This window comes from Tenrec ecaudatus, chromosome 7, assembly GCF_050624435.1.
Source record: "Tenrec ecaudatus isolate mTenEca1 chromosome 7, mTenEca1.hap1, whole genome shotgun sequence".
Taxonomy (NCBI): Eukaryota; Metazoa; Chordata; class Mammalia; order Afrosoricida; family Tenrecidae; genus Tenrec; species Tenrec ecaudatus.
In genome coordinates, this window is record NC_134536.1 from 117,931,616 (window position 1) to 118,175,408 (window position 243,793).

At 45.8% G+C, this 243,793-nt stretch overlaps 1 protein-coding gene and 1 pseudogene across 1 annotated transcript; one reads left to right on the top strand and one right to left on the bottom strand.

The window, feature by feature from the left end:
• Window positions 1-103,240: 103,240 nt before the first annotated feature.
• LOC142452472 (CDK-activating kinase assembly factor MAT1-like) lies at window positions 103,241-149,079 on the bottom strand (annotated as a pseudogene).
• A 10-nt stretch (window positions 149,080-149,089) lies between these two features.
• Window positions 149,090-226,995, top strand: ELOVL5 (ELOVL fatty acid elongase 5). The gene is made up of 8 exons (XM_075554969.1): window positions 149,090-149,260; window positions 196,684-196,748; window positions 199,777-199,964; window positions 218,719-218,796; window positions 219,627-219,798; window positions 221,437-221,561; window positions 223,423-223,557; window positions 225,049-226,995. Exons 2-8 carry the CDS (start codon window positions 196,691-196,693, stop codon window positions 225,193-225,195), a joined length of 903 nt encoding a protein of 300 aa, XP_075411084.1. The 5' UTR covers window positions 149,090-149,260; window positions 196,684-196,690; the 3' UTR covers window positions 225,196-226,995.
• Window positions 226,996-243,793: the final 16,798 nt, after the last annotated feature.

Here is a 243,793-nt window from a genome sequence, read left to right on the forward strand (position 1 = left end):
TCAGATATTCTCCAGAGGACCTTTCCTGTCTGGAAGTGACACAAACAAGAAATGTTAGATAGCCGTTGTCCCCCAGCTCTCTCTCCAAACACTCTCCATCTTAAAGTGTGATAAGGCGTAAAACGAATCTCAACATAGAATTTTATTTCACAGGTTTGCAACTACAGAACAGTCCATGAGAGGGCACCATCGCCAGAGGAAACCCTGGGGGAAATGGGCAGAACGTTAACTCTGGAACAAACCTGAGACACCACTGAGATTCGAAAAATAATGAAGAAATAACTTTCCAGCATCACAGAAGCACCAGCAACTGAATCAGAACTAGAACCTCATCGCTGAACTCATCATGAGACTGCATGAAATCAGAGAGACTCAGACTTTCATATGGACTTTGGCTCCTCCCCACGGCTACTGTGGTGAAGGCCAAGAGCTCTGGTGGCATAGTGGTTATGCGGTGGGCTTGTCCACAAGGCCCACAGTTAGAAATCACCAACTGCTCCTCCAGAGAAAGACCAATTGTGTTAGGCAGGGTTCTCCAGAGAAATAAAACCAGGACGCTTATGAATATATATATTTTTATCAGCAAAAAGGAATACAATAGCTAATTAGTCCACACAGCATTACAGAGGGCAGATTCTGTACTTTTTTTGTGGAACAGTATTTATACTGAAATTTTTTTCAACTCACTTTTGTGGAACAGTTAATATACTGAAATTGCTTCAACTCACATGGGCTCCTGGGTCCAAGGTCAAGGAAGCAGACAGTAGAATCCTCCCTTGGGCAAAGCAGGCAGAGTCTGTCCACAGGAAGCAAACAGCAGGGTGGGTAAGCAACAGTCAGTAGCTCAGGAGCTTAGCAAAGCAGGCCCCACTGGGATATTGAACTCAAGCAAAGCAAGGTGACAGGATCCACCAGCCTCAAGGTCAAGTGATGTATGCACCAGCAGTGTGGCAAAGCAGGTCTCGTTCAAAGGACCCTCCAGCTCTAGCCACACGATCCACAGGTTGGCTTGGCCCACAGGTAGTGTAGCACACAGGTTAAGGCAGAGAACTAGCTAAAGCAGCAGCACGCTGGTCTGATCACCAGAGTGCAAGAACTTTCTACTACCATTAACAGTTACAACAACAACAACAAAATCAACTCACTGACATCCAGTTGATGCTGACCCATAGCAACCCTATAAGACCCGGGAGAGACTGCCCTATTGAGCTCCTGAGAGTAACTCTTTAGGAGAGTAGAAGGCCCTATCTTTCTCCCAAAGATCGACTGGTGGTTTTGAATTGTGCATCACAGTTCAATGCGTATCCACCAGGGCTCCTGGTAATACAGTCTTGGAAACAAACAGGGCCGATTCTACTCAGCCCTACTGTGCATCAGTATTAGCTCCATGGCTGTGGGTTTGGTGTGGCTTGGGTGGCCAGTGCCTGGGTGAGAAGGGGCAAAGGGAGGGAGGAAATGTGCTCCGGGAGAAAGCTGGCCTGAGACAAGGACTCAAGGACCTCATTTGAGCTGCCACAATAAACAGCGCTCGACCCTGGGGCCACTGCTTGGACCTTTCAGTTTTGCAAGCCAGGATTTGTCCAATTTGTGGAAAGCCAGTTTCTGTTGGCTTTTCCGTGACTTGCAACCACACATCCAGAACATGGCAAGCTTTCTCCTTCTGCAAGATCAGTGGTATTCAAAGCACATGGCTTTATTTGTGGGGTGGTGAGGTAGTTAAGGTTTATTGTGCCAACCTGGCCAATAAACACATGTGAGATTAATTGAAGGGCAGAGAGATAAATGATTCCATGAACCTCCTCTTTCTAATTCTCGGGTCTCTTGCTTTCGGATGGTCAGACGAGGGTGCGGCTGCCTAGCCAGTTCCCTGCTTCAGCTGGCAAGCCCCACTTTCTGCAAGACATCCCCAAGGAGAAACTGCATGGACCTACCCCAATGCAGCCCTGGGTGCTGGAGAAGCTGTGTGGAGACCCCTGCCAGCACTGAGATGCTTACGCTCACACTGATTCGACTTTCCTCCTACAGTCGGTGTAAAATCAATGTGGGTTTTTAACCTCTAATACAAGCGTGCCCTCTGATTCTTTACGGATACCAAACCGACCAGTCACTGCTACCCAGTCTATGTTGACTCAAGGTGACCTGATAGGGCAGGCCAGACCTTTCCCTATGGATTCTGGAGGCTTCAATCTCTACCGGAGTAGGAAGCCTCATCTTTATCCCATAAATGTGCTGGCGGCTTCAAACTGCTGTCCTTTGGGTTAACAGCACAACCCATAACCTAGTATGCTACCAGGTTCCTGGTTTTGTTTTGTTTTTTAACCTCTCTAGGAAAACTTTATTTTTAATTCTCTAGAGGCACAATGGGGAGTAAAAAGCAGTTAACCTACATTACACACAGTTTAAACACTGTGTTAATCTGGGTTGACTAGAGAAACAAATTCATAGATATTCCTATATGGATAAGAAAGTTTTATAAGGAAAATGAGCTGATTCCAGGAACCCAAGTGGGAGGCGAATTTTGGGAATGATGAGAGCAACGAATATAAAGGTGCTTTTACTCGATGTATGTATGGATTGTGATAAGAGTTGTATGAGCTGCAATAAAATGATTTATTAAAAATGAGTTTTATATAAAAGAGCAATTATATTTTGAGAAACATCCTAGCTCCATCCAGATCAAGTCCATAAGTCCAATATCAATCCATTTGTCCATAAATTCCTCTTTAGACTCACACAGCCATGCAATGAAGCTGAATGCAGTAAGAGCACAGGCCAGTGGGTGGGAAGTCTTGTGGATCCAGTGGTGGTGGAAGCATCTCAGCGCTGGCAGGGGTCTCCACGAGACTCTTCCATCTCCAGGGCTCATAGCTCCGTGTGGCTTGTCAGCAGGAAACTGAAACGGAGAGCCTGTGCGTATCTAGCCTCCAGTGAGTTATTTATCTTGGCTGCGCCTCCAAATGAGGTCATCAAGCTGCGACCTGATTGACAGGCTAGGCTCCACCCCTTCGTAAGTTGACGAGATGATATAACTACCACAAGCACTTGGCCTTTTTGTGCCTCATCTCATTTCCAATGCACAGCAACTCTGTGAAGCATTCTCCGATCTATAAAACAGATGACCCAGCCATGCGGCGGCTCTTCCATTTGTCCGTCCGTGTTCTTGCTTTTCTGCTGCAAGTATCTGCCTCCCCTCAGAACTCGGGCCAGATGCACTTCCGAGCACCTCTGGATCTCTCTGCTGTCCTTTGGACGGCAACGCTTGTTTTATTCTCCTTCCTTGAGATGTGGGCTGAACAACACGAGCAGAATGAATGTCACTAAGCCGTGCAAGTGCTTTATTATATACGTATCTATAATACATTCATAACACATTTATAATAAAATTGGGTTTTTTAATATCATGGTGAATGCACCATGTATTGAAGAGGTATGTCAAAAATTCAGTTGTCCAACACAGACACCACAGAGAGTTAGTGTTGGCTCAGAAAAGTTCCTTTCTCCCCTCTTCCTTTCCAAACATATTCTTGACCCATTTTCTTCCTTGTTTGAGGTAACATATCAAAATGTGTAAAGGGCAGTGAGGCGAAACATGAAGTAGACAGTAATATAGGGAGAGTGCCCAGACCACACGGGAGCAGACTAAGGGAAAGAGAGAGAGTGGACCACAACCTGGCCCACCAAGCCCAAGGACGACACTCCTGCTCAGAGCAGCCAAAGCACAGAGAGGACTGTAGAGCCGGGCCCACCACAAGACACATCGTCCCCTCACTGATCCACAGCACTGCAGGGGGCAGCTCTGGAGACAGTGTGGGAAGTGTGTCTGGTCTGACTCTCCTGCACTGGGGTGGAACAAGAAGGGGTGCAACAGAGCAGCAAGGGGAGCAAAGCAATGAAGTCCCAGAGGAATCCTGAAAATAGACATCAGACTCAGAGGGCAGGGTTTGGCACCTCATCAGACCCGATCAGAAAATGTTCATAAGGGTCAACAGACAGACCTAGAACTATTTATAGGCTTTTTTTTTTCATGTCCATCTATATAAGATAGGCAGGATTGTTTACAATCATGAGGAGAAAACAACAGACAAATGGTTTGGGGGATCATGGGAAGGGAGGAGGTGGAGGAGAGGGAGCAGGAAGTAAACCCATGGACAAGGGAACAAGAGATGAAAAATCACTGGCAAGGAGGGCATAGAATTCCTGGTGGGGTTTGATCAAGTGCAATGTGGCTGAAAGGAATTACTGGCAGTCGAATGAAGGTTGAACATGATAGTGGGACAGGAGGAAATTAACAGGAAATAGAGCAGCGTTTCTCAACCTATGGGTCACAACCCCTTTGGGGGTCAAATGACGCTTTCTTTCACAGGGGTTGCCTAAGACCACCGGAAAACATATTTCCGATGGTCTTGGGAACCGAAACACCGCTACTGTATCCGTCTCCAGTCAGGTCCGCCCACACACAGAGACGCCCACATAGGAGTGCCTGGCGTGAAGACTTACCCATGCTACCCCATGCTTCAAGACAAACTTTCATTTATTTGTAATTAGAAATAAATATTTCACAATATATGATGACATATTTTTCTGATGGATCACTATGCCTTAATTATGGTCAATTTGTAACAATGAAGATACATTTTATGGTTGGGGGGGGGGTGTCACCACAACATGAGGAACTGTATGAAGGGTCGCAGCATTAGGAAGGTTGAGAACCACTCCCTTAAGGTATCATTTCTGCACCCATTTTGACTTCAGCAATCATATTCGGAAGATGAGTGTCACAGAATGCCAGGTTATTAGGACAAAGTGTTCTTGCATTGAGGGGGACCTTGAGCAGAGGCCCAATGTCTGTCTGCTACCTTAATAAATATCATATAAATATATGTACATAGATGTAGATCCCTATCATTATGCATTAATATATGTACATGTCTGTATTTATACCTCTATTGTTGTCTTTTGCTTCCTGGTTCTTCCCTCTATTTCAGTGATTCTGAACCTTCCTAATGCCGCGACCCTTTAATACAGTTCCTCATGTTGAGGTGACCTCCCCAACCAGAAAATTATTTTCATAGCTGTATTTGCTACTGTTATGAATCATCATGTAAATATCTGATATACAGGATGTATTTTCTTTGTTACAAATTAAACATCCTTAAAGCATAGTGATTAAGCAGAAGAACAATATGTAATTATATATTGTGAAGTATTTATCTCTAATGCCATTTTGTCTTGAAGCATGGTATACCATGGGTAAAGGTCTTCACCCTGGGTACTTGTACATGGGCATCGCTGCATGTGGGCGGACCCGCCTGGATAGAGAAGCGGTGTCTCGGTTCCTCAGACCATCGGAAATATGTTTTCTGATGGTCTTAGGCGACCCCTGTGAAAGGGTTGTTGACTCCCAAAGGGGTTGCGACCCACAGGTTGAGAACCACTGCCTTAAGGGGAGCATAACAAACATTACCAGGAGTGGGACGGGCAATGTGCCATTGTACAGTAACTCCTGAAACCTATAGCAACAATATCTCCATTGTCTTTCTGCTCCCTGCCTCAGCAAGAACATTTGTGACTGCTAGGTGACCTAAATCGGTGGTTCCAGCCTTCACCCGGGATTCGAACCAAGACTAAAGCAGCTCAACAAGTTAGGCTGAGGATGCCTGATGCCCTTGCTGCAGGTTCCAGCTTGAATTCCCATACTCCGACTTGGCCCAGTGATGTACACATTTGCACCCACTGAAAAAGAGACTGAGGGATGAGCTCGTAAAAAACACAACTACCCATGACTGCCCAAAACAGAAACCTCGCCCAAGAAACACACGATGACTCTTGACTAAGGTTGACAGCCCTACAAAATCTGTCTCTGTAAGCTTGAAGGCGACCTGCTGCCTGTGGAGTAAGTCTCTCCCGGACCCGGAGGCTTCTCCTACTGGTCTCCATCGTTAATAAATGCCTGGGTACAGAGTTGACTTTTGGGCCACACCCATCTCCAAGGACATGTTCTCGTAGAACCGCCACAGAGGCTGTAAATCTTTATGGACACTGACCCCAAGGTTTTTCTTCCCAAGGCCCCCAGGCTGGTTTGAACCACCAACCTTTGGGTCAGTAGTCAAGTTCAAACTATTTCCACCACTGAGGAACCAATGGAATTGGACAATGAGTGGTTTGTATCTGGCTTCCTTCAGTCAACACATTTTTGAGATTGGGTCGGTGTTTAGATATTTTTTCCATTGCAGTGTTGTAGTCCATTGCTTTTACTTAATCCATTGTAATATTTCATTTTATAGACAGTGTGGAAAGAGGCCTTAGAAACTAACCAGCCTCCTACTTTACCAAGAATATACAATGCCCAAGGAGGAATATACAATGCCCTCCAAGGTCTCCTTACTGCCAGTCTGGACCTCACCAATTTCCTTCTGACTCAAACTCTTCTAAATATGGAGTGGCTCATGTTTTCAGAAATGTTTATAGGGTCTGCTGTTTACACAGAAGCATACTGAAGAGCAGCGGGAAGAACCCAATAGCTTATCTAGCTAGTGGGACATGGGGAAGCTTAGTGAATTAGGCTGCTAACTACAAGGTCAGCAGTTCTAAACGACTAGCTGCTCCTCAGGAGAAAGATGAGGCTTTCTACTCCCGTAAAGATTTACAGTCTTGGGAAACCCATAGGAGCAGTTCAACTCTGCCCTACAGGGTCACTAAGAGTTCGAACTAACTCAAGGGGGTTGAGTAACCTAGCTTTAGGCCAACAATTTCTAGCAGTAAACAGCCTCTGCAAATCTTGCATGTAGATTTGAAAGGGGGCCTTTAGGTTCCCAAGTACTCTGAAGGACCCAGGCCCGCAGGCCCCCAGCAGAAGTTACTTGAAAGATACTTTCACTTTTTCTGCTTTGCAACGTTTCATGTCTTAGCCAGCCGCATCCTGGGTTTCCACGGGGCTATGGGCTAATTTCACAGCAGGTGGAGGCTTTGAAGGGAGAGGCCAAGGCAAGCTCCCTCTATTCCGCAGAGAGAGCCTCTCTGCCCACTAAGGTGAACCCAGCTCACAGAATGAAGGGGCAGGAAACTAGCCTTCTGGGATCGCGTGGGTTACCGACCAGCTAGTGATGTCCTCGGGGAGTCGGAGGGGCTGGGCTTGCCCACAACGCCTCCAAGGAGAATGACCTTTCTGCTTCTCTCCCCATTTACCCTTGTGATCGGAAAATGCTGGCGTCCTCAGCTGTGTTTAGATAGTGACGCTCAAGGAAATTGTGCTCATTTTTCTGCCGTGGGAGAAGAGTCCCCCTTAACCTGGTTTTCAGTAAGAGACTAATCCAGACACAGTATATTAAGCTTAAAAAGAAAGCTCAGCTTAAGCCTTGTCTTAGAGCAGTGGTTCTCAACCTTCCTCATGCCTTGACCCTGTAATACAGGTCCTCATGTTGAGGTGACCCCCCCAACCATAAAATTTTTTTTGTTGCTACTTCATCACTGTCATTTTGTTACTGTTATGAATTGGGCGACCCCTGTGAAATGGTTGTTTGACAAAGGGGTCACAACCCACAGTTTGAAAGCCGCTGTCTGGGTCTTCCATCCTGAGCACCTTGGTTGGCAGAAGGCTGTGGATGGCAATATCACCATTGCTCTGACGTGTCCTGGTCTCTGACCAAGAAGGACTCACAGACCACCAAACGGCCAGCAGAGCCGAGTTCATTTAGAAAGGAATGCACCTGGCACAGCAGGCTGGGGTTGGGGTGAGGCGGACTCCATTGAGTTGTTGCTGAATGAACTGTCTGGGGGACTCTGTTTTAGCAGATGTGGGTCACTTGGCATGTTCGGTCTTCTTTCTCAGGTCCAGTCCTGCCCTTGGTCAAGCTCTCCCCATGGCTGGTCGTGCTGCGACATGGACAGGGCAGTTGGTAGGCAATGGGACAGCAAAAACAGAGGGTTGGACTTGCTGGCGTTGGAGAGGAGGCGCAGCCTCGGGATCTGATGTCCACAGGCTTAAGGTTTTAATTGTCCTAGGGCCTAGGCCAGGGGTCCTCAAACTACGGCCCGTGGGCCACATGCGGCCCACCGAGGACATTTATCCGACCCGCCGGGTGTTTTTGCTGCTGCTGCCTGTCCCGGGCCAGAGTGCGCATGTGTGGAATGTGTACTGCTCTCTCCCACTCCCCTCCTTCTGTCTCCTCTTGACTCCTCTCAGTCTTGGGTGGGGTCAGATGAGTCATGAGTTTGCCTGTTCAGAACCTGCTGCTGCCTGAGGACCGAGGTAAGAACAAGTTAGGATTTCTTTTTTGAAGCTAGGAGGTCTGTTTTTGTTTTGTTTTTACAGTTAGTAGGGCCTTTTTTTCTGAAGTTAGGAGGTCTTTTTTTTTAAGTTGGCAAGTTGGTTGGTGGTGGTTTCTAGGGGGGTTGCATCACAGTGATAAAGCACATAGTCAGCGCTCAGTGCTAATGCACATAGTCAGCGCTCAGAGGTAATGCACATAGTCAGCGCTCAGAGGTAATGCACATTGTCAGCGCTCAGAGGTAATGCACATTGTCAGTGCTCAGAGGTAATGCACATGGTCAGCGCTCAGAGCTAATGCACATAGTCAGTGCTCAGAGGTAATGCAAATGGTCAGTGCTCAGGGGTCATGATAATTGTAAGTGCTCAGTGTGAATGCAAATGGTCAGCACTCAGTATTAACGCAAATTGTCAGCGGTCAGTGTTAATGCAAACGGTCAGTGCTCAGTGCTATTGCATGGGGGCCACCAAACTGGTTATCTGCCTAGGGCCCCATGGGAACTTAATCTGGCTCTGCAGACAGCCGATGAGTAGGAAACCCAATTTAATGGACAGTAAGTGCATTTATATTGATTGCTATTTAGTTGTATATGATGTTGTGTGCTGTGTAAGCCCCGGTTCACACTGTTGTGATCTCTGAGCAGGGTGAGTTCACCATGTGCTTGTCTGGCTGAACTCGCATTAGAATCGGAAGAAAAAAGGCATACATGCCTTCTTTTTTGCTGCAGTGGAATCTGATCGCATGGGTCTTCTCACCCCTGAGATCAGATTCCTGTGTGAGTTCACAGATCGCAGTGCAGTTCACACAGGTTAGTGTGAACTGGGAAGGTGGTGGAGGAACTGGCTCTGTAATCAAGCCGGTTCCTGCAACCGCACCAGTGTGAGCCTGAGGTAAAAGCAGAGTTCCACCACTATGGGCACTGGTGAAGCTGAAATGATGTGGACTGGCAAGGCTGCATTGATGGACACTGATCAGACTGCATTGATGGACAGTGATCAGACTTCATTGATGGGCAGTGCAGTCTATATGGCTCTGTGTGGGAAAAGTTACTGCTAGTATATTGTTTTTGTAGCGATATATATGTATACATATTACTAATAGCAATTTGGAACCCCTAGGAAACAATGATATCAAGAAAGAAAAAAATTGACTTGAAGTGTTGGATATTCAAAGAACAGTGGACTTATTACTTTTTCATGCAGTACAAGGAAAGACCTGTGTGTTTGATGTGCCAGAATATAGTGTCTCTATTCAAAGAATACAATTTGCGTCGACACTGTCAAACTCAACATAAAGATAAATGTGATTGTTTGGTCAGAGAAGTGAGAAAAGATAAAATATTAAAACTGAAAAATACATCAACAACTCAGCAAAATAGTTTTGTGAAGCAGGAACAGCTAAATATTTCATCACTGCAAGCAAGTTTTCAAGTTGCCAAGCTAATACCGTGCACTGGCAGACCATTCGTGGAGGGAGAATTTGTTAAAGAATGCCTTCTTTGTGTTACCAAAGAGATGTGTCCAGAGAAAGCCGGTTTATTTAGTACAGTGAGTCTTTCAGGACCTACAATTACACGAAGGATTGAAGAAATGGGAGACAATTTGCATCAGCATTTGCAAAACTCCACAAAAAAACTTTCCTAATTTTCCTTGGCACTCAACGAAAGTAATGATGTTCATGATTTTGCACAACTTCTAATTTTTATTCATGGGACGAATGACTATTTAGAAGTCACAGAAGAGCTTGCTGCACTGCAAAGCATCAGAGGAACAGCTACAGGAGAGGAGATCTTTGAAAAGGTTTGCCAAACTGTGAATGGTTTGGAGCAGGACTGGGCTGAACTAGCCAGTGTGACAATTGATGGTGCTCCTAGCATGGTGGGGTCTAAGAAAGGAGTAATTTCTCGCATTAACCAAGAGATGGGCAAACATAATCATTTCATCCAATACCCATACACTGCCTCATGCACCAACACGCGCTGTGTAGTAAATCACTGAAGCAGGACTCTGTTATGAAATTGTGGGATCTCGTGTTAACTTCATTAGAGCTAATGCACTAAACCTCAGACAATTTCAGGACTTTCCATCTGAGCTAAATGTTGCCTATGGAGATGTTCTTAGTCCACAGAGGTCCACTGGCTGAGGCCGGGGAGAGTTTTGAAACATTTCTATGACTTACTTCCACAGATTACAGCTTTTCTGCTTTCAAAAAACAAAGAAGTAGCAGAGCTCAATGATGCAGAATGGAAATGGCACCTTGCCTTTCTGATGATGTAACAGAGCTTCTCAACAGGTTCAATGTGCAGCTTCCAGGAGAGGGGGAGCTCGTCTGTGATGTGCAATCACCTGTGAAAGCATTTGAAGTCAAATTAGGCTCCTCATCAAACAAGTGAAGGAGGGAAATTTCTGCCATCTCCCCACAACTCAAAAACCATTGGTTGCCTTCCAAAAAAAAACATGTGTGGATTCACTGGAAAACTTGCAAAAGGCATTCCAATTTAGATTTAAAGAGCTTCATCTCCATGAACAGGACATACAGCTGTTCCGTAACCCATTTTCTATGGACATTAAAAATGTGGATACAATTTACCAAATGGAACTGGCTGCACTGCAGAATTGACTCTCTGAAAGAGGCATTCAAGTCAAGCAGCCTTCCTAATTTCTATGCATCTCTCCCCTCTGAGACATGTCCTATTCTCAGGAACCACGCATTCAAAATGGCAACCAGCTTTGGCAGCACTGATGTCTGTCAACGGACTTTTCCCAGAAGGAAACATCTGGAATCTCCAACCGGATGTAGACTAACTGATGCACACTTGCATCGCTTGTTAGGACTAGCAGTGACAAATATGGAACCAACATTGACCGTCTCATTAGCAAAAAGTAGGCCCATAGTTCTTGTTGAAATACTGGTAAGTCTGTAGATTTAACTTTACTTGATCTTCATTTTAAATATTGTGTTTGTTCCCATTTTGATTTTTTACTTCAAAATAAGATATGTGCAGTGTGCATAGGAATTTGTTAATAGTTTTTTAGCAATTATTAATATATTTTATTAATTTTTGGTACATTTTATTAGGGGCTCATACAACTCTTATCACAATTCATACATATACATACATCAATTGTATAAAGCACATCCGTATATTCTTTGCCCTAATCATTTTCAAAGCATTTGCTCTCCACTTGAGCCCTTTGCATCAGGTCCTCTTTTTTTTTTCCCTCCCTCCCCGTTCCACCCTCCCTCACGATCCCTTGATAATTTATAGATTGTTATTTTGTCATATCTTGCCCTATCCGGAGTCTCCCTTCCCCCCCTTCTCTGCCGTCCATCTCCCAGGCATAGTTTTTTTTTTTTTTTAAACTATAGTCTGGTCCTCCAATGGTCTGAGGGACATTGAACCGGCCCCGTTTGAGAACCCCTGGACTAGGCTGTTGAGATCACCCCTCCCGACATCCTGCCTCTCCCCTTGCTCCTGCCACCAGGCCTCTTTCGCCCACTCTGCCTGTGGGCTCTCCACCTCCCAACACTCAGCAGACCAGCGTTCATTTGCTGGGTCCCAAATAGATTAAGTCTCCACGCAATGTTTTATGATCACTAACAAGGATGTAGATAATCTCACCCTTAGGCAGCGTGCTTGGAAAGTGGATTGCCTCTACCCATCTCTGGCCAGCCCCGGCAGGGGCAATCTCTTAGGTGCTCCTGTGTGCCCTTGATGGAGGTCACAGTACTTCGGACAGTACAAGGGGCCATATAGTCAAGAGTCATGCCCTATGAGTCTCACTGGTTGCCTTTGTTAAAAGGCCCTGGACCAATCATCTAAGTCCTTGTATCTTACAATGTACGGGTCCCAGTCATGGTCCCATTCCTGCTTCTGTGGTCCTACCTGCTGATCTAGCTTCCCAACTGACTCCTCAAATACCATTCTCACCTCCCTCATGCAAATGGTGCGTCTTTGTGTTCTTCTGTTGTTAGGTGCCATCGAGTCGCGTCTAACCCATGGGGCCCCTCTACACAACAGATCCGAACAGTGCACGGTCCTGTGCCATCCTCAACATCAAAGCCCTGTGAAATGGGATTCATTTCGTAATATTTGCAGCTGAGAAAATTGGGTATCTGAGAAAAGGACAGATTGATCACAGCAGGTAGAGAGAGGCAGGCTTTCAAACACACATCTACCTAAGTGAGGTGGTTAGTTTATTCGGTCAACCTGGCCAATGAACACACGTGGAGTTAATTGAAGGGCGGAGGGATAAATGGCTCAATGAGCCTCGCCTTTCTAGTTCTCAGGTCTCTTGCTTTCTGATGGTCGGACCAGGGTGCAGCTGCCTTAGCAGTTCCCTGCTTCAGCTGGCAAGGCTCACTTCCTGCAAGACATCCCTGAGGAGAAGCCACATGGACCTACCTTGATGCAACCCTGGGTGCTGAAGCAGCCATGTAGAGACTCCTGCCAGCACTGAGATGCTTACACATTCACTGATTCAGCTTTCCTCCTGCAGTTGGCGTCATTGCGTCTGTTTTGTGAGTTGGAGGAGGACTTTGTGGATTGGTGTTGGACATATGGGTTAATGGGCTAATGTTGAACTTGTGGGCTTGGGCAGCACGGGGTTGGGATGTTTTCTTGATGCACACTTAATCTTTATATGAAACTCTTTTACATGAGTTTCTGTGGATTTGTTTCTCTAAAGTGCCCAGACTAATACATTAAGTCTGATGGACAAAGTGATGTGGTCTCTCCGTTTAGGCCTCCTTCCCCAGGAGCCTTTTAAAACGAAAGATAACATAACACATGCCAGTCCAACATGTTGCTCGTGTGCCATTCAGTGACACAAAAGCCATCGATCATGTCGTGCCACCAATGCCCTTTTCTGCAGCCAACCTTCCACTGCCAGACAGACTCAAAGCTCCCTGGAAAAGTCAGTCTCTTTCTCCCATCCCTTTAACCCATGATTGCTCTAATATATATATATTTTCTTCTTAATTTGCTTGTTGTTCTGAAACTCAGCACATTTGATGAGCCACTTTAACCAAAAGCACCATGGCATTCCAGCAGCCCCCTTTCGGTGGCAGTATAAGATCAACTCATCTACCTGTATGTAGCCTTTTCGCGTGATTGAGAGCTCTTCTCAACAAATGCGTTGGCTTGACCTCTAGAGTTATGTAAAATGCAAAATTAGAACACTGGGGGGCGGGGCAGGGAGGGTGGAGTCTCCGGCATTGATGAGATTGCTCCTAGAGACAAAAGAAATTCAACAAACCAGCAGAACCAAGAAAAGCTCTTCCTATGAGGGGAAAAAACAAGGCCCCTCCTTGCCGCCCACCCATTCAACAATCGCCTTAGGGAGTCTTCCAACAACAAACACAATGGCTCTATCCACACGTGTTGGAGGTTTTGTTTCTGTTTCCTCGTTCCCTTGAACCCAGCAGCTGTGATTCACTAGCCCCTTTCTCCTTTCCTGATTGGCTCCAGTTGTTTTAAAGCAAGGAACAGACAGGCATCCAGAAATGTCACATCTCTTTCTTGACCACCTGAGGTCTCATGAACCCCTGCCTAAACACAAGGATGAAGGGGGCCAAGTCCTCAATGAATGAATGAATAAATACATAAAATCACCAGGCAAGAAGCATTTATGGAGTTGTGTTCAAGTATTATAGACCACTTTGGGACGTCTGCCCAGCATAGGATTTTTTTCTTCACAGAATTGCCCTAACCACAGAGTTCAGTACCAGGAACTAGGTTTTAACTTCATGACTCTTGGACAAGAGGTTAATCCTTAACTCTGAAGGGAGAAATTCAATGACTGGCTAATGGACACCGAGGTTAGCATTCTGGAGAACTCCAGGGGAACAAGGTCCAAGTTGCTGGGCCTGTCACTGCTGAGACAGAGAGAAAGTGAAGGCAGAAGGCAGAAGCCCTAGTGGTTCCACTTGTGTGAGATTGTGTGTGGTGCTGCTATCATCTTCCTTGAAGAAATGTGGATTCTTGTTTCAGCTTATTTTGCCCAGTCTCTGTTACATGCCCCCTAGCCTTCCCTTCCCCTCCAACATGGACCAAGCTCTGTGACCATGAAGTGGCATCATTCGATTGGTGTCACCCAATAGCGTGACTCGTGATGACACATCCACCTTCCACCTTTCCCACAGACCTCCTCCTAAACCAGGCCACACAGCATCCTTGGGAACAGTTCTTATCAATTTTAATACAGAATGACAGGTGATAATGACAGGGGTGCCCAGTGACTGTTTAAATGTAACACTTCTTAGATTATTTGACTTCTCTAGTAGTTACATAATCTGGTGTCCATTTAGACTGGGCTGGATGTTTTCTCAATGTTCAACTGCTTTTGTATATGAAACTTTTTTTTAAAATTTTAACAATTTATTAGGGGCTCATACAATTCTTATCACAGTTCATACATATACATACATCAATTGTATAAAGCACATCTGTACAGTCCCTGCCCTAATCATTTTTTTCTCCTCTTTTCTTTTTTTACATTTTATTAGGGACCCATACAACTCTTATCACCATCCATACACATACATACATCAATTGTATAAAGCACATCCTTACATTTTTTGCCCTAATCATTTTCAAAGCATTTGCTCTCCACTTAAGCCCTTGGTATCAGGTCCTCTTTTTTCCCCCCTCCCTCCCCGCTCCCCCCTCCCTCATGAGCCCTTGATAATTTATAGATTATTATTTTGTCATATCTTGCCCTATCCGGGGTCTCCCTTCACCCCCTTCTCTGCCGTCCGTCTCCCAGGGAGGAGGTCACATGTGGATCCTTGTAATCAGTTCCCCCTTTCCAACCCACTCACCCTCTACTTTCCCAGCACCCCCCCTCACACCCCTGGTCCTGAAGCTATCATCACCCTGGATTCCCTGTGCCTCCAGCTCCCATATGCACCAGTGTACAACCTCTGCCCTATCCAGTCCTGCAAGGTAGAATTCGGATCCTGGTAGTTGGGGGGAGGAAGCATCCAGGATCTGGGGGAAAGCTGTGTTCTTCATCAGTACTACATTGCATCCTGATTGATCCATCTCCTAAACCCTTCTGTGAGGGGATCTCCAGTGGCCAACAAATGGGCTTTGGGTCTCCACTCTGCACTTCCCCCTTCATTCACTATGGTATATATATATATATTTTGGGGGGGGGAGGGGGATGATGCCTTATACCTGGTCCCTTTGGCACCTTGTGATCGCACAAGCTGGTGTGCTTCTTCCATGTGGGCTTTGTTGCTTCTGAGCTAGATGGCCGCTTGTTCACCTTCAAGCTTTTAAGACCCCAGACACTATCTCTTTTGATAGCCGGGCACCATCAGCTTTCTTCACCATATTTTCTTATGCACCCGTTTGTCTTCGGCGATCGTATCATGGAGGTGTGCAGCCAATGTATGATTTTTTGTTCTTTGATGCCTGAAAGCTGATCTCTTTGGGACCATGTGATCACACAGGCTGGTGTGTTCTTCCATGGGGGCTTTGTTGCTTCTGAGCTAGATGGCCGCTTGTTTATCTTCAAGCCTTTACGACCCCAGACACTATCTCTTATACGCATTTGTGTTTCTATAGATTTGTTTCTCTAGTCTACCTGGACTAACACAAATACTAACAGCAAAACTGTTTCATGACATCTTTCTACATTGCATTATAACATTATGAGTCATAGCATTATTCATAACTTAGCAGAAGTCTTGGAAAATATTTTCTCCTTTTATTACTACTTCATTTTATTAAAAAAATAAAGCTATCAATGCACACAGGAGCTTTAAAAAATGCAAAATTCCATGATCTTTTCATGCCACTTTGCCATGAGCGATCTAAGCCCCTTCATAGGCTCACACACTCTGGGGACTGAAATGTGGCGGCTAAAACGTTGGGAAAGTCGACAAAGTCAGTGACTATACAAACACCAGCAGCCACAAGCACAGTGCGTGCAGATGAGACCGCGTGGCTCCAGGCGACCATGACAGCTCCAACCAGCCGGCACACATTGGAAAGTTCAGAAAGGACATGAACGTATCGTCCTGACCTATGGCTACATGTCAACTGGGCTGAAGGAAAATGCTATGTTGTAATAACTAACCTCAAGGGTGCTTCTACTGTAAAAACTATAAATGTCAACTGAAGCCTACATAAAACTTCACACATAGGTATGTGGTGTTACCACCACTGACATGTCCCCTGGAACGGTCTGTACACTGTGCCCCTGGCCTAGTGACACCCTGACTAAAGAAGAGAGTCCAGCTGTGACCCAGCCCCAGGTCTGTTCTTCGCCAAGAGCCTCGGCTTTGTTCTCAATACGCATGGAAACGATCGCGTGTCCTAACAGAGTCCCAGTGAGGAGGACATCTCCAGTTGGCTGGGCCCCTGGCACACGTCCCGGGCTCTGTAACAGCCTCTGCTCAGCCTCGCCAACCAGGGGAGGGTGATCCAATAGGAGAAGCAGCATGGTCGGGGGGGGGGGGGGGTGGAGGAGGGAAGAAAACAAAGTAGGTGGAGGGGATGGGTTGGTAGAGTGAGGACCCTGGGTGGCTCTAGCAAGGGAGCTCAAGTAAGCCCATGCTTACCAGGCCTCCTGGTCATGCCATCCCTTCAGGGACTAGAGATTTGAAGATGCTTTGAGAGACAGGTGCCAGCCATACTTAGCGGCAGAATCTTAGATTTGGTGGGGGTGGGGGGGGATATGAGATTACCTTGATTATCTCATAATCCAACATGGTGGCTGTGGTCTTTGATTGCTCTCAAATGCAAGTCACATAAAGATGGGTGGTTGTTTTTTTATTCACTGTCTATTCAAGTTCATTGTTTTTATAAAGGGAAAAATAGACACAGCAATAGCTCTTTCGCTAGCAAGAGGCACTCTCCATTTGGTCGTGTGGAGCTGGTGGGGTGGGTGGTCACTGAGTGTAAGAAACAGGCTTGTGAACCGAAAGGCTAGAAGGCCTGTCTTCTGGCAGGAGAGTGGTTAGTGACTCCTCTGTTGTAGCTCCATGTTGCAGGTTGCATAGGAAAGTCTGCAGGAGACCTTGAGTTGACATGTTGGCTGTGTTGGAGCAGGGTGAAGCAAACCCTCCTAGCTGTGCCGCTCTCTTCGCCTGTTCGAGGTACTTTTTCTGGAGATGTGATAGGGAACAAAAGACCCCCTAGGGGTATCTCTCCCTGGATGGTACAAACTGCTAAGATCCTGACGACTAGCTTCAAGGTTGGCAGTTCCAACCCACCTGAGGGGCCTTGGGAGATAGTCCTGAGGACCTGCTTCCAAAAGCACTTCTCCTTTGCACCAGGGTTCCGGGACTGAGCCACGGCACCTAACAACAGCAAGGTATCTACAGAGACACGAAGGAAGAGAGCAAAAATACATGGGCGATGCTGGCTTTAGAGTGGTTCTTCGAGTATCTTTAAACCATCCCACTACAGATAAAGCAACAACCAAACTCATTGCCCTCTTTCCTGGAGATAGAAGGGTTTTTGCTCCTGCGGGAAAAGGGCCCAGTAGTTGAGTTCCAAAGGAGAAGAGTGGGGCTAGATTATTTCTCTGGCAAGGAGGTAATATCTGACTGCCACTCGTTGAGAGTCTTCAGCATGATAATAATAAAAGGTAGGCTAACTTCTAGTCCATTTTATGGTTATGATTCTTCTCTACAGACAGTGCACACTGTGCTGTCTGTACCTGGGCCGGGTCGTGAACTCTAGAGTCCCTCTGTAAGTCAAGTCACTGAGGCAAAGCGGGAAGAGCTGGCACTGTGGCCAACTGGCTCACCCATTTTCTCCCTCCTTCATGCTTATCCACTTTTCAAATTAACACCAGATTATGTAACTACCCCAGACATCATACTTGGTAAAGTAGAGGTCCAGTGAAAAAGAGAAAGACCCTCCCGGAGACTTTGACCCGGTGGCTGCAATAATGGGCTAAAACGTAGCAACAAAGGTGAGGATGGCCAGAGGCAGGCAGTGTCTTGTTCTGTTTTACGTGGGACCGCTATACATTGAAATCAACTTGATGGCACCTAACGACACCGCCAGTAGAAGAACCCTGTAGCACAGAAGTTAAGTGCTAACCAAATTTGGGTGGTTTAAACCCACCAACCATTCTGCAGGGGAAAAGCATGAACCTTCTCTTAGGTAAAGATTTGCAGCCTGGAAAATTCCAACCTCCACTGTCCTGTAGGGTCACTATGAGTCAGAATTGACTCCATGGCAATGGATGAGTAGGTTAGGATCCTGTAGACTTGTCTCCAATAACGTGTGTGTGGGAAAGCATATGGATGTGTGTGTACCCATGTATATGGGTGCATTAAATTTCCCAATTTTTCTTTGAAGATACATGATATGACTGAGAAACATGAGGTGATTGAAGAACATCATCTTAAAAACACGTAATGAGACTGAAATAATATTTTCTTCACTGTTCTACTTTGGGCACCTACTTTACTCTGGAGTTTAAAAAAAAGCAACAAAAAACCCAACTCACTGCCATAGAGTCATTCCAACTTTACAGTGTCCCTATCCTCTAAAAGTCGACTTCACTTCTTCATTCTATGGAAGCGGGAGAGCCGGTGGGGCTGTCCGTCCACCCAAACTACATTTGGAGTCACAGAAGGCTGCAGGGAGTCACACAGGGCCCCCCTTACCAGGAAGGACCAAGGTATCATGCTCTGCCGTTTTTGTCTCGAAATTCTTCATTTTTTCAAAAGGTATGCTCTTATTCATGTACTGGCTGCCAAAAATTACACAGTCTTTCTTAAAACATAACTTTGTTCCAAAAGTTATCGCCTCCTTTCTTTTTCTTCTTAGTTCTACAGTTGCTAGTCATCTGTGTTACACAGCTCATAAACCACTTCCACATCATCAGACTCTATGAACTAAATGTAACTTCCATAGACATTTCATAGTGAGGGAAAGTAATCACAAAGTTTGTGATTAGACAACAAAGATTGCCCAACATAATTTTTTAAAAATTCATTACAATTGTCGATCAGTCTCCTTTTTTATGCTCTTTAACTCTTTATTTTGAATTTAATGAAGGGGTGGCTGGCTTGTGGGACTGATTGCTATCTCTTGTTGGGAGGATCGAGCAAAAAATAAGCCAAAGTAAAAAAGATAGAGGAAATGAAAGTGGGGGTTGGGGTGGGGGGTGGGAAAACAAGCAAACTACAGCAATAATTCTGATAATAAATTAATAACTAAAAAGGAAAATAAAATAAGGGAAGAGGGGAAAACAAGAAGAAAATTTAATAAGCAAAACTAGAGAGGGGGAGATGGAAGCAAGAGAATAATGAAGATAAAACTAAGAAAAAAGGAAAAAACGAGAAAGAAGAAAGCAGGGGAAGGGAAGTAGAAGAAAGGACTAAAAAGGAGGGAAGGGAAAGAAGGAGAGAGAAAAGAAAGGAGAAAACGGAGCCATAGTCAGGAAGAGAAAACTGCAAATGGGGTAGGGCACCCGATGTGGCGGGCACTTCTGCCAGCGAAGGAGCCCACGGAGTCAGGGACGGGTTAGGGAAGTGGAATGTCTGTACCTAGATGGAATTCCTTCTGGCTTAAGTGTTGGCCAGGGCCGGGGCATCTGTGTTAGGCCAGGTTGACTATAAAAACATTCATATATATCAGGAAAACATCCCAGCCATTCCAACTCAAGCCCATAGTCCAATACTAGCCCACAAGTCCCTCTCCAGACTCACGTCGTCACAAGCAATGATGCAGAATGCAGGAAGATCACAGGCTGGGGTGTGTGTGTGTGTGTGTGTGTGCAAAATCTTGTGGCTCCAGTGGTGATGGATGCATCTTCAGAGCTCTGGCCACCATCAGGGTCAGCCAGGATGAAGGTGAAGGCAGAGAGAAAGAAAGAGAGGAGGTTCCCAGGACCCTCCTTAGGAGAAGGCTACACCCACAAGGAGTCACCATCAAGCCATGACCTGACACAGATTGAATACCACCCCTACACCTTTATATATCTTCAAGTTGACATGAAATTATGTAACTACGATTGCATCTAATCCTGAAGGACATCCTCTTGAGGCATTGTCAATCAAAGAGTATTTATTGCCCATCCCCCAGGCTCTGTGACTGGCAAGAAAGATAGAATTCGTTCCACCCCCTCTGCTCTCACCCTCTTGCTTTGCTGCGTGCTTACCACGCCCAGGTTCAAGCTCACTGCTGGTGCCTCGTCCTGCGTGTCTCTATCCTCAGGGCTGTGGAGTCAGGTCAGGGAGCCACCCTGAAGAGTTCGTTCTGATTATGCCCGTATGTGGACTTGGAAGTTCCCTAAGTGCTTACCACTCAATTGTAGCAGAAGCCCCAGCTTTGCTGAGGCGACAGAGAACACTTCTCTTCTGTCTGGACAGCTCGCCATTCTAAATAGCAGCACGGCTGGAGCCAGGAAGCCCTTTCTTGATTGGAGACCCATAGCCAAAGTACCTGCAATGATATCCTGAACGTTCACAAGCGGACTCTCTCCTTTTAGCTATCTTCCAAATGATCGCTCTCCTGAAAGATATACAACAATGCCCGGTACGGCACTGCTGTTGTTGAGGGCCAACACGTTGATTCTGGCATGTAGTGACCCCATGCGACAGGGTAGAACTGACTTATGTGGCGTACGGTGCCTTCAAGTTGATTCTGACTCATAGTGACCCCTACATACAACCGAGCAAAACCCCGCCGGGTCTTGTGTCATCCTCATGTTTGCGCTTATGCTTGAGCCCATGGCTGCAGCCACTGTGAATCCATCTTGTCGAGAATCTTCCTCTTTACCTCTGCCTTTCCACTGTACCAAGCAAGCCTGATGCCTTTCTCCAGGGACTAGTCTCTCCTGATTGTATATCCAAAGTGCATGAGACAAAGTCTCGCCATCTTTGCTTCTAAGGAGCATTCTGGCTGGACTTCTTCCAAGACCATGGTGTTGGAAGATATTCTTTGCTAGCACCATTATCGAAATACATCCTGAAGGTCCAGCTTTCACAAGCATTGAAAGTACCATGGCTTGGGTCAGGGGCACCTTAGTCCTCAAAGTAACATGCTTGCTTTTACCCAGTGGAATGCCTTGTGTGATCTCTTTGTCTGCTGCTTCCATGAGCATGGGTTGTGGATCTGAGCAAGACGGAGCCTTGAGAACTTCAATCTTTTCTCCCTTTAGCATGATGTCACCTATTGGTCCAGTTGTGAGGATTTTGGTCTCTACATTGAGTTGTAATCCATACGGAAGGCGCCCATCCTTGATCTTCATCAGCAAGTGTTTCACGTCCTCCTCACTTTCAGCAAGCAAGGCCTGTGCCATCTGCACACCACAGGTTGTCGCGTGTGTATCGAAGCCTTCCTCCAATCTTGATGCCACATGCTTCTTTGTGTCATCCAACTTCTGAGATGACTTGCTCCTCACACAAATTGCGTACGTCTAGTAAAAATATACAACCCTGATACAACACACCTTGCTTGATGGTGAACCCGGAAGTGGTTCCTTGTTCTATTTGCACAACCACCTCTTAATCCAGAACTACCCCCGAGGGTTTTCCAAACTACTCTCCATGGGAGCACATTGCTAGGGGTTTCTCCCCAGAGTCACTGGGCAGGGTCAAACCAGGTAGCCGCCGAGCACTCACCTGCCATGCCATCAACCTTGGGATTTCTCGGAAAAGAGAATGAGGCAGTCCACGAAGCAATTTTTCTTGTTATGGCTCTATGGGGCTGTTTATTCTCTTTTGTGTTTTCCATCTGTCTTGGCCAACTTTCCCGTGTTTCTCTAGAGAATACATCTCCAGGAAGTTTAGTTTAGCAAAGAGAAGTTCCTAAGTCACTTCTAACCCTCTGCCATCTCCTATAGCTATACTGACAGGCGCTGATGGAATGAGTCACTAGTTCGATAGATTCTGATCAATAACCAGTAATACACCCTTCATGGAGAAAGAGGCAGAGCAGCAGTTTCTTGGCTCTAAATTACTTCTGCTCATTCCGCCTAATAGCCTTGAGGTGCTCATGCGACTTAGACACGTCACTGCACACGTGCGTGCCCTCTGCTCCCCGGCGTGGGCAAAGAGGAGCGTTCATTTCTGACGTCAGAGGCTCCTGAGATCTGTGCTCCTGCTGCTGGCCCATCTAGCTTCTCTAAGAACCTTCTCTAAGCCCAGAAAGCACCCTCACTTCGCCCCGTTTCTCTGTCTCATGCTCGTTTTCGCTCACTTGCTCGCCGTTTCCCCCTTGCCTTTCATGATGGCTGGGAGAAAGAATGATATCAGCCACTTGGTCATTGAACAACAGGGGAGGTGGCCAGAGCTCCGAAGACAAGGAGCGCCGAAGAGTCCCGTGCTTGAGGTTTAATAGGTCACAGCTCAGACTTGAAATTCGGAATAACTTAATCTTGGAACTCGTTTGCTGGGACGATGGGGTACGCACTAAGTCCAGGCTCTCAGTCACCCGCTCTTTTTCATGGTGAGCTGAGCTCTGCCTGGCTTGCTCCTCCCTGCCCCACCTCACCAACAGCCGCCGCCGCTCCCCATTGGAAACCTAGCTCAGGGCACAGGGATAGGGACATACATGCCGGTTGCCAAGTGTCAGGAAAAATCCTTGGGAACTGCACTGTCTTCCGATAACAGCTCAAGAAGAGAGGCTGCTGTATGTAGGCTGTGGGAGCAGGCCTTCGGAACGGAGCTGAGCTTTGCAGCAAAGATGCTAACAGCATAGCCCAAGAGTGAACAGGAGTCTAAGAAGTTCTAGCCTTGAGGCCCTGAGATTGCCCAGGCCGTGGGACACACCTTTAGCACTTACCTGGCTCCTGGTGCGACACATACTTGATGATTGAACCCTCGGGGCCAAGCTCATTGGCCCTTCCAATCCTCACCCTTCTCTCATAAACTAGGGACCATAAACTAGGGACCTCACCCTTCTCTCATAAAGGGACCATTCACAACCCTCACTATTTCATCTCGAACTTTACATGGTGATGGGGTAAGTAGGAATCGGGGCTGGGGGCGGTGGGGCGGGATGGATGAAAAGTTAATGGGAATTTTCCATGCTCTTTAACCCTCCTATACTTGCAAGTTACGGCAGGAGATATGTAATTGGCCACTGAAGTCATGGAGATGAAGGAGGTGCTGGACAGAGAAGACAGACAAGGGGCAGGGAGCTGGAGCTCAAGGAGTCAGACTGGGAAGTGTTTCGTGCCTGGAGAAAATGGGAACGGCAAAGATCCATGTTAGCCTCTGAACAGAGAACGATAGTGTCAAGGAGTGCGGCAGAGGCAACCCTTGCAAAGAGACGCGTCGTGGTCTCTCAAGTGTGGTCAAGAAAGATGCTGGGGAGAGGGGACCAGATTTTTCAGATCAAAAGAAACTTCTCTATGGAAGGAGAAAGCCCTGTCTTTCTCTCCCTCAGAGTGGCTAGTGGGGTCGAACTGCTAGCATTGTGGATCAGAGCCCCGCACATATCCAGTACACCACCAGGGCTCCTTTGATTCATCAGATAGGTGCTTCATAATAGGATGGTCTACCTTTATGCCTGTTGTCTTTGTGTAATTATTAGTAGCATCTCCTTCCACTTGAAAAATATATCCTTGTTTGGTCTGGTGGAGAAGGAAGAATGGGGCGTTTCTGGTCCTGGAGTTCCTGCCTGGGATGATCACAAAGCTTTGGAAAGAGGGGTTGGGCAGGGTCGCTGGTCATGGTGAATGTAATGAATGCCTCCCTCTGAATTGTCCCCTGAACAACGGATAACATGGCAAAGTTGATAGAATTTTAGCACATATAAGTGTCCCTGTCCATATGAGAAAGTATACAAACGATCCTAGTTTCCAGCAGCCTGTGAAAGAACAGCTGCAGTGGGATGGTTAATTGCAGAATCCAGAGTCTCCTGGGCCAAGGACACAGAGGAGGAAGTCGAGGCAGAGCCCCCACTGGAAAGATGAAAGAAGAGAGGATAGAGGCGAAGTGCCCACAGAAGCGTCTAATCCGTAGTTTACTTGTTTGTTTCCATAAAGGTAAAGATGCAGCCTGGCCTCATACAAGTGTGGTGTGTTCCCCCGCTACACACTGGGCGCTTTGTTTGAGTGCATGTGTTGACCTGCCCACATCCACTCTGTGGGAAGTTCCTTGACTGGAAGATTGCTTTCCGGGAAACAGGAAGCAGTCCCCTCCTCAGCGAGGCCTGCAAACACTCACCATGTGTATTGTTTGACTCCCAGGCAGGAAGAAGGGATCACAATGGCTGTTCATTCAGTTTTGTGTGTCTGTTTCTCACCTTCCTGGGAAACAGTGAGAGCATTTCTTTTTTTTAGAACAGCTGATTTAGTGAGATAAACCTTTCTTGCTCTTTCTCTGGGGTGCATGAAGGTGTGAAGCAGCAGAGAACATATCCTGGGAAGGTGAGAGGTTTAAGGTTGAGGAAACTAAAAGGGGTATCATCTTAAAGAAAAAGATGGAACTTTAATGAGAGGAAGTGGCTTTGTTTGTCTAAAGTATACGCCCAAATGAGAAGGTTATATAAAATATGCAAATGGTTATTCAAAATAAGAGGGGTTGGAGGGGAGGGGGGGCATTAGTGGCTTGATCCATCCCTGTGTTAGTCTAGTGTTATTTTCTAGAAAATCTGACCACCCTGGGCCTTTTCTCCCATGTGGTTCCGTGGCCTGGCTCGGAGAAGGTGTGACCAAGGAGCAAGTGGGAGACAGACACACAGGGGCTTCTCTAGGGCAGCGCGGTGCCTTCCAGACGTGTGAGGAACCCACTCCCGAAGAGCTGCGTGCTGGTCGTGAGCTAGGGAAGCCAGGGACATCCTCACAGTGTGGAAAACACTGGAATGACTTTTAGAGAGGTGTCCCTCTCGCATCCCTCCAGTGAAGGTGGTTGATTCCCCACGCCCTGCCTTTTGCAAACTGTTTCCCAGTTAGGAATACCAGGTAAGAAATACAGACTGCCCATTAAAATGCTTTCCATTTTAGTGACGTCAGTTCACAGATCATACCACTCAGTCCTCGAGTCGCATGAAGAGGGGTTGTACAATCACCACCACCGTCGATTTTAGAATATTTTCTTCTCTCCTGACCTCATTGTTACGAGCTTCCCATTTCCTCTCCCCCTCCCCACCTGCCATAACCCCTAGACACCATTAATACAGTTGCTGTCTCTATACCTACTGGCTTTTGTAGGTATACAAAAAAACATAACCCCAAACCCTCCCAACAATAACAAAGTAAAACCAAGAAAAACCTCAATTGAAAAGACAGTTGAAAACATTAGAAGTAGAACAAATGTAAAATGAATCAAGAGAGAGATCAAATGAAAGGTATTACATTTTAACCTAATTACGTCTGCCCTAATCCATTTTACAATGCTCTCTGTCTGACAGCAAGGCAATTCACATCTCTTAACTATGGTTGAAAGGGATTCGAAGTTTAATCCATGTGGACCCTGGAAATGGATTCTGGGATTCCACTGTCATCTATAGCCTTCTGCAGACCAAGTGTTCACAATTTAAGCTCTGATATCAGTCCCTCTTTGGATTTTATTACTTACAATCCTTGAATCATACAGGCTGGTGTGCTTCCATGTGGACCTAGGAGATGCCTCACTTAGATGGCTGCTTGTTTTAACACAAGCCTTTAAGACCCCAGATGCTATAGTTTTCTGCTAGCCGGGCACCATGTAGTTTCTTCACCCCATATTCTCAGTGATCTACAGCACCCATATTCTCAGTGATCTTTTTCATGAGCCATCCAATTAAATTTGAGTTTCAAGTAAAGAACAAGCTTTAGTACAAGTAAAACCCAAGCAATGTTTGGTAAATACCAAAAAGGACTCTATTGTTTATCTTAAAGTCATATTTAATGGAGTGGGCTATATTTTATATGGCAGCCCCATGAAATTTATTTCTTCAAATGACTTCTGACATAAGGTAAAATAAATGCAATTCAGATCAATAGATATTTTAGCACCTACTGGGACAGGACAGTGGTAGGACGGGTGGGGAGTGTGTTCAAAGATGAGAAACAGATCACCTCAGACCTCTAGAAATTAGAAAACTAGAGTCTAAACCCCAAATCCAAACCCAATGCCACAGAATCAATTCCAACTCTTGGACATCCTTTATAGACTGTCTGAGGCGTTGTAAACCTTTACGGAAGCAGACAACCTCATTTATCTTCTGCACAGTGGCTGGTGGGTTTGAACCACTGACCTTGTGATTAACAGTCTAATGCTAATGCCACCAACTCTCCTTGAAGCTAGAGTCTAGAGGTAGAAAAATAACTTTACCACACAATACTGTCTTTGACCTGGGAGATGATAAGATGTAAATGCCAAATACACAGACACATAAGGTCCAAAAGAAAGAACATCATCCCAGGTGTGTTTGGTGTATCACGGGAGAGAGTTGAAGCTTAAGGAGAGGTGATAAGAAGACTTGGAAAGGGGTAGGGAGGTTTCTTGGGAAAGATTTTTTCCCCCGATTATATATTTATTTTAAATCATTTTACTGGGGGCTCATACAATTTTTATCACAATCCATACATACATTCATTGTGTCAAGCACGTTTGTAGCCATCATCATTCTCAAAACATTTGCTTTCTACTTGAGCCCTTAATATCAGCTCCTCATTCCTCCCCTCCACTCCCCCCTCCCTCATGAACCCTTCATAATTCATAAGAATTGTAACCTTCCTGGAATGGCAACCCGAAATATAAAATCTAGTCTCTGTTCACTTATAACAGCAGAGGAGGAAAGAAACTACTATCGTCATTACCATGAAGCCCTCTGAAATGAATGGGGTGGGCTATTATTACAGTAAGCCCTCCACATTATAAGCATCTGACTTATGGACAGCCCTTACTTACCCTGTAATGTTACATGAGTTTACCTCATTTTGAAGCAATTGAATCAACTCTGACTAGCAACAAATTCTTTGTTCCACAGGTAGCTTTTGAGTTATGGAAAAACTGTCAAGCCTCTTCCTGCACTATCCATTGCTATCAAATCTATTCTGGTTCATAGAGACCAGATATAGAGTTTCTAAGACTGTAAGACAAGTCTGTATGGAAGCAGACAGTCTCACTTTCCCCCCTAGTAGTGGTTGGTGGGTTTGAACAGCCAGTTAGCAGCCCGATGTGTGAGGCGCAGCACCAGCATGGCTCTTGTCTTGCACTGAAGGCAGGCTATGCAAGAGCCATTCTGGCTTACCTACAAATTTGAATTTAAAGCACACTTAGGAACAGATGTTGATTTTAACCCAGGAGCTACAAATATTGAAAGTTTTTATCAAGGGCATAATAGGTAGACTTTGATCAAAGAGAGGAAAAACATGGTACAGAACTTCAATCTCAAATGGAATCTAGATAGACTCTCCCTAAAAACTGGGGAACCCTGAGTTGAATGCCTAGAAATCACATCTAGAGTTTGAGCTCCAACTACCCCAGGAAGTCATTGTTAAAGTAAAACAACATCAGTCCAAGTAATAAGGAAGGTTTGCTTTGAGCACAGCACTCTGTACAGGACTGTGAACTCGCAGCAGTGAACATAAGGTACAGATGAGAACGTTAAGGGGCAGGGAGCCTAAATTAATGGGGATGGAACATGAGTAGAGACCAAATGAAGACACGTGTGACATATGTAATGATGCCTCCAAACTGTGCATGTAGAAATGGTGACTGGGTATATGTTTGGTGATGCTTTTTCCACCCAAAGTAAGTAAGTGTCAACGGAGAGACTGTAAGCGCATCTTTGGGTAAAGAAAATTGCAAGAGCACAGGCCCAGCATGGGTTAGAGAAGAAACATGTCTATCTGTTCCTGGGCCCAAACACTGTCAGGTATGTTCAAAGCACATGGTGGAATGGTAGATAGTAAAGTGATGAACTAAGGTTGCAGCCCTGTTGAGGTTGGTCTTAAATAAGATACAGACACTTCTTTCTTCTCCATGAGAACAGTTTCAATTGCTGGGTCAATGGATTGCCTTAGGGTGTCTGCTCAGATAACATCTTTCAAACAAACACGGAAAGAAGTTCAGTAGAAGGGTGGGAGGAGAGGCAGCACCCAGTTCCACTAAAGCAGCACAGCATGGTTTGTTCCCGGTAGACTCAGTGTGGTGTGAAGCAATGTATGGGGCCAATTAGGTGATACAAAAGACTGACCTGGTGGAATAGGATGCAAGATGGAGCTCAAAAAGTGTCCACAAATGAAGGCCAGAAATGTAAACAAGATTTTCCTCTCTCCCCACAGGTCCTACTGTATAGCTATCTCCAACACATCAACAGTGACGCAGTAGTAATAACTTTAGATCCCAACAGGTATATTTCCTATAAAGAGTCATTCTTTGCTGAGTTTATGCTCACTTCTCTCTCTATAGTCCTCTCTCTCTCAAGTTTCATAATTGTGGTGAAGAATATTGAAAGTCCTATGGACTGCCAGAGAACAAACCGATCTGTCTTGTTGGAAGATGTACAGCCAGGTTGGCAGGACATTGTGTCATGTACTCTGGGGGAAAGCAGTCCTTGCAAAAGGCCCCCTGGGAAAGGCCGTCAGACTCCACATGGTACTTACATAATTTCATGTTAACTTGTTAAATAGGTTATAAGGGTGTGTGGGATTAAAAAGAGACCTTTCCCCAGCTTTGTCTCCCCCAAAGACATGCCAAACATTAGAGGCTTCTTGTCAGCATATGGCAGGAGGTCAGATGCTTGAAGACATCCTGAAGGCAGTCAGTGGCCAGACTACTGTCTGGGCCCACCACAAGAGGGGCCCCACTCTCTGCTGTTAAGGACAATGGGCTACTTCTCCCTCATGGTTGTCTACCATTAGTCTGGTCCCTGTAGGTGGGGTTTACACCCTACTGATAATGGTTTCTATGGAGATCCAGAAAAGAGGTCAAACCTGCTCAGTGACATCCAAAGTTAGGCTGCCATCCTGAATTTAGGATCTGCCCTTCTTGTCCCATGTGTGCCCCCTATCCCTCCTCTTCCTATTGCTTGTCTGTCCCTAGATTGTCCCCCTGTCATTGCTGTATAACCTATAGTGCAACCCCTTCTTGTGATGTATGCCTTTACCTGTAATTAGTGGGCTTGCACGGCCCCCCAAAATATATATAAGCCTGGGTTAGCAATAAAGAGCTCTCTCAGGCCTCTCGTCGGCTCCCTCTCTCCGCCAGTCCTCGCCCCCTGTTCCCTGTCCCCTTGTCCTCCTTCCCTTTCTGCTCTCTCCACGTGGACCACCAAGCGGGGCTGAGGTGAGCATGCTACCATGAAATGTGTCTGACTCCATTATTTTGATCTCTTTTATTTCTCATGCTCTCTAGGACTTTATTATAATCTTTATATATATTAACTGTACAATTGTGCCTATTGAATCCGCGATTAGTTGTAGGGGAGCTGGCATTTCCCCCCATAAATGGCACCCATAGCGTGGCAGTATGTAAAGAATTCTTTTGAGTTATACCCCGTGTAACAATTATACGGCCCCACCAGAATGTAGAGTGAATCGGAAAATCGTGTGAAGTGAGGATGCGGTGATTGGCAGATAAGTAGTGGAAATAGTGAATGGGTATTTTAAAGAGGACAGTGGGGCAAGGTGAAAGTAAACCTGAAACTTAGGGTACTATGCTCATCCACTTACTGAAAAGAGGGTGTAAAATTAAGGAAGAAAAAAATGCAATGTTTTCTAAAAGTAGTAAAAAGGTATAATCCATGGTTCCCAGAGGAAGGAACTTTTGATCTAGAGACCTTGGAGGAAGTCATTGTGAACTTATAGAAAGCTCACAGAAATGGGGAGAATGTCCCTATGAAAACATGGTCTCTGTAGAGTCAATTTACATGGTTTTAAAACCTTGGCAGGAGGAAGAGAAAGAGGATTATCAGTCTAGTAAGAAGTCGTGTGTCTATCCAAATCTAGAAAAGCAAGCTAAAGTCTCTGTGAATGTGTGTGAATTAGGAGATGAAACTTTAGGAAAAAACCGAAGAAGCAGGGATTGATGTGTTATCAAAGGCCTCTGATTCTACAAGAAACCTCACCGCCAAAGCCTCTATGCCGTCGGGGGACTGCAGACTCTGAAGGTCTAAGGGTGATAAAGCACTAGAATTCCAAAATCCAAAGTGAAGCTATTAAACAATCCCAGGAAGCTCCCTTGCTTTCAAAGGTAGGCGAAGCAAAGGATCAAGACCAGTAGAGAAGTGAGAAGCATGTGAGCATCTGAGTAGGGAGAAGCAAACTCAAATCTGGAGAGAGGCAGACCGAATGGCTATGAGGCAGATGAGAAGATTTTAGACAAAGCTGAGAAAACTAAGCCTGAGCCAGGAGGAAACATCACAATAAAAGCACCTGCTGCCCTGCTGGAATTGTGTGTAAGATTGTAAAACAAGTAATCAAGCCAGCGCTGGAGGTAGAGAGATTAGCTCCGAAGAAATGCAAACTAAGAGAGCTAACCCAGAAAATGAAGTTCGGAAAGTGGAGCTTCAAGATCTACCCATTAAAAAGACCAGCACAGAAAATTAGAGCAAAGAGGTAGGGAGTAGGAAGGCACCTTTGCTATCACAGGGAGAGAAGAGCATAGCTCAGGAAGGAGATTTAGAATTCAGAATGTCTTATCCTGTTAGAGTTGTTAGCAGACAGCCTTGCGGGGAAACACCAACAAGGAATTCACAGTGCCTTTCCGTTTAAGTTGCTAAAAGATCTCAAGCAGGCAGTCAATGATTTTGGCCCAAACTCACATTATGTAATTAGCATGATAAGGGTTTTAGCAAAGTCTGAGAGCTGGACCCCTACTAGACCCCTTCAGAATTTTTAGAATATCATATGTGTTGGGATTTTACAGCCCATTCTCAAGCTCTGAAGAATGCTGAGGATGGGATAAATATAGGAATTCATCAATTGCTAGGGGATGAGAATTATATCGCAGTTGAGTCTCAACTACAGTTTGCTAAACAGAAAATAGGACAGATAGTGTAAGTTTTGCCTAAGGGCCTGGGAAAAGATAATTCCATCAGCAGAGAGAAGGCTGAGTTACACGGCTATTGGACAGCAGAAGGATGAATCCTATGCTGACTTTGTGTCCCGACTGGAAGACTTTATTTCTGAATGTGTAAAAACTGTCCAGACAGTAAGAGACCTACTACATAAGTTATCTTATGATTTCTTTAATAAACACTGTAAAAATGCCTTGCGTTCTTACCGGGAACAGAGCACACTGTTAGATTACCTCATGATACGCAGGAATGTAGAGACAGATGAATACAAGGCCAACCTTGTGGCAGCTACCTTGGTAAATTACACCAGACCTAGCAAAAAATGCTTTCGTTGCAGAAAGACAGGTCATATGCAAAGAGTGTAGGCAGCGCAGGCCAATCAGCCTGGCCACAGAGCATGGACCAGGGTCATCCAGATCAGGTTTTAAAGAACCCCAACTTTGCCCCCACTGTAGGAAAGGAACTCGTTGGTCGAGTCAATGTCGCTCAAAGATCAACAGGGAAGGGTTGCCGTTAGCAAAGGTTTCCTGGCAGGAAAATAGAGGAAGGAGCTGGATCCAAGTCCGGCCCAACAGAGCTCAGAAGGCAAAGCCTCTGCCTAACCCAGCAAAAGGATCTTTGAATGGCAAAAAACTGCAGGTATCACCCACCCTCACAGCAGAAAACCACACGAAGCCAAAGTTGCAAAAGCCCAGCCTCTGTCCTTGCGGCAGTTAAGTTTGACGAACCAAGTAAAGGCTCAGAAGCCCTCACAGCACTTGGATTCTAAAAAGCAGGAGCCTTTCATTGAAAAATAATACAGTTTTTATCAGGAAGATTTAACCTAAGTACTCAAAAAATTCAAATTAATACTGGAGTTAGTCAGAGTTGTGAGGAAAAGCCAAAAGCTGTAGTTCAATAAAAAATTAAAAGTGGTAATTGGGGTTTGCTACCTAAAATAACTATGGGATGTTTATTAGGAAAGTCTAATCTAAATTCTCAAAGTGTTCAGATTGTTGCTGGAATTGTTAATCAGGATTTTGAAGGAAAAATCAAGGTAGTAAGAGGACCTGATGCAGAGGGCTTAAGTGGAGAGCAAATGCTTTGAAAGTGATTGGGGCAAAGAATGTACGGATGTGCTTTATACAATTGATGTACGTATATGTGTGGATTGTGATAAGAGTTGTATGAGCCCCTAATAAAATGTTTTTTTTAAAAATCAAGGCAGTGATAAAATCTGATACACCATGATTTATAAAGAAAGATCACTTAAGCCAATTTTTGCCTCCTTGCCTTTCTAGATCTAAAAGTTATACCTATCAGAAAAGGCTACTTGAGAAGTCTGACCACCCTTTAAATCAAAGGGTCTTTTAAAATGCTGTTGTGAGGAAACAACAGTGTCCCACATGGAATTAGAAATTAGAGAGAAAAGGCTTTTAAACTCTAAATTTGGAGTCATTTTCTTAGGGCCTAAGACCCACCCATTAAGTTCCCCTAAATCCAGCTTGGAAGGAATGAGAAAAGTTAACCAAGACATAATACTGCAAGATTGTAAAATCATACAGTGTAAAGAGCCTGTAACCTTATTGATAAACTTAGAGAAGAAAAATGTCTGTTTGGAAAGTTACTTCAAGAACAGCTGAACAAATTTGTTAAGAATTTTTTCAGTATTTCAAATCATCCTGAGTGTGGTAAGAAGTTCTCACAATTAATTAGCTCTCTAAATTCTCTGAGAGCCCAGAGCCAATATTTGCATAACAATAAACTTTATCTAAGTAGTTATACTGGTTTAAAACCTAACATGTTAACTGAGATTTCCAGCAGTGATTTAACATTTGCATTATTAAAACAGAGGGGGGAGAAGAGGAATCTTATGTGTGATAAATTTCATTTGGTCATTTTAACCAAAAAGATTTTCTCCTTACTAAAAGCTTGTAACAAAATGAGGGCAGATAAACACATTTTCACTTCTACAGAAAAAGCTGATCCTAAGGAGTCCCAGGACGATGGAAATCGCTTTTGGGATCCAGGTCCACTTACACATTTATGTTTTTTGTTTTTGTTTTTCAGAATAAAGCTAATGGACTCCCCTTAGAAGGAGGCAATCACATTTAAAGAAAAATGAAGAACACAAAATCTTAATCATAATTCTTTTTCCAGATTGCTGACACCCCGAAGGGAGGGGCTGTTTGTTTATATTTTCACAGGCAAAGGAGATAGGTGAATTCCTCTTCAGGCAGCAAGGCCCAAAGAAAGAAGGGAAACTGATGCGTGACCTGACCCTGTCCTGCTATTATAGTTACCCAAAACATCAAGAAGACCTCGCAGATTCCTGAGAATGGTGACCGATGACTGCTCACATATTTCTTCCATCGCTGATGCTGTCTAAGGAACACTCAGGGACTCTATCAAAACTGAACATTTTATACAATAATGACTGGACTATTACTACAAATGGTTGTTTTGCTGAAAGATCAAGATTTCGGACGTCTCAATTAATTCTATAAGGTGATTGAAATGTAACTCATTTTTTTATAACCCCTTACCCTTATAACAAGACATTGCATGGTTGGGATTGGATTGGGAAACATTTGCAGAAGTTGAAAGGAAACATTTCATTAGATGTTAATCAGCTTAAGGATCTTTTCTATGCATTCAAAGACAAGCTTGAGGCGTCTCCTAGCTCTGATATGATTAATCAATTGGTGAATGGCATGGAAGGGTTGGATCCTCAAGCTTGGGCTCAAAGTATTTCACGTAGCTTAAGTTCCAGTCTGACTGTGTTGCTTATCATCACAATGTTGATGCTCACAGTCACGTGTTGCTTCTGTAGAAAGCTGAGGTGTGTGAAGGAAAATCATAGAGCCACTACCAGCACTTTTAAAGCTCGTGCAAAAAGCCAACACTGTGGGAAACAAAAAATGAAAAAAACGAGTGTTTAAGGACAAATCCTTTATTCTATCACATAAAAGCCTGGCAGGCTAGGTTTCTAGAGGTGGAGGGGGACCTCCACCCTTGTGAGTTACAGGTAAGTCCTAATCACATTCTCATGACATTGTTCCCCACTTTACCCTCCTACATGGTGCTGATTTGAGGTGGTCTCTTACAAGCACATAGCTAATTGCTATGTGGCCGGCAGCTTTAACTATAGAAGCAAACATTCCTATTAACTCTATTTCTTCCCGCTGTGACATCCAATTCCTCTCATACCTTCCTCCAATAACTGTTGGACATAGGGGGACTTTCTCCCTCATGCCTGGATTCTAAATGTTTGCTATACGCCCCAATTTGGGGCTATATTAATTTGGTCACTAAATTTGCCTTGACAACTTTCTATGTATAAAAAATAGCCGTTTAGCCACTGGAGCTCTTTTAAATTTTATATATAAAACAAAAGGGGGAATTGAGGGATTATAATGAGACTTTCCCCCAGTTTTGTCTCCCCCAAAGACATGCCAAACATTAGAGCCTTTTTGCCAGCATATGATGGGAGGTCAGATGCTTGAAGACATTCTCCCTGAAGGCAGTCAGTTGCCAGACCACTGTCTGGGCCCACCATAGGTAGGGCCCGCTCCCTGCTATTAAGGACAATGGGCTACTTCTCCCTCAAGGTTTGTGACTATTAGTTTGGTCTGTTCAGGGCCCAGATGTCCCGCTTTGGGCTGGACAGTCCCAATTTTTAACAATTTTTCCCGTGTTCCGTGGCGTTTTTAAAAAGTCCCAAATTTTGGAAAGAATGCACAACAAGCTAGGGTATAGGGCTTTCGGCTGCCAAGTGGCTATTTTGCCAGGATATGCGTTTTATCAATGGTGTCCCACGGGTGTCCCGCTTTACCAATGTTAAAATCTGGTCACCTTACACCCTACTGATAATGGTTTCTATGGAGATCCAGAAAAGAGGTCAAATCTGCTCAGTGACATCCAAAGTTAGGCTGCCATCCTGAATCTAGGATCTGCCCATCTTGTCACATGTGTGCACCCAATCCCTCCTCTTCCTATTGCGTGTCTGTCCCTAGATTGTCCCCCTGTCGTTGCTGTATAACATATAGTGCAACCCCTTCTTGTGATGTATGTCTTTACCTGTAATTAGTGGGCTTGCACTCCCCCCAAAGACATATATATAAGCCTAGGTTAGCAATAAATGATATTATAAAAATAAATAAATAAAATCATATCACAATAATATGATTTTTTTGTTCTTTGATGCCTGATACCTGATCCCTTCGACACCTCGTGATCTCACAGGGTGGTGTGCTTCTTCCATGTGCACTTTGTTGTTTCTCAGCTAGATGGCCACTTGTTTATCTTCAAGTCTTTAAGATCCTAGATACTATATCTTTTGATATATGGGCACCATCAGCTTTCTTAACCACATTACTTATGCACCCACTTTGTCTTCAGTGATTGAGACAACCTAACTTTACAAAGATTTGGGATCATATGCAAACTATTGTGAAGGTGTAAACCTTTTCCAGTCCCATGACAAAAAGTCCATTAATTGAATTAAATAAATAATTCTCAATTTTAGCTTGCATCAGAATTGCCTGTGGGGCTGATTATAATGAAGATTGCCAAATCCCAGTTCTAGAGATCCTGATTCAATAGATCTAAGGTGGATCCAGGGATTTTTGCCTCAGGAAATAAACCCTCAGGCGATGCTGGTGTTGTTGGCTGGAACCATATTTGAAAACCAGAGCAATAGATTCTCCAAGAGGCCTGTGATCCAGGACTCAGGCACTGACGTGGTGGTCCGGTCTGAAGGGTGGGGCTTCCTCCGACCTTCCAGCTTGCACTTCATTTATGCACTAGGATTTAAGCCATATCTTCAATCACAGCACATTCAGAATCTGCCTAGCCCTTGATAGTTCCCTTGTCTTTAAAAAATTAGTATTATTTTATATTAAACATAAAACATTTGCACAAACTCAAAACTATTACGGAAAATCTTGAACCAAGTTGGTCTCTTCCAGCCAGTAGCTTAGAGCACTACTGCAACACAGAAGCATCTCCTTATAAGTAGATACTGGGAGCCAGCCAATTACGTGTACTACAACTAGAAGGGACTAAGTGGCATTTGCCTTAGGTCCGCAGACTGAGAAATTGTGGCTGTAGCCAGTCTTCTGACCATCCCTTCTTCCAAGTCAGTGTCTTCATTCCCAACTCCATCAATGGAGTGCTAGATGGTGCACATCGCTAACACCTTCGCCTGCTAGCTGAAAGACCAGAGGTTAGTGTATACCCAGAGGCATCTCAGAAAAGGCCTGACACCTATTTTCAAGACACTCAACACTGAGAAGGGAATGCCAGTATCCTACTGGTTATGCATTAGATTGCTAATGACAAGGTCAGCATTTTGAAACCACCAGCTACTCCCCGGGGGAAAGACTAGGCTTTCTACTCCCATGAAGACTTACAGTCTCAGCAACCCAGAGAAGTAGTTCAACTCCGACCTACGGGATGGCTATGAGTCGCTATGGACTCAGTGCCAGTGAGTTGACTCGGAGCTTGAGCCCTTGAGAACTTGTGAAGTGGAGTTGTCCTCTGACCCACTTGGGCTCACCATGGATCAAGGCTGACTCCGTGGCAATTCTTTTCCCTGATACTAGATTCCAAATCGCATATCAGGATCCATGCAAAAATCAATCAGTGGATTACAACCAGTTTTTATTTTTAATGAAATACAGCAAAGGAGAAGAAAAAATGTCCCAGTGCATTATTCCTAAAGAGTATTGCTTTCAAAACTTTCCATTCTCTTTGTGCATGTTGTGTGTGTGTGTGTGTGTGTGTGTGTGTGTGTGTGTTGTTTGGGTACATATATGCTGGTCAGTTTAAAATCTTTGCTCTGTGCATCACGGTCAGACACATTGGAAAGCCCCTGCTCTATTTCCTAGCTTACCTGGAAGCAACAGGTGTCAATGTCTTTTTTCATCAGATAAAATTATTTCCCCGAAGAACCCAGATTGTTTAACTGGAGTTTAAGGAACAACATTGTTCCACTCCTTCCATCCATTAACCCACAGATTGAGGTACTTGCCAGCCCATCCATGCCTCGTCGATAAAAGCTAACGTGGCTTCTCATTCCAAATGACCACCAACCATGAGCTCACTTGCTTTACCTCACTCCCCTGGAGGCTCCGGGGTTCCTGCGGACTCCTGGTGATGCGTGCACATAGCTAGAGCATGAAACATTCTAATCCTTAAGTGACCTAAGAATGTCCATTCAGGTGAGTTTCTACATTCTTCTAACGATACTGAGGGTGGACCGAGTGTTCAGAGTCTTTGTCCTTATCGTTTCCTTTTATGCCACCCACTCTCCTTTACGGGGATCCCATCCTGGGAGAGCAGAGCAGATGGCGCTTACCCATTCCGATCTATGAAATACCAAAGCCAATCAATGGTGATGCTGCGTCTATGCATTCTATCTCACCTCAGACTCCACGCCTCCTGCAATAAGTCTTCAAATCCAGTTTTCACCCCAAAGCATTCCGGTTTGCAGCGTTGTTCTGGGGAGGGTAGTAACCCGATAATGTGCACGTTTAGCTACTGGCTATGTAATATAATGCATATTGACCTGAACTCTAGGGCTAAGTTTTAGAGAGATCTCATGACTTTTAGGGAAATCTCAGGAGCCAAATTAAGACATATCCCAATGCCAGTAAACACTAATTCGTCAGGACATAGGTGGATATCTAATCAAGGTTCCCAAACACATGCAAGTCCTTGAAGATTAAAAGTTCATGGGGACATCCTGCCCATGTCATCTCAGAATTTTAAAGCGCTGCCTGCTTTTAGCCAGGACTGGACTCTTTAAATGAACTGTAAACTATTTCCAGAAAGACATGTGTATATGCCTGTGTGTGTGTGGAGGGGGTGGGGGTGGGTTATGAATTAGCTCCAAGCTTCAGAATTTTTAAAAAAACATGAAAATGAGAATTCTATGCCTGCTGGCGTTTTGTCCGATGTTGTTCTCCCTGAGCTCTTCCACTGATCGAGATATTTATATTTTGTATGTAGCTCATAAGAGATGACTAAAGTATTTTAAAACTGCTCACCTTCTTAAATTTTAAGACTCTGAATATATGTGGGCCTCTATGTTCCAAACTCTGCTTCTTCCGATATCTGAAGAGTAATTAGATCGCATCCTATAGCAAGCTGTTTGAAGTGGTAAAAAGGCGTGCATTGAGAATCCCTCCTAAAAGTCTGCGTGTGTAAATCTAAGGGATTGCGTAGTCCAAGAGCAAATGGGTGCAGCTTCTGGCTTACCTAGAGAGCTGTGTTGACCATTTCTTTTCACCATAAAGGCTTATTAGGAGTTAGGGGGAAGTATTCAATACCTCAATATTTTTTGCTTTCCTTCCTGATAGCTTGCAAAAGAGATGGGGGAAGCCAATAGACCAGGGGGTTCAAACCCACCAGAGGTTCAAACTCATCAGCTGATCTGGAGAAGAAAGATGTGGCAGTCTGCTTCCATAAAGATTATGCTGAGTGAAGTTAATCAATCACAAAAGAACAAAGATTGTTTGAGTCCACACCTCTAAGGATAAACACCAAGATACGAGAGCAGGCTTTTGTCTTCTGGTCATGAAATCTTCTAATCTGGTCCCCCAGGCACCAAGAGCCACCTCCCATGCATGACCCATATATCACCCCCTTAATATATACATTTTAAACACCACTTTGACAGAGCAGACCTCACCTTAGCTGGGGTCTGTTTTCAAGATGGGGGATAGGGGAAGACCATTCCCTTGCAGCCATACAACATGTGGCAAGGTCACCCCAAATCAAGAGACAGTTGATACCTGATCCCTTCAGCACCTCATGGTCACACAGGCTGGTGTGCTTCTTCCATGTGGACTTTGTTGCTTCTCAACTAGATGACCACTTGTTTACCTTCAAGCATTTAAGATCCCAGATGCTATAGCTTTTGATAGCTGGGCACCATCAGCTTCCTTCATCACATTTGCTTATGCACCCATTTGTCTTCAGCGATCATATTGGGAAGGTGTGCATCAAGGAATGCCAGGTTAATAGAACAAAGTGTTCTTGCCTTGAGGGAGTACTTGAGTGGAGACCCAATGTCCATCTGCTACCTTAATACTAAACCTATAAATATGTGCACATAAATCTATTTCCCCATCCTCATATATAAATATGTTTACATATGCACATGCCTGTATTTAGACCTCTATAAATGCCCTTTGCCTCCTAGCTCTTTCCCTGTCCTTTATTTCCTTTGACTTTCCTCTTGTTCCACTATCATGCTCAGTCTTCATTTGGGTTTCAGTAATTCCTCTTGGTTACATTACCCTTGATCATACCCTACCAGGCCTCATACAACTTCCTCACCACCTATTTGGATCACTTGTTGTTCCCTTGTCCCTGGGTTTGTTCACACCACTTCCTTTCCCCCCACCTCCTCGCTCTGCCATGTCCCCCTGAAACCATTGATCTCATTGTTTTCTCCTCGAGATTGTTCATCCAGCCTATCTTATTTAGACATACTTGCAGAGATAATCACACGCACAAAAACAAGACAGAGCAAACCAAAGCAACAAAAGAAAACAAAACAAAAAGCCAATGAATGACAAAAAAACAAACAAACAACCCAACAACCAAAAAGAAAAGCCTGTAGTTATTTCAAGGACTGGTTGTTGGCCTTTAGGAGTGTTTTCCATTTGAGTCTGATGGGGTGCCAAGCTCTGGCCCGAAAGTCTATTTTTGGTATTCCCTGGGGACTTCGTTGCTCGGTTCCTCTTGCTGCTCTGTTGCACGCCCTTAGTCTTTTGCCTCGGTGTGGTGAGATCAGATTGGGTGCAATTCCCACACTGTGTCTCCAGTGTTGTCCCCTGTAGGGCTTTGAGGATGTCATGTCTCATAATGGGGCTGGCCATATGGTCCTCTGTGCATTGGCTTCTCTGAGCATTGGCTGCTCTGAGCAGGGATATCGTCCTCAAGGCTTGGTGGGCCAGGATGTGCTCCACTCTCTCTTCCTCCTCGTTCATTTTCTCCCCTGTGCTCTCATCAGACTTGTCCCTCTCCCTGAGCTGCTGCTTCAGTGCTGCCCTCTGAAATAAATTCTTCTGGGGGCAGGGACAGCCGCTCACGTAGCTGGGATTGGGACCAGCCTCTCAGATTCAGCCAGTCTTACAGGAGTGATAATTGAGCCTTTCTGGAAATTCATGTCAGGATGGGGGGAATGACTGTCTCTGAGAAATCAATTAGCCTTATATTGGGGAAATAAGGAGGCGCAACATCCCATTGGGGAAAACAAAACCAAACAAAATGGTTAACAGTACTTATATGGAACCCAAGGGGAGAATATATCCGATACTATGTTCCTAACTGGACACTTTCTACATCTTTTCTCTCCGGCCCTTGGTGACCCAGGCTGTGTGCTATAGACTGCTGGGGCATTAGACCCTGGCCTTTCAAGGAGCACAACCTCCTTCATAGGCCACGCCAGAAGTATTCGACAGGGAAACCTCACTCGGGGACCTAGGCTTGCCTCTGACACACTTGTAGGTGATTTATGCAACAGGAGTGTGAGAATCAGCAGGAATCAGCAGATGACGCCTATCCTGAATTGGTGGGTTTGGGACTTTGGTTTGCATGGCTTGTTTTGAGGGAGCCCAGTGAATGGTGACCCAGACTACCATATATTTCCTTTTGGGATGCCCTCCTTGCTTTCTTATGACATGGATTAACCTGGTAGGCATGATCCTGCCTATGGGAATGAGTGGTGTTGAAAGTTTTGCCCTGTCTCCAATCCCTATTATTTGTGTGAATATGTCCAGTCCCTTAAGAGTGTCATCTGTTTAAGTCAACCTTTCATGTATTGCAGTCTGACCTTAAAAAAAAATTACAGTCTTGCAAATCTTGTGGGGCAACTGTACTGTCCTACAGGCAGGTGATTACCCAACAACCAGGACTGTCATAGGCTGAGTAAACATGTGTTGAAACCCTTGTGAAACTGTGCACCACGGGTTAGAAAGCAAGAATAAATAGATCCATATGATTCTTGCTTAATGGGTTCTCTGTCCTTGATTAGAAAGCTGAAAATTGGCTTTGGCTCTTTGAGATGGTGCTCTGGGATTGGGAAAGAGACAAATGCCAGCCAGACTCAAAAGCAGCAGTTCTGAGGTGGCAGGAAAATTGGGAAAATGTTTAAGACAAATTCATAAATCAGGGACAGTAAACGTGTACTACTCTTGCTTGTTTGGTAACGTGACACTCCCTACAGAGTGGTGGTGAGTTGGACTGAAAGCCCGATGGAGGTCAGGGCTGATCTGACACACAGACCTGGCCGCTGTGGGCTTGCTGGTGTTTACTCTGATTAGGTGGTTAAAGGTAACACAATATCCCAATTCTTTAAAACGAGATACTCATATGCCTAAAGAAAAGCCACATGCTGCCATGACTAATACCATATTTGTACGAAACAAAAACTGCTGGCTATATTCCAGGAAGGTTACAGTGGCCAACCTAAATTCATGGTCAAGACTTGACACTGAGGAAAGAAATCTGTGGTCAAGGTGGTATTCGCTTTGCTGGGTTTCAGCTGTCTAGGGAGACTGTTCCAGGGAGGCCTTCCAAGATAACACAACAAAGGATTTCCCCGATTTGGCAATTCATTTATATATCTGCCCACTCCACTCAGAATATATGTAGAATCAACTTTAAAACTGAGTTTGTTGTGGACAATTATGTTGTTTGATCACTGTACCAACAAATTCACAACATGGTGTGGGTGTGCATGGGTGTGTGTGTCTCCATGGAAAAGAAAGTTGGGGTTAAAATAGGCCTTTCTCTGCTTTAGAAACAGAAGGGGGATGAGGTATTATGTAGTCTTAAGAATATAGAATAGGGAGAAAGGGGGAAATCTATCACAAGGTAGGATAGTTAGGCCACCCCTGGGAGGACAAATAACAGAAATCTGGGTGAAGACAAAAGACAGTATAAGACATGAAATAGTAACCATAATATATAATTGATCAAGGATTCACGAGGGTGAGAGGTTGTGGGGAGGAGTAAAAAGAGGCGCTGATACCAAGGGCTCAAATAGAAAGAGAATGTTTCGGAAATGTTGATGGCAACATACGTACAAGTGTGCTTAATGCAATTGAACGATGGTTTGTCATAAGATTTGTAAGAGCCCCCAAATTAAGTGATTAGTAATTAAAAAAAAGATCAATCTCAAAAAAGAATATAGAATAGAAGAATTTAGAACATAGAATAAATAATGTAAGAATGTAGAAATTTAGAATAAAGAAGATAAGAATTTAGAAATAAAAGCAAGTCCTAATTAAGAAGCTTGCTTTTATATCTAAAATCATAGACATGTAAGTAGCAAAAATGATATCTAACCCAGAAAAGGGGCCCACGTTGAACTGATGGGAGAATGGCCACATAACCTACAACTAGTGACCCTCCGTCCCCACCTTAACCCTTTAACACAGGGCATTCTTTGGTAGGATGCCAGGGAGTCAATACAATTCCAAGGAAAAGAAAAGCCTTGTGTATTCTTCGCCTTTGGCTGGATCAGCATTACTTGCACATAGAGGCTCTCAAGAGCCCTGGTAAGTGCTCAGTGGCCTGTGCACCCAACTGGTCCATACCTAGGAGAGCATGGAGCAGAGGCTCAAGCCAGAAAGGAATGTAGCTTTTCTCCGGGGAGTAAACGCCCAACCGCCAGGATGCTCTTATGAGCTGAGGGGGATAAAGGTTGCTTACTTAACCTTAAAAAAAAGATACAACAACTTTTGGAGGCCCTCTTAGGGTGGCTGATGGCAATATCAGGAAAGTGTGGGACTATTAACTGCAAGGTCAGTACTTCAAACCTACCAACCATGTCTGTCTGCTCAGAAGAAGTTTCTGTCTGCTGCAGAAACTCTGCACAGGGTCGCTGTGACTTGGAATGGACTTGATGGCAGTGAACTGGGTTTCAGTTTTGGTTTGTACTAAGAAGGAGTCTTGGGCTTGAAGATAAACAAGCAACCATCTAGCTGAGAAGCAACAAAGCCCACATGGAAGAAGCACACCAGCCTGTGTGATCACAAGGTGTCGATGGGATCAGGTATCAGGCATCAAAGAACAAAAAATCATAACAGTGTGATGAGGGGGAGTGCAGAGTGGGGACCCAAAGCCCATCTGTAGGCACCTGGACATCCCTTTACGGAAGGGTCATGGGGGAAAGAGCCAGTCAGGGTGCAGTACATCCCGATGAAACAACTTTCCCCTAGTTCCTTAATGCTTCCTCCCCCCTCCTCCTATCATGATCCCAATTCTAGCTTACAAATCTGGCTAGACCAGAGGATGTACACTGGTACAGATAGGAACAGGAAACACAGGGAACCCAGGACAGATGACACCCTCAGGACCAATAATAAGTAGCGATACCAGGAGGGGAAGGGGAAGGTGGGGAAGAAAGGGGACCTGTCACAATGATCTACATATAACCCCTTCCCTGGGGAAAGGACAACAGAAAAGTGGGTGAAGGGAAACATCAGACAATGTAAGACATGAAAAAATAATAATAACTTATAAATTATCAAGGACTCATGAGGGAGGGAGGTTGGGGCAGAAGGGGAAAAATGAGGAACTGATACCAAGGGCTCAAGTAGAAAGAAAATGTTTTGAGAATGATGATGACAACAAATATACAAATGTGCTTGACACAATGGATGTATGTGTAGATTGTGATAAGAGTTGTATGAGCCCCCAATAAAATGATTTTTTTAAAAAAAGGAGTCTTCGTGCTGTTAAGCATCAGGCTGCTGACCAGAAAGGTGGGTACTTTAAATAATCCAGGGCCTCTGTTTCCATTAGGATTTACAGCTTTGAGAACCCTATGGAGCAGTCCTTACTACTCTGTCCTGTATGGTCACTAGAAGTCGGAAGTGACTTACCCAACAGCAGTGAGTCTGGATTATGGGTTTGTATGGAGAATATCAGAACAGCTATACAGTCTCAAGGAAAACTCACAGGCAAGTGCCATGGAGCATGAGATAGAAACAATATAAAATAGTGACAGAGGTAAGTACCGCACATTATGAGGACACCAGCTGAAATGAATCTTGCCAGTGGAAGTCATAGAAGGCTTCCTGGAGGAGGCAAGCCCTGAATTTAGTCTCCAGCAGAAGGAAGAAACTGGGAGGGGAAAGGGTACTATACACAGGCAGGATAGCATGAGTGTATAGGCTGAAAAAATGGCCAGAAATATCAGGTCCTCATTCAGAGAAGCTGGAAAGGATACCTTGTAAGGAAGAGGAGTCTTTTCAGATGGGATTAAAGTCAAGATCTCTGGGGGATTACCCAGGATCAGCTGAACAGGCTTTGAATCAATGGCAAGTGGCACTGAGAGGGAGGTTCCATTCACACAGAAGCTAAGGCGATGGGAAGCCTACCACGGAGATTGGGGTGATGTGGCTACAAGCAACAGAAGGCTGACAGCTACTAGACATTGTCAGGGATTCTCCTGGCAGTTTGGGAGTGGTAATGTGACCTTGCCAACTGAATCCAAATCTGACCTCTGGTCTTTAGAACCATCAGAAAAAAAGTATCTGTTGTTTAAAGCCACCCCAAAAAAAAGTGTGGTAATCTGTCACAGAAAACAAACCCTATAGTACAGGATAGAACTGACCCCTGTGTGTTTCAGAGACTATAACAACTCTTTATGGAAGCAGAAAGCCTACTCTTTCTCCCACTGAGTGGCTGGTGGTTTTCAACTGCTGGCCTTGCATGTAACAACCCAACATATAACCACTATACCACCAACACTCCTATTTGTTATAGCAGCCTGTTATAGCCGGAAGCTAATACAACCAGAAAAGATAATAACCTATTCCAACAATACCTGCAATATTAAAGATTCCATGGGCAAACTACTGAATGATGCAGGAAATATCAAAAGAAGAGGGAAAGACTATAGAATCACTGTATCAAAAAGAACTAGTCAGTATTCAACCATTTCAAGAAGTCCATATGAACCAGAACCAATGGGACTGAAAGAAGAAGTTAAATCTGCATTGAGAGCATTAGCTAAAAACAAAACAAAAAAACCAAGACTCTAAGAATTTATAGACTATCAAGTGAAATGTTTCAACAAGTTGATGAAACACTGAAAGCACTCACTCATCTATACCAGAGAAATTTTGGAAGACAGGTACTTGGTCAACTGACATTCTAAAGAAAGACTTCCCAACAGAATGCTCACATGCAAGTAAAATTTTGCTGAAGATTACCCAACACAGTTGCAGCAGTACATTAGCTGCCAGATGTTCAAGCCAAACTCAGAAGAGGTTGTGGAATAAGAGATATCATCGCTGACATTAGATGTATCTTGGCTGACAGCAGAGAATACCAGAAAAAATGTTTACTTGGTGTTTTATTGACTATGTCAAGGTATTCGACTGTGTGGACCATAACAAACTATGGATAGTCTTGGGAAGAATGAGAATTCTCATTGTACTCATGTGGAACTAGTACATGGATCAAGAGGCAGTTGTGTGAACAGAACAAGGGAATAATACTGCATGGTTGAAAAGTAAGAAAGGTATCCATAGGGTTGTTCCCTCTCGCCGTACTTAATCGGTATGCTGAGAAAATCATCAGAGAAGCTGGATTATTTGAAGGAAAATATGGCATCAGGATTGGAGGAAGTCTTATTAACAAGCTGTGATATGCAGATGACACAACCTTGCTTGCTGAAAGTGAGGAAGGCTTGGAGCACTTGCTGATTAAGATCAAGCATTTCAACCTTCAGTGTGGATTACAACTCAGTACAAAGAAGACCCAAATCCTCTCAATTAGACAAAGAAGTAACATGATAAATGGAGAAGATTCAGCTTGTCAAGATCTTACTTGGATCTACAATCAATGCTCGTAGAAGCAGCAGACAAGAGATCAAATGATGTGTTACTTTGGGTAAATCTGCTGGACAAGACCTCTTGAAAGTGTTGAAAAACAAGGTTGTTACTTTGAGGACTAAGGTGCGCCTGACTCACGCCATGATCTTTTCAATTGCCTCATATGCATGTAAAAATTGGACACTGAATAAGGAAGGCCAAAGAAGAACTGATGTACTTGAATTATGGTGCATTTGAATATTGAAAGGCCCATGGACTGCTGAAAGGACAAACCAATCTGTCTTGGAAGAAGTACAGCCAGAATGCTCCTTAGAAGCAAGGATAGCAGGATGCATTCTCACGTGCTTTGGACATGCTGACAGGAGAGACTACTAGTCCTTGGAGAAGGATCTCTTGCTTTGTAAAACAGAGGGGCAGCAAAAACGAGGAAGGCCCTTGACAAGATGGATTGGCACGGTGGCAGCAAAATGGGTTCAAACATAAGAACAATGCTGAGGATGGCACAAGACCAAGCAGTGGTTTTTTTGTCTTGTACACAGGGCTGCTGTGAGTTGGGACATCCTCAAAGGCACCTAACAACGACAAAACAGAATGCTTGCCATGTGCCACACACTGCTCTGAGTGTCCTGTGTATATGAATTAATTCATTCAATCCTCGTGACAACAAATAAATTAGCAATTACCATGTAGTGTCATCCCTATTTTACAAATGGCATGGAGTCTGGGAATGTGTGTTCTAACACCTTACTAGCATCCCTGGTGGGTGGGACAGTTAATGTAGTAGACAGCTAAGTAAAAGATTGGAGGTTTGAGTCCATCCAAAACTGACTAAGAAGAAAGGCCTGACAACCATCTTCTGAAAAAACAGCGATTGAAACCCCTGTGGGGTACAGTTCTACTCGAATTCACTTAGGGACACTGCAAGTGGAATTAGACTCAATAACAACTGGTTAGGGAAGTAGTGTTTCTTGATTGAATTCTCCTCTTCCATGCTGGAGAGTAGGCTTCGATTTCTGGGCAATGTGCCTCAAACTGTCACCTCTTCTCTGTTAGTGGAGGTTTGCATTGGCTGCTGACCACAAGGTCAGTGGTCCCAACTACTCCTGGGAAGAAAAATGAGGCTTTCCTTTCTTGTAAAAATTTAGTCTCAGAAATCCCAATGAGCAATTTCACTCTGTCCTACATGGTCACTATGAGTTGGAATTGACTCCATGATCGTGAGCTTGGTTTTGCCTTGGTGATGTTGAACAGGCTTGGGCAGTTTCTAGACTGAGGCTAGGAAGAAAGACCTGGCAATCTACTTCCCCCAAAAAATGAATTTGTGAAACCCCTATGGATCACAATGATCAGATCCCATTGTGCATGGGGTTACCATGAGTGGCGCACGACTCAGTGTCAGCGGACAACGACTGCAAGTTCCTGGGTGATGCTGATGCCAAGGGTCTGGGACTCATCTCTCGAGCGAGAACCACTCTTCTAGAAGTAAGACTCTCAGGCAGGGTGGTGGCATAGTCAGAATTGCACTTTAATAAGCTACTTACAGGCGATGTGAAAGACATTCAACCACATCTGAAGCGAAAGAAGGAAGGGCCAGCAGTCTGGATGCCTATTCAATTCAGACTGAGACGTCTTCAAGGCCTTGTATAAGTTACTGCACTCCCCAAGTCTCAGTTTTCTTATCTATAAATGGAGAAAGACCTGTGAGGGTGAAATCAGCTAAATAAATAAACTATAACACTTGCCATATAGCATTATTATCATGGTGGCTTTTAAATAAAATTTATTTAAACAAAACTTTGGGCATAAGGATACAGGGTGGTTGGTTAAATATGGTGTGATCTAGTTGCATTTACTAACAAAATTTGGATCAAAAACTTGTACATGGTTTAAGTTGAAATAAACAAAGAAAAACAACAGGCTCTGTAACCTTGATGATTTTCCATCTAGGACAAATGCGCTAAAAATCTTTCCCCGATGCTGCAAAACCCCAGAAAAGTTCACATTATTTTAGAATAAAAACACAGGTTGCACTGACAGAGCACAAAACGTGGGGCAACAAAGCCATTTTTTAAACGTTTCCGTGCTTCTTACGCCAACCCAATAACTGTTGTGTAACCTTGAGGATGCATGCAGGGGAGCTTGAGCAACATCAGATGGAGTAGTTAATATTGTATACAACTTCTCAGTCCACACAACACAAGATGCAATTAATTCTTGGAGTCTGAGTTAACAGACTCTGTCTTAAGGGCGTTTTAGAAAACATTGTATGGGGTCATTTTTAAACACTCAGCAAGTTGTGTGGTTTTACATGAACCCTTTCCCCCAAAGAAAGGGAATTAGACTGATTTCTACCAGCTGTATAGATTCAGGCATTGACTAACGAGCCTGGTCTTTCAAGCAGCTGGACACAGTTTCTGTGTGAGGCCATTAATCTTGATCACATTTCTGTGACACCTGAGAAAAAGTAGGTCTTGTCGTCCTTGCTGTTCTAAAAGGCAAATAAGGCACGGAAAGTCTATACCCAAGGTCACTGAAGAAATCTGTTTTGGAGCTGCCACAAGGGGCTAGGTCTGCAGAGATCCCTTCTGAAGAGCTCAGATGCCACTGATGCCCTTTCGCTGGAGCCCTCGCAGGCCTGCAACCAGGAGGCATCGGTTCACGCAGGGCTCTCTCAAAGGGCTCCACACACATCCCTGTCAGAACACATACTGAGAGATTATGGCTTCCTTTTTAAACCAGCATAGTACGATGAAAGCAAAAGCAAAAAAAAAAAAAGCCTCATTATGGTTTACTTTTGAGCTTCTTCAGAGACATGGAATGTCTTTTCATGCTTGTAGAGATGGGCCATGCTATTATCTAATGTGAACTGCCTCTTCGGAACTTTACCCTGTTTATTCCCGGCCCCCTACGGTTATGTCTTTTACTTACTAAGGAGAATGATTTGGGGAGAGCTCTTCCTAGTCCTTAATATGAAACGAATCTTGCGTATTAATAAGAAAACATTTAACTAGAAAATTACCAAAGGAGTAGTGGAGACCCAAAACCCACCTGTAAGATAACTGAGCATTCCCTCTCAGAAGGGCCCGGTAAATCCTGAGTGTGGAACGGCACTGAGGAACCACATAACTATCCTCTAGTTATTTAACACTTCCTCCCCTTACGCTTATGGTTTCAATTTTTTATACCTCATTAAGTATATGTGTATGTTCATGTGTATATGTAAGATCATTTGGTACATGAAAGTCAAGATAGATAACCCTTCAGAAATAGTAACAGGAGTAATGGTTCCCTGAGGGCACAGGAAGCAGGGGGTGGGGGCGGGGGTAGCTCATATCATTGATGATTGTATAATTCCACTTGATGGTATTGAAAAATAAAATTGTATGTGAATGAATATATCGGACTGTGTAAGATATGGGGGAAAACTATTATAGAAAACAAAGAAGGAGCAGGACGGCGGCCACGGAAGTCGGAATCCGCTAAGGAGTGTGTAACAACTCACCTGCCGAAAGAAAAAAAAAGCAAACAAAGAAGGATCAGGGTTCCTAGGTGGTATGGTGGGGGAGGGAGGGGACAAAGAAGAGCTGATATCAGGGAGTTCAAGAAAAAAGAAAGTATTTTTAAACTGATTGTGGCTGCAATTTTACAATACTACTTAATGTGATTGAACCATGGAATGTTATATGTAAGAGCTCCCAATACAAGGATTTAAAGAAAAAGGGCAACGGATAAGAATGGTTGGTTTTTTATAGAACAGTTTGAAAAAAAGTAAGTGGCCAACAAATACACAGAAAGAAATGTTTTACCCTCGTTAGTAAGCGAAGAAATATTATCTCCCTGATTCTCATATTGGCAAAAACAATGAGGTAGATTACATTATTCTTCCAAAGTATTCACTGCTCCTTACTTCTTGAGGCCAATCTCAGCCAAAATAACTTGTTTTTACTCCTGGGATGTGAGCAAGTGTGGCATGTGCCACGTCTGACCCAAACTTTCAGAGGTTGTCATCCTGTGACTCTACTCTCTCTGTGTTCCTTCTGATATCAGACTGAGATGGGGCTGCTCCTTCAGTTCATGTCCTGGAATAAAAGCAATGCTTAAGTCAAACCACAGCCAAAAGACACGTGAGGGAGAAAGAAATATTTTGGGGTAAGCCACTGAGGTTATCGGAAGGTGCAGTGTAGTGAATTATTTAATATGGCTCTCTAGCCATAGTCTTTATGCTCCACCGATCAATGTTTTTCCTCATGGATATGGGTAAGCGAAGATGATATAGGTAGGATTATATGACTCAGTTGTGACTTAATACTAACAGAATTCATTGTCATGCACATCCTGCTGGGAATACAATGAGCCATTTAAGTAGGAAGTGGGGATTTCACCACCAGCAAGTGAGAAGTGCCAGAATGGACCATGTCATTTGGGCCCTGAGATCCCCTCACACGGAACCTTTTTAATCCAAGAGGCAGCTGGAACACCAGAGAGCAACAGAAAAGTGGCAAAGGGGTGGTAGAAGTAGAATCAGGAATGAGAGCATGAGATAGAGCAGTGGACTTCCCAGCCCAAGCAGAAAGGAAAACTGAGTGCCTGCAGGAGAGGAGGCTGCCTTATGGTGTGGGAGACCCTCCAGGCACTTAGAGAGTTCGGTTTGCCAACCCACAGAGCCAGAGCTGAGTGCCTTTGGTCTGACACTATGGCAGAGTGTCACCCTCTTTGGGCACTTATCCTCAGCCTTAAAAGAGTTTTGTAATATTACATGAGCAGGGCAGAGGCTAATGGGCCATGTGGCTGAAAGGCTAAAGACCAGAGTCTTGTCCAGAGCATGACTGACACGAGGCTGCCCAGTTGAAATAACTGTGCCATGAGTATTTGCAACCTGCTGACTTCTGTACTCAACTGAGAATGATGAGCACTGTCTGTGAGTTCTGTGTGGCCATTGCAATTACTAATCAAACCCAGCTGAGAACCAGAGCTTGCTGCAGGACGGATGGCAGGAGTATTTCCATGCAGGAGAATTGGTAGGCTGGCTGGAGGGTGGGGTATGTTTGACCCCAGTCTCATAGAATCCGTGCTTGGGTGCAGGGGAAGATAGTATGCCACAAGGGAAGTCAATGGGGCATGTAGGGCAAGCTATTGAGGGGGTTGACCAGTAGCTCAAGGTCTCGATACAAAACTGATGATCTGAAATGTAAACCCCCAGCTAATTCACAATTAAAAAGTTAGTAAAAAACAAATGGGCCTTGGACAGCTGATGACAATGGTGGTGATTCTTCTCCTTCCCAGGTGCGTAGCCAGAGGAGGTCGCATGCCATCCTCCTGTCTTTCTGTTTTATAGGGGCTCATTTGTTACTGCAGCCTACCCTAGCACATACTGATTGATACAAATGACAGGGCTGGCAAATGTATGAAGAAAATAAGCATTCCTCTATCTCTGAGATGAAAAAAAAAAGCAAATTACTCAACTCTTCTGTGGTGAGCAGCCCAACACATCGGTGCCCTGCTGGCAGAATGGTTGTGCATTGTACTGAGATCTGCAAGGTCAGCAGTTTGAAACCACCGCCACCACCTCTCCATGGGAGAGATGGGGCTTTCTATTCCTGCGACGAGTTACAGTTTGGAAACTCACATGGGCAATTCTACCTTGTCATATAGGGTCACTATGAGCAGGCACCAACTTGATGGCAGCGAGTGCAAGCCCAAGGCTAAGCCTACTCTGCCACCAGGGCTCCTCTTAGTAGACCCTTTAAGGGAGGCAAATTTTCAACTCACATCACAATTTACAGTGAAACTCATGAAGTCGGAACTTAAAAGTGTTCCACCTTGGACAGAACACAATCTTACCACTTGTTTGTTTGGTCTCTTTCAGACTTTCTCGGGTACTTGTAAAATAATTGTAGCCTTTGAGTCAGTAATACCTCTCCTGGGAATTCAGTGCATGAGAACATACAGAGACATGCACATGATGTATGTAAAAAGCTCTTCACGGCAGCCTTCCTTGTTATACCAAGAACTGGAAAACAACCGAAATAATTTCTGCAACGCCCACCTGGTTTGCCTCCACAGGGACTCCAGCCTCACCCCTCTCCTGGACCCTGTTCACTTTGCTTTCCCTCAGTGAGTGCAGAGACGGATCCACGGGGTGTAGACACCTAAGTTTCCACCTGCTGAGGTTAAGGAGTTTGAAGTGTCTGTCACTTCTGAAATTCTAATGGAAAGCCTGTTGGAAGTGTATTATTCCACTTGAGAGACAGATGCCAAAGTGAGCTAGAAGTCTGAAAGAGCAAACTGAGGCAACTTTTCAAAAATTAAGAGAGGAAAGGAAAGCGTCAGCAGATAATTCCCTCTTCCCCACCTCTCTTCAAAAGACCAGTCAGTCGTGCTTTCTCTGCATTGCCTCTCTGAAGATATACCGCACGACCAAACAAGTGTGCCTTCTGACAACACCAGGCTTTGTCGTTTAGGTAGCGTCTCTTCTCGAAGCAAAACACCTCGCTTTATATTGCTGCGCATCTTCACTGTTTATGAATCTTTTCCTTCACTCTTGTTGCCCTGGGATTGCGGTTCCCAAATAAAACATAAGCGCTTATTTTCCGACCTGGATTCTATCTTAATAAGCAACCTGGACTGGGATAGGGTGGTTTCAGCATTAATTTTTAAAATTAGTTTTAAAAGTTGATGATGTAAAAGTCTACATTCATTGGGAGGCAAGTTAACCAGGATGGTGTCCAGATGATAAAATTTTTGAAATTTGGGGTGTTTTTTTTTGGTCAACCATTGTGAATTAGTACACTTTCTACACTGAATATGTACTTGCATCACAGTTATGAGCTTTTAAGAGCACACATTTTTAGTCAGATAAGCTTTTAAGAGGACAATTTTTCTTATACTGAATTTTTGCCCTTTTGTCAACATCAGTAATTTATTCTAACAAATCTTATAAATATAAATATTTCGTTGATGCTATATCTGCATGGAAATGATGTTTACATGTACAAATAGACACACATAGTATACAAGTACACTAAACCATTTTTGAATGAAACTTTTATCAAATTAATTTCTTTTTATTGGACTTTCTATCTAGTGACAAACTTCTTTCTTCAGCTTCCAGGTCCAGAACTGTCATTTCATAATTGCCCCTTCACAAGGAACAAGAGTCTCTCTATGATCCACAAAGATTCTGGCTATCAGTCTTGGAAGCACAGTTCACTGCACTATTTATAAGCGTCCACATAAATTGGCCACAAAAGAACGGTATTTGGGGTTAGTTCAATCAGTCTCCTGCAAAATTCAATTATAAACCTGCAGCTAAACTTAGCAGGGCTATTTTATTACTTCCCATGGGGAGTGAATTTTTTTTCCACTTAAAGTATATCAACTGATTTAAATAAAGACCATATTTGTAGACTTGAAAGCTATACTCAATGCAAGTGGGATAATGCAGTGCCAAGTAAAAATATGCACTAAAAAATGTTGCCAAATTCTAGTTCCAAATTAAATTGAAAATTGATCTGTCACTACCTAATGTTACTAAATTCATAGTTGGTACCCAAGCATAGAAACAGTTTTAAAAAAAATCAATTCTAGGATAAGTCACAATCAACCCTGGGTAGGAAACAGAGCAATAAGAGTTAAAATAGGTTCTCTCTTATTAATGATGGCAAATATATATAACACAACATTTGTCATTTTACCAATTTTTAAGAGTATAATTTCACCAGACACACAGTGTGGGAATTGCATCCGATCTGATCCCACCTCACCAAGGCAAAACATTAAGGGTGTGCAACAGAACAGCAAGGGAATAGAGCGGCGAAGTCCCCAGGGAATGCTGAAGGTGGACTTTGGGGCCAGGGCATGGTACCCCAACAGACTGGGCTGGAAAACACTCCTAAAGGCCAACAAACAATCCTTGAACTAACTACAAGATTTTCTTTCTTGTTGTGTTTTTTTTTTTGGTCATTGTTTTGTTGTATATTGTTGCTTGGGTTTTCTCTGTCTCGTTTTTGTGCATGTTATTATCTCTGCAGGTCTGTCTAAATAAGATAGGCTGGATGAACAATCTGGAGGAGAAAACAACGGGACCGACAGTTCTGGGGGACATGGGAGAGGGGAAAGTTGGGGGAAAGGTAGTGGTGTTAACAAACCCAGAGACAAGGGAACAAGTGATCCAAATCGGTGGTGGAGGGTGTGGGAGGCCTGGTAGGGCATGAGCAAGGGTAATGTAACCAAGAGGAATTGCTGAAACCCTGGGAGGGACTGCGCATGATAGTGGGACAAGAGGAAAGTCAAAGGAAATAGAGGAAAGAGCTGGGAGGCAAAGGGTATTTATAGAGGTCTAGATAAAGGCATGTATATATGCAAATATATTTATATATGAGGATGGGTAAATAGATCTATGTGCATATATTTATAGGTTTAGTATTAAGGTATCAGAAGGACATTGAGCCTCCACTCAAGTACTCCCTCAATTCAAGAATAATTTCTTCTATTAAATTGGCATTCTATGATGCTCACCTTCCCGACACAACTGCTGAAGACAAAGCGGATGAATAAGCAAATGTGGTGAAGAAAGCTGATGGTGCCTGGCTATCAAAAGAGATAGCATCTGGGGTCTTAAAGGCTTGAAGGTAAACAAGTGGTCATCTAGTTGAGAAGCAACAAAGCCCACATGGGAGAAGCACACCAGCCTGTGTGATCATGATGTGCCAAAGGGATGTTATCAGGCATCAAAGAACAAAAAATCATATCATTGTGTGCTCACCTCCATCACACGATTGCTGAAGACAAATGAGTGCATAAGCAAATGTGGCGAAGAAAGATGATGGTGCCTGGCTATCAAAAGATATAGCGTCTGGGGTCTTAAAGGCTTGAAGGTAAGCAAGTGACTATCTAGCTTAGAAGCAACAAAGCCCATATGGAAGAAGCACACCAGCCTGTGCAAGCATGAGGTGTCAAAGGGATCAGGTATCAGGCATCATCAGAACAAAAAAATCTTACCATAGTGAATGAGGGTGGGGAGTACAGAGTGGAGACCCAAAGTCCATTTGTAGGCCTCTGGACATCCCCTTAAAGAAGGGTCTGGGGGAGGAGACGAGCCAGTCAGAGTGCGATGTAGCAATGATGAAAAATACAACTTTCCTCTAGTTCTAAATGCTTCCTCCCCGCCCATTATTATGATCCCAATTCTACCTTGCAAGTCTGGCTAGACCAGAAGATGTACACTGGTACAGATAGGAACTAGAAACACCGGGAATCAGATGATCCCTTCAGGACCAGTGGTGTGAGTCGCAATACTGGGAGGGTAGAGGGAGGATGGGTTCGAAAGGGGGAATTGATTACAAGGATCTCCATGTGATCTCCTCCCTGGGGGACAGACAACAGAAAAGTGGGTGAAGGGAGACGTCAGACAGGACGATATGACAAAATAATAATTTATAAATTATCAAGGGTTCATGAGGAAGGGGTAGCAGGGAAGGAGGGGGGAAATGAGGACCTGATGCCAGGGGCTTAAGTGGAGAGGAAATGTTTTGAGAATGATGAGGGAAATGAATGTAAAAATGTGCTTTATACAATTGATGTATGTATGGATTGTGACAAGAGTTGTATGGGCCTCTAATAAAACAATAAAAAAAGAGTGCAATTCAGTGGTATTAATTATATTAACAAGGTTGTACAATTACTGTTTCCATAACTTCTCCTCAAAGAGATGGTCTATACCCATTAAGCATTCCCTCCCCACTTCTAGGATCTGCAACCCACGGTGACCACTCAGCTTTCGTTCTCTACGCATTGATCCATTCTGGATAACTCATAGACATGGGCTTATATTTACCCGCTTGTTTCTGGTTTATGTCTTTTTAAAAAAATCATTTTATTGGGAGCTCATACAATTCTCATCACAATCCATGCATCCATCCATTGTGTCAAACATGTTTGTACATTGTTATGATCCACACAGTTGAATGCCTTTGTATAGTTAACAAAACACAAGCAAACAGCTTCCTGGTATTCTCTGCTGTCAGCCAAGGTCCATTTGATGCCAGCAAGGATAGCCCTTATTCCACATCCTCCTCTGAATCTGGCCTGCACACATTGTTAAATGATCTTAAACAACGTTTCACTCGCATATGATATTGTTTCTACATTGTTTGGGTTTCCTATTGTAATAATACGTATTTTGATGTGTCTTTGTCCCCAGTTCCTGAAAGAGAAATCACTGGAATTTCCTGAGTGATTGTAATGTCTATTTTTATTCATGGTAGGAATAAAACCATACCTGAAGGCTTATGTAAGTGAGGTGACTCAGGATGGAGGCTGGCAGTGTCCCAAAGACTAATTATATGATCAAGGGTTGGAGTTTTGAACCACACGGAATCAGCCCACCTACGAAGGGAGGGAAGCTAAAAACTGAATACAATCATAGAGCTAATGGCTCGATTAATCATACCTATAAAGTATCAGCCAAAAGGTCTTTGAAATGAAGCACGGGTCGCCTTCTCTGGTTGGAATATGCTGCATACTGTCACACACAGATGGACTAGGACAGCCGAAGCTTCCCATTTGTGACTCTTTTCAGACCTCACCCTATTCCTGGTGGTTGGTTGTGATTTGGATGTTGCTGCTGTACTGAGTGTGATCCAATAAGCGCTTTCCTGAGGGCTGTGAGTCATTGCAGTGACGTTGGAAGAATGGAACCCTGAATTTGTAGCCAGATGGACCAAAGGGAAGGTGACCTGACGACTCTTGAGATGGGCCTGGTGTTTGAAGTGAAGGGAGTTCTTTCAAGGACTGCTTCCTTCACCTTTAAAGGACTGCCTCCTTCCTAACGGAGTGGCTGGTATGAGATGTCACTGTCCTTCCACATTCTTCTTACAGTACCTAAAGAGCTCTGGAGTCCAGGGCACCCAGGAGCCGCTCTGGATGGCCTTTGGTCTCCTGCTCTGCTTTCCAAGCTCAGCCCATTCTCCAGCTGTGAAAACACTAAAGATACTTCCTTTGTCCCTTCATGGCCCTTCCTCCTCTTCACTCCCCAGGGTGGAAGCTGAGCTCCCTGCTCACTTTGTGATAGTCTTCCTCTTGCCTTCATAGATATCAGTCTAGTCCCCTTAAGACTATCCTATTTTTGTCCACAAGGGGAGTAGGAATGTTTCCCAGAAGCATTTCAATGTTGTTATCAGGCCTCGGGAATTTTATTATTTTACTTGCATGCTCTCAGTCACCAGAGAGAGAGAGCTCTCCCAAACCAAACTCACCACCATCAAGTTGATTCCAATTCATAGCAACCCTATAGGACAGGAGAGAACTGCCCCCAAGGGTTTCTGAGACTGTAACTCTTTACCGGAGTAGAAAGCCTCATTTTTCTCCTGCAGAGTAGCTGGTGGTTTTAAACTGCTGACCTTGTGGTTATCAGCCCAATTCTCAATCACTGTACAACTAGGCCTCCCAAAAGGATGCTCTCCTAACTATTTTTTGTCCCAGTCTATCAGCTTCAACATAGAATTTAATGCTCAAGATCTTGTCAACTCAGGATGTATATTTCCATTTAGCCAACAAGCATTTTCACGTGCCCAATGGAGTCAATTACTATGCTCAGTTCTGGAAATGTAATGGTGAGCCAAGCCAGAAACAGCACCAGTCCTCCAGGGCTTTCCTTTCTAAGAACAGAAAGACATAGACAAAAGACATAGACCAACTGCATAATTACAGTGAAAGGCGTTGTAACAGAAGAGTCTACAAACTAATCCAAACCGGTGGAAGAGGACCACATTCCATGGATAGTTTCCCTGAGAACAACACTCACAGGTAACGCCAAAGGAGTTTTCCAGGCAAAACCAAGAAGCAGGAATGTGATAGGCAGACAGAAGAATGTATCAGTTCCATGGCACGATCGTATTTGGTGAGTAAAAGGTTGATGGAGTAGAGCTAAATGGGGTTGGAAAGGTTGGAAGAGGCCAAACCTCTACAGGAGTTTACAGGACAGTGCTGGCTTTCACCCTTCTCATTTTCTCATGTGTCTCAGTCTTCTGTCGGCCGTAACAAAGTCCAATTCTCAACTCCAAGAAGCCTAACTATGGGCCTTGACACATGCAGAACCCTGAGTCCTCCAGCCAAAGCCTTTCCAGCAAAATGAACCTCCTGCTGGTATGATATATTGATGTGAAGGTTAGGTTTGTGTGTCAGCTTCTCTGGGCCACGATTCTCTGGTTTCGTAGCTATGCAGTGATGTCATCGGATAGTTAGATGATGATAAATCCATTCCAAAGATGCGGTTTGATGTAATCGTCCCTGATCTAATGTAAAAGGATTAGGATGAGATGGAACACCTTTCATCCAGTCACAGCCCTGATCCAATATAAAGCAACTCCTCGGAAGCAGAACTGGTATTAAAGAAATAAGGGCATCCTGGTAAAGCTCTGTAGCTTTTTGCTCACCCTTGATACCAACTCGAGCTCTCACAATCTGACTTCTGGTTCTTGTGACTTTGGACAGTAGCCTGCCTCATTTCCTGCCATGGTTTGGATCCGGTTCATCTTATTCCTCAAGGTGCTGTCCTTGATTTTTAATATTTTAAAGAGATCTTTTGCAGGTTTGCCTAATGCAATACAAACCCAAACCAAACTCACTGCCATCTAGTTGATGCCAACTCTTAGTGATCGTATAGGACAGGGCAGAACTGCCCCCTTTGAGTTTCTGAGACGGTTACTGTTTCTAGGAGCAGACAGCCAATCTTTCTGCTGCCCAGCTGGCGAATCACAGCCCCAAAGCTTAACCACTCTGCCATCAGGGCCCCAGACCCAACAGAGCCTTTAATTTCTTGACTGATACTTCAATGGGCAAGTTCCATTGGTTGGGGATCCAAAGAAAATGAAATCCTTGGCAATAGCATATGTTTCTAAATGTATCATGATGTGTTCTTTATGTTGAAGTGTAATATGTACTGGTGGTTATAGTCCTTCACATTCATCAATAAGTGCTTCAAGACCTCTTCCCTTTCAGCAAGCAAGGTTGTGTCATCTGCATGTCCCAGGTGGTGATTAAGTCTTCCTCTAATCCTGATGCTGTGATCTTCTTTCTATATTCCACCTTCTAAGATTATTTGCTCAGCAAACAGATGGAATAAGTATGATGAAAGGATACAACCTTGAAACACATACCGCATATACTCGTGTATAAGCCGAGTTTTCAGCACGTTTTTAATGCTGAAAAAGCCCCCCTTGGCTTATACTCCAGTGAGGGTCCCACTTACCTGTTCTCCGGTGCAGTGGGGGTGTTCTCCAGTCTCTCCCACTCATCTGCGGGCACCTTCAGCCTCTGTGGGTGGTCTGATGACTGCTGATATCACCGCTCGTCTTTTCCTGCACGCCGCAGCCTCTGTGTTGTCCATGCCGTACTGGGAAAGAACCTGCCCGCTTCTGTGTGCTGGTCCCTGGGGCGCACCTCATCCTTGTCAGATGACTGTCAGATGCTGCCACTCTTCTCCAGGGCTGTGACCAATGACGTAGCCATTACAGGTTTACCTGTGCTTGGTCACGCTCCCTTGCTCTGCACAAGCATTGCTGAATACAAGTACCGGTATAGCTCTGGTCTTGGATATACAGTACGTCTATTTACAGTAGCCTGCTATATTTTATTTTTATTTTATTATTAACCCCTATCTGGACCCCATGTTGACTATGCTTGCATACAGCAGCCTATGTTAGGGCTCAGTAACACCGTGCGTACACGACACAGTGTGTGTATTCTGAGCCCTAACACAGGCTGCTCTTTGCAAACAGTCATGTCATCACATTCTAGTCATGTCATTACATTCTATGCAAGCACTCATGTCCTCACATTCAGCCTGCATTAGGCCTCAAGCTATACAGGCTGCGTTGTGTACATGCGGTGAGGCAGCGTATGCAGTAATGCAGCACATGCAGTACACAGTGTGTGTAGTTATTGCTGACACCATATTGCTTTTGTTGCCCTTCTTTTCCAGTTACAGGGCTAGTTTACTGTTTTTCTTTGAAATAAATATTCAAAAAAATTTAACCTGCTGATGCCTCAATTAATGTAATTTTATTTGTATTTTGAAAATTTACCAGTAGCTGCTGCATATCCCACCCTAAGCTTATACTCCAGTCAATAAGTGTTCCAAGTTTTTTGTGTGTGGTAAAATTAGGTGCCTTAGCTTATATTCGGGTTGGCTGATACTCAAGTATATACAGTATTTATCTCTCTCTTTTAAACGAAGCAGTATATCTTTGTTCAGTTCAACCTACTGCCCATTGATCTATGTACAGATTTCCCATGAGCACTATGGAGTGCCCTGGAATTCCCATTCTCTACATCATCTGTAGTGTGTGTTTTTTGTTGTTTTCTTTTTATGATCTACACAGTCAAATACCTTTCTATAATCAATAAAATATCAGTATGCATCTTCCTTGTATTCTCTGCTTTCGGTCACGATCCATCTGATGTCGGCGTTAGCTTCCTAATGCCAAGCACTCTTCTAGATACAGCTTGACCTTCTGGCAATTCACGGTCAATGGACCACTGCAGTCGTTTTGGGTTTGTTGTTTGTTTGTTTGTTTAGTTAGCTCCAGCAACATGCTACTTGCATGTGATAGTAATGATACCATTTGGTAATTTCCTCATTCTGCTGAATCACCTTTCTTTTGAACGGACACAAAGATTAAACTCTTTCAATCAGTTGTTCAGGTAGCTGTCTTCAGAATTTCTTGATAAACGAGGAAAGATTCAAGTTCTCAAGGATTTCATCTTGTTTGGATCCACAATCAATGCTCATGGAAGCAGCAGTCAAGAGATGAAAGAACTGATTGTTTGGGGTAATTCTGCTGGACGAGAACTCTTTATAGTGTTGAAAAGCAAGGCTGCTGCTTGGAGGGCTGAGGCGCACCTGACTCAAGCCATGGTGCTTCTAGGTCTTTCCCCATGGAGTAGTTGTGTGGGTCCCAATTGCAAACTTTCCAGCACATGAATGTGTCACCATGGTACCACCAACACTCCTTTCAACACAAACTCAAAAAACGTACTGACATCGAGTGGATTCTGATCCATAGCAACCCACAGGACCGAGTGGAACTGCCGCTATGGGTTTCTGAGACTGTAATTCTTTACGGGAGTAAGAGAGCCTCATTTTTCTTCAGGGGAGCATCTGGTGCTGTTGAACTGCTGGCCTTGCAGTTGGCAGCCCAACTCATAATCCATTAAGCAACCAGGACTACTTCCCTTCAACTAGTGACTGTCCATTGGATGTCTGTGTTCCACAGGCTTAATTTTCTTTCATGTCCTTCATTTCCTTGGTCATTTTAATCCACAAATTCTCTCTGTAGCTGTTTTTTTACCTGCTACTTCATCCATCCATTGATCTTTTATTTAAATAATTAGATTTTTCTAATTGGTTCTTTCTAGTTGGTTCCTTTGTCAATTCGGCAATCTTTTATATATCTTGCTATGGTCTCATTTTCTTTATGGAATCTTTTAATTTTTGAAAACTTTTAGACAGACTAAATTCGTCCTGATTATAATTCCAGTATCTGATGTCCTTTGAGTTTCCCTCTTCACTCATAAAGTTGTGCTTGTCAAGAAGCCATGTGCACTTGCTTCTGCCAGTAATCGATAGATGTGTTTACCTGGGACCAATTTGGTTCCCTTCCAGAATCCCCAGCTGAATCCTGGAGTTCCCATCTTCTCTATGAGTCTTCCATTACTCACCCACATAATTGTCTGCCTCATCTATTCATTTTCCCATGTGCTACCTCTTCCTTGAATGATGAAGTAAATAGGTGACTAAGTAAGTATCTTGAACATGAATTAGCCCTGATGTGCACAAGCCTACAAGGAACATTTATAAAGTGTTTTTCAAGGCACCCTCATTTCTTCTGTGTATAAAAATGACTGAGTCACTCTCCTTGCTTTTAAAAGGTTTTTAGTTAATTGAGAAAGATGCACAGACACCTATAACTAAAAAACAACAACAACAACAACAACAAAAACCCAGGAAGAAAACGCTATGGATTTCTCTGTTTTGTTAGGTGTACATTACTATTTTAAACAAGAAAGCCAGGCAGCAAATGTTATGTTCTGTAAAATGGTTACAAATGACATTCTATGGACAGTTTAAAGCTTAAAAGTGTGGAGAAATCATAGAAGAGGTCATTCTTGAGTGGAGCACAGCTTGAAGGAATGAAAATGATCAGGAAAGACATTCAGGCCTGTGAAAATAAATGGATGCAGAATCTTAGAGCTGTAAAAGATATTAAAGGTTCTTTTGTCCAAAATGGAATTTCTGTGGATGGATCAAATTATTTTATGGTTGAACAAGAGCTCTTTCAAAGTCCCTACAGTGCTCTATTACCTTTATTCCACCCCCCCCATTAAATCATAAATACAGTGTTTGATAATGAGACTGCAATCTTGAATGGTCACCAGACTTTGGCTTTGGTAATAATAAAATTACAAAATAATAGTTGTTTGGAAGAGCTCTGGTGGTGAAGTGGTTATGAGTTGGGCTGCTACCCATAAGGTCAGCAGTTCGAAATCACCAGCCACTCCTTAGGGTAAGGACGAAGTTTTCTTTCTACCTTGTCCTATAGGATTGCTCAGAGTCAGAATCGACTCGATGGCAGTGAGAGTTGGTGTTGGCAGAACTGGCATTTGGACAGTCTGTCAAAGCCTCACCTGTGATTCAGCCCATAAAGCCTCCAGCACTCGTCAATCTCTCTCAACATTAAGACCGGCATCTATTTCTTCTAATGTAAATGTGAGTTAAGTGAGTCGCAGCGAAGGTCTGAAAAGCTGCTGAGTCATGATGCCAGGTGTAATTATTGGTCGCTTGCCACCTGGAGCAAAGATGAGTGAAGAAAATCAAAGACTCTTGGAAACATCTAAAGGACTGAGGAGCCAAATGTGACCCAGCCACATGACCCTGAGACCAGAAGAACCAGAACGGTGCCTCTAGCACGTCTGGCCACTCTGCAAAGGCTCACAATACAAAGTCCTGAAGAGAGTGCGAGGGAAATGTGGACTAAAACTCCTACGTGTATGTGTGCACCAGGCATATACATCTAGGGTTGAAGGCTCAGGGCCGTAGGGGACCATTTGGTCAGTTGGCATAATGTGGTTCATAAAGTTATGTTGTCCATCCTCATTTGGGATCCTCAAAGTGGTCATTTAAAATACAAATCCCAGTCTCTGCTCCTCGGGAGTAATAAAAGAAAGACGAAAATAAGACTGAGAAGAAACTGATCTGTAGGACCTGCAGTCTACAGGCAGCACAGCCTCATTTCCCCTGAAATCAGAAGAACTAGGTGATGGCCAGTTAGCTCTACTGACCATTCTGACTGGGACCACAACAGATGGATCCTAATATAATATAAGAAAGGGTGGAGCAGAATTCACATTTTTAAAAGTCCCCACTTACTGGAGCAGTTGAGGTTAGAAAATTCTCTGAGACTATTGCGCTGAAATGATTTTATTCCGTGAAGCAAAACTACCCTCTGAGGTCACCTCTTAGCTAAGTGACAGATTGACTCATAAAACAAACAAAAAATCACCCTTGAGTTCTATGCACCATTGAAAAATCATCTCCACGAGGCCAACAGGTTAACAATAACTTTAAAGCAAAGAGGGAACAGTAAAGGGACAGGGAAATGTTGTCACTGATAACAGAGCATCCACCACCTTCCCCACACAACTGCTGAAGACAAAGCGGGTGAATAAGCAAATGTGGTGAAGAAAGTTGATGGTGCCTGGCTATCAAAAGAGATAGCGTCTGGGGTCTTAAAGGCTTGAAGGTAAACAAGCAGCCATGTGGCTGAGAAGTAACAAAGTCCACATGGAAGAACACACCAGCCTATGTGATCACGAGGTGCTGAAGGGATCAGGTATCAACTGTTTGTTAGTTTGGGGCCTCATGTGGCCTGCAGGCTGTAGTTTGAGGACGCCTGGTCTAGGTGGTTCCTAGGTACACTTTTTGTTTTTTTTTTTAAATCATTTTATTAGGGGCTCATAAAACTCTTTTTACAATCCATACATACATCATTTGTGATCAACACATTTGTACATATGTTGCCATCATCATTCTCAAAACACCCACTCTCCACCTGAGCCCCTGGCATCAGCTCCTCATTTTCTCCTCCCTTCCCGCTCCCCCTTTCCCCCGAACCCTTGATAATTTATAAATAATTATTATTTTATCATATCTTACACCATCCAATGTCTTCTTCACCCAGTTCTCTGCTGTCCGTCCTCCATGGAGAAGGTTACATGTAGACCTTGTCATCTGTTTCCCGTTCCTCCCTCACCCTCCCTCGACCTTCCCAATATCACCACTCTCACCACTGTTCCTGAGGGGCTGATCTGTCCTGGATTCCCCATATTTCCAGTTCCTATCCATGCCAGTGTACGTCTTCCGGTCCAGCCAGTTATGTAAGGTAGAATTGGGATCATGATAGTGGCAGGGGACGGGGGCGGGGAGGAAGCATTCAAGAACTAGAGGAAAATTGTCTGCTTCATCGTGTCTACACTACACTCTGACTGGTTCGTCACCTCCTCACAGCCCTTCTGCAAAGGGATGTCCAATTTCCCCCAGATGGGCCCTGGGTCCCCACACTGCACTCCCCATCATTCACAATGCTATGATTTTTTAATTTTTTTTTTTTTGGTCTTTGATGCCTGATACCTGATCCCTTCGACACCTTGTCATCTCACAGGCTGGTGTGCATTTTCCATATGGACTTTGTTGTTCTTCAGTTAGATGACCCCTTGTTTATCTTCCAGCCTATGGGACCCCAGATTCTATATACTTTGACAACTGGGCACCATCAGCTTTCTTCACCACATTTGCCTATTCACCGCTTTGTCTTTAGGGTTCGAGTTGGGGTAGGCTGGTGTGCTTCTTCCTTATGGACTTTGTTGTTTCTTAGTTAGATGGCCGCCTGATTTTCTTCAAGCCTTTAATACCCCCGGTGCTATATCATTTGATAGCCGGGTACCATCAGCTTTGTTCGCAACGTTTGCTTTTGCACCTACTTTGTCCTCAGTGATCTAGTCGGGACAGGCCGGTGTGCTTCTTCCATGTGGGTTTTGTTGTCTCTCAGCTAGATGGCTGCTTGTTTATCTTCAGGTCGTTAAGACTTCAGGTGCTATATCTTTTGGTAGCTGGGCACTATCATATTTCTTCACCACATTTGCTTGTGCACCCATTGTCATCAGCGATCGTGCCAGGCAGGTGAGCATCTCGGACTGCCGAATTGTTAGAACAAAGTGTTCTTGTGTTGAGGGAGTACTTGAGCAGGGGCCCACTGTCCATCTGTTTCCTTAATACTAATCCTATAAATATATCTACATAGATCTATTCCCCCCATCATATATAAATATATTTACATCTTTATATGTCTGTATTTAAATCTCTATGACTACTCTGTGCCTCCTAGTTCTTTCCTCTGTTTCTTTGTACTTTCCTCTTGTCCTACTATCATGTTCTGCCTTCATTTGGGTTTTAGGAATTCCTCTCGGTTACATTGCCCTTGATCCAGCCCTGCCAGACCTCCCACACCCTCTTTGACACTGATTTTGGATCCCTTGCTATTCCCTTGTCCCTGGGCTTGTTAACACCCTCTTCCTTTCCCCTGCCTCCCCTACCCCCATGTCCCCCTGGAACTGTCATCCCATTGTTCTCTATTCTGGCTTGTTTATTCTGCCTATCCCTTCCAGGTAGACATGCTATGTACTATCACAAGACTGAGTACCACAAAGCAACAACAGAAAGTAAAACAATAGCTACAACAACAACACATGCACATACACACACATAAATGTATGAATAGTTCAGGGTCTGTTTGTTTTCCTTCACAGGTGCTTTCCAGTCAAATCTGATGGGATGCCATGCCCTGGCACCGCCTCTATCCCTGGGGACTTCATTGCTCTGCTTCCCCCGTTGCTCTGCTGTATGCCCCCAGAGGCTGGCTTCGGCGTGGTGAACTCATGCTGGGTACAGTTCCCACTGTGTGTCTCTAGTGTTGTCCCCAATGGTGCTATGGGTCAATGAGGAATGCTGTGTCCCATGGTGGGGCTGGTCCTGTGGTCATCTCTGGGCATTGCTGCTCTGAGCAGGATCCTTGTCCTCGGGGCTTGGTGAGCCAGGATGTGCTTCACTCTTTTCTTTTTTCCCCTATACCCCTCTTGTTGGCTCCTGTGTGCTCTGACCAGACCAGTCCCTCTTCCCCTCTTTTTCAGCTGTACGTCAATGTTGTCCTCTGAAGTGAATTCTTGGGGCGAGGGTGGTGCTATACATGTAGTTGGTAATTGGGCTGGCCCCTCAGGCCTATTAGTTCCCTGCTTCATGTCAGTGTGTTGCGTTCTTTTCTTGGAGCTCCGGGTTGAAGTCTGGTCTCTCTTTCCCTGTGAAAACACAATCAACACCCTCCCCCTGTGTGGGTTAGTGCCTGTTCCCCCGGATACCCATACCTTTTTCCTTCCTCCTTTTAATGGGCTACCATATGTATCTCTGGGTTTAGTCTGGCCCCTGCCATATTACCAGGGCCTCAGCCCCAGGGACATATGTATACAGCATCTTCTTCCCTATGCCCCTTTTGATTTTTTTTTTTTTTTTTAGCTTACCTCAGCAGACTCATGTAGTACTTGTCCTTTTGTGCTTGGCTTACTTCACTGACGTAATTTCCTCCAGTTCTTCCCATGCAGTGATGTGCTTCATGCGTTCATCATTGCTTTTTAGGGATGCATAGTACTCCATTGTAAGTATGTACCAGAGATTTTTAATCCATTTGTCTGTTGATGGGAATTTGGCCTATTTCCAACTCCTTGCAATTGTGAACTGTGCCGCGATGAACATTGGGGCACAGATGTCTGGCCGTGTTTTGTTTTTTGTCTCTTCTGGGTCTATGCCCAGTAGGGGGATTGCTGGAACATAAGGTAGCTCAATTTCCAACTGTTTTAGATATCGCCAAATCGATTTCCATAATGGTTGTGCATACTTACAGGTCCACCAGCAGTGGACAAGAGTTCCTATCTCTCCGCATCCCCTCCAACACTTGTTATTTTCTAATTTCTTGAATTGGGCTGTCTTTGAGGGTGTTAGGTGGTATCTCATAGTTATTTTACATGCATTTCTCTTATGGCTAGATATCTGGAACATTTTCTCATGCATTTATTGGCAATTTGGATTTCTACTCTTGAGAAACTCCTGCTCAGGTCCTTTGCCTACCTCCTGAGTGGGCAATTGGCTTTTTTCTTGTAGTTTAGCAGTGTATTGTAGATTTTAGTACTAAGGCCTTTGTCTGATGTGTCATTGCTAAAGATGTTTTCCCATTCTGTAGTCTCTCTTATTACTCTCTTCGTGAATTCTTTCAATGTACATAAGTGTTTTATTTTTCGTATGTCCCATTGGTCAATTAGTGCCTCCTGCGTGTTGGTTGGTGTTCATCCTGATTACTGATATCCTATGTAATCCCTGTGCCAAGGTTCTCAGGTTTGTCCCAATTCCCTCATTGATGGCCCTAATAGTTTGGGGTTTTACCTCAAGGTCTGTGATCCACCTTGAGTTTATTCTTGTGCATGGAGTGAGGTAAAGGTCTTGTTTCATTTTTTCCAGCACCATGGATTGAAGAGGGCATCCGCTTCCCATTTGATACTTTTGGGCCCCTTACCAAAGATCAGTTGTCTGTATGCTGATGATTTTATTTCTGGGTTTTCAATCCTTTTCCATTGGTCTGAATATCTATCGTTATACCAGTACCACACTGCTTTGACCACTGTGGCTGTGTAGTAGGTGCTAAAGTCGGGTAAAGCAAGCCCCCCAACTTGGTCCTTCTACTTGAGGAGTTCTCAGCTAATTCGGTTTCTTCTCTCTCCATATGAAGTTGGTAATCTGTGTTTCCAACTCTTTGAAAAAAGTTGCTGGAATTTGGATCTGGATAGCATTGAACTTATATAGTGCCTTGGGCAGAATTGCCATCTTTACAATATTGAGTCTGCCGATCCATGAGCATGGAATCTCCTTCCATTGTTGAGGTAATCCTTGGTTTCTTTTAATAGTGTTTTGTAGTTTGCCTCATACAGATCTTTTGTTTTTGAGTCAGGTATATCCCTAGATATTTCCATTTCTGTTTGGCTATTGTGAAGGGTACCCCCTTTTTGATCCCCACGTCTGTGTCCTTGACCGATGTATACAGTAGTGTGACAGATTTCTGTTAGTTGATCTTGTAACCTGCTACTCTGCCATATTCCTCTATTGCTTCCAGTGCTCCTCTTGTGGAACTTTTAGGATTTTCCACATATAAAATCATATCATCTGCGAATAACGATAATTTCACTTCTTCCTTCCCCAGACAAATACCTTTGATGTCCTTTCTTTGCCTTGTATTGTGAGCTAGGACCTCCAGCACGATGTTAAATAGGAGTGGGGACAGAGGACATCCTTGTCTAGTCCCCTTTTCCAGAAGAATTGATCTCATCTTTTCTCCATTGACTACCACATTGGCGGTTGTTTTTTTCGTATATAGCTTGTATTATATTGAGGAATTTTCCTTCCATTCCTATCTTCTTAAGTGTCTTAAACATGAATTGGTGTTGGATGTTGTCAAATGCTTTTTCTGCATCTATTGATATTATCATCTGGTTCTTATATTTCTTCGTTTCAATGTGACAAATAATACTAATGGTCTTTCGCATGTTGAAACATCCCTGCATCCCTGGTATGAATCCCACTTGGTCATGGTGAATTATTTGTTTTATAGATTTTTATATTCTCTTGGCTAGTATTTTGTTAAGGATTTTTGCATCGATATTCATCAGGGAAAGTGGTCTGTAGTTCTCAATTCTTGTGGGATCCTTGCCCGGTTTAGGTATCAGAGTTATACTAGCTTCATAGAAGGAATTTGGAAGTTTGCCATCTTTTTCTATGGTCTGGAAGAGTTTGTGTAGGATTGGTGTCAGTTCTTCCCTGAATGCTTGATAGAATTCACCAGTGAATCCGTCTGGTCCTGGTATCTTCTTGGTGGGTAATTCTTTGATAGCTTTGTCTATTTCTTCTATTGAAATGGGTCTGTTGACGTTCTTGATGGCCATTGGGGACAATCTAGGGAGGGTTTCTTTTTCCAAGAATTCATCCATGTCTTCCAAGTTTTTTAATTCATTGGAGTACAGTCCTTCATACTACTGTGTAATTATCCTTTTGATTTCACTATGGTCCATTGTAATATTCCTTCTTTCATCCCTCATCCTTGCTATTGAGATGTGTTCCTTCCTTTCTTTGGTTAAATCATGAGAGGTTTGTCTATTCGGTTTATCCGTTCAAAGAACCAACTTTTAGCAGTATTGATTTTTTCCCCATAGTTTTCTTATTTTCTCTTTCCTGGATCTTAGATCTAATTCTTATTATTGTTTTTCTTAGTTGGATTTTCTTGCTGACTCCCTCTAGTTGCTGTAAATTTTGTGCCAGTGTATCAGTCATAAGTCTCTCCTCCTTCTTTATGTGTGCATGTAATGCTATGAAACGTCCTCTCATGACTGCCTTTGCTGTGTCCCATAAGTTTTGGTATGTCGTGTTTTCATTCTCATTGGTTTCTAGAAATTTCCTAATTTCATCTCTGATCTGAGCCAGTACGCTCTCCTTTTGCAATAGAGAGTTATTCATTCTCCAATGGTTTGCCCTTGATTTCTTTATCTTCCTTTTGTTTATTTCCAATCTTATGGCACAGTGGTCAGAGAGAGAGGTCAGTATGATATCAATGTGATTGAATTTATGTAGATTCGGCTTATGCCCCAGCATGTGGTCTATTTTCGTAAATGTACCATGTGGACTTGAATAGAATGTGAATTCTATTTTGTTTGGGTGGAGAGCTCTGTAGATATCTATCAGGTCAAGTTGTCTAATTGTAGTGTTTAGATCTTTAGTCTCCTTGTTGAGTTTCTTTCCGCGTGATTTATCTTTCCCAGAGAGCGGTGTATTGAAGTCACCTACTATAATTGTTGAGGCTGTGATTTCTTTCTTCATCCTTTGCAGTGTTTGGTACATATTCTGGTGGATGCTTGTTTGGCGAGTAAATGTTTAGAATGCTTATTGGTTCTTTATGCCATTCTCCCTTGAGCATTACATAGTGTCCATCCTTATCTCTTTTTATGTTTTGCACTTTCAGGTCAATTTTATCTGAGATTAGGATTGCAACCCCTGCTTTTTTTTAATTAGAGTTTGCCTGATATTATCTCCATCCCTTGATTCTCAGTCTGTTTTTATCTGTAATGTTGAGATGTGTCTCCTGTAGGGAACAGATCGAGGGTTTGTTTTCCAAGCCTGTCTATGACACTTTTCTTTCTTTGTGGTAGTAGGTTTCTCCTTCTCAGCTGGATTCTCTCTTCTTTTATCTCTTGTAAGTTAAAAGGTGTTGTAGCTCACACTTAATCCTTTTACAACAGATTGGGCTTATCACATTAGGCCACAGTGGGAGATCATTCAGTACTGCCATATGACATTATTATGTAACAGCCAAACCACTGAAAATCTTGGCCACGTCGTGTTGACACAGAGTTCTAGGAAACACAATTCACTCCAAGGCAACCTTATTCTAAACAAGAAAAAAGTCACTTCCTCCTTGGTTCCACGTCAGCTCCTCCTGCTCCACAGTCTTCTTCATTTCTGGAGGAGCCCTTCTTGCTCTGAACTCCTCAATTGTTACTTCCATCCTACAAGCCACTTGTGTTCATCTGGGTACCTTAGAGAAACAGATCCACAGAAACTTATATGCATGAGAGAGTTTTATATAAAGTGTAAGTGCACATCAAGAAAACATCCCAACCCAGTGCTGCCCAAGCCCACAAGACCAACATTAACCCATATGTCTGACACCAATCCCCAATGTCCTCCTCCATCTCACAAAACACATGCAATGATGCCGACTGCAGGAGGAAAGCCGAGTCAGTGAATGTGTAAGCATCTCAGTGCTGGCAGGGGTCTCCATATGGGTGCTCCAGTACCCAGGACTGCATCGGGGTAGGTCAATGTGGCTTCTCCTCAGTGATGTCTTATAGGAAGTGAGTTTTGCAAACTGAAGCAGGGAACTGGCTAAGGCAGCTGCACCCTGGTCTGACCATCAGAAAGCAAGAGACCCGAGAACTAGAAAGGCGAGGCTCACCGAGCCATTTATATCTCTTCCCTTCAATTAACCCCACATGTGTTTATTGGTTGCGTTGGCACAATAAACTTTAACTATCTCACCACTCAATGGATTTCACAACACCATCACATATGCTTGATCAGACTCACCAAATAGTGTATAAGTGTCTATAAGAGTTCTTTTATCGATTAAATTTTCTAAGGTCTTTCCATCAAAGCACAGCTTGACCAATAGAAGAGATGCAATAAATCCATTGAGCCCACCAATGATAGAGATCAAAGTGGAATTGTAGATCACTATCACAGAGATCCATGTTTCTCAAGCCAAAGTCTAGAACAGGGGTCTTCAAACTTTTTAAACAGGGGGCCAGTTCACTGTCCCTCAGACCCATTGGAGGGCCAGACTATAGTTAAAAAAAAACTATGAACAAATTCCTATGCACACTGCACATATCTTATTTGAAGTAAAAATACAAATGCGGCAAAAACACCTGGCGGGCCAGATAAATGTCCTCGGAGGGTGGCTTGTGGCCCGAGGACCATTGTTTGAGGATGCCTGGTCTAGAACATGTGGCCCAGCAAGTTCAGGTACACTCAGGGTAAGTAGAGCCAGGATTCAAGCCTAGGTCTGCTTGGCTACAAAACCCACATCAGTGACCCCAGAAAATACTCAACTTTGATGTGCCCTCATGGTGACCAAACCAGTGGTAATGGTGCAGGCTCTCTACATTCTTTACACTCAGGTGCTGTTATTCCCCTGAGCCCTTAACCTCTTGGTTACACCAGGTGCATTTAATGTAGCCATACAATATAGTATAGGACACACACACTCCTCCAGGCTTGATCTTGCTACAAATCAGCTATGGGGCTCTTGCAAAGTCATTACCAGGCTAGATCCTCCAAGTGATCCTAAAGGTCATTCTTGTCTCTAAAATCTACATGCAATATTTGTTTTGGAGGCACACGGCTTAGTTCTGGGGATCACACCAAATATTATAACACAATAGTTGGCTGTATTGACAGAAAACATCCTTTGTTGCAGCTTTAAATTAATGATTGTACCACCTGTTGACTAAGCCTTTGCTCTCCTTGTATGCAGCAACAACTGCCACTATTACCGTATATACTTAAGTAGAAGCAGACCTGAATATCAGCTGAGGCACTTAATTTTACCACAAAAACTGCATTTAAAATATGATGAAAGTGAACAAGCAAATGTGGTGAAGAAAGCTGATGGTGCCCGGCTATCAAAAGAGATAGCATCTGGGGTCTTAAAGGCTTGAAGATAAACAAGCGGCCATCTAGCTCAGAAGCAACAAAGCCCACATGGAAGAACACACCAGCCTGTGTAATCACGTGGTCCCAAAGGGATCAGTTATCAGGCATCAAAGAACAAAAAATCATATCATTGGCTGCACACCTCCATGATACAATCGCCGAGGACAAACGGGTGTATAAGCAAATGTGGCAAAGAAAGCTGATGGTGCCCAGCTATCAAAAGAAATAGTGTCTGGGGTCTTAAAGGCTTGAAGGTGAACAAGCGGCCATCTAGCTCAGAAGCAACAAAGTCCACATGGAAGAAGCACACCAGCCTGTGCGATCACGAGGTGTCGAAGGGATCAGGTATAAGGCATCATCAGAAAAAAATAAAAATCTTACCATAGTGAATGAAGGGAGAAGTGTAGAGTGGAGACTCAAAGCCCATTTGTCGGCCACTGGAGATCCCCTTGCAGAGAGGCCTAGGGGAAAAGATGAGTCAGTCAGGGTGTGATGTACTACCGAGGAAGAATACAGCTTTCCTCCATTTCCTAAATGCTTCCTCCCCTCCCACTACCATGATCCAAATTCTACCTTGCAAGTCTGGATAGAGCAGAGGATGTACACTGGTGCAGATAGGAGCTGGAGGCACAGGGAATCCAGGGTGGATGATAGCTTCAGGACCAGGGGTGTGAGGGGCGATACTGGTAGAGTAGAGGGTGAGTGGGTTGGAAAGAAGGAACCGATTACAAGGATCTACATGTGACCTCCTCCCTGGGGGATGGACAACAGAAAAGGGGGTGACGGGAGATGCCGTACAGGGCAAGATATGACAAAATAATAATTTATAAATTATCAAGGGCTCACGAGGGAGTGGGGAGCAGGGAGGGAGGGAAAAAAAGAGGACCTGATGCAAAGGGCTTAAATGGAGAGCAAATGCTTTTAAAATGATGAGGGCAAAGAATATACAGATGTGCTTTATACAATTGATGTATGTATTGTGATAAGAGTTGTATGAGTCCCTAATAAAATGTTTTTTTAAAAAAAGTTGTAAGAGCCCCAAATAAAATGATTTTTTTAAAAAGAAAAAAATGTGATGAAAAAATCGGCTTATACACAAGTATATAGTACTTAACAAGTATGTGCGAGGCTGGCAGGAATACAAGAGCTAAAGGCAACAGGCACAAAATCCATTATATACCCAATTCTGCAATAACAAGAAGCTCAGAGTAGATGCATGAGGTGGAGTGGGCAGAAGGGGACTACATCCATGAATTAAATAAAGGTGTGACAGGATATTTCTATATACGTCTTTATTCTTGAGTATAGCAGAGCAGACAGTAGGTAAACTTATAAAGACATCTTAACTACCTGTGTGAGAAGAGTAGCATCCAGGTGGGCCCAAGAACACATGAGGAGTGCCTGTGTTGTTGTCGTGCCATTACCTGAAGGGCTGGTCCCCTACACTCTACCCCCATGTCCCAGAAATGGCCCTTACAGTCTTACCACCTGGCTTCAGCATCATCCTTATACTTGGGCATTGGAGATTTGTAGCCAGTGACCACAATCAATCCCATGACAAAAGAGCACCCAAAGCAAAGACTTCCCAAGATGGACAAGAACTCAGGATGCCATGTAAGAAAACAGGTCAATGGCTAGAACAATTCCTTTGAAAGGAGGCAAAGGGGCCACCCTCAGTCCAGACTGGTTCTACCAGTCTGGTAGACATGCCTAGGTGCTGGTACTGGTTGGGGCAACTTTGCACCACAGGCAGACAGCATTTCGCAAGTCTGGTAGATTTTTCCCATCAGCAAGCATTGGAGTCCAGCTGGCAAGGAAAAAAAGTATTTCTGGAAAACACAGAGGGAGAACGAAAGAGAAGCACAGATTTAGGCTAAATCGTGGCTGTCGGACAAATGCAGGCAGTGGTGGGAGTCGTGCTGAATGTAGCCCCGGGCTGGGGCTGGCCCCAGGCGGGCAGTGTCAGATGGATTATCGGAAAGCGTAGACCAGTGTAGTGTAATTCTGGGACTATAAGACCCCACGAGCTTGAATGCAGGGTCATGATAAGGATCGCTTCACCACTGAACTTAGTCATCTGCAAGTTTGAAGGAGTTGGTGTAACCTTGGTGACACCTGCAAGGAACTCTAGACCTCGCACTTTCCCCCGGAAGGTCAAAATACGGAGCCACCGTGCACTGGTTTGCTGTGGCCATGACCTATAGAGAAAGGTCCTCGTAGGGGCTCGGTCCTGCAGTCATGGTAACAGGAGAGTGTTGGGGTTTCCAGGTTGAGGCTGGGGCATTCCTCATCTTCTGTCTGTGCCAGATTCTTGGCATTCACATGATCTTCTGCAGATTCATTGATAGGGATGGAGTCGTGTTTGGCCTTGGTCCTCATTGCTACCTCGAAGGGTCTCTAGCAGAGCTGGGACAGGCCACCTCAGATAGGCCACTGATGGTGGAGCTTGGGTTGCCTGCTTGCATGGATACGTCTGCTGCAGTCCAGTGTCAAATGTCTGCACACATCACGACATAATGGTACTTGTTCAACACAGAAGAGGGCCTCATGTAACCCACTTGCCATTCTTTTGAGGGGGTGTCTGCATGGGGTATTTTGCTCAGCTGCTGGAAGGACAAGCTTACACCTTTCTAGCAAGCATCTGGAAAATCTCTGGAGGCTTCTATGATTTGCTTCATAGAGACACACAGCACCATCTCTTTGGTAATAGCTCACAATATCTGCTGCCCTGTATGCTCTGGTTTCCAATGGACCCACTGTATCACATTTGGCATGGCCCTGCTGTGTAGTATGGAGACAGGCTAGGTCATCTGCCCGGGCATTTGTCACGGCAACATGACAATCTTCATGCCTGGTCCGTAGACCCAGATGTCTTCCCATAAATCCACTCCCCATAGGGTCTGAGGGCCCACAAAAACAATTCTGGTTTTTGCTGTTGTTGTTTTCTCTCCATTGTGTTAACCACAATGTGAGTTCTTTGTGCATAGGGCTGTTCATGTCTCAGGATCATCAGTCCTTAGTTCTGCTCATTGGCTTCTCTGCCTCTCCCATCAGACAATCCACCTACAATCGGTAGCTGACTGGATAACCATTGCCCTCCAACAGGGAAGGGAGCTTCAGGCTGAGCCATTTGTGGACTGGGCCTCTTCGGGCCAAGCCTTGTGCTGTCAAATGTGGGGCTTTCTTGGGAAGGCGGCTCTGGGCTTCGTTAATTGTCTGCTTCCTCAGTGTCGTACATTATTGGTCCAAGGATCTGGTATTGTTTAAGTACTGAGGGACTAGCCAACAAGGTGGTGCTTTTCAATGTCACCAGCACAGAGTTGTTTTCCACAGAGCTGTACCTGGCCTCTGCACCCTTCCCCAGTGGGAACAGGGTCCGGGGAAAGATGCCATCCTCGTCGCCTTAGCCAGGATGCTCAGGCAGACCCCTCAGGGGAGCTGGCTCCATTCGGTTCACATTCTTGGCCTGTGGCTATCATCCCTAAGGCCTGTATTGGTTCACACTGTCACTTTAGGGCCATTAGGTGAACGGTAACTCCGTGGAAGTGTGCACTCCTTGGAATAATCAACCATTTGAGATCAAAAGGCAGAATTTGCCCAAAGATAAAATCCAGAAGGCAAGAAAGGGTAGGAAAGAAAAATGGAAACAGGAAACAGAGGGAGAAAGTAGGATAAGTGAAACTATAGTGTGGGGATTGCAGCCAATAACATGAAAGAAAATGTTGAATGGAAACCTTCACCTAAATAATAGAAACTCCAGATGCATGCCGGGTATAACTATAGCATAAGATAATTGTTGTTGTTGTTGTTGTGTATCACTGACTCAGATCCATCTCATGTGCCGCAGAACAAAACATGGACTGTCTTGTATCTTCCTCGCAATTGCTAGATTTCAGCCATTGACGGTTATTTCTGAGAATCATCAGAAACCAGGAACTGGTTTCTTCTGATAACAAGGTCAAAGTATGTGGGACAAAGTCTCACCATCCTTGTGTCTATGGAGCATTCAGGCTGTACTTCTTCCAAGACAGATTCGTGGGTGCTTTTAGTAGTCCAGGGGACATTCAATAGCCTTCACCAATGCCAGCCTTCAAATGCATCGATTCTCCTTCTGTCGTCCTTGCTGAATGTCCACTTTCTCATGCACATGAGGGGGCGGAAAGCACCACGGTTGGGTCAGGCACACCTTAGTCCTCAAGTGACACCCTTTTGCTCTTTGACACTTTAATGTGTGTGTGTGTGTAAACCTGTCTATATGTATAGTGTTTTTTTAAGTAAAAAAAACACTAATACACACACAGTGGCTTCAAAAAGATCGTGTGTGTGTGTGTGTGTTTTCTTATAAAGCTAAACACAATTTTACCATTCAATCTAGCTACCACATTCCTAGGTATATACCCAAATGACATAAAAACATGCCCTCATAAAAGTCCTGCACATGCATGTTTATAATAGCTTAATTCATAATTGCCCCATAGTCGAAGCAACTAAAAGAGCCTTCAAAAGGGGGAATGGATAAACAAACATTCATCCATACAATGGAGTCTTACTCAATGACAAACGAATGAAAAATCAAGCATCAAAAGGGAGACAACTTAAATGTGTATTATAAGGGGAAGACACCAGTCTGAAAATCTCCTTGCTGCATGACTCTGCCTGTCTGACCTCCCGGGGACACGCCGCACTAGGGAGGTGGTGCAGAGAGCAGTGGTTGCCAAGGGGGGGAATGAATAGGTGAAATAGAAGGCATTTTGAGGGCAGTGAAACTGTACTGTATGATATTGTAAACATGGGCACCCAACGTTGTATCAGAGGTAGCAAACACATTAAGAATGCCGGGTACCCCTCCCCACAACAATGCGCTACAGAGGACAGCACTGAAGATACAGCCCGGGGTGAGTGGTGGGTCTGCCCAGACCACACGGGAGCAAACTGAGAGAAAGAGAGAGAGAGAGGACTGCATCCTGGCCCGCCAAGCCTCAAGGATGACATTCCTGCTTGAAGCAGCCAATGAACAGAAAGGACGGTGAGGCTGGCCCCACAACGAGACACGACACCCCTCACTGACCCACAATGCTAAGGAGACAGCACTGGAGACACAGTGTGAATATTGTGCCCGGTCTGAACTGCCCACACAGGAGCAAAACATAAAGGGAGCACAACAGAGCAGCAAGGGGGAGCAAAGCAATGAAGTCCCCGAGGAATCCTGAAAATTGACCAGATCTGATGGGAAGACAGCCAGAAGGGTCAGCAGACAGACCTGGAATGATTTATAGGCTTTTTATTTCTTTTTCTTCTTTTTCTCATGTCTATCCATATAGGATAGGCAGGATAACTAATCCCTAGGAGAAAATAACAGAGCCACCGGCTCCGAGGGGAAGTGGAAGAGGAGGAGGTGGGAGAAAGGGAGGAAGGAGCCAACAGACCCAGGGACAAGGGAACAATAAGAGATCCAAAATGGATGGCATGGAGGACAGGATGTAGAATGCCTGGTGGGGTGTGATCAAGTGCAACATAGCCAAGAGAAAGTACTGAGAGTCGAATGAAGGTCGAACATAATAGTGGACCAATCGTAGACCTTAATACTTTGGTTCTCTACTCCAGTACCCCCTCAACACAACAACACTTTGTTCAAATAACTTGACATTCTGTGATAATCACCTACCCAACATGATCGCTAAAGAAAAAATGGGTGCATAAGCAAAAGTGGTGAAGAAAGCTGCTGGTGCCTGGCTATTAAAAAGTATAGCATCTGGTCTTAAAGGCTTGAAGGGAAATAAACGGCCATCTAGCTGGGAAACAACAAAGCCCACATGGAAAAAGCACATCAGCCTGTGTGATCATGAGGTGTTGATGAGATCAGGTATCAGGCATAAGACGCAGAAAAAACAAACATATTGATGCAAATGATGGGGATTGGGGAGGAGACCCCAAAACCATCTGTAGACAATTGAATATTCCTCTCACAGAAGGGTCACAAGGAAGGAATGCGTCAGCCAGCATGCAGCATAGCACCAACAGAACACACAACATTCCTCTAGTTCTTTAATACTTCCTCCTCCCCACTCTCATGACTCCAGTTCTACCTTGCAAATCTGGCTAGACCAGAGCATATCTACTGGTACAGGTAAGAGCTCTCAACACACGGAATTCAAACAGGTAAACCCCTAATGGGAGTAGCGATGCCATGAAGGTAGGGAGAAGGGGGTGGGGGTGGGGGTGGGGGTGGGGGTGGGAAGGGACAAATGGGGAACTGACTACAATGATTTACATATAGCCCCTCCTCCTAGGGGGATGAACGACAGAAACATGGGCAAAGGGAGACAGTGGACTGTGTAAGATATTAAAATATTAATAACTTATCATTCCTCAGGGGCCGATGAGGGTGGGAGGGCTGGGGAGGGAGGGAAAAAAGAGGAGCTGATACACCAAGGGCTCAAGCAGAAAGAAAATGTTTTGAAAATGGTGATGGCAACATATGTACAAATGTGTTTGATACAATTGATGTATGGATTATTAAAAGAGCCCCCAATTAAATGATTTATTAATTTTTAAAAAAGAATTCAGCGTGGCAATAGAAGAACCAATGTAGAGACGGAGGAGATGGAGGGAACGCTGCACTTTCTGCATCACTTTTCTATAAAGTTAAAACTTCTCCAAAAAAATTAAAGTTTCATTATTTTTAAGTGCAAGTGGTCAATTCTTACTGAATACCATGATGCTCAAGTTCTGCTCAAGAAAGAGGGTTCAAGGAAAAGTAGAAGCTGTACGTTATTTTGCAAAGAAGCTAAGCTACAAAAGATGTGAATATTTGAGAAACTGAGGGAAGACTCTCCCCTGCCCCTAACTGAACTCCCCCATCTTACTGGGTGGTGTTCAAGACATTTCTGGGAGGAGAGGGATCTCGCTCACTTTCTTCAGACATGTCAGTATTCATTCAGTGCATAGAAAACAAAACATTTCCAGAGTGTTTGTGCTGTCTCTCCATGGATTCGGCATGTTTTCACAGTAGGGTATTGCTCTGTTTGATTGTTTTGTTTTTCTCTAACTGACTCATGGAAGTTCCCTTCTTGAGGGTGCAGGTCAGGTTGAACCTCTTTCTGTAACAAAATACACTGGTTTCCTAGGGCTTCAGATGTTAAGGTTTAAGTGATTCCTTCGTCCATTAGTCTCGTCCATCATATTTATTTCTGCAATTCCATTCCTTACACCCACTGTTTGTTGTTATAGAAAAGAAACCACACGAACAGCATGGGACTTGTAGTGTGGTGGTGGCAAGAATGGTCAAGGGTGAGGCTGAATTGCAGCCCAGTCTTCATGCTCACAAGACATCAAATCCAGGGGTGGGGGTGGGGCTACATTCCAGGGGATGGGGCTACATTCCATTCTCTTCCGTATCTCGGGATCTCATTGGCATAGTGACTCAGAGTGATAAATTACAACGTGTGCCTGGTTGGAGATTTCCCTTTCTTTGTGAGCTAATCCGTTAGCCTGCTACATACATACACTGGCAGAACATAAGCCCTTGGGAGCAGAACAAAGACTGTTTATGAATAACAGTAAAAGCAGCAGTGAGAGCGATATCATGTGTTGCTTCCTCAAGGTCCAACTCCCACACAGAGGCCTGATGATTCCCGGGTGTGCAGTGGAATGCCTCACAGGAGAGGAGTCTCCAGATTTGGAAAGGCCAAGAATATACAGATTGAGGTCTACACCAAAACAGGTTGAGTGTGAAGAATGCGCTTGGTCTGCTGCATGCATCTTATCATTATAACGGTATTCCATCATTTCATGGTCACGAGGAAGCCTAAAGGAGCCCGAGTCATATATTGAGTTATGCTTTCAGCTGCTAAGGGAAAGGTCAGCAGTTCAAAGCCACCAGGCACTCTGTGGGAGAAAGTTGTGGCTATCTGTTCCCATAAAGAATTCCAGTCTCAGAAACTCTAAGAAGCAGTTCTACTTTAACCTATGGAGGGTTATGAATTGGATTGACTCGGTGGCAGTGGGCTTTTAGGAAATCCAATGAGGGCAGTTCTACGTCGTCCAATCATCTTAGGACAGTTTTCACTTTGAGTCAGGATTGGCTCAACAGAAAGCAACATCTGTAAAGCCCTGTCCTGCGTGCTTTGCATGCATTATCTCATTTACGTTTCATGAATAGGTGTTTATTTACACTTACAAAAAAATCCGATATTGCATTAAGTTAGCTGGTGTCATGTCCATCCTGCCTGCCTCCCCCCCCCCACACCGTGTCCCCCATTTCAGAAAGAGGGAGAACTTATCTTTTCTCTGGAAGTTGACAAATCTCTTTGAAGAAAGGAGGAGGATTTTCTGGCCCTGGAATGTCTCCTGAAAGGGAGAGCTCTCTGAGCTTTATTTTCTCTGGCTTCCTCCTTTTGAATAGACCATTCCAGTTATAGGGGCGTTAGCCCACTGGATGTCAAGGCGTATGTTCTACATATGTCTCTCTGGCCCAACATGGCGAGAAGACCCCCTTTGGATATTCCAAAAGTTAAGATTGGTTGGCACATTTCTTTCCTTCTTCTTCTACTGACTTCTCTTTCACTCACTCACTCACTCACTTGGTGGCCTACTGGTAGGGAGGGAGTGTGGCAGCTCACCCTTCTTCTCTTTCGCCATCTTGCTGCCTGGAAAACAGATACTACCTTCAGCCAGGGCACAGGGCCGTGCCCAAGACAGTGAGCTGGTGAGCTCCCTGAGTGTATCACGGAGCAGAGCCCAGACCTCAGTCCTGGTTAGCCTGCCCCCAGGCATTTAAAGAGAGAAATCAACACCGATTTTATTTTAAAGCTATGTTCTTTCAAGATGTTCTGTTTCTTGAGACCAGACCTAATTGCTAACAAATACAATCTTTAAGGAAATAAGAATGCTGGGGTAAGTTTTAAAAAGTGCTATAAGATTATGAAAACCTTTATTAACCAAAAATATCAAAATAGAAAACTGTTGCTATTGACACATCCTCCATCAAGGAGTGTGCACTTTTAAAAGCGCTATTTGCTCGCTCTAGCCTTTTCTCTGAAGAATTGTGTGCTCTTCCATTCCTACCATATCAAAACGGCAGCCAGGGTATCCTTCAGGGATTCAAGTCATGTTCCTTTGCAAGGGCTGGTTTAGGGGCAAAATAAAGTCTGAAGGCCAAGAGCAGGGCTGTCGGGTAGATAGGCTAAACAGTTCCCAATAAAATTCTCCTAAGACGGCCTTCGTTACCCTGAAGAGTGAGCAGGTATATTGTCACGATGGGACAAACTTCCTCGGCGGTGTAACTTTCTTGGCCTTTTTCTCGCCAAAGCAGTTTCCAATTTTCTTAGAAGTCTTCATAATACACCCACATGATTTCCCTTTGTCCTTTGAGAAATTGATCGGGACATCCCTTGGGGGTCCCTAAACATACTGTCACCTTCTGAGCTGACCTCTCTGCCTTACATTGAACTGGCCCAGCAGATACACTTGGAGCCGCTGTCTTCCTTGAAGCTTCTTGTGAAGGCTTCTTTTGTGAGACCTGGCTGCAGCCATGCAGAGACCTGTTCTGTTTGCGGTAAACCTGTGCAGATGTAAATTGGAACCATCGTAGCCATATTTTTTGACTTACCCTCATGTGTATTCTCATTAATATTTCCTTTACACAGATGACAGAAGATTGACTACTTTCATATGAACGTTCCTGTACTTTTCTTGTTGCTACAACAATGTATTTTGTAGAGATTTTTATTTTGTACTGTGAGAGAGCTAGGAAGCAGATGGTACACTGCCAGCAGATGCCTGAGGGGAGTTGAACACAGAGACTATGCTATAGATTAGGGCAACTTTAGGGGGAACCAGGAATGGATGGGAATGTGCCTAGGGATAGCGACAGGAGGTAGTCTCGAACACCCTGAGACCTGTAAAGGTTAGTACAGAGACGATCAGATCAGAGGGCAAGTCTGCACAACAAAAACGTGTTAGTTAGTTAGTTAGTTAGTTAGGTCAATGCCATTAGCAGGAAGACAGCCAAAGAAATCCCTTTGTCTTTCTTCCCAACCACAGAGCTAGTTGCCTAGTGCTGTCTGAATATAACCAACAGCTACCAGTTATTGGAAACTGGTTGGTGATGCTCACAAGGGTCAGACTCCTGGGGACAGAGCATGTAGAATGGTGACGAATACATCTGATGGACACACAGAGAATAGCCCACACTGCCACGCCAAATGATCAAGAGTCCTGGTGGCATCATAGGTTAAGCACTGAGCTGCTAACCAAAGGTGGGTGGCTCGAACCCACCGGCCACTGCTTGGGAGAAAGACAAGGCCGTCCGCTACCATAAAGACCACAGCCTCTGAACCCTATAGGTCAGCTCTGCTCTACCCTACAGTGCTCTACCCTATAGGGTCGCTATGAGTCAGCATCAACTTCATGCCAGTGGATTTGGGGTTTAATACTTTGTCAGCATTGACATTTTGTGGTCCTTTGTGTGAATGAGAGCTTGTATCCTCCGATACAAGCACGTACCAGTTATCGTATCAACATGAGTTAATGTCATTCCATCGTACTCCGTGAAACTTTCACTGTCATCACTATATTGCAACCTCACGCCTTAGTCACGACACTGCTTTGTACTCAAGAGAGCAGGGGAATCTACAGATGCAACACGGTGCCTGTCAGAATTCCAACTTGGGGAGGGGAGAATTGGGGTGCAATCAATGAATGCGGGAGGGGAAAGGGAGCTTTAGAACTGATTGTGATGATGTATAAAGACTATTTTAAAAGCTATTTTACTATGGAAGTGTATGATGTGTGACTATTATATCAAGAAATCTACTGAGAGAAAGAGAGAGAGAGAACCCTAGCTTGACCTATGGTGACCATGGGTGAAGGAGGAAGAGTTTTTCACTTAGGGGGGACTGAGTTTAGCTTAATGGTGGTGGAACAAATTGGAAAAGGTTGTCAATCATGGTTGTTTACAATCAATGACACTGAATTATACATATAGAAGTTGAATTGGAGAATGTTTGTTGTGCATATTTTTGCCAAAATTGAAAAAAAATAGTACAGGAATATCAATGAGTACAAGAAAAAGGAAGTGTTCTAAAATTGATTGTGGTAAAGATTATGCAACCCATCTTGATAGGATCGAACTTTTTTTTTTTTAGGATCGAACTTTTGAACTGTGTGATATGTGGAAAAAGTACCAATAAAACTGTTCTTGAAAATTCCAACCGCATTTCTTTTGCTCATTATCTCTTGAATGAATTTGCAATAATCTACAGAAGTCATTCTATAGGCTATCTGGCTTTTGCACTGACTCAACAGGTGAGGTAAATGGAAATAAGGGAGTAATTATCCATGTTGTGCTTTTAAGACAATGGTTTATTCACTGTCCTCTGTAATTCCACAGGGATGTTGTGTTACTTTGGGTTGACTAGAGAAACAAATTCATAGACAATCATATGTGCATATGAAAGAGCTTTATATAAAAGAGCAATTGTATGTTGAGGAAATACCCCAGCCCAGTCCAGATGAAGTCCTTAAGTCGGATATTACTAACCCATGTGCCTGATACCAGTCCATAAATTCCTTTTCGGACTCATGCAGCACATGCAATGATGCCACATACAGGAAGATCACAGGCCAGTGGGTAGAAGGTCTTGTGGATCCAGTGGCAGTGGAAGCATCTCAATGCCAGCAAGTCTCCATGTGTCTTTTCCAGCTCTCTGAATGTCTCAATGGCAGGAAAGGGAAGGCAAAGAGAGAATGGGTCTGGCTTCCAGTGAGATATTTATCTCCATTATGCCTCAAAATGAGGTCATCAAGCTGCAACCTGATTGACAAGCTAGATTCCACCCCTTTGCTCAAGTTGACAGGAGATTATGTAACTGCCACAGATGTTATACTGATTTTAGTTTGTTAGTTGGCCCTAGAAATTGGGTGCTTTGATTTCACCCTTGCTACCTGGTACCCTTCAATCCTTCAGACAGGGACGCAATATTGAGATTCATTTGTTATAGATAACATCTACTTCTGCGATGGATCGAGAGAGCTACTGGATCGACTTTGTGATACGCTTAGAATAAGACTTTATCACTTTATCCCCACATGTCCTCTTTCTTAGGAGGTCCAATGACAATCTGGAGCTTCAGAATTTGCATCAGTTCAGAACCAATATATAATAACCCAGGAGGGCCTGAGCATTTCACTTTTTCCATTGTGTAGTCATTCTGAGACCCCTGGGGATGACTGCGACCACTCTGCAGTCCTTTCTTAAGAGGATCCTCACCCCTTTAACCATGGAACTCCATGTCTGTACACTAAGGAGCCCATGATCCATTACCCCAATTACTGGCCATCACAGATGCCTATACATGTCAACCTCTGGTTTCCACTCCAGCTATTCAGAGATGTTGGCGTTCCTCTCACTAATGTCTTAGGAAACGAGGCTCCTCTGAACCACTTGGGCATATGGCTTGGGGATGGTCCAGTGTCATGCACACAAACAATCCATTGCAACTTGCTCTCTTTTGGCTTTCCATTGTTACGTGCCGTCTAGTCAACTCTGACTCATGGTGAGCTTCGCCGTGGGAAGTTCAAGGAAGGGACGTTTCAGAAGTAGCTTGCCAGGCTTGTCCTCAAAGACATCATTGAGTGGGTTCCAGCAGAAGCGTTGGGCTAGGAATTCAGTGCTTTACCATTTATGCCACCCAAGAATTTACACTTGAGCAGACAGCATGTCATACTAGCTCCAATCTATCAACCTCAGTGATGACATGTCATCATCAAGTCCAGAATTCAGTAAAAATCACAGTAGGCCAACAAGGGATGTTGAAGTAACCCAGAGCTATTGTTATAGGGAAGCCCCTAGGCCTGAAGGTACAGGGTGCAGAGGATGTCAGAACACTCAATAAGACAGAAACACAGTCACTGCTAACCTGAGGCCCCGGAGAGAGAAACTCAGAAATTAAATTCCCTTGCCCACCAAATCCTTGCTGTGCTTCCCACCAGTCTTACTAACAGGATGCCTGAAGGCAACAGAGCCCAGGTGATTCAGCCCACCAGTGGCAGCCTTCCAGGGAAGAACACAAGACAGAGGAAAACAACAGCTTTCAAGCAAAAAAGGAACCATATCCAGCATACATGTCAATCTATAAATGACCAGTTCTCTGTTAATGGGAATTTAGCTTGTATGTTGGCATATTATGTGATGAAGTCCTAGAAATGGATCCAAAGATATATACATTTGTGATTGTCTTGTGCCTGCTGCCCAAGAGCACCCAGCCCAGCCCATAAAAGTGTATCGATTTGTACTCCTATCAGCAATGTATGTTGTGGCTGGAGTTATTGGTTACTGCCATGGAATCGATTAGAACTTCTTGTAACCCCATTAGCACAGAATAGAACTGCCCGAGGATTATCAAGCCATAACTTTTTGAAAGCATATTGTCAGGCCTGTCCCTTGAGGCATCTCTGGGTGAATTTGAGCCGCCAATCTTTCCGTCAGTAGTTGAGCATTTAACTGTACGTAACACCCAGGGATCACAGCAGCACATATTGTTGCTATTGTAATGTACCATCCAGTCGTTCCTGACACAGGACACCTATAGGACAGAACAGACCAGTCTCATGGAGTGTTTGAGGCTAACGTCTTTCTCAATAGCAAACCACTGGTCTTTTCTCCCACACAGCTGCCCCTTGCATCTCTCCGTTAACAGCCGACCGCTAGTCGTGGTGGTACCATGGCCCCTTTTCAGTCACGTATAACTCCACCGCTGTCATCCAGTAGATTCCAGCTCATAGAGACCCTACGGGACAAAGTAGAACTGCTCTGGGGGTTTGTAAGGTTTTAAATCCTAACAGGAGCAATGTAGCCTCATCTTTCTTCCCTGGAGTGAGCTCGAGGGTTCCAACCGCTCACCTTTCGGTTAGCTACTTGATGGTGGCACCAGGGCCCCAAACCTCCTTCAGCCACGTGTCACAAACCAAACTCATTGTCTCCAATCAATTCTACATCGTGAGAGTGCCTAACTTCTACACCCTTGCTAATCCAGTATGTTGGCTTTGGGATAGTGGCTAACTTAATACGGGTAAGTGGAATGGCTGATTTTGTGTTGTTTTGAAGACTGATTTCTGCACCTAAAATACACGTCACCTTCTCAGTATTATGTAATGGTCCTCCATTTTGTAATCTGATGTGATTATCTTACGTGTTACGTGTTATGATGCTGGATCGTGACTGAAAGTGTGCAATGCAAAAAGACGTTTATTTGGGCCACGTATTGCAGTTGTTCCTCGGTACCTTTGAGTCCTCTCTGACTCATAATTACCCTGTGCACAACAGAAGGAAAGCGGTCCTCTCCTCTACCATCCGCACAATTGTGACGTTTGCGTCCATTGTTGCAGCCACTGTGCCAATCTTCCACTCCCAATGCCCCACTCTTCCTTGTGTAGTCCAGTTTCTCGAGCATATGTGCTCAAATATTGCTCAGTAATCTGAGCCAGTATGGATCCTATCACGCTATGGATAACACTGAGAAGAATCGGAATTCTGGAACATTTCGTTGTGATCATGTGGGCACCTGTACGTACACAGAGCGGCAGTCATTCAAACACTGCAAGGGAACACTTGTGGTCAGGTGCTACCGAGTCATTTCCAATTAACACCGACCCTGTTAGGAAGGAATGAAACACTGCCCCGTCTTGAGCCATCTTCCCCGTTGTTATGTTCAAAGCCATCATTGAGGTCACTGTGCTAGTCCGTCTTGGTTAAGGTCTTCTCTTTTTCCTGGCCCTCTACTTTACCAAGCATGATGTCCTTTTCTAGGGACCAGTCTCTCCTGATAACATGTTCAAAGCACATGAGATGAGGCCTCACCATTCTTGCTTCTAGGAGCAGTCTGGCAGTATTTCTTCCAAGACAGACCTGTTTGTTCTCTTGGCAGTCAGTGGTATTTTCAATAGTCTTCGCCAGCACCTTCATTCAAATGCACAGATTCTTCTTCAGCCTTCCTTAGTCCTTGTCCAACTTTCACCTGCATATGAGGCCATTGAAAATACCAGAACTTGGGTCAAGCGCACCTTAGTTCTCAAATAACAACCTTGCTTCTCAATACTTCAAAGAGGTCTTGGGCTGCAAGTGTACCCAATGCAAGACATCATTTGACTTCTTAACTGCTGCTTCCATGAACATTGATTGTGGATCCAAGCATGACAAAACCCTTAACAACTTGAACTTTTCACCACTTGTTATGATGTTACCTACTGGTCCAGTTGTAGGTATTTTTGTTTTCTTTACATGAAGGTGCAATTCACATTGAGGGCTGTAGTCCTTGATCTTGAAGGTGCAATTCACATTGAGGGCTGTAGTCCTTGATCTTGAAGGTGCAATTCACATTGAGGGCTGTAGTCCTTGATCTTGAAGGTGCAATTCACATTGAGGGCTGTAGTCCTTGATCTTGATCAGCAATTGCTTCAAGTCCTCCTCACTTTCAGCCAACTATCATCTGCATAGTGTATATTGTTTATAAGCCTTTCTCCAAACCTGATCATTCTTCTTCCTATAATCCAGTTTCTCTGAAGAATAGCTCAGCATCCATATTGAATAAGTAGAGTGAGAGAACGCAACCCTGACACACACATTTCCTCATTTCAAACCAGGCAATATCCCCTGGTTCTGTTCCACAATTACTTCTTGATCCATGTACAGGTTCTGCATGAGCACAACGAGTTTTCTGAAATCCCTGTTCTTCTCAAGGCCATCTATGGTTTGTGATGATCCTTACAGTCAAAAACAAAACAGAAAACAAAAGGTGGCAGTCACTCAAACAGAACAAGGGAACACCGCATGGTTTAAACTCAGGAAATGTATACCTCAGAGTTGTATCTTTTCACTTATACTTACTCAGTCTGTATCTTCGGTCAATCATCTGAAAAACGATACTATAGGGAAAATGCAGTATCAGGTTTGGAGGAAGACTTATTAACCAGGTGTAATATACAAATGACACAACCTTGTTGACAACATCAACGAAGACTTGGAGTACTTGCTGATCAAAATCAAAGACAGCAACCTTCCATCTGGATGGCAACTCAATATAAAGGGGAAAACGTCCTCACAACTGAATCATAACAACAATCGTGAGAATGGATTTATGTATGGATTGTGATAAGAGTTGTACAAGCCCCCAACAAAATGAATTAAAAAATAAAAAGAAAAAATGTTTGTGGAAAAAATAGAAAAAATTGTGAGGATGGTGCACAAGCAGTCAGTGGTTTAGTCTATTGTACATGGAGTTGCTGTGAGTCCGAGCCGACTGCACAGCAGCTAACAACAACAATAACAACCTATGAAGATCGAAGCGTTCGGGGTGTATTACACCCAACTGTGAGGAGAGATTCAAATCTTCACAACCAGAGCAACAGATAACATCATGACGAACAGAAAAGACTGAAGTTGTCGAGAACTTCATTTCACTTGGATTCACTACCAACACGCATGGAAACGGAGGTCAAGAAAGCAAAGGGAATAGCCCATTGGGCAAATCTACTGCACAAGACTTCTTAAAGGGGTTCCAGAGCACAGATGTCACTTTCAGGATTAAGGTGCTCCTGATCCAACAAGCCATGATAGTTGGAGTATTCTTAGGCTTTCAGCCAACATGGAATTTATTATTGGGTGTGTGAGGAGTGAGCATGCTCCCAAATAAATTAGCGCACAATTAAATGGCACTAGTACAAATATTACAAATTGCTGAAGGTAGGGAGAGAAAAAATGAACATGGTTAATAGGATAAAATAATGTATATAGGATGACCATGACAGGATTCTTTCTTTAGATGGAAACCATTTGAGTTTAAGACTATGACACATTATATTGAAGCTTCATGCAGATCTAGCTACAACATTGCCTTTGATCACCTATTTTGGTAAAGTAAACGAATGGACATGCCTGTCTGTTTTCCCCACCCTTCCACTTCCCCTAAAGAAAAATACAAAGCAATTCCAGGTCAAAGTAGCTATTTATATGAATGAAGAAGTCCACCTTAATTAAAATGTCCACAGACAGTTCACAGTTTAGTTAATGGAGGCATAAAACTCAGACATCTATAGTCAAATGATTTTTGCCCCATCCCCCTTCATCTTTTTTTAATTAAGAAATCATTTTATTGGGGACTCTTACATGTAATTTAGCAATACATAAGTCAACTATATCAAGCAAACTTGTACAGATGTTGCCATCATCAATTTCAAAACTTGTACAGATGTTGCCATCATCAATTTCCTTGAGCCCTTTAATATCAGCTCCTCTTTATTCCCTTCCTCCCTGACCCTACGGCCCTCATAAACCCTTAATACATTATATATATAGAGAGAGATTTTTTTGGTAACATATCTTACACTGTCTGATATAGCTCTCATCTACAATGCTGATACCCGTCCCCCTCCAGGGGGTTATACCATCATAAATCGTGATCTTCTCCATGGTCTCATACGCAGATAATCAGTTTCATACTCATCAATTTGTAAACGTTTCCTTCCAACTCATCCATTTCAATCTCCTAAGTGTACCCCACTCCCTCCTTGCTTCCTGTTTCCAATAATCCTCTTTCTTTCCAGACTCTGTCCTTGGGTAGATGCCGCCCTTTCGACGTTAAATGGCTGATTATGTTAACCCAAGCGTGAGTTGAACTCCAGATCTGAGAGGGACTAGGGGTTCCCACCAGTTTCTATCCAACAAGTAAATCCGGTCTCCTTCATGATTTAGAATTTTGTTACATATTTTCTCCACTCTGCCCGGGACCTTCTCGTGCGATCCCTTTCCCAGCAGTTGGCAGTGGTGGCTGGGTACCATCTAGTTCAGGGTTGTGGAGACTTGTTTGCATGTTCCATTTACCTACTGGATTAACTGTTTCCATGCATCTTTCTATGTTCATCTCTCTTCTTTCCTCTGGATGGGGAGAGACCAATAGTGGTGCCTTAGATGGCTGCTTGTGATCTTTTAATACTCCACGCACATTCTGCCGATTGTTAATAACATTTCTACACCTTACCTGAACAGGACTGGTACTACTCCTGAGGCCCCCCTGAGAGTTCTTGATTTCATATTTGAACACTTGTCTCTAGACAGCCAGCACCTTCTGGATAATGACCCCCAGGGATCCATCTTTCAAACACTGGGCCCAATAAGAGAGAGTTTGCTTCTCCTTACGCACTGGGCTGCTAACCACCAGCTGCTCCATGGGAGAAAGAGGAGGCTTTCTACTCCCGTGAAGAGTTAAAATCTTGGAAACCCACAGGGGCAGTTCTACTCTGTCCTACGAGGTTACCATGGCTTGGAATCGGCTTCATGACTGTGAGTTTGGTTTTGGCATTGTAAGGCTCTCTGTGTTGATTTCCCGTTTGGGTCTGAAAAATGCACCAAGATCTAGGTAATTGATGCCAGCGCTAACATCAGTCTTCAGATGAGAGAAAATCAATATTGAGTTGGCAGTAGCATCTGTCAGTCTATTTATTTCCAAGGTTGATACTGGCGATCTGGCTAATGAGATGTTATAATCTGTCTCTTTGCTGCTCGCTCATCTTTTCAAAGCTGTGCATTCAAACAGAGAAGATATTAACTTAAATTCAAGATCTTAACAAGGTAATCATGGCTTGACAGCAATCACAGAAGCCTTGGTAAAGCGTTAATCTCCTCTCCAATGCTTCCCAAACTTACTTCATTATAAGAATTACTTGAGGCACTTGTTAAAAATCCAGCTCCAAAAAGAAAATTGCCTTATAAAACCAGCAACCCCACTTCTAATAGAGACCTAATTATAAAGATACAAACAGATAGACTCGCCTATATACCTATATTCATTGCAGCACTATGCACACTGTGCAAAAGGATGGAAACAACCAATGTGCCCTTCCCTACAAAACAATGCACCTCCTTCTGTATTTCTACCTTTTAGTCACCACTGAGTCGACCTTGATTTCCAATTCTACTCCACTCCTAAATGTCTACAGAGTTGATTTCTTAAATCTCTCAGTTCTGTCTCTTTGTCTCCTTTCCTTTTCCTCCTGCCTTAAATTCAGGATTTCACCATCAAATTAAATCTTATCCTCTCTGGCATGCCTGCTTTGCCCTAAGGCATTCCACCTTTATTCATTCTTTCAACAGAAAAAATATCTATATGTATATCTATCTATATAGATATAGATGTCTGCTCTTTTCTGGGTAACAAGAAGTAGGCCAGTTCCAGAGTTTCTAAGAGTACTGTGGTACAGCTCTGGTCCTCAAGGGGCTCACTGGCTAAGGGACATATGTACAGGCAAGACATATGTACAAATGATTGTAGAACCATTTGACAAGTACAGAGATAGAAACACACTCACTGTACTATGGAAGCACCATATGGTACACCCAACCCGGCTAATATGTGTGTGGGTGTTCAGATCAGGGTGGTCAGTCCTGTAAGATTGATCAGAAGATGGGTGGTTGAAGGGAAAGGTCGTACCAGGCTGTGGAATAAGCCTAGCAAAAAAGCAAAGGAGCAAGACACAACCTGAGGTATGTAAGGGCCCACAAGTATTTTCATATCGCTGCTACCTAAGACAGGAGAGGAGCTTATATAAGAAGGCAAGGACCAGATCATAGGAGATTCTTTAGTAGATTAATACCTCATCGAGGGCAGGCTCATTTGCTGATCGACCATCTAGTACCCCTTGCTTATGTTATAGAAAGAAGAGGGTTCTATTCAGAGGTACCTCCTTTTCCCTTCTCTCAGGTGGTTTGTGCCCCTTCCTGGTTTCCCCTCTCTGTGTGTTTCGGGTTAGACTGATGGTGGACATTCTTCACAGACATGGGGAGGCTGGAGTGCTGGTTAAGCCTTCTCTTCAATAGAGCTGTCCTTTCTGGAGAGACTCTCTTTCCAGATTAATAACCACCCAGAAATTATATTCTAGGACGTTTTTGCCCCATGGCTCTCTTGTTGCTGCAGATTTGATGGCATTCCCATGAGCAATTAGTGATTAACAGTTCTAATGACTAGCCATGCTGCCCCAAGAGGATTTGTTCTGTCCCCACGTGGGGCTTTGATCTGTTGGTTATCTTCAAATCACTGTAGGTGCCTGGTCACATGCCCAAGTCGCTGTGTCAATCGAATGCAAATAAGGGCATGTGGCCAAGTCATGTGTATATCAGACCTGTCAGCACATTATTCCTGGGGAAAACGCAGGGGACATGGAACTGGTTGCAGATCCATCATGTGATTACGATTGGACACAATAGCAATGTGATGTGCTAGCTTAGAATCTCTGATCCAGGCCAGTTTGGGAACTAGAAGGATCACCAGTCCGCCTCATAACAAGGGCAGGATGGGGATGCAAACCCTGCAGTTACAGGTATATGGCATGTGTTCTGGTGGAAGGATTTCCCATATGAGTGGTTTTGGTTGTAGAAAAAAATAGATAATAAAATAGTATAGATGAGAACTGGCAAAATCTACAACATTTGTATTGGCTTTTGACCTAACACTCTTACTCCAGAACTTAATCTGGAAATTGTGAATGGGGTTCAGAAAAGGCTATTCATTGCTAGGAACCCAAAGGTTAGTGGTTTAACCCCCTCAGCTGCTCCATGGAAAAAAGATGAGGTCGTTTGTTTCCATAAAGATTGAATAGCCTCGTTGACCCCAGGACACAGTTCTACTCTGTCCAATAATGCCACAATGATTTAGCATCAACTTGATGGCAACGTGAAGGCTGCTCATTGCCGTACCATTTCTAAAGCAAACACCCAAAGACAATACCAATGTCAAGAGATAAAAGGATTAATTTATGCAATTGTTCTGTATCACAAAAGCTAGAACTGACAGGGGAAAACTGTTGTCAGTTTTAGAACCAGCAGTTCAAATATACTCAAAAGCATGTCCAACATTTGAAGAACCAAAATGTGTGTTTGGCAGGATAATTATTGTCATGTGACAATTGAGGAACCAAATTATTGTGCTGCAGAGCTTCTTAACCTGGAGTCCTGGGGGTATATTATATTATATTATTATATTATATTATCTATAATATGCACAAAAAGCATATTGTGGTGGGGGTGCTGGCGGGAGACTAGGATATCTTCCATCGTGTTTTTAATGGAGTCTATTGTAGGGAGCCTTGATGGCACAGTGGGTTACAAGTTGGGCTGTTAACCACACGGTCCACAGTTCAAAACCACTAGCTGCTCCACAGGAGAGAGATGAGGCTTTCTGCTCCCATAAAGAGTTACAGCCTGAGAAACCCACAAGGGTCAGCTCACTCTGTTTTACAGGGTCACAGTGAGTCAGAATCAACTCAAGGACTGTGAGTTTAGGGAAACTGGAGGATTTCTGAATCAGAATAGGCTCCAAGACAGTGGATTTGGATTTTTTTCCCCTTCTTAAAAAGGAGCCGTGGTGGCCCTGTGGGTAGGGCACTGGACTGCTAATCACAAGGTCAGTGGTTCAAACCCACCAGCTGCTCTACAAGCAAAAGATGAGGCTGCCTGTTACTAAAAAGATTTGCAGTCTCAGACCTCCTGTACAGGAATCAACTCAGGATCAGTGGCTTTCCTTGCTTATTGCTTAAGAAAAGGTTAAATGGACAGACTATGGGACTTGATATCAGAGGAGCAATTATCCCAGCATCTGGCAGCTGTGTGAAATGGTGTAAAGGAGATTTGAGAGCCGGGTGTCACATTTGGATCAGCAGCGCCAAGTGGGCTGACCTGCCATTCCCAGTTCCAGACCCTGCACTCATTGTAATGGTGGGGAGCAGTCGGATTAACAAGCTGCCGCCCTAGCATCATAGCCTATTCTGACACCCACAGTCAGTGTCGCAGCATGACCCCTTTGAATGCTTTCAGTGGGACATGCTCTCATTCTCTACAAGTCCCTCTGATCCCTATTGAGTGACGAGCCCAAGATGCCAAACTTGTGGTACACCGATGTCACTGGAGACCCCCATCTTCTGGGAAAGTTTTCTCTCAGATCTTCTCCTGGCTAACTTCTTATTCAGGTCTCAGCTCAAATGTCTCTTCTTCTGATCAGCTATCTGCTAGATTAGCACCATCCAAAAGATATAGAATGTGAGCCATATGTATAGTATTAATTTTTTAGGGCCACATAGGGAAAAGTTAAAAAACTAGGTGGAGTTTAGCAGAGGTTGTACACTGGTGCATAGAGGAGCTGGAGGCACAGGGAATCCAGGGTGGATGATACCTTCAGGACCAGGGGTGTGAGGGGAGATACTGGGAGAGTAGAGGGTGAGTGGGTTTGAAAGGGGGAACCAATTACAAGGATCTACATGTGACCTCCTCCCTGGGGGACGGACAACAGAGAAGGGGGTGAAGGGAGACACTGGATAGGGCAAGATATGAAAAAATAATAATCTATAAATTACCAAGGGCTCATGAGGGAGGGGGGAGCAGGGAGGGAGGGGGAAAAAAAGAGGACCTGATGCCAAGGGCTTAAGTGGAGAGCAAATGCTTTGAAAATGATTAGGGCAAAGAATGTACAGATGTGCTTTATACAATTGAAGCATGTATATGTATGGATTGTGATGAGTTGTATGAGCCCCTAATAAAAATTAAAATATATATATTCCATTGAATACAATATATCTAAAATATAATTTTAATATAGAACAACAATAAAACCATTCCTGGGATACTTTATATACTTTTCCTTTGTGTTACACCCTGTATTTTATATCAAAGTGGACATTTTCAATTCTCAATGGAAATGTGTATGTAAACATGTATATTAAAAAACATAAAAAGACTCACTGCTATGGAGTCATAGTGACCCTATAGGACAGGGAAGAACTGCCCCTGTAGGTAACTGCGACTGCAACTCTTCATTGGACTACATAGTCTCATCTTTCTCCCATGGAGCCCCTGGCGGTTTCGAACTGCTGACCTAGTGATTAGCAGCCCAATGCATAGCCAATATGCCATCAGGGCTCCTGTATATTGAATAGTCCAACACAACGTGGCCCCATTCTTTCTACTCTATAGATCTGATTATTGCCTGAGTAGCAATTAAGATGATATACAATTATCTCATGTGTTTGTTCTTTATGTGTTTACTATTTGTCTTCCCCACTAAAGAGTAAACTCCATGAAAGCAGGAATTTGCTAGACAGTGTTACTGATATAATTCCACATGCCATACAGTTTTATCCATTTAAACAGATAGGTCATATTTGTATGGTTTCATAAGGCTATGGATTGTAGTGCATTCATAAATACGTGTGACCATCTGAGATGTGTTCACTCACATAGTCTTTCTAACCACAATCCCCGACGTGATGCAGTCTCAGTTCTGGTCTCTATGTCGCTGGCTACAGTCCCATTTTGGAGTGAGTTCTCTGCTGATACTAGTGGACAGGGTTCAGGAGGGATCAAATCCCAGCTTTAGTAGAAGGCGTGAACCAAGTCGCCGACCACCCTTGACTCCCCCACGACACTGAAAGACAAAAACCACACCTCCATTACAGCCATTCCTCCGTGGGTAATCATCATCGAACAGAGAGAACTCCCAGGACCTTGGAAGTTCCAAAAGGCCACTAGTGGATTTCATTCAAGATCGCTGTCTGGAGCGGCAGAGGCACCTGTCTGTGGCTGGGAACTCATGGGACAAGGCCAAGAAGCCACACCCAAATCAGAGGCCAAGACAGAGCAGAGAAGCAGTTCAGAGACTATGAAAGTGTGAGGCAGAGCAGCAGGCAGGCTTCTTGGTCCACAGAGGCAGAAGCCTGGAGACCACGGGGCTGCAGGCTGTGGACGAGAGACACTAGGATGCTGGCTGAGGAGAGGCACTGCTATGGACAATGACTGCATCCTCACTGTTTACTGATGCTGACTGGTGGGGCCTGTTAACTTCCCTAATAAACCCCCATCACTGTGAGTTTTGGATGGCCATTGCCATAAATTCTGGAGCCCAGCTGAGAAGTAGAGTGCCAGGGGCGAAACAGTTGGTGGCAGAAGGCCCTCTGAACATTGGCCAGGGTTGTGTATAGCCTTCCCCTGTATAGTCAGGGTTGTGTATAGCCTTTCCCTGTATAGCCAGGGTTGTGTATAGCCTTGCCCTATATAGCCAGGGTTGTGTATAGCCTTTCCCTGTATAGTCAGGGTGGTGTATAGCCTTGCCCTGTATAGCCAGGGTAGTGTATAGCCCTGCCCTGTATAGCCAGGGTTGTGTATAGCCTTGCCCTGTATAGCCAGGGTTGTGGATAGCCTTGCCCTGTATAGCCAGGGTTGTGGATAGCCTTGCCCTGTATAGCCAGGGTAGTGTATAGCCCTGCCCTGTATAGCCAGGGTTGTGTATAGCCCTGCCCTCCGACTGAGTGCATTGGAAAGGGCATTAACTCCACCCACTCAACCAGCTCAACCTTGGGGAGTTGCCTGGCTGGATCCTTGATGGAGATCACCTGATGGGGGTTTACTAGACCTGGGCCCTTCCCTGGCTGCCTTAGTGAGGCCACTAGACCAACTTTGTAAGCTCCTCTGTCTACCACAATAAATATAACCCAATTGGGATCTCCTTGTTCTCACTCTGATAATCCCACCTGGAACTATGATGCATTGGTCCACCACCAGCTATGCATTTGTGACTGTTTTCCTTGACATCCCATGTCCTTTTGTAAGTTCTGGAGGTGAGCAAACCCTCGGACACCATTATGACCTCATGCTGACGGTCTCCCTCATCTGGATAACATGTCTTTGTCTTGCTTTGTCCTGTTTAAGACTTGAACGTACATTCTCTTAAAGAAAAAAGGAAAGAAAAATGGAGGATGGGGGCATGTCTAGTCTCTGTTTCATGACAATAGGGAAGTCAGATATGGGCCTCCATGACTTTTTCTGCACCATCACAGAATCAATTTTAGAAAATCTCACCAACTCAAAAAGAAACACTGTACCTTTTAGCTACCAGCCCTAACCCCTTCATTTCCTACCTGCAGCCCCAACCAAAGACTAATCTAGTCTCTATCTCAGTAGATTTTCCTCCTCTAGACATATCATAGGAATGGAATACAATTAGGTCTTTTGTGATTGCTTTCTTTCAATTAGCAGAATGTTTTCGAAGTCCGTCCATGATACAGCATACATCAATACTTATTTTGATGTCCAAATGATATTGCATTGAACAGATAGACCACATTTTATTATCCATTCATCTGTTGTTCTTAGTTCTTGAAGCATTCCGTTTGCACCTCCCTTTTGGCTACTAGAAGGAGCTCTGGTGGTGCTGTGGTTTCAAGACGGTCTGCTAACTGCAAGGTCTACTGTTTGAAACCACCAGCTGGTTCTTGGAAGAAAGATGGTGCTTTCTCCTCCCATAAAGAGTTTCAATCTCAGAAACTCACAGGGGAAGTTCTTCCTTGTCCTATAGGGTCACTGTGAGTCAGCATTGACTCGATGGCAGTGAGTTTTGGGCTATTATGAATAATGCTGCTATAAACATTTGTGTATAAATGTTTACACAAATGTAAACACTTTCATTTATCTTGGAGAAACATACCTGGGAGTAGAGTTGCTGGGTCTTATGGTAACTCTACATATAATTGTTTGAAGAACGCTATTTCCCAGAGTGGCTACGCCATCTTACATTCCTACCAATCTCCACATCCTCCACATCTGCCTGTTACTGCCAGAGTTCTCATGAACCATCTCAGTGGGTAAAGATTGGTAACTCACTGAGGCTTGGGTTTCATTTCTCTGAGAACTAGTGATTCTGAGTATCTTTTCACCTATTTATCTTCCACTTGCATATCTTCTTTAGAGAAATGACTATTCAGATCCTTCTAAAATTGTTACTTGTATGTTTAATTATTAAGTTGTAGGATCTAGACCTTTAACAGTCATATGATTTGCAAATAATTTTTCCCATTCGGTGGGTTGTCTTTTCACTTTATTTGTGGTGGCCTTTTTGTTTTTTAAAATCCTTTTATTGGGGCTCATACAACTCTCATCACAATCCACACATACATCCACTGTGTCAAGCACTTTTATGCATTTGTTGCCATCATCATTCTCCAAACATTTGCTTTCTACTTGAGCCCCTGGTATCAGCTCCTCATTTTTCCCCTCCTTCCCCGCTCCCCACTCCCTCATGAACCCTTGATATTTATAAATTATCATTATTTTGTCATTTCTTACCCCTTCCAATGTCTCCCTTCACCCACTTCTCTGCTGTCCGTCCCCCAGGGAGGAGGGTATATGTAGATCCTTGTAATCTGTTCCCCCTTTCTCCCTCACCTTCCCTCTACCCTCCTGGTATTGCCACTTTCACCACTGGTCCTGAGGGGATCATCTGTCCTGGATTTCCTGTGTTTCCAGTTCCTATCTGTACCAGTGTACATCCTCTGGTCCAGCCAGATTTATAAGGTAGAATTGGGATCATGATAGTGGGGGGAAGCATTCAATAACTAGAGGAAAATTGTATGTTTCTTCGTTGCTGCACTGCACCCTGACTGGCTTGTCTCCTCCGCACGACCTTTCTGCAAGGGGATGTCCAATAGCCCACAGATGGGCCCTTGGTCCCCACTACGCACTCCCCCCATTTATAATGCTATGGGTTTTTTTGTCTTTGATGCCTGATACCTGATCCTTTCAATGCCTCGTGATCTCACAGGCTGGTGTGCTTCTCCCATGTGGGCTTTGTTGTTTCTCAGGTAGATGGCCGCTTGTTTATCTTGAAGCCTGTAGGACCCCAGGCTCTATATCTTTTGATAGCTGGGTACCATGAGCTTTCTTTTATGTACTAAAGTCTATAATTAACTGATGTCCAATTGATTTATGTTTCCTTCTCTGTGTCATATGTAAGATTCTTCAGAAAATTCCAAGGTCAAGATGACTTATTCCTATGTTTTCTCTTAAGACTTTTATAGCTTTAGTCCTTACATTTAGGCCTTTGGTCCATTTAGATGTAGATTTATAAATTGTATGAGGCCAAGGTTCAACTGAATTCTCTGTATGGACTACTTAGTTGTCCTAGCATTCTTTGTTTAAAAGACTTTCCCCCTCATAAATGGTCTTGGAATCTTTGTCAAAATCATCTGACCATCGATTCTTGGGTTTATTTTTGGACTATTCTATTGATCCCTTTGTCAGATCCCTATGTCTATTGGTCTATTCTGTTGATCCCTATGTCAGTATTCACTCTTGATTTCCCCTGCTTTCCAGTGAGTTTAGAAATGGGAACTGTGAGTCATCTCCTGCTTTGCCATTCCTTTTCAAGACTGTTTGGACTCTTCTGGGTCTCATAATTCTATGTACATTTTAGAATCAACTTATCCATTTGTTCAAAAACCTCAGCTGGGACTCTGAGAGGAATTGTACTGAATCCACAGATCACAGTTGAGTATTGCCAAACTATATTGTCTTGTAATCCATGATCATTAAATATTTTCCAATTCCCTCAATGCAAGAAGACTTTTTTCTATTAAACTGGCATTCCATGATGCTCACCTTCCCAACGGGATTGCTGAAGACAAAATGTGTGCATAAGCAAATGTGGTAATGAAAGCTGATAGTGCCTCACTATCAAGAGATATAGCATCCTGGGTCTTAAAGACTTGAAGATAAACAAGCAGCCATCTAGCTGAGAAACAACAAACCCCACATGGAAGAAGCACACCAGCCTGTGTGATCATGAGGTATCAAAGCGATCAAGTATTAGGGATCAAAGGAAAAAAATCATATCATTGTGAATGAGAGGGAGTGCAGAATGGGAACCCAAAGTCCATCTGTAGACAACTGGGCACCCCCTTATGGAAGGGTCTCAGGGAGGAGACAAGCCAGTCAGGGTGCAGTATAGCAACAATGAAGCATACAACTTTCCTCTCATTCTTTAATGCCCCCCCCAATATAATGCTCCCAATTCTACCTTACAAATCTGGCTAGACCAGAGGATGTACACTGGTATAGATAGGAACTGGAAACACAGGGAATCCAGGACAGATGACCCCCTCAGGACCAGTGGTGAGAGTGGCGGTACTGGGAGGGTGGAAGAAAAGTGGCATAGAAAGCGGGAACCGATCACAAGGATCTACATATAACCCCCTCCCTGGGGAATGGACAACAGAAAAGTGGATGAAGGGAGATGTTGGACAGTGTAAGACATGACAAAATAATAATAATTTATAAATTATCAAGGGTTTGTGAGGGAGGGGTGGCAAGGAGGGAAGGGGGAAAAATGAAGAGCTGATACCAAGGGCTCAAGTAGAAAGCAAATGTTTTGAGAATGGTGATGGCAACAAATGTACAAATGTGCTTGACACAATGGATGTGTGTATGGATTGTGATAAGTTGTATGAGCGCCCAATAAAATGATTTAAAAAATAAATGAATAAGTGTTACTGGATAAGAAAAATTATAGTCATTTAGATAGTCTTTTATTTCTTTCAATAATATCTTGTAAGTTTAAAGGCATAAATTTTGCACTTATTATTTTAATTTATTCACATTGTACTGTTTGATGCTGTTTTCATAATATTGTGTTCAAATTGGTTATTTTTCTGATTGGTTATTGAAAGAAAGTATGTAGAAATATTAGAGGGTTTCAAAAAGTTCATGTGAAATTGGAATTAAAATATAAAGGTTTTCTATGAACTTTAAAAGTCCCCTCATGCAACTGATTTTTGTCAATTAATCTTGAGTCAGCAACTTTGATGAGCTACATTATCACTTTTAACTTGTCAAAAATTGCTCCAGATTTTCTATGTGCAATCCATGTCGCCAATGGATTCAAGTAGTTTTACTTCTCCCTTTCAAGACAGATATTTACCAACACCCCCTTTTTTTTACCTGATTGACTGGACTATCCAATAAATGTTAAATAGAAATGATGGTAGAAGAGATTTTGACTTGTTTCTGATCTTTTGGAAAAAATAAACATTAAGTATAACATTAGTTTTGATTTTGCCTCGATAAATTTTAAAACATTGAAATACTACAAAGCGTCTTCTCAGATCACAGCATTATTAAATTAGAAATCAACAATAGGAAGCTCAAGGGGAAAATCAAATATATGGTGTGTTAGACAGGTTCTCTAGAAAAACAAAACCAGAACACTTACGATTATGTATATGTATAAGAGGATAGGTTTATACAGCGAGAAGGAATATGACAGCTAATTAGGCTACACAGCAGTACCGAGGGCTCCGTTTCACTCACTTCCATGGAGCAGGTGATATACTGGAAGTCCTTCAGCGACTGTGGGCTGACAGGCACAAGGTCAAGGAAGCAGACAGCAGAAACCTCCCTGGAGCAAGGCAAGCAGAGTCTGCCCACAGGCAGCAGCAGCAGAGTGGGTCACTAACAGTCAGTAGCCTGGGAGCTTAGTGAAACAGGCCCAGATGGGATATCGAATGCAAGCAAGGCAAGGCAACAGGATTCACCAGTCTCAAGCTCAAGTGATGTATGCACCAGCCATGTGGCAAAGCAGGTCTCGAAGGATCCTTAAGCTCTAGTGACACGATCCACAGTGTGGCTTGGCCCACAGGACGTGTCGCTCACAGGTTGCATCAGAGAACTAGCTGAAGCAGCAGCATGCTCCCGTACATTCCGAGCACCAGAGAGCAAGAGTGAGGGGGGTGGACCTTGAAGAGCCATTTATCTCTTTGTCCTCCAATCAAATTGTGACCTGATTAATCCCACATGTTCTTATTGGCAGGTTAGCACAATAAACCTAACTATCATATATGGACTTTGAATTATACCCTGCTTTAAAATTATTGGGTAATAAAAGAAAAAAATGTTAAGTCCTTCAATCAACTGAGAATAAAAACACAGCCTACTAAAACCTTTTGGAGATAGCCAAAGCAGTGCCCAAAGGACAATTTGTAGCAATAAAGGGACATACAAAAAGAAGAAGAAGAAGAAGAAGAAACCAAAAATCAACATTTTAATCCAATATTTCCAACATAGAAACAAAGCAACAAAATAAGCCTGCAGTCCTCAGAAGAAAATAAATATTAGAGATTAGAGTAGAAATAAATGAAACTGAAAAAGAAAAACAATAGAAAGGCTTAACAAGACAAGATTCTTTGAAGAGATTAGTAAAATTAATAAATGACTGGTAAATGTAACAAAGGAAAGAAGTGCAAATAACTCAAATAAGAAATTAAATGGGCAGAATGATATAACAAATAGTGTGAAGAACTATAGTCCAGCAAATATGAAAAACCTAATGGATACATGTCTAGAAACTCACCATCTATGCAAACTAGCATGCGCTGAAGTAGAAAATCTGCACAGACCCAGGTCATTAAAAGGAAAACTCCCTGAAACAGCAGCACAAGCCCTCTACCCTAAAGGCTTCACAGATGAATTCTACCAAACATTCAGAGCAGACCTGATACGAATTCTATTCAAACTGTTCCAGAGTATAGAAAAGAGTGGAAAACTCCAGAATTCATTCTATTTATTTATTTATTATAATATAAAATCTACCTTTTTTTTAAAAGTGATTTTACAAATCTGTCCATTAATCTCCAACTTATATAAGTGAATTAGACATATCTTCCTTCGGATGAATAAGTGCCTTAATCTCTCTGAAGAATGTAAGTAAACATATCACCCCCCCTCGGCCCCCCCACGAATACACAGCCCCTCTAACACCCAGCGTAATTCTGAAGTTTTCTCTCCATAAATACTTTCATGGAGTTGCAAGCCGCAGATCGGATTGTGGGGCTGTCATTTTACAAGCTTACATTACTGTTGCTAACTGCTGGTTCTGCTCCAAGGTCCAACTCTCAGAAGGAAAGGTTAACTGAGCCCTCAGGAAAAGCCCACTGAACTCATCCAGTGGCGCCGTGCGATAGGCAAGGATGAAGTGTCACCTCTAGCGAGAGCCTGTGAAGCAACGGCTTTGGCAGGGTTTAAAGAGCCACGTTCTCCTAACATCGTAAGCTCAGGAACTTGTGGTCCACATGACTCTATTTGCAGTGGCTGGTATTCATATAACACTTCTTCAAGTTTTTGAATAGGTGCAAATGAAATCTATTGGGCCGTTTCTGAAGCCCATGGAAATGTCACTGGGGGTTCAGATTTGGGTTTCTCCAGTGGCCTTGCTGGTTGGGTTGATCTTTATATGCGGAGCCCAAAGCCGAGCAACGGGGAGATTGGAACTCTCAGTGCATCTAAGAATGCCTGCTTAGTCCTCTCTGTTAGAATCTGCTGCAAACGCTCTTCTTTGTTGTATAAATAGTCTTCTTTGTTCATTTTCCTGGCAGTCCACTTCTAAAACCAAAACCAAAGTTATTGCCATTCAGTCGATGCTGACTCATTGTGACCCTATAGGACAGGGTAGAACTGCCCTTGTGGGTTTCTGGAACTGTAACCCTTTAGGGGAGTAGAAAGCCCTAGCTTTCTTCTGTGGAGTGGCTAGTGGTTTTGAACTGCTGACCTTGAGGTTCTTATCCCAACATACAGCCACCACTCCAGCGGACTCCTCCACATCCAAAGCTTCTTCCAATTCTTCCTGTTCCCAATTCAGCTTTAGCTTATTTTTCTGGATAACATCCTGGTTGTCCTTTTGGCTCCCCATTTTCCTTTTGGTGTTGTCTAAATCTGCATTGTTGGTTCAGTTGAAAACCATTTCTTCTACTTCTCCCAGCAAGTCACTATCTTCTTGTAGACTAGGAAAGTCTTCTCTTTTATTGTATAGCTTTAGCACTGCCGACCCCCGGCACCCCCATCTCAAGGTCGTTGTCCACAGGAGGATGTTCAAAGTCTTGTACCCTGAAGTTGCTCTACATCAGTTGTCACTGACTTGTCACTGATTTGTTACTCAGGACAATTTCCAGCTCCTCTCAAACTGTCAAAGCCACACAACATTCACATTTCCCCGCCAGCCTGGTGAGCTGCCCACCTCCTCCAGAATTCATTCTATGAAGCAAACATGTTCCTGCTATCAAAACCAAGCAAAGATATCACTAAAAAAAGAAAATTATAGACTAATATTCCTCATGAATATAGATGTAAAAATTCTCAAAAAAAAAAAACAAAACCCCTAAGCAATAGACTCAAATAACATATCAAATGTGTTGAGCTGCTGACTACACAGCCAGCAGCAATTCAAAGCTCCGGCTCAGTGCAAGAAGATGAGGTCTGGGAAATCCACAGCCATTCTGCTCCATCCTATGGAGTTGCCATGAGTTGCAATCAATTTGATGTCAGTGGGGTTTTTCTGGTCTATGAATTATATGTATGCATAAATTCTGTTTTTATAAATTAAAAATATAAGACGGAAATAAGACATGATAAATGGTTGCCGCTGCTGCTGTTAGTTGCTATTAAATCAGCTTCAACTCATAGGCCCCCATAGAACACTGGTTCTCAACCTGTAGGTTGCAACCTCTTTGGGGGTTGAATGACCCTTCCACAAGGGTCGCTTGATTCATAACATGATCAAAATGACAGTGATGAAGTAGCAATGGAAAAAAATTTATGGTAGGGGGTCACGACCACATGAGGAAGTGTATTAAGGGGCGCAGCATGAGGGAGGTTGAGAACCACTGCTCTAGAATAAAGTCGTTCTGTCCCAAAGGGTCGTTCTGCATCTAATTCTCACAGCATGGCTGATGGGTTCAAATGGCCAACCTTTCAGTTAACAGCCTAGCATGTAACCACTATACCACCAGGCCCCTTCAGGTGATGGGTAGTTTGGATAATGGTCTCCAAATTGTAGTACTTTGAAATGTGCTTGCCACAATGGATGGATGTATGGATTGTGATAAGAGTTGTAGGAGCCCCTAATATGTGATTTTTTTTAATGTAGTACTTTTGTGTTTCATACAATGAATTGATATTACTTTTATAAACACACATGTATTATTTTTAATTGGAGGTTCAAACAACTCTTATCACAATCCATACCTATAGCAATTGTATAAAGCACTTTTGTACATTTGTTACTCTCATCATTCTCAAAACATTTGCTTTCCATGTAAGCCCCTGTCATCAGCTCCTCATTTTCCCCACTCCCTCCCCACACCCCCTCTCTCATTAATGCTGGATAATTTATAAATTATTATTTTGTCATATCTTACACTGTCTGACGTCTCCCTTCACCCACTTTTTTGTTGTCCATCCCCAGGGAGACAGTTATATGTAGATCCTTATAATCGGTTCCCCCTATCTATCCCACCTCCCCTCCACTTTCTCAGTATCACCATTCTCGTCACTGGTCTCAAAGGAATCATCCATCCTGAATTCCCTGTGTTTCCAGGTCTTATCTGTACCAATGTACATCCTCTGGTCTACCCAGATTTGTAAGGTAGAATTGGTATCATGATAGTGGGGGGTGGGGGAAGGAAGCATTTAGGAACTAGAGGAAAGTTGTATGTTTCATTGTTGTTACACTGCACCCTGACTGGCTCATCTCCTCCCCACGACCTTTCTGTTAGGAGATGTCAAGTTGCCTACAGATGGGCTTTGGGTCCCCACTCCACACTCCCTCTCATTCACAATGATATGATTTTTTGTTCTTTGATGCCTGATAACTTATCCCTTCGGTACCTTGTGATCACACAGGCTGTTGTCCTTCTTCCAGTGTGGGCTTTGTTGCTTCTGAGTTAGATTGTTGCTTGTTTACCTTCAAGACCCTATAGAAGAGTCTAGACACTATATCTTTTGATAGCGAGGCACCATCAACTTTCTTCACCACATTTGCTTATGCACCCGCTTTGTATTCAGCGATCGTGTCGGGAAGGTGAGCATCATGGAATGTCAGTTTAATAGAAGAAAGTATTCTTGCATTGAGGGAGGACTTGACTGGAGGCCCAATGTCCATCTGCTACCTTAATACTAAACCTATATGGTTTGTTTTAACGAAATAGATTCTCCATAGCAACAGCTGCAACCAGAGAATATTTAAAGACCTATTTAAAATCAACGCCCCACGCCATGGGAACAGCTGCACGTAATTCTTCGTCAAGGCTGCCTCAAGCATTTTATCAGCACTAGGGCCAAGGCTTTGGCTGAGGAGTAAAGGGAAATCAACTGTGGCTGACTGTTCTCTGCGGACCTGAAGGCAAAGGCACGCGCAGTCCAGGTGTTCCTGTTTGGTGATCCTCAGACACCACTCAGCCTGACCACGCTGATTCATTCGCTCTCTGATGAGAACAAAACCTCTCCCACCTGATGTGCTGCATTCTCTAAGTCATGGTCCGGTGCTGGTTAGTGGCTGAGCAGCCTTGACGCCACAGCAAGGAGTTTGGTTGGTTGTTTTGTGTGCTAATGGGAACCGATCCCACACCTGTGAGATAAAGCAAAGAGGCTAACAATAAGACAAAGTTCTTTGACTTTACATTTCAACAACCAAGAAAGAGAGCCAAAGAACCAGCCCCTCCCCCAAATACTCCTAAGTCTTCTGAGAGTAGAGATAGTTGAGCCGTCCGATACCCCACCCAAGAAAGAGTAGACATTGATACGTGACACTTGGCTCTCAGGCTGAAGTGTTGGCCTCCCTTCTGGCTGTGGCTGAACATTTTAAACACAGAAAGTGGGACAATATTTGCCGCTGCACCGGACGACTGCACGTGGCCTGCCAGAGACACCTAAGTTTATAGAAGAGAAACACCAACCATTTCGCATCATGGCGTCGCCATCACGTATCACTTACTGGGAGAGTTTGACATTTGGGGAGAAAAGGCTCAGTTGTTTCAGGAAGTCACACACAAAAAATCTCCATGAGTGACAGTTCATCTTATGTGTCCAAGGACTCCGCGATGACGGCCAGTTGTCTGCTTCTCTCCTGTGCTGCCCACGAGGTTACTAGCTTCATAACTCAATGTTGCTACGAAACAGCTGACAGCAACAACAACGAAAAGGCCAACCCGCTACCATCGAGTGGATTCTAGATCACAGTGATCCTGAGTGATAACCAGGAGAATTGTTCCACGGGCTTTCTTAGCTGGCATCTTCAAGGACGAAATCACCAGGTCTCTTTCTATGGTTCGGGGCAAGTTCAGAACTCCAACCTTTAGCTTAGTAGGCAAGCACAAACTGTTCCATCATGCAGAAGTAGTTGCATATGACTCAATCAATACAGCTGCTCACCTTCCGAAATGCGAATGGGTCTTAATCAGTCAGTTGAATGCCTTAAGAGCAAAGAAGAAAGAAAGAAGCAAAAAACGAGGATATTTTCCTTTGGGTGCAATTTGCCCCTAAACTGTGAATAGACACAGTTTCAGAATCCGTTCACTCTTTTTATGCCCTAGCCTCTAGATTTTGGAGCTGTCAGCCCCCAAAACCACATGAGATAATTCCCAATAGTAACTATCTCCCTATTTACTGAGGGAGACTTCTAACTGGGTCTATTTCTCAAGAGCAGCAGTTCTCAACCTGGGGTCGACACCCCTTTGGGGGGCGAACGACCCTTTCACTGGGGTCTCCCAAGTCATAACAGTAGCAAAATTACAGTTATGAAGTAGCAATGAAAATATTTTATGGTTGTGGGTCACCACACATGAGGAACTGTATTAAAGGGTCACGGCATTAGGAAGGTTGAGCACCCTGAAACCAGGCTTACAACACCTCCGTAGGAAAGTTGTTGGGAACTGGCTAGCCCAAAGGAAAACTCGTACTTTGGTTCAAGCGTCCAGGTGTAGGATCAAAAGAATGCCAAATGAACAGGCATGGAGTCTAAATTATAATCCACAGTAAATGGAAATATCTCAAATCACTTTGGTAAATGTCTGCTTCTTATCTGTTTATAGGCATGCATTCTTTTTTAAAAATGTTTTTATCAACTTTTTAATAAAACTGCTTTATTTTCAATTTGGTGAAGTTCCATAGGCAAATCCGTTTTCTTTCTTTTAAAAAAAATCATTTTATTAGGGGCTCATAAAATTCTTTTTACAATCCGTACATACATCATTTGTGTCCAGCACATTCGTACATACGCTGCCATCATCATTCTCAAAAACACCTGCTGTCTACTTGAGCCCTTGGTATCAGCTCCTCATTTACCCCTCCCTCCATGCTCCCCCCTGAACCCTTGATAATTAATAAATAATTATTTTATCATATCGTACACCATCCTACGTCTTCCTCACCCAGTTCTCCGCTGCCCGTCCTCCAGGAGGGAGGTTACATGTAGACCTTGCCATCTGTTTCCTGTTTCTCCCTCACCCTCCCTCCACCTGCCCAATATCGCCACTCTCACTACTATTCCTGAGGGGCTCATCTGTACTGGATTCCCGTATTTCTAGTTCCTATCCACGCTAGTGTATATCTTCCGGTCCAGCCGGTTATGTAAGGTAAAATTGGGATCATGATAGTGGGGGGGTAGGAAGCATTCAAGTACTAGAGGAAAATTGTATGTTTCATCGTTGCTACACTGAACTCTGACTGGTTAGTCACCTCCCCACAGCCCTTCTGCAAGGGGATGTCCCATTTCCCCCAAATGGGCCTGGGTCCCCACTCTGCACTCCCCTTCATTCACAATGCTATGATTTTTTTTTTTTTGTCTTTGATGCCTGATACCTGATCCCTTCGATGCTTTGTCATCTCACAGGCTGGTGTGCATTTTCCATGTGGGCTTTGTTGTTTTTCAGCTAGATGGCCCCTTGTTTATCTTCCAGCCTATGGGACCCCAGATTCTATATATTTTGACAACTGGGCACCATCAGCTTTCTTCACTGCACTTGCCCATGTACCCACTTTGTCTTCAGTGTTCCCGTCGGGGTAGGCTGGTGTGCTTCTTCCTTGTGGGCTTTGTTGTTTCTTAGCTAGATAGCTACCTCGTTGTCTTCAAGTCTTTAAGACCCCTGATGCTATATCATTTGATAGCCAGGTACCATCAGCTTTGTTTGCAACTTCTGCTTATGCACCCACGTTGTCCTCAGAGATCTAGTCGGTACAGGCCAGTGTGCTTCTTCCATGTGGGTTTTGTTGTCTCTCAGCTAGATGGCTGCTTGTTTATCTTCAGGTCTTTAAGACTTCAGGTGCTATATCTTTTGGTAGCTTGGCACTATCAGCTTTCTTCACCACATTTGCTTGTGCACCCATTGCCTTAAGTGACTTTGTTAGATCTCTCTGGAACTAGTTATACCTCAGTCCTTGGTCCCATGTGAGAAAGAATTCATGGCGAAGCCTGGTTCATGATCCAAGTGAATTTTATGAGAGTTAGAAGAAGTTTCAGGTTTACATGCACCCAAAGGACTCCTCCCGACCATGCAGCCTGGTGGAAGCTGCTCAGCGTCACGCAGACAAAGTCTCTCTCAACTCTAGGCTCCTGCCTTTTCAAGGATTCCACAGGGAGGCGTGGTGGATGATCCCTGATCGACCCCATTGGCTGAATTGAATTCACCTGGCCTATCCAGGTTTATCGCCCATATATTTATAAGGTTAGTATTAAGGTAGCAGAAGGACATTGGACCTCCACTCAAGTACTCCCACAATGTAAGATCACTTTCTTCTATTAAATTGGCATTCTATGATGCTCACCTTCCCAACACAACCACTGAAGACAAAGTGGTTGAACAACTAAAGGTGGTGAAGAAAGCTGATGGTGCCCGACTGTCAAAAGATATAGCGGCTGGGGTCTTAAAGACTTGAAACAAGCGGTAAACAAGCGGCCATCTGGCTCAGAAGCAATAAAGCCCACATGGAAGAAGCACACCAGCTTGTGTGACCATGAGGTGCTGAAGGGATCAGTTATCAGGCATCAAAGAACAACAACAAAAAAACACATATAATTTTGTTCTCACCTCCCTGATACGACCGCTGAAGACTAATGGGTGCATTAGCAAATGTGGCGAAGAAAGATGACGATGCCTGACTATCAAAAGAGATAGTGTCTGGGGTCTTAAAGACTTGAAGGTAAACAAGCGGCCATCTAACTCAGAAGCAACAAAGCCCACATGGAAGAAGCACACCAGTCTGTGCAGTCACAAGGTGTCAAGGGATCAGGTATCAGGCATCATCAGAGCAAAAAATCTTACTATAGTGAATGAGCGCGGGAGTGCGCAATGGAGACCCTAAGCCCATTTCTAGGCCACTGGAGATCCCTTAAAGAAGGGTCTTGGGGAGGAGATGAGACAGTCAGGGTGTGATGTAACATGATGAAAAATACAACTTTCCTCTAGTTCCTAAATCCTTCCCCGCCCCCCTCGCCACCCCACTGTCATGATCCGAATCCTACCTTGCAAGTCTGACTAGACCAGAGGATGTACACTGGTACAGATAGGAACTGGAAACACAGGGAAACCAGGGTGGATGATCCCCTCAGGACCAGTGGAGTGAGTGGAGATACTGGGAGGGCAGAGGAGGGTGAGTTTGAAAGGGGGAACCTATTTCAAGAATCTACATGTGACTGCCTCCCTGGGGGACATACAACAGAAAAGTGGGTGAAGGGAGATGTGGGACAGAGCAAGATATGACAAAATAATGATATATAAATTATTCAGGGTTCATGAGGGAGGGGGTGTCAGGGGAAACCAGCCCCTAAGACATCATTACGGGTCTGGTAGGTGCAATTGTACAGCGATAAGTAAAGATCATAGTAAAGTTATAGAGAGCATGAGAGATAGAAGAGAAGTATTGAAATAAATGGAGTCAGACGCAATTCATGGTAGCATGCTCACCCCAGCCCCACTTGGTGGTCCACGTGGAGGGAGAGAGCTAGTTTAATGCTAGGGAGAGAGCTAGTGGAGGGAGAGAGCTAGTTTAATGCTAGCCCAGGCTTTTATCTTCTCTGGGGACACGCAAGTCCCCTAATTACAGGTGAGGACATACGTCACAGGAAGGGGTTGTGCTTTAGGTAATACAGCAATGAGAGGGGATGGTCTAGGGACGTACACGCAATAGGAAGAGGAGGGATATACATGTGACAAGATGGGCGGATCCTAGATTTAGGATGGCAGCCTAACCTTGGTCATCCTTGGGCAGGTTTTACCTCTCTGGGGTCTCCTACAAGGAAACAGACAACTGCTATCCTTATCAGAAGGGAGTGGGCCCTATTTATTGTGGGATAAGCAGGGGTGACTGCTTGCTCTAGATAGCTGATAACCCTTAGGGAGCATGACCCCTGATCTATTCCTGATGACCTCCAAGTGTAGTCATTCGCAAGCAGCTAAGTTTGGCATATATTTGGGGGAGACAGCTTGGGAGAAATCCTTCTGTTTTGCACAAGGGGAGAGTGGGGAGGGAGGGGGAAAAATGAGGACCTGATGCCAGGGGCTTGGGTGGAGAGCAAAAGTTTGGAGAATGATGAGGGCAACGAATGTACAAATGTGCTTTACACAATTGATGTATGTATGGATTTTGATAGGAGTTGTAAGAGCCCCTAAAATGATTTTTTAAAAAATGAGGAACTGATAGGAAGGACTCAAGTAGAAAGCAAATGTTTTGAGCATGATGATGGCAACAAATGTACAAATGTGCTTGACACATGGATGTAGTATATATAGATTGTGGTAAGAGTTGTACGAGCTCCCAATTAAATGATTGAAAAAAATGCTAAACCTATAAATATATGTGCATAGCTCTTTTCCCCCCTCGTTGTATATAAATATATTTACATCTTTATATGTCTGTATTTAAATCTCTATGACTACCCTTTGCTTCCTAGTTCTTTCCTCTGTTTCTTTGTACTTTCCTCTTGTCCCACTATCATATACTGCCTTCATCTGGGTTTTAGGAATTCCTCTTGGTTACATTGCCCTTGATCCAGCCCTGCCAGACTTCCCACACCCTCCTTGACACTGATTTTGGATCCCTTCTTATTCCCTTGTCCCTGGGCTTGTTAACACCCTCTTCCTTTCCCCTGTCTCCCCTTCAGCCATGTCCCCCCGGAACTGTCATCCCGTAGTTCTCTCTTCTGGCTTGTTTGTTCTGTCTATCCCTCCCAGGTAGACATACTATGTACCATCACAAGACTGAGTACCATGAAGCACCAACAGAAAGTAAAACAATAGCTACAACATCAACAACACACACACACATAAACGTATGAATAGTTCAGGGTCTGTTTGTTTTCCTTCACAGGTGCTTTCTAGTCAAGTCTGATGGGGTGCCATGCGCTGGCAGCGCCTCTATCCCTGGGAACTTCATTGCTCTGCTCCCCCGGCTGCTCTGCTGCACGCCCCCAATGGCTGGCTTCAGTGCAGTGGGCTCAGGGCAGGCACAAAACCCACCGCGTGTCTCTAGTGTTGTCCCCCATGGTGCTATGGATCAGTGAGGAATGCTGTGTCCCGTGGTGAGGTTGGCCCTGTAGTTGTCTCTGTGCATTACTGCTCTGAGCAGGAACATTGTCCTCAGGGCTTGGTGAACCAGGATGTGCGTCACTCTTTTCTTTTTTTTCTCCTATGCCCCCTCGTTGGCTCCTGGGTGCTCTGACCAGACCAGTCCCTCTTCCCCTCTTCTTGAGCTGTAGCGGCAGTGCTGTCCTCTGAAGTGAATTCTTCTTGGGGGGGTTCTGCTGTACACTTAGTTGGTAATGTGGCCGCCCCCTCAGGCCTCGCTATCCATTCCCTGCTTCATGTCAGTGTGTTGTGTTCTTGTCTTGGAGAGATACATATAGGATGTATATGGTAGGTAGCCCATTAAAAGGGAGGATGGAAAAAGGTATGGGTAACTGGGGGAACAGAGCACTAACCCACACAGGGGGAGGGTGTTGATTGTGTTTCCACAGCGAAAGAGAGGCAAGTTTCAATTGGACAATGCGCTCATTTGTTTCACATTGACTGCAATCCCCACAGCATGCTATCGCTTATCCCACTTCCTTCTTTTACTCTGGCTTCCATTCCTCCTTCTTTCAGGAGCATTCTGAATTTTGTCCTTAATGTTGCCCTTTTGATCTCAAATAGTTGATTATTCTAAGTTAAGAGTATTACACTAGTTTCATTGTTCTAATAGATCTGTCTATAGATAATGGGGGAGAGGGAGCATTAAAGGATTAGAAGAAAGTTGTAGGTTTCATGGGTGCTATATTGCACCCTGACTGGCTAATCTCATCCTTGTGACCTCTCTGTAAGGGGATGTCCAATTTTTTCAGATGGGCTTTGAGTCTCCACTCTACCCTCCCTCTCATTCACATTGATACGAGTTTTTGTTCTGTCTTTGATGCCTAATACTTGATCCCATCAACACCTCATGAGCACATAGACTGGTCTGCTTCTTTTATGTGGCTTTGTTGCTTCTCAGCTAGATGGCCGATTGTTTATCTTTAAGCCTTTAAGACCCCAGATACTATGTCTTTTGATAGTCAGGCACCATCAGCTTTCTTCACCACATTTGCTTATGCATCTGCTTTGTCTTCAGTAATGGTGTATGGAAGGTGAGCTTCACAGAATGCTGGATTATTAGAACAAAATGTTCTTGCATTGAGGGAGTACTAGTAGAGGCCCAATGTCTGTTTGCTACCTTAATATCTAATATATGTACATAGATCTATTTCCCTATCATTATTTATAAATATATGTACATGCCTGCATTTAGACCTCTGTAAATGTCCTTTGTTTCTTAGTTCTTAGTTCTTTCATTGATTTCCTTTTAATTTCCTCTTGTCCCTCTGTCATGTTCAGTAATTCCTCTTGGCTACATTGCCCTACAAGCTCCATCGGGCATCCTATACCCTCCTCACCATCAATTTTAGATCACTTGTTGTTCCCTTGTCCCTGGATTTGTTGACACCCCTCTTCCTTTCCCCCACCTCCCCTTCTCCCATATCACACCCCCTACTCCCAACTATTGGTCCTGTTGTTTTCTCCTCTGCATAGACATGTAGAGACAATAATAAGCACAAAAACAAGACAGAAAAAACAACAAACAAAACCATCAACAAAAAAAGAAAAACCTAAATATAGTTCCAGGTCTGTTTGTCGACCTTTAGGAGTATTTTCTTGTCGAGTCTGATGGGGTGCCATGCCCTGGCCTCAAAGTCTATTTTTGGTATTCCCCAAGGACTTCATTGCTTTGCTCCCCTTGCTGCTCTGTTGTACACCCTTAGTGTTTCGCCCCGGTGTGGTGCGGTCAGATCAAGCACAATTTCTGCACTGTGCCTCCAGTGTTGTCCCCTCTAGGGCTATGGGTCAGTGAGGGATGTCCTGTCTCATGGTGGGGCCAGCCCCATGGTCCTCTCTGTGCATTGGCTGCTCTGAGCAGAATATTGCCCTTGGAGCTTGGTGGGCCAGGGTGTGTTTCACTCTTTCTTCTTCCCTCTTTGTTTGCTCCTGTGCGCTCTGATCAGATGCTCCCCTCTCCCTGAGTTGTAGCTTCAGTGCTGTCCTCTGAAGAGCCTTTTTGAGGAGGGGGCATCTGATCGGAGGGGGACACTATCTGGTTCCTTTACCATACTTAGCTATAGCACCCATATCTTCAATGATCTCTTTATGAGGGCAAGCACCAAGTGTTCTGAAATTGGAGCTTGAATTAAGTGCAAGCCCTACATCCATTAATCTATCTGTGGGATGTGTGTGTCTCTGGTTCACTATAGAGACGTCATTATCATTTTATGCCTTGGGGCATAAGGTAATTCTATTAATAGTGTCATTAATTTGGCCAATGGTATAGAAATGAAAACATTGTTGAGGAAAGGAAATCATACAAATATAGGCCGGCTTCAGAATGCTATACATGAACCGTTGATTTGTACAGATTAAACTCTTAAGGACTGGCCATTATTGACACGAACAATGGTGATTAGTGATAGGAGAAAACTTTCACATATGCTGAGGTTTTTGAGGAAGAAAGCAAATGAGATCTTACCTGTGTTTAAGATGGTTACCCTGACAGGTGTGTGAAGGATGCATCAAATGGAGGATTTTACACAGAGCTCATAATGAAATAATGGACCATAGCAAAGCAATGGAAAGGAAAGGGGGAAAGTGATACTGCAGAAGCAGCAGTGGCGGAACTTGGTGCCTGATGGGAGAATTTCTGCGGGTTATTGAGAAGTGTCTGGAAGGCTGGTGGTGACATTAAATAATAAAAATCCAAGGCAGTGAGCAGGCTTTTAATTGATGGGGATGAGTGATATCACGCAGTTTGATTAAAAAAAACACCATTTTGGAAATTTTCTACTAATTATCTAGGTCAGCATAACTCATATAACTTATATCAAGTAATTATGCTCAAGTCAACTCAACACAGATCATTTGCAAAGTGTTAAAGATCTTTCTAAGATGAATACGACAGATCTGGCCTTAAACAGCTTTCAGTATGCTGAGGGAAATATATTTAATAAAGACAAATCAAAGAAGATGCTTGGAAAAGGGGGTTCAGAAATCATGAAGACCTGAAGAAATATACAATTATAGTAATTTAAGGTCGAGCAGTAAAAGTGAGCCCTGGTGTTGTTGTCAGGTGACTTCTCACCACAAGTTTGATGGTTCAAATCCATCTACCCCTACTGTGGAAACTTACAGCTTCTACATAGAGTTGTTTTAAGTCAGTGGTTTGGGATTTAGTAAAAGTTAAGACCTTTTTGCTGGTGTAGTTGCTATTTGGTGCTCTCTAGTTGCTTCTGGCTCACAGTGATGTGACTCATTTAAACGAACAATATGTGCCCCGTCTTGGGTTGGCCTCTCAATAGTATATTTCAACCCACTGTTGTATCCCCTACATGAATCTGTCCCATCAAGCTGGTTCTTCTTTTTGCTGATTCTCTACTTTTACAAAGTTCGGCTAGTAAACCTAAGTTTTATAAATTGGAAGACATTTCCTAAAATTAAAAAATATTTATCCATTGAGTTGTAGTCCATACCGAAAGCTATAATCCTTTATCTTCATTGGCAAGTGCTTCAAGTTCTCCTAGCTTTCAGCCAGCAAGATTGTATCTTCTGCATATCAGAAATTGTAAATAAGCCTCCCTCAATCCTAATGCCACATTCTTCTTCATAGGATCCAACTTCTCTGATGACTTGCTCAGCGTACAGACTGAATAAGTCTGGTGGGAACATACAACCCTGCTGCACACCTTTCCTGATTTAACCTATGCAGCACGCCCTTCTCCTGCTCCCCAACTGCCTCTTGATCCCCGGAGACGTTGTGCGCAAACACAATGACCCATTCTGGAATTCCCATTATTTTAAAGATTCACCACAGTTTGTTATGATCCACACAATGGCATTCCTTGACACAGTCAATAAAACACAAGTAAACATCTTTTTGATATTCTCTGCTTCAAGCACGTCAAGATCCATCTGACATCAGCAATGATATCCCTTGTTCCACATCCTCTTCTGAATCTAACCAGAGTTTCTAACATCTCCCTGTCAATGTGCTACTGTAATCTTTTTTAGATGATCTTCAACAAAATTTTACTTGCATGTGATATTAATTCTATTTGTCTCTAATTGGAACATTCTGTTGGATCCCTCTTCTTTCTTCTCATCCAGTCAGTTAGCCAAGTAGCTAACTTCCAATTTTCTTGGCATAAACAAGTAACTGATTCCACTGGCTTATTGGCCATATATATATATGTGTATATATATATATATATAATTTTATTGGGGACTCTTACAGCTCTTATAAAAATCCATCCATCCATCCATTGTGTCAAGCACATTTGTACATATGTTGCCATCATCATTTTCAAAACATTTTCTTTCTACTTGAGCCCTTGATATCAGCTCCTCATTTCTCCCCGACCCTCCCTCTGTCATGAATCCTTGATAATTTATTTTAAAATTTTCCATGTCTTACACCGACCACATTTTATCAGCTTATTGAACATTTCAGTGGGTAGTCCATTTATTCCGGAAGACTTGTTTTTGGCTAATGCTTTCAGTGCAGCTTGAACTTCTGCCTTCCAGGACCACTGGTTTTTGTTCCTATGCTGCCTCCTGAAGTGGTGGAATGTCAACTAGTTCTTTTTTTTTTTTTTTTTAACCAAAAGAATGAGTTTATTGAAGGGAAGTCTACAGGTCCCTTAGCTAGTCTACAAGGCCTCAACTACTGGTTTTATGCTTCCTACATTGTTCAATACTTTCCCCACAGAATCTCTCAATATTGCAACTCAAGGCTTTAATTTCTTCAGTTTAATAAACATCGAGTGTGTTCTTCCTCTTTGGTTCTCTAACTCTAGGTCTTTGCACATTTCATTATAGTATCTACTTGTCTTCTCAAGCTGCCCTTGAAATGTTTCTATTCAACTCTTTGACTTCATCATCTCTTCCATTCGCTTTAACTACTCTGCAGTTCATAGCAAGTTTCAGAGTCTCCTCTAACATCTACTCTGATTTCTTATTTTATTTTCATCTTTCCATGATCTTTAACTTGCTTCATACATGACGTGCTCACACGGCCCATCAGGTCTCTGTCATTAGTATGGAAATCTGTTCTGGAGATGTTCTCAAAATTCAGGTAGGATGGACGCAAAGGTTGTCTTTTGACTCTCTGGGACTTGTTTTAATAGTCTTCACCTTTAACCTGAACTTACTTAGATGCTGATATTGAGTGTCTCCATTGCCTCTTTCCACAGATATAGGCCATTTGGGTTCTGTGTATTCCATCTGGAGTTCATGTGTGTTGTTTTGCTGAAAAAAGCTATTTGCTACGAACAAGTCTTTTCTTGAAAAATTCTATCATGTGAAGTTCAGCTCATTTCTATCACCATGTTCATATTTTCCAACTACTGTTCCTTCCTCTTTGCTTCCCATTTTTGCATTCCAATCACCAATAAATATCAAGGTATCTTGATTGTACATTTGATCGATTTCAGACTGAAGGTGTTGGTAGAATTCTTCAATTTCTCCATCACTAGCTTTTGTGATTGGTGCAGACATTTGAATGATGGTGTATTGATTGGCTTTTGCTGCCTGCAGACAGATCTCTGGTATCCTGTTTCCGAGTGCATTCTCGATCACATGAGCGTTTGAAATATCCCTTCTGACAATGAATGCAGCCGCTTTTCTCTTCATTGTGTCATTCCCGGGATAATAAACCATACGATTTTCTGATTCAAAATAGTCAACCACGGTTCATGTCAGCTCACTAATTCTAGAATATTAATCGTTGTGGGTTCCATTCATTTTCGAGAACTTTCAGTTTTCCTAGATTCAAATTTGGCACATTCCAAGATCCAGTCAATAGCAGATGGTTGCGGCTGTTTCCCCTGGAGTCACGTCCTTCAGCACAAGAAGATCCTGAAGACTCCCCTCCTACAGTCCTTACCAGACTCCCTCACATTTCCACGGCCAGCTCCACTCTGAGAAAGCCGCTCCTGCTCCCCCTCAGTCACGGAGTGCCCTCAGACTCAAAGGACCCGTCCTCTGGCACTGTCTCTGACAACGTTCTGCTTTCACTCAGTAGGCCTTCACGATCTAGCATGTTTCGAAGCCGTGTAGAAGGTTTTTAGAGGCTACTTCCTCTTTTTGTTGTTGTGTGTTCTTAGTCTGGAAGCTCGGCTGAAACCTGTTCCCTTTGGTGACCCTGCTGGCATTTGAAATAGCAGCAACACGTCTTCCAGCATCTCAGCAACGCACAAGCCGCCACAGTAAGACAAGCCGACAGAGAAATGGGGGAGGGAGATGCAGTTAGTTAAAATGTCATACCTTAAAAAAATTCAATATTAAAAAATAAAATAAATAAAATGTAATACCTTATCATGTCAACTCCCTTTTCATCCACTTTAAGCTTTTATTATTTTCTGCTTTCTTTTCTATTGAGGTTTTTCTCTGTTTTAGCTAGTTGTGTTTGTTGGGCATTTTTCTCTTTCCTGCTTGCTTATCGATGATTTTCTGTATGAAATCTAGGATAAGTAAATCGACAGAGACAGGAGCTCGATCAATCACTACCTAGAGACCTGGCAGGGACGGTTTGTGGGGGGATGGGGAGCTAACAACAATGTGTCTGAGAAGGAAATGTTCTGAACTTGATTGTGGAACCCTGTGACGATCCTCTGAGCCAAGAGTTAAATTCTATGTGTGAAGTCTACGCCAGTAAAACTCTTTAAGAAACACACAAGCAGAAACCTGAGCACACACTCGGTTACTCAATCTCTAATACGTGTCTTGCAAGGCCCTCTACTCTGAGCCCAAGGCAACCCCTGACCACATCTCCAAGTCATCAGCTCCATAAGTCCTGGAGTCTGCCAACAGTTCCCAACCGACCGTTTCCCCACTTTCATCACTCTTTCTCCAGCTAGGCAGTTTCCCTCCAATCCCAAAAGTTCCTGATGAAGCTCTGATCTACACAGTCGAGTTTAACATAAGGAAGTAAATAGAGGTACCTAATTAAATGATTCCTAGATAAAATGTTTTCTAAAATGGTATGGCAGCTTTGACAAATGTATTAAGTAGAATGGAGAGCACTTTGAAGGTGATAAGGTTGTTTTGTAAAAAAAAAAAATTAAATACATAGCTTTGGAAAAAAATCTTCACCTATGGAAACTTATCAATTTCTTTAAGCAGTAAGATTTTAATAGAACTCAAGCTGGAAGCAGGGATCATCTTAACGCTATCTGTAAGCCAGATGCCCCATCAATGTCACAGGGACCCTATAGGTAGGAGGGTAGAACTGCCCTGTGAGGTTCTGAGACTGTAACTCTTTACAGGAGTAAAAAGCCCTGTCGTTCTCCCACAGTGCCCCCAGTGCTTTCAAACTGCTCACCCGCCCGTCAGCAGTGCAATGCATCACCTCTACCCCACGATGGCTCCTTTCTATCAGTGTCAGACACCTGGAGAGTGAAGACGTGATTCTGTATTTTGACTTTTACAGGGCAGAAGCCTTACACTGTTTTGCACTCTAATATCTCCAGTATCTAGAACAGTGCCTGCCCCATAGTAGAAACTCAATAAATACTCACTGAATGAGGGACAGGTTCTACACAGAAGAAATTCAAGCCAAGACACATTTCATAAGTGCCCCTTCTGTACCTGGCAGCGTGTAAACCCTGGGGAAAGCCAGGCCTGTCAAAATTGTGTGTGGAATTTTTCACGTTTATATCTGTGTGTGATCCTGTTTCAAAATAGGGTTTTTCTATTGTTCTATCAATGTGACCACATCCGTGCAGGGTGCGTCCTACACCTAATAACTTCTGGGTTATAAGAAGACCTGAATAGACAGAGATACGCCAGTGGAGAGACAGATGCCAGGTGAGGATTTACAAAAGCTCAGGACTTCCACAGAACCAAGAAACACCAGGAATAACAACAAGGAAGGAATTCACACTAAGGAGACCCTGGTATACTGTCAGCATCCAGATCTCTGAGAAAATCCAGCTCCGTTCATTAAAAATACACAGCTGGTGGTATTTGGGTAATAGCAGCACTAGGAAACCACGCGAAAGAGCCCACAGCCCAGTCAGAGATGGGGATGGAAGGACTGATTGGAACCTCGCAGAATTTGCCGCAGTAGGGGGCCCTGATGCTACTAGAGCTCTGTCCTCAGGAGCACAGGGAGAAGTCAGAGCCAAACCAATGGTCCTTCTGGCCTAAAACATTCTGTGATAATGATATTAGCAGATGACATCTTCCAGATGACGGTTCCTAGAGGCCCCGGGCTGCGGGCTCTCAACTTCATATTCCTGAGTGTATCTGACCGGATGGTCATTTATGGCCTGTTTGTTTGCTTTTTAATTGAACCAATCAGAATCCAATTGTGTCACTTTTAATACTGAAAATAAAGAAGAAACATTTTCTAGGCTTTAAGAAAAGATCCCGAATAAATAGATCTCAATGTGACGCGAGGCAGCACAGAACAGAAGGGGCAGGAAAGTTTGACACTCAGAAGAGCTGCTTGAAGCAAGTTGCTTAGCAACCTGGAGCCTTGCTTTCCTCATAAATGCAATGGGGACAATTAGACCGACAGCACAGGGTTGAGCCACACCAATGGAGATAAGGAAATTTCTCAGTAAAAAGGGCATTCACTAACCAATATTCACTAGTCTTGGCTAATACTGTTTTTTTAAATAATTTTATTGGGGCTCATACAATTCTTATCACAATTCATCCATCCATCTATTGTGTCGAGAACATATGTACATTTGTTGCCATCATCATTCTCAAAACATTTGCCTCTACTTGAACCCTTAATATCTGCTGCTCATTTTCCCCCTCCCTCCCCAGTCCTGGGCTTCATGACTTACTATAGACTTAGCACACACCTCCATCTTCTTCTCCAACCTAGTCAAACAAGTAGCGCATGCAAGAATGTTCCTTTCTGTTCACTACCTCTACATTCCGACAGCTTCTGGCTGTCCCACACAGAGAATTCAAAATGGAGCTAAAATTGAGTTTACTATCATTGGAAATATTTGCTAATAAGGGCAGAGGAGCCCTGGTGGCATAGTGGCTACATATTGGGCTGCTAACTGCAAGGTCAGCAGTTCGAAACTGCCAGCTACTTCTCAGGAGAAAAATATGTTCTTTCTTTTTTAAAGATCATTTTATTGGCGGCTCTTATGGTTCTTATAAAAATCCATACATCAGTTGTATCAAGCATATTTGTACATATGTTGCCATCATCGTTTTCTAAACATTGCCTTTCTATTTGAGCCTTTAATATCAACTCCTCTTTTTTCTGTCCCTCCTCTCCCTCCCACCCTCATGACCCCTTGATAAATTATTATTTTCATATCTTATACCAACGACTGTCTTCCTTCACTCAGGTTTCTGTTGTTCATCCTCCTGGGGTGGGAGAGCTGTACATCAATCATTGTGATAGGTTTCATCTTCCCCGCCTCTTTCCCCCATCTTTCCCCCTACCCTCCTAGTATTGCTACTTTCATTTCTGTTCAGGGGTGGGGGTGGGGAGTTCTGACCTGGATTCTGTGTGTCCTGAGCTCTTATCTGGACCAGTATACATGCTCCGGTCTAGTCTGAAGTGAAAGGCAGGACTGGGGTCATGATGGGTGGGGAGGGTGGTGAGGAAGCCTCAAGAAATATACAGGAATATTGTGTGTTCACCGGTGCTATACTGCACCCTGGTTCACTCATCCCTTCCTTGTGACCCTTCTGGGAGTGGATATCCCATTGTCTACAGATTGGTTTGGGTCTCTGCTTCGATCCCCCTCTTTCTCAACCATGTTTTCTTGTTGTTTTGGGTCTTCTGATGCCTGTTACCTGATCCCATCGACACCTCATGATCACACAGGCTGGTGTGCTTCTTCCATGTGGGCTTGTTGCTTCTCTGCTAGATGGTTGCTTATTTATCTTCAAGCCTTTAAGACCCCAGATGCTACATCTTTTGATAGCCAGGCATCATCAGCTTTTTTCACCACATATCTTTATGCACCCATTTTGTCTACAGTGATCATGTCGGGAGGGTGAGCATCACAGAATGCCAGGTTGATAGAACAAAGTATGCTTGTGTTGAGGGAGGGCTTGAGCAGAGGCCCAAAGTCTGTCTACTTCCTCAATGCATTGCCATATAAATATATGTATATAGGTCAATACCTCTATTTTTATGCATTAATATATTGACATAAGTGCACACCTACATTTAAACCTGTATCCATAGCTTTGCTTCCTAGATCTTTCCTGTGTTTCCTTTTACCTTCCTCTGCCCCATCATCATGCTCACCCTTCTTCTGTCTTCCTCTCAATTAGATTGCTGATCCTCCAACACCACCGGGAATCTCTATGTCCTCTTGTTGTTGCTTCTAATTCCCTAGTTGTTCCCCTGTCTATGGCATTTTTTGCTCACTGCTCCCTTCCCCTGCCTATTTCTCCCCCAAACCCTCTGGGACTATTGGTTCCATTGCTTTCTCCTCGAGCTTGCATGCCTATCTGATATAGGTGGGCAAAACAACAATAACAGAGACAAAACAATGAGCACAAAAGATTAAATAAAAAGAGGGAAAAAACAAACAATGGAAAAGCATACATTATTTCAGATTAGTCAGCTGACCCTTATGACTATCTTGATCTGTTATGGTCCCTTCTTGGTTCGCCCCAGTGTGTGTGTGTGTGTGTGTGTGTGTGTGTGTGTGTGTGTGTGTGTGTGTGTGTGTCGGGGTGGGTTAGACCAGACTCACTCTCCGCTGTGTGCCCTCAGTATTGTCCTTTGCCACAGTATGCTCCAGTGAGGGGACAGCATGTCTCGGGCTGTGGTTGGCCCTACAGTCCTCTCTTTAGCAGCTCCATGCAGGGACGTCATCCTCAGGGCTTGGTGTGTCTGTCCCATACAGAGTTACTCTCAGAAAGTCACAGGGACGGCTCGACCCTGTCCTAGAAGGTCCCCATGAGCTGGCATCGACTTGATGGCAGTGAATAAAAAGGAGAAAGAAGGGTTAAAAAAGGAAATTCAATAAATATTCTGCACACTTTAGGTTCCTTTCATTTATAAAGAAATATGACATAGCAAAATAAGTCATTAAGAAAACTATACAAGGGAGGGTGGGGGAAGTAGGGGGTAAAATGAGGATCTGATGTCAGTGGAAAGAAAATGTTGTGAAAAAGATGATGACAACATATGTAAAGATGTGTTTGAGAAAATGCATATATGTATGGATTGGGATGAGAGCTGTAAGAGCCCCCAATAAAATAAAATTTAAATTTAAAAAGAAAACTATCCAAAGGACAAAATATGTTCACAAAGATGGCCACTGAAGTATTGTCTACCAGAGTGGAATACGATGACAGCTCTGTTCTGCAGCAGCAGAGCCCAGAGTTAACTCTTTGGAGGTGCGACTGGAACTTACTGGTATTGAAAGGCAGTCTTTTAGCAGGATTCTAACTATTTTGATTCAGTAGGTTTGGGCCAAGTTTAGAAATTTGCAACAAATTCTAAAGGCTTAAGTACCGATTGTGGACTAGTCATTTCATGGATATTTAAAAAAATGTGGCAACTTGGGAAATATTTAATTGACTAAAACTTAAAAAGCAAACACCAAATGCATAGCTGTATAGAAGCTAGATCCTTGAACAGACAAGGAAAAAGGACTTTGTTGATCTCACCTAACCTACTCACCACCATGTAGGGACTAAATACTGTCTCCCATTTATTTTTGCAGGATATCTATTGTAATGGCATTTCTCTCCATTCTCCGTTGAAGTAGCTCCTGGATTGGATATTTTGTAGAGACTTGAGATCACACGAACACACAGTGGCATCATTAGAGTTGTGATCGCCTTGCGCTGGAGCTCACGGTGTCTCCTCCCCCACAGACGTCCTCTCAAGTGGACCACACCACAGAGAAGCTCCAGTAATGCTTTTGCACTGTTAGGCATAAATAATAAGTCCTTTCTGTCACTGGTTATAATGGCAATAGTACGGATATAGACATGAATGAAAATCCCACTTTTGAATGGTGGTATCATACATACACAGTCTAAATGCATTCACATAGTTGCATGTGGGTGGGGTGAAAATTCGATGAGGGAAAAATAGAATGGGAGGTAAAAATGTTTAAGAGCTACATCAAAATTATATTCATTTTCACATTCAACTTTATCAATTACAGGAACTACATTAATATATAGGAACTGCATAATCAAGGATGACCCAGGTAAAGCATAAGTTTTAGACAGGTGAATATAGAAATATGTTCATAAGTGAAATAATACCACAAAAGCTAAACAAATCTACCAACGTATTGGGCCTTAGTGAACATCTCAACTCATTCAAAACTTTCCTTTTGGGCCGTGAATCACTTCAAGGAAAGCGATGACTTTTGACCCCTTGCTTTCCACTGATAGCATTGCCAGATCTGAGAACTTTAATGGTTCCATCCACTCAAACCACTGCCACCACCCAGCTCCAACCCATACGACGCTGGGAGGCTTTAAGAGAGTAGAGAGCCTCGTCTTTCTCCCACAGAGCAGGTGGTGGTTTTGAACCGCTGTCATTGAGGTTAGCGGTTCAATACAAACCCAACCACACCACCACGGCTTCTTCTGGCCCTGTGGTAGATCACAAATAGTTCTTTATACATTTCGGCTTTGAAAAGCTGGTTTTGCATTTTGCCTGAATGGAACACTGAAAAACCCACCTTTGTTCTCAACAGAAACACTTTCCCTTCAGGTGATTTCAGCCTGGAAATGCTCTGGAACTGGTAACCCCAGAAGGGCAGGTAACAGCAAAACCGTGACTCACGAATGACCAGGTAGCCCTCTTGGAGAACTTAAAAGAGGGTAAGTGTATTAGCCGGTGACCCAGAGGGAGTAGCTTTCTGGAAGATGTGGGAACCAAATGGCCGATGCGAGCAGGGTTACAGAAGTGGGTTACAGAATAGGTGGGGATTTTGAGTGTAGTCCCAGAGACACACCCAGGCAGTTCTACTCTATCCTGTAGACTACTACAAGTCAGAATTGACTCGATGGCAGTGATTGGGAGCTCTGTTGAGTTTCCTAGATGGGAACAGATTAGTTCTTTCCTTCTGGGTGGAGTTGAATAGCCAACCATCTGATTTAACAAGTTCAGATCCATTTTGTCATTAGGGCTCCTTAAACCTACACGGAAACATTTAAATTAATTAAAATTAAATGGAATTTTAAATTCAGGTCCCCAATCACATTAGCCACATTGAGTCAAGACCTCAGTAGCCACAAATGGTAAGTGGCTTCCATATTCAACAGCATGGTGTTACAGATAGGGTAGAAGTGCCTCTTTGGCCCCATGATTTGCCTCCATCCCACCTCACTCGGCCCATTTCCCATTCCTCCCCAGTAAGCATGTGTTCTAGACTTAGTGGGTCCCGTTTCTGATCTGGAACATTAATTCAACAATATCAGAGCTTACTGAGCTCTGATCATGTGCTTGCTAAGCATTGTTATTATGTGCCATTGACCCAGTTCCCACCCATAGCAGCCCTATGCACAACTGAAGGAAACACTGCATGGCCCTGTGCCATCCTCACAATTATTCCTCTGCCTGAGCCCATTCACGCAGTTGCTGCGTCAATCCATCTCATCGAGGGCTTTCTTCTTGTCACCAGCTTCCATCTTAATGTACACATCATGTCTTCTCCAGAGACCAGTCTCTCCTGACAACAGGCCCAAAGTGTGTAATACGAAGTCTTGTCAGCCTTGCCTCCGAGGAGCACTCTAGTCTTACTTCTTCCAATACAGAACAGTTTGTCCTTCCAGCAGTCCATGATACTTTCCATATTCTTCTCCAGCACCACACTTCAAATGCATCGATTCTTCTCCAGTCTTCTTCATTCGTGGAGAACACCATGGCTTGGGTCAGGCACACCTTAATCTTCAAAGTGACATCCTTGTTGTTCAATAAGCTAAAGAGGCCTCGTGCAGCAGATTTACCCAAAGCAATGGATCAATTGATCTCTTGACTGCTGCTTCCATGAGAATTGATTGTGGATCCAAGTAAGACAAAATCCTTGACAACTTCGACCTTTTCTCCATTTATCATGAGGCTACCTATTGGTCCAGCTGTGAGGATTATCATCTTCCTTGCACTGGGTTGAAATCCATACAGAAGGCTATGATCCCGACCTTCACTGGCAAGTGCTTCAAGTCCTCCTCACTTTCAACAAACAAGGTTGTGTCATCTACATTTCCCAGGTTGTTAATAAGCCTTCCCCCAATCCTGATGTCACAATCTTCTTCATATAATCCAACTTCTCGGTTGATTTGCTCGCTGCACATTGATGGAACAAATATGGAGAGAGGACACAACCTTATCACTAGGCATTAGATATCATATAAAGCAAAGCTATGCCCATGTGGAACTTGAAAACAGATAAGATCAGCAGCCATTGATACAGATCATTGTGCACATAAATGTACAAATTGTTCTAAGCTTTAGCTGGCAGGGAAGGAAGGAACAATAGAAAATCACACAAACAGGTCTGTCTGAATAGGACAGGCTGGATGAACTATCTGGAGGAAAAACAACGGGACCGACAGTTCCGGGGGGACTTGGGGTGGGGGAGATAGGGGGGTAAGGAAGTGGTGTTAACAAACACAGGGACAAGGGAACAACATGGGACCCAAAATGGTAGAGAGGGGGGAGTGACAGGCCTGGTGGGGAATGATCAAGGGTAAGGTTGCATAGAGAAGAGGTATAGCTGTAGCCCAGGTGGTGACGAAGCATGGTAGTAGGGCAGGAGGAAAGTCAAGGGAGATGGAGGAAAGAGCTAGGAGTCAAAGGGCATTTATGGAGGTCTAGACAAAGACATGTACATGCAAATATATATAGGAGGATGGGGAAAATAGATCTATGTGTCTATATTTATAGATTAAGTATTAAGGTGGCAGAAGGACCTTGGGCCTCTACTCAAACACTCCCTCAATGCATGAATACAGTCTTTTATTAAATTGGAACTCTATGATGCTCACTCTCCCGACACAACTGCTGAAGTCAAAGTGGGTGAACAAGTAAATGTGGTGAAGAAAGCTGGTGGTGCCCGGCTATCAAAAGAGATAGTGACTGGGGTCTTAAAGGTTTGAAGATAAACAAGTGGCCACCTAGCTCAGAAGCAACAAAATCCACATGGAAGAACACACCAGCCTGTGTGATCAAGTGGTCCCAAAGGGATCAGTTATCAGGCATCAAAGAACAAAAAATCATATCATGGGCTGCACACCTCCATGATAGGATCGCTGAAGACAAATGGGTGCATAAGCAAATGCGGTGAAGAAAGCTGATGGTGCCCGGCTATCAAAAGATATAGTGTCTGGGGTCTTAAAGGCTTGAAGGTGAATAAGCGGCCATCTAGCTCAGAAGCAAAAAAGCTCACATGGAAGAAGCACACCAGCTAGTGCGATCACGAGGTGCCAAAGGGACCAGGTATAAGGCATCATGCAAAATAAAACAAATAGATATATATGTGTGTGTGTATGTATATATATATATACCATATTGAATGAAGGGGGAAGTGCAGAGTGGAGACCCAAGGCCCAAGTGTCGGCCACTGGAGATCCCCTCATAGAGGGGTTTAGGAGAGGAGATGGGTTAATTAGGGTGCGAGGTAGTACCCATGAAGAACACAGCTTTCCCCCACATCCTGGATACTTCCTCCCCCCAACTACCATGATCCGAATTTTACCTTGCAGGGCTGGATAGGGCAGAGGTTGTACACTGGTACATATGGGGGCTGGAGGCACAGGAAATTCAGGGTGGATTATACCTTCAGGACCAAGGGTGTGAGGGGCGATGCTGGGAGAGTGGAGGAAGAGTGGGTTGGAAAGGGGGAACTGATTACAAGGATCCACATGTGACCTCCTCCCTGGGAGAGGGACAGCAGAAAAGGGGGTGAAGAGAGACTCCGGATAGGGCAAGATATGACAAAATAACGATGTATAAATTACCAAGGGCACATGAGGGAGGGGGGAGCGGGGAGGGAGGGGAAAAAAAGAGGACTTGATACAAAGGGCTTAAGTGGAGAGCAAATGCTTTGAGAATGATTGGGGCAGGGAATGTGCAGATGTGCTTTATACAATTGATGTATGTATATGTATGGATTGTGATGAGTTGTATGAGCCCCTAATAAAATGTAAAAAAAAAAAGAAAGAAAATCACACAAATAATGATATATTACAAGTTTGGGTAAGTGGTGGGGGAAGAAAGTAAAGCATTGCATGGCATGGTATTATTTAGGAGGGAAGTTTCTCGGATGAGCCAACTTTCAGCAGAGTTCTAAACAGGTGAGCTGGGGGAAGATAGGGACAAAGCAGTGATGTGACCAGGCAGAGGGTCAGCATATGCACAAGACATGGGGTGAGGAGTTTAGTCTCTGGGAAACAATGCGGTAAGCAGTGTTGTTGCAGTGTTGAGAGCCAGTCTCGACAGTGGTGAATCATGAACACAGCAGGTCAAGTCAAACCCAGCTCATACAGCTTGTTATGCCATGGTAAAGATTTGAGACTTTATACCAAAGCCCAAGTTCACTGCCATCAACTTGATTCTAACTCAGAGCCACTCATCTTGGCAGGAGTATGAAGCCTCATCTTTCTTCCTCGAAGTGACTGGTGGGTTTGAACCACTGACCTTGCAATTTGCAGTCTAATGCTTCCATGACACCAGAGCTCCCTTTTATACTAAGTCAAATGGGAACAACTATTAAAGGATGTTGGAAAGATCCCTGGTGCTGTGATGGAAAGGAGTTCATCATGAAGGTTTGTCGGTTTGCACCTATTTCACTGCTCATAAGCCCTCAAGTAGATCACAACTCCTTGTGACCCAAGAGGACAGGTAGAACTGCCCCTGTGAGTTTCCAAGATTGTAACTATTTATGGGAATAGAGAGCCTCATCTTCTTCCAGTGGAGTGGCTGGTGATTTCAAACCACTGACCACGTGGCTAATAGCCTAATGCATAACCACTATGCCAACAGGGCTCCTACCTGGTGACTATTAGAGGGTGAGGCCTGGCAATTTGCTTCAGTAAAAATCCTAGCCAGGGGAAGACACACAGAAACAATGGGTCCAAAGGACTATTGAACCACACAAACATCAGTCTCCACCACCCTGAGACCAGAACTAGATAGTGCCCGGCTACCACCACCAACTGCTCTGAAGAGAATCTCAACCTTCCTAATGCTGCGACCTTTTAATACAGTTCCTCATGTGGTGGTGACCCTCTACCATAAGTTTTCATTGCTACTTCATAACTGTAATTTTGCTCCTGTTATGAATCATAATATAAACATCTGATATGAGGATATATTTTCTTTTTATTTTAAATCATTTTATTTGGGACTCGAACAACTCTTATCACAATCCATACATCCATCCATTGTCTCAAGGACATTTGTACATTTGTTGCCATCATTGTTTTCAAAGCATTTTCTCTCTACTTGAGCCCTTGGTATCAGCTCATTTATTTTCCTCCCGCCCCCTCCTTCCCTCCCTCCCTCATGAACCTTTGAAAATTTACAAATTATTTTTTCATGTCTTGCACTGTCTGATGTCTCCCCCCACCCCCTTGTCTGTTGTCCATCCCTCTGGGAGAGGGTTATAGGTAGATCATTGTGATCAGTTTCCCCTTTCTCCCCCCACCTTCCCCTTACCCTCCTAGTATGGCCACTCTCAATATTGGTCCGGAGGAGTGTATCTGTCCTATATTCCCTATGTTTCCAGCTCTTATCTGTACCCATGAAAATGCTCTGGCCTAGCCAGATTTGTAAGGTAGAATTGGGGTCATGATAGTGGGGGGTGGCATTAAAGAACCAGATGAAAGCTGTATGTTTCATCAGTGCTACACTGCACCCTGACTGGCTCGTCTTCTCCCCACAACCCTTCTGTAAGGGGGATGTCCAATTGCTTGCATATTGGTTTGGGGCTTCCACTCCACACTTCCCCCCTCATTCACATTATGATTTTTTGCTCTGGGCCTTTGATGCTTGATACCTGATCCCTTCGACACCTCATGATCACACAGGCTGGTGTGCTTCTTCCATGTGGGCTTTGTTGTTTCCCAGCTAGATGGCTGCTTGTTTTTTCTTCTTCAAGCCTTTAAGACCCCAGAGGATACATCATTTAATAGGCAGGCACCAGCAGCTTTCTTCACATTTGCTTATGCATCTGCTTTGTCTTCAGCGATTGTGTTGGGAAGGTGAGCATCTCAGAGTGCCGGAGTATTAGAACAAAGTGTTCTTGGGTTGAGGGAGTACGTGAATAGAGGCCCAATGACAGGATGTATTTTCTTTTAAAATCATTTTATTGGAGGCTCATACAACTCATCACAATCCATATATCCATCCATCGTGTCAAGCACATTTGTACATTTGTTGCTACCATCATTCTCCAAATATTTTCTTTCTACTTGAGCCCTTGGTAGCAGTCTATATCTTTTTGTTTTGTTTTTATTATTTTTTAGAATCATTTTATTAGGAGCTCATACAACTCATTGCAATCCATATATACATCAATTGTGTAAAGCACATTTGTACATTCATTGCCCTCATCATTCTCAACACATTTTCTCTCCAGGTAAGCCCCTGGCAACAGTTCCTAATTTTTTCCCCTCCCTCCCTGCTCCCTTCTCTCTCATGAATCCATGATAATTTATTATTTTGTCATATCTTACAGCGTCCAACGTCTCCCTTCACCCACTTTTTTGTTTTCCATCCCCCAGGGAGGGGGTTATATGTAGACCCTTGTAATCAGTTTCTCTTTCCACCCCACCCTCTCTGTACCCGCCCAGTATAGACATGACGGGATGTATTTTCATTGTTACAAATTGAACATAATTTTTAAAAAAGCATAGTGATTCATCACAAATATAATATACAATTATATATTGTGAATATTTATTTTTAATTACAAATAAATGAATATTTTGTCATGAAGCATGGTGTAGCATGGGTAACAGTCTTCACACTGGGTACTAGTATGTGGGCGTATCTGCATGTGTGTGAACGGTGTCTCAGTTCCTAAGACCATTGGAAATATGTCTTCCGATGGTCTTAGAGGGCCCCTGTGAAAGGGTCGTTGGATCCCCAAAGGTGTCATGACCCATGGGTTGAGAACCTATGCATAAGAAGGTCTTAGATTGAGTGGGAGAAAACTGAAGCAAAACTCAAAATCATAAAAGAGATCAGGTTTAGAGCCTGGTAGGAACCCAAGCTGATGGCCCTTACCTTTTAGGCCTGGAACTGAACTCAGGTCCACAACAGAATAAACAGCCATTAAATAGGATGCGGGCAGCATTTACCCAAGGACAAAGGTCAGAAGGTAGGAAAGAAGCAGTATGGAAACAGGAAACAAACGCAGGATAAGGAATGTACATGGGAGAGATTGCCATGGAAAGCTCAATCAGAATGTGTACGGATTGTTGAGTATCAAACTATGATCTGCTCAGTAACCCTTCATCTAATTTAATTTTTTAAAGTTATAGCCAATAAGAAGGCCCCGTGGAGCAAAACTGTCAGGTGGGATTGCTAGCAGTAGAAAACAAGGGTGCTGGGTGACTGTGGTAGCTTAGCGAAGAAAACCCCTTAAAGGGCTTCCTGACCTTCAGCTCCATTTGACCTCCACGACCCCGTGAAATTCCCCCACTCAGCCCTAATCCCAGTCTAACATTCAACATCACTCTGGTGTTGGGAGCCGATAGCCATTAAGACCCTGGCCTCATCATGCAAAAAACAAACAAACAACGATATAAGTGTGTGTATGTATGTGTATATGTATATGTATATATATACCATATTAAATGAAGTGGGGAGTGCAGAGTGGAGACCCAAGGCCCAAGTGTCGGCCAATGGAGATCCCCTCATAGAGGCGTTCAGGAGAGGAAATGGGTTAATTAGGGTGTGAGGTAGTACCGATGAAGAACACAGCTTTCCCCCAGATCCTGGATGCTTCCTCCCCCTAACTACCATGATCCTAATTCTACCTTGCAGGGCTGGATAGGGCAGAGGCTGTACACTGGTACATATGAGGGCTGGAGGTACAGGGAATCCAGGGTGGATGATACCTTCAGGACCAAGGGTGTGAGGGACGATGCTGGGAGAGTGGAGGGTGAGTGGGTTGGAAAGGGGGAACTGATTACAAGGATCCACATGTGACCTCTTCCCTGGGAGAGGGACAGCAGAGAAGGGGGGAAGGGAGACTCCGGATAGGGCAAGATATGACAAAATAACGAGGTATAAATTACCAAGGGCACATGAGGGAGGGGGAAAGGGGAGGGAGGGGAAAAAAATAGAGAACCTGATGCAAGGGGCTTAAGTGGAGAGCAAATGCCTTGAGAATGATTGGGGCAGGGAATGAATGGATGTGCTTTATACAATTGATGTATGTATATGTATGAACTGTGATAAGAATTGTATGAGCCCCTAATAAATTGTTAAAATTAAAAAAAAAAAAGACCCTGGCCTCAGACACGTAGCAGAAACTTGGCCACTTTCTGACAGCAAGGCTTTGTTTCCTGCCCAACTTTGCCCCCACATTCCAAGCTACTGTAGCATGAGCAGTTCCGATAACTGACCTTGTTGCCATTAGTCAAAGTACTGAGCACCCCTTGAACTGCAGATATACCATATTAGGAACATAGTGATCAAGTTCACCCGTACGTCACCACGACGTCTTTCAGTACTGTTGCGCACCCTTTGTACCTTATTGGGAACATGTAGCTCATTGGTTGTTGTACAGTGTGTGGTTGTTACACAGTGTGCTTCATAGGAATATGTGCCTCCCACTTCCTTCTCTGTTGTGAATATATACCCAGAGTTTTGGCAAAATAAACGGGCTTCAGCAGCACTTGTCTTGCCCCATGTCTCTCTTTCTTTTTCCCATCCAGGTTCGTTGCCCCTCCGGTCACTGTGTGAGGGTCTCGCTGGACGAGACCCTAACACTCTGGCCTGCAGCGGAGACTCATAAACCATGGACAGTCTTTGCTAGCAGGCAGGAAAAAGTTCCCAATGATTATTTGTATGTGGCTTGGTAACATGCTCAGAAAATCTGGTACATCCAATCATGTTGATCTAAATTAGATGATACCTTCTTAATTTCCCTCCTCAGACAAGCATTCTGTGACCTAATTAATTCTGTCTGTCATCCCTCTTCCTCTCTACTCAGATTGCCACCGAGAAACTTAAAATCCCTGAACACGTCCTGGGCGGCCGTCCAACAGCTGGGCAGGCAAACGGGGTTTTGTTCTACACCAGGCTAGGCATCACCCCACCTATGACCTGCCACTTCTGGACCTCAGGTACTCCTTCAGAGTTCTGGCAGTGGAAACTATGTACTTACCTTTTCTCAGGAAAGGCAAACCAGTCTCCGAGAGGTATAAGCATTTAACTAGAGGTGTTTTCGTTAACTAAAACTGCCCAAGGCACCGGCTTCCTTTTCTCCTTCCATTCACTGAGATTTCATCCTCTGCGAGAAATCTGGAAGACTCAGACTTGATTCCTGACAAGCTGTGACTCTGACCAGGTTATTTAATCCGAGCCACCTTCTATATCTAAAACCGGGGATGACATCTATTCTGGCAGATTGGAGGGGATTAAATGGGAATGGAAAATATTTAGCAGCAGTTTGTGATAAAAATTCTGATCTTTGCTCACGTAGAAAGAAAATGTTTTGAGAATGATGATGGCAACAAATGTACAAATGTGCTTGACACAATGGATGGATAGATGGATGGATGGATGGATGGATGGATGGATGGATGGATGGATGGATGGATGGATGGATGGTGATGAGTTGTACGAGCCCCAATGAAATTTTTAAAAAAAACTTCTGGTGTTTTAGGTTTGGGAAGTTCCTTTGGGGGTGGTGGTGCAGGTGAAGTGACCTTTGGAACCCAAAGAGAAGCCATTAGGTTTCATTTACTTCCCTGGTGCATGAGTTTCTGGAAGTGCTGGCGGCGGGGGTGGAGAGGCAGTTAGGAGTATACCTGGAGAAACAGTTTCAGTATCACACAAAACGCAGACATCCCTTCCACCTCAACAGCAGCAACCTTTGAGCCTCAGTCCCAGCAGCCTGGACAAGTGTTAGCAAAGTCTAATGCAGGGCAGAGCCAATTCACGGATTCTAGCAGAGACCGAAAGATTAGTCATTTTACGGCTTTCCGCCAGAGGCCCATCCCCAGCACTGGGTGGGGCTCAGCTGCCCAGAGGGATACATTTCTCCGCCACTTTTCCACTCCACGCATTTTCGCCCAGCCGGGTGTCGGGATGCCTGAAGGCCCTCGGGCCAGTCCGGACACTAGGCTGTGTATCAGAGGGGCTTGGGACCCCCGGAGCCGAGGGCTACTTTCCACTCTGTGCTCGTGGCCCTGGGATCCCACGACTCCGCGGGGCCGGGTCCTGCCCCGCAGCCCCTCGGCGTCCCCGCGGCCACTGTGCCCGGAATGACCCCGCCCGGGCTCGGGCTCGAGCTCGGGGCGGGGACGGGCGAGCGCGCACCCCGCGAGGCCCGCCCCCTCTCCAGAGGCGCCGCCGTTGGTGCGTGGTGATTGGTGGGTGCGGCCGCGGGATGAATGGGGTGACCGCTGCGGGGGAGCGGGGCGGGGCGGGGACAAAGGGCGCCGGGCGGGGGAGCGGCCATCCGGGCGGCCGGTCCAGCCCGTCTCTGGGGACAGTTAACGGTCCCCACGCCCCGGAGCGCGGGAGGGGTCTTGTGGGGAGGGGGTGGGGGTCGGGCCGGAAGTGATGGCGACCCCCGGAGGCTGCGATCCCGACTCCGGGGCTAACGGGAGCGGCGCCTGCGCCCCTCGCCTCCTGGGTAGCCCCCGCCACCCACCCCGCCCCAGGAGCGAGAGCGCGATGTGCGAACGTGGCCCCGCGCCAGACCGGGATCCGCGTCCTCCCCGCGCGACATTGGCCTTGTCTTTGGATTCCGTGTTGGGCACGCTCGCTCATCACAGCCCCGCGCGCCTACTTCACGCCCTGCGCGCCTTAGGCAACCCGGCCGCCGCGCGACTTCTGCCTGCCAGGGCGCATTGCGAAAGGCGGAGAACACGGGCCACAACGACAAGTGGTTCTAAGCGCGACGAATGAAGTAGTCCAAGGGTTGCGCGAGTGGCAATGAAAGTGGCGGCACTGATTTTAGCGAGGTCAGGGGGTGCAGGCCTGCTTGAAAAAGTGACAGATTGAGGCCTGAGAAACGAAGCAAGGTAGGCGGTGCAACGGGCCTGCTCTTTTCATCCTTTTTCAATCCTCTCCAGCATCGAAAATCCCAGGGTTTTGAAGTGACTTTTTTTTTTTGCATTTGTGCATCAGTCATCTATTTTATATTGTTCCCTCTTCCTTGCACCCTCCCAACCTTCAAAGTCTGCTTCTTTTAACGTGAAAACCATTGCCCTTTGTTTTTCGTTTGTAATCGTGGTCTCACACAGCACGTGTCTTTACGAGATTGACTCATGTTTCCAAATCCATCCATGAGTTGTTTGAGTTTCGTCGCTGCTTTGGGAGATGATGTACTGTACTCCATTGCATGCCTTTACCAGAGTTGGTTTTTCCATTCCTCCACAGGCAGGCGGCATTTGGGTGCCTTCCCTCTTTTTGCTGTTGTCGTTGGCGCGATGAAAAACAGGGGGTGCACTTATCTGTTCATGTTCTATATTTCTTGGGAAAGTTTGCTAGGCCAGTGTTTGCTTAAGGAAATGCTATACTGTTTACCGTAGAGGCCATTCAAGCCTGCAACCCCACCAGTAGTGTATGAGTGTTCCAATCTATCCACATCTTCCCCAGCATGTTGTTTTGGGTTTAAGTTGCTATCAATGCCTAGGTGGGGTGGGGTGGGGTACCAGCCCCACCATCAGACGGGTCCAAGGGGTGGTTGTGGAACTGAGGGGTAAAATGAAAGAGACATCAGGCCAGAGAAGGCATGGATTGCTCACCTCCCAGGCAGCCACGATCTCAGCAGCCGGGGCCACGCAGAGAGAATATATTTCCGACCAAGGCTTGTCCCCCTAATTACATCGTAATAGGAAGAGGTTGTCCAATAGGTATACATGCATCAGAATGGGACAGGCTAGGGCTGTACACACAATAGGAAGGGGAGGCATTAGGGGTACACAGGTGACAAGACGGTGGACTCTAAAGTCAAGATGGCAGCCTAAAGTGTACAGTATTGACCAGGTGTTGGCAAGCAGCACCTTAGGTTTGGCATATAATTTGGGTGGGTGGTGGGGGGAGACAGACAACCCAGGGACTAACCTTTCTGCTTCCCACAGGGTGGTATCCCTTGGTTATTGTAATATGCATTTCTCTTACAGCTGGTGATTGTTAGGTCTCTCATGGGAGAGATATACCTCAGTCCTTGGCTTCTCTTGAGAAAGAATTCATGCCGAAGCCTGGTTTGTGATCCAAGTGAGTTTACAGAGGATAGAAGCGGCACAAATGCACGGGACCGCAGCCAGCCGCTGCACTGTGTCCAAGCCACTGGGAGAGAGAGTGCCAGAGCAAACTTCTGGCTTTTCAGCTCCCCGCTCTAGTTGGGAGGCATGGTCGATAGTAATGGTCAACCCCATTGACTGAATTAAATTCACCTGGCCCACATGGGTCAATCCAGGTGCATTGTTGAGCTAGTGAAAGGTTTATTGTGCCAGCCTGGCCGATAAACACATTTGGGATTAACTGAAGGGCAGTGAGATAAATGGCTTGGTGAGCCTTGCCTTTATTGTTCTTGGGTCTCTTGCTTTCTGATGGTCGGACCAGGGTGCAGCTGCCTTAGATAGTTCCCTGCTTCAGCTGGCAAGGCTTACTTTCTGTGAGACATCCATGAGGAGAAGCCACATGAACCTACTCCGATGCAGCTCTGGGTGCTGGAGCAGCTGGGTGCCCTGCCCACGCTGACATGCTTACATGCCCACTGATTCTGCTTGCCTCCTGAAGTTGGTGTGTGTGTGTGTGTGTATGTTGTGAGATTGGGGAGGACTCTATAGATTGGTGTCAAAACAAAGGGCAATGGTTTTCACATTAAAAGAAGCAGACTTTGTTGGACTTATGGGCTCGGACAGCACTATGTTGGGATGCTTTCTTAAATGTACACTTACTCTTTATGTAAAACTCTTATACATATATGAGTTTCTATGGATGTTTCCCTACCCAGACAAACACAATCGCCCATCTAGGTGTACCACTCCTTCCTGGCCGAAGCTCAAACCTCTGAGCATGCACAATGGACCCCCCCAGTCCCAGCTGCCTAACAGTGATCATGAGCCTTTCTTAATATATCGTTGGCCGCCTGGATGTCATTTTTGGTGAATGATCTATTCATGCCTTCTGTCTTAATCCAGTTTTGAAAGTGATTATTCGTATTTTCGCTACTGAGGTGTTGGCATTTTGTTTGCATTTCTCAGGGTACTTGACCATGTATTTTCATTTCATTATCTCAAATCCTAGCACATGCCAGTTCCCCAAAGCATATTCCATGAATATGTATTTTGCCGTCGCTGACTTCAAGATATATCCTGCTAGGCATTGGGGATGATTTAAAACGTGAATAGATCATGTGTGACTATTTCTTGAAAATGAATTCTGTCCTTTCAGCCTTGTCCTGTGCACGCACCGTGGCATCTTTTATTCCTACTCCTTGGGAATTTTTCTTGATTATCTGACCAAAATCCAATTCTCCCAGCTCTCAGACTTTCACAGCTTTAGTAACTTCTTAATTGGCTAAGCCAATAAAGTATCCATTAGTGAATGAAAGCACAGTGTGTTTGGGGGTGTGTTTTTCCTACCCCAATAATGTTTGTGCTTGGGTTTCAATAATAACCTGTAATGCTTTAATTCAAGATAACAAGTAAAGTGGAAGTTAGAGGCACTTGATCCGCTCCATGTGCTAAAAAAATGTTTATTGATGTGAGGAGGTCATGGTGGTTGGAGACTGGGAGGTGGGGGAAGTGGTGTTAGGACATGAGGGTCCCTCCCCCATAAACCCCTTTAAATGATAAAGTAGCAGCTTGCTTTACTTACAGAGAGGCCTGCCTTGATCTCTACCTCCTCCTTGTGGTTTGGCAACTGTGACCCCACCCCCTCACAAGCACGTACATGTTTTTCTGATATGAGGAAGCCAACCGGGAAAGGCAACGGCTTATAACTGGACTGTTGACATAGTTATAAAAAAAACGAGGCATGCCTGATGGCTCTGACAAGTAAAGTAAATAAACTTCAATTCTCTCCGATTCTGTTTTGAAAAGCATAAGTACGGATGTGATTTGCCTTCGTTGTCTACTTCACCAGTATTCACTCATTCTGTGAAGTAGTGGGTGACATTCTGCTGCATGCCTCTGTAACAAAGGCGGGCTGAGTGCATGAATTGGAAAAGTAAAAAAATAATAACAATCAACTACTAAGCAATTCTTTGCAAAAATAACTGACGTGCAAAGCAAACTTCGCCAATTTCATTTGAGCCTTAAGATGCCACATTCACTTTTGAAAAAAAGTAAAAAAGTCTGTGATAAGAAATTTTGTTTTTTACTTAGTGTAACAGCTCCACTTTCAAGGGCACAAAAACAAGGCTTTTCATGACACAGTATGCGGCTAGCTAAGACATCACCTGCGCCGTGCTTCTGAGTCCAGCTTAGTCCGGGTTCTATTGCTGCCGCCACTGCTGCTGTTCCGGGTCCAGGAGTCAGTTCCGGGTCCAGGAGTCAGTTCCGATTCACAGCATACAGCAGAAGGAGACACTGTCTCGTCCTGTGACACGTGAGCCCCTTGTCGCAGCTACTATGACAGTCCATCTGTTGACAGGCTTTCTCTTTTTTGCTGGCCTCTACTAAGCATCACACCCTTTGCCAGGGACTAGATCCCCCGTCATGTGCTCCAAGTAGAAGATGAACGCTCCCCATTCTCAAGTCTAAGGAGCATACTAGCTGTACTTCCAAGCAGATTTGTTCGTTCTGCTGGCAGCCCACGATGCACTTAATATTCTTTGCCAACACAATTTAAATGCACTGATATTTTTTGTGGTCTAATTTATTGTCCAGCTTTCCCTGCATACGAGGCTGCTGTAAATATGGTTTGGATCCGGGTGCACCTGAGTGCTTTCTTCTTTAACACTTTCAAGAGATCTTTTGCAGCAGATTTGCCCAAAGCAATACTTCTTTCGATTGGATGACTCCTTCAGTGAACACTGATTATGGATTAAAGTTCAATCCTTGACAACGTAAACCTTCCATTGAAAATGATTTTGCTTATTCGTCCTGTTGTGAGGACTTTTGTTTATGTTAAGGCATAATTCATAGTGAAGGGTGTAGTCTTTTATCCTCATCGGTCAATTTCTCTTCAAACGAGCCAGATTCTGTCATCTGAATATTACAGTTGTTAAAGAGTCTTCCTTCAATCCCAATGCCTTGTTCTTTGTCACACAGTCCAGTGTCTTGGATTATTGCTCAGCATGCAGATCAAATGCGGATGGTGAAGGCGTACGGCCCGGAGGCACACCTTTCCTGATTCTCAACTATTCACCCACCCCTTGCTTTGTTTAAGCAATTAGCTTTCGGTTCATACTAGTTTAAGCAATATCTTTCGGTTCATACTGGTTTAAGCAACATCTTTCAGTACATACTGGTTCTGCCTGAGCACCTGACTGAGTAAGACTTGGGGCAAATTTCTAAATAATTTGTGGTGTGATACTAGAACCGGGGCAGAAACACAATCTGCATTATATCTCCAGCTCCAAAGAACTTACAAAACACTTCCCAAACATGCGACTTCCCTGCAATAACAATACACCACTTACCAGCAACAACAACAAAACACACCGCTGAATCCACAGCCTGGGAGAAAAGATTTGACAACATCTATATAATTAAAAATAGTCACCATGGGAATCCAGGACAGATAAACCCCCTCAGGACCAATAATAAAAGTAGCGATACCAGAAGGGGAAGGTGGGGGAGAAAGGGGAAACCGATCACAACGATCTACATAGAAATCTCTCCCTGGGGAACGGACAGCAGAAAAGTGGGTGAAGGGAGACAACAGACAGTATAAGACATGAAAAATAGTTTCTAAATTATCAAGGGTTCATGAGGGAGGGAGAGTGGGAGAGGGAGGGGGAAAATGTTTTGAGAATGATGATGGCAACCAATGTACAAATGTGCTTGACACAATGGATGGATGTATGGATTGTGATAAGAGTTGTACGAGCCCCCAACAAAATGATTTTAAAAAAAGTCACCAATCACCATTTGTATCCAGGTTATGCAAAGAACTCTTAAACTGTGGACCTTGCTATCTGGATCATACTGGTAAATCTAGCCATAAGAAAACAAATGACTCAATTACAAAACAGACAAAAGGTCTTGGAAGGCATTTCACCAAAGCTGGTGGACACAAAGATGCAAATAAAACATAAGAAAGCATGTTCAACATTATATTAGGTTAAGTTCAAAAGTAGCGCTGTAAAATTATGAAAGCCTGTGCTAAAAAAAAAACAATCAAAACTTGAACCTATTGCTTCTCAGACTGTCCTCCAGTTAGGTCTATATACTTCTGAAGGTGCTGTTCCGTCTCTCTATCCCTTCTGGGAAGCATTGTACACTCTTAGACTTACATGGTGCCAACATGGCAGCCTTGCCATCCTCAAGGACTCTCAAATTGTGCTCTTTTGAAATGTTGAGTTTGGGGAACAAAATGTCTGAAGGGTCAAGATCAGGAAGGTAGGGTGGATAAGGTCAGGGTTCTCAATTAAATTCTCCTAGGATGGCTTTTGCTCCTCTTTAAGAATAAAGCAAGTCTTGATGTAAAAAAAACCAACAAAAAACCTTTCTTGGCCTTTTTCTCATCAAATCAGCTTTTGATTTTCTGAAAGCAGTTTCACAATAAGCCTTCCTGATCATCTTGTGTGCTTTGAGAAAATCTGTCAACACGACCCGTGAGGAATCTCCAAACCAGTCGCATTAGCTTTCTGGGGTGATCTCTTTCTTTCCTCTCAATATAAAAAACCCACAAATCTCCTTGGAAGCCAGTTAGGATGACAACTTGCTGTGGGTTACATCCAAGACTTGTCTCTCCTTACTGCTCGCTCTGTGCAATCTTTATGAGCTGTGATCTTGCTTAAAGCCTGACGAAAGACGAGCTCTTGGAGCACTGTGCTCTGCAATGCCTTTGGCACCCAAGGACCTTGCTGAAATTTGAAAATCCTGAACGGTGTGAAATCCCAATATGAGTGTTTCTTCAGTCTTCTTCCACCATTTTCTGGACGTCGGCCACAGTGTCTTCATTCATCAAGTTTGATGGTCTCTTTTATGTTGGCTCATAGTTGAAGTCATCTCGCCTTTTCTTAAAAGGCATGATCCATCTGCAAACTGTTTGGCTTTTCGTGTGAGGCAGCATTCTCATGAACTTCGATGAGCTTCAAAAGCTTCAGTGATTTGGGAAGATGAGTTTTGTTTAAAATTGTATCTGCCCTCAAAGTTATTTCTCCCCATGGCCCAAAATAAGGATGTGGTTTTGTTCTAAAATCAACTATGGTGATGATTACACAACTCTTTTCATATGTTTAAACCATTGAATTGTTCGATGTGTGGATTATGTATCAATAAACCTGTTAAGGTTCACACAAATAAATAAAGTATTCCCCCCCTTTTGTAAAGGCCCTAACAAGATTAAGATAAATGTATTTCTGAGAGAATTTGTGTGAACTCATCCACTGAACACAGATACATTTAAACATATTTTGTTTATATAAAAAATAATTCATTATCAAGCTATGAAGACATAAAAAATATTGTCATCACATCAATCCTAAATGTATAATGCTAAGTGAAAGAAGCCAGTCTGGAAAAACAAAACAAAATGACCTATTGTGGGGGGTTCTCCCTGAGGGCCTGTGAGTTGCCAGACTGCAGCGGGCCCCATTCCCTGCTGTTAAAGACAATGACCAATGACTACCGCCTGCAGTCATCTATTTGGTTCCAGTAGGTGGGATTTACACCCCACTGATAATGGTTCCTATGGAGATCTAGGGAATAGGTCAAAGTTAAGCCACCATCCTAAACCTAGGATCTGTCCATCTTGTCACATGTATAACCCCAATCCCTCCCCTTCCTATTGCGTGTATATCCCTAGACCACCCCCCTCTCATTACAGTATTACCCATAGGACAGCCCCTTCCAGTGATGTATGTCCTCACCTGTAATTAGGGGGCTTGCAAGTCCCCAGAGAATATAAAAGGCCTGGGCTAGTGTTAAATCTCTCTCTCTCCCTCCACATGGACCATCATGTGGGGCAGAGGTGAGCATGCTACTATTAATTGTGTCTGACTCCATTTATTTCAATACTTCACTTCTATCTCTCATGCTCTCAATAACTTTACTATGATCTTTACTTACTATCGCTGTACAATTGCGCCTACCGGACCCGTAATGATGTGTTAGGGACTGGCTTCCCCTGACCTATTGTAAGATTTCAACTCTGACATTCCAGAAAAGGCACTAACAGCAATAAGAACAGGAACTCTGAGAGGTTCCGGAGGAGGATACATAGGTGAAATAGACTAGACTCAAAACAGTGAAACTGTGCTCCATGACACAGTAATGTGAATGCGTGACATTATGCATTTATCATAACCTCTCTCTCCCTGCCACTGAGTCTGTTCTGGCTCATAGTGACCCGGTAGGATCCAGTAGACCTGCCTCTGTGGTTCCAGGGCTCTATGTCTTCAGGTGAGCAGAAAGTCTCATTTTTCTCCCAAGGTCTAGGAGTGACTGGTGATTTCAAACAGCTGACCTTGTGGTTAGTAGCCCCCTGTGGGTAACTTACTATACCCTCAGGGCTCCTTCAATACCTATAAGAACTGTACGAAACAGGCATGAACACCAATGTCACCCATGGAGTGGATTGAATCATGATGTGTCAATATCAGCTTCTCAGTTGTAACACATGTACCGCCCTCAGGGAAGATTTTAAATCATACCACCAGTGTGTGTGCTGGGATGCGAGGGGCCTTCTGGAAAAATCGCACTCTCGGTAAAGTTTCCCTGCACATCTACCACTGTTCTAAAATATAAAATCTATTAAAAATAATAAAGCCGATTAAAACAAAAGCCTCACATTGCTCCTCTTTGCATTGCTAGTTTAACACAGCTAATTAGCTCTGCTTTAGTTTAGTTCCTGGACATCGTCCCTTCTTTACTATGTTACAGAATAAAATAAATCAATGACAAAGTGTATCTTTTTGGGGGGAAGGGGCAGCAGGCGCCACAGTCCGCAAAGGTGGCAAGAAGAAGCCCCTGAAACAGGCCAAGAAGCCGAACAAGGAGATGGACAGAAAGAGAAGGCTTTCCCAGCAGAGACAGAAGGAAGAACAAGAGAAACCCAAGGCACCAAAGGCGAAGGCCGCGGGGAAGGGGCCCCTGGCCACAGGTGGAATTAAGAAATCTGGCAAAGAGTCAGCTGTTCTTGGTGGCTGAGGCAGTGATGGCCCTTGATTCCGCTCCTGTGTAGACATCTGGATTCCCTGCTAGAACTTTTGTTGCCACTTAGAGTTAGAATGCAGTGTTGCCTTGGAGCCTGCTGCACATTTAAGAATAAACTTTTGTAAAAAAGAAGAAAAATCATACAATGTTTAGTTCTTCAAACTCAGCCATTTCTGTCTGTGAGGTCAGAGTGAACCTAGTCCAGAGCCTGCCAGGACTGTTCTTCAGTCTTTGTGATGCCCAGAATTCTGTACCATCTTGGAGTAAAGCAACTCATTTGAAATTTTTTTAAAAAGTGTATTATTTTTGTAACCAGCAAGGGAAAAACCACATTGAGAATTTGTCGTGGTTTAAGACTTTATCTTGGGCATGGCCAGTACTTGAGGAACTTGATCACATTGACCTGAACTCAAATCTTCGTCCTGCACTAACTTCCTGTGTGGGCTTGGGTACGCATCGCCACCCTTGCCCTTCTGTGGCTCCCTGTTCTCATCTCCGTTGGTCGAAAGATAAATGAGAAAGGCCTTAGCAATGTATAAATAATAAGGAGGCAACACATTGGTATCAAACTTGATTGCATCACAGTTGTTATTTCAGAAATAGTATATCAAGAGGAAGATATCTTAATGATTTACAACTTAATAATTCTTTGGTATTGTAACTTTAGTTACAGTCTTCATTTTTAGCACTTGTAAAACATTAAATATTCTTCTGGAAGGCATTCATTTTTTAGGATTTAACATTTCAAAAAAGAGGAAGAAGAAACATCTTTATCATGGGAAATAGAAAAATAACATATGTAATTGCATAATAGATAATTATTATATAATTATAAAATTATTGTGCTTCTCTTCCATTTAAGTCTCCGCCATGTAAAGACTATTGAACCATATTACTGATGTGTATTTCCATTACCCATTCATTCAAAATGAATAAGACTCACTGCCATCGAGGCTATTCTGACTCACAGTGACCCTGTAGGGCAAGGCGGAGCTGCCTCCATCAGTTTCTGAGACTGTAACTATTTACCAGAAGAAAGTCCTTCTGTCTCCACTATAACCACATGATCTATATTGCTATGAGCTGTTTCTAATCATTCTGTGATCACCTCCAAACTGGCCAATTACTCTTCTACAGGTCATGACCAACCCAGCAAAATCTCATCTTTCGTCTGTGGAGCAGCTGGTGGGTTGGAACTGCTGAGCTTGTGGTTAACAACCCAACACATCATCCATTACACCACCAGTCCTTCTCTTGACCCATTCATTCCATTGTTCATGTGTCCATTGAATCAATATTTAGAAACTAGACAATATTCTAAATGCTGAGGATAGAGCAATGAAAAGAACCCCTTTTCCTCTTTCAATGATGTTATGGGCACAGAACACACATGAACAAGTACATCAATAGCATGTCAGTTATAAATGCGGTTATATAAAGCACCCACACCAACAACAAAGCAAAGGGTTTCTAGACTGCAGGGCATTGTTAAGGAAATATTTCACATTTAAAAGGAGTAATAAGGAAACCTCACTGAGTGGTATCTATGACAAGAGCAGATGAAGCCTTGGGGATTTAGGGTTAGAGCATTCTAGGCTTGGGAGAACAGTAAGTGCAAAGGCCCAGGGGCAGTTCAGGGCACAAGAAGGAAACCATTGTGAGTACAAGGCAGGGTACCTTTAGAAACGTTCACAGGGCCACATGCAAGGATTGTGACGTTTACTGAACAGTTGATAGAGCATATTGAAAAGCCAGTGATTTGACGTGGCTTTGCTTTGAAGAGGCTTATTTATTCTACTTGCTGGGTTGCAAGTGACCCGTAGAAGCATAACAGGCCAACGAGGAAGCGATTGCAAAATGATTAGACAGAATTCCAGCAATGTAGACCAGGTGGTTATAGTGGAGATAGCAAAAAGTAAAGGGATCCTGGATATATTTTGAAGGTCAAATAGGCATAGTTTTGCTGCAGTGTTGGTTATGGAAGGTAAGAGAGAAGGTAAGCATGACTCTTAAGTGTTTGGATTGAGAAAATGGGTGAAGAGAATTGTCATCAACAAACCCGAGGAAGAAAATGGGTGAAGGAACTTGGGATTAAAATCAAGGACTACATGTTCTGCTTTGTTTGAGATGCCTTGTAGACATCAAGTAGAAAGTTCACCAATGGGCAATAAGAGGTGTTAGTCTTGAGTTCAGGGGAAAGATATGGGCCTGAGAAGTACATCTGAGTGTCAGCAAAGCATATAAACCCAAGCCAAACTCAGTGCCTTCCAGTGGATGCTGACTCAGCAACTCCATAGGACAGGGTAGAGTTTGGGTAGTACCATTCGGACCGTGTACCATAGCAGAAAGCCTCCTCTTTGTCCCATGGTGCGAGCTGGTGGTTTTGAACAGCTGACCTTGTGGTTAGCAGCCCACCATATACATAGCATTTAAAGCTGTGAGGAGATGTAACAGCAGGAAGCTTAGGTGTAGTGAAGTGAGGATGCAGGCCTCTTTGCTTTCCTAGTCCCTGCTGGGTACTTATGAGCCGAAAGAAAGTAGAGAAGACTGGACAATCCAGAATAGGTCACATTGGTCCAACTGATAATTCAATGCAACTGCTATTTGCCAGAGATTCTGGTAGCCACTGGGAAAATATGACTGACTGGACACAGTGTCTTCCAAGAGATCACAGTGTAGCCTAAAATAACTCCAATGAACACTCAAGGACAGCAATAGAGATAAACGACAGTACATATTTTGAAACAACAACGAAGAATTAAAGAGTAGCTAAGTAATAATAGTGGGAGGACGGTGCTGACTCTGAGATCTGAACAGAAAAATAAACCTTGTTTAATCTCCGTGTGTTCCCAGCAGAGATCAGCCATGCAAATGGAAACCCTCGGCTGCATGAGATCAACACATAAAAGAGTAAGGGGGAAAAGTAAGAAACAGGATGAAAAACAAATGGAGCGGGAGAGCAACCAAAACCACTTACATAGCAGCGTCCGTGGCATAACATGGCTTCCTTGTTGTTGGTTGCTGTGGAGTCGCTCCCCCTTCTGGTGACCTTTTGTACGATAGACAGGATGAGCGACCTAGTGAAGCATCACTTGGCCCTGCACCAGGAGGTGGATCCACTTAGTTCATTGAGGGTTTCCTTTCCACTTGGCCTGGGCGCTAGTCAACTTTTAATTGTCCATACAAGGGGGAAGAAACCTGACCGGCGAGTCGATTCTGACTCATGCTCACCCTAAACGACAGGATAGAACTGCCTCTGTGGGTTTCTGAGGCTGTAACTGTTTTATGGGAGTAGAAAGCCTCGTTTTCTTCCTGAAGAACAGCTGGTGGTTTCAAACTACTAACCTTGCCATAAGCAGCCTGATTTGTAACTGCTACACCAGCCGAGCAGGGGCTGATTACAGATTTACTTGCATCCATTTAAAGTCTGCAATGAATAATTACTCCGGAGATCCTACCACATCTTTGAAAATTTACTGATAGGTGAGGATAATTTTTTTTAAATTGAGTGTGGTTTTAAAATATGAAAAAATGAAAACAATGTTAAGACCCAGGGAGAGAGACTAGGGTAGCGTAACAGACTGGTTCCGATTGGGCCTTGGATTTTCGGCAAGATTAAAGGAGAAACCTTGTCCATCTCTTCAACCGCCTTCACCAGTCTGCAGGGATGCCCCTTGACAGAAAGTTCTGAAGCTGCGTAGTAGCATGTGCCCACTGGGGCACTTAGCAGCTGGCATCTGCAGTTGTAACAAAGCTGACCGGGAAGTGTTTACCCCAACATCCCAGCAATGACAATTGTCGTTCATACCAGCCCATAGTGTGTGTGTCACCTCACTGTGCTCCACCAGGTGGTTCTCAGAGGCTGCTTGTTTTCTCACGGAGGTCGATCACCATTGAGTGGACTTGGATCATTGGGTTTGCCACAGTTGCTGGGCATGTGGAAGTTTGAACCCCCAAGGACTCCTACATCTAGGGCACCATCTGGCAAACGTGGTATAGTCATCGACTCAAAAATCTCAATTATTTGTGCCTGTGTAAATTGCCTAATTTGTATATAAGTTGTAGACGTGGATGCCTCCTATGGAGGGGAGGTCCCTGCTGGCGTTTTGCTAATGGTGCTAACCACAAGGTCAGCCGTTTGAAGCCACCAGCTCCTCCGTGGGAGAAAAATGAGGCTTATGCAAAGATTTACATGATGAATACTTCCATGGTAAATATAGAAAAGCATAAAGTTCCCTGCATTAAGTGGTTGTTTGGGACAAGACGGGTACAAGTGGAGAAAGGCACCATTCCTGGCGATTGAGCTTTGGGTGGGGAAACCTCTGACACTAGGACTGCGAAGGCCGTGAATTGCCCAACTGTCAATCTCCTGTTTGCGTCCCGACGCCGCCCTTTTGTCTCAAGTTCCAGAAGTCTGTGTAATTAATTATAAACACGTCACTTACTCCACCTTCCCTTCCCTTTCAACCCTGTGGAATACTTTCCAGAGGAGAAATGAAGTTCCAAGGACGAAGAATTCTTAAGAAGAATCCCCGGTGATCCATCTCAAGGACGTTACGCCTTCTTGCAGCCCCAGCGCAATGAACTTGAGACTGACTAGGGTGGTCTCCGCGGGCAGTGAGCCCGCTCCAGGAACGCGCGAGAGACCTGGATTTCGTTGGCAGCGTGGGCGGCCCGGCTGCGGCGCCCACACGCGGCCACACAAAGCCGGTTCAGGGCCCGGGAGCTGCCCCGCTGCGATTGCGCAGGCTGAATCGGAAGAAAGGGGGCGTGCATCGGCCCCGAGACACGTGAAGCCGCGGGGACCAACCCCGGCCTCGGCTCCCCGCCGCCCGCGAGTCCGGAATTTACAATCACGAAAGTTCTATCGGTTCGCCATTGGCTCCGGGGCCGCATGACATCATAGCGCTTGATTCTCCCGTGGGGACCCCGATTGGCTGGCGGCGCCATTGTGACGTCACGGTCAGCCCACGTTCGGCTTGAAGACAGCCGGCGCCTTCCTCTTGCCAGCGCACCGGCTCCCCGCTGCCCGGCCCTGCCTCCGCCGTCCCCTCCTGCCCGGCGTGACGCGCTCGGAGCCGCGCATCCCGGGCGCCTCCCGTCCTGCCGCCGCTGCCCCTCGGGCCCGGAGGTAAGCCGTCGGCTGCGGGAAACTTGGCCCGCGGCGGCCGCTCGGCCACGGCACCGGCGCGCGGGCTGCTAGGCGCCGCCGTTAGGTCCGAGGATTCGCCGCCCGCTGCGCGCCCCAGCCCCGCGCTCCGCCCGCCGGGCCCCGCCGCGGGCAGCGGCTCCCGGGTGCCGGGCGCGGGCTGGGCGCCGCGCGGCGGAGTGGCCAGCCCCGGCGCGGTCGCACCTGTTCGGCGGGTGGCAGCCTCGGCGGGGGCTCCTCTGCGGGCTGACAGGCGCCGCCCGGACCCGGCACTGCGCCCCGAAGCCGGCGGGGCCGGGTGCGTTTTGGCGTGCGCGTCCCGCTGGGGGTGGGTTCACGGGCGGGGGCACCGGGGAGCTCCCTGGGAGGGAGAGCTGGCGCTGGGTTCGCAGCAGCTCCGAGGGGGCGCGGGGGAGAGAGGACGCCCCCCCCCACCGGCCTCTTCTCTCCGCTATCCCCCCGCGCGCGCCCCCGCCGCTTCCCCGGAGCTCCGCACCCCCGCAGGCCCCGGCACTCGGAAGGGGATGCGAAAGCCGGCGAGGAAGCGGGAGGGCGGGAACTCGGAAGCCGCGGGGCGGCCCTTGTCGCGAGCGCGGTGCGGGCGCTGCCCTGGCCGCGAGGGGCCGCTGCAAGAGCGCGTCCGGGGCCGAGCGATGGGGCAAGCGCCCTGTTAGCCTGTGCCCCAGAGCAAGACTCTTCCCGATCCCCTGCCCTCGGGCGGCGCAGCCCTGGCACCTCGGGCAAGAGCTGTCCCTTGGCACGGGCTGTCTTGCCCGTCAGGGGGTCCCTTCCCTGGGAGTTCAGCTCCTCTGCGGGCTCCTGGGTGCATTTGGAGCAGGGACCCAGCCCACGGCACGCCTTCTAAAGCGCACTGGGGAACCGCGAGGGAGCTTTGGGGGGCTGGGGGGAAGCAGCCGAATTTAGTTGGTAGCGGCCCCGTGGCAGGAAGTACATTGTAGGGTTATACGGAAGAGCTAAAGTTGCTTCGTAGGTTTTGTAATCCGTTCCCCGACCACTTGCAACATTAGGCCGGCCCCTGCCTTTATTCGTACATCTCAATCTCACCCAGGTGGTTCCATTGGCCACGGGCGACTTTTCCTTCGCGTTCCGCGTAAGGTTAGGGGACAAGTGAACCTTTGGAGACGTTTGAAACACTCCCCAGAGGTTCTGCAAGAAAGCGCCCTACCAGAAAAACAAATGTCGTTTCTTTTTTAGAGCCTTCTCCGGGAGAACGCGGTTTCCTCCGTGCTGTTCCTCTTTTTGCCTTGCCTTCGCCTTCACTTTCTAAGGCAAATGCAGTTGTCCAGGGTAGGGCTTTGCCGAGAAGCCCAAGTAGAAAGTATATTGATTCTTGATGGTCAGCTATTTCAAGGAAAGCATCTCCTAACCTCAACCCCTGGTCATTACCCTGACTCCGTTTCCCTGTCTGATCACAGTTTTATTCTCAGGACTTGGAGAGAGCGTCCACATGAAAGTGCCCAGCTCAGGGGCTGCCTGTTAGCGTTTCCTCCCTTCTCCTTTCTTGGAGGGAAGGGTATCATTTAGGGGGGTGGGTAAAAAATGAAGTTGTGACTTTTACCGAGTCAAGGGCACATTCAAAATCAGGTTTGCACAGACATTAATTCTAGTATCTTTTTCAAGTAAGCTTTAGAATCAACAGCTGCTGCTTTTTTTCTCTTCCCCCTTAGATAACTTAAGTTTAATGTTTTGTAGGACACCCCCACCCAAAAAACCCTCCCCAAAACTCTTTGCTTTCATTGATTCATGATCTTGTTTCTAGAGGCCTCTATCCGTGGGCATCTCATTTCAAGTTTTCATCGCTTTCTTTCGTTCTCCACCCCATCCCTTCCTTCTCCTTTTGGGATGCTCCTCGGTGCCTGCCGACTTCCCTTCCCAGGGGAACCGCTCCCCCATCCCCTCTGCCTTAGTGGATTCCAGCTCATAGTGACCCTCTGAGGGGTTCTGAGGTGGGAAACTCCTCTGGGAGCAGGTAGCCTCATCTTTGTCTCCTGTTGGCTCAGTTGACTTGTGGGTTAGCAGGCCTGCACTGACCAGGCCACACCTCCAGGGCTCCTGACTCTCCTGTTGTTGAAGGCCTCCAGTTTCTTTCTACTCACAGCGACCCACCCACGTACAAAAAAGAGCGAAACACTGCCCAAGACACAAAGTGCTTCTCACAGCACAGCTTGCTGTTCTTTTCATCTATCTGTGGGCTGCTAGAATGATTTCTTCAGTGGGCTGTGTTACCTCATAAAATTGTACCTCATCCATAGGGGCCAATCTGCACGTCGGCCCAAATCAACAATTGATCATCTCCTAACACGGTCTTAAAAACAGACACGGCCCTTTCGTTTTAGCCCTCTGGCTTGTTTCTGAGTGTCTGGAGGGCAGGGCTGTGGTGGAGAAAGGGTTGGATACAAAGATGACAATGTGTTCCTGAGAGCAGGAGCGTCTTGATAGGGCTACACTGCCTTTCCCCATATTTAATCGGCACAGTAAACCACAAGGGGATTGGAAGTGGATTTGTGGGGGACTTAACTCTGTATCGGGGAAAGCTTTATGGCAGAACTCCCCTTACTGGGTTCACTGGTCCCAGGTGAACTTACCTATCTCAGACAACCCTGAGCCACCTCCCCAGGAGATAGTCCAGAGGGCAGGTTCTCCATTGCTGTGAGCATACCTCAGGTGTTGACTTTGAAGATGGCTGCCTCCTGGAGCCCCTGCCACCAGGTTTGCATGTGAGGGTTGGGGACAGTGGGGTGACACCTGTCTTGCCTGCCACCTTCCAAAGAGAGTTCTTGACCCTGGAGTGTTTGACCTGGGCCATGGTTTCTTGGAGCAATGGAAACCACTCCCAGAACCAGGGAATTAAGGTTAAATCTCAGACAGCTGCAGGGAGGGCCCAGGGCGATGAGGGAGTTAGCCACTGTGTCTGCCTACAGTGCCCTGGAGGATGGCAGTACTGGGATGGTGAGATGAAACAAATATGAATCTGAATTTTGCCCTGCATCGGCGCTGAGAGGAAAGGTAGGAAAGAAGCTGTCAGAAAAGCAAGCACATGAATCATCAGCCACATGGTGAAGTGGCCCCATTGGTGGATGCTGTGAGCGGAAGTGGAAGGCAAGGTTTGAAAGTCAAGGTGTTGGTGCTGCCAATGACTCACATGTGTCAAGCTCTTGTGGTGTGTCCGTCTCTGGACTGAGCCCTGCACATGGTGGGAAGGCCAGTTTTATGTGTCAACTAGACTGGTTCCCAGTGGTTTGACAAAACACCAGACTAGTTACTATTTCATCATACGGACTGATACAATGCACTGTGATTATTTTCCCAAGAAGAATCAATCCATCCATCACTTGGAAGTGGAGTTTCTTTAGGGTGTGGTCTGCCTCCCAATTATAAATTGACATTTTGACAGACGTCTCCAGGCTGCTGCATAGCCTACGATTTTGGATTGCCAGCCATCTGTGTGCCTCCTCCCCTTTCCTTCCCTCCCTCATTCCCATAAGCCAGCAGGAGTCTCCAGCCTGTCTCCCAACCCATGAATGTTGGATTTGCCACCCCTGAAAATCATGTGAGCCAATTCCTTGAAATCAGTCTGTGTGTGTATGGTTTTGTTTCTCTAGAGAACCCTGAGACATGGTAGTTTGTATTACAAGCATTTGCTTTCGGTCGGTGGGGACTTTTAGACACTGCCTGTGGTCACACAGCATTACCCTGGTCCTTCTCAGAGACCTTTGGTAGTAGAGTACCACTGGCGCTTTTGAATGAGAAATCACAGTGAGCACTGTGCTCCTGCCGTGGAGTTTGCTGGAGCGTGTGTGGAGGATGGAGAAGATTGGGCGGAGGCTGGGGATGTAGAGAATGGCTGGCAGGTTGGGAGAGGGAAAGCCAGGACAATGAATCAGCTCAGCGTAAGCAAGCTGGGCCAGAGAGAACTGATGAATTGCAGGAGATTGTGTCTGGAAACCATTGGACTCCTGAGCAAAGAAGAGGTCACTTGATGGAGGGACAAAGTTCGGACAACAGGGAAAGGAGGAGGAATGTCATGTCGCAGGGTGGAAAGAGGGTAAACGATGGCCCATTGGAGGGAAGAGATTGCAGTGGATGGGCGAATTACAATAGGCATGAATTGTCGAAGGTGAAACTGTTTGTAATAGAACATTAAAAGTTAGCATGGTGTTAGATTCAGAAAACTGGTATCATGGAGGAGGCGCGCATAGCAGATGACCCTTTGACCTTTCTGCAAGTACCTGCTTCCACCATGTCCTACCACATTCAAAGCTTGCTCCCACTCCCCTCCCCTCAACATCTGGGTAGGGAGGTGTGGAGTCTTGAAATTGCTCCAGACACATCCCATCATTTTAACATTACTGACCTCAGGATGCTTTTCCTGCCTCTTCTGATGAAAAAGAAAGGCCTAGTTTTTTGTGGGTTTCTTTTTTGAATTTTCAGTTTCAGCTTTTATTTTTTTAAACATTTTATTAGGGGCTCATACAACTCTTATCACAATCCATACATACATCAATTGTGTAAAGCACATCTGTACATTCTTTGCCCTCATCATTTTCAAAGCATTTGCTCTCCACTTAAGCCCTTTGCATCAGGTCCTCTTTTTTCCCCTCCCTCCCTGCCCCACCATGAGCCCTTGATAATTTATAGATTATTATTTTGTAATATCTTGCCCTGTCCGACGTCTCCCTTCACCCTGAAAGGCCTAGTTTTGCTAAGTGGACACAGCCAGATGTTGACCAAAAAGCATGACCTGTGAGCCATGCCTCTTCTCGCCTTGGGGCCACTTCACTTCACATAAACATATGGTAAATTAACCCAACCTCGTGATGTGCAGGATTATGGTAAGGCACAGGCCTTTTCGTCTGTTGGCGTATTTTAGGAGAGTGAAGTCCTTTTGAGGAGATTGGAACTCATGTTTATTTAAGCAGGGAGCCGTGTTCTAACTGGTCTCCTGCCAGAAGACAGTCCTCGGACTTTGACCTCTATCTTTAAAACAGAGGTAAACTGCTGAAACAACTAGCATGGTGATTCGCAAAGCTCACGCTGCAGTTTCATTTTTCTACCAAGAGCACTCCTCTGATTCTGTTTGATCGCAGAGAGCATGAAAGCTGGAGTTATTTCAGTCTTAGAAATCTCAGCTCAGAGGTGAGCCGGTTTCATCTGTCGGTGGTTCCGGCCTCTCAAAGAGAAAGTGATTGTGCAGTAAAGTCCTCTGACCAAATTTTGAGTTCTTGTAGTGGAACCCCACAGCCCGAGTTCATCCCATAAATGTTATCATTCCCAAACTGCTTCCCACTGGATGTCTCCTCCCCGGGAACAGTGGTGATTGACTTCTTTGCATTTGCTTTTAGAACGGTGTGGCCCGTGGATTTGAAAGATAGTCCCACTTGGCACCCGCTTCCCTTTTCCTGCCAGTTCTGTCTAGAGTCAGTTGTGGGTAATTGTGTCCAGGCAGTGAACAGTGTATCTTGGTGGGCCTTGCCGCTTAACGTTCGAGTTTTGGACCTTTGTTTGAAGCCTTCTTGATGAGGGGGATTTAGAAAATAGTGTGTCGGACTTCCTCTCAATGGGAGAATAATCATTTCTGAAACCATACCTGCAGTTTTATTGCGAACTGGGTTAGCACTCTCCCTCTAGCCCAGGTTGGTTACAGTTTCCATGTCTGCGAGGTTCCACCTTTGCCATTTTCTTCCCGTTGCAAACCATCTCTTCTGAGCCCTCTGTATGAGAACAGCCAGCCTTTCACGGAGCTCTGGTGACACTGTGGCTTGGGCGCTGGGCTGCTCATTGCAGCACCGGCGGGGCAAACCCTCCAGTCATTACGCAGGATAAATCTGAGTTGGAATCGACTCCATGACAGTGGGATTTGGGTTTGGGTTTAGGGAATTGGCCACTCTGGCCTTTTTTAAAATCTAAGCTATTCTGAACCCAGAGGTACCTATTCACCTTTTCCTTGGCAAAGCAAAAGCTGTTGCAAAGTGATTGTTATGAATTTCTCTTTCCCCAAAGAATAGTTCTCATGATACCAAATTCAGTAATTATTCATTTGCTTCCCTGGGAGTTTGGCAGTGTTTTGCAGGTCCCTGGGGGTGATGTTCAGGGTCCCTGTGCTTCAGCCTGTAGCAGAAGAGACGTTACTGAAATATTTGAAAAACTTACTGATACTAACAGCTGTCCTTTGCATTCATTTATGTGCACCCCGACCCTTTGAGTTTGCTTCTGATAAATTCTGAACATTCATCTCTTCTGTGGACCTGAACGCTTCTTTTTTTTTAAAAATCATTTTATTGGGGGCTCGTACAACTCACCACAATCCATCCATCTCTGTGTCAAGCACATTTGTACATTTGTTGCCAAAATCATTGTTAAGACATTTGCATTCTACTTGAGCCCTTGGTATCAGCTCATTTTTTCCTATCTCACCCTCTCCCCTCCCTCACGGACCCTTGATAATTTATAAATTATTATTATTTTGTCATGTCTTACACTGTACGATGTCTCCCTTCTCCCACTTTTTTGTTGTCTGTCCCCCAGGGAGGGGGTTATATATAGATCCTTGTGGTCAGTTCCTTCTTTCTACCCCACCTGCCCTCCACTCTCCCGGTATCCCAACTCTTACCATTGGTCCTGAAGGGATCATCTGTCTTGGATTCCCTGTGTTTCCAGTTCCTATCTGTGCCAGTTTGTCAGGTAGAATTGGGATCATGATAGTGGTGGGGAGGAAGCATTTAAGAACTAGAGGAAAGTTGTATGTTTCAACAGTTCTACCCTGCACCATGATGGGCTCGTCTCTTCTCCACAACCCTCCTGTAAGGGGATGTCCAGTTGCCTACAGATGGGCTTTGGGTCCCCATTCTGCACTCCCCCTCATTCACAATGATAAGATTTTTTGTTCTTTGCTGTCGGATACCTGATCCCATCGACACCTCATGATCACCCAGGCTGGTGTGCTTCTTCCATGTGGGCTTTGTTGCTTCTGAGCTGGATGGCTGCTTGTTTATCTGAAGGCTTCTTTTAAGCAAGCAAAGCAGTAGGGAGCAGACTCAAAGCCTTTCGCTTAGCGTGAGTAACCACTTATGGTTGAAGGAAGAGTCCCCGGGCTGTGCTGCTCTCTGAGAGGTTGGAGGTTTGAGGCTGTCCAGAAATGCCTCTAAAGAAAGGCCTGCAGTCTCCCGAAAACCGCCCACTGAAAGCCCTGCGGAGCACCGGTCTACTCCGACACACATCCATTAGGTGGACTTGGCTGGATTGCAAGTAGTGTCTGAGTGAGTCAGCTACTCTATCCTTGGCGCGTCCGGTTCCTCTCTGCACCTCAGAGGTAATGGAAATGACTGCTCCAGCGCATGTGTGATGATTCACCTAAGTTAACCAGTGGAGGGACTTAGTGTGATTACCTGGTAAAAGGTTCTTCTACCGTACCCATTTTTGTTGAAGCATTGTTTGTAAAAGCAAAAGAGTGAAAGAGTCCGTCAGGGGAAAGTACTTGGAGCGGGGCGATAGACTACTCTGCAACTGTTAAAACGAAAAAGGCTCTTGCGAGGATGCTGTTCGTAGCTGCTTTGTTAGGTGCCATCAAGTCAGCTCCTGCACATAGCGGCCCTGTGCACAACAGAAGGAAACACTGCAAGATGCTGGGCCCTCCTCACCATCGCTGCTGCGCCGGAGCTCACTGATGCAGCCATGGTGTCACTCTGTCTGCTGGAAGACCTTCCTCTTTTCCACCGCCCTGCCACTTTCCCAGACACGATGCCCTTCTCTAGAGACCGGTCCTTCCCGACAACATGTCCAGCATACGTAAGACGGTGTCTTACCATCCGCACCTGTAAGGAGCACTCTTACTGCTGCCACCACAGGACAGTTTGTCCTTCTTGCCGTCCCTGGTTCTGTGGCTATTCCCCGTTCTCCAGCCGGAGAAGAGTAGCTGCCTGGCACCGCATCCTGGCGCTCTGGTGGTGTGTTGTTAGCTGTTGGGCCGCTCCGCAGCTTGAAACCACCAACGCCCTTCAGGAGAAGGGGCTTTCTACTCCCATAAAGGGTTATGGTGTCGGAAACTCGCAAGAGCAGTTCGGCCCTATCCTATTCAGCTTGGCAGTGAGTTTGTGTTTTTTTGAGTGCCTCATAACGGTTACTCTATGTTCATCTCGGCCTTAAAAAAACCCATGAGGCAGTACCTAATTTTTATTCTACCGTTACAGATGGATACATTATGGTATAGGCAGATGAAGCCACTTGTCCAAGACTCCACAGTTGGTAGGTAGCCGAACCAGGAGTCCCACCTGCAGGCTGAGCAGTCCTCTGCCAGCTGCCAGCTCTGCTGAGGGACTGTTGGACCTGCACAGTAAGCTTGGCTTTTGCTGGGGCTCCAGAAACAGACCCAGAGGAGACAGTTGAGTGCCCTAATCATTACATTCTGGAAGTTCACAGAATGGCCAACGGGACAGTCACTCAACAAAGATTTAAACAACGAAACTGAGCAGTCCTTTGAAAGGGTGATGTTTTGTTACTTCCCTGGGTATTTTTTAAAGACACAGTTGTTCTCTGACGTAGACATAGTCCGCTGCTTGAGTTAACCACGTGATCCTCTGGTGTTTCTTCTTAGGTCTTTTCGCCAGTGATAGGTTCTGTACATAGTGTTGCAGTGTGTCATTTGCTGGTATTATTCACAGATGTTCGAAGCTTGGATTTATAAAGACACTGATAAGAAAATGCAGCAATAGTGAAAACATAAAGGGAAAAGGCCTTTGACTAATAGTGGAACCAACATGTGATGGAGTTTTCTGGATAGAACTCTATTCTGCATTGGGGACCGCTTGTATTCTGAACGTGTGCGGCATCAAGTCAATTCCCACTCAGAGTGAGCCTCTATCTCAGGGTGACATTCCCCCCCAGGGCCTCATCCCCAGGTCTTTTCTCTCATGAAAGAGCTGGTGGGGTTGACGCACTGGCCTTTCGTTTAGCAGTCACCCTCTGTGACCACTGCCTGATCGTGGTCATCAGTGTCAGAAATCACTGTGCAGAAGACCGTTTGCTCATTGGCTGATCTTGTATGCCTGGCAAGGGTGTCCAGCTTCAGTTTCTTTACCTGGCCCCAAGCCCACATAGGTTTAGTTTGCAAAGTACAGGCCTACCTCAGAGACACTATGGGCTCAGCTCCATACCACCGCAACAAAATGAATAATCTCAAGAGAGTCATCCACATGTTTTGGTTTCCCAGTGCCAAGAAATGTTAATTTCTTACCGTAGTCAGTGCTGAGAGCACTTATGCTATCCAGTAAGCGGTGGGCTGCTAACCATCAAGGTCAGGGTTCAAACCCTCCAGTCACTCCCCAGGAGAAGGAAGAGGCCATCTGCCACAATGGAGATGCACCTGTGTGGAAACTGTGCGCAGGGTTACCAGGAGCCAAATCAAGTGTGTTGCAATCGTTTCCAGGTGCCGTCAAGTTGGTTCTGATGCACAGTGACCCCTGTGCACAGCAGAATGAAACCGCCTGGCCCTGCACCATCCTCCCACGTGGTCTTCTGTCTGAGTCCAGTGCGGCAGCTATTGTGTCACCCATCCTCTTTCCCCTGCCCCTCCACGTCACTAAGCATGGTGGCCTCTCCTGACAGCACGTCCAAAGTCTGTGCGAAGTCTTGGCATCCTCTACCATGCTGGCTCTCTTTCTTCCAAGACAGATGCTCCCCCCTCCCCGCCCCCCCAGTCTATTCTCCTTTCAATGTTCTTCACCAGCATTGTAGTTGAAATGCATCCGTTTTTCTTAGGGCTTCCTTAATCAGTGTCCAAGTTTCACAGGCATATGAGGGCATGGAAAATACCATGGCTTGGGTCAGGCCAATCTTAGTCTGCAACAAAATTGTGGCTTTTCGACACTTTCAAGAGTCTTGTGCAGCAGATTTTTGCCCAGCGCAATGCATCGTTTGAGCTCTTGACCGCTGCTTCCATGAGCACTGATTGCGGATCCAAGCAAGACAACATCCTCGACGACGTCAATCTTTTCTTGTATTGGTCCAGCTGTGAGGTTTTGGAGCTTCATTGCACTGAGGCGGCGTCATCCACACCGAAGGCCGCAATTCTCGATCTTTATCAGCAAGTGCTTCAAGCCTTCGCTTTGAACAAGGAAGGCTGTGCCCATGTGCGCATTGCAGCTTGTTAATAAGCCTTTCTCCAAACCTGATGGGGTATCCTTCTTCATATAATCCAACTTCTCTGATGATTTGCTCAGCATGCAGATTAAATAAGTATGGTGAGAGGATGCCGCCTGCCAGACCTTTTCTGACTTCAAACCACACAGTATTCCACACACTGCCTCTCGATCCATGGCCACGTTCAACATGAGTATAACGAAGTGATCCGGAATCCCCATTCATCTCAAGGTCATCCCTAGCTGGTTATGATCCCCGGTGTTGACTGTGCACGAGCCTCGGGACCAAGTTTGAAATACTGAGAGAAGGACCAAACTGGGACAGGAGACCCGAAGTGACCACTTACTGTTGCAGAAACCACACCAGTCTACTCACTCCACACGGGGTTGCCCAGGTCTTTGGTTAAACTTTGTTTTAATATGTGTCATATGCTAAGTGCCTGAAAATGAGGGGGGCCTGCTTATGAGACCTGAGAGAAGCTGGCTGGGAGGGAAAGGTGTCTGGAGCCCTGAAGGAGAATCTGCCTCTAGAATCTAGTCAAGAGATCCAGTGTCCTTTGGGTTTCTGTATAGGTCCAGAACACATCTGCTAGGTCATTGCCAAAACTCCCTGTGGGGGAGGGCTCTGCGGCCCCATGGTCTTTGGGCTATAGACGGATTTGTTGCCCACCACTTGCAGTTCTCTTGGGATTTTTTGACCCTTCTCAATCTTCTTAGTTTTTGTCTGGGTGGGACCACTGGATCTGATACTATGGCTAGAAATACCATCTTTCCTAAAAGAAATGCTCTTTAGAGGAAGACTTAACGACACGAAATATGACCAGGTGTCTAAACAGCTGCTGTTTTAGACACACTAGAAGAGGAAGGAAATGACTGTCGCTAGATGGTGTTTAAGGAGCCCTGGTGGTGTATAATGGCTAGAGAAAGCCACTGGCTGCTGTAACTGGAAGGTTGGTAGTGCGAACCCCGAGAAAGACCAGGTGATCTGCCCATGTAAAGCTGGCAGCCTAGAAAAACCAGGGGGCAATTCCACCCATCACATGGGATTTCTAGGAGTAGAAATTGAGTCGATAATGCCCATACCAAGATGATGTTGTTGCTCTTAAAAACACCACATTGCAACAGCCTATTTACTTTCTTAACTACGTTGTACCATCGCTTCCAGCCCTGGTGGCTTAGTGGATTACACATTGGGCTGCTAACCACTAGGCCAGCAGTTCAAACCTACCAGGCACACTGCAGGAGATAGGTGACACTTGCTGCCCCCATGAAGATCCACAGCCTCTGAAACCTAAAGGGGCAGGCCTGCTCTGCCCTATAGGGTGGTCTCTATGAACAGGAATGGACCCAATGGCCAGGAGTTTTTTTCCCCCTCCTCACACATTCCCACAGCTGAACAAGTGTTTTGAAATGCGGGTCGTTTTGAAAAGAGCAAGTAGGTTTCAATATCTCCCATGCCTTATTTACATTATGTAGGTTTGAATGAAAACTTCCTAAGATTATTTTCTCCTGATGTGGGTGGGGCGCATGACTATATTTTTACATTCTATTTCACTATCATTTCAACTGAGGCCATATCACTACCTCTCAATCTTTTGAGCAAATGAGCTGAAAGAACATGGTAATTTATTTAGAATATTCACATAATCACATCAGTTAAAAGACTGCAATCAGATAAGCATTATAAGTAGCTGCCCACAGCAGAAAATGTTGATTAAAAGCCTCTTGAGAATTTGTCTCCTAGCTATTTGCATTTGGAGTCCAGTAATTTAGTTGTTGAGGATCTGATTGAAGTAAATGACTGGCCTCCCCAGCCTTCAAGGGAACAGTTTGGGGTTGGTATGTACAGTTATTTTGACACCCATTATCTACCTTAACGATTGAGTATCTTCTCTACAAAAATGCTTCACCCACGGAGGATGTGATTCTGTGAGGCAGACCAGAGCCTTTCCAGAGAGCCCCATAAAGAAGGTATCTCAGGATCTCCATGTACCTAGGAGAATGCATGAAAAACACCGTATTCTCTTCCAGAGCAGCTGCTTCATATTTATTTACTCTCCAAACAGCATTGGGGTTTGGCATAGACCCAGTGACCCCAAGGGGAGCTGGCTTCAGAGTGCAGTGCACAGTGTGGTAGATGCTTGTCGGTGAGCTCTGGTACCGAGAACATTAGTCCAGAGAGTCCCATCATAATTTTTAAGAGAAATGGGGGTGAGGTATTCTAAAGGACATAGATTCAAGGTACTGTCGGAATCTACTTGACCACAAGTTCAAGTACCGAGCGACCCACTCACCCATCCATCCGTCTGTCTGCCGTAATTGCTCCTTGAACGCCAGACTCCTAACTTCCTTACCAGTTAGGTTCACCTGGATGTCTCAAAGACCACCATTCAGTAATCTTCCCAAGCCATCCAGCCGAGAACAAGGCTTGGGTCCTCGGCCTTATGGACGCCCCTGGCCTTCTGGGCTGACCACTTACTGGACAACTGTCGGTTCCTCCAGCTTCCTTTCTGGCTCTCCCCCTGTTTCCGGGGTCTGCTCTGTTGCCAGAGCAGTCTTCTGACATTGATAGGATCATCTAATACCAGCTTAAGGACTTCCTTTTCCTCCCTCTGCACGTAAGCCCCTCTTTGAGTCAGCTCCATGCCCTGCCACTTGCCTCCCTGCACCTTTTCAGGAGGACGGAGCCCACCAGGGTCTTAATCAGTGCACTAGTGTACCGCTTGGGTCCCATCTCCACACCATACATGCAGTATCTGCTTGTTTTCCTCAGCAGTCACCCCCACCAAAAGCCAACAGAACAGATGCAAAAGCAAAGCAAAATAATGACAGAACATGCCCCGTTCTTCCTTAGTCAGCCCTTCACATCCTAGAGCTTCTGATCCCTCTTTCGGAATCTGATCTCCGAGCCCTTCCCCGCTCCACTGATGAGTGCCTACGCTCTCTGGGCCCCTGTCACCATTCTTAAAATGAGCTGCGCATGAGCTTGCCTGTTCTCGATTCGTGAGAATTAGGCAAGGCAGGACTTGTATGGTGCTTTGCACAGGCTCTGGCATGCGGCAAGCTTAGCTTTGAATCCTTAGTGCCTGCACACTGTCTGGCAGGTAGTAGGCGTTTAGTAATGATTTGCAAGAATGTCTCTCTAAATACATGAATATTTCTAATATAACATGGGCTGACGGTGGTCTGAAGCTCTGTAATGGAATTCAGCCTTCCAACACCTTGATTTTAACCCATCCAGGCCCACTTTTGACCGCTGATGAACAGGACTGTGAGATAATACATCTGTGTTTCAAGCCACTACGATTGTTCTAATTTGCTAAAGCAGGCATCGAAAACGGATCCAGGTATCCCTCTTTTCAAAAGTTCACTGTACGCCACCTGCTTTTGCGAATGGAAAGAAATCCCAAGAGCATTGCCACTTGCTGGAGAAAGGGGCAAGGCAAAACCAGCTTTGAAGAGGCAGTGAGTACCCTGAGTACAGAGAGCTCGTGGCCAGGGCTCCTGCCGCCTGAGAGAGCGTCACTTGGCACAAGCCAGCGGAGCTTTGAGCTGCCTGTGACCGCCATCTGAAACAGCCAGATCCACCGCCAGGGAGCCGATCCCAGCTCCTTTCATCCGAGGCTGTACAGCTTGCAGGAGACAGCTTCCTCTTCCTCTTCTGGGGCTTTGGGTCCCCAGACTTGCGTTAGCAGTCCAGGGCTTATGTGGCAGTGCCTCCAGGGCTCCTCGGTGATCCCTGGATGTTAGTGCCATGTGGTATGATTGATGGTTATTTTGGAGGTCTAGGAATACTCAGCTTTTCGTGTCTATGTCAGTGGTGATTGCATCTCCGATTTATGCCGTTGTGGCTTACAGACGGTTTCATAGGCATGCCCTCTTTTGGGGAGCGGGATGTTGTTTGCATTGGTCAGTAGTTGCTTGCCAAGTGGATGAGAGCTGTGCCTTTCAGAGAGGGGGGGGGCGTGTTCTGGAGACCAGAGGCCCCTAGAAGAGCGTTCTGGGTAAGAGGTGGCAAGGATGTGAAGCTGGGTTGGGCAGTGGTACGAGAGGTGGTGGGAGGCCAAGAAGGCAGAGCCATCGAAGAGACCTGGCCTCCAGTAGAGGGGTCAGGGTCAAGCATGCTGACTGCTGGGAAAGAAGGACTGTGCGCTAGTAGCAGAAAGAAGGAAATCCGAGGGAAGATGATGAGATCCGTTTTGGCTTTTTGAGTTTGAGGTCAAGTTGCCCCACACACAGGTGGAAAGCGATCAGATGGAAACCGGTCCAGGAGGTTGAGATGGGGAGATAATGGATTGGGTCTGCTTGGCCGTGATTGATGATTTCTTTTCTTTGGCTTTATCCAGTGAAAAGAGACAGTTTTCCTTTTAAAAGAATTAAAATTAGAAAATGTCTCTAATGGTTAAACTTTGTTTGCTTTCCTTTCGCCATGCCCTGACTTTAAAAAACAAAAATCAGTTAAAACTAAATAAGTCATTGCTGTGTGCTCCCAAGGAGAGTCTCTCGGGGACCCGATCAGACCGAGCAGAACTGCCTGACAGGCTTGTCGCCCGGCCCCTTCTCTTGCCGGCAGGAGGGGCTGCACGTTGGGCTGCTCCTTGCAGGGGAAAGAGGAGGCTTTCTGCTCCCACACGGAGCCACAGGCTCAGAGAAGCCCACAGGGGCAGATCTGCCCTGGATCCCAGGGCCGCCATGACTCAGCATCGACCTGAGGGCAGTGAGGTTGGTGTTTGGGATGGGGCTCTTCCAGGCTGTGATCTGTTCTCCCTCAGAACCGCAAACCCTCACCTTTGGGTGAGCCGCTGAGTACTTAACCTCTGTGCCACCAGAGCGCCTTCAGTAAATTATCAGTAAATACAAATAAACTACGTAAAAACAGCGGTCTCGGGTCCAACCTTGTCACATTTTACCCAGTGCTGTAGTCTTCTTCTCAGAAGCCTCTCTGACCCTGGTTGATCTCTTCACCCAGCAGCTGCCCCAGATGACATGCTCCACCCACCCCACCCCACCCAAGTGGACCTTAGCCGCTATCAGGTCTCCTCAGCTGAGTTGGAGGGGGGTGCTGCACACAAACGGGGTGACTTGTGCTAGGAAAAGGGACATGGATGTTGCACGCCCATTTTCACACTGTCTTTGAAAATAGCACTTGGCCATTATGGAGGGCCTGCTTGCATTCTAAATGTATATGACTTCAGAATTTGTGTGTTCTTAACCTGGTTTTAGGGCTTGAATTTACCGCCCATTTTCTGAAAAGTAAGAGGATTTCAGAGTCCCTGGAACGTGTTGATGTTGGACTTTAACCTTTAATGTCCCGCTGCCTCTCTCACCTCTCTACGCCGAGTCGCTTGTGTCTCCTTGAGCCCTCACTTCCACCTGCAGGTATTTGCAACACGTAATTTGTTCTTACAAATAAAAAGACTTTTCCAATGAAGATTGCACTGAACATAATGTGACATGCTTATATCCTCTAGCGACACAAGGCACGACCAATCATGGAATGACATCCATCAGCCACACATGAAAAGCGCTGGAATTCTGGTTGGAGCTTACGCTTCATTCTTTAGACAAGGGAATAAGATGGGAACAAGACCTCATTCATTGTAGGTTGATGAGCATTAAGCATCCTGGTCCCCTTCTGGCATGGATTGGGTTGTACCCCCCTAAAAGGACGTTGTAAATCTTAACCTCTTACACTTGGGGTGATCATTCCATTTGAGAATGGCGTTTCTCTTAGTGTGTCATGAGGCAGGCGTATGAGGTACCGTATATACTTGTGTATAAACCGAGTTTTTCAACACATTGTAAATGCCGTTTTTGTGGTACAATTAGGTGGCTCACTGATACTCGGGTCGGCTTATGCTCGAGTATATTCGGTCTGTCACTTTCCTTTGAGATACAGAAAGAGAAGGGAGAAAAAAGGCAGGGACGGGAGGAGGCAGGTAGCATGCCACAGGAAGATCACCAAGGAGCCAAGGGATAGAGACGGGAGCGTTAAGGACATACCTCAGGAGCTGACAGAGAAATCCCGGCCCCAGTGCCGGGGCACTAGCTTCCTAAACGGTGAGAAGATAAATCTGTGTTTGTTACAGTCACCACTTGTGGTACTTTTATTACAGCCACACATGATAATTGATATGTTTCCTTTATTATTTTGATTAATATAGGTTAATGTTTGCTAAATAGTGGCTTATCATTGACATTAATTCATATTCATATAAAACATCCCTCAAGACATCTGAAAGCAAAAACTGAGTGCTGCAAGATTAAATCATAATAATGGGGGGGTGCAGAAAAGGTGTTCGTCCTCTTCTTTCAACTGTACTCTAAAGCGGTGGTTCTCAACCTTCCCGATGCCGCGGCCCTTTCATACAGTTCCTCATGTTGTGGTGTGACACCCCACCCCCCAACCATCAAATTATTTCCGTGGCTACTTCATCACGGTCGTTTTACTACTGTTATGAATTGGTCGATCGACCCCCAAAGGGGTCGGGATCCACAGGTTGAGAACCGCTGCTCTAAAGGAACCTTGGTGGCAGAGTGGGTCATATTGGGCGGCTAACCAGTCTCTTGAAATGAAGTCGGGTCCGGTGGTGCCCTGCCCCGGGAGACTATCTACTTGGCTTACAAGGTACTTGTCTAATGCTTTTCTAAGCTGAGAAAGCAAATAGAGGGAGAGAGCATTTTGCAGCGTGAATCCTGTACACGTCTGCCCTGTGACGGAGACCTCACAGAGCTCCAGGGTCCGTGGGAGTGCGGGTGGGCCTTCGTCCGAGGCACGGTGCAGCCTGGAGCAGGAGGTGTTCTCGCTCAGAAACTGTTCTCTCAAAGGAGTCCTCTTGCAGGGCTGCAAGGCGTGCTTGGAGATGTGAAGTGTCACTTCCAACTTCTCATTTTGGGGAACAGGGCAATGCCATGTATTTTGTTTCTTCTTTATTCATGTTTGTGCTGTCCTCTTTGTCCAGAACTCTGCTGGCCTGTTTTTCTTTCTGCAGCCCAGACTCGGCTTTCCTGCTAGGAATGATGTTCCTGGACGGTGGGAGGACAGTGCCTATGATTGAGGCTCTGTCTAGAGAACTGGGAGGGGATGGGTGCAGATAGCAACGGCCCTTGGCTGCAGCATGCTGGGGAACATGCCTCGGATCCTGGCTGCATGGCGGTCTGTCTAGGGGGCCATATTGATTTGTCTGGGGAAACTAGAATGCTTACTGTGAGTCGAAGAAGCTAATGCCGATGATAATCCAATCAGTTGATCAATCCATCAGTCCATCAGTTATTCTCTCACTGCACTTGAGCATTTGTGTGGGCATTGGAAGTTGAATACACTCTGTTTGCAGTCCCACCTAAAGTGGTTCAGTCACAGGAAACGTGATCCTCTTGTTCCTTCTGATGTGAAATTCTAGGGTTTTGGTGAAGGAGAGTTTCCATAAGAGAGTCACCCTCATTTGGAAGGGGAATTAGTTTCATGCTTTGGCTCTAAAGAGACTTTCAGAGTTCTTGTAAAGCCCGTAGAGTTATGTGACTGTCAGCTCACCCCCGTTTGGTAGTGGTGACGCTCGCGTTGCCATACATTTTGACAAGTTAGTCCTGAATTGGATTGTGTCTCTTGGACACAGCAGTCCTGACCCATGTACCTGTGGCGGTGAGGCCAGGGCAGTCTAAGTGGGGTTTGGGAGATCTAGAAAGAGTAGATCCAGTACCAAAGTGAGCAAGGTGCTAATTGGAGGTTCCCCAAGAAGTTCAGAAAGAAGCTGAGAGACACAGGGCCTTTCCCTTGAGAAGACCGATGGCTTTCCATGGAGCCACCCGTGCACCAGGTTGGGACATCTTTTAAAAAGCTCCACAGTAGTCCCGGTGCTGCAGTGGTAATGAGTTGGGCTGTTAACATCAAGGCCAGCTGTTCAAAACCAAGCTGGTGCACGGGTGGCTCCATGGAAAGCCATCCGTGCACCAGGCTGGGTTGGCTAGAGCACAGATCCATAGACACGTACCTGCATAAGAGAGAGCTTTAAATTGAGAATTAATTCTATATCGAGAAAACACCCCAGCCCATTTCAGCGAACTCCATAAGTCCAATACTAGTCCGTAAGTGCCTCACCAGTCTCACACAGTCACAGGCACTGATGCCGAATTTGGGAGCATCGCAGGCCCGTGGGTACAGAGCCACGTGGATCTAGGTCTGTCGGTGGTAACATCACAGGCAGCTCTTGATGTGGCCAGCGAGCTGGCAAGTGAAGGCAGAGAGAGGAGGGGAGGCTCCCTGCACCCTCCGTATGGGAATGCCGTGCTGTAAGGAGGCTGGCCGTTTGAATACTATTCCTGCACTCTGTCTGCCAAGTTGACAGGAAACGATGGAACTACCACCCTCCAGAGAGAGTCACGGTCGCAGACGCGCACAGGGCCATTTCTGCTCTGCCTCACAGTCCTCAGGACTTGGTGGCAGTGAATTTGGTTTTGGTTTGATGACAGATTTCTGTCAAACTCATCTAGGTGTGGAATTTCTGTCACTGCAGACTAGATAACCAGTAAGCACTTACATCACAGACCACCTCTAATTCTCTTAATACGTTATTCATGATTGTTACCAGTTTGCAAAATGGCAATATTTTAGCCTATTTGTATGTGCGTATTCAGTTTTTAGAATGAAAATCCAAAGCAGAGATGTCTTGTTTTATATATCATTAGGAGCTCATACAACTCTTATCACAATCCATACATACATCAACTGTGTAAAGCACATTTGTACATTCATTGCCCTCATCATTCTCAAAACCTTTGTTCTCCACCTAAGCCCCTGGCAAGCAGAGATGTCTTCCATGTTTGTTTGTAACTTCAGATTCTGTGAAACCTAAGTACCGATATACATTTTGGTACCTGAGCTAGTCTGTTTTCAGATGCTGAGATCGTCCCTGAAATACCTGTCGCATGGTCCAGTGTAAGTATAGTAGCCACTAGCCACCTGTGGTTAGGGAGCATTTGAAATGTGGCTAGTGTGAGGGGGAAATCAATTCTTTAGTTTTCTTTTTATTTAAATGAAATTTAAATAGCAATATGTGACGAGTGTCTGCTTCACTGGACAGTCCAATTCCAAGAACAACTGGTTGCTCTCCATTGGATATCTTGTTTCTGTCTCGTTTTGTACTTCAGTTTTTGCCTAGTCCTTCTACTCATTTTCAGGAGAGTGTTTTTGGTTTTATCTTTCAATTTTAGATGAGTTGTGGCAGATAGATTTCATTGATCTGAAGGGATGGTGGAACGTGAAAAAGGCGGTTGGTAGCGGCTGGACTTTTTGTTTTCTGTTGACTTTCTGAGATCTTGAGATGCTTCTAGATGAGGTGGAAGGTGGTGATGGGATTGAGAGAAGAATTTTCAGGCTAGGGAGGAGCCCAGTAGAAGGGTTGGTAGGATTCCAGGGAGAGGGAAAATTGGAAAACAATAATTTTTTAAAGAGTTAGTAAAGTTTCTAGGGGAGAGGTAGAAAAAACCTTCCTTGTGAATGGCGAGGAATTTTTAAATTTTATGAAATTTGAATTTTATTATTGTCTTATTTTAAAAGATCATTATATTAGGGGCTCTTATAGCTCTTAGCACAATCCATGAATATGCTGCCATTGTGTCAAGCACATTTGTACATATGTTGCCATCCTCATCTTTCCACTTGAGCCCTTGATATCAGCTCATTTTCTCCCGCCCTCCCTCATGAACCCCCGACAATTTATAAATTATTATTATTTTATGTCTTATACCGAGGGCTGTCTGCCTTCACCCACTTTTCTGTTGTTAGTCCCCCCCCTCCCTTGGAGGGTTATATGCCAAGAATTTTCTTATTTTTTAAGCTCATTTTTTAATCAAGGTAAAATTCATATAACAAATTTAACCCTTTTCAATTAATAACGGTATTTAGTACATTCAACATGTTGTGTAACTGTCATCTCTATCTAGTATCACCCCCACATTCTCCACCTCCCCTGGGTGCCCCTGGCAAACTGCCAGTCTGCCTTCCGTGTGTCAGTTTCCCTCTTCTGCATGCTTCCTCATCGTGGAATCAAGTAGCACATGACCCTTTGTGTCTGGTGTCTTCACTGAACGTAAAGTTGTAGACCTATAGAGAATGACAATTTTAGGAGAGGAACTTTTTGGATTCACATTGATAGCCAGAATCTCCCCACCATGATAGTTCAGCCAGTTGAATTTGAATGCTCTGTTAGGTGGGTGCTGGGGTTAAGCGTGTTTGTGGAATGATTGGCTGTGAGGTCTAGCCTGAACAGGGGCATGCACCCAGGGCCACCAGAGCTGGAACAGAGGACAATCAACAGAGGGCATGATGATCTCCAAGAGCGTGTTGACTGCCAGTGTGGGCATGAGGTAGAGGAGTGGACAGAATTTGGCTTTAAGAGGGGAATGGCCTATGTCAAAATTGGGTACATTTGGGGTTCAACATTTGATATGAGGACATGAACTCATGAGAGTGGTGTGGTTTCTTCTGTTCATAGATCAGGGCCACTCACAGCCGGTATTGTGCAATTGAACAGACTGAATCTGCAAAATACAAATATACCAGGACAGTAGCCAGGGAAGGAAACATCAGGGTTGAAGCCCTGGAATGGGGCCTAGCAGGAGGTGGATGCTGGAGGCGGGGTTGTCACTCGGACTGCAGATTGTAACAGACTCCATTATCGCCAACTGTGCTGTTGGAGAGAGCTGATTGCTACGCACCTCGCATGCCGCTCTTGTTTCTTAGGGAGACGTTTCTAGCAAGGCACTGACCTGTACTTACCCCAGTGTCATTTTGGTACATCTACATTTTACAATTCAGGTTTGTTCCCGTTTGCTTTATTGGCTATGACTGAACCAACCAGGAAGAATCAATGCAAAACCTTATTTGTAACTGCCTGCTACAGTGAATGGGCATACAGACAAATTTCTATGGAGGCAAGGTGGAAATCTTTATATAATCTGGCCTTACTGGGTGGTGATGCCATGCCTCTGTGCCCTCCGAGGCCAGGGTGGTAGAAAGCAGGCCTCGAGTTTGCCAGAAAGCTGAGCCAGCCATTCTTGTTGGCTGACTGGAGCAAGGATGCCAGCGTTTGGTGCCCACATCAGGGTTACAGGGTCCAGCTTTCTCCTGGGCTCCCTCATGGCAGAGTGAAGGTCAGCGGACTCCCTGACTTCCAGGGTCTTCCTCAGTTTGCTGCCAGCTGCAAAGCCCAGCACACCATTCCTTCCACAGTCTGTAATGGCTGTTCCCGAACGAATGGGACAGGGAGACCAGACAGGAACAGTGCCCGTTGTAGATATTTACCACATGCTCAATACACTCAGTTCTCACTCATCCACATGGTTAGCTTCTCGTTAAAATTTTTATTAAAATACTTTTATTGGGGGCTCTTACATCTCATCACAATCCAAGCACAGTTGTACATTTGTTGTCATCATCATTTTAAAAGCATTTTCTTTCTACTTTGGCCCTTGCTATCAGCTCATTTTTCCCTCCTTCCCCACCCTCCCTCATGACCCTTGATAAATTATAGATTATTATTTTCATACCTTACATCATGCTCTTCACCCATCACCCACTTTTCTGTTATTTGTCCCCTGGCAGGTGGTTATAATGTCAATCTTTGTGATTGATCCTCCCTCCCTCCCCCCCCTTTCCCCTTACCCTCCTGGTATCTCTATTCTCATCGTTGGTCCCGAGGGGTGGGTTTATCTGTCCTGGGTTCCCTCTGTATGGGCTCTTATCTGTAGCAGTGTGCACGCTCTGTTCTACTCCTATTTGTAAGGTCAATTGAGGTTATGTTCTTGGGGGGAAGAGGAGCACCAGAGAACGGGAGGAAAGTTGCGTGTTTCATGGGTGCTATTCTGCACCCTGCCTGTATCATCTCTTCCTTGTGACCTCTCTGTGAGGGAATGTCCAACTGTCTACAGATGGACTTGGGGGCTCCACTCTGAGGGCTGTCCCCCCACCCCCACATTCACATTGGGTATGATTTTGTTCTGGGTCTTAGATGCCTGATACCTGATCCCATCAACACCTCATGGTCAGACAGGCTGGTGCGCTTCTTCCATGTGCGCTTTGTTGCTTCTCAGCTAGATGGCTGCTTGTTTATCTTCAAGCTATATCTTTTGGTAGTCGGACACCATCAGCTTTCTTCACTACATTTGCTTATGTACCCGCTTTATCTTCAGTGTTCTTGTCGGGAAAATGAGTATCACAGAATGCCAGATTATTAGAACAAAGTGTTCTTGTATTAATTAAGGGAGTACTTGAGTCGAGGCCCAATGTCCATCTGCAACCTTAATTCTTAACATATAGATATGAATACATAGTTCTATTCCCCTCTGGTTATATATAGATTTACATATGAACATGCCTGTATTTAGACCTCTATAAATGTCCTTTCCCTTCTAATTCTTTCCTCTATTTCCTTTTACTTTCTTCTTGTCCCACTCTCATGTTAGGCCTTCATTCAGGTTTAGTAATTCCTCGCTGTTACATTGCCCTTGATTAACCCCCACTAGGCATCCTAAGCCATTCTCTCCATTGATTTTAGTTAACACTTGTTGTTCCCTTGTCCCTGGGTAGGTTGACGACCCGCCCCTCTCCTTTTCCCCACCTCCCCTCCCGCTTATCATATCTAGATAGACATGCAGAGACATTAATAAGCACAAAAGCACATGGTTAGCTTCTAAAGCCTCAGTAGCTGTCAAAATCTGTGATATGAAAGGAGGAAGATGAGAACAGCCCTGCTCTCCCTGGTAGGGTCACTCTTCGTCGAAACGGCCCCTTGGGCCGTGGATTGGGTGGGAGAGCAGCAACAGGCTGAGGTGATGGAATTATTCAGTGCCCTGCTTCTTCCTCATTGAGTAGGTGTGTTTATGACTTGTAGACCTTCTGTCTGGTAAACACCTGAATAACCTGGCCAAATGCCCTACTGCAATACCCCTGATCCTGTGCTCAGCATGAATTCATTTAACAAATATTTATGAGCCCTCCGCGCCTTGCACTGAGTCGTCAATCCTTGCTGACTGGGTTTTCTGGGGAGACAGTGTTCACACTGCTGACCTGCCTTCTCTGAGGGTGGTCTCACGGATTCTGGTTCTTTAAAGTTCATGAAACCAAGCTTGGTCACTGGGCCCTTTCAAGCTGCCACAAAGACCTTCTGAAGCTGTGTGGCCATCATGAATGGCTAATGGCTGTCAGGTAATTTCTGACCCGGCACAACCCTCTAGGACAAAGTAGAATGTGCCCTTTCCGTTTCTGCGGCGGTACGTCTTTACAGGAGCAGAAAGCCTCATCGTTCTCCTGCAGAGTGACCCAGTATCTAGCGGTTAGCAGCCCAAGGTAACCCACTGTCCCCCCAGATCCCCTCCAGAGATCTTGCTGTTCTTAGGTGCCACCAAGTCTGTCCCAATTCATCACAACCCTAGCTACAAAGGAAGGAAACTCTGCTTGGTTCTCCGCGGCCCTCACAGTTGTTCTTAAGTTGAGCCTGTGATTGCAGCCACCGCATCAGTTAATCTCATTAAGGGCCTTCCTGGTTTTAGCCACTCCTCTGCCAAGCTCGATGCCCTTCTCCAGGGACTGGCCTCTCCTGACATGTCCAAAGTACATGAGAACTTTCGCCGTCTTTGACTCTAAGGAGCACTCTGGCTCTGCTTCTTCCAAGACAGATTTGCTTTTCCTTTGTGGCAGTCCATGGTACTTTCAGTGTTCTTCAACTCCATAGTTCAAATGCCTCCATCCTTCCTCCGTCTTCCTTATTCAGTTCCCAACTTTCACACGCATATGAGGCAGTTGAAAATACCACGATTTGGGTCAGGTTCACCTTAAGTCCTCAAAGTAAAATATCCTTGCTTTTCAATACCCCGTACAGAGGTCTTATGCAGCAGATTTACTAACGCAGCTCTTCTTTTGATCTCTTGATGGCTCCTTCCATGACCTTGATTTGTGGATGCAAGCAAGAAGAAATCCTTGACAGCGTTAATATTTCCTCCATTTATCATTATGCTCCTATTGGTCCAGTTGTGAGGATTTTGGTTTTCTTTACATTAAGTCGTAATCCAGACTGAAATCCTGGATCTTCATCTGCAAGTGCTTCAAGTCCTCACCGCAAAGTTGAGTCATTGAAGGTTAGTAAGCCTTCTTCCAATCCTGATGCCCATCTCTCCACACAGTCCAGCGTCTCGGATGATTTGCTCAGCACACAGAGTAAACAGTGTGGTGAGAAGACACAGCCCCGACACACGCCTTTCCTGAATTAGGCCATGCAGCATTCTCTTGTTCTGTTTGCATGACTGTTCTGCATGAGCACAATAAGTGTTCTGGAAGTCCCGTTCTTCTCAAGGTTATCCACAAAGACCTTGGGGCCCTAAAATAATGGTTGAGTCTTTTTTAGAAACGGACATGGCTGCTAAGTGAAGTTGAGGTTGCAGTTTACTTAGGCCTACCCAGTATTGAAGGACTTCTTAGAATACGGCCGTTCACTCAGGCCAAGACACTTGTTTCCTTTTCGCCTCGATTTCTTTCTTTCAGAATGTTCTGCACCCAGCCCTTTACCTACTCATAACTATTGGTCGTTTAAGTATCAGTTTAAGCCCCATTCCTGTTGTGAAGCCTCTCCTGAGATGCCAGCCCCACAAATCTCTGCCTGCTCACAACAGCCGTGGCTCTTCCGGTCTTTTACTGGGTGCAGTTGTGGTATTGCTAGTTTTCCATGTGTATGTGATTCTAGGTGGAGTAGGCATGCATGAGCCCTGTGAAGTCCGCGCCATCCAGAACTCCATCCCGAAGAGCCCTGTGTGTAACAGGGATGGATGCATCCCTGTGGGTGGTTCCTCGTCCTTCTAAGATGTGAGCTCTTAAAGAGCGAGAGATAGCATTCGGTTTTAAGTATCATCTATTTCACTTAAGATGCAAGAGATCTTTGCCTAGAAGTGGAGTTTTAGATGGGAAGATAACACGTGCATGACTCTCCTTTGCTGTACTTCCCACAGATTGTTCTGTCTTAGGTTATGGTGGCGCTCTCTTAAACACGAGGAGATGCTCAGTACTGTATCTAGTGTAAGCACAGTGGAATGATTGAGGGGAAATTCTGAGCCGAGCTTCGTGGAGGGATTTACTGAGGAATGTACACGATTAGAGTAAACCTGGAGTGCTGGGCATAGTCAGGGAGACGAGGTGACCTTTGACACAGTGCCTTTCTACCTTAGTGCACTCTACATGGACCAGAGGAGCCAGTGTCCCAAAAAAAGTCCTAGGCCCCTGGTTAATCTATATCTTGAGCAATTGAAGAGAGAGCAGGGTTCATATTTTCAGTATCCCAATGAGTGTTCGTCTTCTTTTTTTTTTTTTCAGTGTTTTCCCATTTCTGAAAAGTTTTTTTTGTTGTTGTTTAAATCACTTTATTGGGGGCTCTTACAGCTCTTATCACAATCCATCCATCCGTTGTATCAAGCACATTTGTACACTTGTTGCCATCATCATTTTCAAAACATTTTCTTTCTACTTGAGGTTAGTTTTGTTTTTTTTTCCAGGCTTCCACTCAAGTACTCCCTCAACACAAGAACACTTTGTTCTAATAATCCGGCATTCTGTGATGCTCACCTTCCCAACATGATCACTGAAGACAAAATGGTTGCATGAGCAAAAGTGGTGAAGAAACCTGATGGTGCCTGGCTATCAAAAGATAGAGCGTCTGGGGTCCTAAAGGCTTGGAGATAAACAAGCAGCCATCTAGCTGAGAAGTAACAAAGCCCACATGAAAGAAGCACACCAGTCTGTGTGATCATGAAGTGTCGATGAGATCAGGTGCCAGACATCTAAGAATCCAAGACCCTGAACAAAATCATACCCAATGTGAATGGGGGGGGGAGGCGTCGAGTGGAGACCCAAAGCGTATCTGTGGACAATTGGACATCTCCTCACAGAGGGGCCACGGAGAAGAGATGAGCCAGTCAGGGTACAGTACAGCACCGATGAAACACACAACTTTCCTCTAGTTCTTTGGTACTTCCTTACTCCCACTATCATGACCTTAATTTACCTTACAAATTGGATTAGGCCAGAGCATGCACACTGCTACAGATAAGGGCCTGCAACACAGGGAACCCAGGATAGATAAAGCCCTCAGGGCCAACAAGGAGAGTAGAGATACCAGGAGGATTAGGGGAGGGTGTGGGGAGAAAGGGGGACTCGATCACAAGGATCGACATTATAACCCCATTCCAGGGGGACACAACAGAAAAGTGGGTGAGAGGCAGTGGAGGATGATGTAAGATATGGAAATAATAATCTATAACTTATCAAGGGTTCATGAGGAAGAGAGGGCAGGAGGGGAGGGGGAAGAAATGGGGAGCTGACACCAGGGGTGCAAGTGGGAAGAGAATGGTTTGAAAATGATGATGGCGGCATATGTGCTTGACACACTGGATGAATGTATGGATTGTGATAAGAGATGTAAGAGCCCCCAATAAAAGTATATATAAAAAAAGAAAAGTTCTTTTCTTATGTCACACTTTAAACTAACCACCTTAAAAAATATTTTATTAGGTGCTCTTACAGATATTATAACAATCCAAAATTCAGTTAGATCAAGCACAGCTGTACAATTGCTGACACCATCATTTTCAAAATATTTTCTTTCTGCTTGAACTCTTTGGTATCAGCTCTCCTTTATCCCCCGCCCCCCTCCCTCCATTCTACCCCTATGGACCCTTAATATATTATTATTATTAAGTAATAATAACAACATAAAATTATATATTATAAACTAACCACCTTCTCGATCCTCTTGAAATTGAGGATTTAAAATTGTCTTGTACTAGCTCACTCCTCAGCGTTCTGTATCTAAGACCAGGTAATTACCCCAACCACATTGCCATGGCCTCCTGGGTCTGTAATGCCTCCCTGTCTCCTTTTAAGTCATTCGCTGAACTCTATCGCCATAAATAATACCCATATGTTTGAACAAATGTGGAATAGAACTAAAAGGAAAGGGGGGGGAAAGCCAGCACCTTCTCCTTTATCCCACCCGGAGATGTCCACCAATCTTTTTGCAGCACCCTTTATACTGCACATGTACACTTCAAAGGGATATGGGGAAGCTCATTACTCATCCTGGCTCTCAAACTTGGCCAGTGCCGAACATGGTGGACATTTTTCTCATTCCATGCCATGTTGTACTTCCAAGAATATACCGTAGCTCAAGCTAGAATTTTCCCTTTGAATTAATTTCAGTCCTAGCCTCACGGAAATCTTGAAAGCAATTGTGATATATTTTCTTTGATGGCATTTCTAAGCAGGCTCTTACTACCTGAGAATCAAAATGACCTTGCTTAGCCTATCTACCACACCCAAATCCAACCCATTGTCATTCAGCAGATTCTTTTTTTTAAAATTATTGGGGTCTCTTACATCGCATCACAATTCTTACATTCCTCCAGTGTGTCAAACACATTTGCACATAAGCCACCATCATTTTCAAACCATTCTCTTTCTGCTTGAGTCGGGCACCATCAGCTTTCTTCACCACATTTGCTTTTGCACCCAGTTTGTCTTCAGCGATCGTGTTGGGAAGGTGAGCATCATAGACTGTGGGATTGTTAGCACAAAGTGTTTTTGTGTTAAGGGGGTACTTCAGCCGAGGCCCAGTGTCCATCTGCAACCTTAATTCTTAACACACACATCGAAACCCTGTGTAGCATTTCCGAGGCTGTAGGTCAGATTGCATCAGATCTGTCACAGAGGCCGCTGGCTGGGAACTGCTGATCTTGCAGTTAGCAGTCCAGAACTCATCCCCCAAAACCACCAGAGCGCCTCAGAATGCCTCGGGGACTTTATGCTAGCAGGGAAGAATCAAGTCTGCCTTGTGTGAGCAGAGTAACCAGTTAGCTCACTGACATTCTAACTTGTATGATATTATTTTGGGCAGAATCTTTTGTACAAGACCTTGGATACTACTTAGGTTGTAGCCCCGTGTTACAGGCATTTGTAAGTTGCTGGGGTTTGAAGCTGCAGTATATCGAGTGTAAACACAAGTGGCAGGGCGGAAGGGGAAGGCGAGAAATACTGAGAAGAGTTGTGGAGCTGACTGAGGTTTGCTTCTCATTTCCAATGAGGAGGACAGGCTCTGTGAAGGAACACAGCAGCTGCTAGTAGGATATGGCCCTTCATTTCCTCCTCTGTAAAATGGGAAAATGACCCTTAGAGGGTGTAATGTGGGCAGTGCACCGTACGTTAGCACTCAGTGTTCAGCGTTAGCTGCTGGCTAGCATGATCATAAGAGTAATTATAGTGCATTTTCTATTTTTAATAAAGCTGCCACCCTGAAGCCAGGGATTCTTGAAGAAAGGATGTTATGTTTTCCTAATAAATCCTCTTAACTCTGCAGTGAACTGTATGGTCAATAGGGACACAAGCTTTGTTTGATGCCCGGGCAAATTAGGCCTAACTCAGTGCAATTCCATCTGATTAAACCTTGGCCAGCTTATCTCATGGCTTAGTTCTTATACAATAGTCTGCTTGTCCTTGTGAGCTTTGTGACCTAGGTTTGAGTTGGCCGACTCTCAGTGGAAGCTGTCAGATCCTCTGCCATTTATTTATCCCAAGGGTGGTGACAGAGGCAGAAAGTTCAGGCAAGAGGACTCTTGGGACTTTCTCAGGTCCTGTGAGATCCATATGAAATTTCTATGCCCAAGTAAGCACATAGCTCTCAGCTGTTCACCCGGTGTCTCCGCATGGCATTAGTGAAATCAAGCTGTTTTATTGATGATCATGCTAATGACATGAACTGAATTTGGCTGACTCTGTTACTGATGTACACAATTAAAAGGCCAGCCTGAAGCATCTTCTTACTTAAAATTATTAAATACATAAAATATTTGGGTGTTTTAAAAGATAATTTGTTGTAGCACCAATGAAACACACAATACTCCTCTGGTTCCTTGAGGCTTCCTCACCCCTCACCATTTTGACCCCAGTCCTGCCTTGTTCGCTGCAGGCTAGACCGGAGCACATACGCAGATAACCAATGAGAGAGAAGAGCTCACAACACAGGAACAGGAATGGGAGTAGGATACTAGGAGGTTAGGAGGAACCCCTCACCCCCCACCCAGGGGAACAAACAACAGAAACCGTGGGGGAAGGGAGACAGCAGATGGTATAAGGTATGAAAATAATAACAATTTATAATTTATCAAGGGGTCATGAGAAGTGGGAGTGGGGAGGGAGGGAAAAAAGAGGAGCTGAGCTGATACCAAGCACTCAAATAATGATGGCAACATACGTACAAATATGCTTGATACAATTGATGTAGTGATTGTTGTAAGAGCTGTAAGAGCCCCCAATAAAATGATCTTTTTTTTTAATGATCTTTTAATTAAAAGAAAAAAAGATAATTTGATGGGCCTCTCTCACTAAAACAGAATTTGCATTTGTTTCACAAGGCTCCCTAGGTTGGTAGATTCGGGAGCTTTTAAAAAAACTTTTAAATCTACTTTTGTTTTCTAGGATCACTATTTATGTAAGATCTAATTCTTTAATAAATGTAAACTGGACTTAGCATTGGTTTGAGGGAGAATTTTTTGTACTAATAACTTGAGAGAAAGACTTCACGCAATGACCAATTAAGAAATACGCCGTTCATAAATTATGCCTTTAGAAAGCAGAGGGTAACAGAATTTATCTCTTTGTCCTGTTAATGTGGAAGCTTAACTCCTCCTGAGCCCCTGAAAAGAAGGGCCCACTGCCACTGAGTCTGTTGTGACTCCGGAGACCTGATAGGATTTCTGAGGCTGTCAATCTTTACAGGGACACATGGTCTCATCTTTCTCTTGCGAATGCCTGGTGGCTTTGAACCTCCACCGACCTTGCAGTGCATACCCAAAAGCACATGAATTTTTAATTTGTATAGTTAGTGTTCATTCCTTTAGCTAGTGAGATTTCTCTGTATGATTTCCAATTTTAACATATTTATTGAATGTTCTTCGTAAGATTAAATTTGTTCTGAATTTTTTGCTGTTGTTTACAGGTTTACCCAATCCTGGTGGAGGTGCACTTTTGTTGGCTCCATGCCCAGGTTCTGCTGGGAGGGAAAGGCACTAGGTAGAAGCGTTTGGGACGGAGTTTTGCAGTAGACAGTAAGGCTCTTGGCTTAATTGGCCAGGTTCTGAGATTCTTACCTAAAGAAATAACTAAATTATACAGAAGAAAACACTTTATCTGTGAAGATGTTCACTGTAATTTTAAAATATGAAAATTGACTAAATGCCTTATTCAAAAATAGAGCACATTTATATAAATATCACTTCAAAATTCAAGCTTCATGAGAAATTAATTGCTGCAATGTTGAAATGCAAGACATATACGTATATTTTCAAGCATAGGGGCAAAAAGCAGAATAGCATCATAAACCAAACACCAAACCTGCTGTCGCCGAGTCGGTTCCAACTCACAGGGACCTTGTGGTGACGCCGGAGAACAGCGTAGAACTAACTGCTTTTTAAGGTTTCTGAGGCTGTAAGTCTTCCAGGCACACATGATCAAAGCGCAGCCTCTGTAGTCAGGCAGCCTGGGTTTGAATCCTGCCTCTGCCACTGTTGGCTGTGTGACCTTCCATGAATGGCCAACAGCGCACTCTTCCGTGAAAGCAGCTGTTTGCTGCACCTCCCTGGTGGCTCGGTGGTTGAGTGCTCGGCCCCTAGAAAAGATTGGCAGTTTGAACCCCCAGTCTGCTTCTGTCAAGGCTGGAACCTAGAAACCCCGTGGAGCAAACGACTGTATCATCTTGAGGGTTGCTGAGTGTGAATCCACTTGCACACAGCAACAACAACAAGAAGGCGATTAGGGGATTAAGTCACATGATCCAGCATGACCACACACAGTGAGGACCTGGCGCTCTCGTCACTATTGTTTTCATAAGTACTATCGCTTTAGAGAAAAGGACTTGAAAATAAAACACATCATGTGTAGTAAGTAGTAGCCTTGGTCAGATTCTAAATGGCTCTCAGATTCTCTTGGAGAGATGCTAATGGGAAGGGAAAAGGCTCTCCTCCGGAAGGCTTCCAGTGCCAGGCCGTTTGAGGAAGAAGGGAAACGAGGATTTGCCACGTGTTAGCGGCTCAGAGCTTACAATGCCTACAGCCCAGAGCTGGCTTCGTGCTTACTTGGGACAGAAAGGTATGCCATTCCGCCGCAACTGCGCAGTGTAGGTCTTAGCACAGCCTGAGTTTCTTAGCGTTAACACGACAAACTCCACACATAATTCACAGGATAGCCTAGCCGTACAGTGAATCTGCACTCACTGTACTCTGCTACAGACGGACATCAAGCTTGCAAGAGCAGACGGGCAGACAGAGAGGAATATCCTCGCTGGGGTGCGCGAGCCCAGGGGCTGCAGCAAGGGGCTCGGCCAGAGCAATTGTGAGGATAGCCAAGGACCTGCTCTGCTCGACCCTGTCGTGCGATGACACCTGACAGTTCAGAAGACGTGGCACACCTCCTAGCCGAGCAGGTTGTGAGACATACACGTCTAAACCGGTCAGTAGACTGCGTTACTAGAGTCACTGACAGGTCAGTACATGTCTAGGTGGATATAACTTTTCACGTTCACCAGTTGGGGACTGTGGACACGTAGGGTTTGGGGACTAACCATGAACCATTTTTGTTGCGTGTGCCTTCTGGGGGCATGGAGGGGACCCGTGCTCTAGTTCGAGGGTCAGTAGAACCAGGGTAAGACTCCCCAAGTGTGAAAGCGACACAAGTGCTTAAGCGCGTAGCTGCTTTAGCAGCGTGAGCACATTCAGCCGGTCAAGGGAGAAGGGCCTGGTCCTGTGACCCTGGAACGGCTCCTAGCCAGGACCCCCCAGGGACAGTCCTCTGGTGCTGTGTGTTGGAAACAGCTTCCCCCCAATTGCCACCTAACAGCAAGATGACATAATTCCTGTAGGAAATGCTTCCCCCAACGGTCAGATGGCTGGTCTACAAATCGAGATCTGAAAAACAAGCGTTCGTAAGTGGAGATTATGGTTTTTGATCACTGGAAATAAGATGATATACCTTAGAGATGAGACTTTTAAAAAAGTCTTCGTTTAGATTCTGTAAACAACTAGAACAGTCCTTTTTACTCTTAAATGGAAAACGCCTTCTCCCTTCCCTTCTCTGGCTTGGTAGCATATACTAGGTGGTTTGTGTATATGAAAAATATCCCTGGAAAAAAGCGGTATTACATTTTTAACACGCCGCTTCTCCTGTTCTATTACTTTTCTTCACATAGAGGCAAATAGAGCTTCTCTGAATCAAAGTAGAATATTGTGTAATGTACTCAATTCCTACCCCTCGCATTTACATATTCTTGCCTTTTGGGGGTGTGTGTGTTACTATTGAGCTGCTGTTGATGTATGCTAAATTTTTGTTTTTTGTTATAAGCGGAAAAGACAGGTCCCAACTGGATGAGAAATTGCTTTTATTTCTACCACTACATGCCTTAGCACATTTGGTACTCAATAAAGACATTTTGTTAAACAATTACACATCATTTTATGATCTAAATACTTTTCTAAATTTTTACCTGATTGACTTCTGCAGTAAGGTATTTTTCCTTTTTAAAATTAAAAAAAAATCTATCTGAGTAGGTGTTTATTTTGTTGTCCTCATCTAAGTCAGTAGCTCTCCTTTGGAGTTCCGGCTGTAGTTGTCCATTTAACTCGTTTCACCTTAGTTAGATCCGTGGTTTTACTTTCTTCCAATGACTGAGAATAGCTTGGGGTTGATTATTGGTACTTGGGGAGAAATAAAATAAAGGGGGAGGACGTGTTTCTGCTTATTAGCCGGCCAGAATATTCAATCACATTAGTATGGCTTGCTGAAATACTTATTGTTCCAATAAAATGTAATCACCTTAAATCTAATTCACAGTATTTCACCTTTAACATCTTTACAGACAGTGTGCATTTGTTGAACGTAGCCACTTAGTGACACGAGGGAATGCTTTGCTAAAAAGAGATCGAATCTTGCTGAGACTTGCCAGAGAGGGTGGAGTGAGTCCTCTCAGACGTTTCTGGAAGTCTCCAGATGTGCTCAGGAGAGCCCTCTCGGAGTGGAGCAGCCCCGCCTACTGACAGACACAAGCAGAAACGGACAGCTCCTGCCCAGCGCTCACCCAGTGACCTGCGGGATCACCTGGCGCTAGGACGGGCTCCCTGCCAGTTTGACAGTGCTTCTGAACCACTGCTTTGTCCGTGGGGTGACAAGAAAATGACCCAAACAATAAACAGAAGGAAGCACAGCTTCTGTTTTTCAAAAAGTATGCTTTCTGTGAATAGTTTTCAAAATTAAACAAAAAAATCTAGTCTCTGCCAACCCAAAACTCTCTTGATAAAGTTTTCTACGTTCTATTTTCGAGAAAGGAAGCTTAACTGATTGCAGGAACTTATTATATAAAACCATAAAGTCAGAGTAGATTTCCCCCGGTTAGCTATGCCCGCTCATCTGCAGGACTGTAAAATGAGCTTTGGCGTTTATAATTTTGTTTCTGAAATGCCTCATAATCACAGAATGCCTCTGAATCATGAAATAGGAGTTTTTGTTTTGTGTGGCTTGTGACTTTCTTACCCTTTGAAAACTGGCCTCTTGGAGCTGTCTGCTCATGTGAAGTACTGTATATACATACTCGACTAGAAGCCGGCCCAAACATCAGCTGAGGCACCTAGTTTTACCACAAAAACTGCATTAAAAATGTGTCGAACAATGAATATATTTATGGATTGTGATAAGAATTGTATGAGCCACCAATGGTGATTTTTTTTTTAAATGTGCTGAAGGGGAAACTGAAAAAAACTGGGCTTATATTCAAGTATATGCAGTAAATCCTGCCTCGAACATTGGTCTGATCAAGACAGAGCATCCTGATTGGCTGAGTAGTCGTCATAAATAGAGATTTCGTGGGACGGTAGATTGCTCCATAAATTAAAGACAGTTGAAAGACCAGCATTTAAATAATAGGGGTTAAGCTTTTAAGAATGGAATTAAAGTTCAGATTTTTCCTTTCTGTTCACCACAAATCTTTCTTTATAGAATACCCCAAAGTCACAACCACATGCGAGTGGGTTTAGAGGTGTTGGTTAACAGTTGTAAACTTCAAATGCTACTCTTTTTTTATTGATTTCTTTCCTTCATTTTTGTGCATCTTTTCTTTTTAACTTTGTGGTGTTTAAAGATTCAAATGCCACTGAAGGAAATAATAGTGTTGGCGTTCTCTGTACCCACTTGCCTCTCAGGGTGTGTATGTGAATGTGGGGGTGGGGTGGGGGGGTAACAGTGTCCCAGCCAAGAAATTGACATTGGTACAGTCCAACTACAGCATATTTCCATTAGCCCCAAGAACTCTCGTGCATCCCTTTCATGTCCACACCTCGCATCCTTCATCTCTGCCCCCTGGCAACCATAGTGAAGTTATTTGTGGCTTGTGTGAAAGTTCACCAGAGGGTTTTCTAGGCAGAAGAGGAGTTTAAGAATCAGGTAGCTAGGATGATCTGTTCCATGGAAACCAACCACCTTCTTTCCCCAGTTCCTCCTGACATTACCCACTGGGCTCACGAACAGTGGCTGGGGTAGAGGTGATGCGTGGGTTCAGCAATAAGGACTTCTTCTCATCAAGGCTGACCTGGCTGTTGCCACTGCTGAGTGCCCAGTCTGCCAACAGCAGAGGCCAACACTGAATCTGAGACATAGGACCATTTTTTGGGAAGATCAACCGGCAACTGGTGATGGGTTGATTACATTGGACCACTTCCATCATGGACAGGGCAGCATTTTGTTCTGGAATAGACACTGCCTACAGTGCTTGCCAGACTATCATCTGTGGACATCCAGGGTACCTTATCCACCAACATGGTATTCCACGCAGCATCCCCACAGATCCAGAGACTCACTTCGTAGTGAATGAAGTGTACCAGTAGAATGAAGTATAGTAAATGAAGTCTAGCTCATGGAATTCATTGGTTTTACCAATTTGTGTATGGGCCACTGAGTAGAAACCTAACACCAACCAAGGAGGTTCCTGGGAAATCTCATAGTATTACCATGCCCTATGATTAAGGTCTGTCACATCAAGACTAATAGAAAAATGGATTGGCATGGTTTTCCACTCAGCATACATCTGTGCAGGTTCATCCAGGTAGTTGCATGTATCAGTGATTTGTTTCCATGGCTGAGTTCCATGATGTTTGAACCATTCAACCCAACTGAAGGCAGTTCAAAATAAATTGTTCCCAGTAGTTTTGTTATCCTGTATAAAGAAGCTATTGAAGTCCTTGTTTGTATGCCAACATAGGCTTTTGTTTCCTTGGGATAAATGCCCAATGACTTAATTTCAATGGTGGCATAATATTTGATTGTATGGGTATACCATTATTTGTTCAGTGTGTTTTTTTCTCCCCAGTTTTTTTTTTTGCTGTTACCACTACGGAGTGTCTTAAAGGTCAATCTTCTCATGTACTTACTTATTCATTTTTCTAGCTGCATAACATTCCACGATATGATATGCCACAATTTATTTATCCGTTCATCATTTGATGGGCATTTGGGATCTAGGCTCTGTAGAAATATAGGCCAGAACATGCGAGGTTCTGCCTTCAAAGCCTAGGACCTAGTGGGGCTTCATAGACAGATTATTACAGTAAATCAATAGTCACAACACCTGAAATATAAACCTGTCTTTTTATTACCAACAGGAGGTGATAGTGGGGTGTAAAAATGAAGGTAGAGTAAGTCGTTGCCCCTTTTCTTATCTTCCCATTCAAATCTTCACTGCAGTGATTTCTAAAGCTCCTATGACTAAGCATTTCAGGTAAATATAACTGATTTTTAAAAATGATAACACTTAAAATTAATTCTGAACCATTAAGTTCATGGTAAGGCTGTATGAACTCATATACTTTCTAATGACATATTGTCACCACCTCTAATAATAAATGCATGAAGACGCACCTGGGAGAGACTGCTTGGGGCATTTTAAGAGCAGTAGGCCATGGGGTGAGATATTTGGAATTAAATCTTGGCTTTACCACTTGCCAGCTCTATGCGGCGTATTTCTGCTCTGACTGGCTTCCGTGTAGGGAAGACTCATTCTCCCATCCTCACTTACACTCTAGAGACGTGAGTGCATCCCTGCGTGCACATGTATCATGCAGAGCACCCTTCCACCCAGAATGGAGTGTCCCAGAGCGGGCAAGTGTGAGTGTGGGCAAGTTTCCCTGTGTAGACCTGGCATTTGGAGCTGAACCAGACTCTTATCAGCATGGAATGTGGAATTGGCCCATGGCAGAGACTGTAATGCTGAGGACAGTACAGATGTTTTGTTGCAGGATTTTCTACATACCATGCACTGGCTTTTGCATTTCACGTCTACTAATTCATTCCGTTACCTGTGGCCAGCAGGTGCAATTATTATTACTCTCACTTCAAAAGTGAGAAAATGAAAACACAGAAAGAAGAAGGTCCCAAGCCCCCGGTCACACACCTCATAAGAGGGGGCGCATACTTTGAAGCCAGGCTGACGCCATCGTTGCTGGGCCTGACGTGATGACTCCATTGCTGTATCCACACACTGCTCCCGGCAGGAAGTCTTGCTTTCGCCCATGGCATTTTCCTAACCAGCGCTACGCTGCTCAGCCGATAGTAAACCCAAAGTCCCAACCCAGTGCCCCTGATTAAAGTCACCATCTAACAGCGTGGAACTGCCTCTCTGCGTGTCCGAGGTGGCCCATGGTCACGGGAACAGGACGCCTTCCCCTGCAGAGCGGTAAATTAAAACTGCTGACCTGGTTAGCAACCCGGTCCTTAGTCCACAGTGCCACTGGCGTGCTCACTCTGCCACACAGAAAAATAGAAAAACAAGCCCACTGCCACTGATTCCAGCTTATAATGGCCCTGGGGGGGGGGGTTTCCCAGACAGCCCCTTCTTAGGGAAGAGACTGCCTCATCTTTCTCCTCAGAAGCAACTGGTAGGTTAGGTCCAATCTGCCAAGCTTTTGGTTAGAACCACTGCCTCTCCCACAGCACCAGCGGGCTCCCTCTGGCACATAGAAGGCACTCAGCCATTTGTTAACTCAGCGAGTCAGCCCATTCAGATGCCCATTCAGATGCCCGCGAGGCTGGAGGACAGTCACACTGAAAAGTGTTGGGAGCAAAGAGATAAACCCAGTTCCCTCCTCTGGATCACTGACCTGCTCGTGCAGCCTTGTGGGGGTTATTTGGTTCCTGTTGTGAAAACTGTGTGTGAGAGCTGCCATCCAAGTTCCCTCTCCAGCCACCTGACCTTCCTCCTCCTGCAGGGGGCGCTCTTGGTGGGGACTGGTGCCCCCCACCTCCCCCAGGACACTGCATCGCCCTAGCTAAAGGCCACCCCATCCTCGTCCTTCTAGAAACAGATGGAAAGTCAGGTAATGACACTCCACAAGAGTACTTTTCTACCACGACGGACCCCTCTCTAAATGCTTGTTGGATAGCTAGACTGATCTACAGGTCCTTGCCCTCAAGGTTAAACCCTGCGCAAGAGAGCTGGGGAGAGAACTTTGAACTTGTACACCCTGTTCTTGGGCTAAGAATAAGAATTCCTGTGGACATAAATTCCTAAGATCATTTACTCTCCTTTCCCTCTGCTGAAAAAAAATCTCCACGGATGGGGAGTCTGAGACACAGTATGTTTGCACAGTGCAAGCACACTAAGAAAACATATTTGAGAGGGAAAGAAAAACCTCTGTTCAGAAGTGCATGCGTGTGTGTAGATTAATGTGGTCTTATTTCACACCTTATAAAATTACTTTAAAACAACCTCCCCCCCCCCCACACACACACAGAGACTGTTACACTTGGGTTGCTTCAGACTCCTAGTGATCCCTCCCCATAGGGTTTTTCCGAGGCTGCACTCTACCTTTACCGAAGGCGACTGCCACATCTCTCTCCTGGGGAGCGGCTGGTGGAGGGTTCAAACCACTGCCCCGTGGTTAGCAGCCGGCCGAGCACTTCTCCAGCGGCGCCCCACCAGGGCTCCTTAATGGAGTGACTGTATTGATCATTTGATAATTGAGGACATGACACATCCCCTGAGGAAATGCCTCTAACTAGGATGCAGTCACATTTTAGGAATCACCTTAGGGACTCCTGCAGGTCTGTGCTTGAGGACATTTCCCTCCTTTTCAATTTGTGACCAGGAATCTTTCTCTTCATTGATAGCATATGATGTGTACACACACAACACGTTCGACTGCTTGTCTTTGAAGAGCCTGGGCTTCCTGAATGCTCTCATACTGCCGCAAAGCGGGGAGCACTCACGTCGTGTAAAAGCTGGAGTGGGGAGGGCAGGGGAAATGAGCAGCCAATAGTCAGGGCTCAAGTAGAAGGCAAATGTCTCGAGAATGATGAGAACGAATGTGCATATGTGCTTGACACAATGGATGTATATATGGATTGTGATAAGAAATGTACAAGCACTCAATAAAATCATATTTAAAAAGCCGGAGTCAACCAACCGTCATGTAAAAGCTGATTTTCCCAACCTAGAGACAAACTTTCTGAACTCATGGAGCAGTGCACTGACTCCCAAAGTAAAGCATCGTTCCATTTTGCCTTCTTGGCAGCCACCTGGGCGAATGTTCCCAGGCCTGCTTACCACACTGCCCCTAGGAAGAGTGAGTGTGTACGAGAAGGGAGACCACAGAGAAAACTGCCTCCTGGCTCCCTGCGGCTCATGGTAAGCTCGTGCGGTCCCTGCAGTTGGGACAGCCGTGACAGTTCTGAAGACAGCCAGGCATGCAGAGGAAGTTATGCTGGATGAGAGACGTCTTCAATAAACAATTTTAAGTCCAGAGGAGTTAGAGTGGACTGATCTCGCAGGAAGTCACCGTGGTCAAAGCAAACTACCACCTGCAACCATGACTTCCCCAAAGCCACAAAGCTCACTGCATTGGGCTGATCCCGACTCAGAGTGACCCTGTAGGACCGAGTAGCAGGGGCCCTTTGGGTTTCTGACGCTGTAAATCTTCATGGGAGCAAGCAGCTGCATCTCCTTCTCCTGGAGCACATGGTAAGTGTGAATGAGCTTAGCTCCCAGGGCTCCTTACCTTAGCAGGAAGACAAAGCACGTTTGACCCTACCCATTGTTACTACAGACACAGCTTTAGAGTCAGCAGGCAGCCAGATGGTGGGTTTATGAAATGAACTTTTGACTGTGCTGCCTATGTGTCAACTAGTAGATTATTGTTATTGCAAGGTTACCTTTCAGGGGGCTTTAGAGCATTCATGAGAAAATGCAATAAAAAGATCATGGGTTTGTTTGTCTTTTCATGAACTCTCTAAAGCACTTCCCTTCCCATGTAATAGTGTTGCCCTCTGGTGCCTTTAATGCTTCACTATATACATGTTAAAGTAATCCATCTTTGGACCAACTTTCTTGGGGTTTTGTTGTTATTATACACGGATGGCTATGATTATTGTCATTTCATTCTCTCTGAGACAGAGGCTTGTAATGGAAGCAAGGAGTCCATTATGTTGCCAACTCTCATTAATTCCGGCAATCTTCTGATGCTGCGCCGACCCTCTTTTCGCTCATGTTTGATTGTCTTTCTTGGGCGCCAAGTGGAGAACAAGAAGGGGACAGGTTCACTGGGGAAGGTGTATTGTAGCAGCTTCTTTGAAATCTGCTTCCAGCAACTCTGTTTGCTGTTAGATCAAAGTGTACACAGATGATTCACCTGGGCCTGCTGCTCCCGGGGGGAGCTAATGAGTCGGCAGATGGATTTTCCACATGAGCAGGGCTCTCTTGAGGAAATGCAGTTTTTGACCTTGGTGTTTTGTTGATGTCAGTATTCCAGGTTTCTGTATTTCATGATCTGGTAGTTCCAAACTTCGTCCTGAATTTAGGCCTCAAAACCCCCTTAACCCTAAAATACGTAGCTAGTCCATGTGGCAGGAGCCTGTCCAGGGACATACAACTAACTACTATATGGTGGGGACTGATTCAGATGAAGCTGAGCTAACTAACTCTCTCTCTCTGTCTCGCTTTCTCTGTCTCTCTGAGACACACACACCACCACCACCACCACCCCACCCCCAAACCCTGAGCTCCTTTAAGGCATCTCTTTCTCACGTGCAGGGCAGTGGTGGTCCTGTTTTGCAGTTCTTCCCCTCTGTGCTCGGGGCCCATGGTCTAGTCTCGGCCAGTGCATCTCAAACACCACCAATCCTCATTGTCGGTGGATGCATGCACAATCCTGCGAACAGGTTTCAGTGGCGCTCCTAAATGAAATCACACCAGGCAGAAAGGCCTGGTGACCTGCTTCTGGAAAGCAGCCAGCAGAGGCCTACGGGGTTGTCAGAAGGTAGTGTCCGACTCGACCACCTAACAAGAGTTTTCTCTTCGTAGTGAGACCCTTAAAATGGGGTACAATCACAGACCCTTAAAATGGGGTACAATGCAGTGGTATGGTTACCAGAAACATTGCAGAATTTTATAGTAGGAAGTTGCTTCCAATGACAGTGCCTTTTGAAAATAAAACGTCTTTCGGAAGTGTTTACTAAAGAAGGAGTTCTGAAACATCAATGTAACCACATCTGTCTGTTTCCTGCCCTTGCCCGTGCTCATGGTCACCGTTTTCTGAGTGACTCCGCTGTCGTGCACAGTGCTCAGGTGCTGTGTGGGAGCTGATGGACTCTCTGACTGACTCCCTGTGGCCAGCACTGTTGGGGGGGTGGTGGCTCCCAGGCTGAATGTGGGCAGAGGTCCCCAGCCCCCTGGTTGCAGAGGGGGTTACAGCTAGGGAAGTGATGCCTTGATTGGGTATCAATGCGATCTGCCTGCTGGGAGGTGCTCACCACCTCTGCACAGTTACCTCCCTTGCAGGAGCATGCTCGTTTCCTGTCGGGGGCCTGGAGGGGAACGGGGGACCAGTTCCATCACAGACTGGCTTATTCTTTTGTGGTATTTAGGGCCAAAACTCTTCTTCCTAGGGCCCAGTGCTTGGGCTTGGCCTCTGCTAGTACAGTTTTCCAGAGCAGCTGTGTTCCCACTCGGCCCAGCCTGTCCAAGCTGCTCGAGCGACCAGGGTCAGTGAGAAGTGGTGTCCCTGCCTGGCCCACGCGCAGTTGGGAAGGTGACTGCAGACCAGACCCAGCAGGGTGGCTTGGGCACCCGTGCAAAGTGGGTCATGCAGATTCCCGTTCCCATAATTGCAGACCACGAGGCAAAGTGTCAGGGGGGTTGTTTGCAGGACCCCGCACCTCCCCTTTGCTTTAGAAAACCACAAAAGAGATGGGCTCAGCGCACAGCCCACTCATCACGTGTCCAGTTTACCCAGCGGGGCGGGCCGGCCGGCCTGCGGTGAAGACTTCATTTGCGGAGACCTTTTGTACCATCCCTGTGGCACAGCAGCAGATGAGGCTCCGCCAGGGAGCTGGAAATGAAAGGGGACAGGCTGCCGCCAGGAGAAGGCAGGAGCCCGGGGCTGCAGCAGGGTGAGCACTTAGGGAGTTGGCACCTCCTCCTGCTCCCTGCCTGTCGGCCATGTGACTGACTGCGGGCCACTGCGAGCAAAGCCTGGGTGGGCAGTGGAGGAGGCTGGTGTCGCTGCCCACTCCTCCTCTCCTGGCTGCTGGCCTCGAACGTGATAAGCAGTAGCCTCCCCCTCTAACTGGAATGCCTTTTCCCAGAAAGGCTTCCCCTGGCCCCTGGGCTCTCCTCCTCCTACTCTGGTCACCCTTTGCACTTCATAATCCGCCCCCTTGTCCCTGCTTCCCTGCTGGCGTTGGTTCTTGCTGGTGGCAGGCCCCATGTATGTATTTACATCTCTGGTGATGACTAAGCACACCCAGTCCGGGCTTGTTTTGTTGTGACGCATGGCGTTGGACATCATGGTATCCGGAGAGACCAGTCCCTGGGAAAAGCCATCAGACCCAGTCAAGTACAGAGGACAGAGGAAGAGCTTCCAGGAGGTGGGCTGGCCCGGCGGCTGCTACAGAGAGTCTCTGTGCACTGAAATCAACTCCGCAGCACCCCACCACAAGAGCAACCGCTCTCTGGCTGCCCAGGCCGAGGAATGACCTTGTGCCGAGTAAATAGGAAAGTCACCCTGTGGTGAGATGTCGCTTGGTAACCTCTTGACAACAAACAGTCCTGTCTGAGAAGGTGCATTCGCCTGTGCTGTGGGTGTGGCGGGGGGACAGTTTGAGGGAAACATCTGCCCTGCCCCGGGTCCGGGCCTGTGACCTCCGATCAGGAGACCACTGCTGAGGCCCTCCTATTGGGGCCACCTCCCCCTATGCTCTCCCCCTTTTAACCGATGCTTGTCAGGGCCTGTGAGTGGTCTCTCTCCGAAAACGGCCATTTTCCCCGAGGGCTTGAAACGGTCTTCTGTCCTGGTGGACCGTGGCTGACAATTTGCCTTTCCATCTCAGACACATGCTTTCAGCACGCGTGCTTCCAACGCCTCAGCAGTTGGCCAACGGGGTTTGGTGTGAGTGCGGTGTCTGAGTCCCCCATTGTGACAAAAGGGGCGCGTGAGCATCACGTAGGGATCGATAAGCATCATCTTGGGAGCCTGTTCACCGGGGGAGTCCGATGGAGACGAGGGGGTAGAAAGACAACTTCTCAGCAGGGATTGAACCGGAATGAACCCGTTTGTAGCCCTGTTTCCACATCTGTTCTTTGTAGAGAATGCTTTGATAGTTACTTCTTCTGTTCAGAGTTTGCTTATGGAAAGTTCAGCAAGCCCAAGATAAGAATTCTCAAGCTGAGAGGCCGTGCTATCTAAGGGCAGATGTACACTTATTTACAAAATCACCTCTTACCCAGGCTTTTGCGAGAAGGGAAAAAAGACACCCGCTTCTTTTTACCAAGAGTGAGGAATGTTCTTACGCCTTTCAGCTTGGGAGGGAAGGGATGGGGAGGCGAGGGGCTCTTGTTAAGAGGGGTTTAGACTCGTGAACGCTCAGGACAGATGGTTTGTAACAGGATTCCTCCACATTCCCAAACCGAAAACCCCAGCAGCTCTCTTGGTGGCCTGCTGTGGGCTCAGTACTCTTGGACGGACACCTTTCACCTTACACTTAATTAGGTTGCGTTGCTGTCTCTGGACTGCCCAGCCTAGATCCTCCAGTTGAACTGTGTTTCCTAGACACGGTTATCCTTGTAGTCAGAGTTCACTCATCACAATTCCTGGGCCGCGTGTTCCCGCTCCCCTCCCCCCACAACCAGGTCTGTTTTCTATCATTTAAATCATTTCCTCTTCTCTTGTTTCCCGCTGACCTATATCCTCCTTAGATAAAAACCCAAACTGGCACAGTCCTTGCAAAGGCCTCCTATTTGCAAACTAGAGGCTTCTCTTCGGACTTTTCTGCAGTTACCTCGCTGAGGGATGAACCCCCAGAGCTGTGTTACTGGAATTGTTTCATTGCGGGGGAAGGGGGGGGGCGTGTGTGTGTCTTGCTTTTCATGTGCATGCTTCCGACACCTAAGCTGTTTGCAAATGGGGTTTGGTGTGGGCGTGGTTTCTGTGCTTTATTTTGCTTTTCTGGTTTGCTAGGTCACCGAGTTCATTCTTTGCAGCGATCTCCTTTTGGCATCACTGGTACTTGGTACTGTGTACTGCATTTATCCCTTGTCTTTCATGTTTAGGTAATGTGATGTTGCTGCTGATACTGTACTTCCTCCTTGTCTTTTCCCACCCTCACACCATTCAGTTTTGACTCATAGCCACCTTATAAGACAGGGTAGAACTGTCCCTGTGGGCTTCCCAGACTGTTATGCTTTACGGGAATAGAAAGCCTCGTCTTTCTCTCAAGGACTGGCTGGTGGTTTCGATCGGCTGCCCTTTGCAGTTGGCCCAACCGGTAACCACTATGTCACCAGGGCCCTGTCTTCTCCCTCACATGGAGCCAGTTTGATGTCTGTGTGCGCCATCTGGAGAAGTCCACATACCGAGTTGTGTTTTGTGTTGTGTCTGGCTTTTTCATTCCAACACCAATACTCGCCGGTGCGTCTTGATTGCATATATTATCAATTGCAAACTGACAACACTGGTAGAATTCTCCAATGTCTGCATTATTAGCTTTAGTGGTTGGTGCATGCATTTGAAGGACAGCTGTATTGATCGGATCTCCTTGAAGGCAGATAGATATGCTCCTCTCACAGCAGCACTGTACGTCAAGGGAGACCTTGAAATGTCCTTTGTGATGGTGAGTGCCGTGCCTTTCCTCTTGATTGTGTCATTCTCGGCATAGTGAACCTGCTGATTTTCTCATTCAGAATGGCCAAAACCAGTTCTTTTCAGCCCACTTCAAGATCGATCTTTATGGGTTCTTTTCAGTTTTGAGGACTTTCCTAGATCCAAGTTCTGATGATATTAGTAGTCTTTTGCAGCGGTTTCTTGTCATTTCGAGTCATGTCCCATCACCAGACGAACGTTCCCAAAGGCTTGGCGGCCACAGGTTGACTCTCCATCTGCACCCTTTGGTCGACTCTCCTTTGAGAAGCAGGTCTTCCTCAGCCGTCGTCTCAGCGCCTTCTGGCCCGAGGGGCTTGTCTTCTGCAACTCTCTGACGATGTTCTGCTTTGGTTCATGATGCTTTCCGTGTCTGACAGGGTTTCCATGCTGTCCACGGGGTTTTCTGTGGCTAATCCCCCTGAAGAGGACATCCTCCTGTAAAGTCTGTTCTTAATCTGGAAGCTCTGCTGAACCCTCATCACTTTGGGGGGCTTAGAGAAATTACAGTTTCGTCATGCACAGATTGTTTAGACGTTTTACCACATGTCTAGCTCTCACTGCCAGTCCGATGCTCACTCACAGTGTCCCCTCTAGGAAAGCGTAGATAGAGCTGCCCCTGTGGGTTTTGGAAACTGGAACTGTTTGCGGGAGTGGAAAGCCACACCTTTCTTCCACAGAGCAGTGAACGGTTTCAGTCCACTTGCTGATCTTGTGGTTAGCAGCCCCACACATCACCGTGACCCCATCAAAGCTCCTGGCATATGATACACGTTGCTAGTCTGAGTAAGTGGTATGCCCACCAGTGAATTTGAAATGTCTTGGAGGAAGGTAAATCTATCCACAGTAGAAAACTGACCCGATAGTGCTTGAGTCCAAGGATCATAGCGTTCATAGGCTCTTTCCCACCAGAGCCATGGTCCTACTTCCTTAAAAAAAAAACCAAAAAAAAAAAAAACCAAACCTTTATTTGGTCACTTGTTAACCTTTCTAAAATACAGGTTCCCAATTTTTTTAATAACAGTTTTCTTGACATATAATTCATGTGTATACAATTCTGTGGTTTAGGTATATTAAAGAGAGTTCTGCATTCACCATAATCTGTTTTGGAACTCTGTCTTCATTCTTACATCCATTATTATTAGCTCCCCGTTTCCCCCAACTTCCCCCCACATAGCCCCAGAAAACTACTAATCTAGTGGCTGTTTCTGTAGATTTACTTATCATGAGTTTCATATAAAGAAAATGTTTTAAACGGAACTTCAACAACAACAGAATAAAACACAGGAAAACCTCAATCCAAAATATAGCAGCGTCACAAAAGCTAGAACAACTTTGATGGGCTGTTTGAAATCTCACACACTCAAAAAACCCAGTTGCTTCCAACCTTAGCTGCCCTGGAGGACAGAAGAACTGGCCCTGTGAGTTTCTGCAACTTTACGCGAAAAGAAAGCCTTGTTTTCCTCTGGTCTATCGGCCTGCCCTCCGCTCAGCCAGGACCCCATGACCACTCACCCCAGATGACATTAAATTGTGTTCATGTGAACCAGGCCTCACAAAAACACGATCCTTTTCTAGCACTTGTACTTTTCTAGATGTTTTAAAGTAGATGCTGGAAAAATAGTCAAATTATTTTTATCAGGTTCCTCATCACCTTCTTTGGTAAACAAGACTTATCTCAGGTGCATTTTCAGAGGATCTCTGTTTAGAAAATGCAAAGCTAAGCCCAGGCTCTTCAGCTTCAGTATTTTCTAGAATTTGCATCCCTTGAGGTTTTGTTTGAGAGAGGAGAATGGCTCAGCATTCAGAGTGGGAAGAAGCTACTTGATTGTTGAGAGGAAGTGCTGAGGGACAAAGACATAGACCTGGTTGCCGGCACAATTGGGTTCCTGAGAGCTATTGTATCTGCCTCAGGAAAGAGGGGCTTTCTCCTCTGGGAAACAGTCAGGGATACTTCTGCTCTGTTGGGTGCTGAGTCAACAACGACTTCGTGACAGTGAGTTTTGATTTGGACTACCGAGGACGATAGAATCTTAGAAGACTGAGGCAAATCTGTAACTACTAATTTGAAACTTCCTCCAAGGTGTTTTATTACATGAAAACAAGCAACAGAGACAATTTTATATCACGGCAGTTTTCTAGGATTTTTTTTTTTTGCGGTGACCCTCTCCCGCTAAAAATACATTTTGTATTCTAACCAAGTATATTAGACTTATAAATATAATCTAAGTAAATGAGTTTTATGGGGGAAAATTCTCACTAATTGAAAAAACAATATGCTTGTTGATTATGATGATCAGCTTTATTTTGTAACCTGACATTGACTGGAAACTCTGCCAAAAGGTCGAAGTTCATGATTGCATCTTTGCTGTCGTCAGTCCTCGATGGTGCTCAAAAGAGGGGGAAAAAGTCTCTGGACCCGTGTCCACAGTGTGCTACATTAGGTTCCTTCTGACAACAGGGATTGTGGTTGGAAGGAAATGATAAGATTTCACCTTTTAAAAGGATATATTTGAATCCTTTTAAGGTGATCATGAAACATTTTAAGTAAACGTGAAAAGCAACAAGCCAAGAAAAACCATCCTTTTGTCTCCGCATTCTGTCCACTGACCGTGTGACCTGCAGACGGCACCTTCTCCCTCTGCCATCTTTCTGTACAGCCCCGCCTTTGCCCCACGGAGATGTAGGCTTCACAGAAAGCGCTCTGGCACCTACTTGTAAAGCGAATTCACAAGCTTGTGCGTTTGCCTTTGCTTTAATGTCCTTTTCTTGTAATTTTGTCTTTGCTTTTGGTAGCAAGCAGGGTACTTTCTTGAGTTTCAGCGTGTGACATTTTTTGCTTTTTTTGGAACACGAGGAATTCGACCTTGTCTGATAGCATGCATAGTCTTTGAAAGGAGTGTGTTCTTGTTCTTTTGTGGGAAAAGTACTGTGTATACATAAAAACAAAATAAAAACGCATTTTGAGTAGAGACTAATCAATGCCTTTTTTCTTAATAGGTTTAAAATGGAGCATTTTGATGCCTCACTAAGTACCTATTTCAGGGCGCTGCTTGGCCCCCGAGGTAAGGTGGTTTTGGGTTTTGTGTACCTTTCTCCTCCCCTTTTAATAGCCACTTATAAATAGAGCAGGAAGGGATTCTTGGAAATGTTAGCATTTTCTATCATAGGATGAAATGTCATCCCCAACACCAAGAGCACGGAGGTCTCTGGCAATTACAGACATGGTACAGGACCCGGGCTGTGGACCAGGCACGCAGCTCGTGGGGCCCCTCCCCTACTTTACCCTGCTGCCATGCGGTGCCGCAAGCTCTCAGCCTGCCACGAACACAGGCTTCACCAGTATCCCAGGGCTTCGGCCAGTCTCTAACTGAAACTGTATTTCCAAAGTGCAACAGGTGTTAAAGACTCTTCACAGAAAGATCCTACAAATGGGAGAGGACGTGTTCTCAGCTTCATGTCATCCGTCAGTGTGGCGGCGATTTAAACAATCTACTGGACAGCATCGTTGGTTGCTCAAAGCGGGGGAAGAGTCTGACTGGCAGAAGCTCTGTGGAGGGCACCTGCTCTCGGCTGCAGCTGTCCCAAGACTCCACTCCTAGAGCTAACCTGGATCATGCAAAGATAGGTTTCAGGATGCCCGTAACAGTAGGGCTCGTCACGACTCGAAAAAATCTAGCTGCCCATCAGCAAGGGACAGGTTAAATAGATCGGTGTCTGACCATCGCACAGAAAGAGGCTGATCTGTGTGTGTGTGTGTGTGTGTGCGCTTGTACCCTAAGGATGCCCAGTGATACAACTGTAAGGGCCAGGTAGTCCAACTTTAATCTGTTAAGAGATCCAACGCTTAATTGGTTGAAACATTAGTAAAAATTATTAGCTTACATTATCAGGTTGGGCAACTCTTGGGCATTTCAGGAACTCTTACATATCAACAAGGACCCCCTTCTTGTCGTTTTCTCTGTACCACCCTCAGTACCTGTAACCTTAGAATAGGTGTTTCCATCTTCACGTTTACAAGACAACTGCAGCCTCTAGGGCAGCACGTGCAGCCGCCACGGCAGCACGTGCAGCCGCCACCACCAGAGCCTGCTGCGACACTGGTGCCCTCCCTAGGGCTCCCGATGCTGGACCTCTTTGTTGAGGAAGACTACCTCGTCTTTCTCCCACAGAGCTGCTGTGTGTGTGACTTTTCGGGTAGCAGACAAACCCATAACCCACTACACTACCAGGGCTCCTCAAGCCCGTCCACAGGAGGAAGAAATCTGTTTGTGGGCATCATTTTTAGAGCAAGAGAACTCGTCCCCAAAGCCCTTCATCCTGCCAAGCTCAGGGGGCAGAAATTTTTGACCCACCTGTGTTCTGACAGAGGGGTTAGGATCTCCATGATTAGCTAGATCATGAAGATCACCCTCTGGGGGCGCTAACCAGGAGCCCTGGATGCACACAGCAGAGTTGAAGGGGGACAGTACTTGTGGATGGGCAAGATGAGGGTCTGTGGATAATGAAGGGAAAAGCAAGGTCCAAAAGAAAGCCTGGAAGTACAGGAAATGGGAAGTATACGCATTTATCGGGAACATTCATGGTAATAGGTGTGCACACTGAATTAAATACACTAACAGCCTTGTGTTGGGAGCTGAGTGAGAACTAGCTTTTCACAGAATTGGCCATTCTGCCAGGAGCTGAGAACAAAGGCCCTAAGAATCTCCCTGATGGGGTTCACTGGGGTCAAACGCTTCCCTGAAGCCTAGTGAGAAACAGCAGCTCAGCAGAACTGACAGGGTCGCCCCGCCCCGGCCAGGAGTACACAGTGGGCAAAGGCAGGAGGGCTTCACCCTGCGGAGCCCCTGGAAGGAAGGCGTGAGAGGACCAGTGGCGAGTTGAGGTCATTGGCTCCCCAAGGAGACGGACGCTTTATTTAACCCGTGCTTGTCCTAGGAGAAGGAGGCCTGGTGGCACAGTGGGCTAAGGGTGGGGTGCTAACTGAGGATCAGCTCTTCAAACTCCTCCGCTGCTCTGTGAGAGAGAGGTGAGGCAGTCTGCTTCCCTAACGGTGTTACCCTCAGAACGTTCCCCTGTGACGCAGCTGTGACTCTGTCCTGTGGTTTCCCTGTGAGTTGGAATCGACTCCAAGACAGTGGGGTTGTCCCAGGATTCCAAGGGGAAAATATGAGGGGAATTGCAGTGGGTACACCCAGGGGCTCAAAAATTGGTCAGAGCTCCTCCAAATAGCTGCCGAGTCTCAGAGATGCGCTGGTGAGCCTTCATGCACCTCTGAGCTCCAGAGTTGGGGGGCTTCAAGGAAAGGTAAGATTGCAGAACTGCAGGCATTTGGGGAGTATCCCAGCAGGCTGCAAAGGGGCAGCATGCAGCAGAGGTCGCTCCCCAGGGTCAGGCAGAAGATGCGACTGCATCCTGCAGGAGGAGCAGTGCCTCGAGGAGCCGGCTGTCCTGTCCGGTGGCGCCCTAGTTGGCAGGGGGAGAGAGGGAGGGCTGGCAGCTTCTTGCAGAGACTGTTTCTCCTGGTCCTTCACCTTCACAATTTACAAAGTGATGGCTCCCTCAGTTGGTAGCCATTCTACTTACAGGACCTGCCTCTGTTTAGTCACCAGCAGTGTCACTCATCTGGCTAGATGGCAGGTTTCCCCGAGTCTGCCCAGTGCTGGGCAGGCTGCTGGCCCTCAGCCGAGACAGCTCCAGAGTCAAAGGCTGCCACGCCTTGGGTTTCATCTCACCATGCATCGTTCGACACATCTGATTCATACATCCACTTACAGGAACTTTTAGCCAAAGCTAAATGTTTTGGTTTCTTAAAAATTCCCTGCAAGGCAATCTTCCTGTTTGTTACTATAATTTCACTCAGCAAGAACCCTTGAATAATGTAGATTGTCGTTCAGAACCCATCACAGGAGGTTCTGCGGTGCCCCTTCTGCGAGCTGCCAACCAGCCGTGCTTCCTCTGGGTGTGGGAACCTAACTATCAGGTCGACTCTTAGGAGTCAGAATCGACTCCGTGGCAGCTTTCTTAGTTGTACAATCACAGTTCAGATCTGCCTCGCTTCTCACTAATTTCACTCCCGTCTTTGTTTTCCAGATAACAGAGTAAAAGGATGGTTCCTTCTGGACAACTACATCCCGACCTTGGTCTGCTCTGCCATATACTTGTTAGTAGTCTGGCTGGGACCCAAGTACATGAAGAACAGGCAGCCCTTCTCCTTCCGGGGGATCTTGGTGCTGTATAACCTTGGGCTCACCTTGCTGTCCCTCTACATGTTCCATGAGGTAAGGCGAACACTAGCACGCACTTCTCCCTGCAGCCCGTCCACCTCACTGGTCCAAGAAAGGCAGTAGCTCAGGGTGGGGAGGGAACTGGGAAAGCAAATGCATTCATGCATGCTGAGTGTATTTTCAAACAGATTTTTCCAAAATGCCAGCATTGTTTGTGCAAATACGCCTTCCAGAATATCTCAAAGAAGAGATTTTACTATTGGTTCTTTTTGTTGTTGATGTTTCCTATTCTGTTCTGATTTCAAGCTAAGTATCTTCGAACATACTTTTAAACAAGGAAAAACAGCGGGCGGCAGGTGGGAGGCCCGCGAGAAGCCCGTCTGGGAGTGTTTGCGGATGGAGCCCTGCCTACGGGCTGCTGCTTGTGTGGGGGTAGAGGGTGGGTGCGGAGAAAGAAGTGGGTGGCACTGTGCCTGGCGTGTTTATGGTCAGCCTGCCTCTGTGCTGCTCTGGTCAATCGTGTTGAAATTGGCTGAGTCCTTTTTGGAAGAGCTCAGCAGAGCGGCCGTGAGAGCTCTCTAGATCTGGAATGATCTGTGTGAGTTTAGGCCATGAAGCTGGAGGTTTGAGAATCAAATGGGATGGTCTCAAAGGCAAAGGTCGCCTGAAAGAAGAGTGAAGGGGATGTCTGAATTACTGCTCTGCTCCGTCACTGCCAGGCAGCCTCTAATGCCCAGAGTGGCCTCTCCCACAAGGAAACACAAATGAGGGTAAAATTTCAGGGGAGACTACATACACCTCGACCCCACTGGCCTGTTGCTTCAGCCTTGGGTGGGAGAGTCCCAAGTGTCTGCAAAGGGAACACATTTCAAACACCCCATTCACAAGCTCTTCAGCCTCTCTCTTTGTAGCCTCTCATTCCATGGAGGGCATGGGGGACAACAGAAAGAACTTGCCCATCATCTGGCTAGTTCTGACTCCCAGCTCTCCTTCAAGGCTACTGCTTTGGGTTTCCAAAGCAGTCAATCTACAGGAGCCGGAAGCCTCGTCTTCCTCTAGGGGCGTGGCTGATGCGTTCAAGCTGCTGACCTTGCAAGTCAGCAGACCCTCTACAGCACCAGGCTCTTTCCGGGACAGAGGGAGGCGAAACATCCCATTTGTGTTTCGAGGAAAACAGGAATTGTCTCTCGGCTTTAGGCTGTGATGGTGTGTCCCCGTCTGCGAGTGGGTTGTGCATGGGTGGGTGTAAAAGCTAGTGGGGAACACGGAGTTTGATGGCTGGAGGTGGTAACAACTGTGGGGGCAGGGCCTCTGGGTAGAGTTGTCTTATGTCTCATAAGCTAAGGTAGAGATTTTATGATAGAGTGGTAGCTACTACTGTCACTGTAGTATGGTACTTGTCAGGATATGAAATATTCACGACACCTTTTTGCCTTCTTATTTTTGCCCTGTTCTAGAGTGAAGGCAGTTTAAGTAGCCTCAAAGGTGGATATTGGAGGCCTGGCGGCCGGGGAAGTGCACAGGAAGGACTCCTGGCCCAGCACTGTGCAGCTCTCTCTGTTTCTGCAGCAAGCCGTCCGGTTTTTCAGCTACCTCCTGTCACTGACAGACTGTAGAGCTATTATGCTTAAGAAAACGTTCATAGAGTTATTGTTACGCAGAACCATATCCTAGAGGGAATAAGAATATGTACGGTGATGGAATCTTAAAGACACGAAAGGCATTTTGCCTTAGAGGTTCCTCCAGCCGAGAAGCACGGCGACCAAGTACTGTGTAGGTTAGCCTCTCGCAGAGAGGCCGTTCACTGGCAGACAGGAAGAAGATGGCCCTGCTAATTGGTACCGGTGCAGCTGAGTCCTCCGACTCCTGGCGAGAGCATGGGGGCGGAGCCAGGCCTGTGCACAGGATACAGAGGCCAAGGGAATGTCCTGAGCAGGAAATGGCATTTCTTAACCAAGGGTTCAGAATACATTGACAACACATACGGAGGCAATGGTTCCTTAACTGACATCAACCTTCCAGACATGTCTGTAAACTCAGAATGTGCCCGAGGGATAAATAAGCCCTAGAATGCCAAGTGAGTTGATGTTTATATTTAATTTTGTGTATGTAGTGTTTTTAATCTTCCCTCCCTCCCTGTTCAAACCATCATAAATACTAGGAGGATTTCAAAAACTTTGTGGAATTCAAGATGATGGGATTTTCCCACAAACTTTTCAAGCCCCCTTGTGTTAGATGGGGTTCTCTAGAGAGACGAAACCAGATTGCTAGTAATTTGATAGATAGATAGATAGATAGATAGATAGATAGATAACACAAGAAATAAACAGTTAAATTATAAAGCAGTACAAATGGCTCAGCACAATTCAAATGTATTAGACAGTGTGAGACACTGGCAGTCCTTCAAGTCTTGAGGGCCGCCAGTAAGTCCTCTGTAGAGAGAGCTAGGCTATCCTGGCACAGGCAGCAAACAGCAAGGCAGGTCACCAACAGTCAGTCCCCAGCTCAAGAGATGTAAATTCCAATGGTGTGGAGAAGCAGGTCTTAAAGGGACCTCAAATTACAGCGACATAGTCCATGGGTTAGGTGTCCCACAGGTAGTGTAGCTTGCAAATGGAGGCACAGAACAAGCAAGGCAGCCGCACACTGGTCCGATGATCAAAGAGAGAGAGAACAGAAAGGCGAGGCTCACCGAGCCATTTATCTCTCTGTCCTTCCGTTAGTCCCACATGTGTTTATCGGCCAGGCTGGCACAATAAACTAACCACCTCGCCCCTCGTGTACCGTTAGAGCATGTCCTTGGTCAAGTTCGTTGTAGCTACCGGTTTTTCTTCTTACTTAGCGTTCCTATTTTGTTGAAAACTGCACAGGAGGGCAGATGTGGAGTTTTGCAACCAAAGGAACCAGATGATTGTAGAGAAACATGCCAAGAAGTGGAGCTTTCTATCTGCCTGCGGCCACATGCATGGCAGGGCCATGGTCACTAGGGTCTGTTTACCCTCTCGCGTACCCCGCTGGCTTGGGTCCGTAAGGCATGCTGCAGCGAACACCTGGCCCTCCACAGTATGGGTGAATTTTGCAGCATGAATGCACAGCAGCCTTGGCAAGTCATAGGTTAATAAGACACGCCAACATCAGCTTTCACTTAGAGAGAGAGAAGGCATGAAGAAGACGTACTGAAACTTTGACGTTACCAGAAAAGGGAAATCAACTAACTGATCATTTCAGCGCTCCCAAATGGAGTTTACCCTGTTGTCAGGACGCAGGGCTGTTCCTATGTATTGTAGGCATTTCTGGAGAGCCGAGAAGGAGGAGGAGAGAGTGCAAACGGGCTGAGTTCTCCTTGCAATCTCATTAACTTAGTGTTCAGCTCCAGAAGAACAGGCTGTTGATCCGAGTTGAGATGTATGTGAACATTGGCTCCCTCTGGTGCAGGTATGCACCGTCCGCGGGATTGCCGTGAGTGGACATTGCCTTGACGGCACCTAATAACAGCATGGTGCAGGTTTCCGTGTACAGGTGTAGGCCTTTGGAACAAGCCTTTTATGTTATATTAGGTGTTGTCTAATTTAATTTGGTCCTTAGATTATGGTGAAGGCTTTCGAGTTGTCCGAGAGAAGGAACATCGTTTGCATCAGTCACTGCCCTCAGAGCAAACATACACGTCTTCCCAAGATTCAGGCATATTTCCTCCAAACGGAAACCGCACTAGGTATTTGTTGCTGTTTGTAATCAAGCTCTCCGCATGTCTTTCCCTTTCCTCCCCCCAAGCCCCAAATTGAATTCCTGCTTGCAGTCTGGCTTCTCCATCCTTCTACTGTGTCCAACGTGGGCGAACCCAGACTGCCCCGGCCCCCGGTGCCCCTTCTAACTCTGCTGGGAGAGTGTTAGGCCAGTGTGCTGGCTTCGGCAGCTGTGTTGTCCTGGCCTGGAGTCCTTTTGAGGTGCTTCTACCCTCTTACTCTTAGCCCCCTAAGCAGAGCGGGTCTACTTGTTGGGTTTGCAGCCATCTAAAAAGGAGTTTCTGCTGAGCCGCCTGAGCCGCTCACGTGCAGGGTTGATGCTGGGCAGTGCACAGGGCTCTGAACACCCAGGAACACTACGGAGAGCTCTGCTGGGGCTTTTCCTGGCCCCTTTGCCCACCTCTCCTCAAACCCCACAAGCACCACTTCTGCCTGGCAATCTCCATCTCCCTCCTGAGGAGTCTGTCTGAGGATCCGTTCCTCGGGGAGTCATTTTCGTACTGAGTGAGAGGGCTCGGCGATCTTTCAGCCTTTGCCTCCCATTGTTCCCAAGGAATCTGATACTTTCCTGTGAGGAGGGAGTGGTACATCAGTGGTGTCTGGCTGCCACTGACCTCACGGAGGGAAGAACATCAGCTTCATCAGCCCAAGGACGATTCCTGGGAAGCCAAGGACAGACTTACCGACCTCCAACTCTGTACTAGCTCTGACACCCACCCTCCCAGGGTACACTCCTGCTGGCTTCAATAATATGTGGAAATGGCCACATTTCAGAAATAGCACTTGGAATTAAGGAGTTCATCAGGGAAACTAACAGGCGACATTTCCGCATCAGAAAGGCTCAGAATATACCCTCTTGCAGTCAGGAAACCTCTCCCTAACCATGCCCCCAGGTCCGTCTCTCTCCGACCATGGCACCTTGGCCTGGCCTCTGAAACTCGGGCTGTGTTTCAGCTGGCATTCAACGCCGTCATCAGCTCTTCCCAAAGGGCCTCAGCTGCAGTTCTGTGAGTCAGCTCCCCAGTTAGTGGATAGAGACGCCCCACTCCACAAGGAAGCCTCGGGTGTGAAGGCAGCATCCAGCTTCTTCGCTCCACAGGCGGGGAAGCCCACCACGCCGGCCAGGCCTGCCTCTGACTCCGCTGTCCCGGCTCGCTCTCGCTCTCTGCTCGCTCTCTCACCCAGGAGGTTGAGCGCACGAGGATCTTGGTGTAAAAGACACATGCACTTCACTCCTGCCTCCTCTTTGTTTCCTTTTTCCCCAAACCAACTTCTTGATTTGAGTTTTACCTTTTAGTTTTTATTTACTTTCTACATTTTTACCGTTATACAAATGGATGTACCTCGTGCATACTTTAGATTTCTCCTCAGTGCTGCCCGTCTATTTCGTCAGAGGAAGTGGACGGCTGGACAAAAGTCCGAAAAATGCACCACCTGTTGTCTCGCTCAGAGCAATATGAATAGAATAACAATTGACATCCTTTCTTTTGATTTAATGTACCCAAAGGTTTTGTAGCAAATCAGCCGTTTTTAACAGCAGAATGAAAGCAATTTTAATTTTTCCAATCTCATGATTCTTTTTCTTGATTTCAGTAAGCTCCCCCTTTCCGTCCTCTGAGGTGGCTCATTTTACACCCAGTAGTAGCATGGCAAATTGGCCAATCTGCTTAGTAAATTCTAAGTGTTTCCAATCACAGCCATGTTCACCGCCATTGACAACAGTCCTACTACCCTCTCGGTCTCATCAGGAAATGAGGACATACACCCAGTGATGAGAGCGCTGAAGTCTGGCTCGCAGAGCCCTATCGAGTAATAAACTGCACCAATGTTCCTTTCCGCCGAAGGCCAAACGTGGAAACCTCACAGGCAGGACGCAGATAGTCCCTGACTTGGGCACATGAGCATTACTAGGAATTGCCCTTGGACCAGCCTACCTGTTGACTTTCATTTTTAGCATCTTGTGGTGGCATAGTGGTTAGGTGTTGGAGTGCCGACCACAAGGCCAACCGTTGGAAATCACCAGCCACTCTGGGAGGAGAAAGGCGAGGCTTTCTCCTCCTGTGAAGAGTAGGAATCCACAGCGGCAATTCTGACTTGTCCGGTAGGGTCTCTGAGTCAGCCTCGACCCGGTGGCAATGAGCTTTTTCCATTCTAAGAAGTGGACCACATCCAGTGTTAATTTATTGAGACTGTCTTTCTCAGGTGTCATGATTCCAACCCACAAAGACCGAGGGAATTAAGGATACTGATAATAAAATTCAGTAATGATGAATACTTTTAAAAATATAAAAAGACAGGTATTTAACTTCTGTCAGAAAGGAACCCAGACATCAGATGTGGGCTACCTCTGTTTAAAATCACTCATTATCTAATTGTGCACAGGGCGTTAAGCTCAGAACAAAAGCAATGCAAACATGGCAATCAAAGGTAAATCATGGATTACAAAGAAGTTTTATTTCAGCATTTGTGGATGTTCATCCCCTTGCCTAGGATGGTCTGTTTTGGGTAGTGTGAGGAAATGACCTTTCTCCCAGAGGTTCAGAGTATTTTAAGTAGACCGTGGAAAGTGCTTGACCAGGAGCTTGAGAGATGGATGTGGATTGGCGGCGGTCCGAAACTCCTCCTCCCCTTCCCTTTACAAAACCTAAGTCTTCGCAAAGGAACCTTTTCCGACAGCAGAAAACAAATTCATAAATGAAGTGGTATAAAATCGAAGTGCCTAACAAATGGTAGCATTTCCTTTTGGTTTTGAATTTTATGGGGATTTTGTTTTGTTTTGGGGTTGGTTTTTTTTTCAACCAACAGCCTTACATTATTTATTGTTAAACTGGATGTGGAAGCATAAACACCAAGGAAGAAACCAGATTATTTGCCAATTCAAGTTCTGTTGATCAGATGGTGGCACAAGTCTTTAATGCAACTGAGCATGATGGGAGCCCAGGGGCTCCCCACAGACCCCGCTCCGCACCTCTCCAGTGTCTTCTCTTGGACTTGTGCCTGGTCTGATGACTGGTTTCCGTTCGAGTCCATTGGGGAATGGGCCAATTCTGCTTCTTGGCCAGGAATCGCTTGATCCGGAAAGTCTTATGAGAAGACGTGGTGAAGTTGGAGCAACACCACACTCAGGATGGTGGAGAAACTGAGAGAGGGAGAAGCGAGTTTTATGTTTTAAAACATTAAGCACATACAAAAATGTATCCTAAGTACAGCCCCTTCCCAACTTCTCTGGATTTGTGTTGGTACTTTGAATATATACAAGTGTATGTATTCATGACTATATATATATAATATGTCCTAAGGATTTTTTAACTGGCATAATTGGCATGCCAACACACCACTCACTGAGATGCATTCATGCTGAACGTTACCTGCTGCAGGAGTTGGACAGGACTTGGCGGCGTGGGGCCGGGCTATTTTTAGTGGCTCTCCTTGTGGGCTGTTTCCAGGGAGCCGTGGTGGGGGGAAGGTCTCTGGTCGCATCCATGCTGGTCTTCTGGCCATGATTACACCTGGCGGTGGAGTGGCTGGCTCTGACAGCCATTGAATGTACAGAGTTGCTACTTGGGAGTTATTTCGGCCACCTCTTTGTATGCACACGGGCTTTCTTTGCCACTCACCTCCCCATATGTTCTCTCCCCTTTGTGCTTGCTTACTGTTGGATTTTTATTTTCTGTATTTTATTTATGCAAGTTATTTCCTCCGATTCTACTTCTTTTTATTGATACTCTACATTTTAAGCACACACTCAGCTTAATAGACTCTGACGTGAATCGGTACTTGTTTTCCTGAGCTGTGTGAGGGCCTTAGAAGATTTTAGCTCTGATCCTCCATATTCCATGTATTTTAGTTTCACCCTTTCTTAAAGCAACTAAACACTTAAGAATTCCAAAGCTCACTGCTTTCTTGTATTCATTATTGACCGGTAAGCCCCATTCTTTCCTTTGAAGTTCCCTTTTCTTTAAACAAGGTCTTCCTTTGTGGGGTAAGCTCTTCATCTCTGAGGAGCATTTTATCTTTGCCTTTATATTTGAATAATCCGATAGCAAGGCATGGAATTGTACATTTATGGGGTTATTTCCTTCAACACTTTGAAGGTCTAACTCCATTGTCTGCCTGCCTCCATTATCGAGGTCTACGCTCCCAGTTCTATCCATTTTTAAAGCTCCCCCCACCCAGGTACTATTAAAATCTTGTTCCGAACTAAGACATCTGAGGTGCCATGGATGGAGATTTCTCTCTCAACCACACCTCCTATGCCTTTCATCTTCAGGGAAGCGACCTAGGCCTCCTCATCTCCTTGACTGTGTAGGACTTCGTCCCTTCTCTTCCTAGTCTCCTCCTGTAGCTCCTATTTTAGAGTGTGTTGCACCATTTAAATCTACCCTTTGTGTGTCTTTTTTCACATTTTTACAGCTTGACCTCTGTTTTCTTCACTGTATTCTTCTAAATCACTCATATATTCTTCCATTATGTTTAATCACCCCCCCCCAAATTTATTGAGCCTTTTCGTTTTAATGACTTTTTTCCCCCTAAAGGTTCACTTAAAACATTTTTTCAATACTACTAGTTCTCTTTCTATAGCACGGAAGTACAGCATTTTCCCATGTTTTTTCTTTCTATGATGTAGACATATAATAATATCTAGAACGAACCATTTTTTTGTCCTGCCTTTTTGAATATGTTTCTTCTCTCTCTTTTTTTAAATCATTTTATTACGGAGTCATACAACTCATCACAATCTACACATACATCAATTGTGTAAAGCACATTTGTACATTCATTGCCCTCATCATTCTCAAAACATTTGCTCCTCACCTCAGTATTCTGTTACAAACCTGGGTACAACTACTTTATGAGGTTATTCATCTAGGACTGATCCAACTAAACCAAACCCTCTGCCATCAAGTCAATTCTGACCCATAGTGGCCCTACATAAGGTTCCCAAGGATAAATCTTTAAAGCAGCACACAGTCTCCTCTTTCTCCCATGGAGTGGCTGGTGGATTTGAACTGCTGACCTTTTGGTTACAGCCCAGTAGTCTATATTAATTGTCTTCATCTCTTAAACAAGCATTCTAAAATTGATTGTGACAATCAGGCGGCCATCTAGCTAAGAAACAACAAAGCCCACACGGAAGAAGCACACCAGACTAACCCGCCATGAACGCTGAAGGCAAAGCGGGTGCATGGGCCAATGCGGTGAAGAAAGCTGATGGTGCCCAGTTGTCAAAATATATAGAATCTGGGGTCCCATAGACTGGAAGATCAACAAGGGGCCATCTAACTGAGAAACAACAAAGCCCACATGGAAAATGCACACCAGCCTGTGAGATGACAAGGCGTTGAGGGGATCAGGTATCAGGCATCACCCTCTTCCATGACGTTGACTTTCGTTCTACATGTTTCTCACGGTCTACCCAGGACCATTGAATGTATTCCCTTTCAGAGCAGTTGAGTGCTCTGAACACCATCTAGTTCTGGTCTTGGGGTCGTGCAGACTGATGTTTGTGTGTGTCTTTCATTCCCCCCTTCGTCCCTCCTCTTTCTGGCCTAGAGAGCACCTGGGGAAAGGTGGCAGGTCATGAGAAGCTTTCCTGAGCACACAGGTGGCCGGGGATCCAAGATGCTTTGCTGCTGATCTGCTGAGAGAGCGTCTAACCCATTCTAAGGCGGCCCAGCTCTGACCTCAGGACGTCCCTAGCTGCTGGGTGAGGGATGGGGCTGACCATGATGTGGGCCGTAGAGGGGTGAGGGACACAAGAGTGTCCCACCCATCTGAGCGCCAGTCACCAGTGTGCAGGCCTAACCTGGATGGGCTACTCTGCAAAAGCTGAAGATGGCAGAAGGCTAGCCCACCGTTCATCTCGCGGCCTCCTCTCATGGCTTTTGGTCAGCTTCTGCCAGTCCGTGTGCAGTCTACGTCCATCTCCTTTTCTCTGGAGCGCAGGCTTCCTGCGTTGTCACCTGTACCTGGTTCCTTTGGTCTCGTGTCTTTATTGGTAGAGGCGTCTGTGTGTAGCAGGCCTGCCTAGTCTGCCATCTGCCGGAAGTCAACATCCTCTTGTCTGAAGAACGCCTGGGCGAGGTGGGTGGCTTCACTGTGTGCCTCGATGGTGTTGGGAAGGTTTGGGTGTGCAGTTCTGTGTGTGTTTGTAGTGGAGACGTTGTGTGTCTTTTGTTGTTTGCTCTGCTGCCAGAACTAGAAGTCAGTATGTTTTCCTTTGATTCTTTTGAAGATTTCTGGTGCTGCCTCATTGGAAAGATGAAAGGGATCGAGCATTTGATGAGATGGCTGTAGTCGCTTGTCCTTCCTTGCCTCACCGTCATCGTGGGGCCATTAGGGCATCTCTCGGGGCCTCTGGCCGGCAGCTCCTCCTGGGCTCTAGCTTTGAAGGACCGCACATAGGCCCACCGAGCAGTTGCTTTGGCAACGCCATACCCTCAACTGTCTTGTTCTTTCCTGAAATAGATGGGTTATTGTGGGAAAACAAGATGGGGGGCGGGGGGCAGAAACTTAAAAGACCTGACAGTCGATTCTTGAATTTCATTTTTAAAACGGCTTTGCTTGCCAAGAGTGTTTGGGGGAGACGTTTACTCTTACCACCCTGCTGCTCCCTGTTTAACAGACGTGTAGAGAAGTGGCCGGGGCAGCACAGTAGGCTAACCACAAGGTTGGCAGTTTGAACCCACCAGCCGTTCCAGATAAGAAAGAGGAGGCTCTGCTCTCCCAGAGTTCATCTCGGGAACCCCAGGAGCCGTCCGGCTGTAGCTTGTAGGCCGCTAGGAGCCAGGATCACTCTGACAGCAGAGGGCAGGCTCATATGGAGATGCTGAAATGGCCGGTGCGGTTTATCCTTCTAATAAAAGTGTCCTGACCATTTTCTAAAGTGTTTCTCACACTTGGTTTCTTTACAACTGCAATTCCTTGATCAGTGGGGGGGGGGGTGATTCCCTTCTCTCTGGGAGTGGAATCACCCCACGACTTACGCACTCCCCATTTATCTGCCACTGCCCGCGGAGACGATTGATAGCCGGGAGGATGGTGAGACGAATGCAAACCAGACCCCATCCGCTCTTTCCAGGGAGGGATCAGGGATGGCTTCCAGGAGAGAGGAAGGCAGGCCGGGGGTTGGTCTGAACTGGGGAGCAGCTGCTGGAGCGAGGAGCAGGTCACCGTACAACTAATCAAGTGACCCAGGCTGAAGCTTGGCAGCAGGAGGTGGGCCGACGCCTCTCTTTCCATGACGTCAAGGAGGTGCTACCTGGGACTTCCCTGCGCAGGTGCAGCCACAGCCCTTGAGGGCCCATTGTGGGGCCTTTTCAGTGTTAACATTGGAAATCTTGAACATTGGCTTAGAGTCGTAGCAGCGCCATCCAGTACCTACATGGTGCCAGGAACTGAGCTACCCCCCAGAATGTTCCCCCACCAAACGGGGTCCAATATTCCCTCCCCTTGTGCCAGGGGGCACTGGAACGCACCAGACAGGACGGGGCAGTCTGAGCTGCTTGATGTGGTCTCCCCCTCGGCCCCCAGCACCCCTGTGCAGCTTCCCGGGTACTCAGTGGGAGGAAGGACTGCCAGCTCCTGAGGGCAGGGCCTGGGGTTCAGGGAAAATGCCAGGCATACCTGTTTCAGGTTGGGCCGAGGACAAGCTGTTTCTTTGTGCTTTGTTCTAAATTCAAGTGCACAGACCCTGCCCTTATGACGCAGCCAAGAGCACCACTCTCAGCGGTGTGCAGGAGAGGTCTGGTGCCGAAGAGAAGCAGAAGCACTTAGGGAAGGCAGGATGATCTTGGTGGGCATCCCTGTGCTGCGACGTGACAGATTTGAAATGCAGAGCCACACGCGCTGACTGACTATCCCACAATGACGCTGCCTGCCTCGGCCACGGGGTCCCTGGGGGAGCGGGTGCTTTTTCTTTAAAGAAGCGCTGATGGTTCCTTTTAAACTAAACTTCTGACGGTGTCCGGCATGGGCAGGCAGCTCACCGTGCTCTTCACAGGTGGACTCACTCAGGGTGCAGGGGAAGGCAGAGGAGGTCGGGGGCAGTAGGAACTGCTGGGACGACTGCATTTGCTGGAGACCAGGATTCTGTGTGCCAATCCCAGTGGTGGCACCGAGAAGCCCCGTGACCTTGGGTTTCTCTTATCGCTTCGTTGTCTCCATTTCTTCCCCCAGAAGCATTGGCTTGTCCAGGCCTGCTACACTGGAGGAGGTGGGAGGGACGGGCAGAGAAACCCTAGCCCCCAGCTTCGCGTGGTGTTGCTGAGAAAGTGTCTGCCCCCCCCCCCCCGAATCTTGGTACAGCTGACCTGAGTGTGGATAGTGGCTCATTTTATCTCACCCTTCATTTCTCTTTGGGGTTCAGAGCCACACAGCTCCAACAAGCAGTTACCACTAACGTAACGGGCGCCCTGTGGCCAAGGGTTATTTATCTCGAGTAGGTTGGAAGGTTATCTTGGGCTGTAGGGGTGGAGAAAATGATAAAGGACCACAGTCATCAAGTCGGCTGTGACTCATGACACCACCACATGTACCCGTAGAAGCGCTTCATGGGGTTTTCTCTGGCTGGCTTTTCAAAGGTAGCGATGCCAGGCCATTCTTCCATGGCACCCCTGGGTGGGCCTGACCCTTTAACCTCTAAGCTTGGCAGCTGAGCCTGTTAAACACTGCACCGCTCAAGGACTCGGGACCTCCACCAAACCCATTTACTTCTGACCAATGAACAAAACTGCCGCCAAGTGAACTCTTAACTTACAGCAACCAAATTCTGTCTCAAACAATAATCTCTACTTTTCCCCCTGGGTTTTATAATTCACAGAACTCTGTCTATAATCCTGATTAAAGAGTTTATTAAGGAAGTTAACAGGTGGCAGTGCAGGTGAGAAATGCTCAGATGCAGACATTTAGCCAGGGGACGTACACAAGGTCCCTTCAGGGCTGCCCACAAATACCCAAAGGGCATGCCGCTCTTCTGAAAGCCTCCACCTAAGGTGTGCACCCAAGGTCCTGGGTACGCAAACCCAGCTCCCGAATTAAGTGCCCAGAGGCAGCCTACTCTAAGACTAAGCCACAACCTGAAGACACTCAGCCCCACCTTCTTGAGTCAGCAAGCCCAGCCTCCCCAGTTAAGTGCCCAGGGCCGCCCACTCCACACTCTTGGCTCATGCGTGGACTCCTGGTGCTGCTCTGATGTCAGCTCTCCTGGATCAAAGGGGCTCCCTGCACAGGGGCCAGAGGGCTCAGTACACTCCTGGCTTTCCTCTGCTAGAGCGATTCTCCCTCCTGCTCTGAAGAGCGTTCATTTAATACCCAGCAGGATGGCAATCACAATGGAGCCTATTAATCTTTTCAGGTGAGTTCTACCTGTGGCGTTCTTGCCAGACCTAGGCAAGACAAGGTTCTTTGGTGAGTGTTCTAGAGACCTTGACCAGAAGAGCCACATTCAATAATTCCTTGACCCTATAGGACAGAGTAGAACTGCCCCTTTGAATTTTCAAGGCTGTCAATCTTTATAGGGGCAGAAAGCCTCATCTTTCTCCTGTGGACTGGCTGGTAGGTTTGAACAACTGACCTTGTGGTTAGCAGCCTAACATGTAACCCACATTGTCACCCAAGGGGATGTTTTTCTTTAAGTGTTTCAAATGACCTTGTTTCCTGAGATAATCTGGTTGCATTCCAGAAAGCCCTTGGCGGTTTCCCTCATCGAAGGCTAGCCTGCGTGCGAGGTTCAGTGCTATGGGAGGAGGGGAAAGGCAGCTCTCACCTTTGGGAATGATTCCATCCATGAGCTGCGGCACCCAGACCCTGCCGGGGCCCTAGCCTGCACTTCCTTCTGTAAATGAAAAGATGCGTGAAACCACCATTGCTTATGTAATTTGTCTCATAAGGAGAGAGGAGAGCTGCTAGCAAGGCCTTAATTAGAGCTCTTCACATGTCCCTGCCCTAATTAAAGTTTGCTTTACGCCAAGGAGGGATGTGCACAGGGTACACGAGTGATGATGTAGTGGGATACTGCTTGTATCTGGGATACTGGGAAGAGGCCATTTCACGGCCCCTGGTTTCTCTTGCTCTCTTCTTCCAGGGAGAGACCGTGGGGCTGTTGAGACCCTCACCTCTGGGAATCAGCCTGGTCCAGCATCTGGGGCTCTGGCAACCCGCAAGGTGGTCTCCTCACACCACAGTGTGGATTTTGGGGAGCCGGCCTATGTGAATGCAGGAGCCACGGGGGTCACCCCTCCGAAGCTTAGCAAGAAGCTTAAACACACCCACTAACCAAGGGCTTAAACAGAACAGAGGAACAGCTCGAAGTCAAGGCAGGGTGGGCTTGGTGGTAGGAGAGCATGCCCACCCCAACCCCGGCCCCAGGGCTTTGGGAGCATTAGCAGAGAAAGTGGAGTGTCACTCGCCCTTGAAGGGTAGGTCGGATTTGAGAGGTGGGGATGGGTCTGGGTACTTGGGAACAGAGAATATTCTTGTTGACAAGAACAAAATCCCAATGATTGCCCACATTTACCGTGCTGATCTCAGGCGACGGGTTCAGAAAGATCCGCGTTCAGATGCTTCATCTCATACCCTCAAAACGCACTTAGAAGCCAGTATGACTTAATACCCCACTTGGGAGCACGAGGAAACAGATGTGTAGAGAGATCCGGATATCTTGCCCGAGCCACCTACTGACGGTTGGGGGGGAGATCATCCAGCTCTCCTGGAGTCCTCTGCGGCCCCCTGGCTTCCCCGTGTGGGCAGAGCAGCCTGCGCTCCACAGGGCTTGCGACAGCTCATTTCTCAAGATCTGATTGCGGCGTTTCCTTTGAGTCCCTCCCTCGGGGGCTCAACCCTGCCTTCCTATTGGCAGCCACGTGGGGTAACTATTTGTACCACCCAGGAACTCCAAAAAATGGCTGGAGGGGGGGAGGGAGTTTAATGCAAATGCTCAAACGTGAGCTTTCTCCCCAGGGCCACGGTGTAGTGGGAACATGGAGAGGCATTGAGCTTGGTTGTAGGTGAGGAGGGAGGCCAAGGCATCTCAGGGACTCTGGAGGAGAACACGATGTCTAGGACTTAAGGGTTTCTTCTGAAGGTGATGAGCCGTCACAGAGCTTTAAAGGCAGAGGCCAGTGGTTTGAGCGACACAGAGAACTTTCTAGAAGTGCTGCTGACTGCAGTCATCACGGGAGTGTTGCAGAAGCACCTGGTGGTACCCGTGCAGGAGCCTCTGAGGTAGAAGCGGCTCGGGGTTTCTGGTGTGTGTGCTGCTTTGTTGAAGTTAGGCACCCAAGACCCAGCTTGGCACCCTTCGCTCCTGAGACAGTAGGTCTTTCATTCAGTGATGTTCTGTCTTGTGTTCTTTAATTTCTTGAGGGGCTAAATAGTATTTCAGGTTAACCAGCTTAAAATGAAGGCAGTTCCATCTGGATTCCTTCTGAAAGACATAAAGAAAACTCCAGGGGAGGGTAGCCGCAGGCTGGGAGAGAGAAGGGAGCCAAGTCGGGAGTGCCCATGGGAGAGAATAAGCCCTTTCGATCCATGCTTTCCCTTGGGCATGGGGTGCTGACGGGATCAGGAGGGCAGCTTCATCACCCCCTCCTCCCCAGAGCAGGCATTGGTGTTACCAGGCATTTCCACCCCTCTCTCACCACCCACCCGTGATTTCCATCCTCATCAAAATTGTCACGCAGGACAACCCATGTTGGCCTTTCCCAGGGCCTAATCCTCCTGATTAACATGCCCAAAGAGCACGAGACAAAGTCTCCTCACCGTTACTCTAAGGCACGTTCTGTGTGTACTTCTTCTTTGACAGATGTGCCTGTTCTTCCGCAAGCCAAATGGTATTGTCGGCATTCTTCGCCAACTCCCTACTTCAAAGCACCACCCCTCCGCCGTCTGCCTTCGTCACTGCCTACTTTGACAAGCGCAGGGGGTATGGAAAGTATCCCGACCCGGGACAGGCACACCATCGCCTTCGTGTGAATGTACTTGTAACCCTGAAGTAGCCATGACTTGGAAGGTCAGAGTACACCTTCTGGTAAATTACTAGGAATGTGGGACTCTGTCAAAGATAGTATACTACAGTTACATGTCAGCACTAAAGCACACACACACACCCCTTAACATAGACATTAAAGACAATGAAAAGAGTATCATTAGAAATCATTTAATCTAACTTTACCTTTTTTTTAACGTTTAGAAGAATCAAGGTGCTAAGGAATTGGCCTCAGTCCCTGGGGCACAAAGGGTGCCTGGCTAACCCTGCCACTCTCTTCTGCTTGTGGATCCAACACGCTCTTTGTGTAAAATGATGCCTTCTTCACCCACCCGAGCCCCCTAAGTCCCTTTGCTGCTCCATGGCCATGAAAACGTGTGAACAACTGGATGCTGTATTTTGGGTGTCCAGGTGACAAGCTAGAAGGAAGAGAACAGGGATAAAAGGGGACACCAGGCTGGGTGCCCAGCGTGACTGCCTGGGCCCGTGACCGCTGCAGGCATTGGTTTCTGAGGTCACACTGGGTTGAGATGTAACAATACGTCTTCAGACTGCTGCAGTCACCTGATGTCCCCGGGGGAGGTCGATGTTCCTTCCTTCAAGGACAGAGAGGCATGCCGGCTTCTCAGTTACATCTTCTCCCCCAAACCCTGCTGATTTCTGCTTGAAGTTGCGTAGCACACAGCCAGCGGTTCCCCCTCCCTACTCCGGTGCCCACTGGAATTACTGAGAGTGTGCCTGGCCGGGGAGGAAGGGGAGAGACGGCAAAAACCCTGCAAGTTTCTGGGCTCCCTGTCTGGGGGCAGGCCACGCTTCTATTGTTTCTGCAGGTGCGCTCTCGCGCAGCCAGGAGAAAACAGAGCCGACACTAGCGGTCTCAGACCTTAGCTGCATCTAACCCACCAGGAGGGCTTGAGGAAACACAGGCCCAGAGTTTCTGGATCAGTAGGTCCGCCCGTGGTTGCTGATGATGATGATGTTGGGCCCTGTCAAGTTGGCCCTGACTCATAGGATCCCAAAGCACAGCCGGGGTCTGTGTTCCCATGAACTAACTGGTCTGGACTGGGAATCACTCTCGGAGATCCATTGCTTTCAACCAGTACCAGTGGCCAGTGCTTTGTGCCACCTACTGGGATGAAATCCAGCACCAGGCAGCTCTCCTCGAGTTCTCCCAGGCAGCACCACTGGGCTGCTAAGGGGAAGTACAGGGAGCTGAGTGGAGGGTAGTGCCGAGTGCTCTGCCATCAGTCTCTTTCAGCTCAGCGACCCCACTGGGCACAGTAGAATTGCTCAGTGGGTTTCTGAGATGAAATCTATACAGGAGCAGGCAGCAGCCTCTTCACCTACAGAGGGGCTGGTAGGTTTGAACAGCTGGCCTCTGGCTTAGCAGCCCAATTCCTCCTGCCCTGCTCCTGATTGGATAGGCCTGGCATCTGCTTTGTTACCTCCTCTCCGCTGGCCACTGAGGGTGCCCATTTCAGTCTGGGAATCTGCTGGCTTATGGCAAACTCAGTTTCTTAAGGCATCTTGATGCCTAGGAGACAGCTTGGGAGGTTTTTCCAGTTGAATGTCTCTCCTCCCCCCTTTGACCCTGTCCTCGAGGTATGCCCTGGGGACACCATGATTTAAACACTCAGCTACTAACCAGATGTCATCCGTATGCTCTGAGGCAGAAAGATGTGGCAGTCTTGCTGCTGTACTGGTGACCACGAGGAGGCAGTTCTGTAAGGTGGCAGCAACTGGACAGCAATGGTGTACACCTGGGATCAGAATCCGGTGGTGCTGCCAGCTGCCGGGGATTACAGAAACAGCGCTCTGGGGGTGATCTGGGCTCTGACTTCTGCTCTGCCACTAGCATGCTGGCTCCTGGGACCTCTGTGCCATCGTCTGTGAAAATGAACACTGCTGTGTCCATAGCAGCTGTGTTCCTAGTAGCCCAAAGGTGGGTAAGCCGGTGCATATCAAATGGATGGATAGGGTGAGGAGTTTTCACTCCTCTAAGGGTAGGAAGCAAAGTCTGATGACTTTTAACTTGGGTGCACTTGGAAAGCATCAAGCCGAGTGACATAAGCCAGAGAGGGGCAGACACAACACAGCGCCACTTTCTGCAGTGTTCAGAAGACGACCATGCTTGGAGCCAGACAGCACCATCGAGGTGACCGGGGCTGGGAAGAATGCATGGAATGAGCAGATACTGCTTCATGAGGACAGCGCTTGAGCTGATGGGAAAGTTCTGGAAAATAGTAATGGTGATCCAGTGGTTTGGACTGTACAATATTTGTGAATGTGCTGAAGATACAAATGAATTGTATGCTTACAACAGTTCACATGGTGCATTTTGTGTTCATGTATATTTTATCACAACTTTATATATATATATATACACACACACACATATATATATACACACACACACACAATTTATTTATTAAGGGCGCCACAGAAAATATAAGACTGGGCAGCCTCAGACCAACCCCCACCCCATCCCACGCCTCTTCCTCAGGGTTTGCCTGCTGCTCACAGCCCCCCCACCCCCTCCTTTGACACAGGCTGTAGGGCCATCCCAGGAACAGACTAGCTCCCCAGTCCCTTCAGGCTTTAAGGAAGCCACATTGTGAAGCATTTTGAGTCCAACTGTGTTTCCAGGCCAGTTTAAAAATCAGGCCTTGACTTGGGTTGGACATGAGTGTGAAAGTGGCAGCCTGAGGCACAAGGTAGCTGTGGCCCTGTGGGTGGGGGTGGGGAAGAGTCGGTGGGGGGGACGTGGGGGCTTAGTTTGGGTGTCAGGTCAGCAAGTCACATTATGTTTGACCCAAGGAGACGGGTTGAGGAGTCTGCAGAGGCCGAGTGGCAGGAGAGACCCTGAGCTTTTCCACTGACTAACCATGAGCACCTCTTGTGAGGTGGGACTCCGATCCCGCAACCCGCCCCCTTCTGTTCACATATCCCTATCCTTTTTGGCTCTCAGAGCAAACTTGCTTCGGCCTAGCCCGGGATAGAATTTCACAGGCTCCACAGTTAAAAGTTTACGTTTATGGCTCTGATGATGTTGATGAACGGCTTCTTGTTTGTCTTGCAGTTGGTGACGGGAGTGTGGGAAGGCAGATATAACTTGCTCTGTCAGGGGACGCGCAGTGCAGGAGAATCAGATATGAAGGTATTGTGCCTCCCCCACCCCTTTAATAGTATGTACTATGTTTTTGTTTGTTTTTAAAAATGAAAATGTATTAAAGTAGCCCGTTACTTCATTGCCCAGATAATCTGCGGGCCTTAAAAAAGCACTAATAGTGAAAGCATTGGTATGAAAAGACACACGTGAAGGGTATAAAATGAAAAGTTGAGCTTCCCTCTCTGCAGCAGCACTTTCTGGGGAGGGGAGACCGCATGCATTGGCTGGGATTTCTGCTGCAGTTCATAGACCGAGTCTTAAAACTCTACATCGTTCTTTTCAGCGCTCTCTGAGCGCTGGTGTTGAAGGTAGAATCTGATCTTCAGTCTCAGTGGAGCGCCTTTGGTCTTGTGTTTCTAGAAAAAGGTTGGCAGGGAGTGCCCAGTCATGGGACGCCTTTTCAACATGCTTGTCAGGTAGCTGGCACTGGAAGCTCCGGCTCCCTTTCTTCGGTGCCCTGTATTGTGTCCGAGGGTCCATGCCAGTCCCCAAAGGCAAAAGCGCCCTTTTGGCAGCTTTCCTGAATCAAAGACCCACAAACCACTTCCAGGGGCAAAAGGCAGACTTCTGGGTGCTGAGCTGTAGGCCTCGTGTGTCTGTGCAGTCTAGGAGGGTAGCTAGGACCCATGGGACCAGCCTTGTTTTCCCTTCACACTGCCCTGGGTGTTCCAGCTGAAGGAGGTCAGGACATCTGCGTTCGGGCCGAACTTGGGGCTGTTAAGTTAGGAAAACACGTAAGCGCATCGGAAGTGATGTACAGAGCAGGCCCGTCGTGGAGAAACACCTAAGACTCTAAGCCTCTGCACCCCTCTCCCTAGATCATCCGTGTGCTCTGGTGGTACTACTTCTCCAAGCTCATCGAGTTCATGGACACCTTCTTCTTCATCTTACGCAAGAACAACCACCAGGTCACGGTCCTGCACGTGTACCACCACGCCTCCATGCTGAACATCTGGTGGTTTGTGATGAACTGGGTGCCCTGCGGCCACTGTGAGTATGGCGGGAGGGGGGAGGGGGGGCTGACAAACTGAAGCTCAGGCCATTCAGAGAAGGTGCGTTTCGGTAGATGTTATTAAGTCAGGCGGTTGAACTTGGCCGCGGCCACTCACAGTGATCTTTCATGTGGTCGGTGCAGATCAGTAAGCTGCCAACACCCTTTTGCTAGTTGAGTAAAGCCTGAATTGGCCAGATTCAAGAGAGAACAGATTCTCAGCTTGGAAGGCACATTTTAAGATGTGGATAATGTTCTCTGCCTCAGAGGTTAGCTGTTCCTGGGGGATTTCCGATCCTCCTTTCTCTGAGAGTTGGCAGCGCGTGGGAGGTGGGCATAGAAGGAGCAAAGGTAGCCGTGTCAGAGTTAGCTAACCCCGCCGGTCAGGATGCCTCCTCATAGACGGACCTCACGTTCCACGCCCGACTGTCAGGGTGTAGTCTATGACAAAGGACCGAAATGTAAAGTCTTTCTAAAGGGGCACCTGGCTTGTAGAAAGCTCACGCTCTGAAATCCCGTACGAGTTTCAGAGATTTGGTGTCACCTTCAGGCTTAGCTGAGAGTTTGACGAATTGCCCCCCCACCACTGATCACGGACAATGATCACGTACAAAGAGCTTCAAAAAGTTCCCCAGAAAAGAACATTATCTTTTAATTCCATTTTTCCACATACTTCTTGAATTCCCCTCATAGGATTTTCTTCCCAGGTTCACACAACCCTTGGTGGGTCCTCCCCAAGGTTCACAGAGCCGTAGGATGTCCACACTAGACAGCATCATCAAAATACTCTCCCCTGGATGTGCCCCTGAGGAAGCGGAGACCTCGGCTCGCTTCATAGTGCCGCCCACCCTCTAGTACCCCCTGTGACTGTGGGGTAGCTGCCCTTTCTGGGGAGCAGCTGTGGTTACCCTCGTAGAGTGCATTGGTCTTCCAAGCGCCTGCAGCCTGACAGTTTTGAACTTGCCCCACTGACCCTGAGAGAGTGCGCCAGAGAGTAGATAGCTACAATCCTAGCTACAACCGGGAATTCTTTCCCTGACCCAGCCTTGGACCCACGGCCTTGGCTGCGTGCGGAGAAGCCAGATGGCTTTCTGCGTACTGTGAGACGAAGGGGGCAGAGTCTAAAAAAGGAATCTAGCAGTCCTGGTGGAAATTTGAAAATCGTGGGATGAAATGGCTCCTTTCCCCCATGGGACTGGACTCTGCTCAGGGCACCGCCTCGGCACCGATGTCCTGAGGAGTAATTGGGAGGTGACGTCAAAGGCTTCTCCAAGCCTGGACACATCTCTAGAGACATGGTGTCCACCTGCTGTCCCAAGCCTTCACAACAATACGTGAGCTATTTGGGCTTGTAAACAAAGACATTGGTGGCGGGGGCCGGAGGCAGAGCCTTTAGGCAGGTGGGGGCAGCGACTCCTGTGTTCACTCCGGGACCCCGGGCTTAGAGAATTTTTAGGGTGGCCGCCCAGGCGGAAATTGCTTTCTGATGAAACATGCCCGCAGTGCTCGCTGCTTCAGCCACTGTTCAATAAAAAGGTCTCTTTCCCATATATATACTGTTTTTTTAACCTTAATTTTCTTTTCTGCTTGTCATGCATAAAACCCTCACATGACCCCCCCCCCCCTTGTCCCCGCAGCGTTCTTCGGTGCCACACTGAATAGCTTCATCCACATCCTCATGTATTCCTACTATGGTCTGTCGTCCGTGCCGTCCATGCGTCCGTACCTCTGGTGGAAGAAGTACATCACTCAGGGGCAGCTGGTGAGTGGCTCGGCCGTTGTCAGGGAGACACCGACCTCTTCCTGACGATGCTCTTGCAGCCTCCTATAGTTCACCAGCCTCTAAGACAGCGGTTCTCAACCTCTGGGGGTCAAGTGACCCTTCCACGGGGGTCACCTGATTCATAACAGTAGCAAAATTGCAATGAAGTAGCAATGGAAATAATTTATGGTTCGGGGAGGGGGGGTCACCACAGCATGAAGGACTGGATTCAAGGGTCGAGGCATGAGGAAGGTCGAGAACCCCTGATAAGAGGTATCTTTGCACATCTGCTCTTCGGGTCCAATTATAAACTCTTTGAAGTAGACCGAGCCAGGAATTGTCCTTTTTTTAATTAACGGGGATAACTGTGCCCAGGGACACACAGCTGGTCAGACAGCACACTGAACCTGACTCACCTTCCTGCAAGGGCACAAACAGATGTGTTTGTGTGTGTCTTTCCAGTGATAATGTACAACTCAAGGGTAAAAACGTGTTATTCTGTGTTCCAAGAATTTTAGAAGGAGTGGTGAAGTCACCTGAGCCCAGGTCCTTCCAGCTCATGCGGCAGCCCCTCCCACTCGGTCAGCTGCTAGCCCATCGTGGTTGTTTGTCACTCCCCTTCCCAGACGTTCCCCCGCTGCCTGTGTATATCAGCAGCTCCTCTCCTCCCCAGAAGTCTGGGGGGGAGGCTTGACTTCACCCCTCCCCTCATTCATTCATAGCTATGGAGTTATTGATACTGCTGCCACTCTGCCACACTGACATTGATTGTCCTCAGAGACTTCACGCCAATCAGTAAGCCACGGATGTGGACACTGTCCAGTCACCTGCCTCTCGTCTAGGCTGGGCTGTCTCACAGGGGGACACCGAGGCAGTAGAAACCCTCAGGCCTGGCCTCCCTCATTGTTAATGACTCTAAACTGTAACGATCAGGTCGGGCCCCACAATCCCGCCGTGCGTCTTCACTGTCTATAAGAACAGTGTGAGGCAATCCCTTGCTACTTCCCCGTGTGCTACCGCATCTTACCTCTTTGCCAGCCGCGAGTTGCCGTTTTCACCACCTGTGATGAAGGCTAATCGTACTATTAACCTCCTGGTCACACTTGAGGGGAAGGAGGCAGGGCGATTGATAACCCACAGCTGTGCTTCTGGCAGAGCTGAATTTCAAAAACCAAACTGAAGCCAGGAGCCTCCCACAGGACTCCGTACTTGAGGTAGCCGATGGATTGCAGCCACGGTGTTTATAGTTTCTTGAAGGACTTTTCCCAGTTAGTTCTCAACCGGGGAGCACTCGCCTTGAAGGGGCGAAGGAAAGCAGTTCTCCCTCCGGTCAGCATTGTATACCGGGCACAGTGGGCTGAGCCCAGCCTGTGGAGATGCTCCCTCAGCTATAAACGCTTCCTCCAAGAAGGCCCAGGTCTTGTCCTGGTTTCCGTCTCAGGGATGAACTTGGTTTCAATCTAGCCTTCAGTCTTGACCAAGGCAAAAAGTGCACAGATGAGGACTGGCAAGTGTCTGGTGTGGCTGCTTCCTGCGGTGACATCTCTCATACCCTGTAAACACACACCCCACATCCGCCGTTCCCCCCTGAGAGCAGCCAAACGAAAGCCTGGTGTCCTCTCTACCCCGTGTCCCTGAATTGTACGGGCAGTGGTACAAGTACGGTGGGTTCACGTTTGGGGGCTGGAGGTGGTGGTGGTTGGTGGGGGGATAGAAACGTGTCCACCTGAAACAAGCACCCACATGTCCCTGTGGTGCATGCAGGGTGTACTGTGTTTGTGAGATGACTTCCTCACCCACACTGGGAGGGAGGCCTTGTCCCGCTGCCCTGCTCAGACGGTCCCTCTCTGTGTGTGTCCAGCTGCAGTTCGTGCTGACCATCATCCAGACCAGCTGCGGGGTCATCTGGCCTTGCTCCTTCCCTCTGGGTTGGTTGTACTTCCAGATCGGATACATGATTTCCATGATTGTGCTCTTCACCAACTTCTACATTCAGGTAAGGCACACGGGGCCGTTTGGGGCCGCTGTGCTCGCCCTTCACGCACCAGCCAGGTGGAGCCAGACTGTGTCCAGTGGAGTTTCAGGAATCGGCCAGCCCCTGCCTCTTCGGGGCTGGCAGCCATGGTGGAAGACTTTCAGATCTGCCTCAAACGCGGACGGTTCTAGATGCTTAATTAGGGAGTCTCGTTTGGCCGGAAGCAGTGGTCTCAGCGGTGGCTTCATTCACCCAGAAGCCCTCAGCCCCGCTGCGGCTGCTCAGGGCAGCAGAGGTTCTGTCCTTTCTTCCTGCTCGAGGTGCGGGAGGCTTCTGCTCAGGGCCCGTGCGGGATGGATGATCTCCCAAGGAAGCTGCCCCCTCCACCCCTGCCCCCTCCAGATGGAGGGAGTGCTGTTTGCTGGCCACTCCCCAGCTAGGCCTGGTGGCTGTACTGCCTGCTGTGGGGCAGGAACAAGGGAGAGGGCCTGGGTCCGGAGGCCATAAGCCCGGTCAAGTCAGGCAGCCACCCGGAGGCTCTCCTCCGTGCCCACGCGTGCTGCTGTGTGGCAGGTTTTGCTTGAGTTCTGTGGTGCTACCCTGCTGGGGAGTTTCTGTTGCAATTCGGCAGCCAAGTCTGACCACCCATGGAGCCTCGCCCAGGCATGTAGGACATTATAAGGCAGGGCCTGGGGAAGAGAGCGTGAAGGCGCACGTCTTTAAGGACAGCGAGCACTGTGTGAAGATGGGTGCTGGGCGCCTGGTCAGGCAGAGATTTTGATGACAAGCAAATGGCCGGGCTGTCGAGAAAGGTGCTACCAAATGGGGGGAGCCAGTTTCATCCCAGAGCCTGTTCTCTCCATCTGCATCTCCAGCTGCCAACAAATTCGAGGGAAGCATACGTTGAAATTCCTAGTGTGCTTTTTAAAATCTTATTTCCATTAAGCCTCTGGGGACTGAACCTCAAACCCCAAAGATTGAAGAGTCATTGAAGCCGGTAGCCCGCCCCCTCAAGGAAAAACCAAACAAGAACAACCTCCCAACGGGGGGTGGGGGAGAATGCAAACGGGATTTTAAATTATGGTGGCATCTAGACTTTGAGGAGCCATGGAAGCTGGATTAGTCTCCGAAACGATTGCCTCTAATAATAATGATTTGTTTTCAGATAATCTTTACGTTAAACCAAAACTATCCCCGAAAGCCATCCTAAAACCGCTCAGGAGCTCAGCTCACGCAGTGTAGAACCCTGAACTTGAGCATGGGGTCCTTGTGAAGACCTGCCTCAGGCAGGGTGCCAGCCGCCTGCAAGATGAGCTGGGCAGTGTCTGAGACTAGGGGAGGAGCCACTCTGGGGGGGCGGGGAATGGCGGCACGGCATGGAAAGTGTAGAAACTGTTGAGTCAGTGGAAGGAATGGGGGGGCGGTCGTGGTTCCCTGGCCACGGAAGTGGTTGCTTGTCCGGAGAAGGTGCCATCCCCGCCTCGCATCTCCCCTTCTTCTCATTCTCTGCAGACGTACAGCAAGAAGCGAGCCTCGCGGAGGAAAGAGCTCCTGAAGGGCCATCAGAACGGGGCCGTGGCCGCTGTGAACGGACACACCACCCACAGCTTCTCCCCGCTGGAAAACCACGTGAAGCCCAGGAAGCTGCGGAAGGACTGAAGACCGAGGCCGCCAGGCTCCGAACCGCGCGTCTGATTGTAAGCACAGTGCGTTGTGCGCCCCCACGCTCGTTAACAGCTGCTGTTCCTAGTCGGCCTACAATAGTGAGATTCATGTAGGGCCTCCTTCATCAGTTCCAGACCCCCAAACGAGGTCCACCGATTATCCCAGTAGGCATACGATGTTTAATACTGCTGGGCTCGCATCCCTGCGCTACACTGTGGAGAAGGGAGTGTGGTTGTAGTAGTTGACACTGCTGTTGCCTTATTAGCTTTAACACGATAGGTGCTGAATTGTGGTTCACAATTTAAAAACACTGTAATCCAAACTCCCTTTTTGTCCCCCCTCCTTTTTTTAACATGTAGGTCATGCATGTGATTGTAAATGTGTGTACAATGTTGTTCCCTTAGAGAAACACACATGCCTTAAAAATCTACAAAAGCGGGGCCCAAAGCTTATTAGTTAAAATTAGGGAATGTGTCCAGTTTTTAGCCATTTTGTAAAAAAACCAAAACAAAACTATAGCTCAGCTTAGAAAATTCAAAGTCCAGGATTTGTGAAACAGCAAGTGTGTGATGCGAAATTTCCAGTGACCTGCACGTGGGCAAGCAGAAGCGGCCCCAGGGGTTCTGTAACACTGGCTTTGAATTCAAGCAAGGCTCCAACCTAGCGACACAGTCAGTATAACTTTTTAACAGATCTTATTTTTTTATTTTGAGTGCCACTCTTAATAATGTAAAAAAAACCCTAAAAAATAAAGGTTGAAGGGGACTCTCGTCTTGATGATGAAGCGTTCAAATGTATATATTCCTTGTCTTCGAGACTTCAGGTGTAGTCGGGGGACTAGGCTGTTTTTAATTTCTGAAGCACTAAGTGTTTTTATTCAGGAAGCCAAGCCCATGTTACTTTTCCAAGTGTGAGAGAGGATGCGTCCTGGTCAAATGTGATGCTTGAATACGTGTTACTTCAACAGCGCTCATGATGAAGAGTGAGGGACCGGTTGCCAGGGGCCAAATAACGGCTTCATCTCTGTACTGCTGTCTGTCTTGACACAAACTTCCGTTTGAAATGTGCCTAGCTTACCCAAACGGATTTGACGGGGTGGGGCGAAGGACATTAGAATGTGTAAGGTAAAATTAAACAGCTAGTCACGGTGTGTAAGAACTGGGAAATTGGATGGATATCATTTGTTTAATGTAATTTAATTGCAATTTTAGTTAGTTTTTTTTCCTGCTTAAAATCTAAAGATTGTGTAGAACTGCTTGTTTATAAATAATATACTGCTTATGGTAAAGTCATGTCTCACACACACGAGGCAGGGGTTTAAACAGATTAAAAAAAACTATTCTGTGTGTCATTTTAAAGTGTTGGAATTTCACCTTTGATTACCTTCTTCACGAAAAAACATACATTGAACCACTCAAATGGCACATCTTAGAAGGTCATCGACAATGTATAAACTAACTGTTGGTTTGATATGTATGTAAATATCAGTTTGCCAGGCTTTAATTTTGCACATTCATATTACAGAGGGCCAGTTGGTTCTCTTATTGGTCTTGTGGGTTTTCTGTTTGGAAGGAGTCACAACATCTGTTTACATTTACCTTATCAGACCTAAATGGTGTATATTTGTAAATGTATGTCTTCACGCCTAGGTACTAGTTTGCCAATGAGTTTGCATATGTCGATTCAGAGACTGTAACATTCAATAGTGCTGTCCAAGTGTGCTTAGCTCCTCTGGGTATACCCACACTGTTACATAATGTCTAAACATTAATCATTAAAACACTTTTGATGATCTGTTCTTGGTTACCGATGGTTGTTTATGGGCTACCGATCCTGAAGGCCTGGAGACAAAAACCTACTTCTGGCAACTCTGGAAGTCAACCAAATAAACGTCAATAGTTGGGTTTAAAGGCTACAAGGAAGGGGGTTCATTTCAAAAGAAAAATGGAATTAAAAGATAATGGCATCTTCTCTCAAACTTCCTGTAGCCCCTGGGACTGCTCAAGAGGCACAGATGAGCAAACCACAGCTGGGCGTCGTGGAGGCTCCGCCCCACTCATTTCCCCTGGGCCCCTCCTTTCCTGTTCTAAAGCACACTCCTCGCATCTGTCCTCATCCTGGCTGTGAACTTCCTGAGGCCTACGGTTAGACCCAGGGTCGGCACAGCTTTTCTGTAAAGAGCCATTTGATAAATATTCCTATTTGATGGACCACGTGGTCTCTGGCAGTTGTTCAACTCTGCCATGTAACATGTAAAAATAGCTGCAGACAATATGTAAACGAATATCGATTTGACATCTGTGCTTGTGTGACAATAAAGCTTTATGCGTAACAGTAGGTAGACCTCCGAAGTTAGAAGGTCCCACTTTGCTCCATTTTTAAAGTCAGATCACATCCCAGATTCAGGCCCTTCCCAGTCCACCTGTCCGTCTGTCGTGGGCCCATCCCTCCTCCTACCCTCTGGTCTTCCTCCCACAGGGTCCCTTAGGAGGGAAACATATGATGTCAGCTGAGGATGGTCTTGATCCTGGCTTTTGGATGGCGTCCAATTTGTCCATACCTTTAAATTCTTTCCATGGAAACTACATTTCCTCTTTGAGATGTTATCCCCAAAGTACAAACCATTGTTGGCGGTTTGAGGTGAATCCTGATAATACCCTGTGTCCCCCTAAGTCGGGGGTGGGGGTGGGGGGCTTTTAAAAATAAGGTGCAAAGATGAGACCGATGGAAATCAGAATAGCACAGTCCCTGCTGGAACATGCTGGATTAGTGGGCCTGGTACCCACACGGCACCAAGGACCCAGCTCCAGGGCTGTCACATTGACTGCCACACCATGTTAGTCCAGGTAGACCAGAGAAATCCAGAGACATTTACATGTAAGAGATAACTATAACAAAGAGCAATTATACATTAAGAAAATATCCCACCCCTCTCCAGATCAAGTCCATAAGACCCATATTACCCCATATGTTACTACTAGTCCATAAATTCCTCTTTAGACTCACACAGCCATGCAAGGATGCTGAATACAGGAAGACACAGGCCGTTGGGTAGAGAGTCTTATGGATACAGTGGTGGTGGAAGCATCTCAGCACTGGCGTGGGTCTCCACATGGCTCCTCCAACTCCAGGGCTCTAGCATAGCTCCATGTGTCTTGTCTACAGGAAGACAAAGCAGAGAGAGTGTCTGGCCCCCAGTGAGCTATTTATCTCTACCTTGTGTCTGAATAAGGTCATTAAGCTGCAATTTGATTGACACACTAAACTCCACCCCTATGCAAGTTAACAAAAGATTATGTAACTACTACAGCCACCATCTGCACCATTCAGAACTCTGAACAGTAGGGCTACTGCTCTTCTGCCTTTGATCTGCTAGTGTTCATTCTTTCTGCAGAGTTCTGACTGCTAGCTCCGGCAATCATTCGGAGCACATCCAAAGATGATTGTGGTACTTGAGGTCGGTGTCGTGTGAACTGGGTGACCCCCATCACAGACTTAAAATCAGATAGTTCTCCACTTTCTGATTTGACGTTTGACCTTACTGGGAAAGATGAGAAGAAAGCATTGGTTCTTACTTTTGCCTGCTCTGTGCTCTCCTCCATTGATGTTCCCTCGGTCGCCTGTGCTCTCCTCCATTGATGTTCCCTCGGTCGCTGCTTCTGACTCCAGACTCGCAAATGTAGGAATATGGCCACTGCCTGGGCTCCTCAGTGGGAGTTGTAGAAACGAGCAGAGTTGGGCCCGGTAGTGCATGGGTGATGTCATGTCAGGGAGAGAGCCAGTCGCTGCCCCCTTTCCCAGGTAATGGGACTCTTCCTGAAGAGTGTTTATGAGTGTCCCCTCTGTTGTCAGTTTATGTTACTGAGTTGGCCAGGCCTTAAAGAAATATCACCTAGCTCATTGGGAGAGAGTGCTTGCATCTGAGAAAAGGGGAACTGAGCTAGGTATATTGCGCAAATCACGTCTGTGAGTTACAGTTAAACGACTGGGGGGTGGCAAGGGTCAGGCACACCTCCAAAGTCTGTCCTCCTCTACCTATTCTTACCCCAACTGTCCCTCCCACAGTACGCTACACCTGTGCAAGGCTCAACAAGTCTTTTCAGGGGCCGCACAGAACTCACCAAACATACTGATGGTGGAGCTCACTGGTGAAATGAAGAGTCAGGATCAGCAACCAGGAAGGGGCTAAGTCATTGGCCTGTAATCATACCTCTCCTCAGCAGGCCAATCTCTCTGGTCCTCAGCCTCTCAGCCACAAAGGCCCGTGCCTTCTGCCTCTGTGGGCCAGGAAGCCAGCCTGCCTTGCTCTCTGTCTCCAAGTCCCATAGTCCTGGGCCAGATGAGGAGCAGGTACCCCAGAGTGTTAGTGCTGTGCCTCTGAGCTAAGCCATTCCCATTGTCGCTGGTCTCGCCATCACTGCTTCAGACCGAGCTCTGGAAGGTGGTCTTCGATGGCCCTGGGCTGTCTCTGTCCACGGGGGTGCTGACACAGAGGAATGCCTTTGACAGAAGTGCTTTTCATCTTTCAGCAGATCATACCCCCAAGGGAACAAAGGGTGTGACTTGCTTCACACCCTCTACGAAAACCAGAGTTTAATCCTGCGCAAGCGTATAGCAGAAAACGTTCTCCAAGATGGACTTATAACCACAGGGAGTCTGAAGTTATAATACATCGCGTGAGGAATTCTGTCTAGAAGGGCCATATTCATTGACTGCATTTCAGTGAGAAAATGACCTCAACCCCCCAGCTTTTGCTGAGTGGAGATCAAAAGCATACACAGACAACATCAGCATCAGATTGTACGTATCAAGTGTCCCGTGAATCATACAAGCCAACCACTGTGAGGGCCTGGGGGGTGGGGGGGCGGGAGAGAGAAGTTTCCTATGGAAAAGCTGTGTGATGGCAATGACTCTTAACTGAGCCCTCAAAAGCCACCTGGTGGATGGAGACCAGGGATCAGCTGGGAGACAACGCTCCAGCTTCAGAAGATGACATAAGCGCTGTGTAGGGGCTGAGGCACAGTGGTGACCGCGTGCTTCCCCAAGTGATGTATCTGTGAAAATAAAGGGTAAACTGGGCAAGTGGGTAGAATTTGTCTAAGTTCTCATTGATAAAATATGTAGGATCCTATTATCCTATTCAAAGTACCCTGGAAGACGGAGTAGTTACTCATAATTCTTAGCACGTACCCACCTTCCTGTTCCCTTACCTACAACGCTTGGGAGGGTCATGCAGGTGATTGTAACAAGGACTGGAGCACACTGTGGGCAGGGAAATTCAGCCTCAGCTCCTGTCCAGAAATGCCTGTGAACCAACAATAAGGGGATTGAAGCCGTGGGGTAGAAGTCGCAAGTGGCATTTTGTGTTGAACATCAAAACAAAATTGTCAACAACTCTATTGCTCCTGGTATTCCTTGGGTAATGGGCATTGATGCGGATGGCCCTAGACTGATGAGTTTCACCATGTTTCAGTTGAGCTAAGCACTCCTCTGCAAGTCGGATGCTTGGCTCTTGAAAATGTTACTTTTGAAACAAGTGTTGCAAACCGTGAACTCCAGATTCTAATCCCTCATACCCTATCCTGCTCCCATTGGAATTGTTACAGTTCTTGGGAAGGGCTGGAAAGTGGACACGGCTTGACCACAAGCCCTCTGGTCTCTTGTAGCGGAACACTGACCTTCTGTTCTGGGAGAACTGAATTCAATACCAAGGACAGAATTCACATCAGATACTTCCTTACAAGGGGATAATCACATTCCAAATTCTTTAGCTGTTCTGCAAGGGGTAGAGGGAAATCAGGATGTCTTCCCCCGCCTAAATTCCAAAACTCAGTTGCCATAGAAGCAATGTAAACTCAGGATGAGTCAGACTAGAGGCTGTCCCATAGGGTTCCACCAGCTGATGTTGGCAAAAGGTGCCTGGGTCCTTCTTCAAGGGGACCTCCCACCTCCTTTTCTGTTTCTAACCAAGATTAGAACTGGGTGGTAGGTGAAAGGATACGTGTCCTAGGCCATCCACAGCGCCCCAACCTTCACTAGAAGGCGGTACCCACAGCTTACTTGTTAGAATTAAGGCTTTGTCACTGCTGGGGGACAGCAAGTTTCCTACCCTCTGAACGTGCTTCCTCAACTACAAAATAGCAGTAGATGGTTCGCTCTCATGGCCCAGATGGGGTGAGGAAATTCAACATGACGCTTCTAACTTCAGACTTTGCAGTCACAGTTGCTCTTGTCAAGAATGAAAAAAAAAAAAGCATGATGGTCAATTTGTGTCAGATTTAAAATCGTATTGCTCAACACAAATTTTTTCCACCAAGTTATCCTCGGTTGAAGCCTATTCAATACCAGCTTTTAGGAAAGGAACTCGTCTTCCTAACAGGATAACTTGGACGTCTTAGATTTAGTACCTCACAAAGTAAACTTCAGACGAAAATTGCCTATTAAAACAGACACTCGAAAACAAAAGCTCTCTCTCCAATGCCAGCTGGCATGTCAGTCTGATGAGGCATCGTAGTGGCGCTGGGCAAGACATGAAGCTGTGGGCCTGCCAGGCCCCTTCTCTCTGCAGCACCTGGTGATGGCGAAGGTGGGCTCTACCACAGTCTGGTGTTTATAGAGCCTCCCTTTCCCTTGATAGGTAGGGGAGACGCTGCCTTACAAGGCAGAATACGCTTTCTGCATGCATATAAGATTAGGCTCTAAAACCCCATGATGTATACTCTCAAGAATCCTGCAGCTAACGAAGGCATGGGTGCCAACAGCAACCACCTGGAAGGCTGGAAGTTCAAATCCACCCAGGAATGCCTCAGAGGACACACTAGCCATCTTGTTCTGAGATGACCTTTGGAACCCGCTTGTGATCTAGCCAGAATTCACTGGTTCTGGTTTGTAGATAGCACAGGCATGTCTCCCCTGCCCCTACTATCCAGATAATGGTTGTTGTTTTTAAATACAAACTGAAGCTTTGTAGCAAGCCTACGTCAGAAACTAGTTTCAGTGCCAGCTTTCACCAACATGCCCTACCATCATGTCTTTGTGCCCCACGTTGGTAATTTGCACCGTTTTCAAGCTTTTTTGTTATAGTCCCACACCCTGAAGAGGCTCTTTCTCACATCCATCAAGTCGCTTCCAACTCCTGCTGGCCTCATAGGACAGAGTAGAACTGCTTTGTGGGTTTCTCAGGTGAGAACTCTTTATTTTTTTCTCTCTCATCCTAAGAATACTGCTTTTATTAATGTTTTTTGGTTTTTTTGTGTGTGTGTTCTTTATAATTTTATTAGGGGCTCATACAACTCTTATCACCATCCATCCATTGTGTCAAGCAGTTGTACATTCGTTGCCCTCTTCATTCTCCACATACTTGCTCTCCACTTCAGCCCTTGGTATCAGTTCCTCATTTTTCCCTCTCCCTCCCCGCTTCTCCTCCCTCATGAACCTTTGATAATTTATAAATTATTTGGTCATATCTTACACTGACATCTCCTTTCACCTACTTTTCTGGTGTCTGTCCCCCAGGGAGGAGGATATATGTAGATCCTTATAGTTGGTTCCCCCTTTCTACCCTACCTTCCCTCTACCCTCTGGTATTGCCACTCACCACTGGTCCTGAAGAGATCATCTATCCTGGATTCCGTTTCCAGTTCCTGTCTGTACAAGTGTACATCCTCTGGTCTAGCCAGATTTGTAAGGTAGAATGGGGATCATGATACTGGTGGGGAGGAATGTGTTTCATTGTTGCTACACTGCACCTTAACTGACTTGTCTCTTCCCCGTGACCCTTCTGTAAGGGGGTATCCAGTTGTCTAAAGATGGACTTTGGGTCTCTAGTCTGCAATCCCCCTCATTTACAATGATAGGATTTTTTTGTTCTTTGATGCCTGATGCCTGATCCCTTTGACACCTCGTGATCACGCGGGCTGGTGTGCTTCTTCCATGTGGGCTTTGTTGCTTCTGAGCTAGATGTCTGCTTTTTTATCAAGCCTTTAGGACCCCAGACGCTGTATCTTTTGATAGCTGGGCACCATCAGCTTTCTTCACCACATTTGCTTATGCACACTTTTGTCTTCAGCTATCATAGGGTGATAACTCTTTATGGAGGTAGAAAGCCTCCTGTGTGTCCCACTAATAAACTCTGGTGTAGTGTGAACATCTGTGTATGCTCAGGGAAAGCAGGTGTGACCCATTCAGTATGGTGCCCATTCTGGATCTCAGTCTGCAGCATGTCGAATCAGCCCCTCAGCTCTGGGGGCCATGGCCCATCATGCTTCCCCATGTGTACCCAAAACTGGAGCTGCAAAGAGGAATGCATACCCAAGGTGTGACCTTGAGACTCTGGCTTTCATAGTTTGCGATTTTATTTGGCCTCTTTTAGACTCATCCCTAGAGTTGGCGACTCGTTGTGAGGGAAAATGTTATCATTGTGAACAGCTGGTTTACAGGTATCCCAATAGAGAATTCATCAGAGGGTGATTTAAATGTGGGCCCTGACCATGAGCCCAGGGAGTAAACAACCTCTCCAGTGCCCTCATTGGCCAAGAGTCTAGAACCTCAGTGAGTGTGGCTGGGCCCTTGACTCTGCTGTGGGCTCCGAATGAGGTGTCTGAAGAAACTGGGGTGGGAAAGGGTCGATAGAAGCACCGTGTTGAGATGGATGGAAAGTGAAATGTGATGGAAAAAAGGCAGAGGTAGGCAGGGCTGGTGTCGGGGTCCCTGTGCAGCCGCAGCCCTGCTCTCCCAGGCCTGCGGAATGGCCCAAGGGGGGGTGGACTGGTTCAGAAGATGCTCCAGTAGGAGCCAGATAGGGTACGTGCCTCATGCTGGGCACCTACTATGTGTGAGAATGAGACATGGTGCCGAGTGCTCGCTCCTCTAGATGAGTGTCCGCAGGTGTTGTCCTCACTTTAAAGAGGAGAAACGCGGATTGGCAGCGTCAGTGACTATCCTAGGTCAGTGCTTCCAACAGGATCCCACTCCGAAGCTGACACCGCAGCTGAGGGTGACCCTGAGTGTGTCAGAGCGGAACTGTGCACCGTGGGTTTTCCGTGGCGGATCATTCAGAAGGAGGTTGCCAGGCCTTTCTTCCAAGGTGCCTCTGAGTGAACTCAAACCTCCCACTTTTGGGTTAGGAACACGTTAACCATGTGTATCACCAAAAGTCATTGTAGCCCACTGCAGGGAGATGGCGCCAGAGCAGCCCCCGCAGACCAGCCCCTCCAACCACCGCTGGGGCTACATTTAATCCCACTGTGCTGGTGTCACTCTGGCCAGGGTGGTCCTTTGTCTGCAGGTTACGCCCCTCACTGTCCTGGAGTCCATTCCATCTCCTCTTGATCCCATTGTGGGTTTCCAAGGCTGCACATCCCTGCGGGGCCGACAGCCTCATCTTTCTCTTGGCACCCTGGTGGGTTTGAATCTCCAGTTATGCATAACTTAAATTAAAACCTTATTTAAATAATTTGAAAAAAACCATTCGCTAGTGGGGACTTAACAGTAAATGGATTAGAGAGGCAATGCTGGGAGATTCACTCAAAACAAGACAAAAAAAAACCCACACGTTAAAAGCCCCAGTTTGAAAGCTCTGAATTTTCCCAAGAGTGGTCACACTTACACCAGGTAGTTCCTCGGTGAGGTGATACTCGGCTTGGGCGTACAAGGGACGGCCAAGCCATGAAAGTGGACCACCAAATAATTCCCGTCAATCTGACTTAATTTCCCCGAGAGAAAGATCACATTGAGTGTTCACAGTGCTGTGTTTGAGAAACCAACCACAGCCTATTTTCTTTGTCCGACTGGATCACGCCGACAAGGAGCAAAGTTTTGAGGGTCAAATTCCCTGTCACGGAAGAAAGCATGCTCCACATTCATGAGCCACGTGCCGGTACCCACTGGAACCCACCCTCCAGAAACGTGCTGTTGACCTGCCCCCTGCTTGTGATTCTACAACATTCACCCAGTGCTTACTCACCTGTGGGCGCTAGGCCGGTTTCTAGGGAGACAACAGTGAACAGAAAACAGAAGTATTGGGAAAGACAAAAGCAAGCAAACAATTTAAAATCATGACAATTCCCGGTGTTGAGAAGCATCTCACAGGCTCTCTCCTCGTTGCAGTCATTTGGAGGAATGGCCAAGAGGGTTGGCGTTTGGACCTGTGTGCATGAACTGCCAGTTCTGATCATCCTTGGCGGAGTAATTGCTGTCCCTAGAAGTACCACACCGTCTCTAGGAAGTCAGCCACATCAGTTTTCCAACCGAGCCATGGCCCTCTACCATACCTGAGTCAGCCTGACACTTGGCTCTGGATAGTCATGAGTGCCACAGACGGCAGTTCCTGCTGCCCACGTGGCATTGCTGGCCAGTAACAGGCAGTCTTCTATACTGCTAACTTCATGTCAGCCCCGCCCCATCACATGATCTCTATAATTGACAACTGAAAACCAGGAGTTGATTCTGAGTATGCTCCAGGGGGTTGTCAGTGGTGCGTTTTTCTGGGAACTAAATCCCTGGGCCTTTCTTCCGCAGTAACTCTTAGTGAACTTGAACTCACAGCCTCTGGGCTCCCAGTTATTTGAATTAATCATTTGCACCGCCCAGGGTGAAGTGAGAATTCGAGAGCTAAATTTAGCTATAATCCAACTGCGAATAGTTGAATGTACTCATGCCGATGCAGGACAAATGGGTGACACAGTGTCCATGCATGGGCATGGCAGCGGTCCAGCTACATCACATGGGCCTTTAAAGGTTCTTTAAAGTGAAAGAGAAGTCTCCATTTGAAAACAGCTACCGTGGCAGTGGGGGTAAAACGGGATGTGGAGCTGATGTGTGTTGAAATCCCTCTCTGTTCTGGGAACTGAGACTAGAGAGCCCATGGGATTCTGAAAGACAAAGGCAGTGATTGTCACCATCCCCCACTTCCCAGATTAGCTTTTCAAAAAGCCATCCAGCTCACGTACGGTGCACTACCTGAAGACTTGTGATGCCAAACTGGTTTCAGGAGCACGTCCAGACTAAGACCTATAGGATGGAAAGGCTGCTGATCCGTTTCCCAAAATCAACCAATGCAGACCCTGGGACCTAATGGAACCAAAGGAGAAATGGTGTAGCACTTCCTAAGAAAGTCAGAAACATACCCTGTGGTCCAGCAGTCCCACACTCGGTACATATTTACATATAAAAGAAGCTTCCAAAAGTTCTGCTTTCTTTTCAGTTGAGGTTTTTCTCTTGTATTTGGTCATTGTTGCTGCTTTTTGTTTCATGTCTTCGTTTTTCTGTATAGTGAATACAGGAACGTTAATCCATAGACAGTAACTGGATGAATAATTCCTAGGGGCCTGGGAGGGGAGCTTGGGAAATGGGCAGTCCACAGCAATGAGCGCAAGAAAGAAGAAAATGTTCTCTAGTTGATGGAGGGGATGATTGCACAACTCTCTTCATGATGACTGGACTATTCATTGTATGGTATGTAAATTAGAATTCAATAAATCTATCCCCCCAAAAGCTCACGGGAAATCCACTTTTAAATTAAACGGCAAAATTGTCTTTTAATACCATTTCTCCACAAACTTTTTGAAACACCCTCGGTGTCTCCTAGAGAAATAGGAGCCAGGCCCCGCGAGTAGACATGTATGCCCAAGTTCCTCGTGCAAAAGGATGGGCACGGCCCCAGTGCCTCTCAGCAAGTGAACAAATAAACGGTGGTTCATATGCACAATATGAAAGAAGAAGAAATTGATACAAAGCCTTAGCGCAGGGATGAGCCTCGAGGACATTATGCCGAGTGAAGTAAGCCACTGTTGTATGAGGACACTGTTCAAATCAAGAAAATGTTACCTCACTTAAACATTCATTGATGGTGACTGTGAGTCCGGGTACTTCAGAGAAACAAAGCCACAGAAACGCATACGTATAAGAGAGAGTTTTATATAAAGGTTAAGTGAAGGTGACCAGACGTCCCACTTTTGGCAGACAGTCCCGATTTTTAACAAATTTTCCCATGTCCCGCGGCGTTTTTAAAAAGTCCTGATTTTTGGAAAGAATGCATGACAAGCTAGGGTAAACGGTTTTCGGCTGCCATGTGGCTATTTCGCCAGGATCTGAGTTTTTTTTATCAATGGTGTCCCGCTGGTATCCCGCTTTACCAATGTTAAAATCTGGTCACCTTAGGTTAAGTGCAAGAAAACGTCCCAACCCAGTGCTGCCCAAGCCCACAAATCCAACATTAGCCCATATGTCCAACACCAATCCACAAAGTCCTCCTCCATCTCACAAAACACACGCAATAACACCGACTGCAGGAGGAAAGCCGAATCAGTGAAAGTGTAAGCATCTCAGCACTGGCAGGGGTCTCCACACAGGCTCTAGCACCCAGGGCTGCATCGGAGTAGGTCTGTGCAGCTTCTGCTCAGGGATGTCTTGCAGGAAGTGAGTCTTGCAAGCTGAAGTAGGGAACTGGCTAAGGCAGCGGCACCCTGGCCTGACCATCAGAAAGCAAGAGACCCGAGAACTTGAAAGGTGAGACTCATTGAGCCATTTATCCAGCCGCCCTTTAATTAACCGCACATGTGTTTATCGGCCAGGTTGACACAATAACTACCTCAGTTACCAAAGGTGAAGGTCAAGTCAAATCAGGAAGGACCAAGGTTAGGCTGCCATCTTGACTCTAGAGCCTGCCTGTGGGCTTACTGGGGATGTGGGCTTCTAATAAAGCTCCTAACTGAACAGGGCAGAGGCCATTGGGCTGAAAGGCCAATGACGGGCCTCTTGAGAGAGGCATGCTGAGCAAAGCTTGTGCTAATCAAAGAACTCTATCTGGAGCACTGCTGAGGCGGTATTGTAACCCAGTACTTCTCTGTTGATGATGTTTGGCTACTGAAACTCACAGTGGCCCTGTGCACAACACAAGGAAACTCTGCCCTGTCCTGCCCCATCCTCACAAGGCTTACGTTTGAGCCCTTCGGTGCAGCCATGGTGTCAACCCATCCTTTGAAAGGTTTTTCTTGGTCACCAACCTTCTACTTTGCCAAACAAGATGGCTTTTTCCAGAAACTGGCCCCTACTGATAGCACATGTCCGAGGTACAAGCGACGAAGTCCCCCTAGGCTCACTTCTAGGGAGCATTCTGGCTGTACTTCTCCCCGAACTTTGTTGTTTGTTCTTGGGGCGGTTCCCAGTCCTTTCGGTGTTCCTTGCTGCGCTTCCTTACAATAGAAATACCATATGACGCGCAATCTTTCTACTCCAAAGAAAAAGCTAAACACAAACCGATATGCACACCCATGTTTATCGCGCACTGGAACTAATGGCAAAAAGATGGAGAACAGCCCAGAGCCCCGTCCATTGAGTAGAGAACTCTATTCTGGTACACACATACACCTCTGGAGTATGAGAAATCTCTTAGAAAATAAGAAAACTGTCAAACACCTCACGGCATGGACATATTTGGAAGACATTACGCTGAGCAAAGCTTAGTCAAACTCAAAGATAAATGTTTCGTGAAACCATGATGATTAAAGTGGGGGGGGGACACTAGGAAAAAATGGTTTTCACACCAAAAGAAACAGACTTTGAAGGCTCTGGTGAGGCTGTGGGGAACGGAGAGGGAAGAGGGGGAGCTGGGGAGGGGAGAGAGAAGGAGGAAAGAGGGGAAGAAGGAGGAGGAGAAAGCTGTGCACATCAGCCAGGGGAGCGGTGGCCCAGTTGCTCTCCCTGGGCCGATGCAACGACTCAGTGGGCTGTGCCCCCTGTACAGCATGATTCTCTGTATAAGTCACACGCCACAAAGAAAAGGACATGATTTCATGCAAACGTTTGCTCGTTTGTTTAAGAGAAAGGCCACAGGCTTGAAAACGGGAGTTTCCATCCCATCAGATCTGAACAGTGGTCTGCGCAGTTACATCCCAAACAAACAAACTTACCGCAGAACCCCGACCTCGATGCTAATCCCTTCTAGAAGGAGCTCACTTTCCATTTTGAGTCAGGGGAAGTCAGCCTGGGAAGCTCACTGAGCGGATCTGAGGGTAAGTGGGCTCAGGAGCTCACCCCAAAGAACCCTCCCACCTTGTGACTCCTAACCTCGTTCAAACCCTGGCTCTGACTGCCAGCTGGGCTACCCCAGCTCACAGCTGAAGCCTCTAGAGCACTGGTTCTCAACCTTCCTAATGCTGCGACCCTTGAATACAGTTCCTCACCTGGTAGTGACTCCCCAACCATAATAATGTTTTTGTTGCTACTTCCTAACTGTAATTTTACTACTGTTACGAATCGGGTGGCCCCCGTTGACCCCCAAAGTGGTCACGACCCACAGGTTGAGAACCCTCAGTCAGTCTATGTTGACCTAGACCGCCCACCTTTGCCTGTTATCAGGGGTGGGGGTGGGGGGCAGGACAGAGATCAGTTGCCAAGTCCTGCTCCTAGAGCTCAGGCCACCCCTCCTCCAAGGTGGGGCTTTGACCAGATCCAGTTTCTGGCAGGACTGGTTGGTCCAGGTGCCCCTGGTCTATGGTGAGATAAGGCCTGTGCAGCCTGACCAGGAGCCGCTGGGCAGGAGACTCAAGCTGGGCAAAGATGGGGGAAGACCAGCCTCAGCCTTCCAGGCTGGTGATTCCCAGGTGCAACGGGATTTGTTCCTCTGAGCCTCCCCTTCCTGTCCGCAGGCAACAGTGGCACAGAATGAGGTTGCCCAGGTAGGAGGTCCTGCAGGTCGTGTGCAGGCTCCTGATGAGGCTCTGGGGACAAGAGGTAGTTAAAAACTGAAGTTGCCTGTGAAAGGGGTTTAGAGTTCACGGACTGGGCTGTCTCATGCTCTACTAGCTCTCGTGAAAGTTTCTGGGCCCTGCTGGGCCAGGTCCCTGCTCGTGGGCCCGAGCATATTACACCCACAGTCCTGGCAACCCTCTGTACAACCTGTACTTGTCTGAATTGCGACACCTCCTCCACCCCCCAAATAAGTTATAAATCCTAACCTCTATTCAGGTGGGTATAATTCCATCTGGAGAGACTTGTCTTTGTTATGTTAATGAGACAGAATTATGTTGGGTGTGTTTTCATTCCATCTCATGAGATATAAAAGAGATTAAACAAGTGAGCTAAGACGGAGAAAGGGGTGGGGGTGGGGGCAGAGGCCAGTCTACATGAAGATCAACCAGGAGCCGGAGCCCAAAGACTTGAGGCTCTTCTCCAGAGCTGACGCTGAGTCAGCGAGCGCTCTGAACTCTCAGAGCTGAAAGCCCCAAATGCCCCAAACCCACAGCAGACATTGTACCAAAGTTCATTTGGGAAATAGAGGTTTTGTTTTCCAGGTGAGGTAGGGTCACTGGCACTGTGGTATCAGTAGATACCCAGGATAGTGTCTTACATCACATCCTCTACTAAGGTAAAGTCAAAGATGCCCTCAAGGAAATGGGTGTGGCTGGTTCTCACTCTGTACCACAGTGGAATCTTAAAGATGTCCCCCAGGAAACAGAGTGTGTGTTGGTTCACACGCATTGCTAAAGTGTCCCCAAGGAATGAAAGGCGTGTCTTGGTTCACACACTGTACTAAAGTCAAGTCTTAACAGCACCGAATCCTGTCCATTCAGAGAATGGGACTATGACCACAGGTGGGTGGAGTCCAGAATGTCCATCACATATGACTAGATGGGTGAGATTAATTGGCTGTCATCCCATATGGAAGGCTAGGAAAGGAGTTAGTTTCTTTTATTATCCCACTGGGATTAACATGAGCTATCGAAAAGGCAGCAAGTGGGACCTCCTACCACCAAGAAAGAAGAGACAGGAGTGGAGTTCATTCTTTGGACCCAAAGCCCCTGTCCTGGGAACCTCTTCAACACAGGGACAGAGCGAACCAGAGTGCAAACACCACAGGACAGGCGCAGTGGCAGAGAGGTGGTGGTACAAAGACCACCTCCGTCCAGAACCAGAGTGGAACAGCTGAGTGCTTTCAGATGGGAGTCTTGCTGACAGGGAGGGGCCTCCCAAGTACTCGGAGATTGTGTTAGACAGGGTTCTCTAGAGAGATATAACCAGATTGCTGATAATTATATATATATATATTTATAAAGATAGATCTATAACACAAGAAATGAATTGTTAAATTATATACAGATAGATATATAATACAAGAAATGAACGGTTAAATTATAAAGCAGTACAAATGGCTCAGTGCAACTCACTCCTGTGAGAGAGTTGTGAGACACTGGCAGTCCTTCAAGCCTTAAGGGCTGCCAGGTAGTCCTCTGTAGAGAGAGCTAAGCTGTCCTAGCACAGGCAGCCAACAGCAAGGCAGCTCACCAACTGTCAGCCAGGTCACCAACAGTCAGTCCCCAGCTCCAGAGATGTAAATTCCAATCATGTGGTCTTAAAGAAACCTCAACTTAGAGCGACAAAGTCCACAGCAGTGTACCCTGTAAGTTGAGGCACAGAAAAAACAAGGCAACCACACACTGGTCCGATGATTAAAGAGTGAGAGACAAGAAAGGTGAGGCTCACTGAGCCAGTTATCTCTCCTCCCTTCAATTAATCCCACTTGTGTTTATCGGCCAGGCTGGTACAATAAACTACTTCATTCCACCCCCTGCCAACCTGGCACGCACCTGTACACAATTCTTTAGCCATATATACTTATATAATTTATAGACATTGATGAAATCACATTTATACTTATCATCAATCATCTATCATACATATAAATGAAAACACTGAGTCCAATTGTATCTGATATATCTTACCTGAACAAAGGAAAGATAAACAATAAGCACATAAAAAGAAAATACATTGACAGTTACAAACCTCACTTTTGCAATTGATCATGTCATAATTGATACATAGAACTATTTTCTACTACTACACATTCTGTATTACCTTTGCCCTCAGCAAGCACCTCAGCTTGCTGTGTTTTTTTACTTGGTGGGGTGACCCAGACCTTCATTCCGGAGGGGTCTGGGTCATTCATTATAAGTCCTGTCAGGATTGGGTTGCTGTAATTTACCATTTACTTTAATCACAGGGCATGGTTGTACTAAGAGTCAGCCTATGGGATCTCCTGGATTCAAGACATATTCCTCTTTACCTCCATTATGTAACACCAGTCTGATTTCTCCTTGGTAATCAGAATCAATCACACCACTTAGTACAGTGACACCCTTCCTGACCTGTTGATCCAAAGCCATGAGAAGTCCAAAGTGCCCAGGGGGCACTCTCAGCTGCCAGTGCAGTGGAATCCGTGCTGTGTTTCCAGGTGGGAGAGGTCCTTCCTTCGGGACCAGGACCTCCAGGCCTGAGGAACACAGGGTTGCTAGGACAGAGATCTTTGGGGTTAGAGCTGAGTGACTTAGGGTTCACTAATGGAATGGGATGCTGAAAGCGCTTTGTGACCCTTCCCTGCAGAGGGCAGAGACCAAGGGGCCATTGGGTCAGAAAGAGGCCTGCTGGGAAAACCTGTCCTAATCAAAGAACTGTGTCCTGATCACTCCTAAATTTGTATTGTAACCTGTTAACTTCCTTGTTACTATCGTTGTTAAGGACCCTAAAGTCATTTGATTTCCGACTCATCAAGACCCAATGTGCAGCAGAACAAAATAGCACCCGGTCCGGCCCATGTCCCGAATTGTTGTAGTGTTGGGGCTCCCTGTTGCAGCCACTGTTTCACTCCATCTCATCAAGGGTCCTCCTCTCTTCCACCGACCACCTACACTGTCAACCACCATGTGCTTTTCCAGGGACTGCTCTCTCCTAATGGGATGTCCACATCACGTGAGAAGAAGTCTCGCCATCCTCACTGTTAAGAAACATCCTGCCTGTGCTTCTTCCGGGTTATATTGCTTTGTCTGCACCAGCCCAGGGTACTTTGAATACTTGACTCCAACACCATCATTCCAGTGAGTCGATTCTTTTTTGGCCTTCCTTATTTTTTGTCTAACTTTCACATACATGTGAAGGCGCACTTTAGTCTTCAAAGTGAGAGTTGTATGCAGTAGTTTTGTCAATGCAATGTGTACTTGTGATTTCTTGACTACTAATTCCATGAACATTGACTGTGGACCCCAAACAAGATAAAATCCTGGCCAACTTCCATCTTGTCTCCATTTCTCATGATGACGCTCAAGTGGCGAGGATTTGGGTCTTCTTTACGTTGAGCTGGAATTCACACTGAAGGCTGCAATTCTTGATCTTCATCAGCAAGCGCTTCATGGCCTCCTTACTCTCAGCAAGCAAGGTGGTGTCATCTGCACATCACAGGTTAGTAAGCCTCCTTCCAGTGCAGCTTCTCATATTATCTGCCCAGCATATATAGTAAACAATATGGCGAGAGGATAAAAGCCTGACACACACCTTTGCTGATTATAGACCACTAAGAATTCCCTTATTCTGTCCAAACAACTGCCTCTTGTTCTGCACACAGAGTCCGCATGAGCACAATGATGTGGTCTCAATTTATACCTAGGAAACTCAGAACCGTCAGCATTGCCTGTGCGTTCTGTGTGGCCATTCGAACAAGCGATCCAACCCAGCAGAGAAACAGAAAGTTCTATGCTGGGGATGGTTACTACAAAAGTGTTAGATCGTAGATGCAGGTCTGACCTGCGCTTCACCAGAATCA

Bases quoted from the DNA above. Each gene is read 5' to 3' on its own strand.
- ELOVL5 (XM_075554969.1), top strand. From the start codon at position 196,691: ATGGAGCATTTTGATGCCTCACTAAGTACCTATTTCAGGGCGCTGCTT. The intron at 221,562-223,422 runs GTGAGTGGCTCG...GTGTGTGTCCAG, and splicing joins ACATCACTCAGGGGCAGCTG to CTGCAGTTCGTGCTGACCAT. The intron at 223,558-225,048 runs GTAAGGCACACG...CATTCTCTGCAG, and splicing joins TCACCAACTTCTACATTCAG to ACGTACAGCAAGAAGCGAGC.